At 42.8% G+C, this 280,767-nt stretch overlaps 4 protein-coding genes across 14 annotated transcripts in view; 3 read left to right on the forward strand and 1 right to left on the reverse strand.

The window, feature by feature from the left end:
• Positions 1-10,392: 10,392 nt before the first annotated feature.
• cacna2d2a (calcium channel, voltage-dependent, alpha 2/delta subunit 2a) lies at positions 10,393-242,701 on the forward strand. Of its 4 annotated transcripts, none has more exons than XM_035383011.1 (39): positions 10,393-10,822; positions 21,767-21,848; positions 72,403-72,519; positions 121,870-121,929; positions 159,369-159,413; positions 172,168-172,312; positions 181,494-181,625; positions 181,893-181,950; positions 196,107-196,157; positions 196,657-196,756; positions 203,482-203,643; positions 205,284-205,394; positions 207,363-207,441; positions 212,103-212,152; positions 217,090-217,179; positions 218,216-218,281; positions 219,600-219,674; positions 221,020-221,094; positions 222,643-222,714; positions 223,329-223,400; positions 224,140-224,201; positions 224,433-224,509; positions 225,704-225,724; positions 228,769-228,829; positions 231,030-231,127; positions 231,690-231,780; positions 232,065-232,127; positions 232,421-232,524; positions 233,071-233,169; positions 233,316-233,407; positions 233,912-233,959; positions 234,450-234,521; positions 234,761-234,913; positions 236,372-236,424; positions 236,853-236,908; positions 237,716-237,836; positions 238,451-238,560; positions 239,239-239,321; positions 240,003-242,701. In XM_035383011.1, exons 1-39 carry the CDS (start codon positions 10,707-10,709, stop codon positions 240,129-240,131), a joined length of 3,351 nt encoding a protein of 1,116 aa, XP_035238902.1. In that variant the 5' UTR covers positions 10,393-10,706; the 3' UTR covers positions 240,132-242,701. The 4 variants fall into 4 exon arrangements, with proteins under 4 accessions (XP_035238902.1, XP_035238901.1, XP_035238903.1 ...); XM_035383010.1 differs by having other exon boundaries at positions 10,394-10,822; positions 237,713-237,836; XM_035383012.1 differs by lacking the exon at positions 225,704-225,724 and having other exon boundaries at positions 10,394-10,822; positions 237,713-237,836.
• Positions 242,702-246,564: 3,863 nt separating this feature from the next.
• On the reverse strand, positions 246,565-250,166 carry abhd14b (abhydrolase domain containing 14B). 2 transcript variants are annotated; one of them, XM_035383026.1, is made up of 4 exons: positions 250,025-250,166; positions 249,237-249,453; positions 248,465-248,706; positions 246,565-247,252 (listed from the first exon to the last, which is right to left on the reverse strand). In XM_035383026.1, exons 1-4 carry the CDS (start codon positions 250,163-250,165, stop codon positions 247,073-247,075), a joined length of 780 nt encoding a protein of 259 aa, XP_035238917.1. In that variant the 5' UTR covers position 250,166; the 3' UTR covers positions 246,565-247,072. The 2 variants fall into 2 exon arrangements, with proteins under 2 accessions (XP_035238917.1, XP_035238918.1); XM_035383027.1 differs by lacking the exon at positions 250,025-250,166 and adding an exon at positions 249,740-250,000.
• A 14-nt stretch (positions 250,167-250,180) lies between these two features.
• Positions 250,181-263,017, forward strand: mst1 (macrophage stimulating 1). Of its 3 annotated transcripts, none has more exons than XM_035383017.1 (18): positions 250,181-250,564; positions 252,464-252,608; positions 253,113-253,228; positions 253,691-253,805; positions 254,505-254,641; positions 255,096-255,216; positions 255,321-255,439; positions 255,708-255,879; positions 257,077-257,207; positions 257,530-257,632; positions 258,432-258,568; positions 258,805-258,837; positions 259,084-259,198; positions 259,326-259,403; positions 260,185-260,331; positions 261,052-261,158; positions 261,675-261,814; positions 262,180-263,017. In XM_035383017.1, exons 1-18 carry the CDS (start codon positions 250,480-250,482, stop codon positions 262,339-262,341), a joined length of 2,163 nt encoding a protein of 720 aa, XP_035238908.1. In that variant the 5' UTR covers positions 250,181-250,479; the 3' UTR covers positions 262,342-263,017. The 3 variants fall into 3 exon arrangements, with proteins under 3 accessions (XP_035238908.1, XP_035238909.1, XP_035238910.1); XM_035383018.1 differs by having other exon boundaries at positions 259,329-259,403; XM_035383019.1 differs by lacking the exons at positions 250,181-250,564; positions 252,464-252,608 and having other exon boundaries at positions 253,113-253,227; positions 253,689-253,805.
• Positions 263,018-268,514: 5,497 nt separating this feature from the next.
• Positions 268,515-280,767, forward strand: part of si:ch211-161c3.6 (high mobility group protein HMGI-C) — a 23,869-nt gene continuing 11,616 nt past the window's right edge. The window contains exons 1-5 of one of the 5 annotated variants that reach the window (XM_035383035.1): positions 268,515-269,008; positions 272,428-272,681; positions 273,330-273,413; positions 273,776-273,826; positions 278,552-278,584. In XM_035383035.1, the coding sequence (XP_035238926.1) occupies positions 272,577-272,681; positions 273,330-273,413; positions 273,776-273,826; positions 278,552-278,584 (273 nt within the window). In that variant the 5' untranslated portion in view covers positions 268,515-269,008; positions 272,428-272,576. Of the gene's footprint in view, positions 269,009-272,424; positions 272,682-273,329; positions 273,414-273,775; positions 273,827-278,551; positions 278,585-280,767 lie in introns of all 5 variants that reach the window. The other 4 variants (XM_035383031.1, XM_035383030.1, XM_035383033.1 and 1 more) reach the window with 4 other exon arrangements.

A 280,767-nucleotide genomic window follows, 5' to 3' on the forward strand; every position in this document is an offset into this window, starting at 1 on the left:
ATCTCTACTTACGTGTGTGTACAGGGGCCAAAGTTTTGGTGAACACATTGGTAAACAGGCCGCTCTCTCATTCTTTCTTTCCTTTTTCCATAACAGGAGCTACAGCAGGCTTTTTAAAGAGCAGGAGCCTGATTTAAATCTGCCCTGTACATCACTCATGACAGTTTCATCTAGCATCAAAAAGGTTAGCTTGCACTAGCCTTTCTAATCATTTTACCTGATGGCACCCCCCAACCCCCCGCCTCCCCTCCCCCCCCTTCTCGGCAGGAGATGCTGAGTCGGCAGGCTGCATGCCCCGCTTCTGTCATCACCAGCCGAGATGCTCGCTCTTTGGACCTGGGAGACATCACCATAGTGACAGTGTCGTCCCTGTGTCACACAATCAGTCTCTCCTGCTGCCCGAACAAACTTTCAAAACGTGTTTTTCCCCAGCTCCTTGCTGACTGCTCCGGTACTCAGACAACATGCGGGCTGACAAGGCAACGGGCCAGCGAGGAGATGTGTTCAGGCAGCGTGTGGGGGAGGAAGGTGGGCAGGAACGCCTGTCTCACTCCGCCTCTCCTCCGTAAAGTGAGTCATCTACCTCCAGCATTATCTTTTAAAAAGACTTGCAGGTACCGTTTCAGAAGCAAGCCTGCAGGGGTTACGGGGCTCGGACCGACGCGAGCACGTTTGCGAGTTAAAGCCTTTGATAAAGCCCTCGCAGGCGGCGATAACCCAGGCCGCGCGGGTCTGAAAGCATGCCGACAGACAGCCCGGACCAGACAGTGCCGCGGTGCACTTGGTGCGTTTAATGCAAACAGGAGAGCCGCGGACAAATTGTATCTGATATATTCTCCTCCGGGAGGCAGAGTGACATCTGCAGCCTCGGTCTGACGCATCCGTTCGCGGGAAAATTTCCCAACCAACAGCGACAGCGAAAGAGAGAAGCCCAGCTGTGTCTTTTACAGGACGAGGCCCAGAAGAGTGTGACTGGAGAAGAATTCATAATGGAGTTCATCAGTCACACCGCAATCGGCTAATGGGAAAGACAGGTGCTATTTGTTTATTTATTTTTTTTCCCATACTGGATCACAAACCATTTCAAATGCTTCACAAAAAAGGAGGAGAAAGAAAGATGTCTTAATGTGCTGCGGCCTCCACAATGGACACTATTCTTCTCCTGCAGAGACAACCACAAAGGCTAAATCCTCCTAAGACCCATCGCTCGCCAAGCGACCCTGAATGCTATTAACTTTTAAACCACAGGTTCACTGTATCACTGAAGGCCCAGGTAGCAGCGGCCAGTAAATGTCTGATAAGGGACAGGCTAGAGGCAGAGAGCAGTGTGGAATTATTTTGTGAAAAGCACCACAATTTTCTGATGTCCTGATGAGTACAAAGATTGCAAATATTCTGTCCCATCAGGAAATTTAATGGAACGGGAACATGCCCTAATACAGATAAAGTCACATGGTAGAGCTGTGTGAAAACACACATGCACACCCACACACAGTTACACACACTATGAACACACATATGCACACGCACACACACATGTACATGAAAACACATACTTTGTAGCTGTAATGTATAAATCCTTTTATCCCCCAACCCAAGCCATGCAGGTAATCTCAGTGTGGGATTTGAATCTTTTACTGAAATGAATCCTTGATATTGACACGTAAGAGTAAATGAGCAGCACTTCAGTAGCTCATTAGAGCAAGGTCCCATGGTGTATGCTGCCTATAATAAACTGATTAGCAAAGGCCTATACTGGCTACCAGAGGGGAATCAGGAATAAGACAATTATTTACTTTCCACTCACCATCATTAACCGGTAAATGGTTATTACAATTTGCTGTTGTTGGCGTGCATTTTGGGGGAAGGAATGGGGCGAGCAGAAATACAGAGGATGCAAATAACGGCACAACAAAACCTTCGGAGTATTGTGTGTCTTTTGAAGATGACAAAGGTGATTTCTTTTTGTCTCATAATGTTTCTTCCCTGCATACAAAAACACAGTCCATTTGCTTGATTTGCTGCATCTTGCCTTTGGAGAAATGTTCTGTTCGCTGCAGATGGGCAAACATAGTCATGCAGCGATGATTAGAGGCAATTTTCTATTTCACTGCTTCTTATGAATATGATGTTGCGTAGTGTCAGTTCGTTTTCCCCCGGAAGTTCAGAAAATCAGATAATCCATATCTATAAATATGACACAGAACTTCTTGGTATTTTCCTTTTTTGAGTGCTTATAATCCTGTTGTTTATAATCTATGCAGCAAATCATGTTGATGTGATAATGTATATGGGAATATGCATATAGGAGTGTGACCGGTGGTTTTACAGTTTATTCTTTAACATTCTTCAGTTGAATTTTATAGGCACCTTTGTAGCAAGAAAAAATAACTCATTTGGTGATTGGCAGCTTGAGGACTAATCCAATCGATTGGCGTTTTTACTCATAGTGATACAGAAACAACGTCATAAACAAAAACAACAGCAAATGTACAGAGGCACTACAATAATCTTGCAGAGTCACAACTCACCAAAATATTTTACCATTGTGACAGTTAGAAGAAAACTGTGAAAAATGTCAGGGGTAATAATGCCTGTGGAGTTCAATTAGATTTTCTTTGTGCCACAACAGTCAGATTCTCTGGGAAAGAACTGGCACTTGAAATTAACTGTTTTCAGAATGTGGATGTGCAAATTCAGTCAATGAGGAACTGCTGACCATAGAGTTATTCTACAATTAGGAACTTATTTAAGCTTAAAAAAGTGCACTTCCTGAAATGACCTTCACCACTAAGATATGTGTGGAACAGACCCCCCCCGTAGGGATTCTCCACCCTGTTTTTGGGCATTCCTCTAACCATATGGTCATGTGCAGGTGTGCAAATAGAGCATGTAATGCTTTGTATTTTATTGTTCTTTATTTGCTTTCAGGCTTGACTGGGTGACTGTGTGCCAGCCCTCACCCCCTGTTAAAAATCTTTAATTTCCTTTTCCACCAGTTTGGAGATTGCATGCGTTGGCAATTAATATTTAAAGGATTTTTCCTGCAACCAGCTGGCTCCTCAAAGCGTCCATGCTGTAACCCATGAAGAAAGGAACAGCATGACAGAGATGTGGGGAGGTGCCCTGGGGGCAGAGTTAGAACACATTCTGTAAGCAGTGGGCTGACCTTTCTATTCTGAGCAGTTTTTTTATTTTTTTTTTAATGGCGGCTTCTCTCCCTCAGAAAGTCGGTCAGACCTGGCTATATGTGTGTCTCTTCCTGTGAAAATCAAGAATCTACAGTAGCCATTTAACATCATTCTGTGTGTAATGTAGTGCACTTGCATAAACAAATTGAACCATCCATACCTTGGAAACTGAACATGGCTGGCTTTGAAAGAATATTGACTGCTGCACTAAAGTCAGATGTGAAAGCTGTCCCAGATTGTGAAAACTGGAATACTATATGGAAATTTGAGAATTAACTCAGAATGAGTCTAATCTTTAATTCCTTCATTAAGCTCTTATCACTAGTCCTAATGGTGATTAAGATGTTACAGATCTCTTAGTACATTCATGCAGTTGAAGGAGGCGGGAAAATGGCACACCCCCTCAACCAGTATTGCTGAAGATCTGACTTTGACTCTCATCATAATAAAATGTGAGACAACAGCAGCTTTGCAATGGCGGAAACTGGCTTCTCTGAGGCTCCAGGGTGATTGAATGGCATGCAAGCAGCCAAATTCACATGAAAGCAACCAAACTTAATCTGAGTATCATGAAAATGTAGCACTTTGCACAAATCTATTTTACCTGCAGAGCATAGGGGAAGGTCTGCCGACAGAACCTCACAACAAGGTTGCCAAAGTCAGGGGGTTGCAGAAATACTCCAAGAAAAAAAATCGCCCAGTTGTTTCAGTCCATGATGGATTAATTGACCTCTATGGTCCATGGTGATTATGCCAAATCACTGTGATTGACTTTTAGTAGAAGCCGAGGAGAGCAATCAAAGTGACTGACATATATCTACCTGAAGACCATAATGCACTGCTGTAGGCTTCGCTACTCAGTTGTGTGTTATTTTCATTCTGGCCAGGGCTGGCCCTTCAGTGTTCAGTTGGAGACAGTCGCAGAGTTTTTATTTCACTGTATATTCGTGAATGTGTGTTTGAGCCTTCGTATCTTTTCTCTTTAGGACACTACTGACCTAGTCCAGAACACTACTGACATCATTCGGTGACTCACTGATTGTTCTCCTTGACTGTTTTTCCCTCTGTTGTGTACAAGAGATGTTTTACCTTCCGTTTAGAGACAGACCAGTATTCTAGACCTTTGTACCAGTCTTTGTCCTTCCTTTTAAAAATGTATCTATTTAGCATTCATTGTAATCAAGTAGCTGCTCATCCACTGTAATCGTCATAGTAATTTTGTATATTTTCTCCCCCTCATGGATAAGGGGAATATTTTTTAAATATTCTGTTGAATATGATTGTGTGCAATTAATTGACCTACGCCACATTTGACCTGGCCCACATTTGTGATATCTTTTTCATGACATTCCCCTGCCACAGTAAAGCATTGCTCAGCCCAGTATCTTACTGTTCACCCCTGCTTACTGCATTGTTTTGTAATGTAACCTCACCTGCTCTCACAGACAAACCGGCTTGTACATACAATATGAAATAAGGGTTGTTTCAGTGACGTATACCCAATATTCTTATGATATCCTGGTACTAATAAATAATATAAATTACAGGGAAACATATTGGGGAGGGGGGAACTTGCTTGGCGGGGGTTGGGGCTGGAGTTAGGTGGAAGGCTGCTAGCAACTGCCTTGATAATGGGAAGTTGTCAGTAATGTCAAATGAAGCATGAGGATCTCATAGCCAGCCTCTGACCCTTGACCATTGTGAAAGACAGGGAAAATGTCACTGCATAGAATTCTGAGAGGCAAAAGAAACATGGAACAAAGCTAAGAGTAAATAAAACTAATTAGCTAATCAATATATTGATTTGTTGTAAATTGGTTCATGTTTATTCATGAATCGTGTTAATATGGGAGAACAATTTTAAGACACTGGGTTTAGCTAATCATTTATTCTTTTACACTGTATTGCATTTAACATAAATATAAATATAATACACAAATAAATACATGATAAATAATACACAAATTTTCTTCATTGAAGTAGAGTGGGAGACTAATGACCATGGAAATGGTTGAAAAAGTTCTGGGTGAGTCATTGGTAAAATCAGACCAGTACCTAAATCCAGAAAACACACATTTATCTCACAACATTACTGTAATATTCTTCCAATGTAATCATAATGGTGTGACATTCGGTAAAATTTTAAAGCAGGTGAGGGGCAGGACACATTTTTTTTTCGAGGACATGGTACTAACTGTGGTACGGTAGCACTTCCGTACAGAGGTTTCAGTGTTACTGGTTATGAGCACAGCTGGGATGTGTGGAGAATGTTCTAGAACATTCGAAGAGTCAGCAGGGTCATAAAGCGTTGTGTCAGCGGGTTTCCGCCATGCTTACGGTCTCAGAGAGGCTGCGGAGGGGGGAGGAGGGCTGGTGGGGGGTTGACTCACCATCCTGTTGAAATGCACTGACATTTCATATGAAATCCACAGCTCCCTCATTAGCGGTAGCTTTGTTTTGTTTTCTCTGGTAAAAAAACAAAACATAAACAAAAACAAAAAAAAAACTATGGACTGAGAACGATACCTTAATTTTGACAACTGAGGTTATTATGTTTCAAGAAGATAGTTTAGCAAAAATGTGGCTCTTGTTTTTTCAAGACACTTTCTCCCTCCCAGCTGCAGTTGAATTGTTTGCCTCCATACTCGGTTGTTGTTCTGTTTTTAAACTGCTCTCCTGTCCACTGTTTTGAAACTGAAGCACAACCTAGTGCTGTAGCCACCCTCTGGAGCAGACAGCACATTGCACCATGGCAACACATTGGAAACAGGCTTGTTTCAGGCCAGATAAAAGGTCTACATGAAATTCAGGGCTCAATTCTGATGGTCCAAACAAATTCCCATTCATTATGGACAACTTTGCCAAACGACTCATAATGCCCACCATTAGGTCTAAAATCATGTTTCTGGTTTTATTTGTTTCAAGTTAGGTTTTCTAAAATGCTGTTTATATCAATCAAAGCTAGTTATCATATCATCCTCTGTTTTATTCACCATATCAACTTTATTAATGAGAACATTTTGTGTGTTTTTGTTTTTTTGTGTAGATGACTAGATGTGCAATCTAATAAACAAATAATAAACAAAATTTGAAAGGGCTGAAACTGAAAATATGTAACCCATGTAAACAGAAATGCCAAACATGTTTAATGGTTTTTAATTTGTATCAATTTAGTTTTAGGATGTGAATGAAGCAAATTAACCACTCTAAACTGTATTTTGGTGAGTTTGTATGGGCAAGAAACTTTTAAGTATTTACTCAATAGACTGTGAGAACATCAAGATATAAATGTCATCATATGGCATTTACCTGTGTTTTCATGAAAAAAAAATCCCATTTGCAAAACAATTGCACAAGTGTCCCATGCAAGCACAGCAATTGTCACATCATTCAGCAGAATGGCATTATCTGTGCTGGTAAGGGTAATATATTGTGCAGTAGATAACATTTCTGTATCACTATATGTAAAACTAAATAAACATGTCACACACTCAGTGAAACCAAAATGTGTAACTTATATACATTTAGACAGTCAGTCATTTGTCTTATCCCACTTATTATATTGTTGGTTTGCCAGGCAGATCTAGTGTGGAACAGAATGATGGAACGCTCCACTAAACCTGCAAACATGACAAAAATCAAGATTCTCTTCAACTTTTACAATGTGGCTTTTAGCTGTCAGGTTCATGAATTGCAAACAGTATGGGTTTCTGGGCTAGTAAATGGACCTGTTCATGTAATGCGCATCCCTGTGAACTGCCTCCTATGTCAAGTTCAAGATTTTTGCCAGTACATAATAAAAAAATAATAATGAAGAGCCAGGGGTTTGCTGTCTCTTGTGCGGAGTTGATTTCAAATCCATGCATGCTTGATATATGATCGCAAAATACATTTACCCAAATATAGTAGGATACCAAATTTTTCTTGGCTTCCTTAGTTTCTGCTTGCAGCTATATTTTATTTATTGATTTTTTTAAAATGTTGGGTGGGTGGTGAGAGTCCTAAATTAATTTCAGTACAATTAATTTCACCTTAGAAAATGCTTCTTTCAATTACCATCTACAAAAGGTGAGGTGCTGCATAGCTCCTGTATATTTGCTGTTGGATAAAAACACGTAGCTTTGTGAAGAGGGACCACTCCCTTTTCAGTTCTGCGCACTCTCTTCTGCTCCGCTGGTGTTTCGCTGTACTCCCAGCACTGTGTGCTGAGGACCGAGGTGTGCTGTGAGCTGGGGAGGCCGTGTGCCAGTACCATTTGGCACTCACAATGATTCATGAGGGCTTCTGCAGAGGTACTGAAGATGTGCATCCTGCATTTAATATTTTTATCCGCTAGCCCCAGCTGCGTCACTGCATACGGGTCAGGTGCTTAGCGTGGAAGAAGACATGACTTTCCCTGCCTGTGTAGGGCCTTCCAGCAGCCTGCAGACAGGGGAAACAAGGTGTGATTAATTCCTCTCTTGCAATGTCCTATTTTGGTTTTCCCATAGAGGAGTGGCCCCCAAAGAGCTGGAAGGCGAACTAGAATAGCATCGCTGTTCCACTCCGGCGCTCGGATCAATGGAGGATTGGCAGGTGGAAACATTTAAGTGAGACTGCTTGCCCAATGACGGCCCTCGGCCGAAAGCCCCGCCTTCCGCAGACTCTTAAGGATCAATTGACACGGCTGCATTGATCTGCATGTTTTCACAAAAAAGGATCCAAAGCTCGCCTGATCAATTGTCTGGTTTACTAATAAAGATAAGTGGCTTCGCTGCAGCTGGTCTCAAATATCACAGTGATTAGAAGCCCAAATAATTCAAGTACATTCAAGCTAATTCAACATATTGCTCTCTGTCAGTAAATGTGGCAAACATGTTTCAAGAGCTGAAGCAACCCAGGATGTCAGGCAGAAGTCTCCAAATAGATGCTGTTAGAACCTGCTGTCCATTTGACCCTTCATGTTGAAAAAGCGGTATGTGCTTTTTGATAAACAACAAGCTATGAATGCCACTCATTCTGGATTCAGGTTTCAGTCCTGTATGTCTGAGGCTAGGCTGAGAACTGCCTGGGCTCATGCCATCTGACTGAAGAAGGAAAAAAAAAAAACATAGTGATATAATCAATGCCAAGCACCTCATAACATTACCAACATTTGCTTTGATTGACAGATGCTGGGGGCAGGTGCAGTACGGGCAAGTCCCTTTTGATTTTTATACCCTATTATTCATATGTATCATTCTCTTCTGGCATAGCTGCAGCCACGTAGGGCAGATATGTGCATGCCACTACCTTTTAAAATGGCAGAACTGTCTTGACAGACACAGAAGAACAGGAAATTGGGAATCCAGTGTGATACTCAACACAATCTTACGCAGAGAGTTCAATGTCAAGCTTGGGAGAGAGTTACCCTTTCTCATTATTTTGAGAGAAAAAAAACAAAACAAAACAATTGCAAGCAATATTCATCCATCATTAACAATTCTGCGCTGGTATGATTCTCTATTCATTGTTTTTCTGGTGCTTTCTCGTCTGTGAAGAACAATGAGTGCTGCCGGACCACTGGAATGTAAATGCTGCATAAAAAATCAGCTGGGTGGCAATTACGGAGGTTATGATTTCGAGATTCTCGCAACGCGATTTGTGTTTGATTTGCGCATTAGACTTCACCTGTTGTGTGAGCTATGGTGTTTGCGTTTAACGCAGTGTTCAATCTTTTTTTAAGCATGCGAACAACATGTCTAAATGTCTATGTGTATGCATAGTCCTCTTACACTTCCAGACTTGATATATTGGACAGGCACTGTCATAGTCACTTAATGTTACGCAACTGAACTTCATTTGCAGATGGAATTGCCTATCCTGTTGTGGAGTCAGTTCAGATATAACTCTCTCCTAACCCTGTTCTGTGCCTTCTGATTAGAAGTGGCTGTGTATGTGCTTATTAGGAATAAAAGAAGATAAAACTCAAAATGAGTCATAAATAGAGATATCACTGTAAAAAATATTCTGTGTATGACTTTGAGCCATATCACTAATCCAACCTCTTATTAATTGTATATTTTTATTGTAATGCCCATTAATTTGAATGCATCTCAGATCAGATTAATTAGGCTGATTTGCTTTGGGGCATAATGTATCATAATGAAATCTCTCGTGCACTCTTGCAGATGCACTCTATGCAAAACATGCACTGCCTGTTCTTCTCTTAAATGAGGAGCTGAGAAGTCCACTGTATCCTGAACACAGAAGGATTACTTCACCTACTGCATGTTCGTTTTCATGAATTTCGGTGTTCGCTGAAATCACAGCCAGTTGGCAATCTCTCTGCAGCAGGCCACCGGGCAGCATTAGGCAGATTAGCAGCGTGTGATGTCCTCTTCCTAAGACTGCTTGATACTAAAATCATTGTGCAGACATTGTGTGGGGGGAAGCAATGTAAAAGATGTTCATATTCCCTATCTCTTACATGTTACCTCCACTCAGATGTGTCATGTGCCAGATTATTGCCCTGCCTCCTTTCCCAGAGTGCAGTAGATGTATAATCAAGGTTAAGACAATGGAGTCAGCTAAACTCATTGTTACAGGCCATCAGAAAGGCTTTTCTTCAGTCACACTCTGAGGTTAGATTTCTATGTGGTCGCTTCGCCCATTTACCCTTCAAGTCTAAATGCCCCATCATGCCACTTCCCTGCCAACTGATTGACAGGCCACTCTCTTTCCAACAGCACAGAGCCCATGTTCTAAAGCTGATTCCCATTGTAATAAAGAACATGCACATCGTCATTTGATCAATACTGTACCAAGGGCACCTAACCAAATCAGGGAAAAAGCAGTGTGTACAAAGGATGTGCTATAATAATAATAATAATAATTATATACCCACAACGACACATTGAAAGAAAATATAATAATATAATATATATTCATTTACATAAACTGACTATTGTTTTGACCGTAGCACCTTGTCAGTTGTATTTTATCTTAAAGACAGAGGGTTACAGAGGGTAACATTATACAATATGCAAAATCTAATTCCCACTTTCCCCTATACGTTTTCTGCCTACCCGCTCAGTTGCATTGTTTTCGTACCACAACACTGTTCTACCTCACGTTTCCTTGGAACTGTACCGTACATGGGCAGCGGGACAGTTGTGTTGGCGTGACGCGCGCCCCCGCCTGTTGTGTATGAATATTTGAGTGAATGTAGCGGTTTGTACTCGTACTCGCTCAGTTTGTTTGTTACGTCGTCGGAGAGGTGGAGAGAGAGAGAGAGCGAGAGAGAGAGAGAGTACACAGTGGCACCAGCGGCGGCGGTAGCGTCAATGCATCTGTGTTTTCGAATTGCCTGTCTTGAGCTGCCAATCCACTGTACAACATTTCCGATTGAGACCTCACACCAGGAATCGCCAGGAGCCTTTGAAATCTCTCAACACAGCAGAAGGAGCTAAACGTTTCTGTTTTGGTTGCCTTTGAAAAAGAAGTCCTACATAACAATTGTGTTTTAACTCAGTTTCTTGAATTTTTAATGGAAAAATGGCGTTCTGTGCTCAGTCCTGCAGCATCTTCTGCTTCGTCTCAATCCAAACTATCCTGATTTTCAGCGTATCGTCGCCTGGAACGGAAAGCCTCAGTTTCCCTCAAAACTACACGTAAGTATACCTCGTGGAAAACATATAGGACAGCTGGACTCAAGCGCGCAGAATTAGAACAGGTGACACAAACTGCGCTGTTTACGGAGATAGGCTACTATAGAGTCGCACCGTTGTGCCGACCGGGACACCATTTCGGGCTTTGAATACGTTTCAGATGTTAGATGTATGAAAGCATGCAGAAACGTTTACATATTTCAGAGTTTTGCCTAATCATCATAGATCAAGACAGTCCTCTCTTTATATTTTGACGAACACAATTTATTAGAATGTAAGGATGCCCAGTTTTAGGATGATGCACAGGTGTTAGGCTACTGTTAAGGTAAAGCCAATCCGATGCTTTCAGTTTCAAGAAGACACGATGTATTCGAAAATGGGCAATGTTTCCAAACACAGCGTCATCGATGTTTTATTTTTAGTTGCTTCCTGTTTAATAGACGGATGTTGAAGCACGTTATAATGTTTACAAACCCGTTTCGCGGTTTTGGTCAGTCAGTTACTCTGGCGCACCGTTAAAAGTGTATGGCAATGTTTGCTTGATTCAGTCTTTGATATGCGATCTTCAAAACTGACTGTATTGTCATGGCCTGTCTCGTTTTATGGGATTATAAAAGTCATATAACCATAGCTACTGTGAAATTATATTTTCAATGTAAATGTTCAGTGTCGTAATGCCTAGAAAAATTTAATCGGCAAATCTATCTACTTATGGGAAGTAGGCTACATGCTGTAACGCTTAAGTCTAGTAATGTTTCATTTTGACAGCCCACTTTAATCTGCCCGTTTTGTCTCGTATTCGGTGTGTATGTGAACTCTTCCATATTTTGATTTGAAAAACAATTCCATTACAATTGGCGTGTATCTTGTCCTCGTCTCTCATACCAATCACAAATATTGTAACTATGTCGTAAGGACTGCTTTTTGGCATATTCATTGAATGTAAGTTGCTTGTTATATAATGTAAATGTTGAACTAATTTTCCCGTTAATCCGATCGGCACGGCTACCCCCTGGGACAGCCAACCTAACAACATTCCCGTAGCTCTTCTTTTGCCGTCTATTTCAGAAGGAAATTTTGCGCAGAGACTGAACGCTGGCGCGTGTCAGTGGGGTACAAGACATTCGTAATTTAAAGTTTAATACAACATTGAAGTGCTTTTACTACGGCCAATACAAAACTTTGTGGGTCGAGTCCCTAATAAACATGTAGCCTACACGACAATCAGTAGGCACACTATTGTAGGCTACATATTAAATGCTTTTTGTAGAGCTTTTGTAGTCTTACATGATAGTGGTGTCGGGGATAACAATTCCTCCTTCGCCCTTGGCTTGCAGATGGATTTACGTATTTTTACATGTTAGCCTACTTAGGGTAAAACAAGACAAGAACTGATGATAAAGAACATCAGAACATCATCTTGTGCTGAGCAATTTTTTTCTCCGAATTTTAAAATGTCTTAACAATTTTAGTTCTAGCTTTAAAGCGTGGGCTGTAAGGCAGGAGAAAATCACAGAAGTGGGATAATTTGACTTTTGTCTAAGATACATCGATTTTCCATGCAGCCTACAGTTCTTCTCAGTTGAAAACGGAGGGTGGTCATGAACTTCTCCAATGTTATTTATTCTATTAAGGACACGTAAATGACATGGAGGAATGCGCGCTAGTGTGTGCGCGCGCGCGCGCGTGTGTGTTTGATTCGTATAACTTTTTATTTGTAAATGAATTAAATTAAATACCTACTCGCAAAGCTGGTCTTAGTCTTCAACAGAACGGGCTGCCAACAACAATGCATTAAAACTATAATGTTTCCACTTTGTATCATACGATTTGTTGCCTGTGGTTATTGCTGACGCCAGTGTCTAATGATCAGCGCATTAGCTCCAATTTTAACGCCCAGTGTCCATTACTTTCCGCTCAGTCTTGCATCTATCTTTTTTGGTTATTGATAATAAAATAACATTATCAAATGACTATTGCCCTTACGCCGATTACTGGGCTGTGAATAAATAGAAGCCAAGGCAAGAACTCCACGTACAAGTTAACAACGAGATATACGAGGCACGCGTGCACACACGACGTTTTTAAACGGTTTGTGCAATAATTGATTGATTGAATCACAAAGCTATCAGGAGCAAATTGTTGCTCATTTTGTCTGCTGCTTCTTGAAGCTTCTCGGCAGGTTTAGGTTTCGGCCAACAGGACAATATATGACACGTCCTTTACTGAATATGGCACATATTTACTATCAATATGAGGGAATAGACAGGGTGTAGATAAATACTACCGTGCAGAACAGACTCTGAATCAGCTTCATGATTTCGTTCACAATGGGTGGGGTACGATTTGTGAAGATGCTTTTGGATCCTGCATCAGTTCTGGTGGGGGATCGTGTTAGGCAGGACTAGGGCCCGGCGTGCGCTCGCCATTTTGCTATTTAAACTGTTGCTGTTGGCACTCAATCCAGTACCTTTCCCCAATCACACACATCACTGAGCGAAATCCATCGGAATCCATTACCGCAACGCGCAAACACTAAGGAAGGTACTTATACCATTCGATAATTTTGTGCATGATTTGAAACATTTTGAAGTGCATCTGCCTCATGATCTGTGTCATTTGTTCCCTTTATTGTATAAAATCTGGTTTTATTTTGCTTATTTTGTTGTTTGTATAAATTAAAGGATTATTCAAGTAATATATAATTTTTGGTGTAGTACAACCCATTTTGAATTCTGCACTGTTCGGAAAGGAGTTAATGGACGCACACATGACTAAAACAGCGTTACTTTGATATGTAATGTGTCTTTCTTTTAATAACAGGCTAATATAAACATTGTGTTTACGATGGAACAAGTATCTTTCTCTGAATCTTTTAAGATAACCCAATAATATTTGCACTGTGATAAAGCGCTGCCGCAATTCAGGAATCAGTATTATTGTCGCAATTAATAAAGTAATAAATAAACGAAAAGAAAGACTTTAACAAGGGAAGAAAGCCAAAATACAGTATAGCATATCGGATATGAACCTATGGTAGGTACATGTACACAATGTCACCTTGTGAAGGGACATCAAGGGTCACATAGAACTAATCAAGAACTCAAGAAAAGTGCCATGCCAGAGAATTACATAACTGTACAGCTCAGACATGTAGAGGTAATTTGAAAGTAATCAACTTTTTGTACACCATTCCATTTTTATGCCTGTATTTAATTGGTCCAGGCAGTTTTTCTGTGCAATAGCATTGGTGCATCAGAGGGTTTGTGATCGAAAGCTAAAAAAGCTCTCCAGGTAATTACAAAGCAGCTTGTACAATGAACATTTGCCTCCAAATATTGCATGTATGCATATCACCCAATTATTTGCATAATGGGGTAGCGGTGTAGTTGAATGTTTAGGGAACTGGGCTTGTAACCAAAAGGTTGCACATTCAGTTCCTAGGTAATACACTGTTGTTGTACCCTTGTGCGAAGGTACAGCCTAAATTGCTTCAGTATAGGCCTGTATCCTGCTTTATCCTGGGACCACTGTGCTCAATCAAAGAAGTACTGGCACAATATCAAAACAGATTTTTGTTTTCAGTTGTGGATAAATCCTATGAAATTAAAATGTTCGTATGTACAGTCTCTGGAAACACAGTTTTGTTTCTGTAGAAGCAGATTTGTAGTTTCTTGAAGTGTATTTTTTTTTTGCTTAGACTATAAACTCCAAAATGCCCCTATACAAGCTATGGTAAATCTGGCAGGTCACCATCAACTTCTGTTAATATCTAAAACATCCTTCATTGCACACAAAAACCGTCTCCTCCAAACGAAAGCATACAGTGAACAGGTCTGTTACAGACTATATCACCTGGGTTATGTGGTTTAGTTTGTTGTGTTAAATATCAGCTACATTTCCTTATACTTGTGGAATTCAGTGTGTTAATTTGAATATGTGTGTTATTGAATTATCATCTTAAAACTGTACCTTGAAGGCCAATGAGACAAAATTTTAAGCATCAAACAATAGGCAGTAAATTTAGTATAATTCTGTCTGTCTGAAAAGCAATCCTGTAGTGTGAACCGCAATGCATATTACCTATATGGATTTTATTGCTCAATTTACAAGATGAAAGCACAGTGTTTAGTTGCGATATGTAATTCTCTTGATGTTGTTCATTACTATTCACGTTTTTGGCATGTCCTGTATGCTGGTTTTCCTTCTGGCCCCAATTGGTGTTGCATTTATGTCATATGTACTGTAGAAACATACATAGTGCAAAAAAGAGAATTGCATTTGACATTTTATGCTATTTTTGAAATCTTATGGGCTATTCACAGTGACTTTAAGGCTTTTGTTTACACACTTTTTTATTATCATAAAACAACGTAAAATACTCATACAGTACTTACATTTGCCTATCCCTGCTACATAGTGTTGGAAACTAGAGATGATGATTTTGGCTGCAAATGTTCTATTTTCTGAAAGTTTTCTGAGACCGCCAGGAAGGATTTGCTGGTTATATTTGGTAAAAGGTCTGCTGGCTGGGGCTGAGCTGTTGTTGGTGAGTGATGATTCTATTCCTGCTGAGAGATCTCATTAAAGACACTAGCTCTGCTAGGTCCCATGCCTGTTTCTGCTGACCTCCTTAAAACACCATGTGCTGTAAGATCTGTTCATATAAACTAAATGGAGCAGAATCACCACAGTGAAAAACAGCAGCTCCTTCCAATTAACAATTAATACTGCTGAAGTCAGAAGGAGTTTTCATCTCTTCCCTCTCTCTCTTCGGCTCTGTCTCACCCCCCCCCCCCCATTCTCCCCTCTCTGTCTCTGCATCTCTCCATCTCTCAGCTTCACTCTCACTCTCTTCCTCCCTCCAGATCTATCTCACAGTTTAACAGGAGTGAACGTGTGGAAGCAAGTGCTATAGGAAGCCAAGCTTCAGATTTTATTTCTCGCTTCCAGTCTATGACAGTGAATAGAAGGGAAGATGCATACATTTGTGTGCATGTAGATGTTTCCCCTAGACTTGTGTGCTTTTGATAGTGTACATCTTTTGTGATGAAAGAAATATATTGATGCTTCTTAAGGTTATGTGGGTGCACAGGAATACATCTTGAGAACAATGAATACTGGTTCTATTATTGTCTCAATTCTGTAGTGGGAAAAGCTTTGGCTGCACTGTAAATAGTTAACTCCACTGTCTATTTTCTTCTGTTTAGAAGAAGTGTTGAACATTGAATGTTTCTCCACTGAGAAAAATTTGTTCAAATTTCTTTGGTGTACAACATTTTCTGGGACTGACCAAACAATTCCACAAAATTTAACACGGAACATGAACATTTTTCCATTTTTTTTGCTGTGAAAGCCTCACTTTTATCATTCTGGCGGAGGATTTTGGGGATGGCATGCTAAGGGAGAAGAGGGGGAACTACTTTTGATTTCTGTGAAATTTTCTGGCCCTTAATCTGCAGAAGCGGGAATTTTCCGGTGCACTGGAGGCGGTGCACTCAGGCGTTAGCTGAGCGGGAAGGGAGCAGAGCCCGAGTGTGCATGCCTGGGAAATGAAGGGAACTAATGAGCCCTTTCCCCCCGGCCCCCCCAAAGCTCTGCGCACTGGGCTGATGGAGGGCAGCAAAGCCCCGCAGTCCACCAGCAAGGACCCGGGGCGGATCTGGGGCCCATGGCCTCTTACAGAGAGTGAGGGAGGGAGGGAGGGAGGGAGGGAGGTCTTGAAGGGGTGATCTGTCTGTCATGTCGGCACAGAATTATCTTCCCACTTTCAATGGCGCTTCAGATGCAGTCTATTATTCTTTTATTAAATTCAAATGGAGGCAAAAAGGAATGCTTGCTTAAATAAAGCTAGAGAGAGAGAAAGAGAGAAAGAGAGAGAGGGGAGAGGGGGGAAGTGAGAGAGGAGAGTAACACGGGGTGGGAGAGAGTGAGAGAGAGAGAGAGAGGGGGGTGGGGGTAGCAATGGAGGAAGAGGGAGGATATATGTGTGTGTGTGTGTGTGTGTGTGTGTGTTAGTGTGTGTACAGAAGTTCAGACCGATAAGGAGTGCATTTAGCTCAGGGATAGAGCCATTGTCACTACCGGTTACTGTCACTGTGCCCTGCACCACTGTCGCATCAGTTTAAGCATTTTTTCACTTCATTGCTAGGTGACCTTTTCAGAGTCCATGGTCTTTCTTCAACAGTTCTGCCTTGCACAATCATTTTAGAGGTTTTCAGATCATACACATCTTCCCTCTTGGACGCTTTCACATACATGTATAACCACAAATGAGCTATCACACACACACACACACGCACACACACAAAAAAAATGAAATACTTCCATTCCTGTTAAATACTGTCATTACAATTGAATTTGAAAATGAATTCAATCTGAAGATGACATTGCATTCTACTATGTTTCTTAAGCATAATTTATAATGCTTCTGTTGTGAATGTGAGCACTTGTTCACTTTTTTCTGGATTTTGAAGACATTCAGTACCTGTTGACTGTGGCTAATAGTTTAGAGATGGACCTACATGTGTGCTAATGCATATGTATGTGTATGGTGCGAATGGGGGTTGTGCGTTTCTTTGTGCAGTACCTTATACTTATACTTACATGGCACTTATACTTCAATGCCTCCGCATGTCATGTCTGTAAGGCAAACGAAACAGGGTTTTGGAGAAAGCATTTTTGAGCTAAAATTATACTCTGTTTTTGTGCTCAACTGTCAGCTGTCTGGGTAAGACAATAGCTTTGTGTCCTACCATTGTTCTTTTATAGATTAGAGTGAAGCCATCTTCAGCACTGTGCATGCCATCATTAGTGAATGGGATCACGTGCTGTGCTTTATGTGTGCAGCAGTCTTCGACTCCTTTCATCCTCTGGCTACTTCCATGCTGCTGGTCTCAGTAAACTAACAACAGGTTAGTTTAGTCTGGGAATGGGAAGGTGAGATGAAAAACTAAGAGATTCATAGATTAAATATGGGATATATTATCCTTTGCTCATGAAGCATTATACATAAGCACACCCGTTCTTGTGAGCTGGATTCTGTGTAACGCCTGGAAACGTCCATAATGCTGCTTTCAGTATGCTTTTATTCAGGATGCTTTGTTTAGCAGATCACAGATTTCTCTCTCAGATTTTTGTCCTGTACCAAGCTTAGAGCTGTCAGTCGACACCAGATAACATCATTATATTCTTCGTTCCTGTTGTTTTTCCCTTTCTGTGCTAACTTTTATATTGCCTTTTTAAGCTACAGCTTGTGAGAATCTTGTTGCTTTCAGTCATTTGCCAGCCTGGCTTTAGATACACGGCAATATACTTGAGTAGTTTGATCTTTTAATACTGATCTTGGCTCTGTTGCACAAGCTACTAGAAAGCCATTCCTTCCATTATACTCTGCTTATTCTGCAGTTCTGTCAATGGGTGGTAGACAGGCTCATTCTTAATATTTCTTTCTATTGCAGTTGATTTTAAATACTGCTGTTCCATGCCAAAAAACACCAACGCCCAAACAAAGTGAGACAAGACTGTAACTAAGGTTATGTGATGGAAAAACAAGATGAGAAAATACATTTTTCAGAGGCTGTGCTGGCCTCCAGCCATTCGCCGGTTTGTAGCTTTTCTCCATCAAGTGCAAAAACTGAGGTTTTGTCATCACATTTGGGGAGTTGCAAACCGGCAGAGAGCGAGGGGCATTACTGTAGCTACATAAGGCTGCTTAATGGGAGACACAAATGCGTTTTAATGTGAGATAAGGAAATGCCTTTCTCTTTTATAACAAAAAAAATACTGTGGTTTTAGAGATAAAGACACCCTGTGTATTGTTTCAAATATAATTGTATAATGTAAATATAATTAAAACAGGAATTATCAGACGCGCGCACGTGCGCGCACACACACGCAGCATTGCTCTTTCACGGCAGAGCAGCGGTCTCCTCTAGCAGACCCCTCTTTCTCTTGATCCGGTGTGCTGTGAGGCTGTATGAGGCCAGCCCTACGGAGAGCGAGAAGTGCTGAAACAGTAGACGCTTAGCCTTACCCCAGTCAAGTCCACAGCACATAAATAAAAGAACAATGAGCGTAATGCCCGAAAGCCTCAAATTACCGCTGTAATCCGGGTCCAAGGCGCTCCGCGGCCCGAGCGGCACGGCGGCAGACCAGCGGCTGAATAATTAATGCCCATATTTGGACTGGGGTGGTTAGAGAGAGGAGCCAAAGACAGTCGCAGTCTTGTCTGCAGCTAATGACTTCTTGTAGATTAGTGCTCCACCTCCCACTCCCCCCCCCCCCCCCGCCTGACTCCCCCAACACCGCTCCCGTCACTCCCGTCCATCTTGTAATGAATGTGACCCTCTCCGTGTCTACGTTTGTGTAGCACGTTGGCTAACTGAAATCATGCTGAAAAACTGCCCATCTCCCACACTGCAACTAGTAACAACGGGGGAGAGGAAGTCTTATTGACCGGTTTTTATGAAGCACCGGGGATGGTAATTGAAACCCATAAATGATCCGCTCCTTGGGTGGATTCATTGCTAGCCTCTACATCACTGTCCACCCGCTGCCTCCACGCTCTCACTAACACCCCCCACTTGTCTGTTTCAGCAGGGACCCTGGCCCTGCAGATTTCACACCGTTCCATATATTCTGTACTTGAGCATATTTGTGTCATGTGACCCATCCATCTCTGTCCCCTCATCTCTCCTGTCTGGCACTCAAGCTTTGTGTTGTACGGTTGTAAACAATGTTGTAATACTAACATTGAAAGTCTCGCATGCTGCTGTCGAACCGCAGGAGGTCAAAGGTGAGGGTCAGTGGGTAAACAACAGCCAGCTGTTCCGCACAAGGTTCTTTCAGTTGAGTGTCTACGCGCGGTGTTTTGACGGATCCGCTCTGGGCTTGGCTGGCCCCCCTGGTCCCAGTGGCTGCAGAGCCAATCGTCTTACTATCTCAGCGGCAATAGAAATCTGCTTGGTCCTTCAGAAAGCTCAAATTGAATGATTAATGTGAGCGGCGAAGCAGTCCTCTGGGGACTGTCTCACGGATATTTAGCGCAGAAATGCTGTGTTTGCTCAAACGAGGATTCGGGCCTTGGCACAGCGGAGCTGCTCGCAGTGTGAGAAGCACTAGCGCTAGCGAGTCAGAGCCACTTCCCTCGCCTGGAAGAGAGAAGGAGGAAGCGGGAGCACATCTGAAGGAGCCCTGCTGTATTCAAACACCTTCTCGCCCGGACTCGAAGGAAACACTCGTGCGATAAAAGAAAAGACTAAAGCGTGATGAAAACATGGCCCTTTTTCTCGGAGGGCATCTGAGTCAGGCCCCGCAGAAAGATGCCCTGCTGGTGAGCGGGCAGATACGGCCGGCGGTCATGTGGCCGGCCGGTCATATGACTCAGGTGCTCTACTTGCTGGGGCAGTTGTTGCCGTAGATTACATGTGAAGAAAAATGGAGAGAGTGAGTGCTTGTGTTGCACTTTGGTACTGAATGTACTCAGCGGGCTGGTGAATTATACATGTAGCGCCGCTCCCCACGTGGAGACGGAATACGTGTGTGTGTTTGTGGGTGAAGAAGGCCCGTGTGTGGGACAGCTGCAGAGCATGGACCGTGAGGCAGGTTGATGTGTATGTACTGTGTTAGTTTCCTGCCAGGCACAGTGCACATATAGGCCTAATATGTATAGGTCTTCCATGCTGGAAAAGCTTTGACAAATATAACGTCTCACTTTGTGTAGTGCAAATGGTATCAGAATTTAAAAAGCAAGGACAGACGCTGTGGCTGTGAGCGTTTGTGTATCCCCATATTAGTGTCTGTATAGCAAACCTTCAGATTTTATGGGGGAGCCGTTCGTTGTCAGTGAGTGAATGGGTGGACATTGACATGTCGAGAACCATTCAGGGTCCAAAAAAGGTGGATTCCCTGATTAGGGTTTTTCCCCACTATCAAGGGAAACAAAGTTATTTATTACTTTAGACGAGTCAGTCAGTTATTCGGCCTCTGAGTGACTTAGGAGCGGAGAGACGCTTCAGCTTCGAGAGCTGCTTTAGTTGGAGCCAAATAAGCAAACTGAGGCTAATCACTGAATCCACATTTTTATGAAATATGATGGATCTCCAGTGCTGTCACAGTTGCCATTCCTTCAGCTCGTCTGCGCCCGGTTCCTCCTGTCTGCACTGCGGCACATCTGTCATCGTAATGACTGTTGTGATATTCAGACCGCTGCAGCTGACAAGCACCAGCTTCCACGCTCAAACTGTGTCTTCAGTACAGTGCCGTTGCTTTGAAGTGTTGAGCGTCATCTTTCAGCTTAATTCATAAGCTTCTTGTTAAAAGTTGACCTTTAAATCATTTTTTATATCGAGGCCTTTATCAGTGGGTGGTTGCCTTGATCTACTACGGTTAAAACGGATTAGTGAAGTTTCAGTTGAATTTGTGTCCTGCTTTAACTGCACTGTGGAGTGAGATCCCATTTATGAAGCTGTGAAATTCGATGAGATTGTCACCTTGTCAAATAAATTGTCATGAAAAGTTAAATACATTTTCAGAACTATCACTCAAGATTGAAGTAGTGATTAATTTAGCACATTTCAGGAAAGTATCATTAATGATCTTACACTTTTAAATAATTTATTGGTTCTGTAATACATGGATGCACATTTATTTAGTAGTGGGCTAAGGCTGCAAGAAAGCAGCAGGTAAGGCTATTATAGTGGCCTATGAACAGCTGATAAGGCTCTTATAAAAATATTAATAGTAAAGTATGCTGTAAAGGACTAATAATAACAGCTGTGGGTTCTATGAAGGGCTACAAGCAATTGGAAATGCTGCTGTCAATGACTAAGAAAAGCAATGCACAATGCTGTGAAGGAGTAATGTTCACGACTGAGGCGGCCGTAGAAGAGGAACTGCAGTCGAGGTAGCTCTGAGACAGCTTTCTGTGTCTATTTTTCTCTGCAGGATGATCCACTGGGCGGGACGCATTGAGAAAGAAATTGAAAACGTCCTTAAGCACGTCAGTGGAGCCCAGCAAATGAGAGGGGTAAGTGGTTTTCTCTTGTTTTCCCCTGCGTCATCGCCAAGTTATTGTTCTGTAACACGTCATCTACACAAACAAATGTTCAGCTGAATGTTTTTCCTTGTGAAAATTGTTTGTTGCCGTCCCTGAGCTTTGAAGCCGAAGGAGGTTCTGTAATAGAAGAGGGAGCTCAATTTAGGAGGGGTGACAGGTCTTACTGTGACTGAGTCTCCTCTACCTGTGATTGAACTAGAGTCTGCCTGTGGTTTACGCTGGTTTACTTGTGGCGTTGGCTGTTGTCGGTCATGCATGATTTGTTTCGTCTTGTTGGATCTGCATCACCCTCTGTGTTCACTAATGGTTACATCATTAGGCTGATGTGCAGAGCTGCTACTGGGTTGGGAGGCAGGGAACCTGAGCCAGCTGAACTTCAGTTGTAAAAAGTGATTAAACTGTGCAGTGCTGCAGCTGAACAGATCAGCAACTTTGGGCCAGAAAGAAGGCTCTTTCCAAGAGGCGTCTCTGGAGTGTTAAAAATCACGCCGGATCTGGGCTCTCTCGTTACAACTTAACAGATGGTTTGGCAGCATGTGGATGAAAGAGTTATCGCGTGGTGTTAGCTTCTTGTGCCTCGTGTTTATTTGTTTACACCGGTTTTGAAAAGCAGAATTTGTGTGTGTGCGCGCATATATGTCTTATGTGTATGTGTGTGTAACACAAGCTGAATTCCTTCTGTGGATTCCTGGCATTGCTGAGGTGAAGCTCAGAATTGAGTTTGCTTGAGTGTAGCTGCTTGGCCGAGCGGCACATCATTGTGACACTTCTCATTGGCTACGGCTCCCTGGACCGATGCCCTACTGGGCTGCTTCATTGGTTCTTTGAAGAGAAGGGCAGTGTGCTGGTTGGCTTTGAAGCTTTGAAGTTTCAAGAAGCTTTGCAAGGTTCCTAAAGTACTTTACATGTTGAGTATTATACAACAGCACTTATCAAGCCATGTCAAGCCAGATCTGGTAAGTCTGATTTAGAGAGCAAACCTGGATACCCATGAGACTGAAGGATATAAGCCTGGTGGATGTTTATTGTGTGTGTGCCTGTGCGTGTGTGTGTGTGTGTGTGTGCGCGCGTCTGCGTGTGTGTGTGTATACACGTCACACATTGCCTATACCTCTCTTATGCTTCCTTATGACACACCCAGATGAAGAATATTATGGTGTTTATTTACAGTTCTGAGCCTCACAAAGACAGAGAAGTGAGGTACCCTCAATAAAAGCTGAATAACAATAAGAGTTTAGTAAACAGAACTTGGACCAGCCAGGAGTTATATTGGCGAAAATGGCATTTTAAACCTAATTTTGGTTACCCTAAAGAAGGTACAAAAGTAATCAAAAAAGAAGCACATTCATAAAAGAGTTTCATTGCTGAAATAATGAACTAATTTTTGAATAACCTAGGCAGGCAACTGAAAATTGAGCCATACACGGAGCCCTGGATAAATGCATGTTACTGGGCACCAGCTCTTACTTCCCTCCTCTTCCCACGTGCGGGGGTACAGTTTGTTACAAGGAGGCCCGGTAATCACGCAATTTGCGGCGAAAAGCAGCAAAAGTGGGGAAAGCGTTTTATCGCGGCTGCAAACAGGAGGAGTTGTAGGGTGAGCTAAATGGCTCAGCATGCCTGGAAAAGCTATTTTCTAAATGGATGCCTCTATATACGTGCCACTGATAGAACTCTTCCCGGGGTATCACTGGCTGGTAACAAGATTGTCTGTCTCTCAGTTCCTTCTACCAGCGCAGTTTATTTTCTTGGAAAAAGTGGAAAATGTCTGAATTTGTTTTGAGCGGCTTAGCTGGGGAAAAAGGAAAGCGGCAATGGACTGATCACTGTTTTGAGTGTGCAAGTTTTTTTTTTTTTTTTTTTTGGTGCTCACCCAATACACGGGACCTGAGATGGGTCTTGGCAGCCTCCTGCCGTCGTGGAAAGCTGACAGTCAGAAAAGCAACGTCTAATCCCAGACGGCAGCCTGAAAGTTTAGCCGAAACAAAGTGAGGGAGAGGCGAGAGACTGACAGCAGCAGCCCCTGTCGAGAGAGAGCTGGCCCCTGTTGAAGGAAGTGGCAGACAGCCGACATTACCTTATTATATTACTTACATGCTGAGAGAGCCTGCTTTCCTGGAGTGATTTTACAGTGTGGTGCTTGTAATGTTCAACCTCATGTGCTCTGAGATGTGAGGGGGACTGCTGGGTTGCTGCCAGAGCACTTGAGGTGAGGTACCTCTCTCAAGGGCACAATAGCTGTCTCAGACCAGGGATCTGTGGCCGCGCCTGTTCGGTTCACAGTCCAGTGCCCTAACCGCTGCTTCACGTTGCTTCCTTAAAAAACCCTTAAAAAAACATTTGTGCAGCAGCAAGGTCACACTCTGTAGAGTCTCATAGAGACCACTGCCTCTGCTCCCCTACACTGTCCTTCCCCTGTAAGCTGCATCTGGAGCGCACAGAGCTGAGTCGGGAGTGTGGGGTGAGTTGTGTTGGGAGTGTGTCTGTGAGTATGGGGTGAGTTGTGTTGGGAGTGTGTCTGTGAGTATGGGGTGAGTTGTGTTGGGAGTGTGTCTGTGAGTATGGGGTGAGTTGTGTTGGGAGTGTGTCTGTGAGTGGGGGGTTAGTTGAATCGGGAGTGAGTCTGTGAGTGTGGGGTGAGTTGAGTTGGGAGTATGTCTGTGAGTGTGGGGTGAGTTGAGTTGGGAGTATGTCTGTGAGTGTGGGGTGAGTTGTGTTGGGAGTGTGTCTGTGAGTATGGGGTGAGTTGTGTTGGGAGTGTGTCTGTGAGTGGGGGGTTAGTTGAATCGGGAGTGAGTCTGTGAGTGTGGGGTGAGTTGTGTTGGGAGTGTCTGTGAGTGTGGGGTGAGTTGTGTTGGGAGTGTCTGTGAGTGTGGGGTAAATTGTGTTGGGAGTCTGTCTGTGAGAGCGGAGCCTGCTTTCCTCAGCCTGCTTTCTGCTGTCTCTCAGTACTGCTGTATCATTACTCCTTACGGCATTGTCTGCTCTGCTCCCCACAGTGCAGGATTACCCAGTTACCCAGAATGCACTGCAAGCAGGATAATCAGTGGATTTGGAGACCTGGATTTTACTGGTCTGAAACAGTGTTTTGTTTCGGGCAGTAATCAGTTACCCACCCAGAGAACACTGACTTCAGAAAATTAGGTCATTTTTTCCCCATCAGGTTCTTTGAGTTGATTGCTCTGATTCTGTGTGCGACTGACAAACTGAGTCAGTACTTAGCATTGGTCATTTTCTGCTGCAGTAACCCTAGATGTACATTAAGCTCTTATTGAATATAATCCTTTGAGGCAGGCTTTAACGCAGCATGCATGTTCTCCTGTGTGTATGTTGTCTTTCATCATGCATTTACATTCATTGTGTGTTTTATCCCCCCCCCGCCCTCCTGGCCCCCTCCCACAAACTTGCATAACATGCAATAAGCAATTACCTGCTTTCAATGCTGTTTTCAATTTTGTCCAATTGAAGTGGAATTATGTGTTTGTCACAGAAAGAAATGGAGACAGACTGACACAGACAGACAGGCAGTGAAAGAGAAAGGCCATAATGCAAGCTGAGCTCACTGTGCATCTGAGCTTCCAGCATGGCACCTATCATTTTATATACGCCAGCCCTTCAAAGGGACATCGTGCCTGTCTCCCATCGGTGTCTCTTCAAAAGAACGGAACCTTCCAGACCGCTTAAAAAAGGCTTGGTCTTTGTGTTCTCCTTTCACAGCTAAACTGAAGGACTAAATCTGCGCTGATTTTCCCAACTCTTATGCTCATGATCAGAGTGACAATGAAGAAAAATTGTCTGAAGAGCAGCGTGTAAGAGAGATGATGAAATGAGGGACGAGGTTTCAGAGTGTCCTCCGAGAAAGCTTTTCAGGAGTTTCCGACTGCTGCCTGTCCGTATGCATGACTGGAATGAAGAGAGATGTTATTTTTTGCCTCAGTTCTCTGGAGACTGCATGTCATTAGCTGTTGCCGCACCATTGCTGATGATCTTGTTCAGACGTTGTTTGGCGGCACGGCTATGTAACTTTATCATAATGACTTTTTATCATGTACCACGTGTTTTAGCATTTACCATTTACTTTTCTGCCAATTCAGATAGGGAGTTAAGTTTTTCCGTACTTTTTGAAATAATTAGATAGGAAAATTGCACTGACTTTTTTGCTCATTTGTCCTTTGGGTTAATGCAGGAAGTAGAGAAAGTTGGAACACTTGATTTATTTAATGTGTATTCTCTCATCAATATTCATGGCCTGCCACCCCAGCTAAAAATGTTAAAAAATAAATCATTGACATCATTAATTGTCCTGCCTGAAAGTCTGAATCATTGTCCATTTCTGCAGTGAGTCAGAAGCAGGTGTTTATTTTGGCATCAGTGGAAATTTTAAAGTATCAAGTTTTTACAAATAGCTTCTGGACTTTCTGGGGTTTTGTCTGAAATCATAACCGTTTGATCGCCCCCAAAAAAAGGCGTGGCACGTGCGTGTGTGAAGCCTCCTACTGGTGTCCACCTGTGTCCTCTTACCACTTTTGGATCGTCATAGCCTGGGCCCATTCACAGAAGACAGGCTCTCTGTCCAGGGAGGCGATTCTTCTCAAAGAGAAAAGAAGCAAATCCACTCTGCATTGATTCTTGGCAGCGAACAGGACCTGGCCTCTCTGGCTCCTCAGCACATATGGATGGTTTTGCAGAGTTTGAGAACTCAATCTGCTGCCAGTCTGGCATTGCCTGGGCCTTTTGTAAGGTGGAGGGGGTGATATTACTTTCCTAAAAGCCTCTTGGGCAATGAGGGACCAGCATCATCCTGCATTTTTACTCCGCCTCCCCCAGCTCTCTGGGAAAGTGTAATTAAGTCTGCTGTTAACGACTGTGAGGACGCCATGTCTGACGTTAGCTTTGATCTGAATGGCTGCAGTCTCCGCTCCCTCCATTTTGTAATTTCCTCCATCCTGGCGAGCCTGTGTAACGGAGAGTGTGATGCTATGTGGAGAGTGGGGAGTTGAGGATGCGGGGAGAGTGGGCACCATGCTGCACAGAGTGGGGACAGTCAAAGCTGGGGTAAGAGGCGTGACGTTAGATGGAAAGTAGGCTGTGGAGGTCAAGGTAACATGCTTTTTAATTTCAATGGAGCCATGCCAGTCAGCGTTGTTGCTCTTTGGGACAATTTGATTCGTTATCAGTGAGCATTTAGCTATTTCATTGATGGTTATCTAGGTCCAGCTGTCAAAGCAGTGAATGACCTCAAACTCTTTGTTTGAGAAGGGCCTGCACTGAAGTTGGCACTTTGTATTATATCAAAAATTGTGGTGGCCTGATTTTGGTGAATCAACTTGCTTCGCCTTTATGAAATAAGTCCAAAATGCAAGATTGAAAACAATAGAGCGCTAGCCTATAGTAAGATAGAGAAAGAATATTAATATTTTCTGGGATTATTAGGTTGTTTCCCAAAAGTTTTTCATGTTGTCAAAATGGGTACTTTTTTCCTCAATGATCCAAGATTATTTCTGTTTTCAAGATTTGCTTTTGTATAACATTATTTTACTTTTATTTTTAAAATGTAGTCAAGGCATGAAAATGGGATGCAACATAATTTGTAAAATATATATACTATTTTTAGCCAAATTATCTGAACTCAATAACAGGATGATATGATATCTAATGTTAACTATAGACCAGCCATAGGTAAAGACAGTATCCATCAGTACCCATTGTTTGTGGGTAGAGTAACAGTAGAGCCCTAACCGGGGTCTCCTAACTCCCAGACATACAGTCATTTATCCAGCCCATTTCAGTTAGTCTCCTCGATGTCAAGACAACATATGCTGGGCTCACTGTTCATTTACATAAGGAAGCTAATCGGCATGAATAATAAGCGTTCAGCGCTTTGCTGGATCTCCTCTCTCTTTGCCCCATCTCCCGTTTTGCCTCCTGTTTTCTCTGCACACACGGCTCGTGTTCTTCGCTCTCTGTCTCTCTCTCCTTCCCCCTCTCTTATTCTTTCTTTGCCTCTGTTCGGGAAACCTCATGCAAGAGAGCTAAAACTGTGCTTTGATATGCAGTGAAAGAAGAGAAAAGTGCGTGGGGAGAAGAGGGATTATAGAAACAGAAATGAAAACAGTTGCTTTTGACTGATCATTTAAAAAAGATGAAAATAGGGGGAGAGGGGTGAGGAAAATCACATGTCCCCTGTGGCTTTAATTAGGGCAGCTGCCATATTATTATTATTATTATTATGATTATTATTATTATTATTGGATATTAACAGATTGCATTTCTGTCCTGATCGAGAACAGCTATGGAAAATGGATTGGATGTGGATGGTACATTAGAGTAGTGCACCTGCATTATATGCAATGTTCTTTTATCTAAGAATGTTTCTCTCTCTCTCTCTCTCTCTCTCTCTCTCTCTCTCTCTTTCTCTCTCTCTGTCTCACTGTGCGTGTGTGTGTGTGTGTGTGTGTAACACAGGCATGTGGAAATTCTGTGCTATCTTTGCCCAGCCCAACCTCATTCTCTCAGACCTCACAGAGTGACTGTGTAAAAGTGTAAGAGTGTGAGAACATTCCACACCCATACTGTCCAACACATTTCCCTAACTCTGCATTTCCCTCACTTTCTGGGAAGATAATTACATACTATTTCCTATTTCCTATCTTAAAAAAACAATACAGAATTTCACTGAAATCAAGCACTGAAAATATCTGTGACGGATTATGCTGTGTAGCTGACTCCAGCGATTTCCAATAGTCAGCCTGTAAAACCTAAACCCACACTTTCCGAAATAATCTGAACCACCCTCTAGTTTTCCCAACACAAGCTTTTTTCTATTCCCCACCCCCATCCGTTCCTCATATGCAGTTGGTCACCCAGTGCTACATGCTAATCCTTACCCTGCATGACACAAGTAATGGGGAATATGAGCACTATCAGGGAATGATGCAACTGCTGATCATTGTAATTGTTTTTTGATTTGATAGTACGCACATAACTCTGTCAACAATTTTGTAGAAAAAGCTGAGTGGTTTTAGCAAGAAATTACCTTTAAATCAAGGATAGAGGGGGAGAAGGCACACCCCCCTACCATGCCTTTATGCTGCTCCTGAGTAGCACGGAATAGCTTTTAGCGGCTCATTATGGCTCCTGTGGAAATAGCAGTGTGTGTCTTTGGTTTTCATTCCCTCTCTCGCTCTCTATTTTCTCTTTCTCCGTCTCTTCGCATGCTCTTACATTTAGCATTCCATGGCCGGTCTGTTGGACTCTGTTATATGTCCTTAATGCACAGTGTACAAGAAATTTCTCTGGTTCCACATTGATAAAAGGGAATTTATTTGGTGCTAATTATCGTAGTTTCAACGGAGCCAACAAACATGTTAACTGTCACCCTTTTGCCGTTATTATTCAATGCTTAATATCATAGTAACGCCCATGATTTATTGGCAAAATTCTGTTCTAACAGAATAACAGATCCAACAGTACCATAACAGTCACAACACACAACATTACAGTGTTTGTAAAACACTGAGTTAGATAAAGCAGGGGACAATGGAACCACAGTGATGTTGTCATTAAACCTGTTTTTATAATTATGGAATTTTATCCCTGTTTTTATGGTAATTGAGCTGCATTTCTTGTATGAAAGGTGCTATACAAATCAAGTTTATTATTATACATTATTATTATTATTGTCTGAATTTCCTATTTATTGGTGGTTACAGATGTAACATCACCGCCTGCTGTAAGGAGAGCAAATTACATCCTTCTCAGACTGCTTTGTAGAGAATTCATTTGCAAATGCACATGCTCAGGAGACAGCTTGCAATCTAATGGGTACACTTCACCATGTTCCACATTAGCCACAAACTTTGTGTACTGTGCATAAAGGAAGCAATCAATTATTATGGTTGGAGTGTACAGTAACTGAAAGTAGCCCGCATCTTTGTCTCTTTCTTTCTCTCTGTCTCTCATTGCTCTCTTCCCCCTCCCTCTCTTTCCCTCTCACTGGGGTGTGAGGGGATGGTATTAGAAAGTGTTGGTTTTTATGTAATGTGTAGGTTTGTGTGTGCTGAACAAAGGGATATCAAAAGTAACCCCTGCCCCCTGCCACCCCCACCCCCACCCCCCACCTCGTCTCTCACTGCCTCGGTCTTTGGCCCGATGGTGCTCCAGTGCAAGCACACCTACTGCTGCACAATGAGGCCGATGGAATTCATGTGCAGCAGCCACAGGAGTAAGAGAAGTGAACGAAAGAAAAGGAGCAATAGGAAATGCAGGAGAAGGTGGGAGCAGGAAAAAAACAGAGAGCAGGAAAACTTGAGAGAGAGCAGGAAAAGGGAAGAGAAAAAGGAGAGGAGTAGCAGAGGAGGAAAGCAGGAGAGGGAAGAGGTGGCGTTGTAGCAGAACCTAGAGTGCTCTCTCAGTAAGTGCACAATAAATGACTTTGTTGCGTTGGATTTTTTAAATGTCACTGGCTTGAATAAAATAAAGAAAAAGCCTTTTTATTTCTGGTCTATTTTATTACCTCCACTTTGGGCCTACTGTAAAAAAGGATTTTTCTCATTCCACTTGCCATTTCATTTTAATATATTCAGTTCTTTTTTAAACACTTCCAAGTTTTCTTCCCTAAATGTTCATTTTTTCCAAATGGATTTAATTAGGTTTCTCTTTTTGAATGTGTCACCTTGGTTCTTTTATTGTGTTTTAGGTTTCTTTTTGCTCTTCCTTTATCTCTCTCACACACTTCCTCTCTTACACTCTCTCTCCTATTTTGTCTTTCCCTCTGTATGTCTCTAACCTCTGTTTTTCTGTATATATATTTTTATTCTCTCTGTCCTACTTCTCTCTCTCTCTCTTTTTCTGTGTCTTTTTCTGTTGTTCTCCACCCACCTGAACGCTAGTAGTGACATCACTCACCACCACCCCCTTGCTTCAGCACCAGTACCTGTCCTCCCCACCTACTGGCCACCTTCTCTGTCTGGTTAATTCCACCTGGCTGTGTTGACCAACAGATGTTTAGTCTTACTACTCCAAACCTATGTGGCTGTTCTCAGCAGCTGCGGCCCCTCAGGCACCATTTGGGTGGGGTCTATTGGGTGGGGCTGACACCAACCTGTTGGGTGAGGTGGTGTGCACGTGTGTGTGTGTGTGTGTGTGTATGGAGCAGGGAAGGGAAGGTGTGCGTTCTGTCTTGTAGTGCCAGTACACAACCCCAGGCTTGCCCATCCATGGAACTGGGCAGTGTTACGCAGATTAACTTCAACTTTGAGGACTCTCAAGCACTCATTAATTACAGTCAATCCCTGCTGCTTTGATAGCTTGTGAAAGTTAATGTCTCGTGAAACATCCCCCACCTTTTTCCAGTTGTCCTGTTTTGTGATCTGTTTTGGTTTCTAGTGTCAGGGAAGGCAGGTCTCTTGTATGCAGGCCTATGCAGTTTTGAGGCTAATCAACTTGCTGCTGTGGCCAGTAAAAGCTATGGCGTTCCTATTTGGCTAAAGATCCATGAATGCTCTGAAAGTCCTGTGATTACACAGGTTGGGGGGGAGATAGGGCATACAAGGTTTCTCCTACTGCATTGACAGATTCGATGCAGCAGTGAGCATTAAGCAAGCCGGAGGGCTTCTGGCAATCTTTTCCCACCCCACTGCACTCCACTCCCTCTCCCGCCCCCTTTAACCGGGACAGCACTTCCTGACCATAGACTGACCCATCTGTCTGTCTTAGGAGAGTGGCCAGTGTAGAGCTGCATGTAGGGGTGTGTCTTCCCTGTACAGAATATCACTGTTTCGTTGTCTAGAGCACAGAATCTGGATCTCTTCAAATAAGCCAGACACTGATGATACATGATAGGCGCACTCATGAAGGATTTTGTGAAGCTTTGCAGCGCATACATTCCCAGTCGGTCACTGGGAGTGGAGAAGCTGAAATTTTCCTTTCAAAACCTTACTGCACAGTCCTATCGCATGTCAAAAGTAACAGTGTGCAGGTAAATGTGTGTGCATTGCTGTAATATTGTTTATGAGAATGTGCATGTCTATTATTGGACTCCCTTAAAAGAGAGGTAATTGAAGGTATTATCTGAAAATTGGATTTGGTCCTTTTCCTCTCTTATTTTTTGTGGTTATAGGGTGTGCTTAATTTTTTGCTGGCCCTGCAGATCCTTCCTCTTCCACTTAGGTAGCTTTTTTGTCAAGTCTGCCATAATATTATTAATACAAATTTGAGAGCGGGCCAGATATCCATGTATCTGGGCAGACAAGAGGAATTATACAAAATGTCTAGCTTTGGGTCACAGAGGGGGGCTGCTGCCACCCCCCTCTCCTCCCATTTACTGCTCTGTTTGCTCTGTCTGCCAGAAAATTAATATAGTGAAGCACATCATCTTGGAAGATTAAGTCAGGTGTGAAGTGTGTGCTGTACAGAGAGAGAGAGAACGTGAGTGTGTGTGTGTGTGTGTGTGTGTGCATGTGTGCGTGCGTGCGTGCGTGCGTGTGTGTATGTGTGTGTGTGACAGATAGAGAGAGAGAGAGAGAGAGAGAGAGAACTGGATTCATTCCCTCTCTCTTTGATGTGTGGCTGATAAGCTGTGCCTATAAATATTCCAAATCGTAGTTGCTGTTGGAAAGAAATGAGCTCCTTTTTAACAGTCTTCATCAATAACCCCCACCCCCCCGAATGTCCACAGTGGACCATTTTTCACAGAAACGTCCTCCGTGGAGTTTGTTTTTAATCTTCCCTAATTGCATTTATAGGAAGGAGCCATTTACAAAAAAAAAATCCCTACCTGCCATATGGCAAGCATCTCTTAGGCTTTTTTTACAAAATCGTTTTTTTTTTTTGTTTCTCGGTCAAAATGACACGACGCGCTTGTTTTTGTCAGATGTGAGGGATGCCGATGGCTTTCTGTCTCTGTGCTGATTTCCTTTCCCCCTCCTGCATATGTGTGATGTCTCTGAGATGGATGTGGCCTTCACCCATCTCCCAGAATATACAAGTCAATGATTTGGTTATAAAAATACAAGACCCACAGACTCATATGTAAAAGCTATCGCTAATGAGTTACTATACAGCCTGGTGTTTATGTAAATCTCAGCAAGTCAAGTTCTCTGTATAAACCACTGAAGGAGTCAGAGTGTGCCAGATGTGTGTATTATTTATTTAATGTGTTGCATTTACAAATTGGGCTTCAATCTTTCTTTGACCCCAGTCCTAATGCGGAGAGACAACGAGGGGAGCGTGAGATACCTCCAGGGAAGGGCTTGTGTGGGGGTCTATTGAAGCATTTTTCACTTGCTTGTATTGCATGCGTATTTGTTTACTTTGTTTGCAGCTGCTATTGAATGAATTTAAATGACTGTTGCGCATATTGCAGAAAATATGTTGGCACCAGTATGGACTTTATTGTCTCGGATGTTTCTTACATGAAAATGCGTGTTCATAATGTGACCTAATGCTCACAATCAGCAATTTTAGTTAAAAAAAACAAAAAAACAAAACAAAACAAAAAAATATGTATTATTAATTTCTTTCAAATGTGCAAGGGCTTCTTGCTTGATTCTGTTTTGGAATAATCTGCTGTATTTATGGTGCTATATGAGCTGTTAGATATTTTTAAGAATGTGCACTTATCTATAAGCATATAAAACAATATGCATACCATGAAATAAGTCTATATTTTGGACACCATCACAAGTATTGTGATTTCCTACATGTGATCTACATTTGTTTTTGTCATTGTACATCTAATGACTGTCAGTGGGTCAGTTTTAAGTTTGTTCACATCAGTTTTGATGTTGGTGCTAAGTTGTTCCTTAATCTTGGATGTCTGCCCATATTAAATTCAATTCTACTCATTATTTACTGAGGGAAACCTATGTGTTAGTAGTGTACTGGTTTTGGATGATGCAATGACTTAACAATGGGAACTTTGACGCACTTTAAGTGTCCTAATTTCATTCCTAGTGTAACTGTCTTAAATTTAAAAAATGTCAACACTGCAGACGAAATAATATAATATTGTGCTGTCCTGTACACAGGTAAATATGGTAGTTGATGTACTCATTGCAAATGACCATGTAATAAAGAATATCGTAGTACACACAATTATTGCCAACAAAATATTACTTCTCAACCATTTAACACAAATTAACTGTTCTTAGCTACACACAGTTGCAACATACAGTATAATCTACCAATTAAATACAAAATGCAGGCATCAAATCAAAAATATTTCTCATTGCCAAAGAACTAGTGTAATGCACCAATTCCTTTCTTTCCCCGCATTCCTGCATATGTCAACTTTTATAGTCTAAGTAAGGAATGCAATTTTCTGCCACGAGTTTCGGAAATTCATCACAATTGGTCCTCATCACCTAACACTGTATGCTACTTAGCTAATTACCTATTGATTTTTTAAGAACATTAATTGCTGATATCTTTATGTATTTGGCAACATGACACATTGTATTCTGCCTGCTGATATTCACAGAAAATGCCCAGTGATGTAGAGTCTAACCCTCTTGAACCAGAAACATTTTTTTCATAGCAGTGCTTATACTGTATATTGTATGTGTACTAAATATGTAAATAACAAATATTTTGGTAATTGTATACCTGCTTTCTCTATCCAAATGGTATACTCTTTTTTTGTGTGATGGAGCCAGGAGACCTTTTTACCAAGCAGAATTGTCAATAGGCTAAACTTAAGGTCAGTGTTCATATATGTATATTTTCATATCTTTGGCAGTCACAGGCTGTTGCAGCACCTCTCTGCAATTACTCTCTGTAATGCTGGGGATTAAATCTCCTCCTCTGACTGAGATGAGAGACAGTGTGTTTACAACAGCACTTTTTAACATAGTCTGCAAAATTCCATTGGAAGTTTTACATTTCCAATGGGTATCAAATGTATGGATATTCATTTAAATCCTTAATGTGCACATATTCATATTTTACAATTCAGCCTACAACAAGTTCCTGATTTATTGAAGGAAGACAGTAAGCACTGCAAGGTGAGAGCTCTGTCTACCTGCCCACTCAAACTGTTTCCATTAATCGTTTATTCCTCCGTATTTGGAAAAAACGGACTAATTATTTTTTCATTATGTAGTAGTCTCTCAGGGTTTTTAATGTGCAATGTGCAGTCAGTCTGTTGTTAGTAACAGCAGGAGTGTAATTGTACCCTGAGAAGTGAGAGGCCACTAATCAGGAGAGACACAATGCATATAGTGTATGTGTCCCATCATTCGTCTGAACATAGCTTTCAGAACTCCGAAATACAGACTGTGTTCCATTCTGGCTTTTTACCCATTCATCTTTTTTCTTTTAACCCTGATCTTTGTGAGAACAGTTCAGGATCATCCATGAGACATTTCACCCTCAAAGCACCAATCAGGAGACAACTATAATTTGCTCACCACATTTATTGAAACATCATAAAGGAAGCCTTTTACACTAAAAAAATAAATAAATAAAAATAAACTCTTTATGAAGTTGTTTTGGAATTATATTATGGTTTTATCTGGGTAAACAAGTTTGTGTTTCTGCTGATTCAGTCCTTTGAAGGGAAAGGGGCGGGGTTGGGGGGTGGGGGGGGCGGATGCCTGGCTGTGATGATTCAGGTCTCATTCTGCTTTGGTTACCGCTGTATGCCATTTAACCCGATTGCCATCCCTACCCCCATGCTCATTTTCTGACCTCTTCTCCATGTGTGGTGTTAATCCTGTCCAAATGCTCTTTGCTAGATTTCCAGTTGTAACAGCTTTGAACTGTGTGATGAGTCTCTTTAGGGCTTTAGCATGTCTGCTCTCACTGGGCCAAGGGAGGGGCCCAGTGAGGGGGGAGGGGAGATTCAGACTCTCATCTTAAATTCTGGCCTGCTTCCCAAGTAAGGGAGAAGCATGTATCAGGTTATTGCTGTGTATCCAATATTAGATTGGACGTTGGTGCTGACAACAAAATCACTAAGTCAGATTTGTGGGGCAAGCTATCAAATCAGGCAACAGAGTAGAGTGTTTCATCGTCAAGTGGACAAGTCTTATTGGGCCATTATGATATGGAAAACAAAAAAGCAATAAATAGAAAAATATATAAATAAATAACTTGGCAATTTCCAGCAGGGTGGTTTGCCCTCCGTTTCCAATTTTCTGTGTAATTTTCAAAAGTGCATGCGAATAGCAACGGTTACCAAATTCTCGAGAGAAAAACCAGGACATGAAAAGGCACCAATTTCATTTTGTGTTCTCTTTTTATTTTCGTCCTAGCAATTTAATAAATGTATTTTCTGGATCCATTCTGATTGGGAGTATTATTTGGAGCTCATTTATATTCCAGCAATCCAAATCCAAATCTGTTTGGGCCATTAACATGTGTCATGCTGGTATTAGTCTGGCCTGTTTATTTTTTAATCCCCAAGCCAGACTTTCTAGTTCTTTAGGCCAGTTTCTGTTCTTGAATTAAGCTATCATTATGCCCAGTCTTACCTGTGCTGCTGCTGTGTTGAAAAATACAGATTTTCAAAGATACAACATTTAAGCCAATTTTTATTGGGAATGGGTGCTGATGAGAGTGATTTGGTCTGTAATGGATTTATTGTCTCCACAAACAGCAGGCTGCAAACAAAGCTGATGTGTGTTATCTGGAGTGGGCAGGCTTGTGCCATTGTTAGCGGGCAACAATACCACATTTTGTGGTATCAAGAATATTGTATTGAAAGATTGCATATGTACAGGTGTGGGCAGGTGTGTGGTATTGGAAATGGGCAAATGTCCAACCGTTTGGTTTCGGGGGCTTTTTTGGTATACAGGTGTGTGGTATTGGTAGGGGGCATATGTAGCGTACCGGGGCTGGTCAGTTTAGGTTGGTCAGGTGCAGTTTCACCTGTTGACAGATGTACGGCTGTGTGGTAACAGGAGTAGGCAGGTGTACAGGCATATATTATTGGGAATGGGCAGGTGGTTGCAAGTGTGAAAAGGTATCTGTGTATGATCAGGTGCACAAAAGGTAGAATACCCATTGGCTTACTGAGAAATGGCTTTGAGTCTTTTCATTAAGTGAAATTAAAGCTTAGATATTTTTCAGTTTTATTCTCCTGCCACACCCACCGGGGGCCAGGCTGTACGAATGAAACAGATATGCCTCCCTGGCTTCCATCTCTCACCTGTCTGCCTGGCTCCAGCTATTACCAACACACCCCCTGACTGCTTCATTTCCCAATGTGTAACGTCTCTCTGAGCAGGACATAGGCTCAACAGCGCCACCAGTGGGCAGCCCTGGGAACTACACGTGGGCTATTTTCTCTATTTTCCCCTGCCTGAAGTAGCAGGGCATGGGCTCTGTAGCTGTGTCTCAGACCCAATGTGTGGATCAGCTGGAGGAAAGTGTGGCTTTTGGTGGCATGGTGAGATCAAGTGAAAAACATGAACTATTAATTAGACCCTCACTGGCCCCTCAGGATCAGAGCGGTCGTGTAGCAAAGATATATTTCTGTCTCTAAGATAACAAAATATCCAATCAACTGAGGCAAAAAGACGCACTCACACAATACCCACTCTTTTTGCCACTTTGAGAGTTTTGGTGGAGAACATGCGGGGTTATGTTTGGGGTCATGTCAGGACCTTGGCTATTTTAGATGCTAGAGGAGCCACAGTAGTATCAGCTGGGGGAGTCGGATGTGTTTTTTACTCATCACTCCTCCTGGAATTCGAAATAATGGCTCACACTTAAAGAGCACTCCCCTCCCACATGCTCATACACGCACACACCGGTGCAACACTTCAACAGCAAACAACTGCTGTCCCAGGAGGTCAACAGGGTGCGGAGCAATAACCCGCACACCCTCTCTCTGCCTCCTGGTGTGTGGCGGGAGGCGGGTGCGCCGCACGCATGCGTGTGCGAGAGAGGGAGCCGCGTGCGCTCTGCAGCTCACAGACACGGTGCCCCCTGCGAGACGGATCGGGTGTGACCGCACGGAGGCTGGAGCTACCAGCCCCCATTTTGCAGCGCACCTTCGCCAAGACTTCAAAGGCAGACGGAATTAACCTCCAGCGTCGAGGGGCCTGTGTCTGGCATTGGCAATTTCACATCACCCTCATTTTATTTCCAGATCTGTAAAAAAAAAAAAAAAAAAAAAAAAAACCAATTCATATTGTAATGCGGCAGGAGAGAGAGCCTACGGACATGGTCAATGAATTCGTAACCTTGAGTACGAAGATAAAACTTCAAAAGACTGGATGTATTCACGACTTCTGCTCTGTGGTACCTCACGGTTAACTGATGCCAACAATAATGTATTTTAAATGAGAAAATGAAATCTGTGGCAAGGCATTGGTGGACTGGTGTTTTCTCTTTTGTTTAATACAATGTGAAATGAATCCTCTTTTAAATTCGATATTGGACTGTTTATTTTAACAGTGGTGACACATCATGGGGGGATTGCTCACCAGGTAACCGTTATCACAGTATTGCCTCAATATTAGTGACAGACATCGCACCTCACACGTTAGATCATCTCACCGCAGTTCCTCTCTTTAAAACATCCTTACCCACAAGCCTCAGCTCACCAGTGAGCAAACCACAACTTCCTCCCTGGCCTTCACAGAATTCTGCAAGAATATCCCTTTTCTTCACGGGACAGTGGTCATGTCTTTCACCTATCGGTGTTGGAGGTTGAGCAAAAGCTGGATAGCATTAGTCGTGAAGTAAAGCGTTCTCTCTGCAGTGGGCCAAACTCAATTTACAATGGCTCAAAGTGAAGGTAAACACAGACATGGGCAGAATCGGCCCCCACTATTATTGCCTCCGTCACTCCATTACACTTTTTTTATACTCTTTTCTCAGCACATTCATTCAATTCCTTATCTATCGTTTTCAATCTTTCCAGCACTAAATTCCTGCTGCACTTTCTACACAACTGTACACGTGTATGAAATTATGATGATGATGCCAATAATAATCACAATAAGAAATAAGAACGAGGTGGTGATATTTCTATCTCTGCAAACCAGCTGCACTGTGGAGGCTCAGTGTTAATAAAATGAGCCTTCCCCTTTCCTTCCCTTCTCCCCCCCTCCCCTCTATTCTGCTCCCTACACATTATTTGGCTCAGGCTGCCCTGACAGCTACTCTGTAAACACATTTATTTTTCATTACAGCTTTTCTTTCTCTCTCTGTCCCCCTCTCTATTCAGGGTTAGTTTCTGTGACTAACCATGTGTGCACCACCTCTCTCTCTCTCTCTCTTACTCTTCCTCTCCCTCTGTTGCTTGTTTCCTTTCTGCTCCATATGCCCTCATGTAGCAGCCAGTACATCCCATTACAGTCCTCCCCATTTGCATTTGGAAAGCAAGACAAATGAGCTTAATGATCTCGTGGCACTTCTTCTTTGATCTCTCCTGCTCCCCTTGCTCTGTTCCTCGCTCTCGCTTGCCCTCCTGTTCTGGGTCTCTGCTGAGTTCCTCCACGAGTCATCAGTAGTGTTTCCAGCGTTTGCACATTTGTGTGTGTGGGTGTGTGTGTGCGCACGCGTGTGTCTGTTTTGTTGACACTGTACCTGTGGACCTCTTTGCCTAAGGACTGGAATTAGTTCTGTTGAACAACACTAACATTATTGTCGCTGGTGCACAGAAGTAATTCACAGTGGGAGGGACGTTAAAACAATACTAGAATTAAAACAACAATGGCCATGTCCAAGGGGAAATCAGGGAAGAAAACAGAATCACAAAGCTGACATCATTTGTCCTAGTTTACAAAAAAAACTAATTTGACAAAGCCTCTCCATGTTCCAGCATTTTCACTTTAGGTTATGTCTCCCGCTTTTTAAAATGGCTTTAATTGACCATGTTTTATTGTCCTCTCCCTTCCACCTGCTGCTCCTTTTCAAGCTGTGATGACCCTTGTGTTGTTGCCCGTGGAGCAGAAAGGTCAGATCAGCGTAGTGTGCAATCGAAGGCACATGCTACGCAATGCTGTCTCCTGTCACCTGTGTGAAAAGGCATTTCCACAGATGAGCTCACTTTTGGCAAATCAGCACTATCGCCAGTCGGGTAAACACTGTTAGAAATGGATGAGCAAAGCAAGGGAAATCAAATTGTGTTACCACATGGACATGCTCTGGGTCTCTTTTTTCACTGGCAAAATAGAGCCATTATAAATGAAAAAGAGAATGTATAACCTATGCACACAGCTAGCCTATTTTTTGTTTTGGTTTCAAAATATGTTGTGATGTTTTTTAGGCTTTTAAAATGTTTTCTTGTGTCAAATCAGGACCATTTTAATATAGTGCCTGGAAAGCTGGTTCTTGTGTGGTGGTAAAAGAGCAGCAAGTTGTCTGAAGCATGGAGTTTGTATTGGAAAAAGAGGATGTCCTTGACTGAATGTTAATAGGACAGGGCCGTTTAGTAAAGTGAATTGCTGTGAAAGCAAAGGAATAACTTGAGTGTTCTCTGAATCTGTAAAGCCTTTTTTGGTGATTTTAATGCTTTAACACATTTCTGCCACAAACCATCAGTTACAGTAGGTTGAATAAATAATAAATGCCATTAAAATTCTATGTTATAAATAATGCTGTCACACATTTCCCACACAAACCAACCCATGACCAAGACCAGCTGACTGCAATGTGTTCTCTATATCCAGAGCACAAACATTACTGTACAATGTAACCACTGTTTAACACCAGAAAAGATTTACTGTAGCATATGTGATGCCTTTTTATAACATCTACTTCTTTTAATTGCCTTTTGAATAATTGTCATGGTTAACTTAGGTGGTGCATTCTTCAGGTTTGTCTTATTCAGCACACGCACACACACACACACATGCACACACACACACACACACACACGCATGCACACACAGGCACACACACACACATGCGCGCACACACACACACACACTAGCTGTACAAGTGAAGAAAGACAAACAATATCCCCTCTAACAGAGCAATAAAGAAGGCAGCTGTGGGGGTTGGCTGCACAAAAATGTAGCTGTTTGGTATTTGATGGGATTTATCTGCAGAAATAGCGGAGGCAAAAAAACTGCTGAGCTTTGTAGTATTGCCGTGCCTTGCGCATCCGTTGTGGAGAATTCACCTGTAAGACGGTGGCACATGACTACCTTCCCATCCCCCCGGCTGCTGAGGGCTTGCCTGTCAAACTATTGGCATCAGCCACCTGCCACACCTCCTCCACACTACCTTCTGGAACGCCTCAGACACTGGGCCTGGCCAGAGCTGGTGTGGCGGTCTGAGAGGTGTGAGTATGACTGTTTTGAACAGGTGGCATGGGCTTTGCTCTCTAGTGGATAAACCTGTCCTCGGTGTGGTGATGGGGACACTGTGTTCTGTGTTGTAGGTGGATGAGATGAGGTATTAAACTGCCAAGAGCAGTGGTGGCAACCCCATTGTTTCACTTTTAACTTTGAAATGAGATCATTCCCATGAATTTAACTGACTTTTGCTGATCAGAAATATCATTCTGAGGCATGGCTGCATTACTCTGGTAGTGCTTGAGATGAGGATTCTATGCTTTCTCCCTATTTTGATAAAATAGACACTGGTAATGGATAAGCAATCCTCCTTCCTTTTTCTGTTAAGCCTTTATGCATGTATGGGAAATAATGGCTAAATGGCAATTTTTCTGCTCATTTAAAATATAAATAGGAAACTGAGACACTTTTTATTATGATCAGATTTTATTTTTTAGTACAGAAGGCAAAGAATCAATATATTTCATTCATATTGATTTACTGCCGTATTCATGCTTTACCATTACACAATATTTCTGGTTGCAAAAAAAAAAAAAAGAAAAGAAACACAGTTTATGGAATATGCATTAAGTCTGTAGACATTAACACAGATTCACGTCAACAGATGTTCTGTTGTAAAATATTAGGCCATCATCCTTCACAGTTGAATGCACCATTGAGCGGTGTGAGAACAGTGCTAGGGATGTAAAATTGTTCCAGTTTTCACCCAGTTTTTCCCCCATTTTTCACCCACTTTGAGTTGCGCAGGTGCTAAAGGACGGGCTTTGTGGGTTCTGGGCTGCTGGGCCTTGCCGGCATTGGGCCTGTGAGATCTGACACAAGAGAAATGGCGCAATATGAAGTCCTCACAGTCAATGCCCCCCGCCCCACCCCCCTCCCCTCCCTGAGGGATGTTTGATGTTAAATTTAGTGTTAAATGAGTGGAGCTGCGGTGCTTTAAACCTGGGCTGGGAATTCATAGACCAGCTGGGCAACTGGCAATACAAATAATACGTTTAAAAGAATGAGTAGAATAGAAGCGCTGAGAGGCAAGGAGTGAGGGAAAGAGAAGGGCTGGGAAGGAACTGGAAAGAAGAGAGGATAAGCAGGCTTTGCTTTTCTTGCTCGCTCTTTTTGATTCCCCCTCTTGCTCACGGTACCCTCCCACACATACTCTCCTCCCTTTCCCAATCACTTGACTCACTCTTTAAAATGCTTGCCTGCTCACTCTCATTTATTTGCTTGCTCACTCACTCAGTCACTCACTCACTCGCCCATCTGCTCACCCACCCACTCACCTACTCACTCACTTATTCACTCACTCTCTCACTCAATCTTTCTCACTCACTCGTTTCCTCTTATAGTCAGTACTTCCTACACTCACTTCCAAATGCATCTTAACCCGCAAATTTTCTGGAAATTTTCTGTGTCTGCGTCATGTGTGAACAGGAGCAGGCGTCAAATACCTCAGATTTCCTGGGACAGGACCTAATAAGATTTATGGAAATCTTCCACCACAGCTTTGGTGTCAACAAAAGCAGCAACAATTCTGGTAAAGCACGCAAAAGGTTACGACTCTCTTAGACAAAACCTTTTGTTTTCTACCACAGTTTCTTTTAATAAATACTTTTCTGATTCTATCTTCTCAACAATTCTTGCAGATATGAAACTTTATGCATTATATTGCAGCTGCATTGTGTTGCTGTTCCTGCTTAACAAGGCTTTGTGATGGCATAAGATTTTTTCAAACTTATAAATGATTGTTTTGAGTCATTTGTCCTCATGGGTCCTCAAATTACACAATGCAGCTTCAAATTTTAGGTATATTTAAAATGGTCAATGTACAAAGACATTAAGTTAAAGCCGCTCAAAGTTTTAAGTTGCTTTTTTACCCAATGTAGCAAGCTGGCCTGCAACCATGTTGGACACACATAAATGGCAGAAACAGCTTAGCTATTCAACTTTGCTAATCAAATTACTTTCCGTGCATTTTATCGAAAACAGATCGGCATATACTGTAGGTATTAATTTTTTCATGATAAACCATGCTTCTATTGTTAATAAAACTTTAGCTCTGTGGGATCATATAACTGTGCTTCAATGGCTAAAGGTGTTACTATAAGTTATCTTAAAACTATCACTCTTCAACTGTGTTCGTAGGATTTACATTTCTGCCAAAACTATTTTTCAGTGAAGTACCTGAAATACATTCATATTTGTCATGCATTGTTTCGGTGGGTAAACATTCTGCCATGACTAATCTACCTGAAATGGTCATGTCATGTGTGAACAGACTTGACAAGGATTTATTCCCTATATCCGACCTATGTATGAATGGGGAAAACAACTAACCCGATAACTGAACCCACCAATTTTGTGTGTTCCATGTGTGAAAGGGGCTCGAGACAGACTCACTGCCTCAAACACCTGTTCTCCTACGTTTGCCTGCATGTGTTTCTTAACTTGATTTATTTTTCATCTTGACCATGATTGTGGTTTCATAATTGCATGACCCTACAAAGTGCTATATTTAGAGACATCATGCTGAGTAATAAGCAACCACTGCATGCTGTTAAAGGAAGTAATAAGCTTTCTGTTCTGTGCTGTCCATGAATCACATATAGCCTACCTGCTGCAAGTGTCCGTGTCAAGTGTATGCCCTTTCTTCAGAGAGGCTAATTAAAAATGGATGGGTGGGATTGGTGAACCACAGTATGCTATACTGTGCTATACATTGAAGTAGCAAATCCTGGGCTGTCTCCTTCTACAGTGGGGTGTGCATTTGTCACGACGACGCAAGTCAAGTGCTGCTCTTATGGGCGGGTGTACCAGTGTGCGGGCGGCGGGTGTCTGGGGTGTTTTATAATGCTTCTCTTTTGTCTAATGGAGTGGGCAGAGAGAGGGGGAGAAGTTTTGAAGACAGCCTGAATTGTGTTTTGAATCTTTTTTTCATGTCTTGTTTTAGGAGGCATTTAGGACAAGGGGTGGGCGAAAATTTTCAGCTGACAGAACAAAAGATGCGTCTTCCTTCTTTCAGATGGCTGGAAGTTTTTTTTTTTTTTTTTTGGAAGTTTTAGGAGCTTGTGTGTTTTGTAGATGCAGGTGTTTAAAGGTTATCAATGAGACCAAATTACTTAAACTTATAAATCTGAATCAGACTCACAGAAAACATTTAGAAATTCATAAAAAAATATGTGACTATCCATAAAGCATTTCACTTTATGGATTGTGGGAGACCAGGGAATATAGGACCTGAATATGTGCTAAGGCCCTGCTTATGAAACGAAACAGTTTTGCTTTCTGCGATACAAGAGAGCACAGGGCTGAAGATGAAATTCACCACATTAAAGCAGTGGAGTGTATTGTTATGTCCACGCTAATGAAATACTGAGAACAGGTCAATCAGTCACTGCCAATGGAGCAGTGGTGGGAATGAGGCATCATGGGATCCAGATCACAGCTAGGCCAGGCCTGGAAGGCATAGCATGCTAAAGCCAACTGGAGCCTGTCCCAGCGTGATTGAGAGTGCCAGGGACTGGGAAACAGCAGGAAACTGTAAACCAGAGCTAATCTGACGTGCATCTCATGATGATGTGAGGTGCACACTGGTGACTCCTCAGAGGGTCATGGGAAAGGTCTTCACTGCCAGCCACAACATGTGATGGTTGGTTAATTTGGGAAGACGGTTCTTCTCCATGCGATCCATGCACTTTGTTTGCTATAGGCCTTGCTTTAATATTATCACGATGGTGTCTCAAATCTTGTTCTGCCCCTGAAAAAAACAGCAATCTCTCTTTATTTTCCTTAGTTGGGTCCTCAGCCTCAGACACAATGGTTGGGTCACTGGCAGATAATCTACAATGGTGGATGACAGCATCTCCCTGTTAGAATGTCTATGGGACAGTTCTGTTACCCTGGCAATGCAAAGTGATCCAGCCCTATCTGGGCGAGTTCATTAAAGTTGCTGGAGAACCACATCAATCCTGCCATCACCGTGGGAACTAGCGCTAATACTATTCCTATGCTATTTACTACTTCTGCATGCCAGTCTTAGACTTAAACTATCTCTCCCACACAGTGTCTTGTACTCACAGACATGTACACAACACACACACACACACACACACCACATGTGAGGAGAGGGTGCAAGGAATGAAAATAAATTGGAAGGAGCCCCTTGCCACAGTCAACACTGGCATGGCCAAGAATCAAATCCTGACTCTGCATCACGGGCTACTGCTTTTACGTAGATGCATAACGCCCAGCTACGGTTCAGATTCTGGTTTAAATTTTTCACTAGAATCACGTTGAGGGTTGTGTTTCATAAGCACTGTGCACTAGAATTTACAATGTTGCAAAGTGATGATTCAATATGATGTTCCGTAATGTAATGTTCCACACCATTTTTCCCTGTGGGCACACATAAGCCAGAAGGCCAAGGAAGAGGGAAGATGCTTTTGCATCAAGGCAGACGACACACGTTGGACAGCAGCAGTTTTATCCACTGGTCAATTTGTAGCACCCTATGCCTCAGAAACTTTATCTGCCTCTTGAAATAGTGAAGACAGGAGAGAGAAAAGTGAAATGGGTGAAAGAGAGATGGAAAGTCAGTAGGCAAGATAGGAGATACAGTAGGAGTGATAGAATGGTTTAGCAAGAGAAAGCGAGAGCAAGAGAGGGAATCAGTACCAGAGTGTGAGAGAGTGATTCACCCTGGAAAAAGAAGAGAGATATATGGTAGGAGAGATAGAGAGTGTCAGTGTGAGGGAGAGATAAAATGAGTCTGGCCCACAGCTGAAAGTAAAGAGCTGGAGAGAGAGAGAATGTGTGTGAGAGAGGGAGGGAGATATATATATATATATATATATATATATATATATATATATATAGAGAAAGAGAGAGAGAGAGGTGAAGACAGAGCAGCAGCAAATACAGGTCCAGTTGATGGATTGCTTATTTGGTGTTTAACTTTAGCTAGCTACTAGTCTCTGTTTTAATAAATGTTTTAATAGGTGTATTCCCCCTTGGCCCCTTCATTTACTGCCTCAGTGCTCAGCAGAGCTGAAAACCTACAGAATCTTTTTTTTCAAACATCTGGGATAATAACCCAGAATTTCTGCTGCAGTCTTTCTGCTTGTGTTTGAAAACAGTGTTAACCTGTATAAATGATTATAAGATCCCGGGTGTTAAAACTGACATTGCTTCTTCCCCCTTGACTGCTTGTGTTATGCTCAGGTGTTGAGCCTCAAATTTGCAACTTTTTGCTAATTCTGTTAATTGTGATAGCACATTAGTAGGAAGGTGTTAACAGCTGCTCTGGATGCAGAGACACCTGGGAGAGTGGCATAAACGCTGGTGCAGAATTGCTAATAGCGTTCGCTGCGATACTTGGGCCTGGGGAGGCTGAGGGGAACGCAGCCCTCTGAAACAGCTGAATGAAAGTCTATTTATTCAACTTGAATGGACTATGGTGGAATATTTCTAAGGCCTTTCACTACCCTCTTTGATGGGCCTTTACTCATGATAATAATAATGACATTATATGGTTATATTTCCACTGAAAAGTGTTTGTAAAAACCTTCATTTATCACTTTGTTCATTTGACATTGGCCAATTCTACTGGCCAGATTCAACAAATCAGAAAGGGAGCTGGGAGGCATCGGTTTAGGCCTACGCTGGGCTAAGCCTGGAGCATAGATTTTTGAGTTACCATATAACAAAACCCTACACCAGTATGGCCAAATCTTGAAGAACATAACTGTTCCTATACTGATGGGACAACATCACTGTTTCTCCCAGTATTCAAACTCACCACCGAAAAAGCCCAATCTCCATTCACTCTGTTCTCATGCCAACGCTGTGGAACTGCCCTTAAGAGTACCCTGTGCGCCATCTTTGTGTCTTTTTCCCCTTATGCTGTCGGTCTGCCTCTGTCAATAGTCAGCACTTTTTGCAGTGGTGTTACTGTGGGTCCAGATGGCTGCTATTCAGGCAGTAAAGTGCATGGCTTAGATCTGCCTCTGGTGCAGCTAGCTACCCGGAGGGTGAGAGAAGAGCCCCTGCATTTACCAGCACAGAGGTTTTATTCTGCAGCAGAGTTTTGGGGCTCTCAGTCCCTGTTCCCCCTCCCTATCCTCCCTCTCCTCTCCCTCCTCCCCACTCTCATGTTGAGAGCTTGCATATCAGCAAGCACCACACTCTTAGGCCCACTCTCTCTGACATATCCTTTGTCCCTGCTAAAATTATTACAATGACACTGATAATAAAAGAAACAACAAAAAAGAGAACACGACTCCTGGCAGTCAGCTTTTGAATGGCTTTATTGTTACCTTTTGTAAAAATGAGTGGGCTGAAAGACAAAAAAGCACATCAGAGAAAGAGAGGACAAGAGAGAGAAAGAGAGAGGGAGATTCTTGTAATATGTTGACATGCAAGCTATAATACATACAAGAGTCATTCAATGCTTGCTGTAACATCCCTTTTGTTACCATTTTGAAAGTCCTTGTAGAGGTACGGATCTCTAGAATTTAGACACAGTAACACAATCAGTCCTTGATAGTGAGCTATAAATAGCGACTGCTGAGGTATTTTCCTAGCCACCTAGCCTCCAAAGGGAAAATCTGTCTTGTTCTTCCAGTGTTTATTATTTTGGTGGGGGTGTGACAGGATGCTCAGTCATTAGTTTTTTGGAGTCACACGGCCCGAGCGGAGTGCCGTCATCACTTAAAGCAGCCGTGCATTACATGCGCTGTGAGACGTGTGAAGGGTTTATGGCCATTTTATTGGTTTGTTTATGGCGGCCTCTCTCTGGGCACGCGGAGGTGCTGAGATTTAAGTGCCACTTGATGCCTGCATGTCAGACAAGCGCTGGGAAGTGAGAGCATCTTTATGCTGCTTTCTTCATTGCATCCCGCTGCATACATTACTCACTGCTGTTATGTGAAATAAATGTGATATAAATAAATATAATTTAAGTATTTTAAATATATGGCATATATGAAGGTTTCTACAGAGCAATGGCTCAGCTTGCTGTTCTTTCTCTTCTCTAGCTTTAAAAAAGTGGACATGAGCACAGACGTGTGCTGTACACACATACTTCCCTGCGGTGCAATCAGGGCCTTTTGGAAATGCATCAATCCTGTCCAATACACTGTGCTTCTGAAGTTGGGATTGAATACCTCAGTTCAGTATAATGGGTCTCTTAGCAGCATGAAAGAAGGGAGAAATAGGTTCCAGGTGGCTAATGGTGTTGTAGAAGATATATATATATATATATATATATATATATATATATATAGGATTCAGATCAGGTGAATCACTTGACCAGTAAAGAATTTTCCTTTGAAAAACTGTTGTTTTAGCAGTATGTTTGGGATCATTGTCTTGATGTTGGATGAAGTGCTGTGTACAGGTATATACAGTGCAGTCTTTATGAATTTGGACAGTGACACAATGAAGGCCATTCTCTCTCTACAAACAACAAACCCAATGGTGACAGTGTGGAAGAAAAGTTTTCCCATCTATTTTGAACACGATTCCCAATGTCAAACTAAGAGAGATGGGTTCTTACTTGGCCATGCATTACATTATGTTCTGTATAAGGGTGCCTGTGAAATCACTGGAGTAATAATAATAATAATAATAATAAGGGCAGCACAGTGTTGCAGTGGGTAGCATTGTTGCCTAACAGCAAGAAGGTCCTTGATTTGATTCCTGGGGCTTTTGTTCTCCTTGTGTCCGTGTGGGTTCCCTTCAGGTACTCTGGTTTCCTTCCACAGTCTATAGACATACAGGTTAGGTAAACTGGAGTCTAAATTGCTCCTAGGTGTGAGTGAATGGTGCGTGTATTCCTGCCTTTCGCTAGCACCTCCCGCGACCAGGAATAAGTGGCTATAGATAATGGATGGATAATAATAATGTAATATATCACTAAAGAAATGCCAGTGCCACTCAGGTGTGTGGACTTGAGACCATGGTGACCACTCACATCACAAAAGTAAATTATTAAATGTTATATCAGTAAAAGTAATGTTTATCATTGTGAATAAACATTTCAAATTTATATAGAAAATATATTACTGGATTTTTAGGATATTCATACTTTGAAGCCATAATGCACCTGAAGTAATTCAGTCACATTTGAGTAAACACATGTTTTGGGCATATATTTTTGATATCATGATGTGATGTACATTGTGTGCTACATCTTATTTTAAATTCAACATCAAACCAATTTTTTATGCATTGGAACTAAACGATTGACAGTTTCTGACGTCAAGTGATGACTCATCGGCAAGTCACTGTGGAGAAAAACGCAACATGGTATAGTATATTTCAGGCAGTGGTGTTTGCTGCTATCCCACAGGTTTGAGGATTGATGGTGATAGGGGGCCGGCTCACAAGCTCCCCGTGTGCCCCCCGCGCCCCACCCCATCGCAGAGAGGTGCAGAGATTCTGACGGCGGTGGGGAGCCTGTTGCCAGAGGTTGTGCAGCCAAGCCAGATCCCGTGGCGCTAGCAAGGGGGACGTTGTTCAGCCATAAAGCTAGTGAGTCGTGAGATGGCCTGGGGGATAATCACTCAGAGGAAGGGGGGGTCGGGGAGATTTATAGGAGCAGGAGAGATTCCACCTGAATCAGACCACTGCAGATCTTCCTGTGGACCGCTGTGCTCTGGGAGGCTGCTCGCTGGAGCAAGAGCTTCGTATTTACGACCCAGTCACAGAACTGTCTGACTTTTTTTTTTCTTTATGAGTGGCGAATAGCTATTTCACTCCATGTGTGTCATTTGATAACATTATCCCATTGTAACCAGTGACCGGATATCGATCATTGATGTCACTTAGTGAGTGTTTGTAGAGCTTTGCAAGAAGCTTGCTCCTATATTGTTAGCCCTTATTTATGACTTTAAGAGAAAGGTGGGAGCAGGTGTGCAATATATTACATTCTTCTTGTTATATAGTCTCAGAGTTCCTTAGAGTTCTATAGAGTTCTTCCCTTTCATGGATTTTATTACTCATGGTCTGCTGAATAAAGTTAGCTGGTAGTAACCGGCTACATCCTATCTTTCACATTCATCCACCATGCTTCTCAGAGGACAATCCAGTGCTCCAGATTATCTTTTCATGTTTCTCATCAGCCATAGCCTTCACAAAACACTGAAAGCTGATTTCTAACCATTTGACATTACTTTGCCTTCTGCGATCGCATCTTTCATCATTTCATTTTCTCACTTTGAGTGTGTTTTTCTTTTGCAAAATTCAGATTTCACCCTGACTGTATTCTGGGCACATGCTTTATCCTGTTTACAGCAGAAAGTGTAATTGGAGTGAGTGGCCTCTCAATGTGGTCAAATGCAGAAAACTATTTTTAGATTAGTTTTTTTTTTAAATGTTGTTGTATTTAACAAAAATGTATTTGGCAAATTCAACTTTCGACTAGTTAAATGGTAAATGGACTGCATTTATATAGCGCTTTTATCCAAAGCGCTTTACAATTGATGCCTCTCATTCACCAGAGCAGTTAGGGGTTGGGGTTAGGTGTCTTGCTCAGGGACACTTCGATACGCCCAGGGCGGAGATCGAACCGGCAACCCTCCGACTGCCAGACAACCGCTCTTACCTCCTGAGCTATGTCGCCCCTATACTACTCTTAACATTGCCACCTGATAATTTATTGTCATTGTAATTGTCATTTTAAAGTACTAATTAGCTTTATAAAAAAAGTTTAATGAATATTTTGCTCAATGTCTCATTTTTCAATTTGAGTCCAGCCATCTGTCTGTTTGTCAGGATCAATTAGGCGTCCCTTGACTGTTTTCAGTGAAAGCTATTGTTTTGATTTCCCATTATAATGCATTTATTTATGTTTTGCTTACCACTCATGTGTGCGTAATGTGCTGTTTTTTTTATTGGAGTAATACAAGCCAGGGGAAAATTGTAGGTTTGCTGTAACTGAGAAAACGCCTAGATGAGTGTTAGGGGCCAACAGCCTGATTCATTGGGTGGAAACAGACTTTCCCCTCTCTGTTAAAATTATACATTATTCACAGTCTCTTAAATGAACTTTCCGAAATGTCAAAATATTGAACGTTCAAGGTGCTTGTAGCAGCTGTCATGGGTCACATGCAAAATAATTATGTAGATTTCCCCCAGAGTCTACCATTATTGCTGGAGGTGGCACTAACTGTGATGAGTATTAATTTAGTGCTATAACCCATTCATAGTCTTAAGAGTCGTCCCAAAAAGATGTCATATTTCCCAGTGTCTTTCTCAGAGCTTGTCTTTATTATGAGAAAGAGTCTTTCTGGGAATAATTTTGGACTCAGGGGGTTTTGGCATGGTTCCAGCAGTCATTCTCCATGGAGAACTGAAGACTGGAATCTGTACTGGGGCAAAGGTGTCAGCACACGGTTGGCAGAGAAAAAGTGTAGTCTCTGGATATCATTTATGAGAGGAAACCTTGGGCTTGAGCTGTAATCTATGTGGGATTTTTAAAGTGGGATGTTCTGGAGAAAAGAAATGAGAATGTCTGACATTATAGGTGAACCTTGGTTAATATGCCTTTGCTAAGTATTCCAACATGTTATATAGCTTTATGGATATAAAGAACACCAAGACTTGTTTTGTTAAAAAAAGAAACTCCTAAAATGTTTGGCTAAATGCACCTCTAATCATCAAATAGGGATAAAAGAAGCCTTATATCTGTTTCATTCATTGATAACATTCATATAGCTGTGCAAACTATTAGCTGATAATAGTTAAGGGGATGGTGAATTGGGCAGTATAATTGAACACACAAATCATTCTGTGTCAAGGTCACCTACAGTAAAGTGTTAAAATAGAATGTCTCATTCAACCAAACACTTTTTTTCTGAGATTTATTTTAAAATATTTACTAAATATTTTATAATACGTAAATATTTATTTTATTTCTTTGGAACAATTTAGAATTCATTTCAAACAAAGAATGATAAATTATGGGAATAAGGGAAAGAACTCTATTCAGTCTGACTGGGAAATGCTTTGTTACTCAAATTAATTTCTCCAAGTTAAGGACATATCAAACTATGACTGCACAGAAGCTACAGTGTCAATGCAAAGAGCATCAATAGGTGACCTTGTCGCTGCTTAATTTTTGCATTAAATTATAGAGCCCTGCTTTATATCCAAGCCCATTTAGTATGTCCAATGTCTAGTCAGCTTTGAGGACATTTACAAGACTCGCCTACATGAACAGTGCGTATGTGTCGGAAGTTTGAAACTCGCCCGGAGTGCACAGGCACCTTCTGATTGTATCATAATTTTGACGATACTGTAGGCAAATACTATAGACAAATCCACTCTCTCTGTGACAAGCTCATACCTCTAGCTTTTGATATGCTCTACACTGAAAAAATCCTGTAAAACAACGACAGCAGTGAAAAACCATTTAATGAAGGGAAAAAACTGTATAAATCCTGTTATTTAACTGAATAAATCCTGTTATTTTATGGGATGGCCATTAAATAATGAGTTATTGCCATTATTATGGTTTTGAAAAAATTATTTCAAGTATTTATAGTAAAAAATATATATATATATATATATTTATTAATGTGTCCTAGTAAGGTGTTGGGCCAACATGAGCTGGCAGAACAGCTTCAATGCACCTTGGCATAGATTCTACAAATCTGGGGAAGTCTACTGGAGGGATGGAACACCATTCTTCCAAAAGATATCCCCTCATTTGATGTTTTGATGCTGGTGGTGGAGAGTGCTGTCTAACACGTAGGTCCTAAATCTCCTAAAGGGGTCCAATTGGGTTGAGATCTGGTGACCGCAAAGACCATATCATATGATTCACATCATTTTTATACTCATCAAACCATTCAGTGACCCCTTGTGCCCTGTGGATGGGGGCATTGTCATCCTGGAAGAGACCACTTCCATCAGGATAGAAATGTTTCATCATGGGATAAAGGTGATCACTCACAGAACAACTTTGTATTGATTTAAAGTGACCCTTCCCTCTAAGGGGACAAGTGAACCCAAACCATGCCAGGTAAATGCCCCCCACAGCAAAACAGAGCCACCAGAATGCCTCACTCGTAGAGGTCAAGCATTTAGGCTTGTACTGTTCTCTTGGTGTATGCCATGGATGCACTAACCCACTTGTTGAGAATATGGTGAAGGATGACTCATCTGACCATATCACTTTTTTCAGCATCTCTGTAGACCAGTGCCTATTGTATTTGCTCCACTGAAATCTCAAATGTGCATTCATCTTTGTAATGAGGGGTTGATGCACTTTAACCCTAATATAATATCCTTCTCTATATAATTGTGAAGGACTGTTGCTGGACTTGCTGACAGCCTGATCACATCCTGCATTGACATTCTCAGTCACCGGAAAAAAGAGTTGCTCTCCTGTTTTTCCTTACATATCGCACTAGTGGACGATCACGGTCATCGAATGTATGCTTTAGACTACAATTTCCGACCCTATTTGCTGATGTTTTTCCCCCAGATCTAAATTCGGATGCCATGGATCTTATTTAAACACTGGCCAGTTGAGCAGTCTTTGTGACTGAAGCTCCTGCCATCCGTGCCCCAATAATGAACCCTCTTTCAAAGTCACTTAGATATTTCCCTCTTGCCATCAACTGGGCCATCTCAGAATTTTTATGCATGCCGCAGAGCATGATAAGATGTTAATTACGTAATTGTATCATGCAGTACACCTGTATGGAAACATCTACATTCGTTATGTTTCTGCTTTGACTTTGAGAAGTGTTTGGTTGCCAGACTGGCCTTTTTACTTGTTTGGTGGAGGTTTCTGTTGTGTTGTATTTTTATTGGCAATAAACAACAGAAAGCCAAATGTCTGTTTGTCTGTTCACCATGTGATCAATGGTGAACCCCTACATCATGAGTGGCTGCATGTCAGGCTGAACAATACCCCCTAGCTCCGATGTAATCATATATACCTCGGCCTATATATAGTGCCAAGCGGTTGCTATGCAACATTAGTAAACTCTTTTGTTCTGCCAAACTAGCTAGCTAGCATGCTAACATTAGTGAGCTGACCAGCGTTTATGCCTTATTGATGTTTATTTGTGCATTCCCATTGATTGTGCAACCACTGAAAAACTGTCCAACATTAATGGGACCACATTTCGTAGGTCTACTCATTTCGTGGAGGAGGCACGTTTCTTGGCGTGGTGAGGATGCTGCTCCACCTCCGCCTTCTCTGGTCCCCGAGTTTCGGTCATTAATAGCTTCGGAGAGAGTGCTCGCACATGTGCCTACTTATGGACATAATCTGTCTCGCCTCAAGACACGCATCAGATAGCTTCAGATGTTTCCATTTTGTGACTGATGATGATCGTTATATGTAACTGGTTTTATTTTTTTACTTGAATGACTGCATAGCCACGGAGGGATCATTTAAATAGAACTGTAAAAAGCATTAGATGTCATAGCTGTGGTAATTTTCAGCATGCTATTGAGTTCATAGCGTATACACATCTATGACATTGTTGTATGCGTAAAACAACAGAATCACATCATTGGCTTTTGCCAGATCCCCCTCATCCCCCCTTTTTGTGGTTGTTTTGAAGTTGGTACTGGGGGGTGGGGTCCCAGCTGAGTGGTTCCGTCCCTGTCAGTCTGTGGCCTGTCATCCTTCACCACAGCTGTGTGTGGGTTTGAACATTAATCTCCCTTGACTGGTCAGGGTGAAATTAATGATCATTTGCACTGACGACTACACAATTGTGCGCCATGCTGCCCTAATATATAAAATTGCTTTCCTTTGTTTGGAGGAATAAAGCTTTTTTTTTTTTGGTAGTCATTTTCCTTTATCTCCCCGTAAATGCCACGTTCCCATAGAAACAGCCAGCTTGGAGAGGAGTTATCGACTGTAAAGCTCTGGGCCATTACCCCGTCACAGTTTGAACTTGTCCAGTTTACCGTGTCGCTCTGCTCAGCTCCGGCAGCGTAAAATGCGCACCTCTTTCTTGGGAGTACGGGGTCTCTTTGGGAAGGCTGTTTTTAGACACAAAAGGGACTCGCCTGGAAATTAGCCCATTTCACTGTGACAGGCCTCCTTAGTGATATTGTATTACAGCTGCCTCTAACTGACTTACATTCGCTCCTGTAAGCAAAATGAACAAGGCCCTCACACAGAGAACTTGAAGGGTTTTTCATTTCGTCAGTGTCAGCCGCTCCACCCCTGGCTGCCGCGTGACACAGACACGTTGTTATGGTTACGTACCCAGCTGTTATTAGTTTGAAAGGTTGATGAGGAGCAATGAATCAATTGGCCCCAATAACCGTAAATTTCAATAGGGTAGATTTTTCTGTGCTTTGTGCTTCCCTCTGCCCGTGCCAGTGGCACCCGTGGCTGAAAGGCACCAGATTGGGCAGTGCCACCATGGAAGGCCCCAGTGGCCATTGGCCACCAGTTTGAGATTAATTGAGCGGCAAGAAGTATGCCAGGGCAGCTGGGCTTGTGTGCTACCAGCACGTATGAGGCTCCCAGCTGAGGCCACCACGCTCATGTGATTTATAACAAAACCTCACGCACACAAACACCATGTTTCACCTGGTTCACAGATAATGCTACTGTCCTGCTTCAGGCACAGGCACTAAAACAGGGACAGGTGTAGATTTAGTCGTTTTGTTTTTCTTACCTCTGTGCCTTTCTAAGTGCATTTAGCTTATCCTTTTCTAAAAGAGTGCCCCCTTAATGACATCATTCTGAAAAGCAGTAAACCTATTGATTTTTTACATAAGAGAAACAAGCGTAATTAGTCGTGGCCCGAAGAAGCTTAGGGAAGGGGAGGGAGGAGGAGGGGAGGAGGAGGGAGGAGGAAAGGAGAGGGAGGAAATCTCACTTTCCAGTGGTGTTCATCCAGCAGGGTGCCTCAGCTCAGGTCAAAGTGAGCACTCTCTTCCCTGAGCAGAGAGCAAGGTGACTTTGCTAATCATGAACAGTGTGGGTAACAACTCCTCGCTTCATGAAAAGCAGCTAGACAGGCTCGGGTTTCGGTTGGACCATCCATCCATCAGCCTTGAAAGGGTCGTCAAGAGTCTTGAAAGGGTAATCTTGGACCCAACCAAGCAAGTTCCCTGCTTTTTAAAGTGAAAATGTTTTCATTTGAAATGTACATTTTGACTTTTTCTCATGCGTTATTTTAAGGTTCCAGTGACCAGTACCCGTGAATTGATAATGCCAAGCTGGGTACAGCTATTTTCCAGAGAACAACCCGAGGCGCCCTTTGAAAGGAAATGCATTTAACCCCCCTTTAGTTTTTAACCGCCCAGGCTAACGCTTGTTGCCACGGGAGCCGCCGCCGCCCGAGCTGAAAGCGGGGTGCGGCACTCGCAGGCTGGGCTGATTGTTATGCTGGCCGCTTTCCCTCTCGCTCGGCCCAGCTGTGAGAGGACAGGGATAGGTCAGTGTGTACTTTGTCCTCCATGTCTCCCCTCCGTGTCCAGGGTGACAGCGACACACCTGCACGCTGCACAGCTGTCACTCAGGCCTCCGTATGGACGCAGTTGGCGCACTGCAGGTATGTGTCATGCAGTACGTAAGCTAGCGTCGTGATAGATAGCCGGCTGGCTGCTCGACCGCTGTGAGGCTGCCTTTTCTCCCCGCAGCACATAAAATGAAGAATACAAAACCCTCCATTACTGAGGACTGCGTAAACGTACTGGAACAGTACATTAGTCATCTGTCCAGCTTCCCATAAACAAGCCCGGAAAATACATACGCAACAGATTTTACAATTTACTTTGTAATCAGCTTCATGGATCTACCTGCTTTAGGGAGGTTGATTAGGTCAAATTCCATTTGATAAAAACATGCCCATTTTGTGGGGGCATCATAACCTTTCTCTAAACATGGTCAATGCAGCTAACCTCACCGGGTCACTAGTACAAATATTTCTTATCTGATATGTCCTAGCTGACTCAAGATTTGCATTCAAACATCCTCTCTCTGACCCCTGCGTAACTGTGCACATGTGATAATATCAAGGAGCCCTCCTTCACATTGCCACTCAAACATTCCCAGAACAATCGGCTGTTTGTGGAGCACCGATGAAAGCATTAAACCGGAAGGTTTAAAAAAATCAAGATTGGATGAAGAGTGCAGATCGGCGGTGTGACATTTGGAGTCAGCTGCTCCTTTTATCTTGGGTCTTTGGTGGGAGAGGGGGAGGGATGGGGGAGGGAGGGGGTGGGGCGGGGGCTGCGGGGGGATTACTCTGGGGCCAAGCCTGCGAGGCTGTGGTGGTGTGATAGTGTGGCCTCCTCTGGCTCGCCTTGCCCGAGAGGAGCTTTGGGTCGAGTTGTGAGACGATCACAACCCCCCAGTCACCCAGCTGCATGACACTGAGGGCTGTCTGCCTCCTCCAGCTCTTATTGTTTACATGCAGTTAGTGGAACGTCTGTTTGTCTGTGGAGTTTGTGCTGTGGTGAGTAAAGCTCTGCTGTGGAACATCTAGTGACAGGAATGGAGAGGAACCTAGACAGTGAACATTCTGTACAATGCTGCCTCCTTTCCCAGAGACTTAAAAATCTGTGGTGGCTTTTTTTTTTTCTTTCCAAAATTAAAGAAACATGTGGGGCAAAAACTGCGAAGAGCAATATATTTAAACATGCCACTTGATGGAATTTATGACCCCTAGACCCCTTGAGTGGAGTTAAGACCCCTAGCATTACAGTGCAGCAGGAAACTATAACTACATTACTGCCATCGGTAGAAAATAAATAAAAAAGCCTCTGGCATGTGATACTGATAAGCGCAGATATTTGCCAACGAGCTCTATTTCATGGGTATTATTTTTTTTGGACTCAAATCCAGTTTTGGCAATAATGGTAATAGAGGCCCCCCAAAATAATAGTTCAATATTATGCAGCTTCATCATTCCTCTTAATAATTGTTTGATGCAAATACTAAGGTCAGCTGCTGACTCAGCTTCCAGCAGCATTAGGGCGGTGCGTCTCTGAGAGCTTTTAGCCTTATCCTGCTCTGCACAGCACTGGCCCTGTGCTATACCGCACCCCTTTGCGCTTCACTCCCCTTTTCAGGCTCCTGGCCTGCACTGCTCCTCTCCTGCTCCGTTTGTTCCGTTTCAACCAATTTATTTTAACAGAAACAAAGCCCTCTTTTTAGTGTGCTTTATCTGGGCTGTCTCCAGACTTTCCTGCGATTTTGGAAGCTAATTGGGTAGCCTTGCCACCCGATGAGGGCCCCTGTGTTGATTTTATGCTATGCTTTTCCTCATCTTTGGTCATCCTTAATTAGACTGAATTCACATTCCTAATCATAAAAAATAAACAAATAATAAATAAATAAAATTTTTTAAAGCATTAGTCTTTGGAGGGTATAATGCAAAATAAGGAAAAGGTAATGATGTGAACATTTAAAAAATGTAATTTTAGAGGCATGTCATTTATTTATTCCCTCATCTTCTTCCAAACATTATATATATATATAGAGCACAATGTGTTTACAGTATATTAGCGTATAATATAGTAGATGTGAAGGGCAGAGTGAGTGATAAGGGAAAATAAAAATATGTATAAGACAGACAGAGAAAGGACAGAGAAAGGTTATTGCTACATATAGTTACTTGAATCTCTGTGGTGTTTCACAGACCTGGATTAAGTCTGCTCAAGGACTCAGTCACACGTTTCACTGAGAGCACTGTTCTAAATCAGTGATCTAATCACAAATGTCAGTCAATAAGGGTGACGCATCCTTTCAATGATGAGATAACGTGTGCATGCTGCTTGTTCATTTGTTTGTACGTTTGTTTCTGCAGCCTGATATGCACATGTGTCTGGGTGTGTATGTGTGTGTGCAGATGCATGTTTATGTAGGTGCATGCATGTGTGTGTGCGTGTGCAGATGCATGTGTTAGTTTGTGCAGATGCATGTTTATATAGGTGTATGCATGTGTGTGTGTGTATGCACATTAAATCACGTGTGCGTGTGTGTGTGTATGTGCACATTAAATCACATGTGCGTGTGTGTGTGTGTGTGTGTGTGCAGGTGCATGTTTATATAGGTGCATGCATGTGTGTGTGTGTGTGTGTGTGTGTGTGTGTGCACATGCAATCGTGTGTGTGTGTGTGTGTGTGTGTGTGTGTGCAGGTGCATGTTTATATAGGTGCATGCATGTGTGTGTGTGTGTGTGTGTGTGTGTGTGTGCACATGCAATCGTGTGTGTGTGTGTGTGTGTGTGTGTGTGCAGATGCATGTTTATGGAGTGCATGTGTGTTGTGCTTGCCTGGAAGGTGGCTATGTGGGCTGGAGTAATGTGTTGCGTAGTGCTGACCCCAGCCTGGGTGCAAGCCTCTAGTGTGTTGTTTAATTAGGGTCAGGCCTTTACCCAGGAGGAGATGCACTTTCTAATTGGTTCTGTGACAACAAAGTGGGGCACGCTTTTTCTTTCTGCTCATTTCCTTTTACTGCTCGGAAATTAAGTACTTAAGCTCCTGAAATACTGAAATAGACAGACTGTTGGAAAGGCTAAAGCATCTACTTCTTTACTGGGTTTTGAAGTCATGTGCCCCCATTTGCTTTGTGGACTTATGCAATCAAAATTTTAACTTTTTATTCCCTGCTATTTGCTGTAGAAATATTTTGTTTTTGCCCTCTTAGTGTGGAATTAAGGGGTCACAATGTAGATCATATATAGTTTTATATTTGATTTAATTTAATTATGTGTTGGTTAGAAAGTGTTTGTTAAGCAAAGTCTTTTTAGTTTTCACATTTGTTGTAGTCATTTAGTCTTTAATTTCTCAGAAACTGTAAATAAACGGTTGTGAATGATTTGGAATTGCAACTTTAACTCCACCAAAATGAACGGACACAAATATTATATACAGTATATGTACTAATGTAGTAAAATAATTATTTTATTAAAAACCCCAACCCATCAGCTGAAATACGCTTTTATTGTAATTTCTTCGCTTCTCTGTCTCCAAATTGTGAAAGGCAGCCATTAAATGTACAGTTCACAAGAATATTCATAGATATTAATAGCAGGCCCCAAGCACTACTCTGAAATATGTCTAAACCTCCTTTTTGTCAGATTGTTACAGTACAATATGTAGGACACAACTTAATTAAAGAATCGTTTCAAGCTCTGGAATTAGTGCTGCGAGGGGAAAGATGTTACATTTGAGAACCGTTTTGTGGGTAACATTTTTTTCCCCAACCTATAGTGACTTGTTTATTACTGTTTATTCCAAATCTGCTGTTTTAATTTAAAACAACAACCCCCACTATTAGGGTACTATTCGTCTCTTCGGATCTTTGGGTTCCGTGATAGTATTTTGAAGAGAGGCTACAGATAGGTGGTTTAACAGTTCTAACATTTACCTGAAGACCTTTTTCTTAGCATTCATAGAAAAAAAAACTGAGATCATACTGTTGAAATAGATTGTGCACATATTGAAAAAAAACACCTGGCTTGGTGTGGTTTTTTTTTTCCGGTCAAGATGGGAACTCATACAATTATGGCAATCTGATGTTTCAAAGGCAATTAGGTTGATATCCCACAATGCCAATATTTAACCAAGGCTTGCGTGTTATGTTGGCACTCACTGTACATCTTCATGGATCTGTCAGTCTTTTGTCACATTTGCCAATGGAAAGATTAAATAATAGCTGAGAAATGAAAGGGGACTACCCCCTGGGCACCTTATCACGCAGACCAGCCCGTTTCCTCCTGTACACCAGGAACACGTATGTGCAGAACCTTTCTGAGTGTCATTGTTGCTTCACTGCCATATGAGGTCAGTTATTCTTGGGTTATTATAGAGTTCTGAAGGGATAAACGCACAGTTTTTGGTAGGAAAAAAGGATGAGTAGGAGGGATGCTAGCGATAAAAGCTTGCTGTGGGAGTCAGTGAGGAGACATGCTGATTATGAGGACTGATATGTTGCTCACAATGACAGACAGCGTGGCACTCTTGTCAGCTGTGTAAGATCAGAGCACTAATGAGAGACGTGTAGTCAAGCCAAGCAGAGGCACAGGCTGTTTCCCTTTCCCCCACTACCCCATGGGACATGATCACTGTGGAGAGGTCCACCACACCACCCCCCCCCCCCCCCCCCCCCGCGACACTAACTTCATGCAAAGGTTGCTGTCCTGGAGCACTAACTCCATTGTAGGGTCACCCCACTCTCTGCCAGCACTTTTACCTGCCCAGTCTGAATTTTAGTATAGCACCCCAGGTATAATTTTAAAACGACCTATGACTGCATGTCAGTTTGATGCGTTTTTAATTGTAGCTTAATTATATTAGCTCCATACTGAGACTGTTGTCTTGTCTTGAGGCAGCATCATTGACATTGCTTATTAATGTTTGCTAAATGAATTGGAAGCTGCACCTTTTTTATGGTCCTATGCAAATGTACACTGGCAACTGTTCAGAAGGCTGTCTTTATCTTGATTCTTCAATTAATTGTTTCAGATGGCCCATGTTAGACATGGTTTTGATGTTGGGTGTGAGGTAAAAACCCTGCGAGGAAACGTATTCCTTCGGAAACAATGACAGGCATGGAACTGTAATTACAGACTGATGTATCTCTGTATATCCACAGAATACAAAGTGCTCCCTCTGCAGCGAAAAGGCCAATCCACTCAGTTACCACCGAATGTTGTGGGAAAGCTGTGTAAACGGCAATTCTTTATAGTGCAGCGACTCCTTGAGCGTTTAACTGAGATGAAATGCCGAAAGAATGGAACATATCACAGGATTTATGTGAATCGGTTTTTGAGGCATTGCAGCGCTTCCCCCTTCTTTCCCGCCTTTTCTTTCTCAGAGTTTATTTTATCTTTATTTTCCTTTTAAGACTCCTGTGAGGCCCCCCGTGAGATGGACGACAGTCGAGTGTTAAACAGCTCCGGGTCCGTACACAGCAAACTGTCTAGCGCCGCTGCTATCTACGGACGTGTGGAATGACTCCGACTACGGGATTAATCCATTAATTTCCTGCATGCGTTGTGGGCTCTCCCCCTGTGAGGGTGGATGGGGGGGGTGTAGTGACTGTGTAAAGGTTTGTTTTGGGACGCAAGGGGGTGAGAGCTGCTGTGCACCCAGTCCTGCCTGCGCAATGCCCAGTGTCAGGAAACAGGAAGAGTCTGTCAGCGCTGATTAATCTCACTGTGATTAACTCTCCTTCGCTACAGCGGGCAGCTAATACAGTGGGGAGAGAGAGAGAGAGAGAGAGAGAGAGAAAGGGACAGAGAAGGAGAAAGAGATGGAGAAGGAAAAGAAAAAGAGAGATGACTTTTCATTACAGTCTTTTTTGAGGAAACTACTGGGATTTACAAAAAAAAAATATTCTGTGCCATCAGCAATTTAATACAGGGTGCATCATTTATCTCTGTCTAAAGCAGAAAATGAGAAAAATACATTTCTTAAGAATGAATGAAGAGAAAGCCATTGCTGGCCCGAGCAGAAATCCTGTTCTGGTAAACATTTGTTGATCCACATTAATGGTTTTATTACTCTGTTGTTTTATTACTTGATTATATCACTTCTCATGGCACTGCTGACAGAGTGTAATTTTTTATTGCCACAAAACAGTGAGGGAGCTCGCTTTAGTGCTGCCTCCTCGTCTGGACAATTTTGTTTGTGCAGACTGTGTGTGCACGTGCCTATGTGAATGCGTCTGTGTGCGTGTGTGCGCGCGCGCGCGCGTGTGTGTGTGTGTGTACCCTTTCCAAGCCAATGTAAAATGTAAACTACGGATGTAAACTAAGAATGTCTGGCTAATGACACATCCACCCTCAGGTCAACTCAGGTGCAGCTGGAAATTGAGCCCCACCCGGCAGCAGGCTGAAACTGTAGTAGGCGCATGGCTGCGGTGGCATGCTGTGTCTGAGGCTGTGTCTGGTACAGCGGAATAAAGAGAAGTCTGGTCTGGAGGAGGAACTGCTCACCTTTTGCCTCTAATGAGCTTTAAATTGATGGTGTCACCTGTGCACAATGTGTCACAGGGACAGAGACAGGGCCCCAGTCTTTGGCTCCGAGGCTTCTGTTCATCTCTCACCTCATCTCAGAGCCTCATTCATCATGGCCAGACACCTGTAGCCGAGCGCCGAGCAGAAAACTCGAGCCGAGCGTGGGGTGCGGAGCTGGGGCCTGCAGACAAAGGAGAAGCCTGTGTGTCTGATTTTAGCCACCTCAACCCCCTCTCCCCACCTCCCCTCCAAAGCCGGGGATATGCTACATAGGCTTAGGAAGCCTCCACTCTCTGGCCTACTTGTATTCCTGCAACAAAACAACTGTCGCTGGCACAGAGAAAATGAATCTATCATGCCCATCATCTTGCTCCTCTGCAGACATTGCATTGCATTTATTTGGCAGATGCTTTTATCAAAAGCAACGTACAATAAGTGCAAGGTACAATACTCATTTTGTAGCAGTTATTCATTGCCAGGAGCGCATTAAGTCCAGTTCACACAGTAAACATTACTCTCTGACCTAACCTATGCTAAGTCAAACTGGGAGGCGTGACAAGCTAAAACATCAAGATAATAATACAAAGTACAATAAAAGTGCTGGATGGAGGTACATGTAAAATGAAATTGCTATAGGCACGAAGTAGAGGGATTAAAGTCATAAAAATGATTCCAAATTGGGAGTGGTGATAGTTAGATGGTTAGTTAGTCCAGGTATAATCTGACTTGCGTCTTCAGACCATGGCGGCAGATGGGCAATGGCTGAGTGACAGACGTAACACAGAGCAGGAGGAAAGCTTGTGCCTGGGGGCCAGACGCAGGAAAATGCTAAAGCGGAGCGGTGAAATGGTGTGAGGCCATTTTACAGCCCATCCCCTTCCTTTCTTATGTCTGCAGTTTGTCATTCTGAGTAAGAGCAGCGGAGAATATAAGACCGTCAGGCGTCATGCACACTGTTTCCTGGCCCAGGTCCTGTGCTGAGAAACTATTGGACTTAGCAGCTTTCTCCCTTTGAACCTTCTGTACTACCAAAATATGGCAGAATAGCCTTTAGACACATACAGATGTTCGACAATGTGTGAAAAAGGGGGAGTGACAGAGAAAAAGAGAGAAAGGAAATCAGACGAATGAGCACACGCACTCTTTCCTCCGTAAAAAGGCATCGGAAAGACTCCCTCCCGACGCGAGGCTTTACATAACCCATAAGCCTTTCCCGGACGCAGAACTGAAGATGACAGATGTGTAAATATTTAACCGACTGCCGTTTCCTGCGCTGAGTAACGTGGGCCCTTGTGGGAGGGTGCAGCGCCGAAACAAAACTGTGGCAAATGGGCCACGCGGCGTGTTGAACACGGGGAGGAGATTTAATGCCAGTCTTTGAACAGCTGCCCTGGTGGCATCTGGGGACGGGAACCAACACACGCAAAAAGAAAAAAATCTGGAGGCCTGCAAGAGCCTCTGACAGCCCCTCCCCTTACTTTGGGTAGCACCGCCCGCGCTGCCCCTGCCAGGCTGCTGCTCTAAAGCCTGCTGCTTCAGTGGCTGCTGCATATGCCCCTGCAATCTGTGAGATTACAGCCCGGATTTAAGGACCGTCGGGGCGGGCGGTGGCGGCTTCAGATGAGAGCGCGAAATTCGCGATGGGGGCTGCCACGTGCAGCGTCGCCCCGACCCCGGCGCGGTCGGGTCCCCGTGAAGCACACCTCAATTTCAGCGCAGCCACTTCACCGCGGACACTCTAAAGCGCATCAAAATAAACCTCTGGCGAAAATGAAAAAATGCGGCAAACGAGGGCCTCGTTTGGTGCCGTTCCTGTCCCTCCTGAGGGACACTTCTGCTCTGAGAGAGTGTGGCCGGAAGGGATGGGTACGCACCGGCTGCAAGGGTCGCGCCGGATACTTATTGAGGGCAGAGTCCTTGTCTGTCGCCTCGCCTGGATTTTTAATTGAGTTTGGAGTGAAACGAAAAGAAAACGCTGCCGTTCGGCAGGCCCGATGGCTCCCGTCCCTCATGAGGAGCGTGCATTTTCCCTGACCTGCTGTAATTGATGCTGCGTTTTTTTTCGAAAGCGTCAAATGCCAAACTGGAACTGAAAGTAGAGAAAGCAGTCTGGAGAAAATGGTTGGGCTGGGTACAGACGGTGGTTGGGGCTGCTTTGCTTTGAGTCTGTCAGCTGAATAAAGAGCTTGGAGAAAAACATCCCTGCAAACAGTGCGCATAGCCATGACTGTATAAAATTTGTACGCACAAACAGGTCATATTTTTTCCTGTGTAGGCCATAGTATAATGATAACATGCCCTGGATTCATCGATTATTTGAAAACTGGCAATCCTCTGTCCCTTATGTTGAAATTTAATTAAAAAGACAAGTCGTTTTATAGCCACTTTTAATTAAGAAGTTGGAAGAGCCCAGGCAAACAGTGGGGCCCACACAGAAGATTGTGGGCAGCAACACTGTCCTCTCCAGGCACGAGCCGATGTTCTCGCTACATTCTTTTATTGAATTCTTTCAGGGCACGTGGTTCCAGTCCTTCCCATACAGAGCTCACTAATATTCCTTAATGATGTGGCATCTGTCTCTGTCACCCCTGCCTGTGCGCACGCCAGACTGTTTTTATTGAGCCCGTGCTCACGGAGCGATAAGTCAGTCTTGTTTTGCAGCCACACCAACAGAAAACACTGACTCTCTGCTCACGCAGAATCCGGCTTGCGCTCTTCGAGAAACTGGAAAAAATACACTTCGGTTCTTCAGTGAGTCTAAAGCTGCAATGTTCTTTTATATAGAAAGGAAAAAAAGATACATTTTGTATACAGTTTTTCACTTTTTCCTTCCTTTGGACTTTTAATACTTTCACATATAATGGCATATGCATTGGTTTATGGACTGCAGGGAAAATGTGGTTAGGGGTTTTGGTAGCCAGAGCATCACCACAACAGGCAAATGACTGCACAACTGCATGGTATAATAATTTAACTGTCTTCATTTCTTTCATCGAGAAAATTGAATTCACATTATTTGCTGAAGTGTATAGTGCAGCAAGCTATCTAGGGCTGTTTTACATACCGTATTCATATAAACTAAAGATGCATTTTTTCTTGACAAATGGTTTTAGTGGGGTGTGGGGGTAACTTGAGTTACAGGATGCATTTGCGATATCCCTGCTTTAACCAGATCAATGTTCACCGGTGCAGAAACTGTATCCCATTTAACATGCAATTTTACTTTTCCATAAACGCTGAGCCTTGCATTTTACACCGAATCAAAGGAATATTTGGCATACTTTGTGAATATGGAATCAGATCAGCTGGCGAAGTGTTGTTTATGGATTTTGCTTGTTGCTGCATTTGGTAAAACTGGTCACTTGGACCTCAATAAAGATGAATCAAAATATAGTACAAATGTCCAAATAGCCAAGTCTGTGACTATTCAGGCGTGCACTTTGTAGCAGTCTGTAAATCTGCAGGAACTGATGGAACCTCCTGAAACACGAGCTCAGCTGAGTTTGACAGTGACATTTTTTTTTTTACTTTAGCAGAGAGGAGAATGCGGCAATGGCCAAACCAGTTTCCATGCGCAAAACTCCTGAAGGGCGAACAGTGGCCAAAAACAGGAGATCTGCTGCATAAAAGGAGCTGATTTAATTGGAGTGAAAAGCCCCAGACAGTGGAGCTGGGATGAGGCCAGGGTCCGGAGAGCCCGTTCAGGCAGACGCACGGGTGGGAGCGAGGCCGATTAGCAGGGCACGCAGCACATGAGCTCTTTCTCCTTCACAGATTACAGCTCACAGTCTGAAAAGAGCACACAGTCAAAGGCTTCAGCTCCCTCATTTGGTCTGTCTGCGACCTTTAGGGATGGGGATTCAGTGCACAGAAAAGCTAATGGTGATGGGAAGCCTGCTTTTTGTGGTTGAGTCCCATGAAAAAAAACTGCCAGACTAGAGGTTGCATTTGGCAAAAAGTTAAACGAGATGTGCTGTAAAAGCATGTGTGTTGAAACAGTGATTCTGATGACTGTATGGTTCCGTTTTTACAAATTGCCATTGAGGTGAAAAATGTGAACTGAATACTTAGACATACTGTACAGCCATGAAAAATACGTAGCCAAGAAAAAATGAACACATCACAGTTCTCTGTTCCTTGAGTGGGGTGGCACGTGAGAGGCCAATCTTTAAATACATATTGAGGCTTTCGCACACACATACTGTATACACTCACACACACACACACACACACACACTTCAAAAAGAAAGGCAGTGCACATTTAGAGAGTGAAATTTTTGTTGTCTTGAAATACATTTTCTTAGCGCTGTAGTCTGTACATGCTTGTTTATTTGCTTTAAACCAGTTCTCTGTTGTATGGACATAATTCTTCATGTATTTCTCATGATCCACATGAAGTATAATGGCGATTAGTACAGTCATAGGCCAGGTGATCTGCTGTCTACAGGTGTCCACCAGGCAACTACGCATATTAAACCTACATATTTGTTTATGTGTGTGTCTGTGTGTGTGTGTGTGTGTGTGTGTATCCAGTCTCCTTTAAGTGACATTTAATAGGACACAATACATCAATAGTACTAGTAGTGCTAATGATGAACACACCACCAACACTATAATGTACAGTGCACTGACACTGATGTTGTTCTTTTGGGCGGGGTTGAGGGGAGAAAGGGTGGCCACTGATGCTTCAGAGATGCAGCATACTATCAGCCTACCAACCCACACCCACCCCCCTCCCCCCAAGCCCAAAGCCTCAAGGCCTGATTCTGTTGTCTTGTTCCACTGATGAAGATGCGATTTCCTGTGGCTGAAAGGAATTTAAAGTGCTCCACATGATTGCAGGTGATTGATGTCCCTCTCTCTGTATGTTCCAGCACACTATTTTAGAAGCACTTAGACCATTTTTTTGTCCCGATGATATGCCCTAGACTAATTTTGCAACCTAGATACATGCTGGGACTTTGAAAGGATTCATTTCTCCTCTAAAGTGCAGATTGCTGATACTTGCATGGTTTTATCTGCTTCCTAGTCTGTCTATCTGCGAATGTAGACAGCTGGAGATTGCTCTGGAATCTGCTGTTCAGGTCTGTTCGGTGCCCTTAGAAGCCACTAAAATGAAATGTTGAGGGTAAAACATTTTGTATTGCCAGTGATTCTATGGCATTTTCTTGTATTTTAGCTCTCAAAAATGACAGCAGATTTTTGACCATACTTATCAGTTTTGGAAGCAGCCCTGCTCAGTGGACATTTGTATTTGCTGTCACTTTATGTTACAAGCTGCTCTCCTCATATTCTGTGTCCTCTTCCTCCATCTGTCCGTTCTGCAGTGTGAAAATGTGTGTGTGCGGGCATGTGTGTGTTTATGTGTTTGCACTGACACGTACTGGAACTCAGTGGGCTAAATCATCATAACTGGCAAGGCTGCATGCAGAGTATAGGCAAGAGCCCATACTTGCAGATTATATTTATTTATTTACTGTGGTGGTGGTTGGGGGGGGAGGGGGGCAGTGGGTATTGAGGCACTGCAGCTTAAAACCTAGCTTTGAGCTCTGCAGCACTAACAATCAGCACCCTTTCCTTCCCTTTGACCACCCTGACTCATGGCAACACTAGGATGCCTTTGTGGCGTGCCTTGCATAGGAGAGTGCCAGTGAGTACATATTTACCCATCTTCCAGTGTTGGGAGATCACAGCCTCACACCAGCCACTTTCCCTGGCGCACTGTCCCCACTGCCCACTCACCAGAGCTGCTCACCTCCCCTCCCTTCATAGATTATCTCATGGAGGGGAAAGACCCCTTCTGTTCTTCAGATGCCCTGAGATATCCATTTTTTTCTGTCAATAGTGCTTATGGAAATTGGATATGAAATAAATGTACCAATAGACTGAACCCCCTAATACATAGCTTAGTCTAATGGTATTCCTTAACAGGGTAGATCTGAAGTGATTACACAAGCATGCTACAGCATTTATGAAGCAATATGCATTTACATAGCAGTAAGTTGTTTATGCATACGTTTTGTGAAATGGTACAGTGATGATGTCGTCCATTTTATATTCATGAATCTGTTTCTGGGAGGCCATTCTGGAGATGGTGCCACGCATTAAGTGGATGAATATTGATTTAAAAACAAACACAGACTTGAAAAAATGCATTATTTAAAAAGGCACGGGCGCAGACGGATGATGGAGCAAAGGAAAACGCAGGTCATGTTTTATGATTTAATAAGACACAGTTAATGGTTGTCACTACTTTGAGGAAAATCTCCTTTAATTGGTTGAGAGAGTATGTAACACCTGATTACTGCTTTCATCTGGGGCTCCACAGTCTGCGCCTCTTCTAAACCGCTGGCTAATGACTTACGGGGTTGGTAATTGAAGTATGCCGTAAAGGGGATGCAGAACAAATCAGCTAATGGATTTTTTTTTTTCTTTTTGCCACTGCTTTTTCAAAATTGTTTAAAGAACATCTAGTCACAGAGGTGGACTGTCTACAAACAGTCATAATTATTTGGGACGATGCTAGATACGTCGGTATAAATCAGGTTAGTATCTGCCTGACAGTTGCTCTGCAATAAACAGTTGTTCTAAATAATTAGTGACCCTTTTAATGTTGTTTTCTGAAACAAGTCAACCCATGAAAGTGTTTTCCTGGAAGTTCTAAGCATTTAGCAGGCTTATTGTACATAGAAAACATCTACATTATGTGTTGTCCATCAGTGCATCAAGGTCTAAATTAAGATTTACTTTAAAAAAATATTTATTGCTAATTTTATAAGGAAGGAAAATAAGGTTTATGAGTGTCTCCTAAATACCAGGGCCAATGAGTCTTCTGTCCCCTCTGGAGGACAGGCCATTGGCCATTCCTTTCAGTGACCTTTACCCTCTGGGCCAGGTCTGTCTCATGGTGTCATGCAGACAAGCATAATTTTCTTAATTGACAACAGTAAACAGGAAGAATAGTATGCAAAAGGAAAATAGAGAAAGTTTTTTTTAATCTTCCTTTCAAAAATAGTAATGGAACAGAGAACCCTTCCATATAGAAATGTTTTTGAGAGTGGCATACTGTGGTACAGTGTATCATGTTCCTGTCACATCTTCTACATTGGTGTTGCCATTACAAACAGTGAATTAACCATACGATACCACTTTGTTGCAAGCTAAATGAAGTGAAGTGGCGCTTTCCCAAAATGCACTGTGTGAATATTCGTAACTGTGACCTCATCAGCACATTTGGAATGCAAAAAGAGAAGTTGGCGCTTTTCAGTTTTTAATTGAACCTTGCAGTTTGAGGTGAATATAAGATTATTTCTAATGGAAACTTTTGCATAAGGCAATTTTGCCATTCTCTTTTTTTACCTACATTCAGTGGATCATTTGTAATGTTCAGCTGTTCAGCTGCTGAAACAGTGCTATTTCCTTGCTGGATAAAGAACCTGGAACAGTGATGGATTTTCATCCTTATCCATGGGCTGCATTTTAAAATATTTGCACTACCCAAGCAAGGGCAGGTTGTGAAAATTTCATTTCTGAAGTTGAAGAAGGTGGAGTTGGATGGAAAAAAGGTGCTGATGATCCTCATTATAGTGTCACCAAAAGCATGTAGTGGAATTCCCCGATAGTTTAACAGTACCTGAATTTATTTTGATGCTTTTCTCCCCGTACTCATGGCACAAATCTCTTCCTATGGAGCTTTACGGTATACCATTTGTAAGCAATAATCATGATGCCGTCTTTATTTTCCTTCCCACTTATCCCTGCAAGCTTCTCACCAGTCATTCTGGGTTGGAGATATCTGCTGAGGAGAAGGCAGTGGTACTCATGGATTATGCATTGTCACACGGTTCGGTGCACCGATGAAGGCGAAAACAGAAAGGCAATGGCAGCTATAAACTTCCAGAAAGTGACGTGCAACCTCATTTACAATGGAGTTTCCAGGCCATCATCTGCTGGAACCCTCTGAAATAATCTCTAAAGAGGAGCGGGATAAAGAGAGAGATAAGGGGATCCCGGTTCTGAGCTGCAATCTTCTGCTTTCTGAATGAACTGGTGCTCTGAAGCGTGCAATCCCCATCTCTCAATATCCACAGCCAGAGCAGGGAGGAGAGATAGTGTCTATGCTCCAGAGTTGAGGGGGAATTTCAAAGGTAGATATTTTGGGATTCATGGAACAATACTTGAAGGGGAATGAGCCTTGGCTCAAATGAGTATTGCGAAAGCAGCGCAAGTTGTTTTTCTGCAGGTCCAGAGGGCCAAAGGGGTCATTGTGAAACCAGATGAAACCAGATGAAACCAGGTGCATCCATCTATGATTTTCTCCGTAGCTGGCAAATGTATTTGTACTATAGGTGTAAAATGGATGAAGTTCAACCACTGTCTCCAATGATTGCTAAATTGAAATAGTAAGTGGAGTGTAGTATTTATTTTGTGCAGCTGAAGGCTAAAATGCTAAATATTGTAATCCATACATTTCTAACTCTAACTAAACTAAACTCATCTTCTTCTACATTTTTAAAGATATACAGCACACTCCACAGTTTGTAACACATTTTGTCAGACCATGACATGCAGTGCTGTTTAGCATGTATTGATATCTTTCAGTTTTTTTTTAGTTTTTAAACTTTTCATCAATAAATTCGATTTGAGGCTTTAGCTTAGAACAGATATTCAAGATAAACAAATGCGTGCTACTAATTAATATTACAAAAGACTTACAACATCTGCAGAGGTGCTTGCTAGCTAATGTTACAAATAGTCAAGAATTTAATTACGCTATTTATTTATTTATTTATTTTGTTGTTAGCAACACCAGTTATTACAGGCCAGCAGTGAATGAAATACAACCAACGCACCACACGTGGCAAGCGAACAACAGCTGCAGCTGCCTCCCTGACAGAATGAGCACAGCCACCGCTGTCTGCCCCATGCCTCTTGTTTCCCGTCTCATGTCAGCGGTGCTTTGTGTATCTCTCTCATCGGGGTCTGTTGTGGAAACAGAGCGCGGCTCGGAGCAGGACGATGGCTCCCACAAGCCCGCGTGTTTGAGAGGCCTTTATCACACACCTCTCAGGCAGCCCTTCACAAACAGTGGTGGACGCGGGGGAGGCACTCTTTGAATCTCCCCAGGAGGGGTTTGAGCGTTTGTGAACTCCTGCGGTGGTGTAAAAGTGTACCTTGGGTAGTGGTAACATCAGGTGTCAAGAAGCGAAGACTGGGGAAACAAGCTTGAGGAAAGGTCTTGCTGTGGATCCCAGTGATCGAATTGAGTCTGTTATGCAAGTTTTCACTTACCCTGTCTTCCTTTCTTCTCTTGTGCAGATTTATAATGAGAAAAAGGGCCAGTTCGAGGTCGTGAAGAACTCCCCCATGGAGCTTGTGGCGAAGGTGGCGGGAGATATTCAGGGTTTGCTGATGAGTAAGCGGAAGGCTCTTGAGGTAAGGAGACAAGTATTGTTCTCTTCCATTGGTCTGGGATGGGAAGCGAAGGGAGTGCACTGGAGGGGGAAGTGGGGGGGGGGGAATTTCTGGGAGGTACTGAAATGTACTACATGGTGGAAGATTCCCGAGTTTTAATGGGAAGGAAAGTACCTGGGACTCGAGTTTCATGTTGTTGCTGTGGAGAATGTAGAGAAGTCCAAAAAAGCCTAGCTTTTTTCTCTAAAAGAGAAAAAATTAAAGTATAAAAATGTACTTTCAGACACCCCCTCCTCATTCCTGGACCTCTTCCATCTTTAATTACACCCCACCAGCTGGGTGTTCCACACCTGATAAATACAAATCCAAGGCTTATCATTATGTTAAGCAGCGTGATCGATTCGCTGTCTGATCTAATCTGAAAAGATTGGATTTCTAAAAACATATTATCAAAACCCTATGTGGTTTATTAACTTGTTTAACAAAGCAGTTAATAAGTTTGCCTAGCTTAAAATTGCTGTATATTAACTTCCCAGGACATCCATGTTAAAAGTCTTTTTGAACCAGCGAAATCACACTTTTGATGTTCAGAATAATATCTTTGATTAATAGTTTTATTCATTATTCTATTTATGTAAATGATGTCTCATGTTCCTACAGAAAGGGTACTTTTCTACTTACCCTATCTGAGTTTGTCTAAAGCAGGTTCCTGGAGATCTACTGTCCTGTAGATTTTCACTCCAACCCTAACAAAGCACACCTCAGAGTGCAGGTGTCAAACTCCAGTCCTGGAAGTCCACAGTTTCTGCTGGTTTTTGAGGTGTTCTTGGCATAAGTATTTCATTGAAGTCATTGATTGGCTAAGTAATCCACACACCTTGTTCTCAAGGTGTTAATTGGCAGTTGATTGAAAGGAAATCACAAAAACCAGCCGACACTGCGGCCCCCTTGGGATTCATTTTGACACGCCCTGAGCTAGAGATCTTGTTGAGCTGCTAATTAGTAGAATCAGGTGTACCAAATTAGGGTTGAAATGAAAACCTACAGGATAGTAAGTCTCCAGGAGCAGCCATGGGCAAAGGAGTTTGTAAAGACAACACTACCACAAAAGGCAACAGTAATGGGAAACTGAGGAAGCTAAAGTAAGTGTATTTAGTTGGAGCTTATTTATATCCTTGAAAAACTCCTTGTCTTTCAGTGATTAGCTGTGAATTATTTGCAGATGTATATTCCCAGTTTAAGTGCACTGATGTTTTTGTTCATTGTTCTAGTTAATTTTCCAGAACCAGAATGATCAAGTCGTGTAAACTAAAAGACACATTGAGCTACTGAACACACTTATAGAATTATAGAAAGGTACAATGGTGGTGTAGGTTTCAAGCTTCATTAATCACTTAATTCTGAACATACGCATCAAAAGCAACATAGTATGCCAAGCTCATGAACGAATTAGCACCTACTGAAAGCCCTGAGATACTGAACTCATGTGTCAGCTGCTGAGATTTTGAAGGCAATGTTATGTATGCAAAAGCTAATGAATGTAAAAAAACAAACAAAATAAAATCAACACCAAGCCATTTTACACAGTGTGCACACTGAACTGCTGAACACATTCAACCGCTGAACCTTGTGAACACTGAGCAGTCACTGGGCCTCACTTTGGACCACAGTACCCCCTCTGCCTCTCTCCATGCTCTATTTCACTGGCCTAACGTGGGGAGCCGTCCTCTGATGCCAGTCCTATTTGTGTTTGCCTTGATTGATGACAGTCTTTATTGTTGTGGCAAGATGTAATTAGAATGTGTTTGGATAATGTGACCGGCAACGGGTGTTGTGTGTTTTCTCTCCCCCTTTTTTCTAAAGAGGTCAGCAGTCAGGGGCATCAGTCACTGCTTACCGCATTGTCCCCCATTACCAGAGCCTGATGCCCGCCCTGCACATAGCTGTACCTTAAGACAGGGCATATACCCAGAATCCCTTGGGGAGGGGGCTGTTTGGGGCGACATGCTGGACTGAGGGAGATAGGATTGTGTTGCGCTTTTTCGGGTGCGGGCGGGCATGCAGCTCCCGCCCGCTGCGTCTCACCCGCTCCAGTCACTCATTAGCGCCGAGGATGGAGTGCCCCCGATGAGAATGCGACACTAATCAATCTCCTCTTTCAAACGTGCTGGTACCCTTTCTGAGGACCAGAGAGCTGTACCTGAAGGGCCAGCAGCTCCTGAACAGCACACCAAAGGGCCTGAGAGAGAGAGAGAGAGAGAGAGAGAGAGAGAGAGAGAGAGAGAAATGGAGATATGTGGGGCTTGAAAGCTGGGAGAAGTCTTTTGGCACTGGAGCACTGAGAGGAAATTTTGGGGATTCAGAGGCTGCGCCCCTCCCTGGATGTCCCTCTATTCCCTTCCCACAGCCTAGCCATGTCTGCATGCGAGCAGATACCCTTAAAGTGACAGGGCCAGCTATTCTGGGCATCCCCTGCAGGCGTAGACTGCTGGCTGTATTTCTGCGGATGCGCCATGTTTGGGTTGAAAAAGGACTGGGCCTTCACTGGGGGAGCTCTGAGGATAACAAACACTCGATGACAACTAACCCCCCATTGCTCCCCTGTGCCTCCACCCCCTATTATCAAAAAACCCAGTTTCCTCACATCCCATTTACACCACAATTATGTATTTGCCAAGAATAATCAAAATGAGCCAAAATGAAAAAAATAACAAAAATGTTAAAATGCAGGGATGTCCCCCTGAGGCACCTGGTTTCACTTCTGAAAATTAGCAAAGGAAATGAAATAATGAAATTCATACATTTAAAATGAGGGAGGACAGCGGGATGGAGAAGTGCCAACCTGTCATAACCAGGAGCTGTCAGGAGCCGTGGATCTGTTCTTGCTCTACCACTGCACGATTCAGAAATTTTCCATATAAATAATGGGAAAAGGGGAATGTATATGAACTCTGAAAAGCTCCCAGAGCTACATGCTGTAGATTTGATACATTTATTTGTGTCTCGCAGAGCGTGCATTATTTAATGTAGTCATGCCTGATTTTTTTTCTGAAGAAGTAAAGGTTTGAGGGCGCAAAAACTAGCTCACACGCATGCACACTCATACGCACACACAGAAGGATGGTGGCTCGGCTAGTGTTGTGGCAAATGCACAGGTTTTGTGTTTACGGGTGTTTGAAAGAGACAAGTAGCCATGAGTTTCAGCAGAACAGAGTCTAATTCCCCGTCAGCTCAACACAGCACAGGAGACCAAAAGGGACAGACTGAAAGGAGAATAAGCTTAGGCAGAAGTAGGACAGGATGGCAACAGGAGATATGGTTGTGACAGTGTGTATTTACAGCACTGTACTGTATGTAAAAAGCATTTCGATTGGGAAGGGACTTTATGCTTTGATCCATAAAGATTTTCAGGTTTAGATCTCCTCTGGATTTACTAGAAGTTTCATTATCAGAATTTATGCTCCAAAGGGAGTAGTATGAATAGTTTTTAAATCTTTACAATGATTTTACTCTGAGGACTTCATATCTGAACCCATATCTGAAGATTCTGCAACCTAAATCTTTTTTTTTTTTATGGATAAAAATATCCTATATCTACAGTACGTACACTATATGACACTAAAAGGATCTGGACACCCCTTGGTCTGGGGGTGTTTTTCATGGTTTGGGCTAGGCCCCTTAGTTCTGGTGGAGGCTAAACTTAATGCTACATCATACAATCACACCTAGACAGTTATGTGCTTCCCCAACGGTTTGGGGTAGACCCTTTCCTGTTTCAGCATGGCAATGCCCCTGGACACACAGCATGGTCCATATAGCAATTGTCTTTTCGAGAACGGTGTGGAAGAACTTGACTGACCTGCACCGAACCCAAACCTCAACCCCATCCAACACCTTTGGGATCAATTTGAAAGCCAACTACAAGCCAGGCCTAATTGCCCTATCAGTACCTGATCTCACTAATGCTCTTTTGGCTGAATGTGCAATATATATACTTCTGGCTAGTATAAAGCCTTGGCAAAAGAGTAGGGATTTTTTATAGCAACAAAGGGTGTACCAACTCCATATTAATGTTGGATGTCAGGTGTCCACATGCTTTTGGCCATGTAGTGTATATGGGTCATGTGTAAACCTGTGTAAGGCCTCCCAGTTTGGAATTTACATTTTTGAATCGCACAAGATGTATGCTGAGGTCTGCATTGTAACACGATAGCAATTTTCTTTAGTCTGAGAATGGATATTTAAATACTGAATGGATTGCCACACTTCACCTTTATTTTCAAGAGCAGGAATAAATTTACTGTTTTTGTTAGTGTGTTCAATAGCTAAGCTGAAGTACAATTATTAAAAAGAGGTTAAAACAACACATTTTTGATAATATTTTGGTACTTAACTCTGCTTTTGGTTACTTGAGTTATTTTACCAACAGTCGTTTTGTCATTTTGTAAATAAGCCAGTCCTTGGTTTAAACCCAGCCTTTCTTTTAGTTCCTCAACTCAGCATCTCCCCGTCAGGGTCAAAGTCTTCAATTGCTTCTGAGTGCAGTGTTTATGAATGCTGAGAAGATGGATAGTTTAGAGTTTCGGTTTTGTTTGTTTTATTTTAAACAGATTGACTGTATGTATGAATTCATAAGCATGATAATGAAGGACTTGTAATGTAATATCTAGAATACTAAAGTCTGTAATAATCAAGCCAGTAAAATGTAGATGTATCGTATCTCCAGCGTGCGTGGTGATGTTTTACTGCCCCAGAATCGGGTATGTGGGACAGAAGCTACTCTACGCTCTGCCGTTGTCTAATATAAAAATATGGGGGAGTTACTGAGTTTATGTATAGCTTTACTGCTGCAGTTTTTCATGTTGATTCATTGAAGATTAATTTTGAACACCCCATTGTTAATAATCCATGACTGTATTTCTGCCATTACAGAGGCAGTGATAGCAAAGGCAGCGAATACTGGGACTATGCACAGCCAGAGCAAAAATACAACTGTGTTTTAAAGAAGACTTCAGGAACTACTCAGATAAATACTCAGATACATAAGCTTTTTCCTGGGTAATCCGAGTATGTATATCATACCTTCCTGTGACCTCTCTTACCCAATGTAAGTGGCTCTGAGCCCTTAGGGGAGAATGTCTGTTCTCACAATAGTCTGCCACAGAGTCACACAACTGTTAGGAGCAGAAGAATGTGTATATATGTGCGTATGTTTGTGTGTATACATGTGTGACATATATATCTGGGCAATGAAGCATGTATGTGTACGTGTCTGCGTTCTTGTGGGACTGTGTGTCTGTGCATGCGCGCAACTTTGACAATGCAGAATACCGAGTCTGATGGTGTGCTTTCTTCCCTGTCGCTTCGTTTCAGAGCTGCCAGATAAAGACCCAGAGTCAAAGCATAAAGATACCAAAAATTCAATAAGTCATCTGCAATCCAACATCAATGTGTCTCTTAAAGAGCAGCCAAAGATTTTCTTTGAATGGAGAAAAAATAATAATCCCAGGGAACACACGTTTATCAGTCAGATTCACTCCAAAAGATACCATCAAAACTCCGAAACTCAATTTGAAATATTGTTAAAGATCAAATTGTGTTAGCATGACTGTAAACAATGTTTTCCTGCACTATATATTGGATGTTCGGGTTTTTGGGAGTGAAGCAGTAGTGTAAAAAAAAAAAAAAAAAAAATACTTATTGAGGTTATTTACTTCTTTAAAGTTTTCACTACTATCTCTGTATCTTGACCAGAAGTGGGGTTTCACTGGCTCTCGCTGCCTGCAGAGTTAATGTATCCTCACAGATTAAAATGGAAGTTCACTAAGATCTGAGTACATAAAGGACTGCCATCAAATACAGAGCATCTGACAAATACAATGTAATAATAATAACAATACATGTCTGTGTATATATTATGTTTGTTAAGCTCACGGTTATAGTGCATTTTCAGGAGTTCTTCCATGCTGGTTTAAACCTTCTGGACTTCTTTGGTATCATCTGGCCTCAAAAGAGCTCAGCGACAGAGAACTTTCATACCTGTGGAGTAACAACTGACTTTGTGCCAAGAAATTGTGAAAATTGTAGGTGCAGGTTTAATGCAGACCGATGGAGAGATTTACTGACCTTCTCAGGCCACTTTCCACATGGAGAAGGCATACAGTCTTCTGCACAGTGCACTCTGTGATCCACACAGATGTCTGTCTCAAATCAACACAGAGGGCTACCTGGTGTCTGTGATCTACAGTACACCAGTGTCAACCTAGCATTTGAAATCTTCTCCATGTCCTGCTTGGATATGTGACCAATTCCAATACCCAGTTTGCAATCTGCGTCAATGTCTTTCCCTTGTCAGTAATCTGCAATTTCTATTCCGCATCTGTGATCTGTAGTACACCACAGTCTGTGATCAGTATTGATGCCTAGCTTCTGTCTGTGACCTGCACTGATGTCTACCAGGCAGGCAAGACATGGAATGGTGTAGTTAGTTGTGAACATGAGCAGCATTTTACCTCTGGGCTTGTAGATTAAAATGAGTCTATTCAGCTAACCCCCCTGTGCCTCTTTGTGCGATGCATGTGATTTTCCTTTGTGTTTGTGTGTGTGTACGTTTGTGTTTGCATGTGTGTGTCCACAGAGAGCTTAATAGTGCTAGTGGCACCTTTTCACAATGTTGTGTGCTTGATGCTGCTGAAGACTGGGCCTGACTGTGAAGCATGTTGGTAAATGGTAAATGGACTGCATTTATATAGCGCTTTTATCCAAAGCGCTTTACAATTGATGCCTCTCATTCACCAGAGCAGTTAAGGGTTAGGTGTCTTGCTCAGGGACACTTCGTCACGCCCAGGGCGGGGATCGAACCAGCAATCCAGCAATGTTGTGTCGCATAAACAGAAAGCTGCCAGGACGCACTGGTTTGAACCACTGCAAAAGACTGCAATAGTCTGTCAGTCACCAGGATATCTGTTGATATTCGTGTTGTGGGACAATTTGTCAAATGAAAGCCAGAAGGGTCAAATCTTGAAGCTACCATCTGGAATCCTGAATGAAAATAAGAAGAGGCCTGACATGTGGACAATAGTTTTCTGTTATATGGTGTTTGTACGCAGTTGGAATCTATTTGGATTTGCTTGGCAAGATCATTTTTAGAAATTCTGATATCTTTATGTTTCCCTTCTGAAGTCCAGTGTTTAATGTCTGGGATTTTCTATGTTTTACTGAGTATATATGATTGGATGCGTAGTGTGACTGTGAGATTTGGTGCCATCTCAATGGAAAGACAGTGGCTGACATTTAATTAGGTACAGAGGACAAACGGACCTCAACTCTATCTCCTGGGAACGTGATTATGCACAATGTGCTTTCCTCCAGTTTGTTCCCAGATGGGCAGCATTCTCATGACTGGTCATTTATGGAAAGGTTTTCGTGCAATTTTCGTGTGGGACTGGATGACGACAGGGATGTTGAGAGAGTTGTGTTCTGGGTTTTATGTCCTGCCCCCCCCCCCCCCTCGGGAACAACTGTTAGTCCATCTGGTTGTTATTGCTCCATTACCAGTGTTATATCTCTGAGGATAAAAAAATCCAGCCACACTTGGAGTTGTAGGGAGGAAAGGAGTCATTTTTTTATGGGGGTGCCAGTGGCTCTACAGGAACAGGTTGCTCGTTTGCTTGCACTGACTGACATCGTATTTGTACTGCTGAACATTAGCGTCAGCAAGATTTCAGAGGCTTCAGGCATGCCCCCTGAATTTGTCACTCACAGGGATGTCATTTTGTTTATAAAAAGGGTTTCAGTCCAAGCTATTTAAAATCTAAATTTAGAGGACATTAACACAGTCCGTGATGCTGAATTTCTTTTGAAATTGAAAAGAAAATAACATTTTTTAAGGGTTGTGTTTTAATGATTTGTAATTAGAATCAGCCAGTTATCTTTAATCATTGCAGTTGTATTTCTAAATGAAAAGACAATGGCTGACATTTTATGTGACTCAAGAACAAATGGTTTAGGCAAGTCATGACAACCAGCTGTTGCCAGGTCGGTTGTACATTCACTGAAGCCAAGGAAAGCCTTTGGACAGAAACAAATTATTGATCGTGATCAGAGAATTAGCATTTAATTTATCTGCAGTTCTCCTCCTATGATGCTGGGTGGTAAGGTTTATGTTGAAATATATTTTCTTACTAACTGCTTCTGGTAGCAGTAGCCCAAGGGAGCACTATAGCTGAAGTCGTCACCCAACTCAAAGTGCTTATCTAAGTTTAACCAGCACACAGTGGCTCTTGTTAACCCTTATGTTGGATGGACGACAGTCTAGCAGGGCCTCTGGGCTGTGTAAACTTCTGCCATTCTCAAATGGGGAAGAAAAGTTTGGGAAAGTTGAAAAGTCAAATAAAGCAGTTAATTTTTTGAATGGAAAGAAAAAACTTTTTTTTTTTTTTTTGCAATCCTGGTTCATGGCTTTCCATGAACCAGGATTGTGATGCTACACTTTTAGGATGTGTACACAGATACTGTCTATTTGCCAGTAGGGGGCCCATCTTCATGGTGTTCCTGGCTGCCTTGGTTTGTGAATGGGCTGGCAGAAGGAGACCCCAGGGCAGTCTTCATAGTGGGCTCTATTTGATTTGCCGTGCCTCTTCACATTACCCGGCTTCGAGGGGGATTGACAGGGTTCAAGACTTCCGCCTTCAGAAAGTTAACAGATAATTAGCTGCAGATTCCATTAAAATGTCATTCTTTCTGTACCATGGAGCCTGAGTGGACTGCCATTGCTGCATTTATCTGAAGCTGCTGTCCTGACTTTATAAAATGCGCCCTCTGGCTTGTGTGTCCCAAACAAGAGGGGGCATTGTGACATCACTTGTTGGAGCTACACCAGCTTTCCTGAGTAGCAATGGTTGTTGGGTATAGTCAGACAACCCTCTGACTCTGAAACTTCAAAACCTCTCCGATTCTTTGAAACTTGGGATTACCATTCACTTGTGAGTGTATTGAAACAACATATTTCTCACTGCTTAGGCAAGCTGGATTCTACTAATGTGGCAGCTTATTGATTTCAGGACCGGGCAGACTTTCTCAACTTGCTTGTTCGGTAACAGAAACGGAACAAAAACCCAACTTGAGTTGTTTCAGTCTCTCATACTATTTTTTTTTATTTATCTTATTTTTTGACCTTCAGTTTCATAACCATGTCCTCTGAAGAAATTAAAATCGAAATTTTTATTTAATTATTTTTTTTTCAATAATAATAATACATTTGGAATCCAACGTGAGGTTCAGCGAGTCCAATTCCCACCCTAGGAATGGCAAACCGCAGCCATGTTTATGCACGAACCCCACTGCCGATTTGGGAGATTGTAGATTGCTGAGATGCTTGCAGTAAGATACTTGTAGTATTTTCTGTGGATACTGTGTTTGCTCGCCTGGGACTGGTCTCAAACATCCTGTCATTGACTGGGTATTCTCACAGCTGCTTAATTAAAGTCTGTCATCGTTTCACTGGCAGTTTATCTTGCAAAAAAGAAAAAAATAATTAAATATGGGCCTTTAATTGCACAAAGACAATCCTCCCTGGCTCTGAACTTTGATGACCCTAAACTTAAGTTGCATGTTGAATTACATTGTAGTGTATCGGTGATTTACAAATAACAACAAATCTAGTATATAAAAAACAGTTTGTAACTCTGTAATCCAGCTCTATCCTGGCATCACCTCTGTCCCCTTCAGAACATTTTTCACATCCTATTCTATGAGACATATTGTTGTGTAAGAGACCACAAAAATGAATTAGAATTAAAAGAAAGTGCCATTAGATATTTTCATTTATTTTGTTTTCTTTCACACAAGTGCACTCTTTCTTGGGTTTTGGCCTGCTCTTGTGGGTTTCGGAATAAATTATCAAATTTGCTCAGTATGACTTGTTGTGTAATCCCGAACATGCGGCACTTTCTCGCACTCTGTTAGCTCTGGATTTTAATGAGTGCCAACAGCAGACATGGCAAACATTAATGAATTCAGTCTTAAACAAACTGTCCTTTTTTCTGCTGCTGCACAGTAGGAGGCTCCAACAAGGCAATGACCAATCTGCTGGGAACTGGAGTGTGGTTTCATTGTGAAGTCCCCAGGCTATGGAAATGCTGTGGAGATGGAAGAGCTGATCGGATGAAAGAGAGAGTAAAAAAGGGGGAAGTAGGATGAGGCTTAGGGAAGGGTAGAGAGAAAGACATAGAGAGAGAAAGATGGGTAATTTGGGGCTTGATGGCAGGGAATCTTCACAACCCACCTGCAGAGGTGATCACTGCCCCTAATATGTGCGAGCTTGATTGAACTGAACACCATGTACTTTTAACATCCGCATGGCAGACAGCCCCTCCGCATGGGTTTCTGAGCTTGCTGAAGGCTGAAGCAGGGAGGTAATGTAAGCGCATGAACAGAGAGTATTATGTGGGCCCCCACGTGTGATGTACTTTCCATAACCTGGCAATCCTTCCCTTAAGTGCCTCGTCCCTGTACACTCTGTGCCAGGTCATGCAAATTCAGCCCCATTTCATTTTCATTTTTAACCTAATTGCAAAGCATCAGCATCCTTCAAAAAGTTATGGGTTGAGTGTTCATTTGGCATGTGGAGATAATGAATGTAGCAGTAAGATAAGCTGTGTTTTTTATTTTATTTTGCAAGTTGGAAGGAACATGATTGAGTTCAGGAGGATATGGGTTGACAGTCCTTAAAAAAATACGACGCTTTAGGTAGCTGTTTGGTTGGGGCAGCGAGCCACTGCTTAAGAGTGGACCTAACCATTTCTGTATGAGAAAATTCAACGTCTGTTCTCCAAACACAAAGAGGACATGAGGTTAGGGAGGGGTAGGAGCAGGCACGTAGGTGCGGGGGAGATGGGGTGGGGGGTTGTTGTTGATGAAGATCTTTTCCGACTCCTCAGTCATAATAATTGTGATGTCTGACACAAGACGGGGGGCTTGGCTGGGCATTGTGCTTCGGCTGCAGAACTGCGCTTGACAACATGAATAAAACTTAACTGGTGTAATCATTTCTTCTTCTCGTCTGCCATCCAAATCATGTTCCCGGCGACACTGATGAAACAGCATTTCGGGGCTGTTTGCGTACGTGACTGCTGGGGGTGGCAGGTGGGCGGGGCAAGGGTGGCTGTACGTGTCTTGCCTCCTTCTTTTGGGCGGGGGGGGGGGGGGGGGTGGATTTGCAATTTGCATTTGCAAACATGTCTTCCGGAGCAATGACTGTGAAGGTGGCCTGGCATTTCTGCTGTCACATGTTGTACAGCAGGTTAAGGGGTCTTCATCTCAGGTAGTTCGGTATGTTGTCCTGTCAGTCTCTGACAGAATCTACATCGCGTCTCTGAACGATTGAGGTGATGCAAAGCTGCCCAGAGCACATTCCTGTGTGACTTTTTTCTGAATGATGTAGCAAAGGTCCATATTCAGGCCAATCTTTAAAATGATGTTCTGCTGAAGTGTAGAATCCACAACTGGCATTCTAAAAGTTTTGAACTTAGGTGGCCAAACCAGAATCTCAGCAATAACTTGCAGCCCAAAATATGAACATTTCCACATGACAATAGGACGCTATGCACTTTAAAATTAAAACTGTTTTCTCAAATTCCTCATTACTGAAGACTGCATGTGATTACAGAATGACTTTGTACAGTCAATTATGTTTGTGAACACAACAGTGCTGTCAGCCACTTAGTGCGCTATCACATATTTAAAAAAAACACAATGAGTTGTATAGCGTTTTCTTATGTATTGAAATAAATTTTCCCCATTTACATCACTTTTTAATCAATTTTATGAGCCTAAAAAAGGGCTTGGTACTCTAATATCGGCCCCTGGGCCATAGACTGGGTGTTGATCTAGGCTACACATTTCTGTGGCCCTCACCAACTGCAGGTCGGCTCAGTGGAGCCCAGGTCAGTGATCTCAATCCTAATGGTGTGTTCACACCAAATGCGAATTGAATTTTTCGCGCAGGGTGATTACATACAAAGTCAATGCAAAGACGCGAATAGACGCGAATTCGCGCCGGGCGACGCGAATAGACGTGAACACGCGTCCGCGCAAGTTGAAAATTTTGAACTTGAGCGAATATTTCGCTTGATGATGTGTCGCGAAAGCCTATCAGCGTTATTCTCCTGACGCCACTGACATCCTGAAGTTGAATCACAAAATGGAGGAAACAATTATCGTTGCTGTCTGCGGTCACCCGGAGCTGTATGACACCACCATACATGCTTATGAACCCAGACACGACGGCGTTTGGGTTTCCGACGTATCTGGGACTTCCACAATAGGTACAAGGCAGCAATGGTGGTTACTTCGGTCATGGTTGATAACGGAATAAAATGGCGGGAAGAAACGTCGTTGCCATTTACATGACGTGAATATTCGCGGAGCGCGAATGATCACAAATGACCCTGCGGTCAAACTCGCGCGAGTAACGTGAGGCGAAGATTTGCTTCGCGTTTGGTGTGAACACACCATTAGACCATTTACAGCATCCCTGTTTTACCACAGAAAGGCTCACATTCTGCAGCGAGAGCACCTGGAATAAAGGAGGGGCACTGCTGTTGTTTGTTTTTAATAAGGTACTTGTAAGATGGAAGGTGCATGCGGGGAAACAATTGTGAAGCAATAAATAATGCAAATGTGGCACAGGGAGGGTTCTCTCACTTAGTGTTTTCCATTAATGTTTGAAAGCAAACACTGTCACTGTCACGCTCAGCCAAAATGATGAATCCGCTTCAGAGAAATGTGAATCTCATCAGCAGTAAGGATGCCAGATGAGGAGACCTCTGGCTTTTGGATTTAATGGACAGATGACTGATCCCAGTTCAGTGTGCTGCTGAGGTTGTGACTGGCTCTCCCTGTTTGAGCTGAAGCAATGGCACCTAGCTGCAGGGCTCAAGCAAGTCATGCCATTTTTATATTTCCATGGATTTCCTAGTTCTGTGCATACACTGTGCCTGTGGAGGTTACCAGCTGAGATAACATCTCCCATGTGTTAGACTGCCTCACACACTCAACCATGAAGCCTGAAGAAAATTAGTGTAGCTCTTGTTTCATTTAAGATCTGTACACTGAAACAAATATAAAACTGACTGATGTCACCTTAAAATGTGCAGTTTATACTAGCTGAAAGCTAGTATATACAGCATTACCTGTATTTTAGCACTTGGATCTTGTTAAATTTGGTCTATCTGTAGTTACAGATGTCATAGCATGTAGTTTTGCTTTTTTACTTTTTGGACAATACTTTAGTTATAGAGGATGTTCAGGTACGGTAGTATGAATGAACATGCGTTTGAAGCATAAAATTATGAACATTATCACTAGGCAAGATACCAAAGGGTGGGGGGGGGGTGTTGGTGGCTCTGGGTGGCTCTGGGAGAGAAGCGGGAGGAATCCCAGCGCAGTGCAGCCCACTCGTTGTCTGCTGGAGATAAGTGCTCTGCTGGGACCCGGGGAGCCGTGAGCTTCAGGAGCCAAGCCGGCCAGGGCTGTGAGGGGGGCAGGGACTGTACTCTGCCCCCCCAGCATCACTCTTGCCCTGGTACACAGCCACCCTTTTAACCCTCCTTTAGTAACCCTTTCTATCACATCTACTGTTGTTTTTCAGTTAAAAATGAGGCTGACAGAAGGAAAGGAACAGTACGACAGGTTGGAAAGCAGATTCCAGGCAGAGAGGACTCCATTTATCAATGTCTGTGTTTTCGAACCGGCTATTCTTTCCCTTACTATCACCGCTATCTCTCTATCTTTCGCTATTTCATGTGGAGTTTGTTCCAAGGGGGATTTAAACCTGCAGAGGACTTCACAGTAATTTTATGTAGTGACTGATTCAGTGACTGATGCCGAGCTGTGGTGCAGGGGGGAAATAGTGTGGAGGCCATTTGTAATTGTTGATAGGGGAGGGGCTTCAGGAAGCCACTCCCTTTTCTTTCTGCCTGTCTATTCAGTGCCTCAGTATCTGGCCTCAAAGTCCTGCACGTGCCCAGTGAGGACGTCGTGTTTCAGCTCCACGTGAGCCAGCCGCAGCACCTGAAATCTCCCCGTCCCCCCTTTTCATTTTTCTCTCCCCATCACTCTCTCTCTCTCTCTCTCTCTCTCTCTCTCTCTCTCTCTCTCTCTCTGTCTCTCTGTCTCACACTCTTCCAGCTTTCCAAATCTCAGACAGCACAAACAAACAGCCAGCGGGAGACAGATTCCTCCCGCTCGCGCAGAACAGCTTGCTGCCCGCGGAGCGTCGGAACGTTGTTTTTAGGCGCGCAGGAGCGCGCGGGGAGGCGAGGCACGGCTGCGGCAGGCCCTTTTTTCTCGCTCGACGGTGGAGGCGGCGGAGGGACCGTGGAGTCCTGGGGGCCATGGGAAGGGAAGGGGGGCGGGTGGGGGGCGGAGGGGGGGACGCAGCTCCCCCATTGCTGACAGATGCCAAGCTGCTGTTATTCTGACAGGCCGGGCGTCAGAGCCGCGATCAGGATAATTATTCCGCTCCGCCGCGAGACGCTCCCGCCCCATTCGCCCCGTCTAAAAAGAGCCGGTAGCCAGATGGCCAGCGCGGAATTACCTACGACGGCGGCGGCGGCGGCGGCAGACGGATCGCGGGTCTTCCTGCCGACAGAAGGAGGAAACGTGCCGCGCGCTGTCCCCAGGTCCTCCGCGGCGGGGTTAGAGGGGAGCCGGCCGTTAATCACGGTCGCTCTCGGAGGCCGCGCTCGCATGGACCGCGCCGGCACCGCGCTCCTCGGCGACGACGCGCATTCGTTAGACGAATGAGCCCCGGCAGAGAGAGAACCCTGGGCCAACCTGTTTCCTTCTCTCCTTTTAAAACATGAATACACTCGGCTCCTCTCAGTCAGTGCTGGGGTAAGGCACTTATGTGGAATACTTAATGGGTAAATTATTACATTGATTACCTAATGAACATCCGTTCAGGGAGGGGGGGGGGGAGGGGGGGGGGGGTGAGGGTAACGGCTTGATTGTAACTAACGTCTCTTTAGACCCAATCACTATTAAGTGGTTAATGTGCATGGAGTTGTTTCCCTTTAATGGGCTAGTTTTACATATGGCACATCAGCAGAGCATTACTAACAGTCTTCTAGTCTCCTTGAAAAAGAATAGATTTCAGCATCTCAAATACATTTGTTAATTCTCAGAGCAGACACAATAAGCCTATGTCTTCTGTTTTTCATGTTTTATGAAAAATCTATTGCTCTCCAAAATGCTCCAGCATCTAGTTACAGTAACATTATTTTTAAATGATAAAGGTAGTAATAAAGGTCTTACAGTGATATAAATATGAATTTACTGTGTGGCTATTAAATGAGAAACAAGATGGAAACAATTTCCATCAAGCAGGCCCACCAAAAGCAGGGAATCCTTCTGTGGTCATGTTGCTACATCGGGTTTCTAGTGAAACAGCTGACCCCGGACGCGCCTGTGCTAGTGCTGGGGGTCTGGGCAGAGACAGGGCACGCCCTGCTCCACTCGTTAGGCTGACCTCACTGTGTCTGGAGCTGAAATCCTTTCTGATGGGCCAGGGCACTGGAGCAGCCCACGTGATGTCCCCAGCCTTGCCAGAGGAAAGCAGCCCTTTCAGCTAATAAACCAGTCTCTCTCTCAGCCCAAATTAAACACTAATGGGGTCAAGTAATTAGTATACCAGTAGGGCGAACAGCTTTTTAAAGAACAGCCTTTCTATTTGAAAAATATAGAACTCTACTTCCCTTCTTCAAATCAAAGATAAATTATTCCAGAAAGGATTGGCTCAATGTCATTCTTTTCTTCATAAGTACACCCCCTCCCCCTTTAGTGGGGCTGTGGGTATTTTAATGCCTCTGATGCTATGGATTGGTGCTGATACAGTATGTCTGTGACGTGAGTTTTTTTGTGACAGTGGCCTTGCTATGTGTCTGAGATTATGTCACCTTGTCCTTATGCCTTCCACCAGCACAGGTGCCCCCCATTAATGTCCTCTTAAAGCCCCCTCCTTCCCCCACCCTCCCTCAAAAGCCTGTGTCCTAGAGATCTTTGAACCACCATTAGCGACCATCTGTTCGAACCTACAGCAAGGGCGGGATCACACTGCGCTCACACAGGCCTATGTGTGTGTGCTTATATAAGTTCTGTTTAAGATCTCCACCAATGGGGCATGTCGCCCTGGTCTTACAGTAGAACACCCTGACTATGCCCTGACACTATGAACTGGTGTTTGAGTGGTGGCAAGTGTTCGCCTTGACACCAGGAAGGGGTGGGTTACCCAGCCAAGGCATAAAAAAGTGAAAAATCTTTGCCTGGCCCACATTGTTCAGAATCAGAACAATGAATGGTGGTACTGTAATGACCCTGCAATGGATTGGCCTCCTGTCCAATGGGCCTAATTGTGCATTCACAACATAAATCTAAATAATGTATGACCCTGGGAAAGGTCTTCCATATTCCTGATGTTGAACAATAGGCTTTTTATTACTGGTTTTCAGGAGGAAATAGAAACATTTCTGAATTTATTAATTTGGTAATATTTTGTCAAGCTTTCCTTCTGCCCCAGATCATACAGTAATTGACCTTCGGATCAGCGATTGATCGATATATTTCCACGAGAGCGCTGCTCCGGGAAGCACTCGGCAAGAGCTGAATTCCAGGTGTTCCATTTTTATGAGTGACTCCTGAAATTCAGTTATTTTATGCACCCTGATGTGCATAATTCTTTGCTAAATGGACTGCTAGTGACAGCGAGAATGTAAGGCAGGAAGCGAGTCTGTTCGCTGTCTGTCTCATTGTTTTAGCTATTCTCCAAGGAGAAGAAAAAAATTCCTGAGATGCCAGCAGATTGTTTGCATGGCATCTGCTGCACCTATTCAACTGGTATACAAATTTAAACAAGGCTTTGGAAATGAATGTAAATTGCTACTTTGTGCAACCTTTTATGCATCTATCTCAGATCGATGCATAAAACATACATTCATGGCCTCCAATGTGCTATTGTGCATCTGCAGCAAGGGAGGAAAAAAAAAAACACTTCAATATTGGAATCACTTTACTTAAATGCCGCAGCTCAGAGCTTTTGAGAGTGGTGCTGTTTTTGTCTGCCTGTTGTCTTCTCTCCTAGAGGGTACAATTGAAAAAGATCATTTTGTATGAAGCATGCTTTTGAGAACATTTCACTTCGCAATCTAATAGGAAATTTGAAGTGCTTCTTTTCTGCTCGGCAAAAACAATGAAATAACTACTGATTCCTGGAATTGCCACAAACGCGCAGAAAGAGCAACGTGTCTGCCTCGAAACGAGGAGGAGAAAGGGGAAAATATACTCACAGGCAATCGGATGCCATATGGCACCATGATAGTGTGGGATATGTTTTAATTGTATTGGATGTAAAACCATCAGTACTTTAATTAAAAACATCTGCATGGGATTCTTGCTAGCACAGATATCTGTGCTGTGATCTGATAAGAAAAAATATTCAAAAGCCTTTTTCTCCTTCTCCTGCTCTGTGTGGTAATGCAGTATGTGTCTCTATATATGTGTGTGAGTGTATGTGATTATGCTTTTTTATGACCAATTCTTTAATTTTTTTTTTCAAATAAGCGGGAAGCAGGAGCGTTGCTATAAAGTATTATAGTATGGGTAATCATAATAATAATAATAATAATTTTTAAGTGTTTGTTTTGTTTGTGTGTTTGCACGAACATATGTGTTTTGTATTTATGTATAATGTTCACATTATGCCCTTGTGCCTTTAGCAGTATCATTGGAACAGCTGTCTGCGTGCATGCGTGTGTGTGCGTGTGCGTGCATGCTTTCGTTTGTGCATGCATGCATTCGTGTGTGTGTGTGTGCTTGTGCATGCGTGCGTGTGAGTCTGCATGCATGTGTGTGTGTGTGTGTGCGCGTGTGTGTGCGTGTGCGCACACTGACACTGATGCTGGCTCAGGCCTGACCGACTTTACAGTGACACTTAAGTAGTTTGCCAGCTGCTATTTGTTACTCTGTGCACTGTAAATGCAGTTTTGCTAAATTAATTAGACAGTCTCAACTTAAAAAGTCATTATCGCTCAGATAAAAAAAGGATAAAAAAAAGAGTTTAATAGTTACTTTAAAAGTTAAAGACCAATGAATACTTAAACAGATTATGCTGAACTACTTAAATGGTTCAAGGCAATCTGTGTCCTTAAAAACTTTTAGTAAACGGAACCGTTTGTTTTACAGTGCATAATCTCTCTGAAAGATCTCTTCAAAAAACGAGAAGGTGCTTGTTTGATGTCTGTCTTTTCCTAATAATTTATCTCTCTCTGTAAAGCAGTTTAGTCACCCCTAAGATGTAGGTGGGGTAAGATGTGGCAGACCCCCAGTGCAGGTTGCCCATTTTTGGCAGGGCACCCTAGCAAGGCCCCAGGTAGGAGCCTCAGAGTGTATGTGTGGAGGAGGGGAGGGAGGGAGCAGCACCTGGACCTGAACAGCCAGCCCAAGGAGCTCACTGGGGCCCGGATACAGCGTTAATGAGAGAGAACAGAGCACACGCTCATTACAATCACCTGCGGACCCACAGCTGCATTGCGGAGTACGTAATATCCACATTCGCACAAAGCAATGGACATGGATCCAGCAAAGCTGGAATCCGTTCCTCACCACGGTCGGAATCTTTTGGGGGACAAACTAAAGAAATCCATGTTAAATCCTCCCCTGGTGTGATTCAAACCCTGATTAGAATCCAATCAGGTTAGGCAAATGTAATCCGTGTATGGGGAATGCGCTGATCTCCTATCTGATCTCCCCCTCAGGGCAGTAACGAGACGCAAATAGAATCCGGGAGTGCGCGCTCACTCAGACGGGCTTTTGGGTGAATGGATGGCTGGCTGAGGAACGGGGCCGTGGGTGACAGCGCGGGGTGGGGGAGTGAAGGAGCATGCTCCGTGAGCGCCGTGAAGGCTGCCTGTTTAAACGGCATTCTCTCACTGTCACTCTGTGGCCGAGTCCTGTCCTTATCCATCGCCGGGCAGATCCATCATAATGGCTTTGTTTATGGAGCCAAACAGACAAATATGCCCTCCGTATTGCTGCATCGGAATTACGTTAAGTGCAGCACGCTGTCAATCAAAGTCAAATGCGAGGTCAAAGTACAGAAATATGACACCAGGCAGGGCAGTTAAAACATTGACATAAAGTGAATAATGCACACACTTATGGGAAGTGAATGTATGGCAGATTTAAAAAGTAGGGAACGTGTGAATGTGTACAATTTTGTCAGGGCAGGCTGGTTGTGTATTCTGAACTAAAGAACATAATTCCTCAGATATCTAACATTCACCCTCATTATATATGTGAAAAGCACCTTGTAAGGTGGTGTGTGTGTGTGTGTGTGATTTTGAAATATGCATGGGTTTGTGTTTACAATATGTGTGTGTGTGCATTCTTGAGTATGAGTCTTTATGTGTATGTACAGTGCATGCACATGTGCATATACCGTGCATGTCTGTGTGCCTGCATGTTTGTTTTGTGTGTTTGTGTGTCTACATGTGTGTATACGCACATGAGTATATGTTTGTGTGAATCTGTGAGTGTTTATGTGAGTGTATACGTGTGTGTGTATGTATGGCTGCAGCGGTTTGAAAGGACTCTTGTGTCTGTTGAGTCTGCTGTGTCCTTGAGCCGGCGCCGGGTGTAGCCGAAACGAGCCTGGTGGCGTGTTCAGCTGTATAAATGGATTGTAATGCACCGAATAGACAACCTTTTTATATAAGCCCTGATGGCATTAACCTACATGTGACATGTGGGAGTTACGTTTTAATTCCAAACAGATGGAGGTGCACTGTGGACCTCACAGAGGAGCGTCACAATCTGAACAGTTCTCTTTTTTCCATCTCTCTCTCTTTCTTTCTGCTTGGAGCAAAGAGAGGCATGTAATTCATCAGGGTTCTGTCATGAAAGGGAAAACAGACTTAAAAGAGCAGTCAGAGCAGCAGACAGCAGTGTCTCCAGTTCCCAGTCATCAGATATGTTTCACTGCGCAAGCTGATGTCTGCTCTTTAGATCCTACAACCCCGATGTACACCCTTTATGGATTTTACAAGTGGAACTGTTTGATATGGCTGATGAACAACAATTGCGCTACAGGACATTTTGTCAATGGCCAGTTCCAGAAAAGACTGCTTTGATTTTCATTTGAGCTGGTGCATTATACGCTGTTTAGGATTGCTTGTGCGGCCTAGTGCAGCGCATTGAGAGGACCGTGTGTCAGTGAACACCACCCCACAAACACATACATACATGCAACACAAACACACATTGCTTCTTACCTTTATGTAATATTGAATAGCCATCGTTAATGCTGTACAGCAGTCCCTTGTCATACTCACCCCGTGTGTCAGTGGTAAGTAATGTGCAAGTAACTACAGCAGGCACAGCCATCCTGTGCTACTCCTGAGAGTGCCTCCAGGGGGCTGCTGCAGTTGTTGATGAAGCACAGCAAATGCTTGTTAAGGCAAATAAATGGGTCAAGCCCTGGCATTGTTTACAGGGTACGATGCACCGAGCGCGGAACATTGAGTACTATAGGGAGAACGGCGTGCACTGCCTCCCCACCCCCACCCCCCACCCCCCACACACTTTTCCCAAATGCAGCGGTTGCTGAATGCTCGGGCTTGGAAGTTGTGCACAGGAACTGAGAGCTGCGTCTATGCGTCTCATAATACTCACAGCCATAGATTAATGTTTGGAATTTATGGAAGGTCAACATGATCTACTTTTTTTTGTACTTTAAAATATTCAAAAGGATGAATGCGGAGGAAAGCCTCGTGTGCAGAGTCTTCATATTTCCATGCCTGCCTCTGGGCCTCCAGGTGCCTATCAAATGATCAAAAACAAGGCAAAGAAAAACAGTGCCTGGTTTTTGTCACTGTCTAACATTGTCATTGCCTGTTCATCTCCTGGACGCACTTTACTACGTGGATCATTATGCTCTGTGGCAGCAGTATAAATCCACAGCACTCTGACCTTTATGAAGAGTCAAATGATGCCATAAATATCAGGAAGGGGACATTGAACGGACATTTACAGAACAGCTGGGCGTGTTGGTGTGTTCTTTAGTGATGATATCTGCCTTGATTTTTCACAGCCACCAGCGCAAATGTGAGGGCCCATGGATCCTTAAAAAAGACATCAGGAACCAAACAGGAAGTCAGACCCAACAGGAATACATAATTTACATAACTAGCTTATGGGGCAATGAAACTTAGCCGTGTGTGCAGTGCACTCTACCACATGGACCGTAAAAGCTCTTCACATATAGAACACCCATCTTAAATACCAATGTGAGATCAGTCCTCTTACAGTATACTGTATATAGTCCATAGACACACCAAAGTTATGAAGCATATCATGTAGGTGGCAGTTACTCAGCAGCAGATGTTTTAGATGATTCTGAAAGTTAGTCGGCCAGGTTGTCCACCCAGACCTGTGAGAGAAAAAAGAATAGATGGCAATGCAGAATGATAGAGGCATGAGAACAGCATAGAGCACACTCTGAGAACGTTCCCAGTCAGCAAAACAGAGCAAGGTCTAGCCAGGACCCTGTGGCAACAGAAGGGAGGTTAAAAGGACAGGTTCTTCACAGGCCCATCTGAAAACCACCCCAATCAGCCTACGAGAAGGCTTTGTGGGTGAGTGGTGACGTCATTGCCAGTGTAATAGGATGAGACCTGGGAGAGACATGCAGTTGTCTGTTAACTCTTTCAGTCAAGAATGCCATCAATCACACAGAAATGCCCAACATTTGAAAGGAGCCTGTATTTCTGGTGGGCGTCCTGTCTTTTTGTCTCTTAGATTTAGTCAGGTAGGCGATTATGAGCAAGCAGAAGAGGGCTGGATGGTGCAGACAGGGGGGAAGAGAGAGCTGGCCAGAGCCAGACCGAATCTGGAAAAAAAAAATAGCCACATTTATTTAAGGAGAGGGGGCGAAAAATGTTGAATTCCGTTTTGGCTGGAGAGCTGAGGGGAGAAGAGAACGCACGCGGGGAGAGGGGTGCAGAGGGCACCGCGGCCTTATTTTGCCGTTCCATCACAGAGAGCGCTTAATCCCTGCTCTGGCCTGCATTATCTCATCTTCACAACGTCCCGGCCTGCGGTCCAAATCCCAGCCCGCCACAAAGAGCAGATCAAGAGACAGCTTTATATTTTCTCCTTGTGTAATTTGCTGAGGGCCGCCGGGGTGAGTCTGGGAAGGGTGGAGGGCAAAGCACAGGAGTGAGGAGACAGCTGGTTTCAAACCCTCACTGAAGATTACATTATTGTTACTTTTGGTAGCTTTTTTCAGACTTTTTCTCTGTTCACTTTTTTGAGGATTGACTCTTTGTCTTTGCCGTTCTTTGACTTTTGTGTTCAAATATCATGCTCCAGGAAATTTTTGTTACAGTTAATTCAAGGCTTTTAAGAAAATAATTTAAAAAAACATCTTTCCCAGTCAACCCTGGGAAGACCATGTCCTTAATATTTTTGTTACATTTGCATACTTCCCAGCTTTGTTTAAAATATGGTTTTACAATGACAAAAAAAAAAAACAATTTCCATAGTATATGTTTATTACATTCCTTAAAATAATGAAAGTATTCCCTACTCAACACATGCAAGAGTTTCTCTTAAACAATGTGACACAGAGGAAATAAAGCACAAAATCACAGCGCTCAGAACGTTAGCGCTCGAGCCGTGAATCCAAGGCTCCTGCTGGAAAGCGGGCCGGTCCTCTGCGCTGGCGGTATTAATTCTGTCTGAAGATGCGCCGATTGAATCTGGAGACGTCGCATCTGTCACTTCGTGGAGAGGGGCGTAATCAAGAAACGCTGCGGTCCCTTCCGGCGTCTTCCCACCTGTCACGTCAACGCCTCCCTCGGCTGTGCTGCGCAGGCGGAACTGCGCTCAGCGTTAGCGCCGTCCCATCACCTGTGGGGCCCTTCTCTTATTTATGGGCTTCCGCGGGGCTGTGCCCTGTCAGGGATCTGCCGTCTGCAGGGGCGACCTGGGGGGGGACGGACGTGCGTGTTTGGCGGACGCATCGGCCCCCCTCCACGCCTCACAGGCAATGCCTTCCTCACAGAACATTCTGGAACTCATAAGTCATCCGGGGCACACAGCTTGGGCCCATGAGCAACATACCAGCCCAGATATCCGCAGAGCTCCACAAGGGTGCCGTGATGCACATACAGGCTGGTGCTGTTTGACGAAAAGGATGAAAGTGAGAGAAATGACACCATGCTAGCAACAAGGAACTTTCACACACATCAATTTGGCACTTTTTCTATATTCAGCAAAATAACACAACAGTGTCTTTATAGATGTTAAACTGCTTGTTGTCATTTATACTTTCAATTTATATGGTAGACACCTGAGCTCAGATTAATTGTTAGGGAAACATTGGTATTGTCTACAGTGGAATAAATTTACATTCTTGTCAAACTTTTATTTTAAAAGCCCTCAAGTGAGAACATTCCTTGTGAGTAAAATGTAACTCCAGCTTTTCAAATTCCTCCTGGAATTGTTCAGTTCATGCTTCTGCCATTGAGAGAAGATTCTGCCACACTCGTAGATACACTGTAGGTACTGAATATGAATTTGAGTTCATTTTGACTTAATCTCTCCAGTATGGCTACTTTAATTTTTCATCAAACTGATACTTCTACTTCTACTGATGTTCACCACTGGGCTGGGCCATGGCTTGAGTTTACAGGTTTTTGGAAATGTGCAAGTTTCAGGTTATACAGATCTCAGTGTAAACTGCTGTTGTTCTTCATGGAATCCAAAAGGGAAAATACACCCAATGTCTTTTATACCATCAGCATGAACCCAGTCTGAATTTCCAACCAGTAGTGAATTAGGAGGATGAAAGTCCCCAGTTAGACATTTGGTCACACGCTACATTGTGTTACATGTTTAAATTTTGAAATGTAGGCTTTGCAGCCTCCATCAGTCTTCCTGCTTGGCTACTGCACTGGTGTCAGAGGGAGGCCCTCAGTTTCTGCACTGCTACCCGGTCACACACTGACAGTGTGGCGTTATTAGATTACAGCATGCTGAGTGAAGACCTGCCTCTCTCAGTAGCTGGCAGACAGGGGTGAGGTGGTGCGGGGCGGGGCTGCGGTGTTGAGCTGTTCAGCCCCCTGATGGATTGACAGACTGCTCACAATCAAGTCAGACCATTTTATTGTTATTTATTTGCTTTTCAGAAAATAAATAGATACAAGAATAAACCAAATTTGCCTCGCCCTAGGGCACAAATGCAGATTCTCTTCCCAGACATGAAGCAATACAGTGCCCACATGCATGCAAACACACAGACACGCACACAAGTACATGCATATGTTGCCCATGTTTGTGTGTGTGTGCGTGCGAGTATGCCCGTGTGCCTGGTCTGTGTGCGGGTGTGTGTGTGTGCGTGTGTGCATGTGTGCGTGTGCGTGTGCGTGCGTGAGTGTACACACATGTATGTGGGCCTTTGCGTGTGCCTGGGCCTGTGCATTATGTAATTTGACTGGTCTCAGTAGTATGTGCTTTTATCTTCAGGTATGTAGTAAAAAACAAGACAAATGTAAAAAGGGGGTTTTGGGCTTGTCTCTGAAAAACAGAGCACAATTAAAGCAAAATTATTCTCATAATTATGACTGACTGCCATGGCAGGTCCTTCAATTTAATTGGGTTTAAGGGTAGACGTGCAGACACACACTTGCTTGTGAACAGGGAAAAAACAATTGCATTAAATTGCAGTGTTGACTCTCTTTAATTGAGGCTTGTTTGCTCTGGCATAATAGCTTCTTTGGTCTTTAGGAAATGGGATTTACATTACTAACAGTCCCTGTCAGGCCCCAGCCAGTGCTATAGTCAGCTGGTGGTGGCTCTGGGGTCCCCTTAATATGACTCTTATAAGGCTGGAATTCTAGATGGAAATGGTAGCTATGGGACTTTTTTTTCCTTGTTTTGTTTCTGTGCTTGCTTTTTGATCTTTACGTAATTTCATATTTGATTTTTTAACGTAACCTGGCCAAATCTCTTGCATATATTTAATTAAACTCACATTTAATGTATTTGTGGTGATTGTGGTGATGCGCATTCATCATTCATGCTGATGTGTTCTACTCTGCTTTACCCATTAAAACACACTTACTGTGCTATGTTTGATATTGGATTTGATACAGATAAACTGTTAGATAAGTGTCCCAACGTTTCAGAGATTGCCCTGTGTAAGATGAAGAGGAGGGCAGGAGCTAGAAGAAGGCAAGCTGTGCTTCACTGAGGGTCTTGAAATCTTATTGGTTACAAGAATTGGGACAAATGACAATGCCCAGCGTGGATCCAGAGTCACAGTGTCAGTTTTGTCCATTCTGGTGACTGCGTGTCTCACAGAAGACCCTTATCATCTGAGATTTTTCTTCCCTTGTGCCTGGATGACATTGCCAACTGTCCTTGTCTCTTGTACTGGCACAAGTGTTGGTGGGCATGTTTTAGATTTAAGGGTTTAAAACACTGTTGACTTCATGAGGTGGGGCTGTGACTACATGGGTGTGGACAGAGTCAGCTGTCTCCAGCTTTAGTTCCTCTATGTATGTCACTGAAATATGTGCTCTTCACACTTTTGGAGGGCACTGGTCTCCTCGCTCTGCCAAGACACTGAAGATGAGCTGTGAGGCTTTAGATTCCAAATATTTCCCTTATCTTGTCTAGTGTTTTCACTCGCCAGAGTAATCACTGCCTCATGTTCTGTAAAGGTCTGGGGGGCATGGTGCGGAGGGCCTAAGCGAGGGCTCTCCTCTCCACGAAAGGCTGCCAGTCTTGCTTCTGTAAGCCCACTTGAAAGCTGAGAGAGCGCTTCTGAAAGAGTCACTGGGAGAAAAAAAACCCTTTATGTCCCTTTTACTTTGACCAACTCAGATTTTCTTGGAGGATGAGGGCTGCTTTATTTTGTTGTGAATCTTCTAGAAATTGTTAGCTGGCAGCGAGGAGCATACAGGATGGCCATTGTGGACATTGTGTCTGTTCCAGAAAGTTCTTTCAGGGCTGATGAAAGGGTGCTTTCTTCAGCTAAGAGTTTGTTTATATAGAAAATAGGTCTGTTTGATCTATAGTCAACACATGCACAAAGCCCACACAAGCACACATGCACGCAGCATGATGGTGTTTTACCATGTCCTTTCTCCATTCTACAGACACAGAGCTGAAGACCAGAGTGGCTTAATTTACATCATAATTTGAAGAGGCTGAATAAATAGGCTAGGCATCCAGTTATGCTTCCAGTCCTGTGTCCAAGGCAGTATTCCTGTAATGTATTCATCTGTCTCCTGGTGTATGTAAAGCCAAAGCCCTGTTGGAAAACTATTAGCATGGTCTCACTTGCAGATTTCCTCCTATACAGATTCATAATCATTGCATCACATGCATCTTTCTCTCTTGATTGTTAAATCTCTTCCCTTCTCCAATTGTTTTCTTTTTACTTGACCGTTTTCTTTATCTCTCTACCTCCCACCCATTTCTCTTCTTTCTCGCTTCATCTTCATTTTCCTCCAGACCCCCCCCCCCCCTCCCTCTCTCTGTGGAGATCTCTTGCCTCCCTAATCCCTCTGGATACAGATAAAGGCTGTGGAAACAGCACCTCTGTTAGTGTTTTTTTTCTTCTTTAATACAAATTAATCCCTGTGATTGATTACAAACTTACACTAGGCTTAGGTGCTCCTTATCTGAGAAGGCTCTGCCTCTCAACTCTCTATGGTTCCGGTTGCCAGGGAAGCTGCCATTTTTACCTGCAACTTTTTTTCCAGTTCCTCTGCTGAAGGCACTGTCAGAGACAAAACAGAAAGCACGAAGTATTCAAAGATGTAGCCACAAGTCCTAGTCATAATAATTGTTACCATTGGGTGAATATTTAATAGGCCCATACTATATTCTGGGCAATGATGCACGGATTAAAATTGGTGGCATTTCTCAGTCCTGTATTTATTAAGAGATATGCATCCCTGTAAGGAGTTTTTAGGATAAATCCAGTGAATGTATGAATTTTCTGCACTACACCATGTAGAAGGGTCAAATGAGGGACATGTTTAGAAAATGCACTGTAGCAATAAAGTGCATGTGGCAATGAAGAGAAAAATAAGCTATTTCATGAAATGTGGAAATACTGAAAAGGACAGTGAGAGAGATGGGAGGGGTAAGGGGAATAATATTTCTGAAACTCAAAATCTTGTCTCGTCACACTGAGGAAGCAAGAAAATATTCAGAATTCTTGCAACATTTTTTCCTTTATTTGGAGCAACAGTATGGCAAATTTGTTTCATAAATCTTTCAGCACACTGACTGTCCCTCTGGGCAGCTAACATGTCATTTATTGATTTTTTTCTTGCCTCTGTCCTTTATAAACAAACAGAAAGGAGAGAAAGTTTAGTGTAGTGATACTGTGCATTGGGGTGGGGTTGCTGTGTGGGTTATGGGTGGCGTGATTCAACTTGACAGTAAGGTGTGTGGCAAAGGCTATTGCAGTGCATTCTGGGAATTAACAGGAAATCCTTTGGCTGGTGGCACTGCTTAGGTTGTGCACTGATTGTACCCCCTTTCTTCAATTGTGATCTCTATACTTTTTCCCCTTTTTCTGTCTTTTTTAATCCTCCTCTGTTTTTCACTCTGTCCATTTCATCATTACCTATCTAGTTCTTCCTGAGATTGTCTCCTTTCCTTGTTCTGTCTTTCAAGTCTCAGTCTTCATATAGACTCCCTCTGTCTCTCCTCCTCTCTCTCTTGCTCTTCCTCACTGATTCTCCTTCTTTCCCTCCATCCCTCTAATTCCCTCACCTTCTGCAGCAGCTCTGTTTTTGATCAATGCTCAGCCAGCACGCAAAGTAGCAGGTGGCTAAATAAGAGGTATCGATCAGGCAGGGAGCATTTATTCAGGCAGGCGGCTGTGCCATTGTGAATTGTAGATTATTTCCAAATTATTACAGGAGGCAGATGCTTGTCAGGAGCTGCTCTCTGTCAAGGTTAGGGCAGTAGAATGAAGTCTGTCACCGGTCTCTCTATCTCTCCTCACATCCCCTCAAGGTGAAGGAGACAGTGATACTCAAGAGCACTGGGAACAGAATGTGTTTGTGCGTGTGAGCTTGCGTGTGTGTGTTTACATGGAATTGTAGCAGGAGAATGCCTCACCCTGATTGGTGAGTATTTCAGGGTAATCAGGGTCTACTGAGACATAAACCACACTGCTGATTGCTGACTGAGAGTGGTGCTTAATTATAGATTGGGGACCAGTGTGTGAGTGTCCACTAGGGATGGGAATCTGCATGCACAAATACTGGAGGAAAAATTAAATTAAGCTACAAAGACTTTGTCAACAATCATACAACCACAGTGCAATTAATAACATTAAATATAACACTTTACTGAACAAAATTGCATTTATTCACTATAATTCTCAATTACCCTCAAGTACTGTAAAAGGAATGCCGCATATGCAGTAGTATCTTGGTATTCAAATATGCTGAACTTCTTGTATGTTGGGGGTAGGCAATCCTGGTCCTGGTGTGCCAGAGATATACCTTTTTGCTCCATTCAAACCTAAAACTAAAAAATGGTTTCAATTATTAGGCTTAATGAACAATGGTGACCATGTGCTGTCGGCTCAGTGTACTCAATGGCTCACCAGGCTCGGAATATTCAGGGTCAGGCTCATAATAACCCATCAAACTCTGGCAGTCAGCTTGGATGGAACATAAAACTGACCTTCCAGGACCAGGTTGCTTACCCCTGTTGTATATCAGTGGTAAATGTTTTAATGAATTGTTTCAATGTACGTAACCAGATTAACACAGTAAAACCTGCAAATGTCTTTTTTTACCTGGAAATGCTAAAAATTCTAGAAGAAAGTACTGCACCTCCTCCACCATCAAAATTAATTAATGAGAAAACAAACCCAGTAACCCTAAAATTGCATACATCACAATTGGGATTTAGGAAAGACTGAAAGCTGTATCAAAGAAAGTTGCTTGCATCTGCAGCTGAATCAGGTGTCGAGGCACTTCGGCAAATGGATGTGACATGTCAGACAGTATTACTATGAAAGGATATATAATTGCATTATATCAATAGCTAGCATATACTGTAAAATTCTGACCTGTATTATTCTCATCATTGATATGCAATTTTATGTATTAGCTAGCTATCAATACTATTTCCTTTTCTTCTCTGAAATTTCAAATATAACAATGACATTCAACACAATGGGAAGCAATTTTGAGCCAAGAGGAATCTTCATGTGGCACATGAACATCCATATTCTATAGATTATAAGTGATTATGTTGTATCATTGCCTTTTATGTCCCGCTATTTTCATTCAACGAAGAATATATAAACTTAATTTAATGACCTCTTGAAACCCGTGGTCCATTTTAACTTTGTTCAGTCAGTTGTTAAAATAGGTATTATGTTCATATTGCCAGCATTATTATTATTATGAAGTAATGTTCAGGTGATTGTGGCCTGCTTAAGTTCACTTGTTTTTTCCCATAACTTTTTACTATTGCAGTAATCAACACTGCACATAAATGCGATGTTACATCATATCAGAATGGAACTAGACTATTCAATTAATTATTTTAAAACCATTGAAATGTTTTTGGAGAAGGACAACTGCGATTCATTACAAGCTCAACTACAACTGTCCAATGGCCTTACGTCTTTCTACTTAGAGTCCGGAATACAGGTTTATGGGTAATATTTCCTTTTACAGTCCCAGAAGTACCAGGTATTTACCTGGTAAATACATTCATAGTGAGAATAGCATATAAGAAACTAAAACTGGAATACTACAAACGCCTCCTCTTAGACTACCTATCAATTCAAGTGAATACCTTGTACAGTGGGTATTAAAGGCTTCTGTTGGTCATACCCTGAGTTTAACTGTGTGCTTCCTGGGGTCTGAAATAATACTTTCTTGGAAATGCCTCTATTCGAAAGTAAGTATTGTTGGAGACTGCAAAAAGAAGCATTAATGTTTTACAATCAAGTGACTATGATCAGTTGTAATGTGCATATTGCCAAAACATTATTATAGCAGTATTTATAAATTACATGATGATTGTCATCTGGGCTCAAGTTTACATTTTTTGAATATGCAGTCTAAATGTGTCTTCTGAGCCTAGCAGAATGAAAGCTTGACATATGATCAGATAAATTGTGAATTCCAGGGAACAGAATTATCACTTAAGGAGTGAAGTTTGTGCAGCAAACTAAATTAAATTGACATTTAGCTTAGCAGCATGTGTGCAATTTCATCATATTTGCAAGCTTTTTCCTCGTTTAATCACACACTTCGTCACATATAGCTGGACCAAATATATGTTCTGCGTGAGCCTGTACAAATGTGCCTTCATGCCCTTAAATTCCACCTAGCCTACACAGCAGGCAGACAAGAGAAGTTTTATTTTTAGACCTATGCTCACTGATCTCTGTATTTGTGTGGTTCAGCTGATTCAGCTTAGTGAAGAGAATGAGCCGCAATCATTGTTTGAACAACTGAGAAGATACCATTTTTGCATTAGTTATTTACATTGGTGAAAGTTAACAACGTGAATATGTGAAATGATCCATTTATTTTCTAGATCGCAAAAATATATTTACAATAGATTAATCAGCTGATAGTATTTATATTTAATGTATCTTATAGTGTTTCACCTGTTTCATCTTAAGTCATATATGTAACTTTATTTTTAGTCTTTAGTCTATATGATGCATCTTTTTCAAAGAGCTCTATTTTCAGAGTGCTGAGTGAATGAATGTGTTGCTGTTGTTTCACACCCCACAGCTTTCAAAACACTTTCATTTGCTTTAAATGGCTTGGAATGATAGTGTAGGCTCAGAGACACTTCCTATTAAAGCACTGTACTGTCTGTCCTTGTTTGACACCAGTTATGAGAGTGGATGTTTATTAAATGGATAGTCCAGATACACGTTTTATTTCCTGTTTAATAGCCTGTTTAATTGGCATATTTCAAGTTTTCAGTATTTTAATGAACCAATGCTTATTTTTTCCAAGCAGCTGTATACTTATGCGCATCTCATGCATCCATGTCAAGGAGTAGAATGTCAAGTGATTGATTGTGCCAGCTCAAGCTTGAAGTTTTTTTAACCCTCCTTCGCTCAATAAATATAACAAATAGAGGAAGTACATCCTTTGAGAATTGGGCTTTACTGTCTATACAGTATGTTTCAACAGTTTTGAAAGTGCAAAGATACCATTATGTTGTCATATGAAAGTCTACTGCTTAAAATACCCATTTAAAGGAAAACTCCATCTTGTTTAGACTACGTGCAAATTCAAAACTGTGAGTTTTCCCAAAATTGGAACTTTGAGGGTCATTTGAAGGTCAAAGGGTTGTGTTACAATAATCAAACCTGCAAAAATGCATAAATCTCTTTGCCTACAGGATGAGGCAGTCTGTCACTGCAGGCATCCAGATGTCACCATGACCCTCTAAACAGTCGTTTTGATTGGCTAAGATGAACATTATGAAAGCTTTCACATAATCCAATTTGACATTCAGGGACTGAGATTTCAAGGCCTTTGCATAACATCAGAATAGTAGAAACAGCTTTTCTAATGCTATTTTTTAATTCCTCACATAGCGCTGTCCACCTTTTTCAAAGCTTGCATTTTGTTTACTGGTATTTTTCATTAACATGGCATGCATATTTTTATACCATGCATTACATTTTGTGATTCACCTCAGAATACCTTTTTATTTTGTATGCCTCTATGGTAAGAGTGACCGAGCGCTTCTGGCAGTAAGTATGACACTTGTGAGATATACAGCATATTGGCTATCCCGTGGTAAATAATTTAGGAGTACCTTCAAATAGCGTGTCACACTGAAGTCAGATATGGCTGTACAATGAGCTCAGTGACATGTATACAAGCATATCTGTCCTTTGGTTCACACATATCCGCTAAAAGAAGGAGATGAGAAGAGAGAGCGTAGGAAGAAAGAACAGTATAGCGAGAAAGAAGGCAAAGTGAAAAGGATTAATTGTTCACCCAGGAGACTGAGATTAAATCAGATAGATGTTTAAAACCCGTTATAACTAATCCTGTCACTTCCTGGGCCAGAAGAATGTAAAAGTAAGAAATCTCCCTCAGAGCAGTGGCAGTTGAGATTAACTGGGCGGCTGCACAGGGTACTGTTGTGTGCAATGGGAAAGCTGTGTGTGTGTGTGTGCGTGTGCGTGCGTGTGTGTGTGCGTGCGTGAGTGTGCATGTGTGTACGCGTGCATGCATGTGTCTGTTTTGTGCGTGAGTTTGTGTGTGTTTCCATTGAATGTCTTTTTAAGGGGGATTGTGTTGTGCAATAGGCACACTGAGTTTATGCACTGATGAATGCAGCATGCTATTGTGTTTTCTTCCTTCTCAGATTCTCTGTCTCTCGCTCTCTCTCTCTGTGCAGTGTGCAATATAAATGGAGGTCAATATTGTGTAATACTGTATACAGAAGCACTGGTGGTATTATTTTCAATATTGCCCAAGCCATTAGTGTGCCATTTATGGAATGCAAACATTAACACATGTTCTTTATGCAGCCACTGTTTACTGAAGCAGCAGGAACAGCTTTCCTGCCTTAACTAATTATTTACAAAATTCAACATATTCCAAATTCCATAGTCAGGCACATAAGGCATTTAAAAACAAAAAATATAGTGATGATAATAATACTACTACTACTACTACTACTACTAATAGTTATTATTATTTTATATTATACTATTACTATAGGGACTTTTGTTGCTTAATTACAATATTAATTATTATGGTACTAGCAAAACCTGACAATGCAAGGTGTCTTTGTGCTGGTTAGCTTATTCAGTTGTGTTTAATTGAAAAAAAAATTAACTCAACTCAAGGTCAACCATTTCTATAATGAATATGATGAAATTAAAAAATAAAATAAAAGACTAACAAAAGAAATAAAAAGTTTCACATTTGGATGTTTTTTTTTTACTTGTCAAAAGTTGGACCGTTGGCAGTTGGGGAGAGAAAGGGTTCACACTCCTCTCCACTCTCAGCCTTTTAGCCATTCTCCACCCACTCTCTCTGGGCTTATTAGAGCCACTTAACTTTTCAATCACAATTTAAAATACCCAGCCTTAAGACCTTATTCCACCCTGCCTTGGCTTGTGTTGATTGGCGCTTCACCCCTTAGCTTTCCATCAAAAGATTTCTAGCAGGTATGAAATGATTACAGAGGTTTTTTTTTTTTCTCTTTTGCCTTTCTTCCTGAGCTGAGCATAGTTTTTGCCTTCCTTCAGAGTCCATTAGATGATTTTCTATTAAAGTTCAAAAGACGAATCAATTCCGATCTCACTTTCTGAGTTGGTTCACTTTTTACATTCTTAATTACCTCATTGTTTTGCATTGAAATCACCAGTAATGATTTTGCAGTGTCAGAATGTTAGTTTTCTTTCCCATCAATATTTTCAATATGTATTGGCCGGTGGAGTGTGCCACTTCATCAAACCATATGAAAGCAATTGATCTTGTAATTATTAGCCATCTAAGAACAAGGTGTTGTCGGTGTTTTAAATTTGGTCGCCATCTTGAGCATTTGAATATTTAAGATTTTATTTTATATCGAGGGCTTAATTTCTTCCATGCTCACAGCACAGCATGTCAAGCGAATTAGCATAATGGACCTGGAGATGAGGCTACCCATGAAAGCCAGGACATGACACAGAAAGAATTGTAATCGAGTAAATGCCTCTCTTTTCATTAGACGTCACAGGCTGTGAAAGTCGTGAGCTAATTATGATACTCAATGCCCCCTAACCTCAGAGAGGCCACAGACCGGACCAGACCGGACCAGACCTGCAATAAACAGTTACATTTTCATTCACGCATCAGATGTGAAACTGCAGCCGTGCTCTCATAACGCGTTTGGAATCTCCGGTGAGCTGTTGCTCCGTTGGGTCTCCTGCTCCAGCTGGGACCGTAGTGTTAAATAACGAATTGATGGCCTTTTTTATGTGCCTCTTTTCTGTTTGATTTGTTTTTACTCAGCCTTTACCTCAGCCTTTTCTCTACCCCCTGACACCCCCGCTCCCCCTCCCCCGCCCCCACGCACACACACGCACACACACACACACACACACACACGCATACACGCTTCCCTTCGTTTCCATCTCTCCGTACACCTCTCGTCCTCACTTTGCTCTCCCAGCTCAACCGGTCCTGTCAAATAGGCGACGCCCGCATTGCTCAAGGCTTCAAATTTAATTTGGTTTCAATCTGGTGTAATTGGTTTGATCGGCGGCTGGGTCTGCTTTCTCGTTCTGTGTTCTGTACGGCGCTGAAGCCGAGAAGCGATGTGTGCTTTTTTATTTTTTTAAAGAAGGTCAGCTGAGAGGGTGGGAGAGGGAGAGAGGTTTTTTCCGTGACAGGTATATAAACTGCAATTTTTTTCCCCCTTCTTTTTCTATTCTCAGTGTGATGTGTGTATATAATTTTTATTCCTGTGCTGTTTATTTCTACATGCCCTGAATATTTAAATAGAATAATGTCCATTTAATTTCCCGTTAGTGTGCTGGTCTACAGGTTGGTTTTAACAGGCATTCCTTGCACCATGGTTTAGATTATGCTTTCGACAATGCGAGAATTAATTTAATTGAGAATATTATGAAAGTAATTAAAAGGTCTGCTCTGAATTGCTGTCATTAAAACTGTCTTCCGTAGGTTGAGTTTAAAACCTCCCAAATAAAATAATCATTTAACAATGGATGGCTGACAGGAATTCAGGCCATATTCCTCACTTACTGCCAGGAATAAAAACATAATCTGACAGGACAATGACCCCCAACCCACCCCCCCCCCCCTCCCCACCCCAATTTAGAAAAGAAAAAAGACTCCCTCAGAGAAAACATCTCATGAATAAAGAATCAAGCAGAATATACGGAAAAATCTCATGACCTTTTGTTCAATCAGAACCTATGACTGTTTGAATCTAAAATCTACACAAGTGCAAATCAGCGATAGGATTGAAATAAAGGTCAAAGTATGTGTTGAGAACAGAGGAAAAAAGAAAGGTAGAAATATGAACATTGTCCTTGTTGTTGGAAGAGGAAGGGGAGAGAGATAGACCTGGCAGAGAGAGGAGGAACGAGCTAATTATCTTAAATTAATCAGTGCTGAGTGACCGTTGCATGTCTTAGTATGCATGCATGTGTGTTTGCGCGTGTGTGTGTGTGTGTGCACTTGGGTGCATGTGTGGACATGAGGTGTTTGATTTTATGAGCGGGGGTGACTGAGCCATTGTCACACTGTATGTGTAATCATTGTGTCCTGGGTGAAGCCTTCTGCTGCCTTCGCCCACACATGGCACCCATACAGGAGCTGTGGGGGTATACAGTCAGCCTCAGCATCTACCTACTTGTGGGGGAGAGAGATTGAGAGAGATGTGATGAATGGGAGAGAGGGAGAAAGATGGAGAGAGGTGGGGAGAGAGATGAAGAGAGAGTAAAGTAGAGAGTAAACAATGGGGAGAAAGAGAGAGAGCTCAGGCATTCTACTGTTGATCAGCACCTTCATGGCAATGTTGTTGCTATGTCTCCTGTACAGACTACTCTATATAGAGTTTAATGTTAGATGCTGCAGACTGCAGCCCCTTTAATGCAGTGTCCTCCTTTACATTGAATTGCAGTGGATTACAAATGACTGGTAGTAAGTTATCAAAGTGCTTGTCTATTAATGATGATTAATTCTGAGTAACTGCATCACAATTTGTCCGGTACATGGAAGCAATCTGTGTCCTGTAGCGGTAGCAATAGATATTAATGGGCGCTTGTCATTACAACTACAGTGGTGATTGATACCGGCTATTGTACGGAACGCACTGATAAAAATCACATCATTAAGGTGTTTAGAGTGTTTATTGTGTAAATGTGATTTTTCTCCAGGTTGTGTAATGTTTTTAGGGTTGAGTGTAGACAGTTCTTTCTCCAAGGTGCTCAGAAAGTTAAAGCCCCAGCAACAGTATGCCACTCCTGTTTTCACTGTTTTGCTTCATTTCAGGTTTGGCTGGGGCTCTGATATGTCCTTGTCAGGGCAGATATTTGACAGGAAGTTGACAGGGGATTAAAGCACTCTCTTGGTGCTAGGATTGATGTCCCTGCTATGGCACTTCCCTGATTTCACTGTCTATAATACAAATGTATCTGTGTGATCCATCGGTAATCTATGTACACCATTCTTCAGACCCTCTGTTGTGAACTGTTCATTAATAAATATTATAGTTAATTTTCATAAATATCCTAAACATATATTTCAGAAATATCTTAAGAATATTTACCTTTTATTATACTTAACTTTTTAACCAAGTTCCTATGGTTCATATGGTTGCCGGTGTACTTTTTTGTTTATTTCAGATTTTCAGTGTGTGTCCAACTGTGATTAATATATAGGCAACCTTTATACCAGAACCTGAAATGAAAGATTATTACTAATATAACTAGCCAGAATATTTAACAATTTAAATTTAAATTAAACATTAGAGAAATTTAAGCCATGTGCATTTGAAGAAGCAAAAACATTTACATCCTAACAAAGTCATATCTGTACAGTTTAGGTCTCTCCAGACATGAGGCCATGTTTGGTACAATGATATTGTGATTGTAATGTACTGTAAGGGATTGCACTGTCTTCACAAGCAGTGTGTGTTGGAAAACACAGCCAGTGGCCTGGCCTCTTGTGCAGTATATCATATATTACCTCATGGGTTCCCAATGGTGCGATATGAAAGCTAATGGCCCTGCATGCTTGAGAGATCCAGATACTCCAGGATATAAGACCACACTCCACACATTTAAGTGCTGTGGCACGATGGGTACTTTCTTATCCTTGATGCCAGCAGAGGGATCTAAACAAAGACAGCAGTAGGTCACGATGTTGTTCCGCACAAATTCAGGAGGGAATAATTCTGTGGAGAGTCTTGTGCGATGCAATGGAAAGACACTAAATCGTCCTCACAAGGATGTGTGTGTACGTACGTGTGTGTGTGTGTGCAACATTGTGTGTGTGCTTGTTTTCCAACCTAGCTTTAATTGTGTGATGGCTTTTTCTTTGTGAGCATGCATTTTTTATGTGTATTACTAACCTCACCAGTGGGTGGAAGATTAACTTTGAATGATTACAGATTAACCCACATAGTGTATCCCTTCTGGACCATTCTAACTGCTTTTCTTTGTACACCACTATATGTCAAAGACAGTCATAGTGTTGAATGGTTGTTAAGTTGATGTCAATGTAGGCTTGTAGTTGGTCACACACACCTATGTCATATATACTGTGTATATATACAAGGCGTAACTTGGCGGGATGGCATACCTGCCATCCCAATATATATATGTATGTATGTGTGTGTGTGTGTGTGTGTGTGTGTGGTTAGCCACTCATGAATGGGTCACTCTTTACTGTGACCCATTCATTTATTTTCATATACATGCTCTATATTCTGACATAGGCTTGTTTCCTTGATACTCCATAGCTAAAAAGCTGGAAATCGAAAGTAAAATTTTATTCCCAAAGGAGTGATTTATTAGCCTGACAGAAAACAACTAGTCTAAACTGTGGTAAGAAGTGAATGTTGGAAAAGATATATTCACCATCACTATGAATTATGAATGATGAATATCCAATAAAAAATTTTTTATTTTTAAACATGGGTACAAAGACCAAACTGCTGCTCATTGTTTTTCTTTAAGTGTGATCTGTGCAAGCTTTAGTTATCTTCCTAAGAGCTGAAGGTGTTGAAATGACAGGCTGTCACTCTAACTCTGTCACTCGGTCACTGGATTTACCCAGGCAATGCATGCACAACAAGAGAGGGTTTCATAGAAGCTGTCACTTTGCTCAATAGTGAGTTGCCCTGTGGAAGACTACTTCTCCGTTTGCAGCATAGCCGCCACTTCATGCCCCCCTTTAATTTTACCATGCGGATTATCTGTAACACAAAAAAAGACAATGGAGAAATTGCGGTGTACTGCAGTTAGGAGGAATATGAAAGGCTCCCTGTCCCTTTAAGCCTCCTGTAATAGATGCGATTACATCCATTATGCTTTGAATATTTCAGTGACTAAATAATGAATAATTTAAAGGGGTTCTAGATCCTAGATTTATTTTATCTGTGTGTTCCCATGTAAATTTGTACAAATTCTTGTGTGTGTGTGTGCGTGTGTGTGTGTGGGCGGGGGGGATGTATGTTTAATTTAGAAGTTGTAAATGTAATGAATTGTTGTTATGTCAGTGTTTATTTCCATTCTTTTCCTCTCCTTCCTTTTGCATTTTTACTTCACTGTTTTTCCCTGTTCTGGAATTGTAAAAACATTAAGGCTTGAAATGGCTTGCCTCTACCCATGTGGGCTGTGTATTGATTGATCAGGCCCTCTGAATCCTTGAGCTTTTCAAGTTGCTAACTTCTTTGTCAATAGCAACTCTTTGCGACTACCATACAGTCTCCCCATCAACTGTCAGTCAGAAATGTGGCTGACCTGGCCAATTTACTGCGCTGTGGTTCCCGGCCCATTTGCCAAAGTGGACACCAGTCACAAAGAAAACACCTTGTGGGTCATCTTGTGAACCCATCCTTAATTTTGGTCGGCCATTTACTTCCCTTTGAAACAGGACTTTGACCACCCCTCTTTGGTGATTAGGTTGCAGATTGAAAACCACTGTGCTACACGATCCTGTCCTGCCCTGTCCTTTAGGCTATTTCACAGGCATCCTGTTTTTTTTTTTTCTACTCCTTGTCTGTGATGCCCAGGAGCAGACTGACATTGTTATTGGCAGAGGAGTTAGTGGCTTGAAAGATCCGGGGGATTCTGGAGCCATGTTAAATCGATATGCAAGGAGAGCTCTGGAGGCCAGCACTGCTGTCAAGCCCAGTCGAGCCAAGTGAAGCCAGAGGAGGCGACGGAGCCCTAGAGAGACAGGTGCTAGCTGGGCCTTTGCTGTAGGGCAGATGCACTGTGGCCAGAGCAAGGGCAGGGTCCCTCTGCAGGGGGGCTTCCACCAGCAGTAAGAGGCCCATCATAAGATCTTCTCAAAAATATTTTGTTTGTGACAAATGACTGGTGAACCAAATTACTCATTGTATACATTGGATGTACTAAAATCAACATTTGTCCTTTACTTGAACTTACAAATAAACAGAACTTCACATCTAAACTTCTTCGCAAACTCAGGTTCACATTTAATTTTTTTTCATTTGGGAAACAGACATCATTGGCATTATGGAGTCAGGTAAGATATGACTACATAATAAAGATATGACGACATAAGTCATACGGAAGGCTAAGGTTGCAGTTGCAGCACAAAACAGCTGGGTTGTATTGGTATCGTAGCGTGAAGGAATAAGGCTCAGTTTATTTGAATGCGCAAGAGGGACGTAAAATCATAAATAGGCTATGAATATAGAATCCATTCTTGAATATAGATTGTGCAGCCTACTCAACACATATAGTTTTTTTTTTTTATAAATGTTGACATAAAATCTCTCATTTCTTATGTTGGTGCTATTAGAGAAAGCAGTGGATTGTCAGTCAAATAGGCCTTCTTTGGGCATTGCTGTGACCTTGTATGGGATTTACCAGTCTGGTAGAAATTAAGCATTAGTGCTTCGATGTGGCCATACATGATTGCCCTGTCCGTGCAGAATCAGGATCAAAACTTGCAGCTGCCACCATAATGGCTGAGTTTCAACAAATGGCCCAACCTGTCAGAGACAAACCTGAGAGCTTATCAGCGGTGTAATTTCTCGGGAAAATGAATTTTTGAATTAATTTGCACAGTACGTCTGTACCACAACATGAATTACATCCAAATGAGAGTGAATCACAGGCCAAGGTATTTTAGTAGATAATAAACATAACAAGCACAACCTAGTTGGTTGTAGCACAACCTGCTTCATTCTGCCAAGGCACCCAGTGCGGCCCCTCTTCCACTGCCCCTTGGAGCCAACGGTACAGGCTGTGAAAGTGAAGTAATTACAATCGATGGCCTAAAGCCACCTCTTTCAACATACATAACCACATTGTTTGGAGAGCAGGGACCTGATGGCCAGCCTTGATAAATCAGTTTTCCAAGGCCCCTTCTTGCCTGAAGCTTCCGAACCTATTTCTGACTGCTGCAGAGACTGTAAGGTTAAATAGTTTACGAGCTATTGGCATGTCACTGCCGCCAAAATCCCATGATACCTTTCGCTTATACTCTTTTTAGGTCACTTTACTGCCACAATTGTTCTTCCATGTACTACTCACGGGAGTTTACAACAAAACAGAGGTGTTGCCTACTGTGCTGATTATATCCATTTGGTTGTCAACATAGCACGTATCATAAGTGCTTTCAGCGCTTAGAGCTCACCTTTTACAAGGTCATTCAGATGACCCTGCTTAGGCTACGCAGATGAAATTAGACAGCCCTGCTACACGGTTCCTTTTCATTGCATTTTCTGCATACAATGAAATGTGGGAGAGAGATTGAGGGAAAGAGAGAGAAGCACAAAGAGCGATGGAGAAGCATAAAAAGAGAAAGAAAAAGATAGAGTGAGTCACTGTGGACAGAGAGGAGAGAGATATAGATAGAGTTTCAGCATGAGGGAGCAAATGTGAGAGAAAGTGAACAAGGGAGTCAGTGGGAGAGTGAGTGTGTGTGAGAGAGAGAGAGGGAGGATAGAGAGAGTGAGTCAACCTGGAAAAAGGAGGTAGATATATAGGGGTAGAAATGGAGAGTGTCGGTGTGAGGGCAAGCGACTGCCTGCATAACAGCAAAGCCATTAAAGGAGCTAGATCCACAGCGGAGATGGACACACCTTCCGGTGCGCACCAGGACCACTCTGCCTTCAGACGCTGTCTGCTTCACCGGCCCTGATTCATTTTTAGAATTATGTCCCCAAGGGATTTTGCTAATGAATGTTTCTGATCTCTCTTTCTGTTGAATGCTGAAGTATGGAGATGTGTGATGGTACCCAAATAGACATACCTGGATTTATTTAAATGCTGCTTGGTTTAATTTTTCTAAATTCTGCTTTGTTTATCTGCTTTAGTTTTGGCACTGTTGAGTGTAATTACACTGATGACAAACTGTTGGATGTATGTGATTAATGTAGTCATTGCTGGGATTACCTCCATTAATGTAGACTCGTCATTTGATGTTTTTATAAGATATCATTGTCAACCTACAGTCAGCCGGACCGGTAGCAAAAAATGGAATATGCAACCTACACAAAATACACAATTATTGTTTATGTTTCAGGTTTAGTATTGAAATGACAATGGGGCACAGTGGCAGAACATCACCAATAGAGGCAGTAATGTACTGGATTTCAGTGCTGGAAATTCTGTGTCTTGCATATGAGAGGACACTGTTGTATATTGTGTTCCAGCTCTTTTTATTAAGGTCTAACATGAGCACAGGGATGATATAGGTATATAAAAATATGAACAACTGTTGAACAAATAAAAAGGAAGGCGAGAAAAGGCATGTAGAACAATAAACTAAATCAACCTGTAATAATAACCAATTATACTGTATGATCTCTGTAATTGACAGGGGTAATAGATGTATTAAGAAAAAAAAAAAGAACAGCATAATTCACTGTAACCATATCTCAGCTGACACTGTTTTTTTCCCATTTCAGTTATAAGCAGTAACAACATAGATAACTGCAGAATTATGATTGAAAATTGCAATGTGTATGTTTTGCAGTGATGGACAGGTAAAGGTGGACTGCGGTGCTGGAGCGCTTTGCGGTGTTGACAGGCGAGGTGTGCAGGCTGCGTAGAGGGGCTAAACTGTGGTGAGGGGGAATGAAAGAGAAAACCTTTCAATAGGAAGGCGGATTAGGGAAAACAAAACACAAGATTATCTTCACAGGCTACAATAGCTCTGCGCACACATCCCCTGGAAACAGGCCGGCAAGGGAGCCGTTTGGAGACTAGAATACATGAGCAGCCATATAATACAATGGCAGGACCCCTTGCCCTTTATGTGCTTTTCCTGTGTCTACCAGTTAAAGCTGGTTAACAGAAACAAAAAAGCAAAACTGTAAAGGAGGACCCATAAGGACCATAAGGTATTAAGGGGTCATTATTTACCCCTTTATGTGTGACATTCATTTGTCGTTTCAAAGCAGTACGCTGAAGCCTTTTTTTTATATGTGTGTGCGTGTTTGTCTTTGTCTTTGTGTGTGCGTGTGTGTGTTTGTGTGTGTGTGTGTATTTTTCTATAATCTGTCAGCTCATAATCACTGTGCAGATGTTCTAGTGCATAAGGGGTAGATCCATAGTGGAATTATAGTCCTCACGGCATTTCCGCACATAGCCAACAAGAAGGATTTTGTTTCTCTTCTTCCAGCACAAGCATCATTAAAGCCAAACTACTTACCAGACATTTCTCAGTCTACCCAGTCTACAGCCAACTCAGTGTTTTCAAGCACAGTTGGGGGTCTAAATTTACTGCAGTACAGTGAACAATAAACTGAAGAGCAGAGATTTAGGACCAAGAGAGAAAAGAAATGTAGAGAAAACAAGGGAGAGGAGAGTGAGAGAGCAAACAGGGATGAAAAAGAAGATCCATCATTGAAAAAATAATCAATCGAAGGAACAATTGCAAAAACTGCAAAATGCTGCAATGACACAACAGAGGAAACAGAGGAGTTCATTACATTAAATTCAGATTAACTGGGGAAAAAATGCTAACTATATTTGATCAGGCTTATATTTAAAGCTTAGTATTTAGTAAATCATGCATAAAAATGTTCTTCCCCTTATAAACGAGACAACCAATCACTAGCATGCTATGTTTTCTTAAACTTATCTGTGTATTTTGTGTTGATCCTTATCTCAAACAGAATGTTGTTTTCTGTGTCCAGTTATGGTGTTCATGTTCAGCATTTATACATCACCCTTGTAACCTGTAATGGGACATAGATGTTTTAGACATGGAAAACGTGAACATTTTGGAGGGAACGTTTGCTTGTATTGGTAACATATTGGGAATATGTATATATAAAATCAGGGCTGTTATATTGTGTATAATCTGTCTTTTCAAATCCACACCAAAAGAAAGAGAAGGAGAGAAAGGTAGAGAGAACAAGAAAATAAGGGAGGGAAGGATGAAGAGAGGGAGAGAGAGAGAGAGAAAGAGAGAGAGAGAGCAATGAGTGGTAAGTGTTTGAGATTCTAGACCTGAAATCTCGCTGTCTGTTATTGTGGCATGGTTCCAACTCAGTGATTTTCTGATTGGCCGTAATCCTGCTGTGCTAGCTAGAGGTAAGAGAATGAAAAGCTTAAAGCAAATTCTAAAACTCACTTAAATGGTCTGCTCTGAATGGAGAATCTATGGGCATCGTGGTGGAATAGAGGATGGGGCGCTACACTCCAGGCCAAGGGACTGTGGCAGTGTGAATAGTATAAAACTATGCATTGCACTGCATCAGAAGTACTGCATTTGAAATGGCTGTAAGATGTGTAAGATTAGTTTTATTGTGTTTTATGTTAAGAATAATATTTTGTCACCCACGTTTCTCAGAGGTGTGTGTGTGTTTTTTTTGGATGGTTTGTATGTAAATCATATGAGCGTCAGGGCAGCATTTCATTTGTATATTCTCTTGTGTGCTTTTCATTCTTTATGGCAGTCGCTGCTTTTGTTTTGCAGCCTCTGCATGCACATGTTTTATTCAGGTGGAATGTATTTCGCATTAAACCCTATCATTTTTTGAACTCGGTTGATGGCTCAAATTTACACACAATAGGCAGTTTTGTCAAGAGAATGTGCTTTATGGTGAGTTGTTTTCCTTTTGTTTCTCTTGTAACAGCACAACACCTATGCGGAAGGTAGTGAAACGGAACTAACACTTGTTGGGATTGTGGTCCTGTCTGCCAGGAAGGCTTGAAACAGAGAAGGCATAGGATAAACAGGGTGCTCCCTAACCTGGTGTCCTCCATTAAAGTGCTCTTTCATCAAGGCAGCCAAAGCAGGGCGCTACTCAATATTTATCAATTTATTCATTCAGCTGATGCTTTTATCCATTGTAGCTTACGGTGCAGTTTTTTCCCCTTTCACGTATATTGGGAATTTCGCTTCCGTAGTTGTGGTAAAAGATCTCTCACAGCCGCTAAGGTATACCCTGGATTCCAACCGAAAGCCCCAGGTTGAGGATCCAGTGCTGTACTCCCTCTGCTGCCTGGCTGTGCGCAGTGCAGTCTTTCCCTGGTGTTCAGCCCCTTCAGCGGGCTGCTGACACAGCTATACAAGTGAGTAAAACTCCTCGCCTGTGGTGTACAGTCACTCAATAAATAATGTGACTTTGAATTATTAAACCTCTACCCGCTGGAAGTTGCAACATAAAAAAGAGACAGGACAGCTATGAATATTTAAGATGATAATCTCCTGGTGCATGTGGGACCTTCTGGCTCACAGCTTTAAGAAGCACGTAACAAAACTTGTGCCGTCTCTGTCTAACAAATGAAAGCTGTCATGACAGCTGTTTGCAAAGCTGCTCGGAGAACACTGAGGACGTATCCGGCCAAAGGCCTCGATAAAGGCCACCCGCTGCCTCTGTCTCTCCACTTAGCACAGTGCACTACACAGATAGACTGGCCTGGTGCACCCCTGCAATGGGTCGTTGTGCTGTCCAGAGAGGCCTGCTTAAATGCAGAGCTGGTTCACGTGACAGGCTCTTCTCCGTAGGTCAAGGGGGTGTGAGTGCAATTCTGTCCTCCCTGGCGTGGAGGGACAGCTTCCTGTGCTCTGTGTCTTTGCTGTGCTGTGCTGAGTCTGAGCAGCGGGGTTCCAGCAGTAGCTTAGCATCTTATGAGTCATGTCCTGACGCTTCTAAGTTCACGTGTGGCTGGTGTGGATCGAGTCCATCGGTCATCACCTGTCACGAAGGAGGAAGAATGGAAATAAGACATTCTCGTAAACTCATTTACGAGTGACAGAAAGGCACCTAACTGCTTTTTGAAGACATACTGGATAGGGAATGCTAATTTGCTGGGCCACTGAAACACATGGAGGTTGGTATATGGACAGGGACACACAGGCACCTCCTGTGTTTAAAACAGCACCAATCTGTACAGACAGATGAACCTCATTAAAGATCGTGGTGCAATTGAGCAAACATTTACAAGGCAAGAGTTCCCAAGACAGCTATGTATTTCATGTTTTATTATGCTTCAAATCTTATTGTTTTTCTCATTTATCTTTATTCTATTTAAAATACATCTGGTTATAATGAATTATATCATCCTGTAGACAGAGAGTTAATCACTCATAATATTCTTTTCAAGAGGAATTAGTCACTTAGGTAGTATGAATACACTTGTGTATAGTTTACTATGTGTGAACGGTCCAGGCGCACACTGGATATTTCCAGTATTGTACTTCATTCATTTCATTCACAGTCAACATGAAGAGCATCTTTCTGTTTCCTTGTCAGGGAGGATTATTTAATGGCCTCACTTAAAAGCTCCTACTCTCAGTATCCAGTTTGAAGGATCAATAATTCAGCCCTTCCTCCATTGACATTCACAGTGCTCCCATTGCCCTTTCCTTGGTTTCAACAAAAGACCAGGCCACCGAGGCATAACCCCAGCCCCAGCCCTCTCTGACTGCCCCCCCCCCCCCACACTGCAGTCTGGCCTTCAGACGTCAGTCCTCTGCTCTACACTGACTCTATATCCTCCTGTAGGCCTGGCCCACCCCTCTTGAATTATGCATGTCGGCCGTGTGTGAGACGTGTGTGAGTAGTGTGAGCTCACCGTATCTCTGGAATAATTCATCCTGTGCCACTACTCTGTGATCTCAAATTCCCAACCCTAACGGGGGTACAAATCTGAGCCATAGGGAGGGCTGGGCTCCTTGGTGGCAGCCAGGCTGTTTTCTGTATGCATATTACCTGCACCCTACCTTTACCCTGTTCATTTCTCACCTAAACCCTGCATGCGCTCTGTCTACATATTGTCTATACATATTATATTTCCTGCACCCTGCACATACCCTCTGCCTCTGCTACCAGTAACTTTCCTGTAGTCTACCTGTACCTTTCCTGTAGGCTGTCTGTGGCTTTCCTGTAGTCTTGCTGTACCTCAGCTGAACCCCATCTGTAGTTAGTGTCCTCCCCCTGGTGATGGCTTTACAGTGTTGCAGAGAGTAGCATTTCAACAGCATGGCCCCTGTGGTGTCCTGGCACCATGGCAAAGTCTTATCTGTGAGCGACAGGAGACCTTGACCGGCATGTCAATACAGAGGACCTGAGATAATGACACACTGCAAGGTGGCAAAATAAAGTGGTTTTAGCCAAGCACCGCTTTTCAAAAGCAGCCCCCCCCCCCCCCACCAACCCTGACCCCTTTGACCCTGCCTCTTTGCAGACCTGATATGTCACTGAGTAATGTTTAAAAGACATCGCAGATAGATATTACCTGCTCTACTAATAGTGCTGATTTCAGGCAATTAAGCAATTTAACAAATGGCCTCCCACCCCCCTGTTGACAGCCATCAATTTGTTCCGATGGATATCAAATATAATGGGTCCAGTCAAATAAAAAATGAGAGAGTGGTGTGAAATGAGCTTTGGCTGATCTCAACACGAATATAATTTTGTGACTCGGATATAGAAGCTGGCTTATGAATTATGGAGTTGTCACCTGCCCTCTAGAGATGACCTTTAGATTTATTAAAGATTAATTGCTACATGGGTAGTTCTGTGATGTGTGTGTCTGTGTGTGTGTGTGTGTGTGCACGCACATTATTCAGGGAAGAAAAGTGTGGCAAAGTTCAGAACTTTGATGCACATAGTCCGGTATCTCCTCTGTGATTGGACGTCACTCATAGCCAGTTTACTGCTGTATGATTGGTTGGGCTGGGGTTAAACATAGTCATGTAACTGTTGGCTTTGGGTGCTCTGGCATTACACACAGACAGATACCATGCTCTTTTCTCTATGGTTTTCTGTGGGAAAATCACACATTGCTGGATATTGCACATTGACTGTGAGTTGTGGGTGCACGCACTGCCACATCCCCAGCTCTGTGACCTCTGGCCCTTCACACCCATCAGTTTACCCTCTCCCTACTCAAAATGCAGACATGGGAGTGAGTGCCGCCAGGACTAAGACAGGCGAGTTACATCCTCGTCCGGCCCGTCTGTCGGTTATCCCCTGTGGAATGCAGTGACACTCGGAGAGAGCCATTCTTCCTGTAACAAAAAGTGCAGACAGAATGCCACATCCCACTGCTATATACTCTTGTTTTTTAGTTCTTGTTGCCATATGTCTCTGTAAAGGCCCCTCCCCATTCTTCAGCCTTCATTGGCTGTCAGACCTTGGTTTGATAAGTTCAGTATTTATGAGGGTGCTGCCCCCCATGTGTCTCACTTGTCCAGCAAACAGCAGAGCTCTCTCGTGGCCACATGTCTCTGGCTGTTTGGCAGTGAGCAGGGGGAGGGGCTGTCAGCTCCTTAAAAATTCACCCCCTCACTCTATTGATGACAAAGCAGGGGAGTAAGGCTAGAGCCGATTGGCCGATATGACCATAAGAATGCTGAGCCTGCCGGCCCTTCCTACATTTACATCATCTTTTAGAAAGCCTGCCATTTCTATTATGTTACTAACGGGCCATCTCTGTCCCCACAGTATTGTTGTTGTCCAGTGTCTTATAGCTCCAGATGATAATTTAAATAATACAATGCCATAAGTAATACAGGTAATGTCTCGGGTCCAGATGGACTGGGGTAGGAATGGACTGTGGCGGGGGAGGAAATGAAAGTTGAGAGGTTAGTCCCAGAGGCTTCCGGTGTAATGTCTGAGAGGGATAAATAAATAAACAGTGGTGGGGCGAGGCGGCGGGTGAGCGATCGGGGTCGCGCGCGCGAGCCGACCCGACAGCTGGCAGCGCGGTAAAGTGGTGCGTAAGAGACGAAAGGCCGACATTCATCAACACGCTGCCAAAAAAACTATTACAAATATTGATAAATGCGTCTTTTATCCTCTCAGAGAGGACATGGCGTATGAAGCGTGAGTGAAAGGCCGGGACTCGGGTGGGGTCAGGGCAGTGTGTGAGGGGGTGGGGCAGGGGCAGGGGCATGGTGAAGAAGAGACGCGTCATAAAAATGTGAGCCCTGCGTCTTCCTCAACTGGCTCCTGCCACAGGAGCGCACGGCATGCACAGAGATAAATCTCAGTGCTGCTGTCGCTCCTCCCTCCCGGCCCTTATTAGTACAGACAAAAGATAGACAACTGTCTCTCCGAGTTCTGGGGTAGTAATGGCCCAGTTTACTCTTTGGGTCTCTTGTCAGTGGGTCTTGTTTAAAATCTCAGAGGAGTCTTGTACAGATACAAGTTGTCTATGCTAAACTGTGCTCACTGTTTCACGTTATGTGATACCCTTCAACCAGAGGACATACTTATAGTGAGGGCCCTGAGTCCTTTTTCTGCAAAAAAAAAAAAAATGTGTGTACACCTTTATTTATATTTTAAGCTGGAAGGACTACTGCTGCCCTATGTGTAAGCCCCAGCAAGATTGCATGGCTGTAGGGGCGTCATGTAGTCATTGGGGTGGTGTTATGGGGTGGAGAAAGACACTGTTTGGATATTTAACGTTTAAGAGTCACACTGCTGTGGCTCCCGAATTGTTCAGTTGCAATTAAATCACTCGCCATTGTACTAGAAAGATTGAATTGCCCTACTTTTGCCCCCAGACACAAAATCAATGGGTGTAAAGTAGTGTACAAATGTGTTAACTGTCCATGGCGCCATGCTTGACAAGGTTTTCCTGAGCTCACTAATGTTGGCTGTAAGTGGGGTGAGGTCTATTAGGCTACAGTGCCACTGTTTTATAAAGAACATCCCCTTAAATTGAAATAGCAAGGATGCTATGACTTTTCAACTCGTTAAAAAGCCTGAAGTGAACCATAAACCATTCCTTTGATGTTGTATGAAAAATTATTTGCACAGTAGCTTGACAGTTACATTATTATATACTATGGGGAATGGTTCTTATATGGCATATATGGAATATGGTTCACATTTAAACTCAAGGTTCTAGCGATGGAGCAGTGAAATGAAGTGTACGATTATAGCTACAAACAGTTTATAAATGGAGCAAAGAAAAATCTAAAAAAAAAGGGGGGGGGGGGTCATAAGACAGAATGGTCTAGTTTAATGAAAGAAGGGATTGAACAGAATACCAACCAAAAATTGAAATACCGAAATACCGTCTTCAATACAGGACATCAAAATGTGCACACAGATCTCTGAACTTTCAACTTTGGTGTTCTACAGAGGCTGGCTAGAGAAGCGGAGCAGCTGCAGAAGGAACATGTTTGGCAGGATGGCATTAAGGTAAGACAACTCTCTCTCTCTCTCTTTCTCTCTCTCTCCCTCCCTCTCCCTCTCTCTCTCCCTCTCTCTATCTCTCTCTCTGTTTTCATCCACCTTAAACATTTTAGTACAGCTGTCTGTCAGTGGGTTGAATTCACTTTCTGTGAGATGCAGTGGAAAAACAAGGAATACAATTGTCCCAAAAACAAGGCCAAAATAGCTCTTGTAGTATTGAAAGTGTTTTATCTTCTGCCTAATATGTCAAAATAATTCATGACTGCGCCTGTCAACCTGCTTTGACTATAGGTCAATTGCTTGACAGTCATCTCAACAAGATGAAATTCTGCATGACCGATTTACTTGATCTCTAAATTCAACCCATTTTTGCTGCCTATTGCACATGGCCAGTATATGAAGGAAGCCATCAAACAGCAAAGGAAAATACAAAGCCCTCTTGCAGGTAGACCTCACTGAATGAACAGCTGACATTTACTGTCTGACATTTAAGTAGGATAATGTATTTTCTGTTTTTACATACAGTATAGTGTTTACACCATCACCTTGTGTGCTTTTAGCAGTATATCTGAACAGATGTGTGTGTGTGTGTGTGTGCATGTGGGCTTGTGTGCTTGTGTGTGTGTGTGTCTGTGTGTGTTTGTGTGTGTGTGTGTATATGTGGTGTCATTGACTGTATGTCTTGTCCAAAGAGATCTGCAGGGTTGATGGTTAATCGAAGAATCCTACCCTCTTTTTAACTGAAAATGATTTCAGCTTGGGATTGGGTGCTGGGTCTTAGACCTTTCTGAAAATCGACCTTTATCAAGCATCTCTGAAAGGTGTACTTTGAGAATAGGATGAAATCAAAACACTTCCCTCTTATTAACATGCAAGGATATGTTAAAGACATTTGACTCCACTTCCCCAGACACTCAAAGCAATGATGGCAATTTGATTGGACAAGGCATCTTGAGTGAGCTGTAGGCAGGCTTCTGATGCTGATTGATGTCCAGTAATATCAAGGTAAATGACAAGCATTTATATTGTGCAATAATGTATTTGGGTCAGTCCAGATGTCAACCATTCCACATAGCTTTTTTATTTTTATATTATGAAAGCACATGTACATGCACAACTTGCCCCTCTATTTTTATTCATAGTTTAAAAAATTGAGTCCAGCACTTTCGCACTTTCCAGTGCGCACGGGTTAAAAGATAAACTGTTTTTTGGGATACTTAATTTTCCCTTTCTTGAAGACGAGTGGTCAGTGTCAGAAAAGAGTCATCTCTTTTGTTATAGAGTACGTTATGAATGCCATGCATGTGGCATGCTTAGTAGGGGACCACACTGTACCTTTAGTCTGCACCCCTATATATATAAAAAACTACTGTCCATTGCATTTTCACACCCCCATACTGTTTCCTCTTTCTTTTTGCCCCATAACCCCAACCTTTAACCTTCCTTAATGGAGACAGCTTCAGGCACATTATTGGTCACCTGTCTTCAACTGCCAAAGGGCAAGCCACTGTGCTCCCCGGGTGTCAGCTCTCTATAAGCTCTCTGTCGCGAGCAGCCTGCCAGTCAAAAATCACAGATGAGTTTCGGAAAAAAGGGAGAGCGAGAAGGTGAGAGAAAAGACTTCAGAATCAATACCCTCCTGCAGCCCCAGAAATTGTCGAAGGGAATTATCATAAAGGATCACCGAGTCCCACTGTCAATATTTGTGAAGTCACTCGTGCACAAATTGATCCAAAATGTAATGTAAATAACCCACCAAGATATTTCTGCTCTGTTTATTCATTTATAAATGTGTTTTATTGCATGAAGTTGACTTCATGGAGAGCTCTCTCCCTCCCTCCCCCCTATCTCCCCTCCTCTTTCTCCCACTGTCTCTCTCTCTTTCTTTCTCTTTCTGCATGTGTATGTGTATGTGTACATGTCTTTAGTGTTTGGTTTGGTCACAGTTTTTAATAAAATTGCAACAGTATGCTTTTAAAGAGTGACACATCTCTCAACCAGTATTGCCATTTGAAGTAGTAGATAAGTTGGAAGTGGGATGCACTGAAACCAGGACTTTAGGCAAGGACGAGTTATTACATCAGTTTTTAGTTAATGTTCTAAAAGTAATAGCAGCACATGAAGTAATACAACAATATATAGCAACAATATAGCTAACTGAGCTTTTATAATCTATGCAAATAAATATAAAACACTCTTGCTGTATATGTGCTGTTTTTTGTGAGTTTCTAACTTGTTTTATTCACAATGTACTCTATTAGGTTAAGTCACTAATAAAACGTGATTTGACTTGATCAGCCAGCTGCTATGTTTGTTAAGTGAGCAAGTACATTTTCTTACTGCTGTGGCTTTGGTTATAGTGGAGCTCAGTGCTCTGTACTGTTTTTCCTGCCTGCCTCCTCCAAAGGAAGTGATCGTAAACAGAAAAATGCAAAACAAAGACCAAACAGAGGCAACATTTTTTTAAATTGCTACATAGCATTCAGAGATAATAATTGTTCATTTTTTTCTCTCTGAATTAGCTACGGTTGAATGCATCAGTTAAAGTGTTATTTCCTTACTCCAATTCCCTGCATCCCACAGTGTAGTGGTCATCGCTGCTGAGACAGAGAAGAGTACAAAATATATTTGTTTAGACAAAAGGTCTGAAAGCTACATGGTAATTCAAAGCATATCTGAAATGTACATTAACATGAATTATGAGAGATTCATAGATGTGAATCTTTCTTTCACCCCGAGCAATGCAGTGAGGCAGCAGTACTTTTACAATGCAATAAATGTCAATATAAGTATCAATCGATGTAACTATTTCAACTGCAGTAGCTACTGTGTAATGCTCTCACTGCAAATTCTAAATTTTAACTGTTGCGCACCTCCCTAGTGCAGTAACTGCTGAATTCAGCTGGTGGAATTTGAAAGGTGGCAGCTGACAGAATTTGTTTTGAAGGACACTTGAGCTTGTGTATGCCCTCCTGGATTGAAGCATAAGGAAGGAAGCAAAGATGGAATGAGTCTACAATTATAACTGGGCTTTGCAAATTCAGAACAAAAACTGAGTGGAAAATGGTCCTAAAAATTTAGTAATGTGTGTAGTATTTAACCAATACTGTAAATGCAGGTTTACCTGCTAATTGAGCAATGCAGTGCCATCGATGGTCTCCCACGTGATCATAATGACAGCAGATTTTTACAAAGGACTGCTAAACTGGGCTGCTTTTCTCACTAAGCCTCTTGAGTACAGTGCTCAAGAAATGTGAAAGCTGGGTCTCATCCCACATCTAACTAGCATGACCACCCCTGTCTCTAGAAAAAAAGAAAAAAAAATCATTAGTTGCTTAGCTGCACACTTAACAAGCGTTTGCTGCTTTTACCCCGGAGCTGAGTTGAAATGTACAAACATTGACTCTCAGTTTATTAATGGTAGTTATACACTAATGTTAAAAAATGGGACCAGAGGGCTGTACATTTCACTCTTTATACCTTTAATGAGACTCGTCTCAACGTTTAGGCGTGCACCATGAACTTGTAAGTATATTACAGCATGTCTGTTTGATTGTGCTTTTGTTTGTAACCAAACTGTCTTCCAGCATGCTAGCAAAGTCGCTGTTTTGCATTTGAATACTGTGGGAGACCAGCCTTTTACAGTCTTTTGAGTGACATTCACTATAAACTGTGTAGCAGAGGTCAAAGTGTGGCTGTTTACTTCATTTAATTTAGTCCCCCCCCCCACTCCCCCCACCCCCCCCTGGCTGGTTGGTTGTGTAATTATACTGCAGACCTGTGTGAGGCATCTGTACGTGAGCATAGATTTTGCGCAGAAGCTTCAGTGGTTTGCTGGTCTGTTATCTCCTGGTCTCTCCCATCTGCAGTGTCCAAATCATCATTCCAATCGATGTCTGATCAAATTCAGGGGAGCCTTTTTTTTCCACATTTGAGCACCTTGTATAGAAAGAAATTGTGAACACTGGTTCCCTTTTACCATTGTATATTAATACTGCAATGCTTCAGAGATGTTAGTGCGTCTCTGATTCTGCTTTGCTTTCATCCTGGTGTGTTTTTATGGTTATTGTGTCATACTGCAAGGTGTCGCTTATTTTTATTTCCCTCCGTACATTACATTACATTCATTTAGCAGATGTTCTTTTGCAGCGCAACTTAAAATATAGGCGAAAGCTATAGGATAATAAAAGTTCCGCATTCCTTGATGTTATTCCTATATCGTATATCACTCTTTCCTGTTTTCACTTTCTCTCCTCTCTCTCTCTTTCTCTCTCTCTTACACACATGCATGCATGCACACACACACATTTTACGCCATGTCTCTTTCTCTCCCCTCTCCTTCCTGCTGCACCACCCCCCACCACCCCCCATCCCCTACCCCCCTGTCAGTTATAATGAAAGTAAATTAAGTAATTTGCTTCTCATTTCCAGCCTTGTACTGGCTGTCCTCTGTCTGTGGATATGGGCGCGTGAGTGTGTTTGCGTGTGTACGCGTGCATGATTGGATGTGCACTAATGTGCGGTAGGGGACTGAATGGAAGGTCACCAGTAAGTGTGCAAGACCTTGGTGCGGTAAAGCTTTCCTCCGCGCCTCTCTGTGCCACCTGCCGACCTCACGCCGGCAGCCTCCCTCTGAGTCCACACCCTAAAGTCTGCTGTGGAAGGAGGCGCGGTCGGCACGGCCGCTTGACCTGCGAAGTGGGCGGGTCGCCGGTCCGCTCGCCGCAGACGGAGCTGCTAAAATAGCAGAACGGTCACGGCGGATCGCGCGTCGCCGCGCGGCGCCGGCTGGCGTCGCGGCTCAGCGTAACCGCAACTGACGGACGGAGCAGGGGGAGCACCCTCGGAAAGATGAAATTAGATAATGCTTTCATCGATCGCTCCTCCAGACCTTCCGCCTACGGTTTTCACAGTTTAATAAGGGGCGGTTTCCAATTTTTGAGAAGGGGGGTGTGGAGAGGCGTGTTACCCCGCTGCCTCGGCGGGCTTTAGATTCTCACGGTGTCTGACCTTGAGAGGCGTATGAAGGACGCGAGCAGGGGCGTCTGTGAGGAGGAGGAGGGAAGATAGTGCTGCTCAAAGCCAAGCTCATCAACCCTGAACACTGTCACATCAAAACACACCATGCAGTCACAGGAACTGCTGTCGGTTCTGTTAAATTATCTAATGTTTCAAAACCATACCCCTCCCCCCACAAGAAATATAGTAGAATTATACAGAAAATACAAAATATTGCAGTGTCTTAGCGTTTACAGTTGGGTGCCATCTTCCCGTAGGTTTGCTTATTAATGCAGAATGGGTTGTTTTATTCTCACATCCAAAAATCAGGAATGCAGTTTTGGCCCTCCCTGGGAGCCACCGAAAAGAGAGAGAGCTCCTGTTTCCATGGCGATTTTCTGTCTTAGCTGTCTCACCTGTGGGCTGACTCTTGGCAGTTTCTGTGGCATCTTTCATCCCAGTTTGAAACTTTGGGGGCGTTGGGTTGGCTGATGTCTGTTTTGTGCAGCTATCACAGTGGCACAGGAGCACCTCACTGTTGCTCATGCAGGGAGATGATGCTGTTTGTATTCACCGAAGAATGACCTGTGTGACCTGAGTTGCGTCTGACATAGACTGCCCCCAAAGCTGTAGTTTATTAAGTTAATTCTTAGACGGGCCAAGGGCAAGGAGGTCATTTGCTGAAACGGAGGACATTTCCATAAAGCACGCCATCCTGTGTGTTACTTTGTGTGTGTGTGTGTAGGAGTGTGTGTACATGTGTGAGTGTAAGTAATGTGTAAATATATACCATAATAAATGCTACTCACCCGTGACATATTCCACATGAAGATTCAGAGCTGAGGATCCAGCTGATAGCCCTGAAGAGATGCCTGGGTGTGTGTATCTTTGGGCGCGGGGGGTCGGATCAGGACTGGCTTCCTATCTCATTCACTCTTTTGTCTTTGGCGGGCTGCGTGTCAGTTCTCGGCCTTCGCCGGTGTATAGCGGTTGAGCCCTCCGAAGCGTGATAAATCGATCTGCAGACATCCCAGGTCCTGCGCCGCAAGACGGGGCGGCCAGAGCTAACCCGGTCGCCTTTCTCTTTCTGTCCGCGTCTCCCGGGTAACGGCTGCGTGGAGCGAGGCTGTCATGGTACACTACCCACAAATGGATTTTAACCCCCCCATCAAACCACCCACCCACCTACCCACCCTTCCTGCACCACCCCCACCTCCCCACCCCCTCCCATGGGATATTTGTATAAAGGTTTTAACAGATTTAAAACAAACAATAATGCTGCCCCCTCCCCAGCAAGGCCCATTGCTATTCATGATCTCTTCCACGCTCGCCGGAGTCTGGAGCGAGCTCTGCGGTAGCTCTCCTCCCCGTGTGCAGGCCTCGGACGCAGGTTGGATGCTAAGGAGCCCGTCTGCTGCTGCACAGCGTGGAGACAGACGCTTCAAACCCGCGTTTGAAATTGTAAACCCGCCAAGTCACCCTTGACAAGGACGTGTAGTACTGTATTGTGTACCCCTGTACCATCAGACATAGGTCAGGCATGCGGCAAAGAGTACTTTGCTTTGAAACTAGTTGTGGAGAATGACTGTGTTTGTCTTGAGTAGGTCAGGATGTTTCGTGCGGGTGATATGTCTAGTATTGCGTCTGAAAGAACTGCCAAAGTCGATGCAAGGGTGCAGCTGATTAACGATTATAATGATGATTATGCTTGTGATGGTGATGAAGATCAAGATGATTATCGTGATTGTTAATATGATAAGTCTTTTAGTATCATCATCAGTAGGGATTGGTTCCATCGGCATGTCACCAGGCAGTTCATTTGTTCAGGGATCCATCCAGCACTGGTATTCTCGGTGGTTGCAGGCTGGAACTCCACGGCCCCTGGGCTCGGACTGCCCAGATTTGCAACCTTGCTGCATGAGGGGAGCCGTGGCCCCTGCAATGAGCAGGGAGGGAAGTATTCACTGAGTGGGGCCCGTCTTATTCTCTTTCTTCCTTCTCACTCTCACTTTATCTCTTTCTGTCTTTTTCTCATTCCTCTCAGCCATGAAAACAGTTTGAGTATGTCGCTTCGTGGCAAATACTGCAAATGAATCTTAATGGAAATGCGCTATTAATAATGCATTGCAGTTGATTTCATTTGCCTTTATTGTTATGACAGGTAATGAATTGCTGAAGGGAGGGGGTGTTAAACAGAAAAAAAAAATCTTGGGAAGAGAAGGGATGAAAAAAATCCTCGTGTCTTCTATTCTTTTTATATGTATTTTCTGAGAACATGCATTTGACTGACAGTTTAATTAGATTATGACTGCATGCTCTTCGAGCATATTAAAATGCAGTGCAGAACGTCTTATGCCAGTCAGGACCATTGTGTGTGTCAGAGAGAGGGCCCACTTTTTTCTGCAGGGGACGGGTGGGAGAGTGCTGGCAATGTTGTGGGGTGGAGTGCTGCTATTATAGGCCTGGCAGTTGGATTTCTTTTTTTTTTTTTCCGGGTTTCACTCCTGTTTGGATTAGAGAGATTTGGTGTGAAAGGGATTAGGTTCAGATGAGGGTCGGGGTCAGAGTGAATAGGATTAGAGTGTCTCTAATTAGGCTCATGCTCAGAATGTGATGCCCGTGGATCATTGCTCAGCCCTCAGCCTGAGTCCAGATCCAGCTGTGGCCCTCCAGTGATACTCCCAACTCAACATGGTACACCGTGCAGTCTGGAAGAACTGGGGCACTGAATAAATGGGAAAATAAGGAAAGGTTATTGAATGTAATATAAAAATAAAAAAAAACGACCTTGTGTTTTAACAGCCCGAGGTACAGTTATGTGGCTCTTTGGTGCATAATGTATAACACAGCACTCATGAGATATTCCTGACTGGCAGCCTGCTTGTGCACGTGGTTTGGACCACACTGCCCCCTGCCTGTAGAGGAAAGCTATTGTTCTTCATTGAGATCCATTGGAAGAGTCCTTTGTGGATTATTAACTTTATGAATAGGAAACAATCTCTTGTGTGGTTCATGTGTAGTCTGAAAACAAGTTTGTTTAGCAAGAGCTCTTGTGAAGGTCTACTTACCACAACATTATTTATACTTTTATGTAGTTGTAGTGAAGTAGCTAATATTCTCTCTCTCTCTCTCTCTCTCTCTGCACCTCACCCAGTCATACAGCTGTACATTTACTACAGTGAGCGGTCAATCAAGTGATACGACAGCATTGTCGCACTCAGAATTTGAACTCGCAGGCACATTGGCCATGCATCAGGAATGCTGTGGGGAGCAGAAAACATGCTCACCCATGTAAAAGAGTCCCAGCTGTCCTGTCAACCGCAGTCCCTCTCCAGCCCATGCTGTGGTAATGGGTAGGATGCAGAAAAAGAGGCCGTGTTGCAGGGAGGAAAGGCAGCGAGCATTTTCATCAGAGTACTCGCCCTCCCTGTTTCCCCACCTGTAGTGGCACACTTCTCCTGATTATTTTTAATTAGGCAGAACGAGGTGTTCTCCAGTGAAGTGGCATGATGATGTAAGTGCTCCTAATCCTCACTTGTGGTCCTCCGATTTAGGCCCCCTGCCCCGCTGTACCTTTCACTCCTCAAAAACTCAGCTCCTGTTTGTGGCATTGCACATAGCCGTCCGGGTATGGCAAATACCAGTGGTTCCACTGATATGTGTCATATACTGTACTTGGTAGGTTTCCTCATGTGGGTCTTTATTCAAACCCTAATATGCACACCTCATTCAATGGCTAGAGGTCTTGTTGAGCTGCTAATTAATAGAACTGCTGGTATATGCCAAATTAGGGTTGAAATGAAAACCCACAGGATAGTAGATCTCCAGGAACAGAGTAGGGAACCACTGACATATAGTATGTCATGATTTTCTTTTACACCTTTTTCACCTTCAGTGCATTTTGCTTCGTTTGAGGTCGACTACATCATACAAGGCTCTGCTTTGGGCGTCTCATCTGATATTTGAGTCCCACTCTGGTGCAATGACTAGCATTCTGGTCATGTACCACATTCCATTGCTCCATTAAGACCGGCTCCTGCAGTCAGTGTACGGAAGCCAGCGTATTTCCAGTGCTTAGTTTTGTGTAAATGAAAGTGATTAACTGCTGTTAAAGCGTGAAAGTCTTTACCTGCTTGCTTGTAATCGGCAGACATATTTGTAACCGTTTGGTGGGGGACATAGAAGCATTACAGCCTTTACATGCATTCAGGGCATTGCACAGTGTATTATTTTCGTAATCGCATTAACAGTGTTCATGTAGTGTTGCAAACATGTGACTCAGGGCTCAACAGCGCTCCCATTTTTGGAGCATTTTCTCCTAAATATTGATGTGTACTGGAAAAACTGGAAAAAGTATTTAGGAGTACATCTACTAATTGGGATTCATTAGTGTGTTCTTAAATTTTTCAACTTAGGAGCATGTGTTCCTTGGTAAATAAATTTTAGCGTGGACCTCTGTAACTGCTTCACACAAGTCAGAAGAATGATATCCTCTGTCTACCCTGAGCAGAATGGACTCCTCTGGCTGACATGGTACAGAGCCTCAATAACACGTCACTCACACTGCGGGCAGGGGCGCTGCCAGGGATTTTGGGGCCCATGAAAAGATCTCAAATTGGGCCCCACCACCCCAGAAAATCCTATGTTATAATATTTGGGGTCCCTGTCAGTGTTCTTGGAATCATTCCAGTTCATCGTACGATTGCAGTCATTTTTGCTGAGTTGTCTGATGCTGGTGGTGGTGGAAGTGGGAGTTGGTCCAATTGTACGTTGTTTGCGAAGCTTTTCTGTTCTTAAAGTCATCCCCGAGCAAAAGCCACAGTCTACTGCTGATCTCTAAAGCAACGATTTTCCAATAACATGCCACACTCTTTTCATTACTCAAAGAAAAGATGAGCACATTCAAATCAAAGTGTTAGGGAATGCTACAATCCACTCAGTGTCTGTTGATTTTGAGCTGTGCCCATGGCTTTCAAGATGAACTAGCTTAGAAGTAGGAAACCATTGTACTGTGGACAGTGGTTTTTGTGGTTAACACAATGCAGTTAAATTGAACATCTTTATAGTAAGATTTAACCATGGTGATTGCTAGAGGGCGCATGGTGATAACTGAATTGTGGGAGCAACACAACAAAATTAAACATATCACTTAAGAATGTCAGTCTCACTTTACATGAATTGGCCCTAGGAGCTGCATAAGTACAAAGGCAGGGGTGTATTGCGTATGTGTATACATTGTTAAGTGCAACCTTATAAAAATAAAGCCTGTTTGCAGCTGTGTTTAAAGTTGTGTTTCCCGATTGGATTTTATCTCAGTCACGGCATTAAATTGTAATGACAGACCATGCTAGCTATTCCATGATAAACACTCAAAATTAAATGTTGAAATATTGGACTACAGCTCTTTGTTAACAATATATTATTATTATTATTATTATTATTATTATTATAATACACACACACACACACACACATATACACTCCCACACTCTCTCTTACTCATGCAAACACTCACACACACATATCCACAAACACTTACACACACATACACACTCAGACAAACATACATACTTTCACATTTATGCTGAACCCCAAGCTCCAGTATCCAACCTACCAAACCCATACTCCACATCCACTGCCGTCGTCTGCCCCAGTGCTGGTCGGTAACATTTGAACTGCATATATATCTGACAGATAATCACTGCCTGCAGTGTTATTACACTGATTAGCCTACTGTGGAGTGCGACCACAGAGAGAAGCCAATTAAACCGCATGCTCCTCCCGGTGAGAGAGGACCCACTGTGTGCTGGGAGTCCGCTGACTGCACCCGTGTGCAGGGTGGAGCTGAGCGCTTCTGTGGAGTTACTGTCCTCAGAGCTTCTGTAGGCCAGAGTCCAGCACTTCTGGAGTTACTGTCCTCAGAGCTTCTGTAGGACAGAGTCCAGCACTTCTGGAGTTACTATCTTCGGAGCTTCTGTAGGACAGAGTCCAGCACTTCTGGAGTTACTGTCCTCAGAGCTTCTGTAGACCAGAGTCCAGCACTTCTGGAGTTACTGTCCTTGCTGCGAATGGGGACTTGTGATTTCTGCAGAGATGGCAAATCATAGAGGAATTTTCAATTAATTTCAACTAATTAGTAATTCAATTAATAAACTATGTGTATATATTATATGGAATTATATTTAATCAAAGCCAAAGCATAATAAAAAAAAAAACTGAGAATTATCACTACAGGAGACTAGACTAGGATTTAACCAAATTCTGAGATGAAGTAAGGAAAAGAGATCTACTGTTCAGGTGTAATAGACTTCTACCACACATGTGTATCATTTTTTATATTTGTGTAATCATTTTTTCATGTTGCAAACCAAGATATTCAGAAAGAAAAACCAGGGAAAATGTGGTGCAAAAATACCATGTAATATCATGTACACCGCACACACACACACACACACACACACACACACACACACCTGTGGTCACCACCAGGACGTGGCGGCCTGGCAGTTTCCTGGTACAGGGCCAGTCGTACAGTCATTGCTCAGATCTGCATCCCACAGCAGGGGCGGCGGAAGACGAAGGTCTCCCTCGAAGCGCCCGGACCCTGGAAGGCGTGCCTCATTTCATGCAAGAGATGCGCTAATGACCCATCTCGTACCTGCATGGGCCCATCTGCTCCACGGAGTCTGCAGGGTAGTCACCGCTATAATCACCCTGCTTTAGACACTAACAGATCCAGGGTCTGCATGGGGCTAAATCACACACCGTGCATTGTGGCCATCAATGTTGTTATTGTACTAGCGCTAGCAGGTCAGGCTATTTGTAGTATTAGAACCATTTCTATTACTATCATCCTGTGATTTAAGGTGCACATCCACTGGAATGAAATGATGTGTGAAATAGACATTAAAGTGTTTTATCGCTCCTTATTTCTCAAGGTCATCAGCTTGTCCCCGCGCTGAGTGTCAGCGATCGCTGTTGAATCCTCCTCGGTCACAGTGGCACAAATGAATAACTTTGCTTTCAAATCGGTCTGTTTTCTGGAAGAAGGCAATCGTATGTGCTTTTATCTTAATCTACACATTGGATAAAAAGGCCAGTGTTGTCCTGTCCCTGGTCACGTATAGAAGAAGAGAGCAAATTTGGTGATAAGCAGACCTTGAATGTCCGATTATATTCACATAAGAATCTCTCGGAGAGCTTTTCAGTGCATAGTTATAAACTTGAACGGTTATACGATCTCTCTTTTTTTTCTGTGCAAAGAGAATTCAACTTTAACGTGCACAGTGCAAATATAATTTTCTGAACAGCCTTTTTTTTCCAAACCGTATTGTAGTCTTAAATAATTTTATTTGAAGAGCCTATGTAACTTGCGCTTTTTTGTTTAATTTAATATTTGTGTTCCCATGTCAAGGTGTGAATGGAAAGACATTGTTTTTAAACGAAAGCAGTTGAATATTTGAATTACAAAGTTTCATTGAGAGACATCTTATAGGAAGAAACTGTATGTATACGATCTCTACTTTGTGCCACAAATGATTATAGAGAAGCAGGCAGTTAAACCAGAACAGAAAGAGCACTGCAGGGTCAGTGAGCAGCCAAGCCTGCAGGGGGCAGCGATCAGGCCAGAGAATTTATTTGTGTAGTCTACAGGGACAGTTTACAGGGGCAAGTGGCAATCACTTCTTATGGGCTTCACCTCAGGGCCACTCATTTGTGGTTTTGATCTTGGGTCTTGAAAAATGTCTTTTGCCTTGCTTTTGGTCTAGGGGTAATAAAATGTATGTGATAAAATGTCTTGGACAAACTTATACGTTATACGTGGTATCAATTTATGGAACTTGTTCTTAACTATGCAGTTTCAAAATATGCACTTCTATTCTAAAAATGACACCAACTACCTGGCTCTGTACTGTGGTATGTTTACTGTAAGATTGATATCGGGAATTTATGCATTTGTGCACAATGAGTGCATTTGTGTAATAAATATAGCTAGTCCTAATATTTATTTATTTTGCAGATACAAAATTACCTCATTCAATTGAATTAACAGTGACTACACGTGAAGTTCCCCTGCACGTGTGTGGGTGTGTGTGTGTGTGAGAGAGAGAGAGAGAGAGATAGAGAGAGAGCTAGACAGACAGACAATGCATTTTGTGCATTCACTGAATATTGCTCAACACTATCATTTGAGGTGGTGAAGGGAGCGAATGGGGTGGGAAGGATGGTAGGGACAAGTTGGGGCGGGGTTTCGATGGGGATGACTAAATATACAAAAATCATAGAGAAAGGGCAAGAGAATGAGGGAGATTGAAAGAGAGGAAGAGAAAGACGTGTACTTTGCAGTTCCATCAGAATGCATTGCAGCAGCTGCTGTGAATTCGAAATGCATTAGTGCTAATAGCAGTGCCATTAGGGGAGCGAGAGGTTCTCTCTACAGATGGGTTGCTATGGAGGTTCGGGTATAGATGAAGAGAGGGAGAGGGAGAGACCAAGAGTGAGGGAGCCATCTTCTAGGCCATTTACTGTAATCATCGCTCTGTAATCAATCAATCCTTTCATCGTCGGGCAAGAAGGGCTGTGCAAGTGTCTGGCTGGCTGACTGTCTGTGCATCTGTGTGTGTGTGTGTGTGTGTGTGTGTGTGTGCGCGTGCGCATGTGTGTTCACGTGCTTGTGTGTGTGCGCACACATGCATGAGATGGAGAGAGAGCAAGAGAGCAAGCAAAAGAGAGAGAAATAGAGAGAGAGAGAGAGAGAGAGAGAGAATGAGAGAGAGGACAGTTTGTTTGTATGCAGCTTATTGCAGTATCTAATGGACGGAATTCTCAGTGTGTTTATTTATAATTGAGGAGCCAGAAAGCAGCTTTTTATTTTCTCGCTTGGGGTCTTTTTCATCAGTGTTTAGAAATGCTCATCTGACACTGACAGCGACTTGCCACGTCCCTGCTTGCAAGTGAACTGCTGTTATAACAGTGGCCCCTTGTGGTATGGGTTTGAATTGCAGCAGTTTTTATTTTTTCCCCCCATTGTCATGTTTCTCAGATGTGCCAGGCTTAATCATCGTCCCTCAATTTAAGATAATTATCCCTTCAAAGAAAATTACTGCTCATCATCTACCCCCCTTTTAGGACACTTATAGCCCAGTCACCAGTACGTCTTCCTACACCAGTTTGTATCCTATTAGATATTGAATACATTAGTCATCAATACATTGTTTTAAAGTTTTCAAAGGATGTAAAACCAAATGAGACCTCTAAGAAAGAGTGTTCTTGACGGCCGTTTTGTCTGCCTCATTTTCCTCCTGAAGGACCCATTCTCTTTGGCGGAATGACTAAGTATTCTAAATCTGAAAGATATGTCACGGTTTTATGCTAGATTGAAAGAGCCGTAGTCTTTCCATTACATTCCATTTCATCAGGAAGACAAAGCAATCTGTGACACTAATAATAGGACTCCTTTTCTCAGTTGAGAGTCCATTGAATTTATACACGATGATGAATTAAATTGACCTTCGACATCCTATCCTTACCCATTTCAGGTTTGGTCCCTGCATCTGATTGGGCGTAAGGAAGACGGTTTAGATACAGAAGTATCGGAACGTGTTCATTTTACATGCAGACACTCTGTCCCAGTCGCACAGGCTGATGTAATCTGCTTGTTTTTCTCAGTCTGATCTCTATGAAATCTGTATGATTTACACTCTTTTTCTTTTTGTTTTGTTTTGTTTCTTGCTGCTGTATGTCTGTGAATGTCATTTGTAGTCATGCTGCATGGCTATAGATGCCTTTTTTAAGGACAAAAACACACATGCTCTCTCTCTCAATCACACACACACACACACACACACACACACTTTCAGAAATCAGACAGTGTTCCTAGTCTAGTCCGTTCTCACAGTAATCACACCGGCTGCACTGCGTTACTCCCATCATTTCTGCATGTACCTTTCAGTGGACACATCCCTTTACGTGAGAGAGGCAGGAAGTGCACAAGTTTGAGAAGGAGCTGTAAGATTTCTCTGTTCTTTTTTAGCAGCATGGACAAAAGCTTTCAATTTCTTCTTATTCTTATTCTTCTTCTTCCTCCTCCGCTTCTTCTTATTTTTCTTCTTCTTCCGTGGTGCTCTGTTACACATATAAAATATTTCCTTGCTTTCAGTCAACCGTATGTTTAGCACGTACAGCCCTGTGGCTGGCATGCCTTGCATGTCGTTAAGATAATTGCCTTTCCCAAGAAAGCGCAAACAACTTGTTGCCATGTGACATCTGAGAGAAATATGATGGCGGTGATTATGATGAGTGTATTTTAATGCATTTTGTAGTGTTGATAACCACATGTGCAGTGTTTGATGAGCAAATTAAGAGCTTATATATTATTTATGGTGGCGTTTGGTTTGGAATGTGCTGAACAATGGCGGCTGCGGCAGATGCCTGCCGAGTAGCCGGAAGCATGAAGGGCTGTTATCGCCCGGACGGGGGCTACAGGGCTCCTTTCATCTGTGTGCCATTGGATAGAGAAGAAAAATGGAGGGGGGCGGGGTTAAACAGCATGCAATTTAGCCAGGAAGCATCCCTATCAGGCATATCTGATGGCGTCGGTGCCTCACCGGAGAGTGCATTCGGCTCATTAATACAGAACACCTTGCAGCGCAGCCGAATAGTCATCGTCGATGGACCTTGCTACTGCCCAAATCCGTATGCAGCCCGCAGGAGCACCAGTGTGTGCAATCCAGTGTGTGCAGTTTCATGCACTTGTTGCTAGTTATAGGTTTGTTAATTTGCCTAGCTGAAGTATGTACGAGTTCAATATTGTCTTTTTAGTATTTTGGTTTTGCTCAGTAGCAAAGCTGTAAATGCATAAGCAGCATGTTTGCTGTATGTGAAGTTGTACCCTAAAAACTAAGGGTTTCAGGTGTGAGTCTAGTCAAATAATTCTTTCATAAACACATAAGCACTTTTGACATGAGCAGTTTCTTCAGCAAAAAATGCTGAGCTAAAATGTAATTAAAATTGTTCAGCATCCTTAATGAGACCAATTGCAAAGCGGCCGTTATATCGTGTAGCATATAGAAACATGTCATGCATATGAAACATAATATTTTATTCGAAATAAAGTTAATCAGTGAGCAATGCTTTCAAGGAAAGATTTGTAGTGAAAGATAATTTCAGTGAATCAAATAGGCCATCAGTCATTATTATAATCATGTGCACCCTCAATATGTCTAATGGCTCTAAAGATAAAAGCCTAAGTGAAGCATTGACTTTTAAAGTATTGACAATTAATTTATCAATGAAACGAGAAGAGGAGCAGCTTTGACTAATGGAAAGGACGTCCATCTCCCCTTACCCACCGTCTGCAGCTGTCCATAGCTAGCTGCTGCACTTATTATGTGGTTTCCTAGGTGACCCACCCTTCTTGTAATTTTAGTTCCCTGATTGCAGGCCCAGCTCTAATTTGCCAAAATGGCATTGATCGAGGTAGCAATGATTCTTCTGTCCTCTCTTCCCTCTCTCTCTCTCTGTCTCTCTCTCTTTCTCTCCTTCTCTCACTCTCTGTCTTTCTCTCACTCTCTCTGTCACTTCCTTCCTCTGTTGCCCCCTTGAAAACCATGAAATGGTTTGGCATGCTGGAGAAGTGTCTCAACGTGCAGCCATGTCATCATTTGAGGACTTGCTCGTTCAATGGGCAGAGGGGAAATATAAAATGGCTGTCTGATATTTGCCAGTGCAGCTTGTCGTGGAAAGACAAATGTTTGGTTTTATGCAATGATATGATGAATAACTGCAGAAGTAAACCGTGTGTCTGTGATTCCAGGCACTCTACATCAGCAGCGGTGTATATGTGGGCTGCCCATATGATGCAGAGGGGAGGGGAGGGGAGGGTGTGCAGGGACAGAGAGGATATGGGGGTGTTAGGATTGGGAGCTGTGGCTGCACTCAGCCGTGCAGGGAGAAGCGGCAGGGTGAGTGGACCGTGCCTGGAAGAGTTAATCTGGTCCCCGTGTCTAAGCCCTTGCTATTGATTACTTCTGCCCTGCTGGAGATGAAAATCAATAGCCAGAGAAATTCCATACCGAAGCGCGCTCTGGATCTCTAATTCTCCCATTTCATGACACACGGAACATCAATGAAAGGTTTATTAAAAGGTGCGGTGGCATGATCCCTGACCTTAGATTTGGGTGGAGGGTGCCAGATGGGAGGAGGGTGTTGCTTTGCTTCGCTGGAGCAAAGCATCACCTTTGCATTGGAGATCAGTGAGGGAATGGTGGAAGACAATATTGTGCGAGATATACAAGTCCAATACAAATGATTACAGGGTGTTAAATTACAGTGTTGCCAGGTGTTCTGTGCTGATTGTTGATTGGCTGCATCTGATCAGCCGGCAGTTAGTGATGTGGGGAGGTTCGCCCTGATGATCGCCACTGCTCACAATCACATTTGCTTGAGTAAAAGTCAGCCATTGTTTAACCAACAATATCAAACTTCAAACCACAGTCTCTTTGCGAGATCAATCTTCCGTGATGCCTCAAGTTACCCCAGTCCCCATCTACACATTCCCATCCCAGGGAGTTCCTGTTTTTGTTATTCATTTTCTCTTTCAGCAGTTGGTTTGCACCGCTCTGTGTTGGGGATAAGGTGCCCTTGGGAAAGTTGGCGGTATGCTGGTGTATGGCCGCCATCTTTTCTTGTGACCGTAGAACAGCGTAGTTCACTGACCTGTGCAGTTCTTCATGAATTCTGCGCTCTGCTTTCGAGGGGTGCCAAATTAATGAAAGGGTTTCTCGAACGCGACTCATGCGCCATGCAAATGCGCATGTGTGCTGCAGATAAGCTGCGTTTGCGCGGTAGCGTCTCGAAGCGGAACGCCACCACGCGTGACTTTGCACATTATCGCCGCCCGCTGGGGTATTGTGCTTGTCCCTCTGATCCCTCTCAGGACTCAGGATGAGGACATGAGCTCTCTGCAGACCTGCCTGCTGCTTTTTTTGGGGGGAAAGCAAACCTCCATTGCTTTAGCAAAGCGTCCCCGTCAAAAGCAGACCCTGAGAGCTGCATGTGGTGTGCAGGGACTTTTATGAGGGCGGCACAGACTTGCCAGGGTCACGGACAATTTGGGACAGATTGGGCAGCAGTACTGGAGAATACTGGTTTCTCTATCATATGAATGGTGGTTTAGGTGTATCTGGTGCGACAATGTTTCAGAGCTGTGGAGTATTGTGGCATTTGGTGGTAGTGAGAAGCTGCACTGGTCTAAATCCCTTCTGATGTAAAATTGTGACAAAGATGCCCTTTTCAATTGTGAAAACACAAATGGTTTCTTCAGCTTGTCTCAAGCTTAATCAGATGCCATTTTACAGAGGGGAATGCACCACAGAAAAAAATGGAACTGCTTATCAATATGAACAGTGAGGATGTTAACATTACAGTAATGGATTTTAGGAAATGATAAAACAGAATTTTCAATTCCATTGCCTTGTCATTGATCGTTTTTAGTCATCATGATAGAAGGGGTTATGGGTCAGGTTGTTCTTGTGTCCTGGTCTAGCAGGTTCGGCACAGAAGTTCCAGGGTGGCAGGGTGAGGAACAGCTTAATGTAGGCCATCTTCCAGGTCCAGGGAGCAGCTGCCACCCTCCTGTCATAGCCAGGTCACTGAGCCCCCTTACACCTGGCCTGGCGCCCTTCTGACAGCAGGGGGCGATGTAGGCCATTGGCCAGCAGCTCTGTCCCTCACACCCCCAGTGTGGGGCCAGTGGTGAGAGTTTAATTAGGAGCAGGTGTTTCTGGATAATGGTACATCTTCATGATGGAGGGAAATACCTGATCTACCTCCAAGAGAGGCTACGTGCCCACACAGTTCCAGTGCGGCCCCTCTCCTCTCCCCCTACAACAAAAACCACAATAGATCCATCTCTGTCTCCAGAATGCAGCCAGGTACGTGGAGTAAAAAAGGTTTGATTCTACATGAAATGAGACAAGCACGTTACCCACTAATGCAGAGCTATGGGGACGTAGGCAGAGAATTTCATTTCCATTATCAGGTGGGAAAAAACACAGCAAATTGAATCAAGCAAGGCCTCACTGAATATATGATAGTGTTATTGTTATTTCGTATTCCTTTTATTTGTCTTATTTTGTGTTCAACCAGCACTTGCCTGCCTCCTTTCCTGATAGCACTCTGTGCATTATGCTTGTTTCTAAGGTGTTAATTTGTGTGTGTGTGGGGGGAGATGGCGTGTTAGATAGGCCTTTATCGGTCGGCTTGTCCAGCCGAGGCACGATGCTATCGAGGCGAAACCTTGTGCTCCTGAAAGGAAAGCTGTCAGGGAACAAAGGAGTGGGGGATTTGGCTATTGAGGTGATACATTACCCAGAGCAGAGGGGGACAAAAGCCATCTCTCCTTATCTGTGATTGTAATATTCTAAGGTTGATTTTTATTGCCTTTTTGAAGGGTGAGGGTTCTGTCAGCCCTGACATGCCGAGATGGAGACAGAGACAGACTTGTGCTCCTCATGCTCGTCCATTTACAAGATTAAACTCCTCTCACTATCCCCATCACTGGCTCACTATCCCCATCACCTCCCCTCACTATCCCCCATCACTGTCTCACTATCCCCATCACCTCCCCTCACTATCCCCCATCACTGTCTCACTATCCCCATCACCTCCCCTCACTATCCCCCATCACTGTCTCACTATCCCCATCACCTCCCCTCACTATCCCCCATCACTGTCTCACTATCCCCATCACCTCCCCTCACTATCCCCCATCACTAGCTCACTATCCCCATCACCTCCCCTCACTATCCCCCATCACTGTCTCACTATCCCCATCACCTCCCCTCACTATCCCCCATCACTGTTTCACTATCCCCATCACCTCCCCTCACTATCCCCATCACTGTCTCACTATCCCCATCACCTCCCCTCACTATCCCCCATCACTGGCTCACTATCCCCAGCACCTCCCCTCACTATCCCCCATCACTGTCTCACTATCCCCATCACCTCCCCTCACTATCCCCCATCACTAGCTCACTATCCCCATCACCTCCCCTCACTATCCCCCATCACTAGCTCACTATCCCCATCAGCTCCTCTCACTATCCCCTATCACCTCCCTCATGTTATTTCCTTCTCTTGCTCTCCTATCACCTCCTCTTGTAAATCCCCATGACCTCCTCTCATATTCCCAGCACCTCCTCTCGTTATTCCCCGTCTCCTTGCCCTGGTGGCTGGACAGAGTGTGTATGTTTAAGAGACAAGGCAGATCCTGCTGTGCCACATAAGCCTGGCTGGAGGTTCCGTGGACGCGAGCCTCTGCAGCTGCCCTTAATGTGTCACCATGTTGTGTCTGGCAGTTTGACTGTTTCGTCTGGTCGCTTGCATTGAGCTTTTTTACAGTCTCTGTCATTCCATGCATCGGTAGGAAGCATAAAAAGACACAGAGACAAAAGCCATGTTTCTTAAAAGAAATAAGTCACCCTCATGTAATCAAAAGATAAGACACTTTCTGGCAAGAAATTAAATTTATCAGCACTACTGTCAATGTTTCTTTAAGCCCTCCTTATGCACTTGCCTTTGCGTGCACATTAAATCAGTGTTTCCTAGTTTATGGCTAATGCTCAACAATGAACCCTGAAGAAATTACATGGAACATTGCTACACTAGATTAGAAAAAGATTACAGTAAATGGACAGGTTTTATGTAGCCTTTGGGAATTCATGGCGCACACATCGTAATCATTATAATTTAACCTTGTAAAGGAATAAAATATATTTTATATATTTTATAATAGTAAAAATCAAATCATTTGGCTATAGTCAAGAATCATAATATAAAAGTATATTATTATTATTATTATTATTATTATTATTATTATTATGTGCCCGGCTAAAATGTCTTGCTTGTTAAGCTCTCATAGGGAAAACCACGGTCCTGAGGCAATATATGGTCAGTTTATTTAGTTCATCAACCCCTCCTCAGTGATGTTCCCAGAAGGGTGATCTTTTGTTGCTCATTCATGTTGATTGAGCCAGGGATCTTTACTGTACACCTCTCCAATCCCTTTTTGATGACTCCAAGTGCTCTGATGATCACTGGTGCTGTTTCCGCGTTCATCCCCCACATTCTGCTTGTTTCAATCTCTAAGCCTTTATATTTGGACAGTTTTTCTGTGACCTTTATTCATGTGTGTCTGTCTGAAGGTACTGCTGTGTCTATTAGTGTTCACGTCTTATCGTTATGGTCTTTAATCACTATGCCAGGCCTGTAGACTGATATTTCTTTATCTGTGTATATTGGCATGTCCTGCAGTATTGTAGCAATTATTTCTTCTTCTTCTTCTTCTTCTTCGTCTTCTTCTTCTCCTTCTTCTCCTTCTCCTCTTTCTCCTCCTTCTCCTTCTCCTTCTCCTTCTGAGAGATATTGTGGGTTAGTATTTGTATGGCCACAGGATCCTGAGAGGTGTATAATCTCTGCTGTGATTCTCACTGATAAGAGCCAGGCATAAGGAGTATAAGGGAGGTGGGGTGGGGTCTGGTCACACTGGTGCCGGTACAATCCTTTTTTCACCTCTGTCTGTTCCTCTTTCCCTTTTCTATCTGGTGTCTGTATCTTTTCAGCCTCTCTTTTCTTGCTCTCAGTTTGTTTTGCGCAGAGACTTTGAAGTTAATGAGCGAAAAAAGGGGAAAAAGGAGGGGAAATAGCCCTCACTATATTCGCTCAGTGTTGTCTCGGACCTGAACACGGGGGCGCCGAAGGAATCGGTGCGGAGAATTCCATTTCCGTTTGGTGAATTTTTACCATAGATATTTGCTTTCATCTGAGCTCATGTTTGTTTATTGGCATGCAAATTAACATGTGTACGGTCCATCTGCGGTTGTGAAGTGAGGCAGACGCCACCGTTTTGAGTGGCTTTTTATCCTTTAAAAGGCTTGAGTCTCGATAAACAGCCACTGGGGGTGTTCTGCCCACGAATGTTAATGAACAGTCTGTCCTCCAGCACCAATAGCTGTAGTATTCTTTCTTGCACTGTCATGAGGCCATTATTTGCATTATCCATGGTCATCCAAGACTCACTCAACAATAATAAACTCACGTGTGAGTAAAGGCTACAGTAGCATATGCATAGCAAAGATCCTGTCATGTAAATTGTACAGTAGTGCTCAGCTTTTCCAAACAGCCCAGCTCCCCGGGGGGTCTGGCAGGGGTGGGGGTTGCAGTCGGGTTGAAAATGTGCCGCATTGCTTCTCTCTAAAGAACACTTTATTTGTGTCTCTCCACTCTCCACTCAATGTGTATTTTATCTATTGACTTCTTGCCAGCCTTGTGTTGCTGACTCTAGTCTATCAGTGGGTGCAGCTAATACACTTGGATATAGGCAGGAGAAAAGGGGAGGGGGCGGGCTGACATTACCAGTCCCTCAAGGTCGAGACAGAGTTGCATCTCCCCACTTAACGAGCAATGCACAATTCTGCTTCCAAGTAAAACAAATCTACACTAACATTCCCAGACTAGCTCGATGGTCTTTTAGGAAAGGAGTGATGTCACGCAAAAAAACCGCCATAATTCCGATGCATGGCCGGCAGCTACACATTACAGTCAGCCGCATGGGGACACAGTGAACGCCAAATCGCCTTGCCATGAATACATACGTGTGTGTGTCTGTGTGTGTCAGTGAGAAAGAAAGAGAGAGAGTGTGTGCGTGTGTGTGTGCATGTGATGCTGGACAGCTTGTCCCCTCAGTGTTTACATGTGCTTAATCTGTTCTGTTTTAATTGCATTTATATTTCTGTGTATGACTAGTCAGAGCTATTGGTAAGGTATTTAAGATGCCGGTGACTATTTGCATTGGAGTGAGAGAATAAACGGGATATGATGGACTCAGAGCGTGAGCGTTCATGACTATCTGCATTACTGATGCAGGAAGACTGTTGGAGCTCCTCAGAGGACTCCTGGGAAGTCATGTTTTGGTAACCTTTCATAAGTGTAATCACAAATCACAGTTTCTTTTTTTAATCTTCACCCAGGCCAATCAGCAGAGTGGGTACGTGTCTCAGTCTAATAGGCTTGTGTATGCTGTAATGATGCTCATCAAATAAAATCTCATATTGTGTTTGATATAAAGTCAGGATCCATTAGGCAGTCAGGGTGCCCCATGGATATTGCCAGAATTGTTGTCTAGACCAGGGTTCTTGCTGGGGAGATGGGGGGGAGGGGGGGTGTCAGGGACGGACGATTGCAAATTTTGCCTGCCTGGGTCCTCTGTTGCTGAAGCGACCGAACCAGGTTGGGGAGGGGGGGGGGGGTCTGTTCCTGTCCTCATTCCCTCCCAGCCAGGTAGTCCTTCATTGTGATGAGGCACTGCACAAGTCACTCCCACCCCCAAGCCCCCCGACTCCCCCTCTTTTGTAATTACAAACTAATTAGCAGCTGCCCAGAAGAGATATGGATATGACTCTAATCTGTCTCCAGAAATGACAAAGTAAAGGGTTTGTTTCAGATTTAAATGTCAAGCTGTCTCACCTCGTCTTGAGAAAGTACACACTGTTCAGCCGCCTGCAGGTGGAGTTTTCTGCTGGGCCCTGTGGTGGGGAGGGAGGAATACATACAGAAATGCAATATTCAGCTGATGAAAGTGGGGGGGAAAGTCCTTGGAGTTTTCTGAATGTGTGGAGAGATAGGCAGGGCGTTGAGAACTGCAGGAAAATGATTGTTGTTCATTTAAATATTTATGTATGTTTTCTGCCAGAGATTAATAGAGCTAGTTAGACTAATTTAGCCCCTTCAAACGTGCATACTTCATAATGTAGCCCACATAGGAATATGAGAAGGGAGGGACTGTGCAGAGACTGATTTCTGAATTCATCTCAGATAAATGTGCTCGGAATGGCCTGTATTATTGCATTCCTGTTAATTGTTACCTGCTATGCCCACAGTTTATCTGCACCTGCCCCTGTATTACTTAATTAATGAGTTGTGCCTGGGGTGGGACTCTGCCGAAACCAAGGTGCTGAGATAAGTGACAGCCAATTAGGGGTCGAGGCTGTGTGGCGGAACGTGCGGCCTGTATGTGTTTATGAAGGGGTGGTGCATGGGGTTGGGGAGTGCATAGAGTAGGGATGAGTATGAGAGGAAGATGGGTGAACAGGTGGAAGAGTAAGAGAAGAGGCATATGGCACTTTATCAGGTATTCCATGTGACTGAAGCTGCTGGAGTTTCACCTGTGCTTGCAGTTGAGGAGACAGGGACAGGCAGCACCCTCTGTTATGACAGCACAGGGGTCAGGGGTCGTAGAAAGTCTTGTGCTGTGAAGCACAGAGATGGATCCCTGTTGCTCTGCTCTTTGCCACTTCCCCTCGCTTTCCCTGGACAGTGCAGAACAAGGCTGAATTATATTAACCCCCTGTTTAACAAGCCTTTTCTAATGACCCCGGGATGGGGATCCCTGCCAGTCACACAAGATGTTGCATGGAGGGGAAATACCAGGTGGAATAATCTTTTATGGTGTCTTTCCTTATTCAAGGACTTTGATCCAGATTAAATTTCTGACCAATTTTATATGGATTATTTAGACTTTTTTTTTTAACTCATGTTGGCTAATTATAAACCTTGCCCGCGCCCTGGGTTCAGTTCCAGTGGTCTGTGACAGGTTGGACTGCAGAGGGAATAATGGCACGTGCGCGGGGCTCTGTGACTCGGGGAGGAGTCATTAAGCTGGCGTGACATTAAGCGGCGCGGCCTGCGCGTGCTCGGGGACTTCCTGGTGACGCGGGCCCGCTAGGTGACTTTCAGAGAGGAAACAAAGAACGGTAATTGTGCGTTTGACAGCGTGGCGGCGTCTGCAGGTGGAATGTTGCCTTGAAAACGGAGCAGGGGAAACCGAGCAGAGGGGGAGGAGAGAAATGATTCCCTGAAGAAAAATCCAACCGTATGAAAACACCTGATGGGAGAGGGTGCCGTCTGTCGAGGACACTCCCATCATGCATCTGCAATGTGGTGGGTGGGGTGGGGGGGTGTCTCTGGATCTGGCCCCCGGCTGTAACTGGCTCCAGTTGATCTCCATGGCCACCGCACTAGCACTTATCACAAAAGTCAGGGCATGACAGAATGTCTCTGACAGGGAACACTGCGTTGATTTTTGCCCCTGTTTGTTTTTGATTCCTATCAACCAGGGGCCTGGCCAGGAGTAGATTCTGTCCTGTTTTAACTCGTTTCTGGTTTCATGATGTGGTATCCATGTTCTTTTCTGACATGAATACATATCCAGGATTCGTACGAAAATTAATTGATTATTAATTTATTTTATGTATTTCATTCATTACCCAAACATCACCATTATCGGTCATACGTCTATATCATTTCTGTCCTTCAATAAATATTCCCTGCTGTGATTCTGCCAATTTTCAGTCATCTTAAAGTTTGCAGTTTCCCTGCATATTTTTTAAAATGTATTTCAGTGTTAATTTATTTACATGGGCTACAGTCTAATCTTTTCTGATGTTTTCTGGCATGGATGACAAGAAAATTTGTCCATTTTGAATCCAATCCATATGTATTTTGAATAAAAATTCTAATGCATATGTCTTTAAAGAAAATGAATGCAATTCATTTTTGACTCCAAACAGGCACAAATGAAAGACACTGCAGAATTTACTAAAGGCAATGAATGTATCTCTTTCCTCTGAACAAAGCTTGTGGCCTTTGACCTTTTCATTACCTCGCAGTGGTCCAGTGTTTCTGGAGCAGAAGGAATAGTGGGAGGACAGTTTCCTGTCTTATGGTCATCATCACGCTTCATCATACCTGAATGCTCATATTAAAGACTGAAAGTATCCTTTCTTGCAATTGCAAACTTTGAAGTGCCTATACGAAAATAGATTCTGAAGGTGACTTTGCTGTTTACTGTACACACTGTTGGCCTGTCTATTTATGGCAGTGTTACTTGTTCATTTTTGGGGAGTATCAACAGACTCCCTGTAGATCAGAGGGACCAGGTGTTATGGACTCTATGCCTATTGACACGGGACATATGGGATCATTTCTGAGTCACTACTAAAAATGTATGAAGCATCAAATCTACATGAGCTATAATTATCTTGCACACTGCAGCAAATCAAAAGGACTGTGTCAGACGGCACAACAGAGGGATATGGACGGCGAGAGAGAGAGAGAGAGAGAGAGAGAACAAGAGTGAGAGCTGGAGAAAGCAACATTGTCATTAGAGCAGAGGTGACTGTTTCTATGGTAACGACAGTGCCCTGAACTGCAGTTGCTAAAAGATGGATCTGAGGCTGAGGAGCCATGGTGGCCCTGTTGAATTCCTCAAAAGTTCTGTTTTTTCAGAGTTTATAAGTCTAATATGTATAATAAAGCTGCTTGCGATGAACTCAAATGTGCAAAAATAAGCATGCACCCGGCATTGTCTAAACAGGATACCACATAGAAATGTGAGAGGGCCGTTAGAATTAGTGGGTCTTCTCTCCTCATCTGTCTGGTGGAGAAATAAAGAGGCAACAGCACAACACTCCACTGGTTTCACTGTCTAAACATCCTCAGTAGAGATTGAGAGTGGGTGGAGGCTGAACTAGAGCAATTGGACAGAGCTGTCCCTCAATCCAGACCTGAGAGACCTGCAGTTACAAATCGCATGTCCTTGATACGTTTAACATGCATGCTGCCACTCCCCCTTCCCAAGTTCGAAAAACCAAGAGAGAGAGAGAGAGAGGGTGGGATGGTGGGAGGGAGGGAGGGAGGTGGAGAGAGACAGAGAGCGGGGGGTGCTAGAGGGAGGAAAGGAGAGTCAAGGAGAACTAGAGGGAAAGTGAAGGAGACTTTAGAAAGATAGCAGGAGAGAAGGGAAGAAAAGCTAGAGGGAGAAGAAGAGATGGAAAGGAGGATAGGAAAGGGACGCTAGAGGGGTAGAGAGATAGCAGTAGGGGAAGGACAGGGAAAGAGAGCTAAGAGTGAGTGAGAGAAACCTAGCTGGGGGGAGAGAGATTGGAGTAAATGCTGGGTCTCTCATATGCAAAATGTTTCTGGTTCAGGGTGTGATATGAATGGCACTGAGAGGGGCTGCATGGAGCATTTCTGACTCCAGTGGGCTGAATCATATTTTTTCCACCCTGATGCCTGGAGAGGCCAGATTTGTCCTCCGTTAAGCTCGTTCCGTAAGTCACTCTTATACATGACATTATGAGGGCCCAGTGATTTGGCATCTGTAGGAATGCAGTACATAAAAGAGCCAAAATGCTGGCTACAGACATGGTGTTTTAGTTTCTGTAGTTTGCTTCCTGGGCCACTCATTAGCCTGTTTGTTGTCGTTGATGTAACAGAAGGTTTGTGTGGGCTGTAGTTGGTGTAGCTGTTAATGTCGTCCTGAGTGTTACCACTGTAACACTCGGGAGATTCAGTAGAAGGGAAATGGTGTTCAAACAAAAGCCCACATACTGTAAATACATTCACCATATACACACGCACATACATACACACTATTATGGAGTGGGATTGAAGCAGGTAATCCAAAGAAAGGGAAGGGGGCGGGGGGGAGAGGGAGGGGAAAAAGGGGTATAAGTAGTAGCAATAAGTAGCAACAGAAGAAAAACCGGAGGAGAAAGAAACCTCAGCAGGTTTTTCGTCATTCTGCTCAGTCACCCAAAGATGTTCTCCCAGACTGTGTGTAGGGAGGCGAGGTGATGGGCGGCACGCGACAAAATAATTGTTTAAATCCTGTGTCTCGGCTTAGCATGAGTATGACTCAAAGGTGTGTAAATAATGCTGGTTAGCCACCATGCTCCGATGATCGCTCTTTATAAATAGCTCCTCAATTAAGTTCCATTTCCAGGCAGCCGGGCGGGCAGGCAGACAGGAGCTGTGCCATGCACTCCACTGTCGTGCGGCTGCTGAGTTAAGTGATTGCCAATTAGTAGGCCGGGCTGTTGTTGTTGATGATGTTGTTGTTGTTGATGTTGTCGTGCGCACACTGATCAGCCAGAGAGGTGTCCAGCAGCAGCCTCTGCCTCTGTCTTTTTCAGGGTCAGCGTGTGTGAGTCTGTGAGAGAGAGAGAGAGAGAGAGAGAGAGAGAGAGAGAGTGATTGCGTGGTGTGTGTGTGTGTGTGTGAGCGAGAGAGTGCGGGTGTGTGTGTGTGTGGTGTGCATGTGTCTGCATGTGCTTGTGTGCTATATTTTCACAAGTGCTCAAGGTCATCCTGTGTAAAGGTGACACTTCTCATAAATGCAGTTCTGATAAGATTTTCATCACACCGATCAGTCACTATGCATCTGTCAGCCTCTATCCTGCATGCATTTATTATGCTAACATTTACTGTATATAAATGAGCATGGACTACAGGAAATGACTCAACAAAGTCAAGGTTACGGAGCACAATGCCTGAGTTGTTGGGGTTAAACAACTCACAGCAATAACCTTGTTACACAGCCTATCATCCATTTGATCTGTTTGTGGCACTGTCAGACTGTGATGAATCTATGGCTCTGATTGGCTGATGAGACATTGTATCTACAGCCAGGCTGACAACCACGTGTGTATCAGTGCTCTCAAGTGGCTGTCTCGCCAAAGGCTTTAGAATGTAACTTTGAAAATAAGGAAATTCAGATAGTCACAACACTGGTTTTCTCATCCCTTTTCTCCAAGGTCAAACTGTTGATCTTAAATCCTTCTGGATGTGTCACCTTTTGTCTTCCAAATTTTTTGGTAAGAAAACTGCCACAAAAATATGGCAAGAAAATATGTCAGGTTGGAGGAGGGTTAGGGCAGGTGGGACAGGGGCAGGGGTCACACAAAGAGAGGAAGGAAAACAAGCATGCAGTGCGAGGTACTGTAAGCGTTTGCATCTGTTTCAACAAGAGTCAATCAAACTCCTGCCCTGCGGATCCTTCCAGCATCACTGCAGCCCTCCCCCCCTCCCCCTCTGCCGCCCCCGCCCCCCCGCCCCATCTCCTAGGGAACATTGGCAGAGCTGGCATTTCTGCTGCCATCTCAGCGTCTGGCGACAGAGCAGATGTGTGTCCAGGAGAGCGTGACTGGAGAGGCTCAGGTGTGTTACACCGAGGCCTGTAGCAAAACAAGAACGCCTTCTCCCCTTCACCTTTCCAGCATGTTTGCTTTGGGAAGCTCTCTGACGTCTCAGAGTGTCCCAGCGGAGGCAGGGGGGAGGTGGGGTTCTCAGAACCTTCCTCTCTAGAGAATGTGGAGCATGGACGGACAGATGACTGATGATATCAATTACTTCATGTTTCAAGGCCACCTAAGGTTTCATCTGAAAAAAAACAAAAATGCTTTAAGCAGTACACAACACTCATCTGTGTGTAGTATCTATTAACAGCTTTTTAGTGATCATTTAAAAAAAAACAACAGTATATGTGTCCTGTCTTGTTGCTGTGTTCATGTTCTGAACATGACATCTCTGTTATGTTTGACAGAAAAAGGTCCAAATTTCCCCAAGTTGCTGTCACACTGTTGGTTTTATGGTCCAGTTTTATGACTGCTTCCTTCTCAATCGTCTCGGCACCATTTTGGTTCTATCATTATTTACACCATGCCACCCCAGCAAAAGTTGAATTCATAATGTTTTTTTTTTTGGTTGAGTGTTTAAAGATAAGTAGCAGTGATCATCTGTCGCCCTGTGGAACTGATGGGATTGCAGGTAGACCACTGGCACCGTGCTTCATTAAACATGTGCTTAACCCGTGGCCCCCACCCCAGCAGAGACCCTGGGCCAGCCGCACCAGATGGCCACTAATTGGGAGGCAGACAGGCCTATCTACCTGGGGGGCTATGGGAGGTGGCTTGATGTCCAAGGATACCTCTCTCTCTCTCTGTGCGTGTGTGCGTGTGTGCGTGCGTGGGTGCATGCGTGCACCATTGTGTGAGTCTAAAATTTGTCCGGCATGAGCCATAACGCTGGACCTGGGCTGGTGTTCAGTGCTCAGTGTTACATAAAGCTTGCTTTATGCATTCCAGGACAGGGATTAGCATTGAACTCCAAGCCCATTGATCTCAGTTTTCCTCATCAAGACAGTGGTGCGTTCCACACTGTAGCAGAGAAGGTCAGAGGGAGCCTGACAGTCCGTAGAGAAACAGGCCTTTCAACTGAAAGCGTTGCATAATTTCTGACATATGATTTCACACTTTGCTATGAGCAAACCTGAGCAGTCTGCAAACATCTGACATGCCATGAAAACCATCCCCACAAACATTTAATAAAAAGAGGTAGGGTGAAGACGAAAGGCCCAAATAGTGTTCCCAGAAATGTTCGCAAAATTTTAAACCATTCAAATATCTGTCAAAGTAGTTTTCACATAGGATTTAAGGACTAGCGTGCAAAAGGACCAAGAAACAGTTGGTGACAAAGTTTCATGTTAGTAAAAATGTGATTTGTTTGTGCCAAGCGCTGAAGCGTGCATGCTTAGATCCAGCCTGCTGAGCTACTGTTGGGCCCGTTTACTATGGAAAATTGGTGAGCAGAGAAGTAATTTAACTTTTGTGAGTGCCGTTGGAACGACAGCCCCCCCGTTGGCTCCCTGGTGTTGCAGATGGATTCGAGGTCTGGTTGCTCCCCGCAATGCAGAACACTGGCAGGGAAGGGCGGCGTCGTTCCCAGTAAGAAAGGATCTGTGGACTGGCAGAAAAGCTGTCCTTCAGTGTGCCTGATGAAAAAGAAGCTGTGACCTCCGCGGAGGTCCACGCCTCTGGCACCTGCCAGCCTAGATCAGCGCTGCTCATCTTAATTGAGTTTATGAAGACTTTATTTATGAAGAAACTGTTAGCGTAGCTTTCACTGGGGTCTCCCTGGCATAGCATGCGGGGGATTTATTAGCCCTGTGGGCTGTGCCCTGTCTGCCTTCCTATCCACATTATCACCCTTTAAAGCATCTCCCTAAAGCATCTCCTTAGCATCACTGTCTTTCACAAGAAACACAGACTTTCAATGACACTTTAAGCTCGTAAACGTTATTTTTTTTGATGCCAATGGACAAAAAGAGCGCAATTTAGATGTCACTTGCAAATTTGATGGAATAGGCCTTGACTAATTTGCATACTCTGCCTTCCGGTGTCAAATACCGCCTGCACCCTGCGGTGCTTGGTTAAGCTTATTCTGAGGGGCAGGCAACAAACTGCACCTTGATGTGGGTTTGTTCTATCCATCAACACAGACCCTGCACATTTGTGTCAGAGAGCTTTTATAGTGCCTTGACAAAAAGAGTAAATGTGTGGCTGGGCTGAGCATACAGAGAGAATGTGAGGGGCATATATCACCCTGTTGCTTTGGGCAGGGGGGTTACAGGCGGGCACCATCAATCCTGCCATTTCCTATGAAACACCATCCACAGCCGGAGGGACAGTCTCCTTTCAGAGCCGAAGCTATTTTCAGCTCCATGCGTCCACCCCCGCCCACCCCCCCACCCCCCCCATACTCACCCCCACCACCACCCCCCTCACTCCCCCCAGTCCCTGCTCTCGCCCTCTGTCTCATGGAATCATAGCCTGTGGCCCAACTTTTCATGAAAATACTGAGGAGCACGAGGGGTGTTGTGAAAATGGGACAGTGAAAAAGCACAAAACACAAAGGTGTTACCCTGGCCGGGGAAAAAAATGCAGACAAACGTAAAAGGCATTTGAAGCCCTGTTTTTTTCTGCTTGTTACTGTATTTTTTTTATTTTTTATTTTTTGTTCAGGTATGTCACCAGTTTGTCAAGTCTTTTCTATGTATTTTATAGACTTTAGAATTAGTTGTACTACAGTATAGTAGTTGTATCCAGAATGATAGACTTCTATTCTGTCTGAGTTCTGGCTGTTGTCTCAAGCCAGCTTCTGGAATATTTAGATTAGGGAATGTTCAATGAGAAGACCATGGTGTGGCCATAGGGAGAAACTGAATTCATGAAATAGACTGGCTCCTCTGGATCCACAGGAAGTGTCACATGAAGAAGGGTGTCATCCTGAAAATGCTGTGCATCTTGCTGTCTAATACGGTGCAAAAAGAGCACTGAAGCATTTGCACGTCTCTTTTTCAAGGCCGCTGTCTCCGTGTGAGCGCTGCCGCAGACTCCTGACCATCACCGAGGCTCACGGTCTGAGTGATTGGCCCTCACCAGGATCGCGTGCTGCTTCGACTGTAGAACGCCTAGCGTACGCCGCTGCGCGGAGCGATCTAGCCCATCTCCTCTGCTTTCTGAGCATGACCAAAGCCGCCTCGCAGTGAGAGAAAAAAAAAAAAGAAAAAAACATTCCTGGCCGATTCACGCCGCCAGTGCCCTTGAGGACGCGCGTCCTTGTCTGAGGGAGAATAATAACAAGGCAGGTCCCAGAGAGGGCCTCGCACAACAATGTGGGGTCCAGGCAGCGGCAAGCCGGGCCGGCGCCACCGTCACTGCTGGCCCACTGCTGTGCCCAAGATAACAGGGCGGGTCTGTCCATTACCCGTGCTGTCGAGAGGCGGGACGGAGAGGGGAGGGGGAGATGTCTGTGTGTGAAGACTCTTCAGCTCTTTTCATTTTCACCCACTTTCCCGATTCAGGATTTGACTCTTATTTCTGGAGTATGAGAAGAAAAATGTGCATTTTTGCATCTTGTTCTTGCAGCTCCGTATGTGTACCTGCTATGGACAGCAGTGTGGCATAGTGCTTTGAGCAACTATGACTAGAAGATTGTATGCTTGAAACCTTTCACTTCCTTCGTGCATGGAGTGCATCTTCCAGGACATTTTGATTGCACGCAAATAGAGCGAAGGGTATCTTGCAGGAAAATAGTCTGAGTGGGTCCTGACCATACTTCCCTTTCATCAATGTCCATACACCTATTTGCTTGTATTTTTCTTCGCTATAGAATTCTGGTTGTTTACAGGCTAATTGTAAATTTGGCTATACTGTAGCTGGCCAACTGTAGTTTACTGTCCGAAATTCACAAACAGCAAGAATGTGACCATTACCGCTTGGTACTCACAGGCTACTCTAGCTAATGCATGCAATTAGAAGTGGCCTATTGCCTACTGTTTTAAATTCTGCAAGTAAACCCTGTTTCCTCTGGGCCGTTATATCAAGTCTGACCTTAATTAGTGATTGCTGGCTTGCTAGCTGTGATGACTGGCTAGCTAGTTAGCATAATAAATATTTTTGAGGTATGGTCCAGCCAACAATTTACATCAATACAATTCAGGTTGGACTGATATGTCATAAATTTAAATCATAGCTCACTAGTCATTCCAGATAGTAGTGAATATTTCAATAGCTTACCCATTGGCACAGACCAGACATCCTCTTCTCTTGAAAATGTACCGCAGGAAATTTCCAGTTTCCTAATTAATGTGAGTAACATCATCCCACAAGGCTGATGTGTGATTCCCATAGGAGTTCTAGGATCAGGTACAGTCATGCAACTTCTATTTGGGCTTAATGAAGCACTGATTCTAGATCTGTTCTTAGAAGTACTTGCTTCTAGTTGTCTGTAACCTTAGTTGCAGTGTTGTTTTTTTAACTACCAGATGTCACTGTTGAATTTTCATTGAGCATTAAATGAGCTTTGAGCATTAACTTATATTAACTGAGCATGAAATTATAATCAAATATATGTTTTACCCGATGTCTAGCCTCGGCAGCAGGAGAATTAAGCCCACAGGAAACCCCACAGTAAAATATTAAACTGTAATCTTTGCGAGTCACCATAGATAAGGGCATTTCATAATGTAATTATGCTGAACATTTCTGCCTTACTCCACCTGGGAGCTGGCTCTGCTAGGCGGACACTTTGCTGGACTAACTACAGCGCCCACCGAAGAGCCATGTTAGATACCTTAGACGTGCAAACACACTTACTGTGGACGCTCAGTGGAGAGCAGCAGCTGCAGATGACTGTCATCGCTGTAAGTCTGTCTGCAACGAGTTCCCCGTGAATTCTAAATGAGGGCTGAAATACTGCTGGACAAATGTCATCCGAGCCATCTCAAATCCTGTCCTTCTTCATCAGGAATGCACCCAATCAGTACGTGACTCCACATCTGCGCATGTCACAGATATAGGGGGTTTGTATTGTAATTCAGTACAGATAGGCTTTTGTGCCTTAGCTTATGCATTTATGTTTAATTTTAGAGCATGATGTTATACCTGCTGTATTCACAAGTAATTCCCCAGGAAAACGAATCCATTCAATTCAGAGTGGGACCAACCTGCCTAGCAGTCACTCAAGGCGATGTGCATGTTGTTTGTATTGTTGATTCTATTTTTGGAATTTCTTAATATTCTGAGCCATGGCGATGGCTCTGTGGTTCCAATATTTAATCTTGGATCCTCTTTCATGAGTATTTGCACTACATTGATGCCACTGGAGGCTCTCCCAGATTCCTTTTAATAGAAAAGGTATTTCCACTCCTGCCACAGTGTAGCGTGTCCAATCGAAAGCTATTGCATGAGGTTTGACAGATAGGAGGCTTACTGTGAATCTGGGAGGCGAGACACGGGCGAGCCCGGCGGTGGGATGGAGCGCGTTTCTCAGGCGGCACGTCGCGCTCCCTTTCCACTCTGTCTCAGGGACCAACTCAGATAGACGCTCCACAATGTTATCATCCCCACTGCCTGTGTGATCGCCTACTGCCCCCTTTCACTGTTGGCACTGAGACCCGACTCTGAATAACCATTTCTACTTTGCTGATTTCCCCACCCCCCTCCCTCCATCCCTTCTTCCCCCTGACTCACACATACTCTCCCCCTCTCTCACCCTGTTTCTTCAACTCCTCACCGTGCCCAAAGTTCCTTGCGTTTTGTCTCTGTAATCCCTCTGTTTTCCTGTGTGTTTGTCTGTTTCCCTTTTCCTTCTCATTCAGTTCAATTTAGTTTAAATTCAAAATGTCCTATTGGCATGAGATGCAAACCAGAAAATATTGCTACATATTTCTGGCAAGGCAAGACAGTACAGTGATATTACCATAAAATGTACATCTAGGTTTATGTTGTCAAGGGAGATGAAAAGCATCTATAAGTTTGAAGGTTTTGCTGTCTTGCTCACATGCTTCCTCCACCCTAATAAGCTTTTCAAGATGATTTTGCCACTAATGTTCTGTGCTGCTGTTAGTTTCAGGTTCTTCCTGGTGGCTGAGGCCGCTGTTAGGACTAATAGCTGGTGCGCTGTGCACAGCTCTGTCATTAATGCCTTCTTTAACAGAATAAACTCCATCTGCCTTCATGAAAGCCGCATAAACCAGTCAAGTAAAAAATGAAAATAACCCTGGGCAGTTTTATTAACCCCAGTAGGATTATTTCCTTCCATTTGGCTCCTTTTATTTACTTGCCTATTTATTTATTTATCTGTGTCAGCGGTGATTTTGTGAAGATTGCTGCAGCGCTGCAGATGAGAGGGAGAAATGTGCTGGTCCTTTATCTATGTTTCTCAGGAGGTACTGCAGTTGGTTAGGGTGCAGTGGGGCGAGTTAAGGTTTAGTGTGCGGAGTTAAGGTTTAGTGTGGGGAGTTATGGTTTAGTGTGGGGAGTTATGCTTTAGTGTGGGGAGTTATGGTTTAGTGTGGGGAGTTAAGGTTTAGCGTGGGGAGTTATGGTTTAGTGTGGGGAGTTATGGTTTAGTGTGGGGAGTTAAGGTTTAGTGTGCAGAGTTATGGTTTAGTGTGGGGAGTTATGGTTTAGTGTGGGGAGTTATGGTTTAGCGTGGGGAGTTATGGTTTAGTGTGGGGAGTTATGGTTTAGTGTGCAGAGTTATGGTTTAGTGTGGGGAGTTATGGTTTAGTGTGGGGAGTTATGGTTTAGTGTGGGGAGTTAAGGTTTAGCGTGGGGAGTTATGGATTAGTGTGGGGAGTTATGGTTTAGTGTGGGGAGTTAAGGTTTAGTGTGCAGAGTTATGGTTTAGTGTGGGGAGTTATGGTTTAGCGTGGGGAGTTATGGTTTAGTGTGGGGAGTTATGGTTTAGTGTGCAGAGTTATGGTTTAGTGTGGGGAGTTATGGTTTAGTGTGGGGAGTTATGGTTTAGCATGGGGAGTTAAGGTTTAGCGTGGGGAGTTAAGGTTTAGTGTGGGGAGTTAAGGTTTAGTGTGGGGAGTTATGGTTTAGTGTGGGGAGTTAAGGTTTAGTGTGGGGAGTTATGGTTTAGTGTGGGGAGTTATGGTTTAGTGTGGGGAGTTAAGGTTTAGTGTGGGGAGTTAAGGTTTAGTGTGGGGAGTTAAGGTTTAGCGTGGGGAGTTAAGGTTTAGTGTGGGGAGTTATGGTTTAGTGTGCGGAGTTATGGTTTAGTGTGGGGAGTTATGGTTTAGTGTGGGGAGTTAAGGTTTAGCGTGGGGAGTTATGGTTTAGTGTGGGGAGTTATGGTTTAGTGTGGGGAGTTATGGTTTAGTGTGCAGAGTTATGGTTTAGTGTGGGGAGTTATGGTTTAGCGTGGGGAGTTATGGTTTAGTGTGGGGAGTTATGGTTTAGTGTGGGGAGTTATGGTTTAGTGTGGGGAGTTAAGGTTTAGTGTGGGGAGTTAAGGTTTAGTGTGCAGAGTTATGGTTTAGTGTGGGGAGTTATGGTTTAGTGTGGGGAGTTATGGTTTAGTGTGGGGAGTTATGGTTTAGCATGGGGAGTTATGGTTTAGCGTGGGGAATTAGTGAGATAGTGAAATAAATTTGGGTGGATTTAGGTTAGAACACCTGGGTGCTGAGTGAGAGCTGTTACAGTAGGGTGAGAACAGATTAGGTGGAGTCCAGGGAATATAGTGGGAAGTGCATTGGGTTCTATCTTACTGAGGTTGAGCAAGGTACATTAAGGTGGAGTCAGCTCAGTAAAGGCTTTTTGGCTTTGTTCTTTCTCTCTCAATCTAGACTTTTTTAAGGCAAACATCAATCGGTATCTCTTCTTCTCGTTTGGGCACCATATGTAGTATATTGCAGACAGTTTTTGCTGTCCGCTGTTGTAAACAGTGCTTTGCAGCAATGCAATGAGATGAGATGAACCATGCAGGGGGTCTTGTAACAAGGTCAGCCGAAGGGTGATTATTGTATTGTCTGTGGTGCTGATGGCTCTGTAACCACTGCGTCTCTGCAAGTCTTACACCTCTGCCACCGAGCCCCTTAAAGAACCAATATTTGCTACTTGTATACTGGATAAGATATAAGCATTAATACAAGACAGAACTCAGGTTATACTGATGAAAATCATTGTGTATACATGCATCGTGCATGTGTGTGTTGTGTTTGTGTGTATGTGTGTTTGTGTGTGTGTGTGTGTACATGAGGAATATGTCTACAGTTTTCTAAATGTGAGCAGTCTTATTTTTGAAGCACTGCCTGATCTGGATATTTTCAAGTTTGCTAATGTGGCTGCGGTGTTCTAACAGTTTTTTTTTTTTTACTGCATCATACCTATGTAAAATAAACAAAATGCAAACATTTGCTTGTTTTTTTTTGTTTGTTTGTTTTTTTTTTGTTGTTTTTTCTTTTTTTGCAGGCGAGTGATATTGAGTACTATGATTCCAAGGCAGACTCAGACTCCGTAAGTATTGTTTATTTGTGTTATTGATTTGTCCTCCACCCCCTCCCCCTGAATGCACCAGCCCATCTTCCACTTATCTCTCTGAACTGGTGAAAATTGACCATGGCACTTTGACTTTTTCTGCAGAAGAGAGGTTTGGTTGCAGTGCATGTTTAAAGTGCTTCCATTGCAGCTCTCCTCCCCGGCTTCCTCACGCTAACATTCTGTGCCTTCTTTTCAATAAAATGAAATTATGCGGCAGCACAGATTAAGTTTCCCATTTGTCTTAGTGCTTTTTAAGTGCCGGGACCTGGCAACTAATAATGCCTAGGTCCAATACACTACACTATAGAGCTGAGCTTGCTAGATCTTATTCCGGCTCTATGTTCACTGTCCATGACACGTTTTGTTCTCGTGCCATTCCATCTACGAGGCATGTGCTGAAATGTTTTGAGTCATTTTGTTGTCATATCCTTGAGGATCTGTAAAGCATGCTGACAGTCCCCGCTTCCACTACCCATCCACCCCACTGCCCACCTCCCCTTATTTTTTCTTCTCAATGTCACAAGAACAGCGCATGTCAAGGAACTGATTTATTGGCTGCTAGGGGAAATGTGAAATTCCCAAACTACCAAAGCACAAAGGTAGGAATGAAGGTGTGAATGGAAAGGAGAAGAAAGAAGGAGAAGGAGGGGGGAGCAGGGCGAAAGCATAAATCAAAAGCGAGGTATTCGGATGTGATTAATGGCAAATAGTTAAGAACCTGCCAAGACCCCTAATTGGTAGAGATCAGTCATCGTTAACGTGGCGGCCATGGAGGCCTGGGCTCCCGCTCACCTCTGTGACCCGGGGTTCATCCTGATGGCCGTGGGCACAGCACTGAACTCCACCCCTTCAAGCCCTGCCATTGGTCAGTGCCATTTCACGGATGGCACCAATTTCCAAATCAGTAGAACAGCTTTGGATGTTGATTGCTAAAGCACATCTCTGTGCTAGCCCACCCTTTTCCCCTGCCCTTCTTGCTGGTTTAAACAAGGGGCAACCAGGCTGGAGTTGTAATACTTATATACATAATTGTAATACATGTGCCAAGTAGATAAGCCACTGGGGGCACTGAGTTCAGAGCTTTAGGTTCATTTTTGTAGCCTTATAAACTTTATTTATAAAAACATTATAAACCCACTGGTGTAGAGGCATATGCTACATATGGGTTATAATGCAATATAGCCAAATTCTTTTCGGTCTCAGTGTTCAACTGTAAAAGCAAAATTCCAGAAAAATATGTAAAAACATTCAGTGTCAAATGATATTTTGCTGACAGTAAAGGGGATGGAGGGATAAAGCTGAAGTATTCGAGCCATGCCTTGATTATCTGAAGTGTTCTGAGCCGTCAGTCCTGAAAAAGAGAAAGGAAGGGAACTAAGGACCTGTTTGCACCTGTCCTTTGACTCACAGGAATCCGCTCGTTATGAAAACAGACAGAGAGGTTTGGGGAGAGGAACTGTTAGCAGCCAGTCCCGTCACTTAAACGGACCCCTGTCGTCACATTGGTACTCAGATTTGTGGAAAGTCCTCACCACCCATCCTCCCCGCCTGTTCGGCAGCCGCGCGCTCGTTTTACTCACCAGCCCCAAGCCTTGTTCCAGCTCCGAGCGCCGGCCCGGCTGACCTGTCCTCTGTGGTTTGATCATTTAATGAAGCCATGATGGTGATATGCTCAGAATGGCGAGGATCTGACAGTGTCCTAAGGATCTGCTGAAATAATTAATGGTGATTTGTCGATGAGGCTGGGGAATTAATGTGCAACTTCTGACAAATGCCTGACAAAACCTCCGGCGATAGTTCCGTGTCTCCTCTCTTCTGTAGCTTTGCTGAAAATTACCCATAGGCCATCACTCTCCACTTTCCCAAAGATTGAATTGCCCGAGGGACACTTGTGTCTTTAACATTCTCATACAGAATACTCAGAATCTTACACAGTTGATGTTTTGTTGAACAGGCCACAGGACACACACATTTGTTCACTTTGAGCTGTCAGATGTTTCATTTTGGCTCATCTGGTTGCATGGTCGATTGTTTTTCACTGAGAACCCTAACCTGTGCTTCCTATCAGCATTTTCTCTGGTGCTTGTAGCAAGATGGACACCACGCCCTGATTTCCAGGAACCTTGTGGTACAGTCATTATTGGCCCAAGACAGCCGCTCTCTTTTATTCTGTATCCCTCTGTCCTAGGAAATAATTGTTATCTGTCACGTCCACAGTGATGGTACAGTGCCCTCTTTCTTGCCTTAATGACAGGCCTATGCGATGGGAATTATTCTCACGGCACAGAAGAATAAGAAACTGGAGCACACGTTGGCCTTTATCATGCAAGCTTTCTGCTGTGAAAGGTGCATTAACTCAGATGGGGGTATTTAGAACCACATTGGGCTCTATAAGGTGAATTAGAACTGAGGATGCAGAGGGAAGGAACAATCTGTTCCATGGAAAATGTATTAGCCTAGAAGCGAAGGGGCAGAGTGCTGTTGAAGGTATATTAGCCTAGGAGACAGTGAGGGGGTAGCTTTATGCTCTTCAGTTTGCAGTAGTAAAATGAGGTTTAGAGGGAACTGTGCAGTCTTGTAGAAGGTATATATTTGTCTGGATCTAGCGGAAACACAGGTAGAGGGTACATTGCTTTGTATAGCATCGTGCTGTAGAAGTGTGGTAGTATAGCACTGTGCAGTAGAATGCTCAATGGTCCAAGTGTGGACAGAGCAGGGCAGCATTACATTAAATGATATTACAGGCATTTAGTGACTTGTACAACTTTTAACATAGCGGCAGGCAGTGTGGTGTTTTAGAAGAATGTAGTAGTGCTCTGAGGGAATGGCCCTTTGCTGTAATGTGGTGTAAGTTGCTGCAGGGAGACAGAGGGAACTAGCCTGTTCTGTGGCCTGTCCTCACTGTGAAGAGGGAAATACTACATGGCCTAACGGTGGGGAAGGCCAGCAGAGTGCAGGTTTCCCCTCACACCATTTTCTCTGAGGGAAGACAGGGCAGAAGGGAAAGAGAGCAAACATGTGTTCTGAGAAAAGAGAGTGAGGAGCAGAGTAACTGAAAAAATGGGGCAACTACTGTCTGCTGAAAATAAACTTTTCTAACAGGTTTTTAAAAAAAGAAAAATATATATATAAACGAGAGTCAATTTATTTTTTAATGGAAAGGATGAAAGACCGCAGCTGCCTCAAATTCTTTACTTTTCTTGGTCTGTCCTCCTTTGCCCTCCCTCTGCCCCCCCCACCCCCTGTCTATCAGACTCAACCTGCCTGCAGATCATTCGGATTATTCAGTCCATTGGCGTGAATCGGGGCTGGAGTGCTCCTGAATGCTGACAGGGGGATCTGGCTGCAAGGCCATAGAGTGGATATGACCGTGCAGCAGCCTGTTATTTATAATGCATATAAAAATAAATAAACTGATGTGGGGTTCATGGGTGATGGGTGGGTCTCTCTGCCAATGGGTGGGGGGCATGACCTGCCATATTAGTTGAAGGAAAGTTGCCGTGACAATCTAAGTACTGTCATGAAGGAAGGCTGCCGCTCCCTCTGATCAGGTAGACATGTGGTAGAGATTTAAATCTAGATTTAATTCTACTCAGGAGCTGATGAAGTTTGTTTTTTTTCTCTCTGAAGGGGAAGGTGTGAGTGTTGGAGGAAGAGTGGAGAGAATAAGAGCAATGAGGGTTTGAAAAAAGAGGAGAGGTTGGAAGCCACCTTGAGGTGAAACTGAAGGAGCTTTGTAGTGAGGTAGAATTTAACCATCAAGAAATAGAACCTTTTACCATTGACCATTTATAGACGGCTTTTGGAAGAATGCTTAGCGCATGTCACTGGAGGTGAAGTAACCCAGAGAAAGTACATTTTCAAGGTTGTTTTAGAACAATGGCTTTGTTCGACATGTTTGCTCCCCTTCCTCCATGCTTTGACCGATCAAATCCTGACTGTGTATCTGTGTGCTGGGCCGTGTTCCTGTGGTCCAAGCTGTGTATTTTCAGCCTGGACTGTATCGCTTTGTGTTGTGGTGTAAGCTGGGTCCGATGGCCTGGACTGACTCAGTCTGAGCGGTTTGTTCTGCAGAGCAGGTTTGATTGGTCAGGTCATAAAAATGCTGACTCTTGGGGTTTGTGTCCCATCTGTCCCTGTTTCCGCCTGCATCTGTGCTTCTCAGCACACACACACACGCGCGCACACACACACCCACACACACACACACACATGCACGCACACACACGCATGCACACCACACACACATGCATGCACACACACGCGTGTACACACACACGCACACTCATATGCACACAAACACGCGCACGCACGCTCGAACACACACACATGCACACACACACACGAACACATGCACATACACATACGCCCGTGCACACATGCACGCACACACGCACACACACCACACACACATGCACGCACGCGTGCACACACACGAACGCATGCACACACACACGCGCGCACATGCACAGACACACACATGTGCACACACACATGGATGCACGCACACACGCATGCATGCACACACACACACGAACACACACACGCGTCACACACACGCACGCGCGCACACACACACACACATGCACACACGCGCGCGCACACATACACACTGATGAGAAGCTGCCTTTTTCCATTATACAGTACCTGCGTTTTTTGACACCTTTTAATTGTTTGTTTGAATCTGCTATGTGTCATCATGTGCCTCTCATGTGCTGTTCTACCACACTTCTCACACACACATCTGAATGAGGTCTCTCTTTCCTGCCCCCTCATACACACAAACACAGAGTAGACTCTAAGGCAGAGTCGCAGCCACACGGCCCCACGGGGAAGAGCTCAATGTGAGCAATGATTATGAGAGCAGAGCAAACAGGGGAAAGAGAAAGGTGGGACTGAAAGAGTCTTCAAAGTGTCATTTTTGGCCTCTTCAACCTTTAATTAAACCTTGAAAACTGGGGAGATAAAATTAACAAATTGGGTAATGAATCGAGCAAAACAGGTGGTAAATGGCTGAAGAAAATTAACCAATCAGTCTTTCCTGTGCGGATTTATTTAGCACCTAATTAGACACTGCCTTGGTTAATTATGATTGGGCTCTTGCAAAAAAAATAAATAAATAAAAAAATCTGTGCTAGAATGACAGCCAAGGGAAAAAAACACAAAGAAGCAAAGAAATAAACAAATAAAAGCAGCCGACTCCAGATTGCAGCCATATTGGGGTCAACTCCAAGTACAATTACATTGACTGTTGTTCCATGATTAGTAGTAGAAGTTACATTTAGCAAATGACTGTAGTCTCTAATTGGAATTTTTTTTATTGTACTACATATAACGTAATGTCCATTTCCAAGCACATTCACTCAATGTAACGTGTACTGGGAAAGTTTCCTGTAATAAAAAAACCCGGAGTGGGGTTTGAGGGTCTATGGCCTGAATAGACTCTGCTGTCTTAGCAGCACTTCCCTGTTTTTAATGTATTCTAATTGTAATAGAACAGACTGGCATCAGGCCCCATCAGCACCTCATTAAGGATGAAGAGATTAAGAAGTGCTTGTAAGAATCCAGATGCAAAGTGACAGGGGGTTCAGCATCAACATCGCCCTGCTCTGATATGTAATCAAGCAACCCTGCGCCTCCCCCCTCCATGTTTTTTTTTTTTTTTTTTTTGGGTGATGTAATTGAAGCGCAGGTTCTGACAGACATCCTCTCTCTGTCATGCTGCATAGGGGCACAGAGGTCACCAGCATCAAAACCCATCATCCAGTGAACTGGAGAGTGTTTGCTATTTTAACTTCCCACAATGCTTTCTGCTCCAAGGCATTAGTAATAGTGTATTAGCTAACAGGGTTTTGCTGGTCCCTGCATCCTCCAGCTTTAAAGGCTCGCTGTGGCCTTGAACTAATACAAGAGTGCCCTGTCTCTGGATATTCTGGGGTTACTTAGGGAAATAATAGCCGTGCGATCATCCAGTGTTGCCATGGTTAGGTTTTACCGATGCTATAGTGTCTGCATTGTGTGCTCTAGCTATCAGAAGAGTCTGCCGGCTCTCGCTGGGCTCTGAGCTTCCGATTGGTACATTTTCTAATGTGAAGGCAGGATTATAAAAACAATGCTTCCGTGGAGAGGCTTGAGTGGTGTGTGCAGAGAGGAGGATTGTGGAAGTGAAGGGCTAAGCGTCTGCCTATTGACAGGGCACTTGTGAGCGGGCTGATAACCGAGGAATGAGTGTCAGGGCTTTGGGTGGCTTATTGGGACCTCTCAGTGCATCGGAATGCCTCGCATGCACTCCACTGGCCTATCCTGGGCGTAGAACGGAGAGGAGTGATTGCAGAAGGACGGCACAGAGCTGTCATTACAGGACATGGCCAATGAGGATGTGAGGCCACGATGATTTGGTTGTGATGAGATATTAGGGGTAGTCACAATTATGGGAGGCTGTGATGATTGAGGCAATCATGGATACGAATACACCATGGTTTCCATGATGAAATAGTAACCATCTGATTTGCATGGATCTGCAGGCTGTTTATCAGCCTATGTAAGATACCCCTGCGTTATTTGGTGTTAACAAGAGACAGTGAAGCACTTTGGTTTACAACAATCACTGTGCACCCTGCTTTTTTTGTGCATCTGTATAAGTGCATAAGTTTGCATTTGTTTATGCTAATCTTTTCCTCCTATCCCTCTGTCTTCATGAAACATGGGACACGTCACTCTCAGTCTTCATATTGACATGCAAGAGGGGCATCCAGCAAACTTGCTTTTTTTGTTCGTTCCGACAACAGCTTGTAATTGCATTTTAATAGACAATTAAAACAAGGCCATAAATCAATGCATGGCACCAGGAGTATAGATTGAATCAATTTTTTGCTAAACATATTCGGGCCGATTGGTTCTGCTTTTTTCTGCCCCCAATATGTTCTTTCGCAGTCATTGTGTGTGTGCGTGAGCGCATGCATGTGTTTGTGTGTGTGTGTGTATGTGTGTGTCCAGCGCCTACATGCAGGTGCGTGTGTGTGCACATCTACTTGCATGCATGTCTATAGGAAACAATATTTTGTAGTATTCTTAAAATATACCATGCTTGTCTTTATTAATTCTTAAATAATAGTATGCTGAAGTATTCGTAAAATATACTATTGTATACTTTAGCACACCTGCATTATAATTAATACAATATGAAGAATTTCAGGTATATAACTAATATTGTAATGTGTTTGCAACAGTTATGTAAAGTAATGTGCTTGTGTGCTGTTTTTTGAGGCTGTGTGTATATGTTTAATATGCATGCATTTTGTAGATATTCGTAGACAGGAAAACGTGCAAAGAATTTATATTGAAAAAGGTAGAATGTAAAAGTGTAAAGGTATAGTGTGTAACCACGGATTTGTAGTAGTACATTATGTGAGGGTGTGCATGTGGTGTGAATTCCCTGAGGAGGAAAATAAATAAATAAATAAAGAAACCAAAGGTACTGTTTAGATCTAGATCCATTTTATTTTTTAAATTACTGGCCCTAGAAAAGGCAAGGTTTCTCTACTGTTGATAGCTTATCAAGATTGAATCCAAAATGTCACATTAATGGAGAAAGATTAAATTCTGAATGCCCTTCATCCTCGTTTGACATTTAACACCTTTCAGATTTTTTACGTGAGGAGCCACGGCATCTGACAAAAATCACTGTACTCAGCAGCAGACACAACCCAGAACCCTCCTCGCACAACTTTACAGTCAGGGGGGAAAGGGGGTAGTAACATTTTATTTTAGGGTTTATCTAGAGTAGCCTAGAGTGTACATGGGTATGATAGGGTTATTTGGCCAGGCCACATATTGATTATGAAGTGTTTATAGCTCCAGGACATTAAATTATATTTTGACTGAGTTTTCCAGTTTATGTACAAAGATGATAAACAGAAGAAGCTTCTGTCCACATGTTTGCTTCTGCCCCCCCCCCCCCCAATTCAATCAAAGGTATCTCCTGACTGAGTATTCCTGCGCTTTTAACATGAAATAATTCATGGTCCTTTCCCATGCCTCTTTGTATGTCATTTCACCTCATTTCAATCATGTTTTCACCTCATTTCCATCCATCCACCCATTATTTGCTTATCCTGGGCAGGGTTGCGGGGGGCTCTGGAGCCTATCCCAGCGTGCATTGGGCGAGAGGCAGGAATAAACCCTGGACAGGCCGCCAATCCATCGCAGGGATTTTGCCAAATTTGAAACGTTGAAATGTACACAACATCAGCTGAACTGAATCCGTTTCGGTGGTGGTGTGACAAGGTTAAGATTCACACTAACAAGTGTTGACAGAGAAAAGACAGGCTGAGCTCTCTGATGAGTCTGATGAGAACATTATTACCCAGAGCAAGGACTCCCGTCCCCAATTGACAACGAGAGATAGAAGCTGTGTGACATTTCAGCATAGCCCAATCAATCAAAAATGAAGCAAAGCCAAAATCATTAGTTTCCCTCACCTGGTATCCATTTTCCGAGAATACTGCCATACGGAGATTTTCAAAGTATTTGTTTCAGAGTATTAACATGATGCTCCGAAGACAAAGCCTATCTGGGCCTCTGAAGTTGTAACTGCTGAATGTGTGTTTTCTGCTTCTCCCCAGTGTTTTGTCAGGAGAACAGTGGATTTTTGAAGTTCTGAAGTCAGAATGTGTCTTTGTAGAAGGGATAACTACCTTCGACATGGAAGTTATTTCATTTACCCACACTGGGAAGCAAAAAAATAGATGAATGATTACAAATAATTAGATGAAAAAATGAAAGCAAATATTTATGTATCCCAACCTTTCTTTAGATTAAGGTTGCTGTTCACATTGTATAGCCCATGTACTGTACATCTATTAATTTGATTACACTATGACTGAATATGCGTAGACTCTGTACTGTTACTGAATCCCCAGTACAATGTCACTACTGTTTCACAGTATGTGAAAATATATAAAAGATTTAAGCTTGGTTGGTGGTCTGATTATCGGTTGGGATAAGGTTAGCAGACATTTGATTTAGGGTCAGATGGAAAGTTTAGAATGGATTTTGGTTAAGACATAAGAAGAGGAATGTAAGAAGATAAGGCAGATAACCTGTGCAATTCCATAATTCTGTTTCACATTAGATAATTAGTAATGAAGTATTCGTACAAATGTAATTAGAATTGTGCTAAGTATAAAGTATAGCCAATTTGGATCATGTGGAGTTAGTGCACACACTTTATACACTATTAAGTAAAACAGGGCCATCTACTGATGAACCTGATTAGAATCGGCAAGCTTGTTAATGGAGGGAAAACAGGTTCTGGACCATTATCAGTATAGAGCTAATTCTCTGTCTCTCTCTCTGCAGCTCAGTGGCTGCTACTGTTATAGCACAGCACATAACCTAATCTAAATGGCTGATACAATGGACAGAACAGCAATTATGAACACACTTCTCAATAGTATCTTGTTTTACATAGACCTTAGCCGAGTGCTGAGCTCAAATATTGAGCCTTACAGACTTCACAGTGAGATTAAGGGACAGAAGGGTAAGTCAGTCTTTTAAAAATATAAACGCTTAGTTAAATTATAAACATTGAGGTGCAATTTGAAATTGTGAGTTTTGTGTCATTTCCACAAGACAGCCAGTGAATTCTCCTTTCTGACTGATTGGGGAGGGCTGTTTAAGCATTGGGGAATGTGTGCGGATAGGGCGTGAGGTGTGGCTACCAGAAGTGATGGGACAGCCAGCTGGTGGAAGGATGCTGAATGGAGAGGTCTGGTGGGAGTGTATGGTGTGATCATTAAGGGGCAGTGCCATTTTGCAGCTCAGAATGCCAGCGTGGGATTTGAATGTAATGTGAGAAGCCAGTGACGAGTGTTCAAAAGTGTTGTGGCATGTGTGGATTTTAGCAGGTTGAAGACCAGGCAGGAAGAAACATTCTGCACAAGTTGCAGTGACATGATGGAACAGACCAGTTAACTGACCAGCAATGTGTAACAGTTGAACAGATGATTGATTGAAAGTTGTCTGTGTAGTCTCTTTGGAGAGGAAGGGCCAGATTCTCCTGGCATTGTAAAGGGAGAATCTGTAGGTCCTTCTTTTAGCCAGCTATCCAAGCTGCACTGGTTCACAATTAAAAATTGTGCAGCACCCTCAAATTCACAATTGTCAAAATGACCCCTAGTTGCAGTGTAGACAAACAACCATTACAATTCACTTTTTTGTATTTAAATAGTGGACATAATTCATGTTTCAATTTAAGCCACTATGAAAGTACTTACCGTTTTACATGGTGTCGAAAGCCGTTACTGCGACCGGTCCAACATGTCAGATATTAATAGTTGGAGATTAAGTCTACTCGTACCCAAGCCTTGGTGCCATTTGGGCTTGCTGGGCTGAACATATGGTGTTCTCTCTGTGTTCGTTAAATGACTGCCTTTTAGAGATTCTTCCTGCGTCTCGCTGGGCGTAATGAGGGTCTCTCTGGCCATCAGGAAGTCCTGTCTCCCGAAACCCCCTCCCCTCCCACATCACTGTCTTTCCAGCCCACTTTTCCAGTCCAGCCGCTACCCAGCTCCGTAGAGAAAGGCTGACTGATGCTCACCCAGGGGGCTCTGTTTTTTGGGAGGGGAATGAGGACACTGTCTCTATAATTAAGTATTGTTTGCCATTCACTATTGACAGAGTGCTAATCTGCACGGGCCTTTTATGTGTTTTGCGATAGCCATCTTTTTGGCGCTAATTGATTTTCAGAATTTTGTCCCTCGATTAATACCTGCTGTTTCGGTGGACAAGGCGAAAACAGGATGGATGCTAAACAGAGACCTATGTGTAGACAGCACTTGTCAGGAGAAAGGCGAGTGGTGATTTATTATGTGTGCGCGCACACAAATGTGTGTGTGTGTGTGTGTGTGTGTGCGTGTGTGTGTTTGTTTGTTTGTGTATAATTGCTATTGTTTTTTCCAATAACCTCAAAAGGACTTAAGTGTTTCTCCATAAATGCTGTTGCTGTTTTATGGTGAAGTGCTGGGCAGGGGGTTGGTTAGTGATGGGGGTGGGGGGGTTCCTGAGAAGGAGGTCCTCTGGGGCTGCTGGATTGTTCCTGGGCACTGTGCTGCTGGAGATAAGAAATTTTCTAAACATTCAAAATTGAATGGAGTCCACAAACCCAATCAGAGTAAAGCAGTTTTGTTCAGAAGGGGGGAGGCTGTGGTGTAACTGGGCCGTTTGAGGCTGAGAGATCTAGCTGATTTGGTGGAGCTGAAATCGAAGATGATTTCAGGACATTATGTTAGACGTGGATAGGCATTAGTGTGTGTTTACCTTCCTGCACCGAGAGGTCTAAAATAAAGTAAGTAGGTAAGAAAGTGGTGAAATAAATAAATAAATAAATAAATAAAACGAAAAAGCAACAGTAGACATGAAGTGGGGTGGAGAGAGATTGGAGCAGGCAAGGGGCTCTCTCTCTCATGGTTGTCACTCAGACAGCAGTTTTATGGCTTTTTCAGCTTTATTAGACTGAACAGTGTAATAGACAGGAAGAATGGGGAGCAAGAGAGAGGGAGAGACATCCAGCAAAGGACAAACGGCCGGATTCGAACCTCTGACATTGCAGCTAGTAAGAGCGTGTGGTCAGTGCTCTGCTGGCTATGCCACAATGTACCGTCTGTGAGTGGCTGCTCAGAGGAGGGTCAGAGTAAGGGCACGCTCTTTCAATGAGAAGCCGTTAAAATGCTGATATCTTGCCCCCTTCCCAATCATAAGGTCTCTTTGTCTCTAATGCTTTTTATTTTCTGGCTGGTCCTTTCGTTGTGTATTTTAGTTTTTATGGGGTTCAAAAAGCCAATCTGATAAGAAAAGGGCTGTAATAACCTTTGTACTGTGCATGTTTTCATTAGCATATTTTTATTATTCCTGTAATGTTGAATTTTTGAACGCAGGCTTTTTTCCTTTTACTGAAAAAAGAAACAAATAATTATATACATAGTCCTGTCACCTCTTCCAGGTAATGACATGGTGTGCTCTTCTGTTGAGTTTTTATCTATTCAAGCAAAGGAAACTACTTGTATTACCGCTGTCATTTTCAGAAGCAGGGAGCTGTCATGTTTTTTTTGAAGAAAGTGGAATAGAATGCAATAATAGCTGGTATGAGATATTATTACTCACAGGTATACAATTGTTCTGAAAATGATGGCTGCTTAAACAACATTTTGCCTTACTGCTCCTGGTCTGCTCCTGGAATCTGTGTTCGACCCATGTTGTATTGATTTGCCTATTTATATTACTTATTATAAATGTATGTACATTGCTTCGTGGAACCACCAATGAGAGGCATACAGTTGGCTTGGGCACAATGCATTGCATGATGACTATGAATACATTTAATTGTTCACCGTCCACTAAATAAATTAGTAAATAAAAAAGGGCCCCTGAGTGGCCGTAAAAGGCAGTCAGCAGAAGCACAGGCTTCGCTCTGTGGCCGTGACATTTCAGTTTCCAGCCCCAGCTGCCACCGGAAGCCTGTGATGAGTCTGCAGTGGTGGAACCCGAATGGCTTCGGCCTGCCAGGGCTGGCTTAGGTGGCTTCAAAATGGCCAGGGTTCCTTGGCTCCCTGCTGTATTAGTTCCTCCCAGCAACATGCCAGACACCCACTCACAATCAATTGTAAAAAAATAAAAAGAAAAAAAAATAGGAAATGAAAATGGCGGTGTGTGTGTTTGTGTGTCCTTTCAGTCAGAGTCAGATGGTGATGGAGAAGATGGCTTCACTGAGGAACGCAGTTCTCTAAAACTAGAGTTTGTTGATGATCCAAACTTCAAGAACAAAGTCAACTATTCCAACACAGCTGTGCAAATCCCTACGGACATCTACAAAGGATGTGAGTAGAACACAGATTCTTCACCAGCTTTCTCTGCACTTCATTCAGCTTTTTTTGTATATATTTGCAACAGAAAAAAAGGGTGTGGTGACATCAGTACTTCTCACATAAATTTTGTATTCTAGTTCATTCCTTGACTGTGCAAATAGTAGACAATGGTGTCTATGAACATATAGATTAGGTTGGTATCATTCAAGCATGCAAGGCACCATAATCCCTGCTGTAATTCTAATGCAATGTTGTCGATAACCAGAAAATGGGTGACAATGAAAGCAATGTCTACCACTTTCAAAGGTGACGTTTGGAGTCTGTGGTGTCTCTGAGACTAAAGCAAAGCCACCGTCACATTCACACCATTGTCCTCCGGCAAATGTCCATTCAGTGTAAAGTGGGCCCCTAACTCTGGATTAGCTCAATGTCCATTGGCCCACACCCAAGGATTTATGCTGGGCCAGTTGCTGGTTGCTTCTGGCGGAAGACAACCAAAGTAGCCCATTGAGATCCCTCTCTACTGACATCTGCGGGTTGATGGGTGGGTGTTTTGGCCGTGGTCAATGGGGCTGCACAGAGAGAGAGACTGAGTGGTGGCAGAGGAGAAATTGAGGGAATGTTGGGAAAGTGAGAGACTCGTTGAGCAAGGTGGAAGATTTGAGGCGGGAGATACGTGAGGGCGCTGCGAGAGGAGAGAGAAGAATAGGGGGAAACTGTAATAATATAAGTGCAAAATGTTTCTTTTTATTATTATTTTTTTCTTCTTTTTAGCAGCTAAATGAGTCTGTGGTGGTGTCCTGGTTTTATTTGTCTGTCTGGGAAGGTGGCCATTTATTGAGATTGAATCTATTCCCAAAGCACAGTAATGAACCATTTTATGATTCATTATTCCAGTGCTGATTATAGCTGCCTGGACTGAAAACTTTCTAATTAGCTCAGGTCAAACATTCAGACATTTTTTTCCCAATTATCAATGCTTGTTACAAAATGGATACCGGAAGCTTTGTGCAGGAAAATAATTCAGCGTGCTGAAGAGAGTTAGGAGTTGATTGTGTCCAGGGTGTTCTGGATTGGAAACAGCTGGATTCATCTGATACCTGGGTATAATTGTTATTTGAATACCCAGTATGCTCACCAGTAAAATTCCTGCAGATTTCAGGTTATAATTTTAAATGAAAAAGCATTTTTTGTCAGAATATTCAGTGCAGAATTATCCTTGGTTGCCATATTTTGGTTTGGGACATGTTTCTTGTTTTGCCAGATCAGTGTTTCCCATATAATGAATTTATTTGAATGAATAAATGAATTAATCATTACATGAATATAGCACTTTTCCAAATGCTCAAAGTGCTTTACAGTGATGAGTGGGAACTCACCTCACCCACCACCGACTTACTTTAATTGAAATTGAAGAAAATCATTGTGTTTAGAAATTATTATTATTTATTTATTTCTTTTTGGATATAAGGCACCAATGACTTTAAAGCCCTTAACTTACGTTTCAAATTTGTTTATGAACTTTTTCAAAACGTTATTTCACACGTAGATTTTTCATGTAGCCACGCTGTAGTCTCCCTGGCGTACAGAGTGATTAATAGGAAAATGTGGTTATGACAGTAAAATAAGAGAGTGACTAATTGTGCCTCTAGAGGAAAAAGCCAAAAATGTCCAGGAAACTTGAAGTCATTTGAATGGAAGTCATTTGAATATATTATTTTGAATAATTCCCTTACCCTCTTGCCTTTGTTGGAAAGTTGATGGCAAGTCACTGTGCAAGAATGTGAAGCTGGTAGAAATGTAAATGTTTTAAATACCACACATTCACACAAGTATGGTATATTTATAGGCAGTTTTATCCTAGCTGAAAATGTATATTGAAATATAATATTAATTCTAATAATTCAAACATCTTTATCAATGTGTATTTGAAAGTGAAATCCACAAAAGATCATTAGCCAGGCTGATCAGGATTGACATATGAACGCTTTAGTCCACCCAAAAGCCAAAGCTAAGTCCTTAGAGAGCATTATTTCTACACAGACTTGCTGTTTCTACTGTATATTAGCAAACAGTGTTATGCTTGTGAGTCACTGCCATTGGACTAAATACAGTATCCACTTTATATAAGCTAACTTTATTGGCATATGTATTATTAATCCCATTAATTCTACTGTCCTTGGATGGTCTGCACAGTTGAAATTCAGAACCAGACTTACTGAGGGAGGCATTGGGCAAACTGGAATCCTTAGCCGATCATAAGACGCATATATCTTATCCCAGAGAGATTGAAATGGATGTGGGGAATAGAGAATGCCACAGGGTTTTAAGCTGAGAAAAGACAGATTTTAATCGAAGGAGATTTTAAGAGAATGAGAAAGTCATTGAAGCGCAAAGGTGTTAAATAACTGTGCTCAAGTGGATACGGAGTGGGTAAATGTTCACTCCCTATTTTCAAATTTTAATTAAAACACACAGATGAAATGGAACCAGGTTGAAAGCGGTTACCTTTAAGAAAAATAAACTGTCTGTCCCTTCAATAAAGTGAAGATAAACCAGATAATTCTATAAAGATGGACCCATCGACAGTACAGTGCTCAAAATGCAGCAAACCTTGAGGTAACATCCTATGGTGGTCCTTCATGTTATGCAAATTAATTGGCACTGGCACAGCACTTGTTCGTTTAATGTATACCACTTATCAAGTGCTGGGGTATTTTTCCTTAATTTCACGTGACTGTATGCATGCCTGCATATAGTTTGTGTGTGCATGTAGTGTATGCGTGTGCGAGTGAGAGTAAAAGATATGTCATTGAATTTGGGTCCCTCGGCCAAAGGGTCTCATTATAGGAGAAAATGGGAATATATTTCATTTACTTTTCAAACATAAAGATTTTGAAAGAGCCTTCTGAAATAACCAAAACACTCAGAAATGAAAGCCTGTGGAAAAGCTAATATTGACCTTTGCAATTTCATTCTGTGCCAGTTTTTATTGAAGGTCCTCACTCAATAAAGTGTATATGTATGTATATATATATATATATATATATATGTGTGTGTGTGTGTGTGTGTGATGTGTTTGGTTAGTAGATGCATAAATAATGAGTAAATAAGTACACAAATAAGCAAGAGAAAGATAAGAGAGCAGAGAAAAATATTTTTAAAGATGTGATGTTCTTTCTTCTGTAGCAGATAGTGAGCAGTGTGGGAAGGGAATGAAAAGAGTGATTATGGCACTTGTGAAGGTCAGTGATGGGGAGCACAAATGGGAGAGAGAGAGAGAGAGCAAGGGAGGGGGGAATGGAAACATGCGTGTGTGAGAAACAGAAAGACAGGGAGTAGTGAGAGGACAAAACTGAGAAAGGGCCTGAAAGAAGGGGAGTGAGGCTACAATTTGTATATAAACATCTATCAATAAACATTTATAAACACTGGCATGAGTATACAAATTACATTACATTACATTTATTTAGAAGACGCTTTTATCCAAAGCGATGTACAGAAGTGTATATCGAGGTCATTGGAACAACTACAAAACACAGGTTTGATAAGGTACAATACTCATTTCGTACAGTTATGCATAGCGAAGAACACAGTTCTTATTCTGACCAAACTTATGCTAAGTTAAACAAGGGGGAAGTACAATGCTACTACAATATTAGGACGAAAATACAAATTACAATAAGGGCTGGGATAGATCATTGATTATTGCGATTTCAATCCAAGACAACACATACACAGTAATTTAAAATGAAATAAATTATTATTATTATTATTATTATTATTATTATTATTATTATTATTATATGATAATGTCAGACTTCACCAACAGCTTGTTACAGTCTGAGGGATGTAGAGTATGTAGTTACCGAATGTCCACAGAGGGAAACCAGTCCCCAAGATAATCAGTTCCACACCATTATTTTTACTGCAACCCTCATTAAGGGCAGTGGCTGTAGCAGAACAATCGATAGCACATTCATAGGCCTTATCCTTATTTTAATATTTGTTTAAAGGGGGAATAAGGTTCTATCGGCTGAAGGAAGTTGTGTCTGCTACATGAAGGGAGAATTCGGTAAATGGTTGTTATTACATCAACTTAACTCCGCCGAATATTGATGAAGCGCTCATTGTGTTGTAAAACAGCTAATTATGTCATCAAAACACTTTTCTTTAACTTCCTTTGGGGAGCTGTTTGAATACCACATCGAGGGGTTCTTTATGCTTGTGACTGGATAATTAGACACATCCTGGTACAATTGTTGGTCTGTCCAATCAGTGTGTTCCACCGGGGCGGTTCTGTTGTGAAGCAGTATTGTGAAGGCTGGTTTGTGGTGTACATTTTTGCCTTCTTTTAAAACAAGCCTGATTTTTTTGCAGTCCATCACATAACACAATGTTTTGAGGCTGCTTTGTGGGCAGTGTCTGATTTTGTTGGATCATTTGCCACGTATAGCCACAATCACATTCAGAAATTGAAACCATCTACCCTGAAGATGCGGATGAATTTACATGTCTTACAGCCTTCCCTGCCAAGAAGGATTTCCAGGTTTAACAAGGGCAGTGTTAATTTCCTAGCATGGAGAGGGATAGCATTAATTCAATAGCATTAGCAGAGGGTTCGCTAATTCTCCACTGCCTCTATTGATCACCTTCTCTGAAACCAGCCAGATTTTAAGGGAAGGGGGAGATAGAGGGGAATGATGTTTATTTATATTTTTCCCCTTGATTTCATTCACCACCAACCAACCTCCTCCCTCCCCTTTCCACTTCCCCATGTGCAAAAACAAACCTGACGCCCCCACTTTCAAGCTAGTGAAGGGGCACTATCATTTCACCACACACTAATTAAACCACTGACTACACCACCCACCACTTCACCCGCCACTAAGCACACTAATTACATTTTATTTGTTTATTATTTACTGTATCGCCTTTAATTAAAAACGCAATCAGTTTTGGTGGAGGAATGCTTATTCCTCCCCCATTTCTTGTTTCATATTTATTATTTTTGAAAATAATTTCCTTATTTAGTTTTCTCTCTCTCTCTCGCTAATCTTCGACTGCCAAGCAGACACGCGTGTGTGGAATGCAAAGCCTTAGAATGTGCAGTTTGCGCAAGAATGGTCCAGTTCAGACATCCTCAAAATGTTTCTGTTTCCCCTGGAATCGCTAGTCATGTTGCTCTGTGTAGGCCCAATCCCCTTTCACTTGTGTGTTGGAATGAGATATTATGGGCCTTAAAGATTCAATTTGAGATCAGAGAGACCTTAGTACTAAAGAGAAATGCCGATCAAGAAAGACTCCAGTTGGTTTTAGTTAAATAATATCCAATGCGAAAGAGCCATAATGGAGAGTGTACATGGTTGTGGATGGGTGTATATTATATTATATTATATTATATTATATTATATTATATTATATTATATGTGATAGCATACAGAGCCTCACTGTATTCGTAAAATTTAGTTGAGTATGGGTATATTTGATCTGGAGCCAGCTGGGATGGAGACATATATTCATTCATGTTGTAGGAAATTTAGCTTAGTAATGCTATCTGTCATGCAAGAGTCGACTACTTCTGAGATATGTTTTTTATGTACTAGTTGGTGGTGGAGATGATGATAATGGTGATGACGATGATGATGATACTTTATGAACTGTTTTTCTTAGGAAGTACTGTATAATCTGGTGAAAAGGATGACTCTGAAAGTATGATGTAAACACTGTGCACATATTCCCTGTTTGTACATTATATTTATTTATTCTTAAAGCAATGCAGTTTACTGTATGAATAATATACTTTCTGTGGAGAGACATAAGGCTGGATTAATGTTGGCTGTAATGTATAATTCCAGTATGACAGGGCCGCATTTCAGTGGAGCCAGGTAGCTTGCCCTGAGTCAAACATAAATAATACCCATGAAGAATGATTTCACAGAACGATGCTCAATAAATCCAACAAATAATTGTTTCCTCTGCTACGATTCCAGTCCCACTTCATAAAGGGCACGAAAGCGCTCGGTTCTAAATGTCTGAGAACATTGCCCTTGATAGATTACCTTTTAAAGATATCATTGAGATGGATTTTTCAAATGAAAGATGAGCCCAATAACATTTAGGGGCCACGTCAACCGCCGGCCCACATTTTTCCCGGGGGGAGATTTTTCTTTTTATCAACTGTCCGGACAAGTCAAGATGGGCACATGAAAAATAAAATGGAATAAATCAAACGAAATTAGTCTGCTCGTGTTTCCTTATCTCCGGATGCTCATATTCTTCACGTGATAACGTACGGGGGGGACAATAAATCCTGAAAAGCATGGCGCTCGCATCGCTTAGTTATTTGTTTTTTCCAGAGACTGTCCCCCCTGACAGTAGAGGTGGTCTCTGTTCGCGTGCGGGCCGCGTGACGTGTCCTGGTGCTGTTCGTGCTCCGGCCCTCGTTCTCCCCGCCGTGCCCTTGGCTGCAGCGATAGTGGCGAGGTGAATAACCATCCGCGCGTCCTACGCCCGGAGGCACGCCGGAGGGCGCGTCGTTCCGCTCACCGTTGGTCTCGACGGCTGCCAGATGGCAGAGCACCAAACAGCCACGCCGACTCTTTCCAGCCTTGGACAAATTGTCTTTTGTCTCCTCTCGCACACGCCCTGCGCAATGTGAGATGGAAGCGCAAGCTCTGCACTCGCTGGTGTGAGAGAGGGGGAGACTGCGCCATGGCCTGAGCGTTCTTGGGCAGCTGCTCACCTGACCCTCATGGTTTGTGACTCCGACTATGAAAGCAGAAATTGTTACTGTTCCAATAGCAGTAGACTGAGGGCCTGTTCCCCTATAGTACCATAATCAGCACATGAACATGGGCCCAGTCTCATTGTGTGTGTATGTAGCACACTCTGCTAAGAACTGTGGCTGAAATTCACCAACTCAATGAGAATCTAAGAGTTATTTAATATCATCCACCTCTGTGTCTACCACACCTATAAATTATTGCTTGGGAACCCTGTGTTCTTAATGGTAAAGACTCCATGGGATCTTTACAAAGTTTGGGTCACAGAAGTCTATGTTCTTTTCTCTAGTGCATTTCTCTCTCTCTCTCTCTCTCTCTCTCTCTCTCTCTCTCTCTCAATTTTCTCCCCCCTTTCTCCATCTCAGTCTCTCTCAATACTTTTTTTATCTGAGGACATGCTGCTCGGAGCTCCCAAGTTCAGACGCTCCCCTTGGCGACAAGAGCAATTTATTTCACATCTGCTTGGCACCTCCAGTCACACTGTTGGCCATCAAAAGCTCTGTGTGTGTGTGTGTGTGTGTGTGTGTGTGTGTCCATGTGACAGGCAGGCTTCAGAAGCTCACATCTCTGTGGATATTGGGAGAGTTTAGCCATGAAGGAGCGTTTCAAATCATAAGACATAGGGCACATCTATAAATAATAAAAACAATAAATAACCAATGAGTCACAATCCTGCGTCTAGCATGAATCAGCTGCAGTGTATGAGGATGCTGCAATGCGTGGGTAAAGTGTCTCCTAGGGCTTGTACAGATTTAATCAATGCTACAGGCCTCGTTGTATGTGTGTGTATGCATCTTGTGTTTAATTTGCTTTTTCTGGTTCCCAGTGTAGGCTAAATGTAGTAAGCCTCGTGTGGGCTTTAATCACAGCAGGTTTACAATTCCACTGCATGCACATTTAGTTAATGTTCATAGCAATCGAGGTGAAGCATTTCGCTCAAGGGTGGAACAACAGAGTCCCACCTGAGATTTTAAACGTCAGTCCTCATGGTCCTGGAAGCAGAGCTCTGTGAGAGACACGGGTCAGCAAGAGGGCACAGTGGTTGAGGAAGTTGACACATTCATTTCCCAGGTGCACCACTGCTGCTGTTCCCTCCAGCAATCTAAAGTAAATTGCTTCAGTAGGAAACACGTTCAGCTGTACAAGCGGATAATATGTAAAAACGCATGTTACATGTGTGGCCATGGCTCCGCATCTACCAGGAGTGTGGACGATGTGCATGGCTTTCTTGCCCTGGCCACATGTAAGTGAGGCCTACCGCAGTGTGGGGTCGGGGCCCAGCGTGTGCTGTGAGCTGAGGATTACGGGGCCAAGCGGGGCCCCGCCCCTTGCTCTCCGAGAAAGCTGACAGCTCGTCAAAAGGAAGATCCGTAATTGAAAATCCTGAGAAAAGAGGATAATGATCATTTATTTGTGTGAAATTTAAAGAAGTGCAGGGGAAAAAGCTCGCCTGGCGGTTCAGGAGCTTATCAAGCCACGGCTGGGTGGTTAATTAAATCAAAAGTCACACAAACACTGACTGGTGCTTTCCCCAGCTCAGCAGCTCCCATTGCTCTTCATTTAATCAAGCTGGCATTAAACTGCTGATTGCACCACACATCCTTTGACTTCTGCATAGCTATTAAATAATAATTGAAATTATTACCCTGCTGCATCAGTCAAAGAACATGGAATGCATTTTGAGATGGACAGAGTGTGTTAAGAGAGAAAATCCTGAAGGGAAATACTTTGAAAACCGCAGACCAGGGACCCTTCACAAAAAAAATAACAATAATAATTGCCCAAGAAAATAAGTATACGCCTCAGAACTCACAGCCGACCCGGGTGCAAAATCACATCCTTTAATTTGTGTGTCGGGCTACGTGGATCACTGTTACACTTCAGCCCTTCATTCATCATTGTCTCTTAGTTTCATCTACCCCAGTGCTCCCAGTGGATGGGGTTAACTGAATGAGAGTGGCAGCTGAAAATGCCTGGATACACTTTCAATGTGGCATGCCAACCCAAGCTGCGATTTGTGTCACCTTGCCTTGGTTGAGAAAAACATCAGGTTTTATTGTTAGAGGGGAAAAACTGGTGGAAATGAGGCGTGGTGGGTAATGAGTCACTGTTGTTACCATAGGGTTGTTTGATCAGTTCTTATGTGAGTACCACTGAACAGGGCATTTAACCTAAACTGATTCAGTCTTTAAATGCAAAATGTGTGAAAATGCATGCTTTATACAGTATCCGTCCTGTGATATGGAAGCTAGAATTTCAAGAGCTGTGCAGGATTCTACAGTCTATAATTCTGCACAGTTCTTGAACTCACACTATGAAGTACTGTACATCGCTAACATTTAAAGGTCTTAATATTTGACATAATCTGATGGTAGAGGTAACTGTCATTCCTTCCCGCTTGTTTCCAGCTCCTGTGATCCTCAATGAGCTGAACTGGACCCAGGCCTTGGAGAAGGTCTTCATTGACAACAGCAGGGAGGACCCATCGTTGCGTTGGCAGGTGTTTGGCAGTGCCACTGGTGTCACCAGATACTACCCAGGTACAGTGCCACCCTGTGTTTCTGTCTACTGCCAGAATGCTTTGCAGGCCTACAAGGACACCAGGTTGTCACGTGTCCCTGTGAACATAAACATAGCGGTCTTTTGTGATGTCCGCTCATCTACACATTAGCTAATTCCTACTGAGATGACAAGTATATTGTCTGACAGGTAATGAGTTGCTGTGCCTATCCATTTCTATACAGCTGTGGGAGTCTGGCACATTTCAGGCCAACTACAGCATGATTCTGTTTTTGTCCCGTCTACAGCCACACGATGGAGAGCCCCCAATAAGATTGACCTGTATGACGTACGAAGGCGGCCTTGGTAAGCCTTCCCCGTTTCCAGTTTTCTACTTGCTCAAATTGTCTTTTCTCACTGATGAAGAATGTGTATTGTTGAACAGTGAGACAGTCCCAACTCCCTTGGACTCCTAATAAAGTTAGCCCCCCCCACTATTCTAGGCTGTGCACTGAGTCTACATCACTGTTTCTGCTGGATCGCACTGAGAACAGGCAGGCGGAAATTTGTCCTAATCTGTCAGTGTCACAAGGCAGGCTTGGAAGCAGAGCATTGAGAGCCTCCTGCTCTCCCTCTGTCTCTGCTCTGGGATGGCGGTGCAGAGAGTGCCGGAACATTCCTGGCCTGTCACGGTTTAAGTACCCGCGTGTGCCGCTGGTCAGCGGGGCTCCAGACACCGCGGCCTCACCCGTCACGGCCCCAGCGGGCGGCGTGGTGCTGGAGCCTGTCTGACTAACAGGCTGTCAGGCAGAGGGCATTTTGTTGGCGAGGCTGAACCTCTGGGAATGTTTCATAACCGTGAGGTTGGCACTCCAGGGATCCTGAAATGGAGTTAGACAGTCGTTTTTCACCTTGCATCAGGCACAGTTTCTCCTGATTCAATCTGTTGGTCCTAGAATGACCAGCGACTGTGCCTCATCGGACTCTCAACAGTTTCAGCTGAGAAAATGTGAAAAAAATGAGAAAGCTAAAACAAATATACTGGAGTGTCTTTCAGCTGTATCTAAGATTAGACGGCCACCTTATTGCAAAAGCCAAGCAAATGTGTGTAAATGTATTGCACCCATGTGCGCTGGTGGCTTAATCTTAAGCTATTGCTGCATTGAGTTATTACCTTCACCTCTGTGACATGCAGCAGTTACATATAACTCAACTGTCTGTGCATAGAACAGAGCCAGAGGCAGCCTTTGTGAATTACAGAGGAAAAACATATGGGCAGAGGATTAATCCACTGAAATGTAATGTGCCAAATTCACTATGCCACGGGCTCTTTCATTGGCTCTTTTCACAACTGCCGTTCATCTTCAAAAGGCAGCATTTGCTGCCTGTGTTTACTCAATGCAATGTCAGTAAGCAGGATGTAGCCATTTTGTGTTATCATTTGTATAACATATATTTAATTTTGTTTGTTCTTTGAATTTGCCGTGCTGTGACTCAGTACTTCTTGTATTGTTGTTTAATGGTAGTGATTCAGTAACAAAAGAAAACCTGTGCATTTGCATTGGAAGACGTTTTGACTGCACTGTTTGATAAATTACTCAGTTTATAAATAGCACAGAGTCAACAGCCATTTTGATGCATATTCAATATTTTATACAGATGGAATTTGAGGTGGTTGCTACAGTCCATATATTCAAAATATGTTAAAAAAATTATGTTAAAATTGCACCTGTAGCTCTATGATGCCATTTTATTGGCTTGGATATTTGTGGCTCACAGTTGTATTTTCTAGTGTTTCGTGTAATAATAATAATAATAATAATAATAATAATAATACCACAAGCATAATGTTGAAAGGATCGGTGAAAGAGGGATCGCTAAGACAAATCAACTAATGTCATAAACATGTCATAAACATAAATACAAAAAACTAAAAGTATATTGAAGCAGGAGATGGTACAAGGGTGGTATAGTTATCTTTAAACTCTAATTTTCTCCCATTTTCTCTGATGCAGCTCTCTCTCTCAGTCTCTCTCTCTCTCTCCCTCTCACTCTGTTCCTCTCTCTTTCTCGATCTCTCTCTTTGTTCCTCTCTCTCTCTCTCTCTCTTTCTCACTCGCTCTCTCTCATTGTAAAGGATGCTTCTAGGCTCAGGTGATTAATGCTCCTCTAATGTTCCTTCAGCAATCAGCATCTGTTCTGGAGCCCCCTAGTCCAAGTCTCTCCTTTAAAATATTAGAATAAATATCAGCCCCCCCCCCTCCCCCACCCCCCGGATAGCACTTCTCTTATTTTCCCTTACGTGGCTGGAATGAGTGAGATGGGCTCACCACCATAAGGGGAAACTGCTGTTGTCATCTTCTCATTGGCTCTCCCAGATGTATGGGTGTGTCTTTAGGTTTTGCATGCACTCAGAAGACAGGGGATGTTTAGGTGAAAATAAAACAAAGGAAATGAATTCCGGTAAAACCCGATTGTAAAACTGGAATTCTGGTTAAAAAAAATAATAAAGCAGTCAATTAAATTTAAATATCACTTATCTGCAATTTGTTAAGGCATCTAGCACAATAAATTCAAAAGTCTGCGTGCTGTGACCAAGATAAGATGACTGGTGAAAGAAAGCCAGTCACAAGAGTAAAAACAGCACTTCTGGAATTGGGGAAGGGGGTCTAAACCAAAGAGGCAAACAAAAAGTTCATGTATCTCATAACAGCACGTATTACTATTCAGGTATGGTGAGCACAACTGGGGGTACACCATTATGTTCTAATTAGGATGTTAAAATTGTGATTCCAGAACCGACAGATGTGTGCTGCCATTGTTTGGCTGCCTGAAACAGGCTGTAACAGTGTGAGAGATGCTCCCATCCCTCCTAACTCAGATCAGGCGCTTGGCTACACCTGTGTTTGAAACACCAACAGCGGCAGACCGGGCACGTTGTTTACTTCCTGGCAGTGCTGGGGTAATCGTGGATGCCATGGACCACTGCCCATGTGACTTGTGAATCCAACTGAGCTACGTTGAGGCCATTGAACAGGACTTCTCTTGCCCTCCAGAGAATCCCATTTGACGCTGACAGCTCAGCCAGTCACAACAATTTGATTGGCCAGAAAGCTGATCCCATTTCGGGATGTGACTAATGCAGTATAGGAATGGACATTGTCTGTCCTTGAGATATTTTTGTTAATATTCCTCACATATTTGAAACTGAGCTCTTGATCTTTTAGAATAGTTTTTACTTATGTTGTGAGCAATCCAAGGCTTGCTTCTTTTGAAAAAGGGTCTACCTATTGTTTTTCTGTGGCACTGTGCTCATGGAGCCTCTGCTTTGCTGCAATAACAGCAGTCATTTGGCCATGGCTCCTCACGCTGGCCCCAGAAAAAGTGAATACCTGGTTTGAAGTCCTCTTAAAATAGTCATGCAGTGACACCCTCTGTCGTGATTGCCTGGTCTGACAAATCTGGAAAGGGCAGATTCTCCTCGGTCAGTGATTCTAAAACCGAAAATATAATGTGTGAGCGCGTGTCTGCGTGTGTGTGTGTGTGTGTGTGTGTGTGTGTGTGTCAGTGTGTCCGTGTGTCTGCATGTGTGTGTGTGTGTCTGTCAGTGTGTCCATGTGTCTGCGTGTGTGTGTGTCTGTGTCAGTGTGTCAGTGTGTCCGTGTGTCCGTGTGTCTGTGTGTGTGTGTGTGTGTGTGTGTGTGTGTGTGTCAGTGTGTCCGTGTGTCTGTGAGAGTGAGAGCGTGCGTACGTGTGCTCACCTTTCTACCCTCTCCCCCTCCTTGGCTGTGCTATCTCCAGACGACATGGAGGCATAGGGGATGGAAATCTCTTTTTTAGTGGTATAAGTTGTGCTATTGTACTTTGTGTGCCTTCCCTCCCCATCCTCCCTACCCCTCACAAAAGTATAAATGTACCCAGTCATGTATTTACACAATCAGTTGATGGGGTTTGGAAAATCCAAAAAGATACAGTATGTTAAAAATCCCCCAATGAAGTCTGCGTTCCTCTGTGCCTCCCTAACTGCGAGGATAAAGAGATGCTAACAAGGTATGAGCTGGCAGAGTAATTAAGTTTACACTCGCAGAACTATCCCTGGCGATTCTCCCACAGAAAGGATATCACAGAAAACCTGTTGTAAGTGTTGTAAATCTCAGAGTGAACAACCTGCCCCCCAGTAACTGGATTGTTGCGGTGACAACACGGCATCATTTTGACACGTGTATTGGAGAGGATCATACATATTTTTCTTTCTTTTTTCTAATCCCTTTTAAACAGTCTGCACCTGTTGCAGCACAATTATGTGCTTTGACATTTAAAATAAATAGCAAGAGGGTGAGGGTGATATTGTCTGTGTAATAGGGCATTGTACTGTAAGTGCTTTATTTAACATGTTTATTGATTTGTTATATTTCTGTCAATGACGAGTAGAGCTCAGATACAATAACTGTCAGTCTTTTTGAATCACGTCAATAAAAACCCCTGGGTAGGGTAGCTGACTCTGGTCAGCTGGCTGGAGTGAGATGTATTCATGGGCAGGGGTGCTGTCAAATATAGGTAGCCAATCGGCAGTCTCTCTGCAATGTTTTCGAACCAATGGCACTTTGTCCTGCCAGCTGATATGTAATTGTTCGATAATTTGTTTAATCAGGGAGCGGCTTTGTTTTCGGTTGTGGCCCTTTTATTTGGCGTGAGATGTGTTTGGGTGGCGTGACAGCGTGAGACAGAGCCTGAAAGTGTGTGTCTCATGCCAGAAGCGTGAGAGTTGGCAACCCTGCCCCTGGGGATTATGAGCTGTTGCCTAGCAACACCAAGGGAACCTGTTGCTGACTGTCTGATGTTGGACTTGTGATGCCACAGAGGCCTCGGTGTTAGGTCAACCCTATGTGATTGCTGTGTAACATTGCCATTTCTTGTACAAGCAGCCAGTGATTATCTGCTACTGAAGTTCCAGGAGCTGCTAATAGAATGTGATTTAGTCTTGTTGTACTGACTGGTGTTGGGATAGACAGGTTCGTTCAAATCCTGAAATCACACACACACAGACACACACCCTACCATCCCATTATGAATGGTCTCCTAGGGAGATGAATAATGTGTGCAAATGTGCAAAAATATGTGATAAGTTTGGAATGCCATAAAGGATGAAATGATAATATATTGATGACCTTACGGTAGTTTTGCAAAATCACAAAAGATTTAATCAAAGATTATTTCATGAGGATACAAATTACATTGAAATAAATCAAATGGCACATTAATATAACACCAGTGACAAATTGGCGAGTATTTAATTCAGTGTCACTTCCACCTCATATCCAATGCATTTGTTGGACATGTTTTTATTTTACACTAGAATACCCAATGTTTCTATGCATACCTAATTATTACCTTCAGAGACAGCTACATCACAACTATGCAAATATTCTTAAGACAAGAAATTAGCTGTAAGGACTATATTTTGGACATTTAAATGTACATTTAAATGGACATTGGATATTTAAATGTTTTTAATTATATAACAACACAGCATCATAATGATATATTACTTCTCTCTGTTTCTGTCTCACTATCACAATACACTTGTTTATCTCTCCATCAAGGAATGGTATTCATATTATAATTTATTAACAATGACTGTGATAATTCTAACCTAAATAGGATGTGCAGCAGTTTCTATGAATTTCAATACACGGTAATGGCATGTGATGTAGAAATCAAGCATATAGATTAAATATTGACTCCTATTCATAGACTTTTGAGACTTCACACAGTCCACATACCGTCAGTTCATTGCCTCGCCTCGCACTTCGAAATGGGAATCTTTATCTAAAAAAAGGATACTGTTTCAATTAATAAGAATAATAGAGAAAAAAGATTTGAAATCGTATGACTTGACAGACAACTGGCATTATTTCATTTTGCCTTCACTTTGCACGTACAACTTTTATTTATAGTCTTGTTTTCCTAAATGACATGAGGGATGAAATACACGTATCTAGGAAACCATCTTTGTCAGTGATACAGCATTTAAATATTAAAAATGTACGCTGTCACATTGATGGATCTGCTATTAAAGACCTCCCGGTTGGTGTGTTGCGCCGAAAAGCACACATCGTCGATGCAGTGGCGCACGCTGTGGCCCGCCCGTGGCCGTGAGTTCTCCGGGGTGGTCCGCGCGTTGTCCGGAGAGGGAGGAGGTCTCGTTGCGCAGGGGTGACTCCTCTCTTCAGCGGAGTACCTGCAGTGTGTCCGGGAGCGGTACTCCGCGAGCTCAGCCGGTGGAATGCGGAGTTAAAAGAATCTCACGTGGCTGACGGCGTGTGCCTCGGGGGACACGTGGCTGTCTGAGCGCTCCTGAGCTGACACAGGAATCATTTACTGTAATTTACAATCATTCGCAACTCACGTAATCATTTCAAGCCCCCTTCCACTGCACTACGGCGAACCATTATTCAGTTTACTCACTCTGCTACAGAGAAACATTTCACTATCAAGTGATTCATCGCTTATACTGCTGCACAAGGTTTGAGGTGCTGTGGCCTTGTAGAGAAGGCACGTGTACTGCAGTCACTTTAAGACGAATAGACATTTGTAAAAATGTCTCGATGAACCACCTCATGGGACATTTCAAAGCGATCCATGTCCTCGGCTGTATTACTATTGGACAAATGCAATAAAATCATTAGCACTTCCATTAACTATTGTTGTGCGCACTGAAAACTGTGTCCACTTTTTGGACAAATGAAAAATAGAATTTATTTGTTTGTTTTCTAATTCAGTGAAAGCTTTTTTGTTCCATATGTGGATGATAGGTAGAAGAGATAATTCTTGTTTGTCTCCAGAATAATGCTTACTACATTTGGCTATCAGTACCTTGTTGTGTATTCACATGAAACAGTAATCTTATAGCCTAATTTGTATTTATAGTGAGATATTCCTTCAAATTACTTTACATTAAATTAATTTATGATATTTTTTGTGCCAGCATCCAAAGATATCCTAGAGTTATAAAATCATTTTTCCTGATGGCTAACTTTATTAATCCGTACAGATAAAAATTTTGAATCATATGGTGCCTCAATCTTTAAAACTTAATAATTGATGATCCCTTTTATGGAATGCTTTTAAATACCAGTGATAGTTCATGCAGATGATGATCTTACTGCCAAAACATGTTTATGACTTAATTGGTTTAATAAAAAAGTAGCTGAAAATGGTGTCTAATGGAATGTGATCACTAGTTTGGTAGCAACTTTTTCCACTCTTTTAAAGTCAGTGCACGTGCTGTTCATTCTTACATCAAGTAGCAGTGAGTTTTCCTTGAATTGATCAAATGGATGAAAGAGCATAGCTGCTGACTGACCATATTCATGTTATGGACTTGAGGACATGAAGGACAACAGAAGACATTCTGTCTGTGATTGACTGCTTTGGCCTGGAGAATAATTTTACATGGATAATGTCTACATGGTACTTTGTAGCTATTTGATCGCAAAAGATACAGTACAAACACGCCAGCAGTATGATCTTGGTGAATTCTTGTATGATCTAGTCTTTTTGGTCTTGTTTTTTTTCTTTTTTCTTTTTTCAATATAGAGTTTTCCTGCAATGTATGTACAGTGTAAATGGCCTATGGTTGTGGGGAGACTGTGGTCCACCTCCTAATCCATCACAGCATTCAGCAGAGGCACTCTGGGCCTTCTTTCTGGCTCAGTGATGCCCTACCACACTCTAAGGGTTCCTGAAATGGGGAACTGCGGGATGTCCCAAGGACTCATGCAGGATTATGCGACATTGAGACGCTGTTGCTGGAGACCACACTGTTTGTGCTGCTCTGTGGCCTTTGCTCAGGCTGGAGCTGCTCGGTAATTGACTCCCCGCTAATTGCCGATATATATTTAGGAATCTTCTCTACAGCCCATTATACAAAGTTAGGACTTTGTGTGCCGTGATACAGCCGGGAATTTGTTTTATCGGAATCGTTTTGCTGGAGCAGTTTGTTCAGCGATATCCAGTGATGCAAGTACCGGGTCTCTGAGGCCACTTGCTCATATTATAAACTTAGATGCCTGTAAGTAAAATAATATACTGATAGTAAATGTATTGGAAACACTTTATATAAATTAGCTTATCAAATATGCAAATATACCCGAACTGCTGCGCTACATATTAGTAATTGCTAAATGTAAATGTGTGTTGCTGTTACAAAAGGAAAACACAAGTTTGCCATTACAATTACACAGTGGACTCATGACTGGCTCAGTGGGTACATGTGCTCTGTGTGACCACAGCCAGGGCCCTGCAATCCTAATATGTAAAGTTTGAATCTGCGCTATGTTATTAGTTCTCTGTGACTATGGATCTGCATTGATGTGACACAGTTGGCCTTGTCCCGCCAGGGGCGTCAGCCAGAGTTCCTCAGGTTCTCACCATTAGTTCCTCCTGGAAAACAGCCATTTTTTTCATGCATGGGAGGACTGAAGATTGCGCAAGCCTTAGTGGCTACTTGTGCTACTTGTACAGAGTTTCAATGGCAGCGTGGTGACTTAATGGGCACACTTAGTGATTCCAGATTGCAGACAACAAACCAATTCTACCTTTCTGGCACGCTAAGGTTTCCAATTACATCCCAAACATTGTCCTAAGCCCAACCATACAGCTTATTAAAACATTATCATATTAGCATATTGCTAACCTCCTATTTATTAACTTCTAGGTCTTCATTAATACCAGAGGCGTCTGGTTGTAGTAACATTCAAATTGTTCTGTGGTGGAGTGTAATCAAGGACTAATTGATTTAGCACCATCATTGGGAAAATTTAATAAAGTTTGCATCATTAATGACTTAGTGTGTGGATTGTGGGGAGTGTTACAAACAAGGAAAGGGTGCTTGCACTTGAATTGCAAACACAGCCTATGAATTCCCTATTGCAAATTGGAAAGTGTGATTATATTCTGTAGCTCTCTATAAAATAGCTCTGTGGCTACACATCATCTGTGGGACAATAGACAATTAGCCGCCGACTTTGTAGCAGTGTTCCCTTTGAGTGCTACACCCCCAACCCCAAGTCTCCCTGCCCCCAGGAAAATTAATGGTCCAGTCACCACACTTAATTGTCTCCAATTGCTCTGACATTAATTATTAACATTTCTTGATCGTAACATCAGTACAGGTTATTAAAGGAAGGGTGTGAGAAGGATGGGGGTCACGTAGGGAGAAACTGAGAGAGAGAGAGAGAGAGAGAGAGAGAGCAATGCACCAGAGAAAGGTGCATAGACGTCTGTTACCCAAGCGTTGCAAAGATCCCATTACCTCCTAGGTGCAATCTAGCATGCAGGCCATAAGAGATATTGATTTCTAGGGGAAGCCAATCTCACGTCTCTGTAAATATTTTGGCTTGGTGAATCTGCTGGTATATTCCAGGGGGAGGTGCTGTTCCAAAAGCATCATCTCAGTACAGCCACGGGTGATGGGTGAGACTGCCCCTCTTTCTGCTGTCTTCCTTTCTTCTCTGTTTGCCTCCCTCCCTTTCAACGGCGTTCTATTCTCCGCGTTTGCTCCTATGCCTTCAGTATTTCTCAGTATCTCAATCTCTCCTTTTTCCCCTTTCTCTTGTGCTCATCTTCTCTGAGTTGAATGTCGTGCTCCTCTTTCTGTTTTTCTCTGTCCTCTGGAGGGTAGTCCTCTCTCCCTCTTTTAGCCTTCTATGCCCTCCTCCCTCTTTTGCTATTTCAAAGGAGAAGCCGGGAGGTGCTGCTATGGGTGTGGTGTCAGAGCGTGACTGCGGTCCTGTGTTAATATTATCTTAATATTAAGAACGTCTTCCTGGGAAGTCATAAAAAATGTCTGGAAAATGGCTGAAATATCAAGTACTTACATATTTTTCTTCAAAAACACAGTCTAAAGAGTGTTGATAGCCTTGTCAGTTGGTTCTGCCACTTTTTTGGATCACTGCCATATACAGTAGAATGCTTTCCTTGAGATCCTGAGCTGGAGTACAAGCTAAATGCAAGTAGCGTGTGTGTGCGCGTGCGTGCATGCGAGGGTGCGTGTGTGCTTATTTGTTGCCATGATTTCCATAGAAATGGACACATTAAATTCAATTGCCTGGTATATCATGGCAGAATCACATTAAAATAAAATACAATAAAATATTGAACTTCCAGTCGTAAGGTCGTTCCCTCCCCACCTAAAAAATAAGATATAATACTGGTAGCAGCCACACTTTCCTAAAACCCAGAAATAGTCAAAAACATGCAAGAAAAATGAAGTAAGGAGAAATAAATAAAAACCCACAGACCCCCCCGGCCCCCCCTTCAATGCCTTCCTGCAGCATTTATTTTTTATTTTATCTTAATTTAATCTTTATTCAATAAGGACGACTCGGGGGAAACCGGCTGAGGAAACATCAGTCCGTAAAATAATAAAGGCCGTTGCCACAATGCGAATGCAGCTTCCATCTCCCGGGCAGCTAAAGTGTGTGTCACACTGTCGCACCAACACCCGTAATTCCATCGATTCAGGGCCTCGCAATTCAGAGAAATTCACATTTAAATCTGCGCACTTAATAAAAATGTGTCAGGGTACACATGTATCATCTCTGCATGGCCTTATCAGCGGACTATCCAGCCCCTCTTGCTGGCATTAATGCATCGATAGCGCATGGAGCCGCTCCTGTGCAGTACAGCTCCGTGAATGCAAATAAGAGTGTTAGGGGGTGATGGTGGTCGAGAACAAACGCGGATAAAAAACTTCATTAATTCCCAGTTGTTTGTTTGAGATTACATTTTTGCTGTCAGCCGATTCGTTTTTTTTAAAAATGTACAAATGTTACATTTTGTCGGCTGCAGGTTAGCGTGCTACATGATTACTTGTTGTAAAAGCATCAAGGCAAACCACTTTGCCATGCAGTTTACCAAGACGCGAAATAGAATTTGTAGCAGCACGCATATGCTAGCAATATGTTATTTTCATTTTTTTTCTCGTTTTTGCTAATCTTAAAACTAGCTGTGATCACCTTCGTCCTTTCTTTTTTCCGCACAGTGTTAGTGGTTGCACCAAAGTTACAAGTAAAATGAAGTTGGCAGGAAACAATCAGACAGCAGGATTTAAGTGTGTGTGGGTAGGGCGTGTACTTTGCTGTACTGACCTCTGCACCTTCTAATTAATATCAATTTGGAGACCTTATGGGCAGCCTTGCGCTCTCTCCACCTCCTGATTAATTTCCAGAGTGGGTAATGTTCTCTGTCCCCCCCCCCCCCCCCCCCCAAGAACATGGTCCTTCCCTCAGCGTGCGCTCTCTCTCCCTGTCTTAGTGCACTGCATACGATCCACATCATCCTGGCGTAATAAACATTACCGTTCCTCTTAATGTCGCACGCTCCCCGGCCTCCCCCACCCACCCAATACATCACATTCTCCTGTAAATAAAGCCCCCTCCACCCATGCTAATTTCTTTTATCGTCCCCCTGCATCTCCACCATCAATCAACACAAGCCAACCACAGTAGGCTTTATTTTACTACAAACCACCAAACTATCAGACATCCCAGAATAAACTACCATTCGTATTTGCTCAGTTGGTACAGAGATTTTACATTTATTTTATTTTCTTTTTTATTCCTGTCTGGTTGGGTCCCTAGACTGAACATGCCCTACCTCCTCTTTTTCTGATTAAGTCACGAATCATTTCTGATGTTCCAGTTCTAATGTTCCTCTCTTAATGTCTGTAATTGTAGTTCTTCCCAAATACGTCCCTCAGAATCACTTGTACTGTAATTAATTATGTAAGATAAACACTGTGTTGGTTCACTTAAAAACGGGAAAGTGAAATAATGTGGTCGGAACTGCCTGAGGGAGGCCAAGCAAAGAAAAAGTGGCAGGTGTGTGTGTGTGTGTGTGTGTGTGTGCGCGCACACGTGCATGTGTGCGCGTGTTGTGTGTATATGAAGAAGAGACAGAGAGAGGTGCACAGGGTGTATGGAGTGGTCTAGGGTTAGGGTGTGTGTGTGTGCATGTGTGCGCGTGTTGTGTGTATATGAAGAAGAGACAGAGAGAGGTGCACAGGGTGTATGGAGTGGTCTAGGGTTAGGGTGTGTGTGTGTGCATGTGTGCGCGTGTTGTGTGTATATGAAGAAGAGACAGAGAGAGGTGCACAGGGTGTATGGAGTGGTCTAGGGTTAGGGTGTGTGTGTGTGTGTGTGTGTGTGTGCGCACACGTGCATGTGTGCGCGTGTTGTGTGAATATGAAGAAGAGACAGAGAGAGGTGCACAGGGTGTATGGAGTGGTCTAGGCCGTGGGCATTGGCTGGTTGGCTTTGGTAGCCGTTCGGTCGGTGGGGTGGGTGGGCAGAAGACGCGGCCCAACACTGCACCAGTCAGACCCATCTGCTCGTCACCTGGCCCTGGCACAGGGGAGCGGAGGTAATGACAGGGAAAGAACGCCAGCTCTTGGCAGCAGTGAAGAGGTAATTACAACGTGGAATCCATGCAGAAACAACACATCTGGATCACAGAGTTTAGCGGAGAATATAAAACATCCACTGATCAACGTGGATGCTTGGGTTTCATACAGAATATGAAATAACCACTGATCAGTGTGTAAATACTTTTTAATTTGGCCTTTGTTGGTTATCAAGTATTCCCACAACTCATGCATTAAGCTGTTGATGCATAAGCTTTTGATTAAGTGTCATCAAGGATCCATAATCGAACATAGCAGTGATATAAAAAAAAAACTTCACAACAATAAATAAACAAACCAGCACATATATTCTTAACTAAAGTGATTTTTTCTGTAGGGATAGTGATAAAGGAAAAAGCCTTACTGTGATAGATGTGATGTAAAAAACAGGCCTGTTTGTGAAAATGTAGCGGCTGCATAAATCTCCATTGTATTTCTACTTTTGCTGGTCCTTCGGCGTGGGAGGATGTCGTTGAATGCTTTTTATTGTATTTACTGAGGGATAAGAATTTCCACCCTGTATATTGTCGCAGATTAATCGTACCTTTGTAATACTGCAACCAAATCCAGTTCATTCAGCCTTTCTGATTCATTTCTGAATTTTAAAGCCCTCCCCCCCCCTCCACCTCACCCCATTTTACAGTGCCACATTAACTTATCCGAGTGGTTCTCTATCCCTCCCTCCTTCCCTCTCTTTCTTTCTCTGTCTCTCTCGCATGGTAAACCATGCAGGGGCAGGTGGTGCTGCATTATTTTAGCAGCACCATCTAACAGGAGAGAGGGGCTGCCTTCACGAGTCTTACTCTCTCTCTCTCTCTCTCTCTCTCTCTCTCTCACTCACTCACTCTTTTTAAATTAAGATTTTAGTAATTAAATTGATAAAAAGTCATGCCAATACGCTTCATGGTTCCAGACCTGATTCTGAATGCCACACAGACTCGTAGAGCAGGGGAAGTTCTACCTTTGATGTGCCGTTGTCTATTATTGAAAATAATTGGATTTTTTTCCCCACTCTTTCTTTTACCCTGGACATGCTCAGTTAATCTGGCTCTCCGGGCCGCGGCAGCCTCGGGGCTGCGGGTCTCTCTATCAGGGAGCTGGCTGGCAGCGCCGGCCCGGTCTGGGCTGTTCAGCCGCGCTTTCCCACATGAACACGGGACTGAGCTTCTGAGCCGCGGCCAGGACGGGAGCGAGGGAGCGGGGGTTAGGGAGTCAGCGCGCCGGTTTTGGCAGTGCCGGTTTGGGTGGCGCCCGCCGCCAGCTCTCGCCCCATCTAATCCAGGCGGGGCAGCGGCGATGCCCGGAGAGTTTTGGCTCCGCCACGTCTGTTTTAGTCTGACCTCGTTCAGCAGAGAGAGAGAGAGAGCGAGAGAGAGAGAGAGACATCGGCCCACGGCGCTTGGCAAACAGGGAGATGCACTGAAAGGGCCGATAATGAAGAGACGGGAAGAGGCTCCGCCGATGCGCTGCCTTCCCTTGAGACACACGCCACCTGCATGCAGCCTTGCGCAGAAGACACCCTCTGTTGTCCTGTGCCTTTTTAAAGCGAGATCAAAGCCGAAAGCGGAGGTCCGTGAGGCCCATCAGTCATGCTCAGATCAAGGCAGACATAATGTGCTTTTAATTGCAAACAGATTGGATCCGGTTAGTGTATTTATATCCCCGTGTATGTGTATGTATGTATGTATGTATGTGTGTATGTATGTACTTCTCTTCCCTTGCTTCTGAATCTTGTTTCTGGAAATGCAGCTGCCTTGTCAGTTTCCGCAAAGGTTCACAGAGCATTACAGGAAAGAATTGGAAAGCTTGGGAAGCACATGTCCAATCTGTTCCTATTTTAGAAACACATCAGCAACCATAACATAATCATACAAAACTGCTAATGTCTCCACCTGACGAAGGGGCTGGCAGCCTAAATGATCTGTTTAACACTTCACAGATAAATCACTCTGTCAACAGTGAGTCATCCTCTGCACTCTTTTAAATAACAAGACGAGGCTGCACGTCTGAGGACCCGACTCATGTCATCAGGTCACTTCTTCCTTCTTGCCCACAGGTACATCCAGGGGGCATCTTCTCCCAAAGACATGGTCATCATTGTTGACGTGTAAGTATCCAGAACCTCCCTGTATGTTAGTGTCTTCATGTCAGAAAGCACACACACACACACACACACACACAATTTCAGACAGGCCATCTTACCATATTTTCCTCTATGATTGTCACAGACATTAATTCACTTTTTAAATTTTGCTTAACGGTATTAAATCAAATAAGGCATTTTGAAAGAAGGTACACACAGAAAATAATTAAATAATATCCTTTAATAAGATATATTGTACAGATAACTTTTGACTGAACAAAAGTCCAATACTGTGTTGTCCAATTTCTTGTGAATTTTTTGTGATTAGATTAGATTACTGTAGATTAGATGAGATTATATTAGATTTAATTGCCAACTTCTGAGGACATTTGTCACCAGGAGGACATAAATTGAAGGCATAAGTAATGCATAATTCAGGAGAAGGCATTAAATCACATTACATAATGATCATGTGATGAATCTGTTTCACTGGTGACCATGTGCGTTGCTGGTGTCCATCTAGGAGTGGCAGTGTGAGTGGCCTCACTCTCAAACTGATGAAGACCTCAGTGATGGAGATGCTGGACACTCTGTCAGATGATGACTACGTCAACGTGGCCAGGGTGAGTGTGCATGCTGTCCCAAATGTCAAACGTCAAGGTCTCACATCATGAGTAGTGTGTGTGTGTGTGGTGCACAGTAGTGCATGTACAGTATGTGTGTGTGTGTGTGTGTGTGTGTGTCCAATTAAGGACAGTTGTTTCAATAAAACTGGATGCCTGTGTGTGCGTGCATGTGTTTGTTTCATGGGGGCAAAGAAGTTCAGCTATGACATCAATGAAATAGGTCGGATGTGTGTTTGCATGTGTGTGTGTGTGTGTGTGTGTGTGTTTGTCGTGTATAAGAAATATTCTGGCCCCAGCATCTGTTAAAATTACAGGTCGACAAAACCCTGCTGCCTTATCAGCATAGCATTTCATTCATCTTTATATCCACTTTATAAGGCAATAATGCCATTTTAAACACCACAACAGGGAATAATCTGTCCCTTTTAATTTTGTTCACTACTAAGAGACAATGATTTGCTTCTGCCACTGGGAACCAAATTGATTTATCTCTCAGCCTCTCTCTCTTTCTCTCTCTCTCTCTCTCACTCTTTCACCCTCATGCTCTGTTTATACCTTTCTTTTGCCGCTGTCTGAATGCTTCATTGTCTGTTTACTTTTATGTCTGTCAGGTTATTTCTTTCTGCCTTTCTGTTTCTGTCAGGCTGTCTGCTTCTAGTCAATTGCAGTTTTTATTGTTCAATTTCAGTTTTAAATTAGCTTCATTGACATGACAACATTTGCTTGTATCGCAAAAGTATATACGTATTACTGAACACAAGGTAATAAGTTAAAAAAATTAAATAATATAAAAGGGAAATGTGGAAAAAGTAAGTAGGTATACCTACATTTATAACTGCAAGCAATAACGAAATGAAACCTCCCTGCCTGTCTGATCTCTCTTGGTCTCTTTTAATATAATTGTCTCATTTTGATGTTTCCTGTGTGGCCGTGTGTTCCGATCAGCAAATAAGAATAAATTGTTACGTGGGGAACATTTGTGATACAGTGGCTCTTGCTCCTCGGTTCACAATAATGTGCCCAGAGAAGTACAAGACCATTTCCTTTATCGTGTTAATGTAAGTGATAGAGACCGCGAGCGTGAGCCGACAACATCAGATTAAATCTGTACTTCATTACAGTCCATTCAAGGCTTGCCCAAGGAAGCCATATACTACTTCCCGGGCTTGTGTGTGTGTGTGTGTGTGTGTGTGTGTGTGCGTGTGCATGCATGCTTGCATGCATGTGTGTGTGTACATTGTGTGCATCCATGTGTCATGCACTATCAACTGATCTGAAAGAAAGGCAGAAATTGGGAAGGTTTGAATGGGAGTGGAAATGGAAGTCGTCAGTGGCGAGCCCCTGTTGGAGTAATCACCTTTCCCTCACACACCTTATGCCTGGCTCTCTGGACACATAGATATCGCTCAATGCCTTTCAGAGCCCATTACATGAAATAAATAATGAAATGAGTAATAGTAATCTTATTTTTTTTTTTTATAATCTCTTCTCTTCTTGTGGTAATTCCTTGAAGTTGCATGTGATCAGATAAGGAGGAAAAGGCCAGTCTAAAGCTGGAAGAAGTGAAGAAAGAGACTAGGAGAGGGAAGGGGATTGGTGGAAGGAGGAGGGAGGGTGACCACAGAGCCAGCAGTAATGCTAGATCACATATCTTGCTCTGTCTCTCTTTCTGCCTCTATTCGTTGTGCCATTCTGTTCTTCTCTCTTCTTCCGCCTGCCTCTCCTTCTGCCCATCTCTCCCGTTATTTATTTTGACGGAATGTCAGAGTGCTTGACCACGCACTGCTGTGATGCAAGCTGGAGCAGAGTGTGCACTGATCAACAGAATCCTGAACGTGTGAGAGCAGCGACACGCAAACTGTCACAGACACACACGCGTGCATATACACGCACACACACACACACACGCACACACACTCACACACATGCTGTGATTATGAAGAGCGGTGGGTGTGCTGCTGCTGGCTGAAGACCCACACTGATAATCTTTCCTTATCCCTTGCCTTTAGTGTGTAAATCCCAGCTATGAGCTGGAGAAATGGGATAATCTGGGCAATAATGTTACCAATTCTCAGCCCTCTAAAAAAAAAAACAGCAGCGGGAAAAGTGTAAGTCTAACCTTCATGAGGATACTGCAACTTTGTCCTTTGTTAAAAATGGTGCAATTCTCTCTTAGTGAGCATTTTGGGAGCATTTACTTCTGCTTAAACAAGCTCCAGGATTACTGTGCATGTGTGTGTGTGTGTGTGTATGTGTGTGTGTGAGGGAGTGTGTGTGTGTGTTCGTACATGCTTGTATGCATGTGCGCATGCATGCGTATATGCACGTGTGCGTATGCGTGTTAAATGATAGAACATGAGTAAGGTATGAGGTCAGACATGCCACCACTAAACCCACACTGAGAGGCAGAAGACTCAGATACACAGTCTCACACACACACACACACACACACACACGCACACGCACACAGAATCACACCAGTGCATGTCACACCCCTACACATACATGCACACACACATGCACACACAGTACATACACCCGCATACACTCAGACTCAGTGAGAGAGATTTCTCCTCTCTGATGCGTTTCAGCCGCCTCAGTCTGACCTTGGGCTTCTGCCGCTCGCCAGCGATGCCCTTGTGTCCGTCTCGGGGACAGTTAGTTCCAGCCACGCTCGGTTATCCAGCAGGTAATGCTGTCTTTGAGAGACTGTTAAAGCCCTAATCAACCTCTAAAGCAGAGCCGGTGCTGGCAGGATGGGTGTGCGTATGTGTGCGCTGTGTGTACCTGCTGTCTGCGACGTTTTCAGGGGCACCTAAGGTTGTTTGTTATGAACTGAACTTCATAAATGAAATGATGGGAGAATGTATAGCTGGCTTCAGATTCATCAGCAGACCCGTTTATCTGATATACTCAGCTCTTGGTAGGATACTGTACATCCAACCAAACATTTTCACAGGGTTTCATTTCATTTACTTTTTTCGCAGTCCACTGAGAATCCCATTTCTACTGATCCTTGATTGCATAAACATTTGATCACAGATTTATTAGTTCTGTTTCTGGGGAATATCTGTGATTGAAACAGTAATTTGTTTCACATTCATGCATAACTGTTGAACTATTCCAAATATATCTGTACTTCGGAAGTTCTTATTCATTTATATTTACTCTAGTGATTAAATACGAACTCCCATCACAGGTACTTACTGTCTTTTTGGAGTGGGAGCTAATACAGTGGCAGACTGCAGTAGATAAATTTGCTTTGTGTAGTATGTAAAGTACTATTTGGGCAGCACTGGTACTGTAGGACAGTGTGGGTGATATGAGCGCATTCATAATTTCAGTGCATGATTCATAGAGGATTAAAGGCTCATGGTATTACCTCCAAAATTTCAGAGAAGAGCATTAAATGTCAGCTGTTCATTACATGCCCTTGCTTACACTAACAACAACAAAACACATGTACGGTAGCCAACAGCATGGAAACATTTTGTCTTTCCCAGTAATAGTGACTATGGCATCAATCAAAAACGGGTGTAGCCCATTTGCTGTCATTTTGGAAATGATTTACCTGAGCCTGCCTTAAATGCGACTCGTCCTAGCGCCTTCTCGGGCCTTGTTCTTCTGATTGATTACTGTACATTTTTATCCCCCTTCTTATGGGTCTCCAGGAATTGATGGCAAACTCTGTTTATGGGACTAGTATTATCAGAGGACCTGTGAGTTCACTGAAAACCAGCCTTTATTTTCTTTTTTTCTTTTTTTGCGTTGAAAATATTAGGATAATATTAAATAGAAATTGCAGACATTATTGAACAATTTTGCTGGGCGGTGATACAATACCTGACTTCCCCTGGTGCAGCTATTTCTGTCTAAATGTCGTTCTTTAGACACCCTTTGGAGTGTCTTATTCAGTTGGCTGAAATGTCTTACCATAAGGCTGGGTGCCCTGTGGTTGCATCCAGGTGTACAGATGTACACTACCCTCTCAGTGCTTCCATGGTTACTAATCTGCATGGTCCTGAACTCATGGCGTGACCTGACCTGACCTAAGTGGTCATGAGCTCAAACACAAATGGACACGCACAATCAGACATTCAAACACAAGTATCCTATGTGTCTTGGATAATATATTTAATATCCAAGACACATAGATTGGATAAGTGTATTTTTTGTTGAATGTGCCAATGACAAATTTCACACAATATAGTACAGTCAGATAACTGAGTCAAATGTTTGTTTATTGTTCTTTTGTTATTGTTTTTTGTGTTTTTCTGTGTGTTCACTGTCACACACAGAAACACATGCATTAAGTAAACCTGTACATGTGTGCATCCATTCACACACACATGAACACACACACACACACACCTACACACACACACACACACACACACACATAAACACAGACTTTGCCGGTCCTACAGTACGTTAGCTGAAGGAATGTGAGAACGGAGGCTGGTGGGGGCAGGGAGGCACCCAGGGGCTCGGTGTGAACGTGACAGTCTGAGCAAGTGGAGTGGACAGGTGAGATTAGGCAGGCGGTGCAGTATACAGGCCGTATTCTCTCCCTGGGTTTGCCCACCCCTAGTCCCCAGGGAGGAGAAGGAGGGAGAGCACCAAATGGATTGTGATGGCTGGCCCGTCTGCTCCACATACAGCTGCTCAGCCCAGGCTCCAGGATGTGTTCTCCAGCACACCTCTTATATCCGTGGTCTTTTTTTTAGCAGCCGCCCAAGGCTCGTCCTTCACATCAGCGAGGGGATGTAGCGGTGCTCGGTTAAATGACAAAAAAAAGCACCCGAGTTATCTGAGCTGAGACAGGCGCAGGGACGGAGGGTGCTGAGCCAGTGATTAGGAAAGGTGAAATTAAGAAATTTTCTCCCTGACATTCGCTGAACTCCCCAGACCGCTGCTGCCCCTGGCCCGCAAACACGGCCTCATCCTCCCCATACCAGCAACGGGTCCCCAGGGGAGGAATCACCCTGGCCAGCCTCCCACCAGCCATCTGGGAGAAATAGGCGCAATCTTTCCTTACTGACTACACCTGCAGCTGAATAACTTCCCAGCAGCTGTAGAAAGACTGGGAGCGAATTGTCCTTCAGGATAAAAATTGTTGACCCTAATTTCAAACCAAAGTGGTTTCTGTATATGACAGTTAGCTGAACGCAATGAGTGGAGAGTTTCTGTCTACCTCACATCTCTCAGCCGCACACTAAGGCCCCTCCCAGCTCACGGTCTCTCCAAACCCTTCCCTCCATGGTCAGTCATGTTCCAGCACAGTGTGGAGCACTGTTGTAGCGTACATGCCAATGGAATGTTACAGCCATTCATTTTGCTTCTGTCAAACAAAGCACCATGGTTCCATTAATTAGCCACCCAGAGGGACCTACCTGAGAGGAAAGTGGCCAGCTGCTCGCCCAACATCTAACAACCCCCCCCCCCCCCATCTCTGAGCCCTGTCAGGTGGTTGCACACCTGGCTGACAGTCATCCACGCTGTGTCTACGGCTTTATCTGAAAGCCTCTCCAGGACCTGCCTTTCAAACAGATAGAGTAAGACGTGTCAGCTGGCCTTCCTTGATTCATTGCAGGTGTAATCATCAGGCTGTAATCACCGCAGATTTTGTGTAAACGAGACGTTCTATCCCTGTAACACCTGAGTATTCCATGCATTGAGCTCCATTTTGAATTAATCATAAAGATAATGCTTACTTTACGCCCAAATGGTATAATTTATTGTGAGCCTAAGGTTTTGAGGGAAGGCTAAATGTGTCTAAATTTATTAGACTTTCACGATGGTTTCTGTCTGGTTTTGCACATTCTTAATCTCCAGAATGTCAAAGCACTGCAAATGACCTTCAAAAAGTGAGAACATTAAAAGACTGACATTACCAAAGCTAACCAATGTTCTCAATTGCGAAGGCACAGACAACTGTGTCATGGTGCGTAGTCGGCTGTACTCATGTTCAAATAATTGCTCTCATGTTCTGAGGCACTGCCAAAGCAACTGTTCTTTTTGAAAACAGCCACTGAAATTATAGGGCTTTTGCCAGCATGACAGCAAGAAGCAAACAGCTTTATCAACCTCATGTAGAGTCGTACCTGGAGTGGCTCTGTTTGGCCGGCCAAATCTCACACAAGGGGGTCATTCATTGGACTCAGGGGGTCAAGGATCTCTTCTTGGCATTGGTGGGTTGATCTATGCAGACAAGAAAAGATAATGTAAGCTGAGTGATGCGCATTGTGAGAAGAATGAACGGAGCAGGGGCTTATGGGAGTTGTGGGTCTGTAGGGGCTGATTTGTGGGGGGTTTTGCAGCTGAATATGCCCCCGCATTATATGTAAGAGGGGGAAATGGGTTCTTGTTTTGAGGCAAATAATGACATTGAAGTGCGATTGGTCCATGACCATGCGGTGGATGGTATTTGAGGCCGATTTTTCAATCTGCCTACTAAGTCCATGCTGGAAAGTTTGAAAAACAGGACAGGCACAGATCACTGCATGATTCACACACTTAATATTCTGCATTGGTATAGTTTTGTATATTTATGACAGTAGACTAATTTGGATTTAGATTAGAGGTCAAATAAAGATAATGGGATTCTGTGCATCGAATAGAATACTCATATTGACTACAGCTCTCTCTCTCTCTCTCTTTCTCTCTCTCTCTCTCTCTCTCTCTCTCTCTCTCTCGCTCTCTTTTCTCTTTCTCTTTCTCAGTTCAATGAAAAGGCTGACGCAGTGGTGCCCTGCTTCAAGAATCTGGTCCAGGCCAATATTCGCAACAAGAAAATCTTCAAGGAGGCCGTGCAGCACATGTCTGCCAAAGGCACCACAGACTACAAGTCCGGCTTCCATTTTGCCTTCCAGCAGCTGCTCAATGTAAGACGCCCAGGAGGAGTGTGATTCCCAATTTATTTATGCCTGTAATTTATAGTTCCGAATGTATAGACTAAGCCTAAATTCAACTCTGGATAAAGATATTGTCAATCTTTCATCCTGAAGGCCAATTCATGTTGACCCAAATGTTTCCCAAAAAGAACCTTCACCCCGCACGTTTCTTTTTTTCTTTTTTCTTTTTTTAACATCTAAAAAAAATTTATCAAGACAATACTGCTGCTCTTTCTGAACATTATTTTTATTTTCTGTAGAATTTCCCCTGAACCGATTATGATTTCAATTGGAACTTCAACAAATGACTGTGCTTCCACTTAGGGCAGTATATTCACCTTTATATTGAAAAGAGTTAATTGTGCCTTAACTGATTGTGTGGAGCTGTGGTACACAAAGCGCCTGTGACCCCTCATAACCTCCTGCCGGCCTGCACAAAACATGCTCCAGCTGTTACTTTGTGTCCTGTTTTTTTATTCTTTCATTGTAATAGGGCTGTTATTTGAGTTCCCTGTAGAACACTTGGAAACGTGCTTTTGCTTGTGGTCATAATTCATATTGGGCCTGAAGGACTCTGCCAAATCAATCCTTTATCAGACCAAGGGCACGAAACATGTGGCTTCAACTTCTACTTGTAAACTGGAGGCCCTGTGACTTTTTTTCTTGTTTTCCCGTTTCTCTTACAAGATGATATCTTACAAGTATATTCTTGAAAATGTTTGTAAATTATGAAGCATTTGCACTTTGAATCAATTACAATTTTACTTCCAAGCATTCTCTTGTGTGCTGACGTTAGATTTTAAAATCGGTACGGATCTAGGCTGTATCTACAGCTGCTTTCAATTCCAATGCCATTAGGGTGGAACAGATTTGTGGGAAAAATAGCAGCCAATTGGTTAATGTACTAAGCTGGCAAGTCCTGTTCAACTGAAGGAGAAAAAAGGCATTTTAATCTGTGTCCACAGCAATTGAATTGAATAATTGGCTGTGGACCCATAATAAAAGAAAAACTGTTTTGTAATGATATTATTTATCTTTATTAGAATCTTGTCAGAGTGACACTGCGCTAGCCTGCATATCAATGCCCCAATCATTGGAGCCGCTTCAATTGAAACTGAAGCCACGGCAGGGAATCAGCCATTAAGACCAGACATGAATGATAAAGAGTGAGATATAGAGGGGACTTCACTTGTCCTGTCAGGAGACTGATGAATACTTTCAACACCAAGTTTGATTGCTTCTTCAAGTTTTTCTATTATGCGCATAGCATTTATCCATAGTGCTTATTTATATTTCAGACTGCTTGCTTGAGTAGCAAACTGAACCTGGAGCCAAAAGCTCACTTCACTGTCCACCAAACTGGAAATTCAAATATCCTTACTCTGGCCACTGCTGGCCTGTCTAATAACACACACACACACACGCACACCTAATACATATACACATAAACAAAGATGAGCAGTCACTCATATACACATCACAAAAACGCACATGTACACACATGATTATTATTATTATTATTATTATTATTATTATTATTATTATTATTATTATTATTATTAATTGTCATTTTCCATGATCTCTCTCTCTCTTTCTCTTTCTCTCTTTCTCTCTCTCTCTGAAACGAACAGGATAGCAATGTCCCGCGAGCAAACTGCAACAAGATGATTATGATGTTTACAGACGGAGGCGAGGACCGAGCACAAGACATCTTTGAGAGATACAACTGGCCCAACAAGACGGTCGGTCCTTTTTACTGTCCTTCATATCGCAGATTCAGCCCTTCCCTGTTTATCATCTTTAACTATATTCCCTGAATTGAGGGAGTTTTGCCACCACACTGGCAAAATTCCTCATATAAAGTAAACCATCCTTCATGCTTCTCATCCCACATGGAACCAATACTGTTGTTTTGTGATTTAGGTGGGTTTGATTGGATCTTAAGAATCCCCCCCTCCATTCTCTCCTCAGTGTCTCACACCTGTTTCCTCTTACTCCCTTCCTTCTCTGTCTTTGTCGTTTATTTCTGTCCTGTCCTCCCAAACCCTCTTGCTCTCTATTAAAGAGCGTTCTCTATGTTTTCCTTTCTTGTCTCAAAAGCGAGGAGATTCGCTGCTGGTGTTAACAGCTCTGACCCCACAGCTAATTAGCCACTTAATCATCAGAGCTTCCATATGAACACCAACAGTCTTCTCTCGTTCACTTTCTATTTTTCTTTCTTCCTCTGCTGTCTTCTGTCTTTTGCTGCTTGTCGTCTTACATAAACAAGTGACTGCCTCCGCCCCTCCGTTTTCCAACTTTCTACTGCTTTTCTCAGTAACAGCTCTTGCTATCACACACTTTTTTTTGTAAATGTTAAATTTTTCCCCTTTCTGTTGTTTTGATGGGCACACCATCCAGATAAAACTGCATTGGCGTGGGTGGCTCCAGGGAGAGTGCTCCAGCTACACGGGTGGTCTGCTTTCAAATTAACATTGACTTTTTCAAGAAAGCTTCAAATTCATTTCAAGCTGCAATTAGATGTACATTTTAAATAATAAGGATGAAGTAACTCATCGATGTTCTCACCTTGGTGCCCCAAAGGGAACTGAACTTCCCTTTGGGGCACATTAGGGGATGTTTTTGCAGGATTCGCTGTGATTCGCAGTCAGATCACATACCCTGCATATTTCTTTGATCTCACTTCTCAAGGATATCATGGGTGTCTGAAACATGATTTTGCTTTATCGTTAGCATTTAACATACCTGATTGGAGCTTGAAATTAGTTTTAGGTCATCTGCAAAATGTATTTGAAAGTTGTTACATAGCCAGGGAAGAGAGAACAAGGAATTTTCAAAAACCTACGTTCTAGGTAGATGGTCTGAATGAATGCTTGGACACCCTTGATTAACTCCAGGAGTTACTAGAGCACTTCAGCTGAAGGACGAGGTTGGGTCACACAGTGTCAAACTGTCAAATAAATGGAGTCTCTCCTGTTGTCATGTTTGTCTGTTAAAGACACAGAGGTCATACACACCCCCTTAAAATGACACTTGTACATGTATTGTTTGCATCAATGTTTTGTGTGTCACGGCATTGATGATATAAATCAGAGGCCACTTGTGGGGTTCTATAGTAGTGTCACATTGAGGTACTGACCTTGCCCTGTGACAGGAATGAAATAAATTCACACTGTACACTCAAATGAGTCTCCTCAGTCTCTCACTGCATCATACTGGTTTTCCCTCTCTTTATCCTGTATTTTTGGAGACTTACAGTATTGGCATGACAATCAAGTTGTGTAGACAAATCATAGTAACAACTAGTGTTCTAATTTCTCTGGCTTCCTCTGTTCCTACCCATATCTTATCTTCCTCTTTGTCCTCTTTAGCCCCCTAACTTGGTTATCATCATCCCCTTGTGGCTCTCTCTCTCTTTCTTTTTCTTTATCTCACATTCTATTTTCTGCTCAATATCTCTGTCTTATCTCCTTCTACTTTTTTGTTCCTCTCTTTTTAAAGTCAGATCCTCTTCCCATGTCTTATGGTTCTGTCCCTCTCTTATATTTCAAAGAGCAAAGTGATCCTGATCCAAGTGTAGTTTGAGAGTATAACTCTATGGCTGACACTAGTACAAGGTATTGTGTTTATACTGAGTTAATGTTATTGGTCTTATTGTTAATATCTGTCTGTTTCTCTCTGGCTTTTCCTCTCACCCTCTGCCTCTCCAGGTGCGAGTATTTACATTCTCTGTGGGCCAACACAACTATGATGTCACCCCCTTGCAGTGGATAGCTTGTGCGAATAAAGGTAAGAGGTTAGTGGTGGCTACACTTGGACCCCTATTAGACAGAAGGCTTTCACTACTTTGCATTGGGCAGAGCTGGGGTAAAGAACTCCCACATCCCATTTGACCTGCCTACTGTACTTGTGTGATTCCCCTCTGTTCCCTAAGGGAAGATTTTACAGTACAGTACAGTACTGGCACAGGTGGCACTCAACTGCCCTTATCCGAGCTAAACTGCCTGATGACGATAGCCTGCTAAACTGACCAGTTTTGGGCACTGAAACCACTCCCCTCTTCATTTTTCCTCGTGTAATGTTCATATTTTAAAAGTCGTAGGTTGGGATTCTACACTTGTCCTTAACTTTGGCAAACAGTAAAAAGTTGACAGTTCTGAAAGTTTGGTAGTCGCTAAAACTCACTTGGCCAAACGATTTTGTGGAGAAAAACATAAAAATCATAAACATATAAAATGACGGACAAATTCTGAATGACTAATGTCTGTATTGTATTTAGTTTGTCTTGATATACACTTTCTCTGTTTACATCCAAACTCCCCCCTGCATCCAAACTTTACGTTTATTTTTCTTATGCAGTGCATCTTCACCCAAATTAGAAACGCTCTTTGCATCATAGTTGGAATTTGCCAACAGTCTGGCCTGTATTTGCAGTGACTTTTGCGCAAAGGGTTACTTTATTACTGTTGCATGTACAGTACTGTGCTGTACTGACATTTTTAGAGGTCTTCTGAGCTGGAACGTGGTGAGGCCGGGGGTAACAGTGCCACGGTAGTCATCTGTCTTGCCGTCGGCTTACACGGCCCCACCGTCTCATGTCTCACACTTCTTTTTTTGGTTTTGAAGCTCCCACATTTCAGCATCTCTCTCATGCATAACTTTTTATTGAGGAGGAATGGAACAGCACTCACAAAGACAATAATTAATTCATTGAAAATTAAGCCGAGTGCTTCAACACAAGTTCTAATTAATTACGGACGAATCTGTGCCTTTGTCATGATAACCAAGGCAACTCTCTGATTCGCCAAAGCCTCAAGTTCAAGTCGTGGATTTAAGATTTTTATGGTGTTATATGTGCTTCCATAATGCTTATGGTAGAGATTAATGGCATTTGCATGCATTTAAAAGGAAAGAACTAAAATAACTATTTTTACATCCTTACTGGAGTCGTAGTAATATGCGTTAAAAAAAACACTCTTTGCTCTTCAACATTATTGCAGCTGATAGGATGGGGTATTGGATCTCCTCGTTCTCTGATTTTGGCTTGGAGTTTTGTACAAGATGTAATGTCACTGTGGTGCCTGTTTTTTTTTTTCTTCTGACATTTCAGTCCTGTCAATTTGACAGCTTCAGTTGTCCTGTTCAGTCTTTATGCTCCCAGAGCTGCAGATAAATGTGAGCATAAACAGGGCCTTTGGTATGAAAAAGCTTTGACTGACAATAAAAATTCAAGCTTCCATTTGGCACAAAATTATCTTGAGAGCTTTTTACAGGGCTGGGTCTCCAGACATCTCCTCCTGCTCTCCTTCACTCAGACCTCCTGTCTGTTGGTTTGCCAATCTGTCTGGGCTGTGTATGTACACTAGTCAGCCCTCTTGTCTTTCTTTCTGTCTGTCGGTGTTGGTCAGGGTTCTTCTCCTTGCTCAAAAAATATGGCTGCTAGTTGTCAGAAATAAGACATGCCTCTCCTCTAGTTGCTGTTAGCTCTCCTGTTATACTGTGTGACTTGTAGTGTAGAAAGTAGCCACACTTCCTCTCAAGTGAATACACTGTAGAAGTGTGTGCATTTCACCCACAATGCTCCTTGCATTGGGTGAGAGTGGTGCAGTGGTAACTTAGATAAAAATGAAAGATATAATTTTTGACACAATTTGGGGATTCCAAGAAAAAAGAGGGGGGGGGAGTTATTATTTAACAATGGAAGGCTGTTGGGTTTGGATTGAGCAAACTACGAAAATAATGTGTATCCCTCAGGTTCAGTAATAAAAATCACTCAGCATAGGGACACCACCCCCTCTCAGGGCTAGGACATTCTGTGCAGTCACCTCTCTGCCAGACCTTCTTCTTCCATTGAGCAGTTCTCCTCATTCTCCTTCTCTTAGTGCCCCCATCCTCCAACTCTCAAAGTGTGGTATTCAGCTAGTGATAAAGTTAAAACCAGACTATTTGAATTCACTGAGACATCGCCTGTAATCCGTCATGAACCTGTTGACTCCTAAATTATGCTTTCACCAAAAAAGCATACGTGGCAAAAGTCGTATTGTACTGAGCTGTCATTGCTGATAATAATGTATCTCTGGCTGTGCTATCTTTATTCTCAGAAACATTTCTGTGTGTCTTTAACTGCGCACTGCAGCCATACTGTACAAAACTATTGAAACAGATGCCTCACAGTGAAAAATTCCCCCTCCTTATACAATTGGCATGCACCGCTTAATTTTCGCATATCACCCATTTAAACAGCAGGATATTTATTGAAACTATTCAGGCTGAGTAGCTACTGTACTTTCATCAGGCTTATAACAGCAGTCTCCCATCCGAGCATTCAATCAGCAAAAATTAAGTTACAAAACTACCTCCTTAACTGCTCCGCTACATCCATTTAGTTTAAATTCCAAAAGTAATACAATTTATGCTTCTGCACTGCCTGCCTCTTTTCCAGTCCCTCTGAATAGCTTAAATAAGCATAGGTGCCATGAACACGTCCACACCAACAAGTCTATTGGCAGAGCAGGTGGCAGAACTAGAAATATGCTATAGTTTCCGATAAAAGGTTTGGCATACCTGTAGTTAGTATTGGTTGATCTGCAGGTATTATGGCCAGATGAGGTACTACTGTCGTTACCTGGAGTGTGGTACTAATTGTTTGACTTAATGCTGAAATTTATCCAGCGTTGTAAATGGAAAATGCTTGCTATGTGCATAGTCACTCTAGATAAGGGCAGCTGCCAAGCAAATGGTAATAATAATGAAATTTAACTGAGAAATGCGTACCATGCAAAGTCAGTGCTGTGCTCCCTAAGTGGACTGCAGATGATTTGGGTGTGCAGGTGTTTGCAAGAGAAATCACAGTTGCATTTGTGTGTGGACAGTGGGACATTTTTCATGGGTATAGTCCTCTGCCAATCAGGTAAAAAATGTTTTTTTCATGAGGCAGTTGAATGGAGCTGCGCTTTCTTGAGCTTTGTGTGAAACGGATTCTCTCCTAACCAAAGAACGTCCATATTGTCATAGATCTACCACTCATCAAGACAGCCATTCAGAACTGCAGACTCTGTGAGTGTGCGCGTGTGTGTAGGCAGTGTCTGTGCGTAGGAAATGCCTTTTGTTTGACGCCTTTACAAAGATAGGCCTGCCTTGCCTCTTAACTTTCTTTGGATGATGTCTGCACTCTTGTCACTCACTGTACAAACACTTCTCACCATAAGAACTTTCATGAGTTGTGACTGTTGACCCAGCAAGTTGCTTCTCATAGACTGCCAGCATTGTTTTAACTAATCAGTTCTGCAGGCACAGACGGGCTCTGCATCCCAAATAGACACTCGCCTGAAAGACAAATAAACACACCAACAAGGACGAGGAACACTGCGGTCATTGAAGCACTGAGCCTCTAACTTTGCCCAATCTGAATCTCTTTAAAGGGGTGGGACCTAGTCAATCCCCTCCCCTTCCAACAGTGCCTATTTCTAATTTTCTTTTGTGTGTCTTCATACTGTTTTTCTTTAAAATCCCCTTTGTGTACATTGCACCCACCTTCTAACAAAAACAAAGAGGCAAGCAAGGAATCCGATTTAACCTGAACTTCGGACCTGCCACTGTGCCACACCACAGTAGAAAGGAAGGAGAGCTAAAGGAGCAGTGCTGCTCTCTGTGCTGATGAGCGCCCTGTTTGGGGTGTGTGGGGTGGGTGGCCCTGTGGTGGTGGGACGCGGTGTTGGCCCTCGCCGTGATGCACCTGCTGATATCTGTGTTCTTATTCGTCCCTGTGCAGAGACGGACAGGGCAGGGGAACAGCATCACAACCTTCACTAACAGGGCACTCAAGGCCCTTTGGAGAGCATCTCTCTCTGCGATCTCTTACTCTGTGTGTGTGTGTATGCATGTGTGTGTGTGTGTGTGTGTATGGGTGTGTGTGTGTGTGTGTGTATGCGTGTGTGTGTGTGTGTGTGTGTGCGTGTGTGTGGTGTGCATTGATTTAGTGATGTCACATCTTATGCAGGGCAGTAGCAGGATGCTGCTCACCAGTGTGATTATTTTAGATGTGAATTGCTTGTGTTCTACTGAATGCCCTTACCTGCATTAAGATGCAGTGCAGATAGCACTGGTGTAAGTGTATAAACATAGAGATGATTGTGCATGAATCCCCTCTGATGAGATGTCAAACGTGTAAGTCCATGAAGCATCTGAATAAAACACACAAACATGAATTTTACAGTTTTGATTATGTATAATGTATTTTGAATGTGAAAAGGCCTTGAACTGCTTTGACCAGAACATGTATTCTATTCATGGTTATCTTACTGTATCACTAGCTTCATGCATCTCCAGAATAACACTGAAGCATAGACATTCACTCAGTGAACATCTACCTGAGTTCCAGCTCTGGTGTGATCCTGTGATCCCAGGTCAGTCATGTTTAGATTTATTGAGTCTTATCTTCTGTCCCGCAGGTTACTACTTTGAGATCCCATCCATTGGCGCCATCAGAATCAACACACAGGTCAGTCTGGTGTATTGTTAAAGTGCGGTTCCAAACACAGATGTCAGCGTAGGCTGAGGTTAAAGCAAGTATCCCCAAAGTGCCACAGTCTGCACGCACACACCCACAACGCACACACACACACACACACACAGTACAGACTCACAAACACATGCATGTACTTGGCACCAACCTATATCCTCCCCATCCTTTGCAGTTTAATATGTATATCTCTGTGAGATGCCTGGTGTTTGCAGAGATGTCCAGGGCAGCGTAACAAGGCTTTGGGGGGCAAGGGTCACAGCATGCCCATATGCCCTCACTCTGCCCTGATTACTGTGCGGCCAGATGCCTGGAAGGGGGGGGGGGGGTGGCTGAAAGGAGAGAACAGTGGGAGAGAGAGCACAGGATAACAGGAGAGGGAGAGAGAGGGGAAGAAGCAGCTAATTAATCCAGCTCTCTGTCTAATCAGCGCTGAGCCTCTCTCCACTCTGTACAACCTCGCTGCAATTACCCGCCGGAGCAGTGCCTGGAGAAGGTTCTCCCGAGGTTATACAGCCAGAGGGAGGGGACTGGGTGATAGAGAGGGGGAGAGAGATGGAGAGATAGAGAGCATTAGAAGCGAAGAGGGAGAGTGTGAAGGTGAGGGAGAAGGAGAGTGAGAGAGAGAGAGATAGGGTGAGGGAGAAAGGTAGAATGGGAGGGAGAAGAAGAATTTGAGGTGTGAGGGAGGGGCTGAGTGAGGTTGAGGGTGAGAGGAGGAGAGAATCTCAGAAGGAGCGAAAGAGGAAGGTGAAGAAGGACTAAGGTGTTCAGGACTTAATGGGCTGTCTGTGTTGCTCATTAAAGTTCACCCATTTCACAAACACTAAGTGCTCAATCTGTAAGCACGTTTCTGTCACATTACATTACGTTACATTACATTACAGGCATTTAGCAAACGCTCTTATCCCGAGCGACTTACACAGCTTCCACAGTTGGTACGTTGATTGTATGTTGAAAGCCCTGAGATCGTGGATTAATATAGGTGATCCATACTATAGCATTTACTATAACAAAACTGCTCTTCATCTTGGCCTAGCAACTAAAAAGTGTGCATGTGTATGTATGTGCACAAATGTGGGAGTGCCTGTCTCAGTACACGTACTTGAACGTGCACAGGAGTGCATGATTGCACATTCACGTGTACATTTTTGTGTACATATACAAGGAGACTGGTTAGTTACCGACCACAGAGCAGTGGATTTTGCACCAAAATGGGCTGGGGTCAGCTTATTTCTCCATCCTATGTGTGATTTACTGCCAGGGATGTCACTACCCTGTTCTTTTGGGCGACAAGCTTTGCCAGGTGCTTTGGCAGGCACCCAAGGTCCACACCCTCTCACAGATAATAGGCCTGGATCCTGTACACCCAATTCCAGAGGAGTTTGTTTTGCTGGAGCATCATTTGCCTCATTATAGCAGGACATGTTAGGAAGGCCTTCCCCATAAACATTTAAAATATAAGGATAGTGTTGTTACCATGCAGATTTCATTAATTAGAAGTAATCTTCAGTACTGCAGTTCCAATGAGACCACCACTGAAATGCACTATGAAAAAAAGTCCTGATATGTCATCCTTTTCGTTTCCTCTATAAATACATATTTTCCTTTGAAGTGGAAGCCTTAAAATCACACTCGCTTTATTGCATCCTGGAAATATAGTGTATTTTGTCTCAGCATATTTTCATCCTGGTTGCACAAACAGTAAATGCTTTAGCGCGTGGCGAGATCTGCTGTCACAATGTTCATTTACGCAGTTTTGTTACTTAATTTTCAGGTCAAGCCTCCTTTAAAAGATAATTATGCTGTGCAGTCATTATGGCTGCTGTAAGTTAAATTTTGCAAAGGTCCAAAAAAACTTTGAGCTGAAATTTTGAGGGGGAATCTGTGTAGGATGCAGAGCAGTTATCACATTTTGATACATAATCTGATAAAGTTGAGACTTATGATGGTCACACTATCAGAGTACCGATCTCTCTTTCCAGCCCGTACCTGGAATGAACATGAGGGGAAGTGCTTGGACATAGGAGACACTCAAAAGCCCCGTGATTGGCTCTCTTGCCCTTTTATTGACTAGGTCATAAGCGCTGTGCCACATGAATGTTTTCTGAAAGCAATTACACTGTTTATTGACACGCGTGTCTTTGGGGAGTAGACTGGCCTATATCCTAAAAAAGAAAAAAAAATCTAACTTGACTTTACCTGAATAACTGACCTGGCGCAGAGCAGGGATCACTGGGGTGAGAGAGATAGAGAGAGGGACCACTCAAAAACTGTCCTTCCATGGCACAGCAGGTCTCCAGCAGCCACTGAGGTGTGGAGGGATTCACGCCCGCTGCCTTGCCAAATCCAGCCCTATCCACCTGGCACAGGGCAGAAAATGGCTTTCCAAAGCTTACTGTAATAACTTTATTGATAGCTTATTCATGAAAAATGGATTGAGCGGCGCAGGAGGGTGGGGGCGGTGGGGGAGGCGAGGGAGGGGGCTGGTGGTTGTGGTGAGGGAAGGTGCAGGTTATAGATTGGCTTTCTGTCTCTCCCCTCAGCCTCCCCAGGGCTACAAGGCAAGCTGGGATGGAGGCTGACAGGCTCAAGCGAAACCATTCAGTCCCCCAGAATAGACTTTTCAGCTGTTCCATTAGTCGAGGCATAATTATATTCTAATATCTGCCACTTATTTTAATAGGTTTCCTCCAGCAGGTGCAGCAATAATGCTGGATTTGCACGTGTCACAGCATGAAGCATGCACGTATACTGCCACACAGTGCCATTCACTACTGTCAGCCCCCTATTACATTACTTTATTTTACACTGCATTACCTTCTGCAATGCTCTGTTACATTGTTTTAGTGCTCCATTATTTTACATCTCTTTTATTTATACCTAAATTTGTACCACTGCTTGTTTACCAGTACTGAACAGATACTTCAGCATTGCAGTTTGTAACTGCATGACACCTTTACCTCGACTGCCTCTGGCCCCTACATTGTCAAAGACTTTACCGCAAGACCTTTGTTTTGCCGGAGATATTTAAGTATTGCCAACTGTGTCATTGATCTGTTTCCCTTTATTTTTCTTGGCACGAGAGCGATTTCTGCTGAGGAGGACCATTAGATTTAGCTCCGTCTCTGTCTCGGTGCTAATTGCCGGGCGGCCATGGGGGTTCTGGCCACTGACTTTCATGTTTTCAAGATTGTTCCAGTCAGCCGGTAAATTTTCCCTACATCCCCTGAAAAGGTCTGCCTGTCATCATCTCAATGAAAAATCTCCTGGTGGTGCGTTAAATGGCCGCTTTAGTGAGCTAATAATAGAATAGGTTCCGCTTGTCAGCACCTTGCTTCTGCCGGCATGAATAAAGCAGGGAGAGGCACTGCTTTTAAACCCACGGGCAGCCGCATTCCCTGCTGTAGTTTGGGAGGGAGACATTTGGAGTAGCATGCATTGCTCACACCAGAATCAGCCCCCCTGCTACTGCACGTATCCTTAAATAGAAGTGATTGGGTAATTATCTGCCATGATAATGGAGCAGTACAAGATGGATAGAAGAAGGAGCCGCATCAATAAGAGGAAAACGAGTGAAATGAGCGGGAAAATCTCGGGCCTAAGCATTAGCGTAACTAATGTTATATTTACCACTAGCTTTTTTTTTTTTTCTTTCTAAATTTAGCAGCAAGGACAGAACTATGAAAAAAAAACCTTACAGAATGAATATGTCTATTTGAGTGGGTGATTCATTGGCATCCTGAGGGGTTTATTAATTACTTGAAATTCAGCACTACAGAGCTATATGCTACAATTTATCAGTACAAACAACCCATGTAGGAGGGTCTGTGAGCACCTGGAGAGGTCGCCTGTGTCATGTAGGCATGGCGACAAGTAAAGTGTGGGAGGAGCAACGGCATGAAAAGCCTATTTGGGTGGGATGCAAGGAATCTGGAGGATGGGCAGTTGTACAAAAAGCCCACATGAGCATAGCTGCAATTAAACTCTGGGAGAAGCAGTCCGATAGACAGAATCTTATGGCTGCCAGCAAATGTTGTGATTAGCGCATTGTTTTCAAAAGGAACTTCATAAAAATATGCTGGTTTGGCGGCAGCAGGCGGTGTCTGGCTCTCTTGCTGCCGGCACGCTCTGTGTGGAAGTGTAAATGTTTTTTAATGGCTCAGCCCTAATGATTTATAATGGCGATGAAAGCCCCTGAGGCAGTGCTCGAGTCTCAGGGCTGAATGACCTCCAGCAGTCTCGCCGCAACTCACTGTTCTATACGACGGGCAACACCTGCCGGGGCCCCTCCGTTTATGACAAAACAGCGGGTGGGGCCTTATATTTTACCGCTTTTTGATTATCGTAATTCCATGTTCTCTGCATGGTACATCAACTGCAAGTCCAGCCCCCCTTTCCTCCCCTCTCTTGCTTGCTTGGTGTCAAGACAGGCCCTAGAAGTGGTTTCGCCGTGGAAAAGTACTAATGCCGGCAAACACCATGCACATCTGCGATTTCTATTTGTACGGATCGATTTAAGCAGAGAAAGCTAGGCATTGAGTTCTACCTCTGAGTGCTGTGGAATGGAGTGGCGCCTGCCTCCTCTCTCAATTCAAGTCTCTTTCTTTCACAGTACTTGTGGCTTTGGCTTGTTTTTTGAGATTGTTATTTTGATAGCCTTAGGCCGTATAGCCCAGCCCATACTAAATGCAGTCGAAGTTGCACAGACTAAAGGTGTAGAAGGATCTTCTTTCCAGTAACAAATATCAAATGCATATAAAGTACCTTTATAATTCTGTTGAATGTACAATATCATTTCCGTTTACATGATTCTTTTGTTACATGTATTAAATCCACCTGTGTAGCACCTGTATCAAAAACTGCCAAGTCTCATTGGCTGGGATGACTTAAGCTATGTGTCCTCCATGTTGCAGGAGTACTTGGATGTGCTAGGACGTCCAATGGTGCTGGCAGGGAATCGAGCCAAGCAGGTGCAATGGACCAACGTATACCAGGATGCCTTGGTGAGACAACTCCCCCTCCCTCCTCCCACCCCCACCCCCACCAGAATAAAACCTCTGCAACATATTTTAGTTTTGGATATTTGCAATTACACCATGCTGTGGCAGCACCCTAGTCAACATAAGAAAAAATTGCCTTTGCATTCAGGTGTTGAAAGCTCAAAGGTTTAATCTGTCCAAGCCTTTGTGAGCACCCTGGCACTTATTTGTCTCAGTTGGAGACATAATGGCGAGCATCGCTTTGAAACGCACCAATAAAGTGCGCGTCTGAGCCGTCTGAAGATGGCGCTGATAAAGGGTCCATTTGCATGGATTAGTGTGTGTAGCTGGCGCGCCGTACAGGCTGCCGCGGAAAATGGAAATTGCATGTCTGACACAAGTCACACTGATTTGCATGGCCCTTTTCAAGCCGTAAAACCTCATTGTGGCTCAGCAGAGTGAATGTGAAAGTTGTAATGCACGAGCCAGTCACTTCCACGCTAAGAAGCATACATTGAATTACTGGATTTGAGGACTAAGATAAGATTAAGCATCCCGATGCAGGGTGCACGCACAGAACTGAAACAGCCCAATATAGCGTTGCCCTCTGAACATATTCTACCCAGGTAAAATGAGTGGCTGTGTACACTGGACATTATTGAAAAGCTTTGTATGGGGATACATGCTCTGTAGTTTTAATTGCAGAGTGATAATAATAGGAAGAAGAAGAATTGTTACTGTAGCTTTTTCGAATATCAAGGGTGATGTTATGAAGTGGAACCTCCATATACACATATTAATCCAGGCACAGATGTGAAATACATAATGAGATCAGAAGATAGAACATGTCATGATCGTAACAGCTCGGATGTAGGCTTGGTCCTCTGCACAGTACACTTGCACAGAGAATCCCTGGATCTTTGTGTCTGTGGATATAGCACATACACCACATACGTGAATGTCGGTTATAATTTTTCAGCAAACTTTCAGTGGACTGAGATGCCACTTGGTTGATTAGACCTGGGCTTTGATTTCTTCTGTTCCCCTCTGGTCCTCCCAGGGCCTAGGACTGGTGATAACTGGAACAATGCCTGTTTTCAACCTCACTGCAGACGGGAGTTCTCAGGTGAGAAATAGACCTACCACCCAACCCCATCATGAACATTTAACACACTAAAGGCCTGGCTGTATTTCGGGCAGATTTTTCAAGACCTGGGCAAGGTGAAAATCATGGTCGTTCTCACCCTTCACTCAGTGACATCTTGCTGTGACGAAGTCTTGTGTGTTGGACTTTTCGATTTACTTTTACGTTTTTTTTTTTTAGGGATATGCTGCCCCCTAGCGTTCATATATGTTCAGCAAAGGTTCAATGAAGTTTCTTCATGCTGCTCTTGTTGTTTTTCAAGTTGTTGCTTGAAAAACTTTTCTTTAAGTGATTTATTCATCGTTTAAGCACTTTCAGAGCATTAATGCCTATGCATAAAACCCAATACTGTACTCTCAGCTGCAGTAAGAAATTTTAAAAAATCCATTGGTTACCAGGCACAAATAATTGTTTACACAAATTAATGTTATCTGTGAATATGCTGCTGTTTTGGACCAGCAAAAGATGATTAGCTTTAAGTGTTAACTTTGAGGCCATGGAGGATGGAGCGCACAGTTGCAGCTGTGCATGTAGTGGTCCTGAATTACATTAGTTACCCACATCCCGACTCACTACACACACACCCACACACACACACACACACATTACATTACATTGCATGCATTTAGCAGACGCTCCAACACAAGTTTTTACATAGCATTTACACTGAATCCATTTATACAGCAGGATATATACTGAAGCAATGCAGGTTAAGTACCTTGCTCAAGGGTAAATCGGCAGACTAGCTACAGTACTTACCCATTATACTACACTGCCATCATGACGTGAGTGTGACACCTGTGACTGTGGCCTACACTAGGAAATGTCACTCTGTCAGCTCAGCTGGTCCAGCCAATGAGGTTCCTGCAAGGCTGGGTGGTGACTCTCTCCCAGATTGCAGGTACTGCACGGAAAAGGTCAAATTCCATGTAAATAGAAATAGACTTCAGATTGGGAACACTTACAGCCTGCAAATGGTTCCAGAGGGAGGCAGATCTATATTAAATATGAGAAATTAATACATTTTTGTACTCTTTCTCTCCCACTCTGTCTCTATCACATGTACAAACACGCAGGTAAGAAAAGTACTGTTCTCAGGTCGATACAGTACAGTATTCTTAAATTCTCCCGTTCTTAGATTCTCATATCACTCCATCTGATCCGTCTCACACGCACTAGTAATACACACAGATAAAAAAAGTGTTGTTCTCAGGTCAGCATGTCTTATCTCTTTCGTGCATACTAATATACACTGCGAAGAAAAGTTACTGGTCTCAGATCAGTCTCTCTGTTCTCACAGAATCAGCTCATTCTTGGAGTGATGGGAGTGGACATTGCTCTCAGTGAAATCAAGAGGCTTACACCAAGATACAAAGTGGGTATTCTGAATTCGAACAGACGTGCACACACACACGCACACGCAAACACATGCACACACACACACACCCACACGCACAAATTGCATATACATGTGATTCACTTAAATATGCCTGTATAATTTAAACATTTCTTAAGCTAAACTGCAGATTTAGTGTAAAATTGTACACAGCCAGCCGTCAGACTAAATTTTCTTGAGAGCCACATCTAGAGCTAGAAATACTGAGCCCAATCCCTCAAGTGTATGTTGTTAGGAAGCACATCAGATACATATATCTCCACAACACCAAGATGGCACATTGCCTGTGACAACTAACATGGCACTAATAAACTGTAAAGCCCGTGCTGCACTGCAGGTGATATATGAGTTTGTGTGAACAGCGTTATGGCTCTCAGAAGAGGCATCTCCTTTTTGAGCGTTTCTGTCAGAAATGCTACCACAGCAGACAAAGCCTGAGAAATCTCCCTGACAGCCACGGGCTCTGACTGAGAGGGAGACAAGAGGGAGAGATGAGTGTGTTTCATAGCAGTCTGTCGCTGTGCTGGGACAGGCAGAGGAGAGGAAGGGAGTGAGAGAGTATGCAGAGCACCGGAGAAGAGATGAGCAAACAGAATCGTCCTCTTTGTATTAATGTCTTATATTAATAGTCTTCTCTGTTATTAATTATGTCGGTTGTGCTAGTTGGCGTAAGCAGTGCATGGGAATCATATTAGTAGAAGGATGACGTTTTTCTTGAAGTAATAAGGTGGTATAATGAAAATTCCATTTAGAATATACTTCCATGTATATTATGCATAACATGCAAATTTAATGCAGATGAGCTCTTTGCTGTACGATTAGACCTGTCTCATTTGAATGGGATTGAACTGATTGAAGGGGATTGAAGAGAGCAGGTTTAGAATACTTGATGATTGCCATGGAAATCAACCTGACTCTAAACCTGGCTTTTGTTTCAAGAATCTGGAGAATGATAATATTTACAAAAATCCACCTGCTAATTTGTTAATCCCAGTTACTGAATTTATCCCTCTCATCTGCCAGGGAGCAGCCAAAATAGATTACTCTCCAAAAGATCTGACTTGTTCACATAATGTGCATGTCTGGCTTGTGGAGTTCTGGGGCTGTGTGGTGGACTGAAAGTGGGGGCATACATAAGGGGACGTCTGAGATTAAAGGGAAACTCTGCTTCCTTGTGCTCAGGGCTAGTGAGGTTAGCGATGAAGAAAGCTGGAGAAAGACAGAGGTGGAGACGCAGAGGTAAAATTGAAAGAGAAAGAAATAGGGTGAACCCCACAGAAATAAACTGAAACTCATTCCCTTCTCCTGTGAACTGCCCATACAGCTTGGAGCAAATGGATACACCTTCGCCATCGACCCAAACGGCTATGTTCTACTTCACCCAAACCTGCAGCCCAAGGTGAGAACAGCAGCACAGCAGGGGTGGAGCCACCTGATTGGATAATGAGGCAGAGGCGCTACAGGACAGATGCTAGATACTTGTCTGCTAACGCTAAATAACACCATGGACTGCAAAAGAAATTAACTGGCTGCGTTCATTGCATGACACACTCGGGCCAATGCACGTGACCTGTTCTCATGGGATGTCACCGCAGCCCAGAAATGTCAGTCTGATAATCAATGGTTCCTCAGACCTTCCCCTCAAATGTGACGCAGAGGAAAGGAGTTTGGTTTGCCTCACCATTTCAAACCAAGACAAACTGAAAACGATAACCAGGTTATGGAATTAAAGAATGGATTCTGCACTGAACCAAAGGTGTTTCTGGGTGAAATTTTGTCAGGGAACAACCCAAGCACTCTTCAGCACCAGATAAACCAGAACTGCAGCACATCTCTGTCTCGCTGTGTGTGATCTGAATAGCCAATGGTTACCAAGTGAGCGAGGGGTAGAGCTGCAGTGGTGGGGGTGGGGGGGGGAGTTATATACCGAGTCCCACTTTATGAAGTGAATTCACTGATGAAAGGACTGTAAAGATTGATTATGTCAAACAGAGGAAATGCTTTACACTGTGCAGACAGGGTGCTACAACTAATTTCAGCCATTTATCACCAGAGCACTTAAAGCGAATTGAGAAAAAAAATGAGGCTGGAGGACAGGGAGAGGTCGGGGGTGGGGGGAGTGGTGGGGAGGGGGGGGGGGGGGGAGGGGGGTTGTTACGCATTTCAGACTTGATGTTAAATCACGGACTGGAATTAAAGCTTCATGACATGCTGTTTAATTTGCTTACTGTGGTAATTCTGCTTGCTTTATATTTATAGTATGAACACAGTTCCTTTGATATTTACTGTGGTTATATATTTCCACTGATATTTATCATGGTGATACTAATGTGTTTTTGTCATTGTTATTATAATAGAATTGATTTAATGATGATAGGAAAAAAATGTTAAGTATGGTTTTAGACACTTAGCAAAGGACAGATAATAGATTGACGGCAATAACTGTGCCATCAGACCAATGTGGGTCTTTTTTTATATATCATTGAAAGTAATGTTTCAGGTGAATTGGTTTATTATATTGTAAACTGTGGCCTTTGCTCACAAAGCAATGGTCAGATTCATAGTTGAGATTCAGCCCACCCCTTCTGATAAGAGAGAACTACAAGCGGTGCAAGATTTTGTTTGCTCTACATGGCCAAAGAGAAGACCAGATAAATCAAGTTTGATCAAGTATAGCCTCAGCATTTCATAATGCAGCTGAACTTAGAGGAAGACCTTTGACCAACCAATAACAGTCAGCAATGTGCTGGTGTCTTTTTAGAAGTTGTTTTAAATGGATACTTGTACATCTTATTCTACACCCATCTCCCGTTGTGTCTCTCTGGTCTCTGTTGAATCAAACTACCTCCATTAATCTCAATCTGTCCAATGATGTTCCCTATATTCATCTTAATCTCCTTTTTCTCTCTTGATTTCTCTTTCGCTCCTTCTCTCTCTCCTTTCTCAGATCATTAATTTCAGAGAGCCTGTCACTTTGGACTTCCTGGATGCTGAATTGGAAGATGAACACAAGGAGGAGGTAGAGTCATTCTATGTCTTTGACAGTGTCTCTGCCCAGCCATTGAGGCTCTCACATTTTTCTGTCATTGTAGCATCATAATTTCTCTCTGGTCAATGAGGCCCTAATTTTGCTATGGGACTAGCCACTTAATTTTTCCACTTAATTTCTCTTCAAAATTATGTCATGTCATTTTCATAACTTAGGAAAAACCTAATTTCTCCCCAGCCTCCTCTGGTTATCACATTACAGTGTGTTTGCCATTCAATTTCCCTCGTAAAAATATTGCGTTAACATGCCATCCAAAGCCACTGCAGGAAAATGGAAGCATTTTTTTCTGTCAACAGTTCACACAAAGAGCACACACACACACCCACGTAAAATATATCCAGGTTTTCACTTGCATACTGAGACCTGTTATCATGTATTATTATTTTAGACAAATGACAATCCAAGTGCTGAATTTTATCAGTAAAATGTTATTATGTTATATATATGGGTGACTTGGGCTACACTTGTATAAATAGTGCATAAATATACTTACATATGTAAATCTGCATTGTTTTACCCATGTTCATAAATACTAATTTCCCTTGCTAAATCTAACATTTTTGTGTTCTGTTCTCTTTCGTCAGATCCGGCGGCAGATGATCAATGGAAAATCGGGGAAAAAGACAATTAGAACACTCATTAAGTCAGTTGATGAGGCAAGTCTTCATTGAGAGAGCCCATCACGTTAGCATCACCTACTGGCTGAAGCAGCTTAGCACAAGACAACTGGTTCATTCCCAACTTCTTGCATTTTGAGCTTAGTCCATTCCATTACATTACATTGCATTACAGGCATTTAGCAGCACTTATCCAGAGCGACTTACATCGTATCCAGTTATACAGCTGGATATATACTGGAGCAATGCAGGTTAAGTACCATGCGCAAGAATACAATGGTAGTGTCCTACCAGGGAATCGAACCTGTGACCTTTAGGTTACAAGACCAACTCCTTAGCATTCCATTCCTGGGGCCAGAACAATGTATGAACAATCAGCAGCAGAACAGGGGTGGTTGATTTTTTATATGCTATGATTATGTATTTTCTTAGTTTAAATGAATATGATTATGGGAAAAGCCCATTCATTTCTTAAATTTTTGTACATAGTTCACACCAAGAAAATGTCAAAAAGCAATCCTCCAACGTCCCTGAAAACTTTTGCCAAAAATAAGCAGGGTGAAGTTTCTCAATCCACACCTGTAAGGTTCACTATACACAGAAGAAGTATGAGCTGTTTCATTCTGAAGCGTTTTGGATTTGCATTCATTTAGATTCTTGTGCTATGCTACTGTAGCATAATCTTCAAACTAGAGTATTATAGGAATATTCAATAAGATATTTCCAGTTTGGATCTTATGATGAATCTGTGCTGCCTTCCTTCACTACCTATTTGCAGAGGTACATTGATGAGGCTGTTCGAACTTACTACTGGGCACCTGTTAATGGCACAGACTACAGGTGAGTGAGGAAGGTGGGCATAGCATGCATCCAGCCACTGTGCTGTGTGTCACTGTAGCACACACTATAGGTAAGTATATGCTATTTCTTCTCATTGTTGCCATGTTGAATGTCAGTGATTTTGAAGATGATTTTGGAATCAATGGCCTTTGACCACTCTGGGATTGCCTGAACTTGCTTAATCCTCTGTTCCTTTGCCTCCTGCATCTGCACCACTGCTGCCCCCTGCAGTCTGGGTTTGGTACTTCCTAACTACAGTGAATACCACATCCGAGCCAACCTGAGTGACCAGATCCTTCAGGTTCAGTGTAAGTACCAGTAGTCAGCGGACACAGCGCCTAACCCCCCCCCCCCACCCCCCCAACTACCCAACTCCCAAACTCCTCAGCGGCCTCTGACCCCTTTTTCTCTCCCTTGCCCCTAATACACCCCCCCCGTCGGTTCTTTGAGACTGCCAGTGAGATCGCCCGGGTCACGTCCCCCTGAGAGAATGACGGAAAAAAACGCTCAGGGTCTCAGTTTCAAGAAAATGTCCCCCTAACACCGCTCCCCCTGTTTTCATGCTGTGCTGTACTATGGTGACCTTTTTCTTCGCTTCTGTCGAAGAAAAAACGTAATGAAAGAAAGGTGAAAGCTGGTGTAAACGTGTGACAGAGTTGAACATCTTGTGAGAAAATAATGGTGACAATGTGCTATTATTTTTCTGCCAAATGCTCTCGCCTCTTCTCCACCATGCAATGATTCTGAAGCAGCTGTGTTGAGATTGTGTCTTCAAAACTGTGAAAACGTGCATGCTTTTCACTCTTTACTTTTCCGTTTGTGATTTTTCTTTTCCTCGTTCTTCGTTATTTTCGTTAAAATGTTGATTTGTAAACTTTTGAGTTTAGATTGCTCGTCTTGTTGTGTGGTTATCAGCTTTGGAATCATTCAATGAAAAGAATACCTCTTTCCCCTCAACCCCAGCCAACCCCTGGATCCCCTTTATGGCCCAGAGCTATTTTTATTTTTTTTGCATGAACATTTATTTTTTAAAATGTGCTTTTTGGGCCTGAAAAGGGGGTTGTCTTCTACCTTTTTCTCTTTTCTTCCTCTCTGCCTCTTCCTATTTTCCTCATTCTCTGACTTAGTGCAGCTGTGTTGCAACTGAAACACTGTCATTTCATTCGGTCAGTTTTACTTTACGATGGTTCCTTTACAGTTTTTTACAGTTTTTGGTGTTGTTGTCTTTAATTATTCTTTCTTTTTTCTGACACTCATTTTTTTTTCTCTACGGATGGTTTCCTTCCATTTATTGTCCTTCTTCTTTGCAAGAAGCTGCATATATTTTCTGTTTGTGTCGTTTCTCTTTCCATTTCTGTATGACTGAATTGATTTGATTTCTTTTTAGAACACAATATTTTTATTCAAATAGTAATTGAATAAAATATTGTCTGTGATCCCCTCCTTCCCACCCGATCCCCTGTTTCTTTTCTTGCTCACTCTTCTCTGACGGATCCACACAGTGCAATACTACTATTCCAAGGGCAAGTATACTCAATATTGGTCCACTTACCCCACACCTTCTCTCCCACTCCCTGTTCCGCTACCCTGTAATCCTCTCCTATCCTCAGTCACCTCCCTCTCCTTCCCTCCCTCCCTGCGTCCCTCTCTCCCTCACCGTTCCCAGCCTGCTTGCCTTTGTTCCTGCCCGTCTTGCCTACGAGACCCTCCCAACCAGACCTACCCCCACCCTCCTCTTCCTCACTCTCCACCCACCCACCCGCTCAAGGCCACATGTCCTGTTTCTCTCACAAAGGCTTTTCCAGTCTCTCCTCTCGAACCCCGTGGGGTTTCACCGCCACTGAGGTTAACTCACGCTTTCTCTGGACGATTTGTTCTCATTTTTTATTTTTTTTTCCCAAAACAAGAAGCAACTTTTATATTTTCAATATTACCAAGTTTGGAGCTTTTGTTTTCTGGAGTGCTCTCCTCTATGCTTCTTTCCTTTCTTCCTTCCTTCTGTCGCCCCTTTTCCTTCTCTTTCTCTGGACACTCTGTTCTGCTGACGTCTGTTTGTCTCTCCCACGCCCCCCTCTCTCCCTCTCTCTCTCTCACTCTCTCTCTGTCTTTCTGTTGTATCTCTCTCCTCTATGGAAATGTTTAATGCAGAAAAGTACAGTTGCCTCAGTATGGCACCCTTACACAGGAGCAAACCCACACAGGCAGCAGTGTCTCTCTGAGAGCAGTCTCACAGCCGCACTGTCAAACTACATCTATTTGCTGCTAACTGTGCCTTACACAACTGTCTAGCCAGATTTCCTCTCTCACTCATGCCCGTTCTAGAATTTAACTATAAACTCGACTCACTTGACAGTACTTCTGCTTTTAGTATATTTTTATACATCTTGTTTAAATGATTGTTGATTTTTCTTGATTTTGTCCACAATATGTGGCCTGCAGTGTCATGCTGGATCCTGATGATAAAGCTTATATTCAGCAATGCTTACGTATGTCAAATATTAACATCAGAGGTTACTATGAGGCTTTTCAACGTTCAGCAACTTCTCTGAGTCTCTGGTTTGTGTTATGAATACACAAATCGATATTGACCTTTTTTAGTGAGCACCTTATCCAGGAACATTTTCTGCACAATACTGGTGTACATCATACACACACTCAGGGATCTGTTTACATAGTTCAGGGATCTGTTTACACAGTGCATTGGGGCACCACATCCAATACCGCACACTGCCATTAGTCCAGATCCTAACCACTGCCCTGCATTGCTATTAATCTAGCCCCTAACCGCTACTTCAAACTGCTCTTAATTTAGGACCAAACCAGTAGTCCAACCCTAAATACTATTCTACTATTAGTCTAAAACCAAATCTCTACTCCACCGTGCCATTTGTCTAGACCCTAGCTACTGAACAAAGCCGCACTGCTGTAAATCTAGAACTATTCTAGTACAATTATGCATATAATGGGCAAAAGAAGATTCTACACACATGTTCACAGGGGCTATTATGTTTGTTTATATATGCGGTTTATATAAATTAGTATCATGGGGGATATGAGACTCCCTTTTTGGGTACAACTCCTGGGTCTAGGCCTTATGTTCAGTACCTCTGATGCAAACCCAACTTCATAACTGGTTACAGAGTGATGAGAAGTGAAGAGCTCTAATTTTACAGAACTGAACCAATGATGACGATTCAGGTTGTACCACTGTCTTGTGATTCCATACTCTTTAATCTTGTTTCTGACTTTAAAATATTGTTTTGATAGAAATGCAGACACACACATACACATTCACCCTCTATAATCAGAATATACAGAAAATACACAGAAAAATATGTTCAGATAGAGTGATGAATGTGACACAATGATTTCATAGAGGGCAAGAAAGTTATAAGATGCAGAAGACAGACAGAAGTAGAGAGACAGAGAATGAGAAGAAAAACATGAGTTTACAAAACAGTAAAGACACACAGTACTGTATTTTCACACAGCTATAACTGCTTCTGTTACGGTCTGCAGTAGGTTCAGTGGTGCTATTTGGTGAAGGCGCGCCTCGTGGCGCGTGAATCCGGTCGTATGCCTTCCTCCTGTGCCCCCTGTCTTCATCGGCTTGTCCCCAGCCCTCTCCCAGTCTGGCTGTCACCCCTCAGGCTGGCAGAGCAGCGCCCTCCAACTTCCTGACCAACCTGGAAGTGCAGTGCATTGTGGGCGGAACACTACCTGGGCACAGTTTTAACTCAAATAGCTCAAATGATACCCTCTCCACTTTGTTAATCAATTTTAATCAAAAATACCTTTTTAAGCTTATTAGAAAAGGTTTGTTGCTAAATCTCTGTCGAATTAAACGGTTGACACCTTTTTTAACACCGTGTAGCTTTGTACAACTGAACGTAAACATATTTGAAATGATATATATCTTTAGGTAGGGATGTGCAGGTGTTATGAACTTATTTAGCTAGCATAAAAGTTGCCCCGACTATGCCCTTCACAATGCCTTGCACCTCCCATAATTCTGCGGCTCTGAGATTTTCGGATGGGTTTCCCGTCTGCAAGTCTGTGGGGTGACAGTCTCCATCAGGACCCCTGCGCCACCCACCTCCCCTGCAATAGTTGGCCATGTTGATGCCTGACTAATAAATGCACTCTGTTGGGAAAGTGTAGGAGAACTCGTTTCCTGCTCTGAGCAGTGAGAGAAGCCAGTTCTCCTTCATCTCACAGTGCTGCAGCTCTCAAAACAAACAAAGAATTAACAAGTAAAATAATAATAATAAATTGAATCAGGTTTTGTTTTGTTTTGTTTTAAGTTATCAACTGGGATAAAACTGCACAAAAAGAAAAATCTATTTATCACTGATGATGTTGTGGTGAAATGTGGCTAATTTGAGAGGCAACATATTGGCTAACGAACAGTCTACCCTCCATGAATCCTCAATGTTGACCTGGTAACCTCACCTCTGCGTCCAGTCTAATCTAACGAAAAGCAGACATTACCCAAGTAGGTCCCTATTTTCTGCCTCTTCAGCCCAGCTTGTGGCACTTCCCAGATAATGCTCCCTTTCTATTGCAGATTTTGAATCTCTGCTGCCAGTCAGTTTTGATTCCGAGGGACATGTATTCATTGCTCCCAGGTAGCTGTGTGTGAATGCTTGCTTTCTTCCCATTTGTGCATCTTTATTGGTTTGTTTTCTTTGTCTTTATTACACATTGTGTTGCCAACCCACAACCCATCCCATTCCATAAGTTCAGTCCCCTTGCCACCTTCCCCCTGCTGTTCTCCACACCCTCCACGCCCTCCCTTACTCCCCTGCCACCCCCAATCCAATCCACCAGCCAATCCGTCAGTCAATTTCAGCCACACTACATACCGTCAGACATTTTGTTCTGGGTGAGTCTGTCTGTTTTCCATTTTATTCTCTCTTGTCATTTTTAAAAATTCCCACTCGTTGTCGTTGCTGTTGGTTTTCATGACCTGTTTTATGTTTTTGTGATATGCGAGTGTACCCAGAGGAGTGTGACAGTACTTATGTCCATGATTCACAAAACTTAGACTGAATTTGCAAAATAAAAAAATAAAAAAATACAAAATAAAAATAAATACCTTTGAAACAAGAGTAGATATAGTAAATATGCTTGAATTAGTTGCCCCCTCTCTTACAACTCAAATGACACCCCTTGATTCCTATTCCCTACCCAAACACCCACCCCTTCCAGCTCCCAACTCAAACTACCTAGAGATACCGCATGGGCCTCAGCATGGCAGAGACTGACGGGGCTCCTTTGGAGCACTCTGCATGATACTATGTGTGTGCATGTGTGTAGAATACATGCTTACTATATATCACAGTGTGTGTGTGTGTGTGTGTGTGTGCGTGTGAGTGAGTATGTTTGTGTGTGCATGTGTGTAGAATACATGCTTACTATATATCACAGTATGTGTGTGGGTGGGTGGGTGCGTGGGTGGTTGGGTGGGTGGGTGGGTGGGTGGGTGGGTGGGTGAGTGAGTGAGTGAGTGAGTGAGTGAGTGAGTGAGTGAGTGAGTGAGTGAGTGAGTGAGTGAGTGAGTGAGTGAGTGAGTGAGTGAGTGAGTGAGTGAGTGAGCATGTTTGTGTGTGCATGTGTGTAGAATACATGCTTACTATATATCACAGTGCGTGTGTGTGTGTGTGTGTGTGTGTGTGCGTGTGAGTGAGTGAGTGAGTGAGCATGTTTGTGTGTGCATGTGTGTAGAATACATGCTTACTATATATCACAGTGTGTGTGTGTGTGTGTGTGTGTGTGTGTGTGCGTGCGTGTGAGTGAGTGAGTGAGTGAGCATGTTTGTGTGTGCATGTGTGTAGAATACATGCTTACTATATATCACAGTATGTGTGTGGGTGGGTGCGTGGGTGGGTGGGTGGGTGGGTGAGTGAGTGAGTGAGTGAGTGAGCATGTTTGTGTGTGCATGTGTGTAGAATACATGCTTACTATATATCACAGTGTGTGTGTGTGTGAGTGAGTGAGTGAGTGAGCATGTTTGTGTGTGCATGTGTGTAGAATACATGCTTACTATATATCACAGTGTGTGTGTGTGTGTGTGCGTGTGAGTGAGCATGTTTATGCATGTGTGTAGAATACATGTTACTGTATGTCAGTGTGTGTGTGTGTGTGTATGTCTGTGTGTGTGTGTGTGTGTGTGTGTGTGTGTGCGTGTGCATGTGTGTGTGTGTGAATTTGAGTTTGAGTGAGTGATCCTGTTTGTGTGTGCATATGTGCTTACTGTATGTCAGAGGGTGGGTGTAGAGGTGTGTGTGTGTGTGTGTGTGTGTGTGTGTGGGATGCATGTATCTCCTTATTAACTCTCCTGCCCCAATGCCCCCACTTCCACTCTAAGAAAAGAGCACTGTTTCTATGAAAACACTGACAAAGTGAGCCTCTGGTGGTTGCTTCTCAATCGCTTAGTAAAGGGGAACTTTCTGTTTGGCAAGGAAATTCATGTGAAGATGAAGACATGACTGCTGCTGCCTCACAATGTCTCGCTTTGTTGGACTGACCATGTGTCCATGCACCACCTGCTCCACTGGGCGCATGTGAAATGTGAATGGGTGTGTGTGTGTGTGTGTGTGTGCGCGTATGTATGTGTGTGTTGTGTGTGTGTGTATATGTAGCTGCATGCTTATGGTCTTGTGTCAGTGACTGTGAGTATAAAGTATGCATGCCTCCCTGTGTTGAGGCTGACATCTTGATTCCTGTGTGAGATGGATCAGTGGGTTGAAACTGAGCTGTTGTACATGGCTCTCATTTTAATTTCTTTATCTCCTGAAATAAAACAACAATGAAAATGCTCCCCAGGGAATACTGCAAGGAGCTAGAGCTCTCCAACAACAACACAGAGTTTCTGCTCAACTTCATCGCTCTCATGGAGAAAATCACACCTGATTCCAAGCAGTGTGAGTATCTCTATATCTCTTTCTACTAAAGAAGCATGTTGAAAGACACGTGTTAATTGTACTCACGTCATAAATTAAATTCAGGAATTATGTATTAGAGAAATGAGCTGTCATTATTCTTCCTCTGCTTGGCAGATACTTTTATGGGGTGGGGGGAGGGGGTGATTTGTCTATCTTACATTTTCTCATATGTATGTTTACAGAAAGACATTTAATTGAAGAAATTCAAGTACCTCACTCAATAGTACAATTTTGTTCCATTGAACTGCTCCCCTCTTGGGAGTCAGGCTTTCTCCCTTCTGGCTACAAGTCCAATTTTCTGACATTATACAAAATCCAGTTATTCTCTTTATTTTGTTTGCAAGCTGCATTTGCATATTATTTACTGAAGCTATTCCTGATAGCCTTGTCCTTGTTCAGGCACATCAACAATGCCCCATGAGAAATGTGACACTTAGTTTTGGGTAACCATTTTATCCCATTCTGTTGACTGTCTGTAACAAATAACAGAGTAAGTCTTTAAACTCAGTGGTTGGAATTGTATGTATTTACTGTAAACCAGGTGATAACTTCCTCCTTCACAACCTCATCTTGGACACGGGTATCATCCGACAACTGGTGGAAAAGGTGTGGAAGGCCAAGGATTTCGATAAGTGAGTACCAGGAAAACACACAGACAACACAACCACAGTTGTGCCTGATTTCACACACATGCACACACACACACACACACTCACCGCATAAAATATGAATCACGAACACATTAACTAAGACTGACGTAGGCATATATATTGGAATACACACATATGAGTACATAGACACACAAACATACTACACATGTATTAACGGACGCTTGCATATTCAGTTGCAGCTCATAAGGTGAAATGGGAGCAAGCTAAAACAAATTCCTCTCTTCCTCTGTCTCGCTTTGCTATAGCTATGGTTTCCTGGCCTTGTTTGCTGCTACAGATGGAGGCATCACAAGAGTCTACCCCAACAAGTGAGCCCCCCTTGAGCTCTTTGATGTCCCTATGATACAGTTTAATGAATACTCCGTCCATACAATGACTTTCTGTCATGTCACTGTTCAAAATGAGGTAACAAGTACTATAGCGGGTTAAAAATATGCAACTGCCTTCCTTGTTTATTCTCAGACCTTATAAAGAAATGTGTCTCAGTTGGGATAAGATACACAACAGTGTCTGCGTTGGTAATGTCGGATGTGCAGGACACGTGTGAATCTGTACCTGTGTGTGTGTGTTTGCGTGTGTGAATGTGACGTGTGTACCTCAGAGCTGCTGAAGACTGGGATGAGGACCCAGAACCTTTCAACGCCAGCTACTATCGCCGCAGCCTGGACAACAAGGGTTACATTTTCCGGGCACCTTATAGAACCCGTGAGTCATTGTGCCAGTCTTTCATGCATCGTGGATCTAGTACAATTCCATTGTACCATTGGTGTATTTAGTCACTCTGTATGGTGTGTAATGCTACACTCCAAGCCTGGCTGGGGTAATTATGAACAAAAGGAATGAAAGGTATGTAAAGTTCAGCTAGTGGAATAGCCAATTTGGTGCTAATGAGCACACTGCAACCGTTGCATTCGTGACAGATACATAAACTATACTGGATTTGAGCAGGATCTCAATCTGGTATGAACAGGCCCATTTTATCTTGCACATAATTATATTATGTGTAGGGTTTTATATATTGTTTATTGAACAGAAGTTTGGGGAAATGTTCAGTTGCGTAAAAGTTATTATTCATTTCTTCACTTTTTCTCATGTGATATTTCTGTGATGACAGCGCGAAAATCCATTAATTCCTCAATTTCGCTCCAATCATGTTTTGTCCAGTTATTTAAATATAGTGCACATTCATAAAAATGAAAGAGGTATACTAGCTGCATGTGAGTTCTCTGCCTCTAACACCTGCTCTCACAGAAAACGACGATATCCTAAACCCAGAAAACGACACCATTGGCATCCTGGTCAGCACTGCAGTGGAGATCTCCTTAGGCGGGAAAACGATCAAACCTGCTGGTAGGGGGCGCTCTTCTGCTTCTTGCTGCTGTTATTTGGGTCACGAGGCCAACTTTCTGTATGGATGCTCATGGAAACATTTTCTCTTTCTGTGTCTCCCTGCATCTCTTGTGTCCTGCTCTTTGGCGACTATTTTGACTGGGTAGTTGTGGGGGTGAAACTTGATTTGGAGGCTTGGGTGGACAAGTTCAAGATACTGGCCAGCAACCAGTCTGACAGCCGACAGGGTTCACACAAGGTACAAATAATGTTGGGACCTACTACCATTTGTCTCTGTCTTACTGTCTCTCACACACACACACACACACACACACACATCACAAGCCAGAAATACATAACCATCATTGCGAACTCATGATGCGGACGTACATAGACACATAGACACACAGGCATGTTTGGTTTTTACATTTTATAAAATGGTATAATTCAGCATACTTATACTTTTATGTAAACTATAAAAGAGTATAAAATAGCATACCTAAGGTATAATTCAGCATACAATTTCTCATACTATTGCATTCAAAAATGTGGGAAAAACATCCCATATATTGTCCCACTGAACAGTATATCTCCATTTTTGTATTTGACATAATTAGGCTACGCAAGTTTATGAATGCCACAGTATATTGAGGATAATCATATAAACTCGCACGTAACACATTACACATGTATGTTTAAAAAAACACAACGTCATATAGAGGTGGAAACAGTGCTCTGGTGTGTTGTGGCTTGTTCTGGACAGTGTGGGCCTTCCAGCAGTTGTGAGATGGACTGTGAAGTCAACAGTGATGTAAGTCTCTTTTTAATTTATTCCACTTCACCCATAAAAACACCATAGCATCCATCTATTTGCATGTCTATATGTCCCATTACATTTATTTGGCAGATGCTTTTATCCAAAGTGATGTATGATAAGTGCATTGATATTGCGTACTTGCATTATTAATATTGCACACTCAGGTAAACTGGAGTAATTGATGCAATTCTGTATAATAATGGATGACATGTACATAATTACACTCAAATTTCCAGCGCTGTTTTCATTGTAACAGTTACCAAGTCTCTAGGTGCAGTAGTTGGGTCTAGCAGTGGCATTTAATCAGACAGAGATGTTGGATTACTACTAGTAATAATGTGTATCTGATTTTTTTTTTAAATATGCCAGGATTGTCATGATCTACTGATTTGTCAGATCTGAGGGCTATGTAACTGAACAAATCGCCTCATTGCAATCATGTGCAGTGACACTGACTACTTCTGGCTCTCCTCCTGATGGTTAGGACCTCCTGTGCTATCTGATTGATGATGGAGGGTTCCTGGTTATGTCCAACCAGAAAAGTGACTGGAATAGGGTAAGCTTTGTGTGAGAAAATAGAAATGAATGTAATTGTTTGTTGTTGTTTGTTGGAATTGAGGCCCTGAAATCAGAAAGTTGTGGTCCTTTCTAACTCACACATAATCAAGGAGGAAGGCTTTCGATGCCTGAACACTGTGCAAATGAACACTATGCGGCTTAGTGTATCTCAGGTCCAATCTCTGAAAATTGGTGCCTGACTTGCCGTCTGTCTGTCTCTGTGTCTCCGTGCCACAGATTGGCATGTTCTTTAGTGAGGTGGACCCCATCCTGATGTACGCCCTCTACAATAACTCCTTCTATGACCGCAAGCAATCTTTTGACTACCAGTCTGTCTGTGAGCCCGTGCCAAGCAGCAACACAGGTGCTGCACCCAGGGGGGTCTTTGTGGTGAGTAGCATGGATGAATTACTTTAACATTACATTACATTGTGTTTATTTAGCAGCCACTCTTATGGAATACACACAAAGTGAACTACAACGAGACAGCAAGCAAAGGTACAGTGAATACAAAAAAGGCTAGAAACACCAAACACACCAAATCAACACATCTGGATGAATTAAAGAATGAGTGCAATAAATAAATATGAGGAAAAGTAAAAGCAACTGGATTACTTAAAAATGATTATGGAATTATGCACAACAATTCTGACTATTGGTGTCAATGGAATTTTAATTTGAATGTGAAGATAGCTGCATAGCCAATATTTGCAACATTGCTTCTTAGGGTCAAAGCAACTAGACAACTCACGTGGCAAGACTAGGGCTAAAATAGGCTAAATATATAATAGATGCCATACTCACCACTGGGTTTTCTTAGTTCATATGCAGTTACAATTACAATTCTGTTATTCTGTTCATTTTCATCATTGTGGATATCTAGGTATTTATGCTTTTTATTACATTTAAATAGTTTTTGTAATAAACCTGATACAAAAAAATGTTATAGAATCATGCTCACACCATGAATAATGTAACTATTATTTCATTTTCTATACTTCAAAGATTGCTACAACCACTTTGACAGGAGATAACATTTTCTATTTGTCCAGAACATACGCTGTAATGCTTAAAGTGCAGTTCTGAAATCTTAGCATTTTAATAACTTGTGCCCTGATACAGTGAACAAAGATAGACTGAAAATCAATTTCCTCTCTGCTTACAAACGAAACACTGTCAGAAGGCACTCTGCAAACACTTATCTGCCATTAAGGTGTCTGTCAGGACATCGGCTTTCTCATGACAAGAACAATATCTTTTGTTTGCAAAAAGGTTAGAAAAAGAGCTACACGGACAAAGATAATGGCCGAAAAGGTGCTCTTTAGAAAGAGGAGGAAATATCAATGCATCAAAAAGGGTTTAGTTTGCAAATCAAATTATGAAAAAATGCAGGTGGCAAACAGGTAGGGATCCAAGGCGCTTTTGATCGTAAAGCTAAAAGCCTTTATTAAAACATGGCAAGAAAATTATTTTATCCAATTATTCTATTAGTCTACGAATGTGACGAATGTGAACGATACTTTATGGTAGTGAATATATAACATTGTGTTCCCTATGCTTTTGGAACCCTGATGAAGGCTGTGCAAGGCCGCAATGTGTAGGTTCAGCACGTTTAAATTTTTCTTGCCATGTTTCAAAAAAGGCTTTTAACTTTACCATCGAGAGTGCCTTGGATCCCTACCTGTTTGTCAGTCAATAGTATGACAAAATACAGGCGGCAAACTAAAACCATTTTGATGCATTGATATCCTTCATTTGTTCAGTATTCACCGTGTTTCCTTGTCAAGAAGCAATGTTTGAATTTCTGATCTTCTGGATTTTTCCACACATGGGCATTCTCGTGACCAGCCCACCATTGCAGACTTCCTCAATTTGGCCTGGTGGACCTCAGCAGCAGCCTGGTAACTCACTGCACTCACATACTGCATTGTCTCAAACAGGTTACCTCAAACCTGTTGGCGTTACCTCACTATGACCCCTAATTATTGTCATGTTTTTATTTAATGAAGTTCAGACAATGTTCATATAAGCGTACATCCATCCGATGTAGCTGCTGCAAAACCACCATACCAGAGAGTGAAGTTAACTTTAACCCTATCTTTAACCCTAACCCTAACCATTAACTTAAGGACAAAACATGCAATGTCAATTGTTCAAAGATTGATGAAACTTCTATGAATATGACTGTAGTTGTCATATTTAGCCTTATAGTTACAGTGTTATAATATGTGACACTTTATTACTTTGAAGCATTAGTTAAAATGAGTTGATTGGTTGCCTGGTGAGATGCAGGTTCTGATGTATAGTATTTCTTCTTATCTATCCCCAGGTCCCTGTTTCAGCAGCTGCTATATGGAGTGGCCTATCACAGCTGGTTCATCAAAGGTGTGTTGGACATGTAATTCACCATTTGGCCTGTTCTTGGCCCTATAGGGAGCTTCAAAGCGCTTGGCCCACATAGCCTGGAGATAAGACACAGAGCTGGAACTGGGGGGTGGGGGGGGGGGGGGGTATGGTGGCCATGTGAAGTGTGAATGTGTGTGTGTGTGCATGAATTTCAGTTTTGGCATATCTTTGGATTACTTTGGGACAAACACACGTCTTCTTTCATTCTCCTATCCATGTCTGTAACATTTGTAATATTTTTTAAGGTAGTTGAACCTCGTTTTTAGATTAGACATGAATAATTGAGGTAACTCAATACATCTCTTAATTTTAATCTGATTGTGAGTTCTACATTTTGATAAGGTTGATCTTTGTCTATCATCAAATTTGGCGATTTAATTGATAATTGACATCTTAGATAATAATTACCAAACTAAATCAAATAAATATATTTTGTATGTTGGACAAGTGAGGTGTTTTAACTGTTGATGCACTTGTGTTCAGTATTCAGAGTGCCAGCCTGTTAACAAGGGTAGTACCAGTTAAAACTGCTGGATTGAAAAAATTAAACATATAAATTTGACTTAATTCTCACTTCGCCAACAAGTAAATATGAGTGGACAACTTCTTTTCCTACTGTGTGTCCAGCCAAATACACCTCTGTATGTGTGTGTCTGTGTGTGTGTGTGTGTGTGTGTGTGTCTGCGTGCGTGCGTGCGTGCGTGCATGCGTGTGTGTGTGTGTGTGTGTGCGTGCATGCTCACCTTTCTGCCCTCTCTCCCTCCTTGGCTGTGCTATCACCAGAAGACGTGGAGGCAGAGGGGATGGACTCAAGAGAAACTAGCTGTGTCACAATACAGACTCAGTACTATTTCACCAATGTTTCCAGCTCCTACAATGTACTGCAGGACTGTGGCAACTGTTCCAGGTGAGCAAGCAAATATTTAATAAACCTATATTTATTTGTATTGACATCCATGTAGATTCATGCATGCAAATATACACACGTATTTAGCACACATTAGTACAGACAGTTGTCACTGTGCAGTCTACCTGAATATGCACAGTTCTCTGGATGCCTGTATTTGTGTGCAGTGAGTATATGACTTAGAATATGTCTAGACTTGCTCAGTGTTTGAGAGAAACATGCTACGAATGAACTGAGCTGCTACCAACCAAATTAAAGTACAGTAAATGCTGAAGTACATAAAAAGGTAACTTGACCATCTCATTGACATGCATGTTAACACATAATAAACTGAGTGACAGTGATGATCCAAACCCACTGGATCTCAGGGTTTGGTACTTAAAATCCGGTCCTGTTTGCATATGTCTTTGCAGCCCATACTCAATCACCTATAGGGTCCCCTAACTTTGTAAACATACCTACAACTCTTTTTAATAATTTAATATTTTCTGTGCCTACTACATAGTTGTTGCTTGCCATGTCTTAAGAATTTCATTGTTCAGAATGACCCTGTGTTATACTGTGCACTTGATAAATAGAACACTTTGACTTTGACTATATTGTCCTCCCTCCAGGCTGTTCCATGCTAAGCGGATAAATAACACCAACCTGCTGTTCGTGGTGGCAGAAAAGATGCCCTGTAACTCATGTAATATAGAGAAGCTGTCACAGACGGAGACAGAGTGTATCCTTTCACAGCCACAGTGTGTCTTCAGTTATGAAATTGTGTAAAGGGACAAACGGCAGCCTTTCCAACCCCTCCATGTTAGCTTATGGCTACATGTACCATGGAGGCTTAAGGGCCCTGAACAATCCTTATACCTTCCTGAAACCTTGGCCTACTTATGTGTGAACTGCCATGCTGGATGAGGCATCCTATTCTGTAAAATACAGTACTATGGCGCTGTAATTATAGAAGGGGTATTATGTATATTATCTACACAGCAAGCCAGTAATTGACAGGTTGGAATCCACACTTAAGTTATTTTTTCTTTGTCTTAAGTTTAAAAAAAAAGAGAGCTTTGTTTACTGTTTGCAGAAGATCTATGTCAATTTTGATCAACAGAATACAGTAATTGGTCGCTGCAAAATAGCTTTGGTCTTTGATGATAGTAGGAGTTGTTTTGGGGGCCATTCTGTTTAATGTCCCTGGAAAACCCACATGAAAGCATGCGATGCGCCGTGCTTTTGCTGTTGTTCCGTTTGATGTCTTTATTCGCAGAGTGCTTTGTTTTGTTGCTGGTAGAAAACTTCAGCAAATTGACGTGATTCATATTTATTCTGCAAATGGCAGCATATTTGTGCGGAATGAATTCTCCCTTTCATGGATTGTGCATTTCCTTAGCGCTGCCTTGCCTTCCAGTCAAGGTGGAAAACCCATGTTTGGAGGTGCCTGTAGCACGGTACCGGAAAGGCCCGTCCACCTGCTTTGACTACAATCTTGCGGTAAGACAGCAGGTGCAGAGGGAAAATTATAATGCAGGATTCAGTAAGTCTACTCCAGACAGTAGCAGAGTATAAGGTTGGGATAGTACCTCCAAACACTGTGCAATGCAGGGAGGATTCATTGTGTTGCATAAGAACAGCAGCGTGTAATTATGAATGAACCACTGCATCCACAATCAGGATCTTCTGATTTCATTTTATTGCTTACCTCATTTCATGGAAGTCAGCAAGTGGACAGGAAATTAGTTATGTGATGAGGTGACAAATAAATTGTTAATTAAATAAAAATAAATTCTGCTTTGAAAACCTACCAGACTTCCATACCATAAAGGGTGGCTTTACACATCACTAGAATAGTCCATGGAACACTTTAACAATCCTGTGCGGGCTAATCAGTAGGATCATAAGTAGTAAAAACATGCAAGTGCAAATTGTCGAGTGAAAATAGGAATCAATAGCAAGGTAATTTATAAAAGGATAGAGCATACAGTGAATTGGAATTAATGTTTTTAATGAGTAATTTATTATTCTGTAACAGTAAATATAGCATCTCACACTGTAGTTGTCTGTATCCTGACACTGAAACTGGATTGTACTGTAGATTTCCGATTGAAATTCTGTTACTGCTGTAAACCAGGAATGTGCCATGGAAATAAGATAGGCGTCTTCTTCCTCCTGCAGGAGAACACCTCGGATTGTGGGCGGGGCTACTCATTCCAACCCTCGTTAAAGGTCCTGCTGTGTCTCCAGCTGCTTCTCTTATATCTGACAGCCTCCTCTTACAACCTGCCCTTCCCCTCATCACTTTAATTCCATCTTATTCTGCCTGCTCGTCCTCCTCTCCATGCTCCTCCCCTCCCTTCATTTACTTCCTGATCCTCTTCACCCCTTCCTTTCCCCCTTCCTTCCTTCAGTCATAGATGATGATGGGACTTCCTGATGCCCTGTTTTGGAAGCCCTGAGTACTGTTTCCCCTCCATCATGCTCGGTGACATACAGTAGCTTCACGGGCGGTTGCTTAGCGACGGTTGTTGGGCTTTGTTGTGCAGCCAGTCACCTTCATCCAGGGGAGGAGCTCTGTGTTCCTTCCACAGAAAAAGAAGAAAAAAAATAAAAAAACCACAAACGCCACGACCAGAAAAAAAAACGGCATCAGAAGAAGAAATAAAAAGATGACGGATGCTGCTCTCGTACACCTCCTGCCAGTACAGACACATTTCTCATCACCTTGCAACTGGTCAGGCAGGAGAAGGCGGAAGCGGTGGACATTGGTCGCTCTCATTCCTCATGGACCTTTAGAATTTTACTGGGCCTCGTCCCGTTTGTCTCAGATAGTGGTCACAGTACCATTCAGCCACATATAGCTACTGGAAAAAAAACTAACACTAAGACAAAAAAAAAAACAACACAGAAAAAACAGTAATTACCTGAAATATCAAGCATACAAGATTCACTTCCATTCATTAGGGTATAATTTGAAAGGGAAATTGTTATATTTGACTGACTTAAAACATTAATTTATTTATGCACTATATCTACTTCTTGCCAAAATGAGATAGACTTTTCATGTGGTCTTATTTTTTATAGCCAAATAGAAAGAGGAAAAGGAAGAAAATAAAATAATGTTAAATAATCAACATGAATAGAATAATTATCAAAATACGATCTCACTTCTATCAGTAGAGACAGAGTGTCTCAGAGTAATGACATCATCAGTGTGGGTTGTCTGTAGTTTTATCCCATGTATTCCAAGGAGGCCATCATGCTCTTTGCAGATCTGTGTCTTTATGATGTAATAGCCCAGTGCTCTCCAACCTTGAATGTCCCCTCTAACTGCTCGCCTGAGAGGTTAAGTGGTCCTTTCAGACACCGAAGACAAAGGTGCCAAGACATTATGTGTGCAATTCATCCTTTGTTGTTTTTAAAGACAGAGAAATATTTATTGAGACCATCTAGTATAGCAGCCACTCATGCATTTGTTATTGCTTGTTTTGGGTTGAATTCAGCCTGTAGAAGACTGAAGATAAGCTGTGCAGACCTTATATTGCAGAACTGAAAGTCCTTTCTAGGCTGTGCATTCCCAATGATGTTGCCATCAATCAAGTCTGTAATCTGGAATTAAGTAAGAGTTGAGTTTATTATTATGTAATTAGTCTGAGATTTAAGTTGTTTTAAAAATTATGAGGTTTTATTAAGTATAGTATATGAATACTGTCTGGCCTGCAGCAGTCCCTCTCTGTAGTGCCTTTGGGCACACATCCTGTTGGACAGCACTGGTATTACAGTAACCTTTCTGACTGTTGTACTGATGCACTTGTGGGGGGCCCAGCAATGTAAGACCATCGTTTCCTCAGCATCAGCCCAAACTCTGTAAAGAACACACATTTCCAGTAAAAAAAAAAAAAAACTGTTGACCTGGGATCTTAAATGACAAACACTCAGTTCATCTTGTTGTCATTTTTCTGTATTCTATGGCCTTGGGACGGTACAGTACAGGCCTGGAACCCTCCCCCGCCTCCCCCAAAAAATATAAAATAACCCAGTCCCCTCAGCCACAGCCTCTCTCAATGTGAATGGGAAAGTCTTGAATATCTGGGTTGCTTGCTTAAACTGCCAGAACCATCTTGACCACACTGATCAATACTGCTGAGGGGAAAGGGCAAGAAAAGTATGAGGGAGAAGTTTGGAACATGACCATAGATACAGAATTAGCTGTTTACTACAAAGGAATGTATGTGAGTGCAAAACTGAAAATGTAATGTAACTGTAATCTGGGGAGTGATGGCAGTGGTAGTGTAGGCATTCCTATTTTTTGCCGGACAAACACTGTCCACAGTCAAATGTGTTGTCAAATGTGGAAAATTGAACATGTGTGTGGTTTTTCAATTTTTTTTAACCTAACCTTTTTTGTCATTTGATGAAAATGGTGGAAAGAGGAGTTGTCTCACCCCCCATTGGTAGTTTTTACTGAGTTGTTGAAAGAATGTTTGAACCGTTTTATTGGTGTGTGTATTTATTTTTAAAGAGGTTGGTCGCATTGTCTCAGCTTCTAGCCGCTTCAGTATCTTCCGTGGAGTTTACGCACTTCACAGTGGCTTTGCATTGTCAAAGTGGTCAAATTGGTCAGTGTGTCTGGATTCTTGATTGATTTATGTGCAGAAATAATTGACAAAAATGTATCCTTTAACTGCCATGGTTGTGTGCAATAGGAATTTGTAATTTATTCAGGAATAGATGGGAATCAGAACATATTTTTAACCACAAGTATAACAACATTGCTGGTGTTTCATTGCTACAAAGCAAATATTATGGTTGGTTGTTATCATATGTACATGGAAACAACAAAACTACAACATTAAAGAGTTTGGGGAAAGGCTGAAGTGCTGTCTTGAACTTGAATCAGTTGAAATCACAATGTTGTGTTGTTATTACGGTTTTTCATATCTGTATGTTTAGCAGACATTAAGTTGAGAAGACGTTCTCTTTTTCCCAGACATGGCCTAGTTTTGGGACCAAAAATATCCGTCCCTACAAGATTTATACATTCCTAATTCGGGATTTAGGTTTGCTTGCTTCATAGACCATATAGAAATGAACAAATAGCCTAATACTATGTTCATAATGCCCAACCACCCCATCCTCTTTAAAAAAAAAAAAAAAAACTAAATATGGTCACCGTAGCAACACCCATGAATCTGGTCACCGGTGCACATACACATTTGGGTTTCCTTGTTAAAATATGTCTCATATTGTCCTTTCTCCATTTCATCTGCATTTAATTCCATTTTATAATATAGAATATCAATCCTTCTGCCCCCAACATACACATGAAGACACATACAACCAAACACACATACACACACATGCCTGCATACACACCTTCACTCTCTTCTCTTGTAACAGAAATGGTTGAATCCTAACTTTTTTTCACCTCCACTCTGCCCTGGTGGACTGAAACCTGTTTATCTGTGTATCATTCATTCCTTCTTGTCGTCATCTTACAGTTCTTGCTCTTTGCTGTAGATTTTACTCTGGATTGTAACTGTCCTGTATCCAGAGCTAATTTGTGTCTTGTATATGAACAGAAGCTGTGCTTCATCTCACTCTCAATGGAGCATCGAACACTGCAATCCAGACCATTCAGATACTGTGTAAATATTAGTGCAGCCAAAAAACCTGTTTCTGGAAAAAAATTTAAAAACAAGCGAATAAGTATTTAAAAAATATATATTTTTTGTTTCACAGAATACAAGCAAAGCAACTGAATAACTCATAGCGAACTGGTACTCCACATATTCAAGATTCAGATCTGTGAAAGAGGCATTAATTAAAGGACTTATCCGTAATAGTGAGCACTGTTATCATTAAAAGTTCCATTAACATACCCGAACAAACCCTGGAGAGAACAGGTCTGAACAGACAGATGTACCCATGTGAGAATAGCGAGAAATTACTGACAATCTCTGTTTGATTGAGTGTGTCAGTGCTGGAGAAATAAGTTACTGACAATCTGTGAGCTGTGCAAATGAGAACCCGCCCTACCTGTACATACATCAGATTACTTGTTTCCTTTGTGTGTGTGAAATGGCAGTGGGTGGGGACATTATGGCTATTAGACAAAAAATGGCATGTTTGCATTGAGGGAAAAGTACTTAGGACACATAACAAACTTAAGAATGCTATTAGAATGTTGTATACATTTCTTGATTTCAATTGAAGAAAAGTGAATTTGTATTCTGCAAACAACATTTGGAGTATTAATAGCTCTTATTGCCTTTCTTCACTTCCATGATTAGTAGGTTTTTACATTACAATATTTCTTTGGCTATGTATCTGCTGTGTTTTGCATTTAATCTTAAATGTTGGGGCATTTTCATTCTGTCCTCCAAACAGAATCTCATTTAATGGAAAATGCATGTTCCTTTGTCCTTAATTTTATACCTATACTACAGGCACATGAGCTCTGTTTCAGAGAAAACTGCATCTGTAGAATTAACAAGAAATGTCTATCAAGTGCAAACATGAATATTGATTTCACATCACCATTTTCAGTATTATTACATTTCATTAAAACCTTCACTTTAAACACCTTCACTTTAATATTTTGGCTATTTCTGTGCTTCATTTGTGAAGTAATGGATTTGGTATGTAAGAGTTTGTTCTAACCCACTGGGAGCTAATGGATCTTACAACTGCCATTTCAGCAACATTATTTATATTGATGTCATCATCTGTTCATGTTTGCATTGCAGTTTTCTCAAGTTATAGTCAGCATGTACATTTCAAGATAATGACCACTATTCTACATTTTTTTTATTTATAGTGGCCCTTAAAAGGTATGTTCTAATCATATCTTTTTTGCAGTATGACAACACACAACATCCAAATGAAAAGCCTGTGGCATATTTACTCAGCTGTACCTTTCAGCCAAAGTTATACCAGCTTTCAGGTTTCAACTTTGTTTTGCAGTTCTTATAAAGCGTTAAAAAAAGAAAAACCAGCTCTACCGTCCCTTGCCTTCGAAGGTTGCTCCATTGTGCATTACACTGATTCCTTGCAGTACTGTTTAGTACATGTGATGAGCTTGGTTTTTTGTGATTTCTTTTTGCTGTGTTTTTCAATGGCTTAATTTCTTGCCCCTGCATAACAGACAGGGCCACAGTGTCAGTTACATCTGGGCGGTCCTTACAGTACCACATGAAAATCAGCCGAGGATGCCAGACCTGCTGGGGTGTTAAAAGGAGTGGTGTGGTTTCCTTGGAGCGGCAGCATTTGACTTTTGGCCATGCTGTACAGGTGTCCTCAGTGGCACCCCCTGGTGGCAGGGGGCCACAGTGTGGTTGTGCCTCTGCTTGGCCCAAGCAGAAGGTCCTGGGCTGCAGGACACAGGTGTGTTTTCTGTGAGTTGAGAAATTTAGGTTTGACAAAAAAAAGGAAGAAAAAAAAAAAGAAACCGTTGCAGCCCAAATGGAGGGGTTAAAGTGGGTGTGGCTTCTCCCTCACCCACTGTCTTTTTCCGTCACCATATCTGTGTAGGTGCGTCTTATATGGGAAAGCCTGTGACGAAGACAAGTGTGTATGTGATTCTGTAGTCTGTAGTCTGGTGCTATGTGATGATGTTTGACAAATGTGTAAAAAAAATAACCTAAAATACAATGAAAAACAATTTAACTTTAAGTTAAATAAAAGACTAAGAACTAATAATAATCCTGAGTTTGAGGAAATCAGGCAAATATATTGTTTCATTTTATTTGCTGCTAGTGGTGATGTTTGCGAGGAAGATTCTGCTCTTTTTGTCTGAGAAGCTTTGTTCCATGTCGCTCCATTCTTTTGTACAGATGAAATGGGGAAAAAATATGAAAAGGCAAAATTTGTAAAATATTGTGTCTGTGACTCCTTGTAAAATATTTTCAAATTGTTTATTACAGAGAATCAGTTATTAAATAATGTTCATATTTTTCACTTCAATTCAGTGTCTGGTAGTTTTCATTCACCTGTGCTACGTTATCAGTGTTTTTGAGGAGGCCTAAGCCCCCACATTACCTTAGCGGACTTGCAAGCAAAGACAGGCAGTATTAAAAGCTTTTGTCTTATTAAGAGAGGCTTAGAATGCTTTTCAAATGAAATAATGCAGGTTTAGTTGTAAGAAAGTGAGGTTTTAACCAGGCTGGTGGCAATAAAATTGTACCTCATAGAACACAATTCAGCTGCTCTAATATTCCCTATTACAGGATGAGACCCACCTGAAGGGTTCGAATTGGGGGTTGAAACAAGCAGAAAGGGTTGACAAGATTCATCAGTCAAAACATTTGGAATAGCCAATCATCTGCAACCGTAGCTGAAAGTGTAGACAACCCCGCGTCGCTAGATAGCGATGCACGTTGACCCTTATCCAAATGAATTCCCACAACCTGGCCGATGCAATCACCAATTGCGCATAGCCCTATGAAAGATGTGCACGTCCTATGTGGCCCTATGTCAGCCACAGTTGCCACTGGCACGGGCCGGATTTGATTCGAGGTTGTGAGGCTCATCCATGCATAATAGCATAGTGTCTTCATCAAATAAACACAAATACATTCCTGAAATTTCTTACCAAAAACAATTATTTGTGATGATAATGGCTGATAACTTTCAGTTCTCCTTGCTTACTGTGTAATTCATAAGAATCATTGAAAATGAATCCATGAGTTGTAATAATAAATATTTTTCAGATCAATCAATGTTTATAACACAGGGTAGGTAGTAGTGTGTAATTTGTATTTTATTACATGAAATTACTTTAGACACATGCACTTTTTTTATCAGAACTACCCATTATCGGATCAGTCATAATAAACAAAAAAGATAAATCAATATTATTCAAATGATAATATTTTTCCTGTGTTATTTGCTAATTTCCTCAAGAACAATGGCAGTACATTGCATTTATTTAGCAGACTCTTTTATCCAAAGCGACATACAAAAGTGTACAAAAAGCAAGGTACAAAAGTGCATATAAAGGTCATTGGAACAACTACAAAACACAGGTTCGATAAGGTGCAATACTCAGTTGGTACAATGAAATGAGAGCTCAGGGTGGGATATACCTACTACAAGAAAAGTTATGATATCATATAGAAATCTGAGAAGCAAGCAACCAAGTGTTACTACAATTATGTGATGCAGGTACTGAAATTTCAGCATAAATTATGTAGTGATAGCTCATAAATTTTATGAATCTTGTATCCTGTTGATTGTGCTTAGCATAATCACAAGGTCTGCAAGAACTCAAGCACTGCCTTGTGCCACTCTGCAGGGTTGTCAAGGTAACAGGGGTGGCCAGCCCCTTTCATCACCATTACCTTGTGATTGGCCAGATTCTTCAGGTTGTTCAATGACACCTCTCCCAATTGTGTGTCCTGGTCTCCATAAACAATCAAAGTAGGAGTCTGGAAAAGAGTGAATGCAGCTCAGAAAACAGTAACAGACCACCTCTGCAAAATGCAGCCTTTCTCTGCAGACTTCCTGAACACTTTCACAACTTTTTACTCCATATGCATTAGTGATCAACAACAGGGCATACACAAATTGAGTTATTCCAGTTCACACTATTTAACACCTCTACTTTACGACCAGCATTTTGGTGTTCTCTTGAAGATAACAAGAAGTTTCAATTCCACTAAGCATTAGCATTTCTTACTGGAACTTGAAATACATTTTAGAGGTTAAGTTAATGTTTGAAAATGAATCTCAGATAAACGTTATAGATATATGAAGCAGTACCATGTACAAGCCAAGACTACTGTAATTTTAATATTTTTATAAATACATCCAACGACCATGGCTATGTGTTCTTGGGCTCTATTTTCCAGCTCGCGCATATTGTGTTGCGAGCCACCGCACTGGCAAAGTGGTTTGGCAATCTGGTGACTCGTATTATGCTTGAGTATAATATCAATGTATAATGTAACTAGGTAAAATCATTTGTTACTGATTGTCTATTTGGTCATTTAAACATGCAAATAAACTAATTTCTGCATTGGCTATTTCAATTTATGGTGGACATTACATTATAATATCCTACCTCACAAAAAATAATAATAATTAATCAATCATTGAATTTACTTTTAAAAATTATAGACAGCAGTTGCATGCAATATTATTGGATATAGGCCAGTGCAAACTGATTAAGCACTTCGTACAAGATCAGATTGCAATTTTAGACATTACCTTGTGACAGAAATGCATTATTAGAGTGACGACATACATTTTTTAGCGATAGCAATACAAAATTGATGTGCGAATTTCAGTAGTAGACCATGGAAAGAGACTGTACTCCAGGGTGCTTTGCACCCCACTCTTAAAGGGAATGAAAAGAGGTCATCTGATATGCTATGAGTGAATTCAGACGCAACGTACCCACAGAGAGTAATATACTCATCATAATCCAGCCCATTTTCAACCTGCGCCCTGCACTTTGAGCTGTGCGCTCCACACCTCCAGGAACAAAAATATCAACATTCAGTGGCCGCACCCACTGCGCCCGTAAGCCGCACTACTGATCGCGCCCCTACACCCTGCAGCATTGATTCCGGAAAGTAGAGCCCTTAATGTCTCATGTAAACACCAGGTGTTATTTAATAGTATGAAGATGACCTCACCTGAATACTGCTGTACTGCTCAGGGGTGAACTTCTCAGTGCATATGGGGGCCACAGGGATGTAGGCCCTGACCAGCGAGCTGTTCTGAAAGAGGAAAGGCAGGGAATACATGCCGCTGAGTGAGGGGCTGACCACCACAGCTGGGCCCAGCTGGAGTGCGTCCAACACCTGCTTCAGGAAGTCCCCGGGGGCCAACTCCCCGACAGCAGCAGGGGCCACGGCCGCTTTGGAATTGCCCAGCCCTTGGGAGGCAGAGAAAATTATGAGTGGAAAAGTGTTTATGCAGAATACACACACCCCAGCAAGCAGCATCAGTCCAAGCAATTGACAGGTAATAACTCCTGCCTCAAACGTTTCTCATTTGAGATAATGTATTGAAAAGGTAAGAAATAAAAACAAACTGTATTAATTACTTTAAGCTGAGCTCATGAAAAAGCCAGAGCTCAGAATCCAGCTATTTGAGGAATCAGTCAAGCTCTGTGATTTAATAATATGTCAAACTTATTTATTTGAAGATTATTTTGATACAATTCAATTTTCTTAAGGGTCTTCAAGTTATGCTTGCCATACCATTGGTTCCAGAGGCCATATTGTTTAATCAACAATGGTTAATATAAAATAATAAAGGGCCGCCCAAATACAGAAGCCTAAACGTCAAGAATAAAATAATGTAGGCTTACCTATACACCATGCCCAGTGAAATAACATTAGATGCTTCAATTTCTGTTGAATATTTAAGCAGTAACTCAATTTAGCCTAGTCTACTGTATACCTGGGAGGTCAATACCGACGACACGGCAGCCGGCTTTGGCAAGTATCTCCAGCGTGCCGATGGTAAGCCAGTTCTCGGAGGAGAACCGGATTCCGTGCAACAACAGGACAGACAGTTTGGCTTTGCCGTCGCTGGGCTCCGCTTGTCTATAAAATAGTGTACCACTGGAACCCAGGGAGATGTGTCCTTCCGACAGTTTCACCGCAGTCATGTTGCTCTGTAAACAACATTAACATTACATTAAAACAAAAGCATCGAAACTTGCATGAAACAAAACCTATAGCTTGCTGTAAACTCATATTTCGCTACCGTATGCTATTCCATAAATCAAAGTCGGACAGCTCGGCAGTAGTAGCCTCGGTTATTTTGTTTTGTGAGCATTCTTATAAAAACATCCGATCAAATAGCCTACACCAACAATGTAGCCTATTTGGAAAACAGTGCAGTCATATGACTTGACTCACTTAAATCAATTCGAAACATGACAGACGAATTGCACATACCAAAACACGTTTAAAGAATTCTCCAGCTCTGTTTTAAATCAAGCTTAATCAGAAATACTTGCTAGACGCGTCATGGACTTGCACTGCCAAGCGTAAACTACTCCGCAAATATGCCAATTGAGAAATAGTATACGTCTAGAACTGCAAGCTGATAAAAAAGCATATCCACGAAAGACATTAAAGTTCAAGCAAAGCTTTGCTTTTTGTCAATACCACGACCACCGATAGCTCGCTCAGCAATCGATTACAAGCCAACGCGTTTTTAGCAGCCAAACTTCTATTTACCTTAAAAAAGAAAAGGAAAAACCCAACTGTCGCAAGCTCTCGAGCTTTGAGAAGTGTTTCACTTTTTCCCGGAAGAGTTATTTTTTCACCGACTCCTAGTGGTGGGACAAGTGAACCCTTTGAAGGAACTGCAGAATGCATTGGAGTTTCACGTTTACTGGGCGTGCGTGCGTGCGAACTCGCGACTCTATAGGTGTGATTTTTTCTTCTGTCTCAGAGTTTTCCGGCATTATTAGGCTATTGTTTCAAACAAACAATTACCATTAGTTCTCAACGAAAAGTTTGGCAGAATCTGGAGTTTGACATGTAAAGGGTCAACATGTAAATTGGGCAATCACAGATGCAACTCTTGGGCAGTCCTTTGACAGGCAGGACCCAACATCTGGCATCACAGTGCCGTGTAGCGGAATCCTTTTCCTATACGTATCCACTTAGCTCTGGCGTTAGATTTGTGCATGGGACAGGATAAAACGAATAAGATCAGGATGAAATCATTTTTACTCTGCGTTGTACTGGTATTATACGGACCACTGGCTACAGGTAAGATAATTTAATGGATGGTTGCGTTAACTTGTTTTAGGTTCTATACATATGTTAAAATGTGTATTTTATGGAACCCTTGTCAAATGCAGCCAAACTATCAGCCTACTCTGTAGTACATATTTTTTTTATTATTAAAACGAGGGGTTAGTTTCTAAATTGTCAATTCTCGCAGTGTTATATGTAAAAAAAAAATAATAAATAATACATAAATACATTTTTCCAGAAGGCAGCAAAATTGATAACCTTCCTTTAGTTTTTGTTTGTTCAGGTTTGGCGTGAGCCTTAATCCTTTGAAAACACAGGCATACCACCTCTTCGGGTGTGGTATTGTTGTTAATTTGTAAACTCCGTTATTCCACTGATTATTTAGGGAAAAAAGTAATTTGCGTGCGCTTTATCATACTGTTAAACAATCATATTATTTATGAACTGAAGGATTTACAGATAATTGGTATTTGAATGCGCATTGACAAATATGGCATAACTAAGCTACATTGTTGAGAATGTTATCAGAGCGTGGAAAATAAGTTCGATTGTGCTTGCTTGTTTTGGTGGACACTTTGATCATGGTTACAACTGAAAACAACCATATTGATTTTGTCCTGAGTACAGGTACAAAGTTCATGTCTGCATGGATGCAACCCACGCCTAGGTGTCCTTGTGCAGAAAACAAATTTAGACTGTTACATTTGGCAAAACATTGACAATATGTGATTGCTGTGGGTGTTGGCATAAAACCACTGTGACCTGAAAGGTGTAGTGGTATTAGTGTCTCAGTTGATGCAGAGTTTTACTGTGTCATCTTTTCATGCCCAGTTGAATGAAAACCAACAAGGAATGTATCTGGCGGTTTTGTATGAAGAATTTTGAGGGGGTGGATTTCTACAATCTTTTCCATCTGATTCATTTCCTCCCTTTGTGTTCAGCAGCTATTCCGAGTTTATTAAGCAGCCCTCCTTCCACCATGCTGTGAGATTTAATGTTAGGATAAAGCAAATTGCAGAATGCTGTGTCACCTCCCCCGTCTTCTCCACTGTGTCCAAATAGCCAGACTCCCATGGTGCTTTCCTGTTTATCTCCCTTCAGGCTCAGATTGATCTACAATATTAAAGAACCCTTTAACAAAAACAGAATAAATCTGTACATTAATCATAGTCCTCATTCCAGCAGGTAGGAGTGGCTGTGCTTGAGGGTCTCTGTGTTGAGAACGGTGTGAACAGCTGTTTTGAGTGAAGTTGGAAAAACAAATGCATCGGTGTGACAGAGTGGTCAGGTCCCTGGATTTGTCCGAGTGTACCTATACCCACAGAGCAATGTCCATGGTCATGTTCTCCTTATAGGGTCCTGAGTTTTTGCGACTTCTTTATTTAACCTTTAGTTCCATCCTCCAGCAACAAGACAACTTGATACAGGACTTTATGAAGCAATTAAGATAATGTGGTACCTTTATCATCTTGATTAATCATTCACTTTTCACAGCAGTGTCAAATTTTATCCAAGATGTGAGTGCAAGATTTTCTTCTAGGCCAGAAATACTGTAAATGATTCAGCTAATGAATTAATCAAGATTTTCATTCAAGACCTTGATTAGTTGAATAAGTTGTAGTGCTGAGCTAGAAGAAAGACAGCCCTGGATTATGTATTTGTATAAGTGTTCACCTTCCTTTTATCACTAATGACTGCACTTACCACAGAGTGTCTGCAGGGATACCTTGAAGGTATAGGCTACATGCTAAATACATGCTAAATGTTTACCCAGTCATTTGTTGAGTAAAATACCATGACCTCAACTATGTTTACAAGAACAGAAAATAAACAATGGAGCCTGCGGTGGCTTTGCTGATGCTGTGTCAATCCTGTCAGTCAGTGTGTGTGTGTGTGTGTATGTGTTGACAGGACACAGGAGCCATCTAAATGATTTTCAGCGTTCTGAGGGTCGTGAACTTGTGCCCAATGAATGGCACAAGGACCGCATGCAGCTACTGCCGGGGTTGACTCTGGAAGAATGTGCTAAACGCTGTTCACAGAACCTGGAATGCAGGTACACACCTACAGACACACACAGACGTACTTACATACATACAAAAAAGGTATGAAAAAGTGCCTGTAAAGGTACACACACACGCATGCACGCACACACACACATACACACACATCCATACACACATGCACAGAAACACACACATGCACACATACACCCATAAACACACGAGTACACACATGCACATGTATGCATATACAATGGCATGGGCACACAAGAATGTCATGAATTTAATGGTCGCAACTATTAGTAAGTATTAGTACATGCTGTGTGTAAAATTTGAAGTGTTCCAATCATAATGTTGATTTTAAGTGTATTTAGTCTAACCACGAGTGACTAGCTCAGCAGCATATAACGTAGACAATATGCAATGTGTTATGTACCAAATTTGTCTCATAATTCACCCCCACCCATCCGACTGTGAGCGAAGCTGTCACCCAAAGTCCATTATGTGGGCATGCAGTCTTCTGCATGGTGTAATAAAAAAGCCTCTCCTTTTGGCAGAGCATTTAACTATGAGACTCGCCCATCCGTCACATGCAAGCAGCTGCCATGGGTGAGGGATGAGAATACTGCTGATGTCAAGAGGAATGTCAACTGCGATCTCTACGAGAAAAAAGGTGGGCATCTGCCTGAGCCCAGATACCTCCTGCCTCATGGGAAGGAGGCATCTGCCTGAGCCCAGATATCTCCTGCCCCACGGGAAGGATTACTGTAGTCAGTGGCAGCATTAAGTGAACTTTTTTCAGTGAAACCTTTCAAGACCCCTAGGGTGGTAACTATTGGCAACGTTTAGAATCGTTATCATTGTCGTCCTCCTCACCAGTCCTTCCAGTCTGGTGTATGTAACAGTTGCATAAGGCAACACTATTACTCAAGGATAACTGTTGGTTTATTTTCAGTTCTATGAAAAACATAAATTGACTTGATGTTTGGTAGACTATGCAAAGTGTCAATGGAATTTGTAAAAGGCAGGGGGCAGAAGGAAGAAGGTAACTGGAGAAGGTGCTTGCAGCTGCTTTTGGCTGCAGGATCCAGCAGCCGAAAGTCAGACGCTGAATGAGTATTTATGTGGTGTGCAGACTATGTGCGCCGCTGCATTGTGGGAGATGGCAAGACATATCGAGGCAAGGTGTCCCAGACGCAGAGTGGTCTCACCTGTCAGCAGTGGTGGTCCAAGTTCCCACATGACCACAGGTGAGTGTCTCCTGTGGCTGTAGGCTTGTTAAAACGTGAGTACAGGCGAGAGCTTTGTTGTATTACATGACCAGAACTGCAGTGCATGATGTCAACCTGAATGCTGTCATCTGCCCAGAACAAGACAACTCTGTCTGCCGCCCAGACCATATATTACTCATATTTACCTCTGGTTGTTTGCTGTGATCAGCAGTGGTGTCCTTCTCCCTCCCTTCCATGTTTATCTCCTTAGGTTTTAGCACAGTGACTGACAGAGGCTGTTTGCTGTGATCAGCAGTGGTGTCCTTCTCCCTCCCTTCCATGTTTATCTCCTTAGGTTTTAACACAGTGACTGACAGAGGCTGTTTGCTGTGATCAGCAGTGGTGTCCTTCTCCCTCCCTTCCATGTTTATCTCCTTAGGTTTTAGCACAGTGACTGACAGAGTTATACTCACCACTGGCTGCACTGTAAGTAAGCTCTGTGATGGAAAGGGAGTGTAGCATTCTACCCAGATAATGTACATTATTCTATTGAGAAAATGTGCAATAGTTTATTTTGTGAAACTATTTTTGGTCTTTTTCTGGCTTCTGGCATTGTCTTAGCCAGCATGTGACGCTAAAATTACTAGCTCCACCGTATGTCCTCAGCCTTCACGTTTCTTTCTCTCGAACATTCTTTCCCTCTCTCTTGTGATCTGCATCTCTGTCTCCCCTCCACAGATGGACTCCTTCGGCAGAAAACGGTCTGGAGCTAAACTACTGCCGTAACCCAGATGGGGATGCCATCGGGCCCTGGTGCTACACCACAGAACCCGAGCGGCGCTTTGAGACCTGCAACATCCCTCGCTGTGAAGATGGTGCGTCATACCCAGAATCAGCATCAGCATTTGATGACCATTTGTTAACCGCAGCTGTTTATGTATAAAACATCTATGAAATTCCAACTGGACAATCACTTCCTTTTTGGTTAATTTTCAAATATTAACATTCTTTCCCCTGGAAACCTTCATATTAATTTCATATTCCAAATAGATGTGCTTTTTAACTGGATAGCTCTGGGTTTTTTGAGATTCGTTTTTGGTTTTTGCTTTAGTGTTCAACTGGTTCAGGCAGTTTCTGTGTACGAGGAAGGATATTTTAGATACAGAGAAGCTTCGGGAGCATTTTGTATTTGTCTTCTCCAGAGTGTGGAGTTGTGTATGGTGTGTAAGGGAGTGTAACTGAGCACATACGTATGGTATTAGAGAGTTCACAGATGCATGTACTGCGTCAGAGGTATGCAGGGTTTGTCTCTTGTCATCTGTGCTCCAGAGGTCTGTATAACCTGTAATGGAGAGGACTACAGGGGCCAGGTGGACCACACAGAGACAGGTCTGGAGTGCCAGCGCTGGGACCAACAGTACCCCCACCAGCACATCTACCAGCCTGAGAAGTAGGCTGTGCTCTTTCTTTCTATACCTCCACAATGCTTGTAATATACGTCCATTCTCCTATCCTTGTAATGTAGTGAACAGTGAATGTTTGCTTGTTGAACAGATACCCAGACAAGAGCTTAGATGATAACTACTGCCGGAACCCGGACGCCTCCCCTGTCCCCTGGTGCTACACCACGGACCCCAAGGTGGAGAGACAGAACTGCAAGATAAGAAAATGCGGTAATCCATCATTCCAGTACAGACAAATACTACTTAACCACTTTCATATGGAAGGAGATCATCAGTATTTTGAAATTAGGTAACAGTGAGGACATGTTATAGCCTTTTAAGCTTTTGCCTGAATGATACTATAGAGATCATATGCTATCATTCCACTGAATTTCCAGTAGACCTCAGTGTTAGGCTGCAAACTGTTATTTTTATCAGTAATGACATTTTACCTCTCTTTCTTTGTTTATTTATATTTCCCTACCTCTGACTCCCACAGAAAAGGTTCCACTGAAGAATTCCCGCTCCAGCTACACCACTCACTGTTTCCGCGGCCGTGGAGAGGATTACCGCGGTAAAATCAACGAGACGACCTCCGGCGTTCCCTGCCAGCGCTGGGACGCGCAGTCCCCCCATCAGCACCCCTTCGTCCCACAGACCTACGAGTGCAAGTGAGCCAGCATCCAGGGGAGTGGGGCAAGAGGAGATGAGAGGTGCCAATCAGCACAATCTTGCAAAAATAGATTAATTGCTATTTTGGGGACAGACATGGGGGACAATGAAGAGTGGTGGGGAAGGGATAGAAGAGAGAGTTAATGTACCTTCATACAGAATACCAAATTACCAGACCTGGGTCAAATATGTATTTGTTTTGGATTGAAATACTTTTCTGTGCTCTATTGATCTTTCCTGGTGTAATTGAGCCTGCCAATATGACCAGAAGGCGGGGTTTGCACTTTTTGAGAGTATTTCATTGGTTCCAATACACCAGACAAGATCAGTAAAGCGTAGAGAAATATTTGAATCCAAAACAAATACGTATTTGAGCCAGGTCTGCAAATTACCTCTGACTCTGAACATCCTTCTAGTTTATTCTAATTGAGACAGTTTTACCCATATCACTTTTCTTGCTCCAAGATATTAAACATTAACTAGGTTGTCAGTTTGCTCAGTGCCGATAAGGGGATGTCCACAAAACTCTGTCCTAACAGCAGATGATGACATTGTCAAATCTTTTACCAAGAAGGTGGGTGGCTGCATGCTGGTGACATCACAACGGTCAGACAGCACTTCACCCGAGGTCACTCAGTGTTCCCAGAGACCCTGAGATAGGCCTTTCTCTTAGACTTCTCCAAAGACCTATTATGGAGATATCAAGTTACTTGTCACTCACCTGAAGCTCAACAACTTGCGCCTTCCTTCATCAATGACCCAACCTAACTCAGTTTCCCAGATCGGGAAAAAATCATCACATAATGATAGCCATTCCTAAAGATTGCGAAAGACCTCTAGTCTGCTTTGTTTTATTTTACTGGACACAGATTAGGAAAGGAAGAAAACCATAACTTTAATCTGTTTAAATACAACTGGTTCACTGCATGTTTTACATGAACTTGCATTCTTCCAGGAAAGTGGAAAATTCCCAAATATTAGCATGCATATAGTGTGCACTGGAACATGTTACGAAGGGTGATGGATTTCGATGTTAAATAGGAATGAGATGCACAGAATGACAAAAAAACTTGCATTGTGTTCAAGGGAATATTCTATTCTACTACTGCTGTTCAATTGTACACTATTGACTCAATGTATGCACATGGGAATAGAAAAATCTCCAAGAGCACCCTTAAACATTATGCTCCCCCTAGGGGTCTGGAGGAGAATTACTGCCGCAACCCTGACGGCTCAGAGGCACCATGGTGCTTCACATCCCTGTCAGAGATGAGGACCGCACTTTGTCTCCAGATTAAGCGATGCCCTGATGACATTGAGGCAGAAGGTACAGTGCCCCCTGCTGTCATAATGCTTATCCCAATGAGTTGGTATGCTCTGATCCACTCTGCCCCATTTGAGACCACTAATACACTGCAGTTTCAGCATTTGTGAGCATTCATTGTTATCTCACCAGGCCTTACTAAATCTGGGGAAATGGTTGAAAAAGATGGTAATAACACAGTTGTTTGTATTTGTTTTCAGATTGTGCACATTTATGATCGCAATGCCAAAATTGGGGAGTCTGCCCAGAAAGTTGATGTTACTTCTCTCACCCTTTCACAGTCCTTCCAGTTGATGTTTGTGTCTGCTCTCATTTCTCCTGCCAGACTGTTACCATGAAAATGGTAAAAACTATCATGGCATGGTTCGCAAGACTCGGAAGGGAATCATCTGCCAAAAATGGAATGTTAACACACCTCACAAAACCAAGTAAGTGCTGTTAGTGCACAGTAAAGTGTCCAATGTCAATTCAACTCTAACAGAGTACATAGGAGTCCAATAGGGACCATACATACTCTGTAAGAGTTGATTTAACGCTGAACATTTTACTGTGTGACCCCCACCTTCCCACACACAGGTGAGGGACAGCCTGTGGCCTCTTTGTGTAAGAACAGCCAGAACCCATCAATTAGCAGGTAATGAAAGGCACAAGCATGTGTTTCCACTCTCTCTGGCCTGCAGACAGGGAGTGTCCATAGCTTAGCGTGACTCCTGTGCACTGTCAGCACGGCCATGACAGTACTGTCAGGTGGGGGGGAGGGATACTGATGTCAGTCTGTGGGTTTGTGCAGTACATAAAATAGAATGTACACTCACATCAAATCTACATATATTGCGCTGATACAGTATATTTACATGGCATGATCAGTTTTATATAGCACAGTATCATAAAAATCATGATTCATGGATCTTTTAAAGTCTTGGCTCAGGGCTGCCCAACCCTGTTCCTGGACATCTTTAGACCTGTAGGTTTTCACTCCAACCCTAAGAAAGCAGACCTCGCTCAGCTTCTAATTAGTACCAATTTCAGTCAGGTGTGCCAAATTCAGATTGAAATGAAAACCTACAGGATGGTAGATCTCCAGGAGCAGGGTTGGGCAGCCCTGTTTTAGGTCATTTACATGAACCGCAGGTGAGTATGCACAGACTGGTTATTCCTCAGTAGATCTTAGTCAGCCGATGTAGCCTACACTAACCTGTGACGTCACATCGGTCCCTTTTCCACAAGGATAAACCCCACAACTTACCCTGGCGCCAACCTAACAGAGAACTACTGCCGCAACCCTGATGCAGATCTGCACGGACCCTGGTGCTACACCACTGACCCAAAGACTGAGTTTGACTACTGCGCCATCAAACAGTGTGGTGAGTGCTTCCTCCATTGCACTCTTATGCTCTTTCCATACCTCTGGCCTCTTGTCTCTCTATCCCTCCATCACTCTATCTCATATTTCTGTCTGTCCATCTCTCTATCCAACCATATCTCTATTTTCACACTTTTTTTTTCCTTCTTTCAAAAACTTTTTGTGAACTTAAGTGTTGAAGCAAACTTTGACGTGATGTAATCTGTGTAATTTGATTGGTGTCTCGTTCTTCAACAGCTGGGGAATTTGTCTCTATCATCACGCCAATAAGTGAGTGTGTGAATATATCTGCTGATTCTAAGCTGCAGGTGAAATCTTTTTTGATTTTGTGCTAGGTTTTTGCCCTTTATCTTGCCGAGTATATGTGTTATATGTATATATATATATATATATGTTTGGCTGATTTCCCTAACTGTGCATCCCTTGATAGTGTAAAACATTGAGCATCATCAGTAGAAACTTTCCACTGAGAATTCAATGAAGCATCCATACTGACTGTGTGTTGTGTGGACACAGAGAAGGTGGAGTTCAACGAGTGTGGAAAGAGAGAGGAACGCATGAGCCACTCCAGGCTGCGCATCGTGGGAGGTACCCCAGGAAACTCCCCCTGGACCGTCAGCCTGAGAGACCGGTCAGTCTGCGGAGTGGGGGGGGGGGGGGCGGCGTAAAGCATGCTCACTGCTCGGACTGTAGACCTAATATGCAATCATTTCAATTCTGTCAGATTTTACACTGTCATGTCTTTCTCACTTGTACAGCAGAGGAAACCATTTTTGTGGGGGATCCCTGGTCAGCTCAAAATGGGTGATCAGCACTAAACAGTGCTTCTCCTCCTGGTAAGGAGTTTTCTGTCAGATTGTCAGATGCTGCGCAGTAAAATGTCCAGTGTTAATTCAACTCTAACAGAGTACATACAAGTCCACTAGGGACCGTATGTACACTGTAAGAGTTGATTAAACACTGAGCATTGTACTGTGTAAGGCCAGCACTGAGGCAGGGCTGAGTATGTGTCCTGTGGGCTTCAGTGTACCGTGTCCTTTTGGCTACCTTCACGGCCAGTTCTCAGATCGTTAAGTGTGTCCACAAATTTCACTTTCTAAGAAACCGGTTCTTTGAAACTCAGCAACACTTTGAACAACATTTGTTGTTTCCGAGAGGTCACTTACCAATTTGAAGTGTCATTTGGCATGGAATTCCTGCAGGACACATCAAAATACAGTTTTGAAGAAATAATCATAAAAATAGATAACAGAATTCATGCATGTTGTGAGGAAGACTTTGGAAGATCACGGGTGAGTGCCTCAGTAGAGTGTGCTGCTGCGGTCCTCTCATCAAATGCAGGTGGCACAGCTGTGCACTTTAAAGGCAAAGCTGTAGGTTCCCCTTTGGGGAGAAAAAGCTAGCAAAGTAGTTTTTGAAGGTCAGAAGGGCACAAAGAGAAGATTAGCACAGAAGAGAATAATATGCTTAAGGATATGTAAGGAATGGATATGATAAACCAAAGCTGTACCAGAATGCTAAATAGTGAGAAGCCTGAATAGAGCATGGGTTGGCTTAATTTCTAGTTGAACATGTGACCGGGCTGATGGATGGATGTGGTTTTGTGTCTGTGTCCAGTTATGTGGACCTCGCCGGCTACACGGCCATGATGGGAACCCTGTACAAAAACCCGCAGGACGGGGACCCCGGGCGACAGAGCATCCGGCTCACCAAAATCGTCTGCGGCCCATCAGAGTCCCACCTGGTCATGCTGCAGCTGGAGACGTGTGTGGTCTTCCTCATCCTCATCTTCCTCTTCTCCTCCACACATTGCACACACTCACTTATACTCACAGGTACACATAGGCCCTGTCTACACGTATACGGATTTTTCTGAAAACGTAGTTTTTTCCCTCCGTTTTGGCCTCCCGTCCACACGAAAACAGCGTTTTAGGTCACTGAAAACGAAGCTTTTTGAAAACGCCTTCCAAGGTGGAGATTTTTCAAAACTCCGGTTTCTCCGTCTTTGTGTGGACAAGAAAAACGGAGCTTCATGAAAATGCTGACGTCATGACGTCAACTTGCGCATCAGTTACCATGGCAATTGGTGTATTGCGCATGCGGCAATTGTTTTAGCGTTCTCCTGTGGACGGAGATATTTTTTATAACGTCGGTCGTGTGGATTTTTTAACGGAGGGGGAAAAAACCGTATGGGTGTGGACAGGGTCTAGTGTACTGTAGGTGCACACCAAAATACCTACCTACAGTCACACATGTATACACACACACACCCACAGTCATATGCATATTTGCACTCCCAATCATACACGTAGTCAAACGCGCACACATGCACACATCGTCATGGTCACATCCTCAAATATGCAATGCTGTCCTGCTCTTGATCCTGTTGATCGTACCATACCGTGCCATTGCCTACCATTCTCTTCTCTCTCTTGCAGTACCATTCTCTATCTCAACCATATTCTTTTCCACTGACCCCTCCAGGCCAGTAGAAATCAACGAGCGCGTGTCTCAGATCTGCCTGCCCCCAGAACATTACATCGTCCCAGCAGGCACCATCTGTGAGATAGCAGGCTGGGGGGAGACTAAAGGTCAGTTTATCTGCAAATGATAAATACCAAAGCAAGGGTCCCCAACCCTGGGTCTGATGAGCCCCAGGGTCTGCTCCTCTTGGCTATTACTCAGAATATTTACACAGCCATATTATCTCACATGGCTTCTTGGGTCTAATGTGTAAGGAGTGAAGAGTGTAGTGTAAAGGTTAGGGAACTGGGTTTGCTACTGCAAGGACTTAAGTGTGATTCCCAGAGGGCTGTGCTTGTTGTACCCCTGTGTAAGGCACCTGATTTTCTTCAGTAAATGCCTAGCTGTATAAATGGATTGTATATAAGCTGCGAAGGTCGCTCTGGATAAGAGCGTCTGCTAAATGGTGTAAAGTGTAAATTGAAATATTGTATGTGTCTCTCCAGGTCTTTGTACTAAAAAGATTGAAGTGGGTTAGCCTATTAAACAAGCTATGTCAGGTGCTGGTTTTGTGTCACTGATGACCAGAGGCATATCAGTAATTAGAATCAGTAGATCTCATGTCTGTTCTCACACTGTTCCAGGAACTGCCGATGAAGCTGTGCTTAACGTCGCCCAAATGCCCGTACTGGAGAACGCCGATTGCAACAAGTACTTCCGGGGTCGCGTGAAGGAGAATGAGATGTGCACCAACCCCTTCCATGGCGGGGTGGGAGCCTGTGAGGTAATGTGTGGAGTAATATAACCATAGATAAATACATACAAAGTGAGCTACATCCCTTAAGTGTGGCAGTCAACTGCATGTGAATCTGGATCTCCAGTTCACAAACATGAGCATTCTATTCAAACTGTGTAGATGTAGCATTATTCTGTGTCTGTGACAGAGGCTGTTTGGATTTAAGAATCACCAAAGTTTCTTTTCTGTTGTTTCTTCATGCTTGGCATTGTACAGACTACAGTGTCAAGAAGATGGTAAAGCAACAGCCACACTAATGATACTCACAGATAATACTGAACTGTAGCGTAAGTGTGACGTCATTGCCCATTAGGGAGCATCTGGGTGCGTAACGTGTGATGTCGGTCTTTCAGAGGGATTATGGTGGACCACTGGCCTGTCAGAACAGCGACTGCTGGGTGCTGGAGGGCGTCATCATCCCCATGCGCCGCTGTGGTCACCCTGGGCAGCCAAACATCTTCATCCGTGTGTCTGTCTACGTGGACTGGATCAAGAAGGTCATGGAGTTAGCCTAGCAGCTCAGTTCTGACCTTTTATATTGTAACTGTCACATCAGCCACACCGTTCTCTCTTTCCTGCCCCTGTTTCATGGCACCTACTGAGTGTACACATCTTGGCTTGAGTTTGCTCACTGATATAAGCGTTATCCTGTTGCTCATGCTAATGACAAGCCCCTGCTCTATAGGTGTGGTTGATGTCTCTTGATAACTTTGCTTTGTGCCGTGCATATGTGTGTGTCCATATCCCTTTGCTTTGTTAAATGTATGTATGGTTGTCCGTGTTTGATAGACGTACACATAGTGCACTTTGTCCCTAAGTACAGTATGAGTAAATTGTTTATGTGTGTGTGAGAGAGACAGAGAGAGAGAGAGAGAGAGAGAGAGAGACATACAGTAACAATTTGTGCTTGCACTGTTTGTGACATTGCATATCATGTTTTTGTTTTGTTGAGTGTGCTGTTTGGTACCAGGTTCGTGGATGTCATTCACATCCCTTGAGGTGTACAGTGGTGTCAGTGTGCATCTCAGATCGTTCTAGAACAATATGCACAAGGCTTTATGTAACTACTTGTAAAACCTATTGCTTGCAGCTGTTTGTATTTTTTTCTTATTTTAAAATGCAGGGAAAAAATTCCACTGTTAGAATTTAAAAATAATTTAAAGATAATAAATTTGGTGAGTGATCAACTTGTAACTTTGTAAAATGTGTTTTTGGTTTAAAATGTGAAGTGAATAGAAGAGTATAAAGTAGTATTTTCTTTATGTGAGGGCCTGGGAGGTTTAGGTTGGTCCCTGAAAAAACAAGTTTAAGCTGAACCTTGTAATACTGTTATTTCCCACAAGGTGGGAGAAGCACTTCATATATTGCATGTGTTGGTATTCTATTTATTTAATTATTTATTATTTATGTTGCATATTATCTGGTATCTAAGCTGAATAGTGTAAATGCCTAACCCTATGTAAAATTGGTTTGTTCTACAGGACATTTTTCAAGGGTAGCTTTTTAAAACGTTTTATTTGCTGTCCTGTATTGTATAAATGACAGGATTGCATTGCATATTTTCCTTTCACAGTTATGATCTGGCAGCAACGTTAAAGCTTTTTCAGTCATATTCCAATCTCACTAGCAGGACACTTATCTCATTATTGAAGGTTTTTCTGGAGAATTCATGAGCTGTAAGTTCCATGTGCCCTCAGTCTCTACTGCTCACACATCGTCTCACCTTGTTTCTCCTCTGCTCGGACAGTCTGGGGAGGGGTGGAGGCGAGGTTGGGTTCTCGGAATGCAGTGTCTAGGGCATGGAATGCCTTTCATTCCCCCTCGTCCGGTATATTAGCAAGCATGACTGGTGTTGTCTAGATTATTCCACTGTCATGACTCGTGCACCTCTCTTTCTCTGGTTTTTGTTATGTATTCCTTCATTTAATGGATGGTCTTATGCAGAATGAATTGGCCGTCATCAATACCTACATATGCAATGCAAAGCGCAAAGCACAATTAATACAAATGAAAATTTACTATGCATGAGTACAGTAATGTCATTTGACTCCGTCTCAGTCAGACCCCATAGAGTTTTAGGACACATCCAGAACCTTGGGAAATTGAGAGTCATGGAGTGATGGAGTGTTAACGTCACTCTGTGAGTGTTTTTCCAGGTCACTGCCATGTTACAGGTGTACACACAGCTCCCAAAAGCATCTGCATACTGTGTGTGTCTACTGTATGTGTGTGTTTATGTATTCAAATCCCCCTCCCCCTTTTCCCACAGTCCAGATTCATATTAGTTATTCATAAATACATGAATTTACTTATTTTCTCGAGAGGGATCATGGCCATTGCCTGTTTTCATATAATTAATTCCTAAAACACAAAGCAGAACCATGTCACATGTGCTTGATGTTCAGTCTATACAGTATGTCAGTAATATAGTGATATATATGCGAGCGTTACACAGTTAAATCTTTAGTGTTAATTAAACTTTAGCAGAGATTATATGAGTCCAAGAGGGACCAAATGTATCAGAGTCAACTTAGCACTGAATATTTTACATTATAGTGAGATTGTCTAACACAGACCATGAAGGTTGCAGGTTTTGTGTCATTTTACAGCTGGGGCCTGTGCTGGTTGTGCATTTCAGTCCTATGCAGACCATGACATCACCTGTACTATGTCCCAGTCTAGGTTCTTTATCTTCTGGATATCCCAAGGACAAGCAGGAGCCTTTCAGTAAATGTCCAAGATTTCCAAGAGTTAACAACCCAAAATCCCCCGACGCCCACCCCCCCTCCCCATCCCCGACCTCCACCTCAACTCAATCCCCATCCTCCACCCCCACAGCCATCCTCCATTGCAGCTCCTAAATCCCTTCTCAGCTTGTCTTTTGACAGCCTCCCCCAGTCTCCAAAGAGATTCCTTTGTGCTGTATGCAAAACTGTATGCTGTGCACATTCTGTGGGAATTGAGCCTGTCTTGCCAGTTCTATAGGAGGATTTCGGGAGCACAGTTTTGATGAATCCACGGAATTCAGCTTAAACAAACCTCAAGGTTAGAGTCTGACAAAATCTCACGCACATCCCCCTGCCCATACGAAGCAGAGCGATGACATGTTCACACAGACAGTGATACATGCACACATACATGCTGACAACCTCACAGAAGCACACTTGCATGCATAGACGCTCACATACACACCTGTACATGCACTCATGGAGAAACACACACCAGCACACACAAACAGACCTGCACACATAGAAGCAAGCACATGTGCAGGGACGGACACAAAGCCAGACATATACTGACCAGGTTTCCGCACATTGAAAAAAATATTGACTATTATCTATCAGTGAAGATTTGTTTCATGCAAATACGGAATTAGGGGCAGTGTAGTATAATGGTTAGAGAACTGGGCTAGTAACTCAAAAGTTGCCGTTTCATCCTTGAGCAAGATACTTAACCTAAATTGCTTCACTATATATCCAGCTGTGTAAAAAAACAAAAGTTGTGCAAGTTGCTCTGGATAGGAACATGCACTAAATACTTGTAATGTAGTGATATTATCCATAAAACTGGCTGTGTACAAATATGTGGTTATTTGATGTATATGAAGCCTTCCAGAGAAAAATGTCTTCAGCTTGTCATCCTCACCATCAGTTTTTTTTTTTTTTTTTTTTGTCAGAAGGAGTAAAACTGGTGGGTTGTTTACTTACAAAAAATACACAGATACCTGCCGTAGATGAATGGACTCATTCAGTCATTCACTGTGCGTGTTGCTAGCACGTAAGGTGGGCATCATTCCAGCAGGTGGCGCTGCGTCTGCATTAGCAAAGTACTGCACTGTGGAAAACCAGCATATCTACAGCTTCTGCAGAAACAACAAATTACCAAGACCTAAGTCAAGCATATTGCTTCATAATTTTTAAGTTACTTTATTTTCAACAATCAATTTCTGGGTGTTCCATTATGCAGAACAATTGAGTGTTCAACCTTGAGTCACTGACTTACAAAGATAACTACATATCATTCTAATTAACCTCTTCATGTCAGTGACATTCTCAAACATTGTGAATGAATGGACTTTATCAGACAAGGAAAATGACCACATATGGTTTAAATTCTCTCTGGCTGCTCAGTGGATGATGCTGTAATCCAGAAAGATTTTGTCACATCAGCCCTCACTCAATGTTCTTATCACTTGTCGTGAAATATTCCATGCCAAATAAAAACTATTAACCTTGAACTGAAAAAGGACATGTCAATGGCCAGGCAAATACATACGGCAAATAATGGGTATTATGATTAATATCAGGTAATATCTTGACTTTCAGATATTTCACTCCAGTATGCCCATATGATAATCATTTTACATCCATAAATACACTTTAATGTGGAACTTAATCTTAATTCACCTGAATTAACTAAATAGGACCGAAAGCATACGACCTAGGGCAAGTGATTTGGACTTTAAATCTTTAATAAAACAAATTTGATTATCAGTATATGATATTCTTTTTGCGTGTTATGTCAAATTTTTTAAAATGCATTCAATAATCATGCCGGCATAAATATTTTAAATCAATGCAATTTCACAAGAATATTCATAGGAAAATGTTTGCATTCTTGGGTGGTATGCATAAATACGTGTGTATGTGTGTGTGTGTGTGTGTGTGTGAAAGAGAGAGTAGGGAAAAGGAGTATATGTGTATGTGTATGAACATTCTATCAAGTACTGTTTTGAGAAAAGCTGACTAATAAACATGAAACTAGTTAGAATGAACTGGTTGTTCATTTCCCACAATTCACAAGTGAATTCCACAGCTGAAGTTTGCTGAGGAATATGAGAATATATATGGAGAAAATATCTTTTCCATGTTCCAGTGCTACCAATTTTCCATCATCTAGAGATTTTATAAATGAAAAGCACTGATTTCAGCAAGACTATTGATTTGTCTTACAACAAGACATCTTGCACCTTTACTGGAATAGGTAAAATCTCCTATTGAACATAAATTCTTATCTTAAACATAATTATTGTTGGTTGCTTGGCAGCAGTGAACTGAATTATCTTTTAATTAAATTAAGTCACTTTCTCCAGATATTTTCAGCTTAATGCAATATGGTATTTGCCTTTGGGAAACAAAATCTAATCATTTGTAATGTCTTGATTGCATTAAGACTGTCCCCTTATTTGAGTACTCTATAAATTGTTGTGTATCACTGGGATATTGCAAATTACAAATATGAAAAAGTTATTTATTTTTCTGGCAAGGGAGGGTAAACTGAAATATAAAGGGAGCGTGTCAGCAGGCAAATGAGTGAGTGAACTGAATGATTGAGTGGCTGAGCAGAAAACAGAGTGAATGACAGAATGAATGAGTATGGAAGTATTCGAGTGACTGACTGAGTGACTGAGTGAGCTGGCGAGTTGATAACTTGGCAAGTCAAGCTTATTTCTAAAGCACGTTAGAAACAGCTACAGTTAGCCAAAGTGCTGTGCAATTAATAAAGAATGAGTTCGACTGAAAAACTGAGTGAAGGTGAATGAACAGATGGGTGATTGCCTGGATGAGTTTCTTGAATAATTATTGTAACTAATATATGAAATCCTTAAGCACTAAGAAACATACAATAAATACAGACTCCATACATAAATATAACCTGTAGCCATACGCAGTAAAATGTTTAGTATTAATTAAACTTTAACAGACTCTGAAGGGGAACAAATGTACTCTATCATTAAATATTTTATTGTGCAGTCTATCCTTGGTGCAATTAGATAATTTTAGTGGAATTATCATTTATAATAATTTTAGCTATTTCTAGTCTTATGAAAGAAGACAGAAAGGCAAGAGAACAGTTTTATAATGTATTCTGGGTGGCAGAGGCTGACAGGAACTGGATGATATGGGCCACATTGAATTAAAACCAAAATCTGAATAAATATCATCATCACGCTGGAATGGATGTGCATGTCCACAGGACCATTACACTCCTCTTTCACATTTAAAACAAGTTTTTTTTTTTTTTTTTATGTATTTATTTATTTATTGGGGGTGGGAGGGTGAGTATTTCTCTTGTTTACATACGGTGCAACAGCTCTCAAATGTGTCATCTTAGGTTTGTACTGAGTTATTCTGACAGATCCTTCTTTTGGAAGTGTCCTATAAGCTCCCGGTTACATGTTCATTATCACTTAGGTCTTGTATTTATTTATTTTGAGAGAAAAATATACAACATGAAATCAGCCTTATGTTTCTCAACAAGACCAGGTCAAAACCTAGTATATGGCTGGATCTAACACACGTGATCCGGCCGACCAATGGTGTAAATGTATCACTCAATCACTCAGTCAGTCACAGACATTCGCGTTTGTAGGGCTGGATCCACTGTTGCGTTCCAGTCAAAAAGAAAAATCGAAAGAGAAAACGAACAAGGTGCAAATAAACAAGAAGGGAAGTGGTTTTGAAGCGATGACGTCCCCGTCCCTATAACCAACATCCTATAACCATTTCTAACATATATGCATGCATAGGATAACATCGTACAGTCCGCCCCTCTGGTCACAAGATTGGGCTGACTTGGTGTTCCCCATGAAAGTAGGCGGCTCCGTATTAAGGCAGGGGGTGTGACGGGTTGTCCTCAACCCCCCCCCCCCCCCCCCCCCCCACCCCCAAAAAAAGACACAAACACGCACACACATACACTCACACACCACCGTACTGTCTGTATACAGCATGCTATAATAGAGAAGGTATGTACTGTTGATATGTTTGGCAGTGCGCGCAAGCCCTTTACTTTGTGTCAGTCGGGGGCTTCTTGATGCAACGAGGCTACGGAGGACTGTAGTGTAAAGCGGATCACACACCAAGAAAAGAGAGAGAGAGTGAGCGCGAGAGAGAGAGAGAGAGAGAGAGAGAGAGAGAGAGACGAGGCAGAGTAGAGTTGTGGAGGGAGGTGGAGAGAGGGAAAGCGCCAGAGATATTTAATTAGTTTTGTAAGTAGGCTAAGTTTTGCTGTCTGATTGAACTTCTGTCCCCTTAAAAATTCTCAAGCAAACAAAAATATAAGTGCCAGCACATCAATCGAGATAAAAGGTGGACTATTGTTGTGGTAAAATGCTTAATTGCGAGCACATGCATTAATCTAATTTAAAGAAGAAAGGGCAACGAAGATTTTGGAAGCAAGGTAAGGGCAATACCTTCTGTCTCAGAATTTTTTGAGTTGGCAAATTAAAAATGCAAATAAATCTAGGTATTTAAATTGTATTATTTTTTCGTTGTTTTTATGGTAGGGGTGGTGGAAGGCGGGTTCCTCCACCCTCTCCAAAACTCATAGTCTAGACTACTTAAAGACTTGAGGATTTTTCTCCTGTCCTTCCATTTCACAATTTTCACAATCTGTGTTTTTATGTCCACTTCTAAGCCCGTTTTGTTTCTTCTGCTTTAACATTTTAATTTAAAGTTATCCCAGTTTTGGCCGAAGTAGCCTAAAACTGGCTCGATCGGGAGTCCTTTAGAATAACCTATGAATTGCATTGTGTTAAGTTTATGAATTAACATTTTATACAAATTGTTTGCGCCTCTTTAGCCATAATTTAGCCTTGCATTGCCATCCACCATTAAATTAAATTGTTGAAAAGATTAGTCTAACAAAGACACGTTGGAAAAATCATACAACAGGTAAGCTTTCTCATTACGATGGGCTTCAGAACCAGTCTAGTGTTGAGAAAATACTTATCATTGACAAATAATACTTCGGTTTTTCATTTTTTCTGGGACGCATACGATTACACGTATTATTTAGTATTTTGTTGGCCACCCGCATTTTGTGCTTCCTCCGTCCGTGCTGCGAGAAGAGATCTGATGTTTGTATGTAGCCAAGGCTGCTACACATTTGGTAGTTTACAAAGAATGTTCAGAATGTGTTTTTTTACTTGTAATTGCCGCCCATATGGAAAAAGTACATTGAGTTCTATATCATTGCCAAAAAAACATCGTAATACGCGTAGCCTCCTGCTTTGCAGGAGTTTACATGTCTGTCAGTGGTGTGGCCCGTAGAGCAGCATTTAATTACTGAATATATGTAAACAAACACTGTAGACATTCGTTCTGGACCGTGTCGCGGGTCATATTTAGTGACTCCCAGTGCAAATGCAGAGAACAACTGTTTGCTTACTTGGTACGTAACGAAGCATATCTATTCAAAAATGCATCTTCACGTTTAAATTCTCAGAACAGTTCTGACAGCTCGACAGTTCTTCGAAACGATATTCACTCGAAATGAATGTTGCGAAATACCTGAGCAATTGCAGCCACGGGCAGCGTAAAAGACACTTCTGCCAAGAGAGCAGATCGCAACAGCATGCATTCACACATGCATAGGCTACTTTATTATTTTAAAATGTTTGACTCCAAAATACTGTCTGCTTTCTATGATTCTTAAAAATCTTGGCCATCGAGGTACTGGCAAGTATCCGGTAGCCTAGCAATAAACTCTGATTGATTTCATAGAACCCGTGAGGCTTAAGTTTAAGCTACTTTATTTTATGTTACCCAGCAAAGTGCTATGTAGGCTATACAAACACTGATAAAGGTCACGATTTTATGTAGTCTAACCTTCTTGAAAATCAAATACTGGCGAATATTTCACAAACCCCGGTTTCTGGATGTGGAGGGTTCTCCGTCCCTGGATGTACATTGTGGTTTAAATTCCTGTGCTTTCCGTTCCATCCCAAGCCAAATACTAATATTCAGCAATGATCATACGGTGCTTAACTGCTGAACATTTGTGGCGCACTGAATGGTTCGTTTTCTCCCTACTTCATGTCTTGATTATTGATTAATTAGGCCAAAACACTTAGTCTGGATTGTCATTGGTTCAAAGACGGTCTGATTGAAGCGTTTGATTGAAGGAATAAAAAGTGCACAAACGCAGGCATATACACGTGCACACACACACACACACACTTCTGGTGTCGTTTGAGTAGTAAACTGGTGGTAGCTGGATTAGAAGTAGGGTTTCATCTGAAATGATATTGGCATATTGAATTCAGAATGTCTGTGCTACTTTTAGTAAGAGGAGGGTGCTCTCATGTTTCGTAGGTTTTGCCAAAGCTCTGCTTCATGAGCTGAGGACAAGGCTGAGGTGAAATAAGCGTGGAAATTATTTTTGTGTCTGCAAATTTCTGTTTATTATAAAACCAACAAATTGTAATTCATTTTCAGCCAATAATAACTGCATTACTATCAATTAAATATGTAATGTCTTAACACTAGGCCGTCACAGTAGTAATACACAGTATTTAAGTAAATACCAAATTATTGCCTCCAACTTGTAGTTAGCATATTTCTACTGTTTGTATTAAACTATTATATTTATTTTATTGCCTTTTGACAAAAATATAATACAAAGATTTGATTGCCGTTTACCGCATTTTGGACTTGCTTTCTTTGACTGCTTTCAGCGTAATTGGAATGTCTCCTGAAATGTCTTAATTCTGCAGCCACAGGGTTATTGATTGTAGCCTCTGTCACTGTCAGTGGAAGCAGCTTCCCGTTCCTGTTGTTTTTCTGGGTGGTAAATTCAGTTATATGGTGGGCGTTCGGAATGGCTCTCATTAAAGCTGGCCACCACTGCTGTGGTCCGTGCTGTCATGAAGGACTCAGTTTGTTGGGTCTGTTGGCATGATCAGTGCTGAGGAAAGGGGAGGAGAGGAGGAGGCGGGCTTCTTTGGTGGTAGTCTAGAAAAATGCATGGAATACTATGTCCATAATGCTGGAGGAATATATTTGGCCCAGGCCCTTTGGAAATGGCCCATTGGAATGCACTCACAAGTTCAATGGACAGTGAGAGAGAGAGAGAGTGTGTGTGTGTGTGTGTTGTAGGGGGGTGTGAGCAGGAGAGAAAAAAGTGTATGTGTGTGGCAGTGTGACAAAGAGCAAGAGAGAGAGATAATGTGTGTGTGTGAGAGAGAGAGCACACCCATGTATGTGTGTTTTTATTTCTGTGGTTGAGTTGGCAGAGGCGGCCAAACCTTTGCTCTTCCAAGTCAGTGGCATGTTCCCATGTCCGGAACCCAGGAGACAGCGTTGCCAAGCTGGCTCGGCCTCTGCTTTGGTATCCCCCTGGTGAAAGCAGTGCCAACTGGCCCTGTCCTTGCTGTCAAACCCAAACCACACAACGTAGTCCACCAGGAGAGATATGGGCAAGGTTCAGGCGGAAGGAGCTGAAATTATTAATAGTACACTTTTGTCTTTGTGCTGCGCCAATAATCTTCATTGTTTGTGAAAACCCAGACACACGGCACCATGTGATGTAGAGGTTAGAGTGATAGACTTGACAGTCGAGCATGTTGTTTTGGTACAATGCTGTTGGGTAGATGGGTTACACAGTATTTTCTGTTGAAGCAACAACTGCGTGTACTACACAGTCATCACTGAGGTGATGGTGTGACTGACTGACTCCCTCATTTTGAAGGCGATGGTGTTCTTAACTGACTGACAGACTTGAAAGTGATGTGACTGACTGATGTTATTGACTGTTACAGACTCTCTCTTTTTGAAGTGGGCGGTGTTCCTGACTGAAGGACCTCTCTGTCTCAGCAGGTGCCCACACGTTCGACTGCTCGGGCCAAACTGGTGCACTGCCGCTGCCTCAGGGCACCTCCACCCTCCCTCCCTGGGCTGAGAGCTGCAGCCCCATGCACACGGACCCCCCTCCCTCTGTCGGGTGACGCTGGTGGAAGGACGCAGGGATGAGCAGCAACGGGGCAGGGAAGGCGCCGTCACCACCGGCCGAAGCTGAGCCCCCCGCCGAAACCCCGAGAAGGGGGAGGGGGCGGCCTCGCAAGCCGCAGCAGGTCAGAGCCTCACCGCACCCGTGCCCTCACCGGACAGATATGGTTAGATGAGTTGATTGGTGATTGGTGGAGTCGCTGTTTCGATTGCCTTGGAAAATCAGACCAGGCCCTAGGGCAATGTTGTTCAAGCAACGCTGAGCAATAAATGTAACATTTGCGGACGGAGTGTAGCACAGTGGGTAAGGGACTGGGCTTGTAACCGAAAGGTCGCAGGTTCGATTCCCGGGTAAGGACACTGCCGTTGTACCCTTGAGCAAGGTACTTAACTGGAATTGCTTCAGTATATATCCAGCTGTATGAATGGATACAATGTAAAATGCTATGTAAAAGTTGTGTAAGTCGCTCTGGATAAGAGCGTCTGCTAAATGCCTGTAATGTAACATGCAACAGGGACTGACTATACATACATCAAATGTTGTTTGTTGGCTTCTTTATTGATTTCAATGATATGGTCTTTATATGTAACTCTGGAGCTCTTCTTCACACATACACACTCACGCATCGCTGAATGCACACTCATACACATGCAGAAATGCCCTTCATTTCTCTCTCTTTGTCAGTTGTAGAAACTGTATCATTAAAAAGTACCCTCTGTACAATTGTAGCATTGAAATGAAAAGGTCTGATTTTGATCATGCTTCTTCCAAGGAGCCCACTGGCCCCCCGACCCCAAAGAGACCCAGGGGACGGCCCCGGGGGAGCAAGAATAAGGGCCCTCGCGCCGTAACCAAGGTGAGAGCAACCACACTGCGCCACTGCAGTCACACAGAGCTTCTGCTCTTACTGTCCTTAGCAGGCTCCTGTTATATGCGCGGTTCTGTCTCCTGCTCACAAAGTAAAGCGTTCACTCAGTATGTACACTTATTCATTTTGATTGTTTCAAATACTCCGTGAATGCATGGGGCTAGAGGAAGCACGTGGGCATTACAAGGGAGAACACAGACGCATTGAGCTCACTGTTCACTCACTCTCCCTCTCTTACACATTCACTCATGCTCTTTCATGTTCTCCCTTTCATTGTCTCTCTCACTCAATCACTCTCTCTTTCGCACACACTCACTATCTCCCTCTCATTCTCTCTCTCACTCTTTCAGAAAGCAGAGCCGGTTGGGGAGAAGAGGCCCCGGGGAAGACCAAGAAAGTGGGTGAGTAGATGAGCGAGCATGCATCCACGCGCACGCACACACACACTTGCGCACACACACTTGCACGCACACGCACACGCACACACACACACATGCACACATACACACACGCACACACGCATGCACACGCACACACACATGCAGACACATGCATGTGCACACACACACACGTACACACACACACCCACACTCACACACGTACACACACCTTGGCCAGAGGTGCCTGATTCACCCAGAGAGCAGAGAACAGGAAGCAGGTAGTCTGGCCACCCTGGGAGAGAGAGGGCAGCGAGGGCCTACCTCAGCCACCTTGAGCTCCTCTGGTGCAGCGTGCTGTGGGCAGACAGGCAGGCCACAGACGCAGCAGGGGCAGTGTGGGAAAAGGGACGAATTCCGTTGTTCTTGTGTGGGTTGGGGAGACGGGGGGGTCGTCAGCACGCTGACAGGTTCACATGAGAGAGCTCTTACTCTGACCACCCCATAGACTCAAGTGAAGGGGGTCAGCACTTTTTCCTCTCCCCACTTCCCCCTTCCCCCTCCCCCTCGCCATGTGCTTTGAATTTGTCCAGCGCAGGTTGTGGGACATCACTCACAGCCCAGTGAGGGAGGTGGGTCAGTATGGTTGGAGGGACATCAGGAAGTTATTAGCGCCCACAAAGGCAATTTCCTCCCACAATCCTTTGCTGGCAGTGTCCAGCTTGATGTCCCTGGGCCAAAAATCTAAATTTTTCACCTTGATCTGTGTTTTTGTTTTGCCCCCCCAGCCAAACATGCATGCACAAGTGAATACATGTACACACATCCTAATACATGCTTTGTTTCTTTATGTCATGGATTTCTCTTGCAGTGTTCATACCTCTCTATTTTTCACAGTCCCTGTGCCCATTTAAAAATGAACATAAATCATGCTTATATCATGCTCAGATCCACAATCTCCCCTCCTAGTCATATCTGAGTCATTCATTTTTGTATTTGGGCAAATTCCTTGAGAAGGCATCACAACAATGAAGTACAATACTGAACCTTAGCAAACTAGATGGGTCCTAACAGGACCATAAATAGTTAAAAGTTACATATATTTTGGCAAAATTAAAGTATTGACAATGTGATATTAAGCAAAAAAAAAAAAAAGTTAAAGAGATGCACATATATATGCATTTATCAACCCATGGGAGTGAGGTTAGAAAAGTTGGTGGTGTGAGGTCTGCACCCATGGAGTCCCATTCCTCCCTCCTCCTGCCCCCATGCTTCTGTGCTGCTGTAAGCGGCTTCTGCTGGCTCTGGAGGCGGGAATGTGCTGCAGCGTGCTGCAGGGGTGTCTGGGTAATGGCCTGGGCTGGCCACACCGAGCAGTGGGGAGGAGGAAATGTGTTTGATTACAGGAGGAAGCGCGTCTGCTGGGGCCCGCATTCCAAAGATACCACACACAATAGAAAGACAGAGAGGGGGGAGAGAGGGAGGAGGATAGCTGGGCGGGAGAGAGTGAGAAAGAGGGGGAAAGCAAGGAGAGAGAGAGAGAGAGAGAGAGAGGGGCAAGGAGGAGGGGGCAAGCAGTCAGCATTCACAAATCAGACCAGAGAGTGGGGGAGGGACAAGGAGCCAGGAGCATAAAACCATTGGGTGTCTAGAGGTGGGGGTTGTGCCTACTGTAGACTGGAATAGTGCTAAAAAGGTCAATGTTTGTTTGGACAAGGTGCATGTTTTTGCTTTAAACAAACATTTTTTTTTTTTTTTCGGAATTTTCTCATTATTTATTTGTCATAATAGCAAGTGTAACTACTTTCTACAAGTGATAGGCAGTTGAAATTAATAGTTTTTTTTTGTTCATTTGAAAATGAAATATTAACACTCTATACATTTTTTTTTAAATATTGCAAATTTAAAAAAAAGAAAAATGAATCATTTGAAAGTGCCCTTCTATATTCCGTTTAGAGAAAGCCTGTCCAATGCGCAGTGGCAGTGCATTGTGTGAATGTGTGAGGCTGTGAGCTCCTGGGCTTGCCTGGGAGAGTCTGGTCCATGTGCTGGCCTCTGCTAGGCTATGGCCACCCAGGCTGGACCGCGGCGTGGCGCTCATGTACTGGAGTTGGGCCCTCTCCCTTCTCCCTGCTTGAATGTGCCATTGGCTCCCAGCCAACAGCCCTGCTTCGGTTCCTCTCTGCTCTGAAATGTCTGCCAGATGGAATTCAACTCCGACGGCCACCCCACCCCCCTCCTGCTCTCTCCTCTCTCCTCTGCTCCCTCTTCTTCTCTTCTCTGCTTGCTGCCCTCTCCTTACTTCTCTGTGCGCTCTCCTCTCCTAACCCCTAATTGTGCTCTCACCTCTTCTCACACCTTCTCTCCTTTTGATTTTTTTCTCTCCTCTCTTGCCCCTTCCTCTTCCTTCTACTCCCCTCTTGTTGCGCTCTCTCCTCTTCTCCCATACTCTCCTTTCCTCCCCTCCCCCTCCCCTGCTTCTCTTCTCTCTGCTTGTAACCTTTGCCCCTCTCCTTTACTCACTTTATATTCACAAAGTTATCGACTAGGCCTTGTCCTTTTTCTGTTTTTCTTCAGTGGAAAGGCAGTTATTTATTAACTTCTGTGAGTGACATCACTGACAACAATGAGGATTCAGAAGTCTGGTATTTTAGTTAAGTCTGGTATTTAAGGAACTTATTAACCATTAATACTCTGCATTTCACTTTGTCAATTATATGGTAAAGGAGAGACATCAGAAGCAGAGCTAACCTTTGGTTAGATGACTTGCCAAGAGTTCTACAAATAGAGATACAACAAACAGACATCTAGAACAAAGACAAAGCTCTTACTTTAGCTAATTTAAGGTGATTATATTCCAGTCTACTAAATTAATGCCTCTCCTTCGCTCATCCTGCCTGTCCTGATAGTGCATTTCCCAATCTCTGTGGCAGTATGGCTCTTTTACTATATTCCTCATCTCCTCTTGCTCTCTGGGGACAGTGTCGCTGCATGCCACTTGGCTGCTGTGCTGTTTTCGGAGGCTTGTCTTGCTTTTATGAATGGACAGCCTCTCTCTGACTCACTTTCTTCTGTAGCAGCAGTCAATTGCCAGTCAACTGTGTCCCCTCCCCCTCCCCCTGTCCCTCCCACTCCCCGCAGTAAGCCCGCCCCTATGGCGCAGCAGCTGTTTGCCAGAGGGGGATGAGCCTGTGGTTGTTTACAGTCTCGTAAACAGGCCTGCTGTCTGCAAGCGCCCTGAGCGCATAAACCGAGGGACGTCCCTCGAGTGATTTTGGGACAGTCTGGACCTCTGACCTGCTGAAGGATTAAAAAGATCATGTCTAGATCATGAATCTCAGAAGCATCGCAGAGGTTGACCTCATTGTCTTGTTTCGTGTGACTTGGGAGAATTTTAAAAACTAGGTCATGGGTTGAAGGTGCCCACTGCAGGTGCCCGTTGCAGTCAGTCCAAGTTGTAGTTTCTCAAGGCCAGGAAGCACCCCTGGGTCAGACCCAGAATGTGTATTGACTGATACCCCATGATGCTTTTCACTTGGGAAGATTGGCAGAAAGAGGTGGCTTCAAGAGTGGTGGCACCTGACTGCTTTTGGCTTGTGCAAAAAGTGTGCAACTAACTGATATTCAGAAAACACCACTTGAATTGGGCACACATTTTCAAGATGTATCGCAAACCTGCTACACAATATAACGGTGAAGTTTCTTAGAAGAGGATTTTAAAGCCATGGCCCAACAGACATGCTGATTTTTGCTCCTGTTGTTCCTGTTTTATTTGGTTTAATGGAACCATTTTGGTTTTATGTGACCTTTACATCCTTGAAGTAGAGAAATATGTTGTAGAGGTGTGTTTAAGGTATAAGGTGTGTAGGTATAATATTCCATGAGCTTCAAAACCTTGGGACGAATGGCTTGACGAGTGTTTCTGATTAGTCAGGTGTGTTTAGTTGCTTCCTTAGTGCAGGTATAAGAGAGCATTCAGTATCCAGTGTTGATTTGAGGCTTTAGATTGCCTTTGGGGTCTGTTATTGGTATTTGTAAAAGTAAGGACCAGAGTTATGCCAGTAAACATCAAGGAGGCCGAGAAATAAGAAAGACAGTCAAAGATATAGGCCAAACCATAGGCCTACCAAAATCAACTGTTTGGAACATAATTAAAAAGAAAGACGGAATTGGTGTACTTGGGAATTTTAAAGGGCCTGGTAAGCCAAGGAAGACCTCTACAGTTGATGACCAAATAATTGTAACCATAATGAAGGAAAACCCCAAAACACCTGTCCGACAGATCAGAAAACTCTTCAGGAGGCAGACGTGGATGTGTCAGTGACTACTGTCTTAAAAGACTTGAAGAACACAACTACAAAGGCTACACTGCAAGATGCAAACCACTAGTTAGCTACAAAAACAGGAAGGTCAGGTTATAGTTTACTAAGAAGTACTTAAAAGAGCATACAGAGTTCTGGAAAAAGGCCACGTCAATTGTTTGATTTTAAATCTAAAAATGTGGAGTTCAGAGCCAAATCAAGAAAAAATACTTCTTTGTCCAAAATGTTATTGAGCTTACTGTATGTGTGTATATCTAACATTAAGAAAAACCATGTAAACAGCCATAGAAAAGATTATCTGTTAATCGGTATAACATTAACACATATATCCCAGGAGATGGAACTTGCATATCCTGGCGTTATTAACATGTTATGGAACCCTGCAAGAAGCATTGTCGTGATTCTTTTTTTTTCTTTTTTTTTGCAGCCGCAGAAAGTGGTTGAAGAAAAAGGAGGGCAGGTAAGAAAGTATCCTTGCCTGCTTGAGTTCAGCTCAGCTGTGAAGCACAGTGCTGCTCAGAGCTCCAGTCCTCTGTGTGGAACATTCAGTCCCCTTCTGTCTCCTTAGAAACACCACTGTTAGGGCTGTGGGGGTACAGACGAGAGCTGGTTTCTGGCAGAACCCAGTGTTACCGGCTTCGTACTCAAGGCCTTTGGCCCAGTTGTAAATTGTTTGGTGAAGACAATGCATTGCACAGAGGTGGAAAATCCAGGTCCAACAATTACAGATCCCCCCAGTATTTTGTTCCAATCACCTGGATGTGCTAATTAGTATAATTCTTCAACTAGAAGGTAGAACTAATTTGTGAAATCAGTTGGATGGACAAACACAAGGCAGGACTTTTACTTTCTGACCGCTGGACTTTCCACCTCAGGCATTGCATCTGCAAGGATCTTGTTCATCAGACACAAGTGCTTTGCTGGTGAGGCAGGTACTGTAACATCTCTTAGCTGCGTATGTGGAGATTCAAGAAGAGCAGTTACAATGGAGGAGCGGCTTAGGCTACTTGAAAAGTGGTAAAAGTTGTACAAACCACATTTAGAAGAGATGAGGTTAAATCAGGGATTCTGGTCTGTTCATTGTAAAACATACATTACATTAAATACACAAGTAGCGATAACAGCAGACAAACAAATGAACAATCAATGCCTAGGTTCCTGCACTTAGTGTAAATCCAGCAACGGCCTTTGACCAATCTGGTCTTCTACAGCGAGACAGCCCTCCCTCATTAATTATACAAAGGTTTGCTCTCCTCTGTTCTGTATGAGATCCAGGACACTGTCCCCATGGTGGTGGAGATGAACAGCCGAGGTTTGAGTTCACCTCTAGGTGTGGCCTGGCCTAGAAATACATTGCTATTTTACAGTGTGGCTCCTGTTGTTTAGGTGTTTGCTGGCGAGGTTGTGGGAGATAAAGTGTGGTGTTGTTCTGATGCCCGAAGCTACAGCTTCCATGGAAATGTTGTTGCCAGCAAAGAGTGAACCAATAAGAAGAAAAGGAATCATGCCAAAACAAGTTAATGGGTGGTGATCTATATAGGCGTTAGGTTTAAAACAGAGAGGAATTTGCTTGTGACGATTTGCTGTCTGCGTTTTCTAGGCAGAAAATGTTATGGCAGAATCTACAACAGTAACAGTAAACTTTAACCTTGTCTTGTTTTTACTCAAAACCCCCAACTATTTTATTTTACCAGTAATTGCACAAATCTTCCGTACTGGCGTCTGTGAACAATAGTCTGAGACCGTTATTAACGACTACTTACTCAGAAGTTGGGTGGCTTTGTTGCATTTGTGAGAAATGTACGTTTCAACCGTAAGTTCTGTTAGTCATTTTAACCCTTTCGTTTCGTGTCATAGAGAAATAAGTTGTCTCACTGATAGAAAAGTAGACCATTCCAGACGATACCGCACTGCCTTGTTTGCTGTCGGTTCCTGTCTGTTCCTGTTTACGGTGGTCTCCCCAGCAGAGCAGAACATATTGTGCTTTGACAGAGTTCCCTCTTCTGGTGAAAAAACAAAACTGCATGTCAGTTCAGTCATTCCATTCTTACTTGGAAATACATATCAAATACTTCCCTGGAACTAGAGACTAATGAAAAGGAACAGAGTAGTAATGAAGAACTTAATTTGTTTAAATCCCACCAGAGACATTGCTGTGGTATTTATCTTCAGTAAGTGAGCTGAATGTGTAGAACACTAATAGTGTTTGTCACATACTTTAGTTCTATAATAAATTCTGGCAGTTTCATTGATGACAGTGATAGTGCTTTGATAAGCTTAAAATGCACATATTTATATTAATGATATGCACACAGCTTGCCCTTATTGAATATTGCCTTGATTGCTTACAGTTTAATATATTATTATTTTATGCAGAGGTGTGTTTATTGAAGAGTGCCTTAATCATAGTTGAAATAGCAATGCCCTATGTCCTGTTATGTGGCAGTGAATACTCAACCTTTTTTTGGTCTTACTGGAGAAACAAAAGAAGTGTGTTTCTGTTGTCTACAGGCCATCATCTTTGCCTCCGTCTACCTGTTCACCAAAGAACAAAGAAAATGGTTTACCAAAAGAGCAACTTGATCTCATTTGTTAAAGCCTAGCTCTGGTCTGAATGTCTGTTGTAAGGGAGACAATCAAAGA

Source organism: Anguilla anguilla, chromosome 11 (assembly GCF_013347855.1).
Source record: "Anguilla anguilla isolate fAngAng1 chromosome 11, fAngAng1.pri, whole genome shotgun sequence".
NCBI classification, from domain to species: Eukaryota; Metazoa; Chordata; class Actinopteri; order Anguilliformes; family Anguillidae; genus Anguilla; species Anguilla anguilla.

Bases quoted from the DNA above. Each gene is read 5' to 3' on its own strand.
- abhd14b (XM_035383026.1), bottom strand. From the start codon at position 250,165: ATGCATTCTGCAGTTCCTTCAAAGGGTTCACTTGTCCCACCACTAGGA. The intron at 248,707-249,236 runs GTATACAGTAGA...CTGCCTCCCAAG, and splicing joins CGTCGGTATTGACCTCCCAG to GGCTGGGCAATTCCAAAGCG. The intron at 247,253-248,464 runs GTGAGGTCATCT...ACTCTTTTCCAG, and splicing joins AGCAGTACAGCAGTATTCAG to ACTCCTACTTTGATTGTTTA.
- cacna2d2a (XM_035383010.1), top strand. From the start codon at position 10,707: ATGGCGTTCTGTGCTCAGTCCTGCAGCATCTTCTGCTTCGTCTCAATC. The intron at 223,401-224,139 runs GCAAGTCTTCAT...ACCTATTTGCAG, and splicing joins TCATTAAGTCAGTTGATGAG to AGGTACATTGATGAGGCTGT. The intron at 238,561-239,238 runs GTATCCTTTCAC...CTTGCCTTCCAG, and splicing joins GTCACAGACGGAGACAGAGT to TCAAGGTGGAAAACCCATGT.
- mst1 (XM_035383017.1), top strand. From the start codon at position 250,480: ATGGGACAGGATAAAACGAATAAGATCAGGATGAAATCATTTTTACTC. The intron at 250,565-252,463 runs GTAAGATAATTT...ATGTGTTGACAG, and splicing joins ATACGGACCACTGGCTACAG to GACACAGGAGCCATCTAAAT. The intron at 261,159-261,674 runs GTCAGTTTATCT...ACACTGTTCCAG, and splicing joins AGGCTGGGGGGAGACTAAAG to GAACTGCCGATGAAGCTGTG.